Source organism: Pelecanus crispus, chromosome 1, assembly GCF_030463565.1.
Source record: "Pelecanus crispus isolate bPelCri1 chromosome 1, bPelCri1.pri, whole genome shotgun sequence".
NCBI lineage: Eukaryota > Metazoa > Chordata > Aves > Pelecaniformes > Pelecanidae > Pelecanus > Pelecanus crispus.
Window position 1 is genome coordinate 193,004,010 of NC_134643.1, and position 288,358 is coordinate 193,292,367.

At 40.8% G+C, this 288,358-nt stretch overlaps 1 protein-coding gene across 1 annotated transcript; it reads right to left on the reverse strand.

Moving 5' to 3' along the window:
• Nucleotides 1–40,525: 40,525 nt before the first annotated feature.
• Nucleotides 40,526–182,315, reverse strand: ENOX1 (ecto-NOX disulfide-thiol exchanger 1). The gene is made up of 13 exons (XM_075716990.1): nucleotides 182,180–182,315; nucleotides 148,023–148,196; nucleotides 146,094–146,300; nucleotides 139,071–139,304; nucleotides 126,295–126,507; nucleotides 110,846–110,952; nucleotides 107,412–107,529; nucleotides 85,250–85,434; nucleotides 68,361–68,468; nucleotides 63,648–63,704; nucleotides 46,821–46,923; nucleotides 43,803–43,888; nucleotides 40,526–40,657 (listed from the first exon to the last, which is right to left on the reverse strand). Exons 1-13 carry the CDS (start codon nucleotides 182,268–182,270, stop codon nucleotides 40,526–40,528), a joined length of 1,815 nt encoding a protein of 604 aa, XP_075573105.1. The 5' UTR covers nucleotides 182,271–182,315.
• Between the last annotated feature and the right edge of the window lie 106,043 nt (nucleotides 182,316–288,358).

Below are 288,358 nucleotides of genomic sequence, written 5' to 3' on the forward strand. Positions count from 1 at the left end.
CAGAATAGTCAAATCAGGGAAGGATCCTGTAATAGTTTCTATAGGTGTTTTTTGTTTGCTTGCTTTTTATAAAGTCTGAAGTACAACATTTGTGGCCTCAGCTGAACTTAGCAGCATAGTTAAAATAGCCTTGAATGTTTGGAGACCTGCACAAAACAAAATATTGGTATTTTAATACTGGTCCGTAGCGGTGTCCTGGAGCCAATGCTCCAGGGGATTCTGAGTTCAGTCTTGGTGTCACTGGTCAGGTCAGTCTTTTGTTCTTAATACCAGATAGTGGGAAGCTGTATAGTCTCCACTGGGTCGAAAGCAAAGACATTCTGCCTTGTAAAACTGCCAGTGGCCTAAACAGACAGAAATATTTCCTCAAATCATGAGCACCTAGTTAGCGGGTTCAGCAGCCAGCCAGCCTGTAATTGTTTAGTGCTTCCCTCGCTGGCATCAGTGGGAATTACTGCAGTAGGAACTGCTGTAGGGGACAAATTGATCAGCTAAGAGAGGCTTAAAGATCTGAGTGCTGAGGTTACTGACAGCAGTTCAGGTTTCCCGAATTAAGTAGAGGGCTACAAGATTCCCAGTTAGATTTTTTTTTTTTTACTCGCAGCTGTGGAAGAAGCAGTGGGATTCCCCTTTGAGAAAAAAGTCCTTTGCAAGCTCCTATTTGTTATGTTCCTCCTGATCTTAGCATATTATTTCACCACCAGCCCACATCGCTCTCAACAGCACATAGACACCATTTCGAAGGGGCCTTAAATACCTGGGAGTGAGCTGGAAGCCAGGTGCTGTGCCACAAAGCAACATCTGCAACTTGCTTACATGCTCGGTTGGCGTCTCCATGTGCTGATGTTACACAATTAAATATTTCAATCTTTGGTGAGTCAGCTTTGGTCTTTTCCACCACCCCCTTCATTAAGAACACAATCCTGCAGATGTTTCCGGGGCTCCTGCCGTCCCTTCAAGCCATCTTCTCAGTAATGGTGAAAATGCTCTCGCTATCCATCTTTTTCTCAGTGCAGCCACTCTACCTCCAGTCTTCAATAATTCATAAGCTTGCAGGTGGTGCACCAAAATGATTTTAGCTACCTCCAACTTTTTTGGGCAGAAGGATAATAAAAATGATTTCACGGTAACTAAAGTAAGTCAGTTCATTGGTGAAAGCACTTAAACATAACGTATTAGCTATTCAGGAGGAAGGTTTCACTAAAGGTACAATGCATTTATGTATTAAAGTGCAGCTCAGCTCCTGAAAAATGACTACGTAAATAAGCACTTGTCACATCTTATTTTTGTTGATTTTTTTTTCTCCTAAATTTGTTTTCTGCTGTTAACTGTATTACTGTCATGATTTTAACCATGAAGTAGCTAGATCCTAGTCCTAGTGGAGTTAGCTACCAGTGAGTTACACTTGTGTGTTGCCACTGATGAGGCAGTGTTACAGGCATTCGTTCAAGACAGAAGGGACAAGCCAGTGTCACCTGTGCCACAATCTGACCTCAGAAACTTTTTAGGTGTGACATTTGAGATGAAAAGATCAGGCTGTGGTCCAGTTTTATAAGTCTGGAAAAAAAAATTGTTAACTGAGAATAGTGAGATAAATCCACAAAAAGTCTTAAACTCTTAATTTCCACTGGACTTAACAGTATAGGTGCCCGCATGTCCAGTGGTGGGTCCAGAATCACTTCGGCTCCAACAGGATTGGCAGCTCATCTAATTTCCTAGTTTCTTGATATCTGTTGGGCATAGGGGCAGTTAGCGTTAATAGACTTAATCCTACCAATGTGCAGAGGCAAAACATAGTTTTGGGGAACCAGAGGTTAAATCAAGCAAAAATACAGCTGCAGTACAAAACTGAGGTGAAGAAGCAGCTGTGGAGGGGTTTCTAGAGTACAAATCTGACTGAAGATGTCAGAATTCAAATTACTCAAATATTTGGCTCCTTTTATCTATTTTGGATCTGGCTGTTAGCACCTTAGTACTTGTATACAAAGAATACTTGATAGCGCAATCACAAAAGCAATAAACAGCCTTACAAAGGCATAGATCTAAGGTTACTCCTTCAAGTGGAATCTTACTTTAAGCACGATTTCAATGTCACGTATCATAATTGCATCTAATATTAGAGGCTGACTTAATGCAACACAAAGTCAATGACAATATAAAGGCAATCACGAACAGAGAAGATAACTTAAAAATGTTTGGGGGGATGGAAGAAAAGATTACACTCTAATGAAGACTTCTGTAGACTTTACAAATCTTTTTCAGCAATGCTCAGAGGGATTCTTTTTTTCTCCTAAGCTTCTGGACACTTTAACCGTGCTTCCATTTTGATACTGGAAGCTGCCTGGAATCTCTAAATGTGATTTATTTTAGGTATTTTTTTTTTCTTTTCCTCACACTTCTGAATCTATCTGCTGCTAAGCACTGAAGTTGCATATGTAAAGCTGGTTAACAAGTTGATTAGATTACCAGCTGCTGAGAATTAAATAGGAAAGAGTTTTCTTCTTCCCCTCAGCAACACACACCTCCTCCCCACAAAGGGATATGGCTTAAAAGGCATGAAGCTACATGCTTTTGGCTCTATCAGAGTGTGAAGGCAGAATGAAAATGTCAGACCTCTTCCTAAATGACTAGGAGTCTCTATCAGATTTTCTGTGGACACAGGTTGCAGCAGCATGACCTGCTTATACCAACTTAATAGCATGTAGCTACTGAATGCCCCCTTGGCTTGCGCGTGGTTCCCCCTTGCATTTGCGCTTCTGATGGGGCTGTAATTTCAATGAACCATGTAACCACATGGTCTCTGGCTTGCACTGATGTGAATGCATAGGGGCACACGCAGGTGCTGGAGAGGAGCTGCCTTTGGCAGTGGCACATCTTGGATCTGCTTATGCCAATCACAAACTAGCATCCTCCGTGTGCTTCAGGTTTGGCTAGTGTATAATCTCTCCCCTCCCTCGAGTGCCCCACCAGAGCAACGGATGCTTGCCTATTTACGCTCAGCTGAAATTTTGAGGTGACAAAACTAGAGATAGCACCTTACAAAAGCCATGTAACCAAAGCAAATGAAGAACCTCTGCAAAGGTTAATGCGGTAGCAGAAGTAAGAACAGCATGAGGGGTTAGGCTCTGAAACACAGAAGCTTGCCTGGGCTTTTTCTACTCATTTAAACAGCTTTTCCCCCCTGCAAAAAAAAAAAAAAACAAACCAACCCAGAGGTCCAGACAGCATGAATTGTACTCCAGACTCGCTGGTTTGTAATGAAAGCCAGATTGCTGGAGCTGAAGCTGAGGAAAGCTTTAAAGGTGACCCTACTGGAGTCTAACAATGCCTGAATTGTCAGGATCTCCAACAATAGATATGAATTCCCTTTTTGTTTCAGTGGGCTGCAATTCTAATAATGCTTTGAATGTCAGCAGTGATAACTATTCCTAATTAGTCCTTCCACTTCTGGGAGGAAGGAAGGAAGGAATCCATAATACGAAATGAATTCTAATGAGGGACGAAACTCTCCTCCTAAGAAAAAGTACTCCAAGAGCTGCAGAGACTTGCCCCACTGGGACCTGGCTGACACTTTAGCTTAACACTTGAGAGTTTAAGTGACCCTACAGAATATAAATTAGCTTATGCTACTTCAGCATTAGCTGCTGAGCAGCCAGTGCTTGGGAAGGTTGACCTGTTTATTCAGGTTGTCTTGAAGTGTAGCTGAAAAAACACCTGGGTTTTGTTAGATTGAGAGTGGAGGTGGGGAGGGCACATAATTTGGTTCTGTATTGTTCAAGTCTTCTTTCAAAAGCCCGTCCATGCATGACAAGGAAACAGAAAAACCAGAGTGCTGAGGTGTCCTTGCTGCCTGGTCAAATCATGATTTTGGGATGTCCCCGGGTGAGGATGCTGAACTCAAGCAAATGACTTTACAGCCCTGAAAATGAGTCTACTGATACAAGCTGATGTTACCAATAGCCCTTAATAAATATGCAAGCATAGTCTTTTAAAGCCCAATTTAAAAGTTAAAAACACGATGACTCGAAACCTATTAATGGTGCCAATGGCTAACCTGTGTGATTCTGGACCAAAGAATAAAAAAGCCATAGCAAGTGAGAGTTTACAGAAGGGCGGGGGGGGGGGGCGGGGGGTGTGGGAGGATATGAAGGCAACACCATTAGTTTACAATATTTCCTGAAATTCAGCAAAAAGTGTGAACATAAAAGCTTTCAAATTTTTGAATGACTCAGTGTTACATAAAAATATGGAGGGGAAAATGATTTCACAAAAGACAAAGGCACCATTTCAATTAAATAACTCATCCATGCCTGGAAAAGCCACCCTGATTCACCTTTTCTTCTGCTGTATCAACCCAGCAGAGGTTGGTACTGATTGTGATTGCAAGTATCTAGTTTTACTTCAGTCAATAAAGGTAAATGTAAGAATGCAGTTTTTTTTCCATCAACCTTTGTGCCTGCTTTCGTATCCCTGCTTGCATTTGTGAAAAAGCATCAACCAGGCCTAAATGCTCTTCATCTCTGATACCTGGTAGCCTATAGCTATACCGATGCAGGCTGGTAGAAAGAAGGCTGCCTTGCTTTTGTTGCTTTATGAAATATTCCGCTTTTAATTTTTGTTTTTATGCAACCAGCAAATTGCTAATGCCTCTGACTGGCAGGCAGGATTGCCTGATCCTCATTGCTGCAGTTCTGCTACCAATGCCCAGGGCTGAAGAGAATTTCTAACAGCATGAAGGACAGGCTGAATATGACTAGGTGGTAGAGATGGGTTTGGATTTTTTTTTTTCCTGAGGACTTTGTTTCAGTTTCTTTCATGTCATATATTATTTCTAGGCTTGCAAGGGAGGCAAAAATGTGTTTGTTGTTCTTTTGATTTTTTTTTTAAAGAGAAATTCTCTTCTTCCTTCAAAAGACATTGACATGGTGGACCATGCTTCCAAGGGGGATGTGTCTTCAGTTTTCTTTTCTTCATCAGCCTGCTGGGCACCTTTGTGGAGGTTCAGAAAACTTTTCTTTCCAGTTAAGCAGTGTGGCAACAGCTGCATATATCTGGAAATCCTAATAACCCACTCCAAGATACAGAAGGTAAAACCCATAAAAATTATCTGAGAATTAAAGCTGTGGCATCACCTATATTTTACATCATTTGAATGTGAATAATGAAACCCAGCAACCATCACTCTTAACTGTATAAAAAGTGTGCATGAGCAGGTAAGCACTTTAAACGAGAAATATAGTGCTAAAGTCATCTCTGCTATAATGTCCTCAAATTCACTGGAGTTATAGTAGGGATTAATTTGCTTCATAGTGTTTGAAGACTGGAGGAAAAAATGAGTTAAAGCTTTCTGCCAGAAATTCCAATCAGCATTGAAGAGAAGTGAATGAATGCTACTAAACATAAATTTAAAAAAAAAACCCAAACTCTCCTCTTACCTGCTCAAAGGTTTAAATGAGTGTTTTTCATCCATTCCTTTCCTTTGCTTACTGAAAGTTTTACTAGCACAGTTTGGAAAATGAACTTTACAGCCAGGCATAAGTGTTAAGAGGAAACTTTTTTTTTATTCATAAGTGAACATTTACATGAACTGTGCAAATGTATATATCCACTGAGATACTGGCAATAGAAGAGCTGTTGTGATTAAACTCAACTCAATATTCTGCAGTAACTACTTGTGCAACTGTGGAGTAAAAAGAAATATTAGTGAAATAAGTAGAGGAAAGGAAGTTGCAGTCTGCTTGTAGATATATTTTTGAGAGCAAAAATAGAAACTAATTTGTACACTTGAATTATTCACTGTGAATTATTCACTTAGATTTGGCCCACTATAATGGATTAAGATGAAGAACTGATATACTGTTATAAAATGTTTGCTCTCATTTGAAACCTATTCCAATCCAAATAGAAGTATTTTGAATTTTTCTAAACGTCAGTTACGAAATCTGTGGCCAGTTGCCTGATGCTAAGAGAGAAATGGAAAACCTTGATGATTAAGCTATTTGTGAGTACAGTGCAATAAATTATTCAGCAAAACAGTTGCAACATCTCTAAAGGAAACAAGACTTAGTTTCTGGCCTGATGCTGTGATAAAGAAAGTGCAATCTTCTGTATTGTCCATCTCCTACAGATTCCTTTTTCATGATCATAATTGAAAAAATTACTGGGAATTGCTTCAGTATTGTCTGTCCGAGATCGGTTTTACCAATCTGCTGAATAATTTACGCTGAAGTGAGTGGTTTCTCTAACTACTTTTGACCTTTAAGGTGAAATAACCCCATACATAATCTTCAATGCAAATGTTTATAGCTGCTAAACAATTTTCCAATGCAGCTGGCCATTTTCATATCTTGAAAAACTAGTAATGATACAAACAGTTGATTATGGTTTACAATGGCAATAAACCTCTCAGTATTGGTTGTTACCAAAATAAACTGCCATTCTGTTAAATGTTAAATAACAAGTCATAAACTGCTGAAAACAACCAATTTCTTGTGGATTATTGCCTGAATAAATTTTAGGAGGAAGTGCAGATCATGAAGTTGTGAGCAGCAGATCAGGCCTAATGAAATTTTGTATATTTTAAAAAGCTGAAGGATCTCCAGAATATGATGCAAACAGTAACATACATTAAACAACAAAAAATTAAATTGCCTGATACTTTATTTTTTGCAAGACTATTGTTATCCTCAGACACAAACTGTTGCTGTTTTCCATTTTTTCTTCAGGCATTGAAAAACCCTATCAATATCGGCGTGTTGAGCCCACTGAGAAGGCAGAGAGGAGCCTGTTTAGGTACAAAACATCTATATGAGAATCTGCACAGAAACAGAAGGGTTAGTATCTGTGTTGGAATAATTGCTATTGCTAATCTGGAAAGCAAAAATACCATCAAGCATTCATAGCACAGGCGCCATCTTCCCAAAAGTGAGTGACAGAAGACGTCTTCACCATAGCAACGAGTGTTATCTCCTAAGAATAACATTAACCTCCCTTGTTACCAGTTTTAAATCCTTGAGTATAAACAGCAGTTGCAAGGCATGTGTGCCTTGATTGTGCATTTTCATTACTTAATACGTACCAAGCATGTATTAGCTCAAGTAAAACTAAAAAAGACATCACCAGAAGAGGAAACAATTAAAGTGCTGGAAATACAACCATTAATAATCCAGGCCTGGAAACATGATCAGGGAGAGGTCTCCTGTTCATGCTCATGAAAATTAGACCTCTCCACAGAGAAGCCTGGCAGAGAGCGCTCTTCACCAGCAGCATCCTCCCCCTCAGTCCTCAGGTTGATTTTGAATGTCAGGGAGTGGTGGGAAAAGAGAGCAAAAGGAGAAAGGGAGAGAGGGTTATTTCTAATTCTCTCCTTTCCCTTCTGCACCTCCCTCCCCACACACTCTTTCCTCAGGCAGGGCTGAAATACAGGAAACTTGAACCAAATATTTTAGCTATTTTAAATTGCTGCATTATGCATTTTTTTCAGAATGTCACCAAAGGTTTTTTGAGTAAAGCAGATGAAATTCCACTCATAATAGCCCTGTAGGATATGGTGATATCCTGGGAATGCCATAAAGATGCCATTAAGACACATTTCATTTTGGCCTCTGGAGGCTCTACACTTATCTATTTTGACTTAAACTCTTTCTTCCATCTCTGCAAGAGAGGAACATGACACAGGAGTTGCACAAAATGAACTCAGATCAGGGAAGACAGATTGTAAATCGAGACTTGATAGAGCTAAATCATGTTCTCTCTCTTGATCTCTTATCTGATAACTTTTATCCAAAAGGGTATTGAGGAAGTTAATTGCAACTGCTAAGATGAATCTTTAGGAAATATCATTCTCCAGAGCCTTCTTTCCCCTGCTCCCCAAGCCCTATGCTGCAGTTTTTTCAAGGCTTCAGGTATGAAATAGTTACCTTGTGAATTTTAACCTCCTTATCCTTTCCTACAGAACTGTTCAGACAAAGAAGAAAACTGTAGCTTTTCATTTGCAAGATTTAGGAATCCAGAGAAGCAGAGCACCAGGGGAAAAAGAGGTGGCTTTCTGAATTCAAACATTCACTATACTTGGCAAGCTAAAGACAAAGGTAAAAAAGGATGTTTTATGTTCAGCGACTGAAGTACTATAGACAGTCTCAGATTAGAAACAGGCTGAAATTAGTGTTGTAAACTTCTAATTACCTTGTGTGGCATGGCTTCTAGATGCACTGTCTTACAAAGATAGTGGAGTTGTGAGTATGTGTTAAGACAGCTTCAGGCATATAAAGAATAGGTATTGATAAAGACTGTGGGAGACCTACTTACTCTCTGGAAATAGGTATCATAACATTCTTGGTGGCAAAATATTGCAACTTACCCTTTGCCAATACATATGTTAATATTCTCAGGTCACCAAACTAACAGAGCCAGTTGTTACTTAATTGAAAGAGCACAAACATCAGCTGACATGCAAATGTTTGAAGGAAGACAAAAATGGAATCAATAGCTGTTGGAAAGATCATGTTATGTCACACTCAAAAGGACAGCTCTTCCCTCCCAGATAAGATGGATGGGTACGAAGGACATTGTAGTCCATGCAATACACTGAAAATTCCACAAGGCTACTGCTAGTTTAAATGTGAGTGAAAGTCTGAACCTACAATATGGACATGTTGAATGGCACTGAGACAAGCCAAGCTTAGCTCCTTTGCTACCGCCCTGCTCTGCAACAGGCACAAGGAGGCTGCACACGGTGGGTTTCCTGCACTGAAGGTCTCTGGTGCTGGAGACACTGCAACCAGGTGCAACCAGAATCACCTACACCCAGGCAGAACTTCAGAGGCCAGTGCCAGCTCATCAGTGAAAAAAGCAATGGGTGGCCTGTAACCTCTTCCCTTCTTCCCCCACAAATGACCTTGCATCTGCTGTCATGCTGCCCCCTCTGCAAGTGATTTGAGACCTCCTCTCTGCTCTGTCCCCTGTGAGGGAAGGGAAAATCCTCTAGAAAATACAGCTACAGGGCTGTAAGTTCCTGGCCAAACTCTGAGTACAGATTAGGTGTTTTGTGATAGCAAGGGCCTTCATTGCTAGATGTGCTCTGAGGATGCCTGGTGGATTGGGTGCTACACAAAACATTTTGGCGGGTGTGGGTGTCTCTCAAAACAAAATGGGAAGTGTCCCCTTGATCTTTTTGTGTTTAGCTCAAGGGGACTCAAGCCCAGATTTTGCATGTCTTTGAAACGTGCCACAGAATATGTCCTGTGTCAAGGAAAGAGATGGGAAGTCTTCGGTTTTGTTCTCTGCTCCAAAGCAGGGTCAAGCAATGACCCTTGAAACAAGAACAGGGAACTCAGCTTCCACCACTCGAGGAAAGACCTGCCTCACTTGTTTGCGTTTGTTATCTGCACAACACACTGGCATCTCTGCTTTTCATGGACCTCCTGGGAAACCCTGTTTGACCAATCCTGTGTGATGGGGGTTCTCCATGTAGGTTGCAGTTCTGCTACACACAGTGTGCATCTGTGAAGTGCTTGACTGTGGCAATGCACAGAGAATTTTGTGAAATTAGCTTTGGTTAATAGCAAACCCTAGCAATATGCACTGGAGTGGTTGGTGTGCATGCAATGAGGCAGGCTAAATACAGTTCATAGGAAGCAAGAGGCCCCATCTGCTTTGACACCAATGCAAGCATAAACAGCTTCTAACATTTTGCACACTTAAAATCAAGTAAATTACCATCTTGCTGACAGCTTCAGCAGCGGCATCAAAGCTGGTTGGATACAGCATCTGAATTTGTGTGTTATCTGCTTCAAGATCCAAGTGATTTTATATTTTAATGTGTCACAGAAATGGATGAGTCTGGACACTGAGCCAGCAGAAGTGTAAGGATCTTGATTGCTCGGGAATACCTTACAGTTATATATGGGGAGGGAAAGGCATTCCTAAAATGTTTCTGGTATGTGGCACAGACAGAGGGTAAGAAAGTGTTCAAAAGTACCACTGAATTCAGTGACCTAGTTTTTCCCTTCCTCATCTTTACGCTGTGCACAGTTAGAGGCAGTGGTTGCACAAGCAAGCATCAGACCTGGTGTAAGGCACGAAAGCTGTGTATCTGTTCAAACACTTCACACCCATGGAGAGATGTGTTAATTTGTGTACATGGGGAAGCACACCCACTGCATCCACTGTTCCCGAGTGCAGCTCTGTAAAAGTCATCATTTTTTCCTAGGTGCCACTGTAGTTTGTATATTCACCTCCAGTATCCATTTAATTTTTGAACTCCAGTTGTATCTGGCATAGCTACTGATGAGGCATTAAATAGAGCATTATTTTCACAGCACTGCTGGCATCCATAGTACTTTTGGGCAAGAGCATGTAATTGTTTATAAGCCAAGTAAGATGACTAGTCCACAAAACCAGCAACAGGTAAGGAAGGGGTATGGGAAGCAGATGGGGGCTGTAAAAATTAAGCAGTGTGAAGCAAGAGAGAAAAAAATAATTTTCTGAAGACATATTTTCTAAAGGAGAAAGAAGATTATCAAACCTTTATTACAAAGAGTTTTCCTTTTGGTGTTTCTCTTTTTGCTGAGCATGGCAGAGTAGAGCTTCATTGTGAAATTTAGCAAAAGAAGTGCGCTTTGGTGACAGATAAATGTAATATTTTGTTTGCTCAGTGTCTCAAGAGCTGTTCTAAGACTAAGGTTAGGGGTCATTAGACAAATGCAGGCTACTTTGGTTTTGAAACCACATAACAGCACATATGTTTTATATTTGGCACTGACAGTTTCTTCTATTTTGTATTTTGCACCGACAGTTTCTTCATACAAAATAATCAGTACTTTGGGTGTGTGTGTTTTACAGGCAAGTGCAATCAAGACAAAAAAAACAAAATCACAAAAAATTTTTACAGAGATATATTGTGCTGCAACACTGGCAGTAGCAAGTGGGAGCTCTTTGGGAGGAAAGCACTGGATAGATGTTAACATGATGCCATTTTCTGACCACTGTTTTCTTCATACACTTTGAAGCAGCTAGATGTTGTTGAAAAGTGGGGTCCATGAGCCAACTACATTTTCCTCTATATCTGCAAGTAGACAATGAAAATCATAGGCTGCGGTATGCGTGTTTCCCACTACACATTAGCGTTTTTACTGGCCAGTTTGCATTCTTCCTTTAGGGCTCACCACCCTATATGTTCAAGGATGCTCCATGCTCAGTGCCATGCCGCACAGCTCGTCCAGTTGTAACTTTGTCTTTTTACACCCCATCCAAGGTAGGTGAGAAACCTTGGAAACTTGCACATCCACTTCAGGGCTCCTGAATTCATAAACACAGAGGGCTCATAGGGCAGGTGTCCCACCAAACTGAGACAGTGGTCCTGCCTACCCAGTCTCCAATAAAGGTACATGTGTATCCCACAACTATGCACCAAGCAAGGAGGCCCCAGGCAGTCAGCTTCCAGTGGGGTCCCAGTAAGCAAAGGGCTTTGCTTTGGAAGCCAGGCTTTATATCCCTTTTCTTTTTTCATCCATTTGCTCTGTCTACAGCTGTTCTTATTATCTTTATGAACACCCCATTCCAGTGCTCTGCTGGATTTCAGAGTGTGGCTATGAAAGAGGTCTGACATGTCCTGTGCTACACAGGACAGGAGCAGAAATGTATCCTCAGGACCATTCCCAAATTATCCTCATTTTGTGAAGCTATCAGAAACCGCAGTAATGGCCTTGCTGTGGAAAGGGAGTTTTGAATGGCAGTTTGTTTTATGACTCTTAATTTATTTCTCCTTCAGTTGTTGGTCCCATGACTGACTTCTTCTTCCCTCTCCCACTCACGCTGTGCAGTGTCATTCTGCAACAGCTTTCCTTACATTTCACTGTACACAGCCTCATAATTTTTACCACTGTGAAATGATTTGGCATATAGGCAGTGAGGAAAAATCTGTGTAACAAGCCTGATGCCTTAGAAATATTTTGTGTGTTCCTCTGCAGAGGATAGAAAGTGTTTTTAAGGGGAAAGTATTCAGTGGAAAAAATGTATTGCTCTATGTCACATGAACGCTGTTTGAGAATTACAGATTCCTGCACAAAATATAATAAAACATAGTAAAACATAATAAATAGCTCTCCTGCTAGCCACCTACATGAGAAGCCACAGCTCAGCTGCCATGAGGGTTGAGGCTTGGTAGGAAAGGGACAGGGAGGAGAGAGGGAGAAAGAGAGGAGCCCTCAGACCCTTCCAAGCAGATGGCATCCTGCCTTTCTCATTCACACACTTGGGCAATGTGCGACACAGATATCCCTGCAAACCTTGAACCCACGCTTCAATGAAGCAGCAAGCTGTGATGGATATGCTCCTGCTTGGCTCCTTCCCTTTGCTTGGAAGTGCTCTCCCGCAGACACAGCTGATGCTGAGCCAAGGTGGGCTGATACTTTTCCTCTGTTCCCTCCACCCACTGCATGGGCTCCCTGATGGCGATGCCACTGTGGCCACCCTGGGGTGAGGAAGGAGGCCTGTCTCCTACCTCCCCTCTTGCGGTGACAAGGCACCCACCTTTCTCTGCACCATACCAGCCCAAATAGCTCAGGAAAAAAAGGTGGTGTTGGCAATGGAAGTAGCCATGAGCTGCTTTTGAAGCATCCTGAAGCTCTTAGCTGGTGTGCATGCATGTCTCACTCTCCCATCAAATGATGGGAAGGGAGGTCAAAATAGCTCAGTTGGAAACAGCTGCCAAGGACAGCAAATTCTTACAAATTAACGTGCCTTTTGGGAAGGAGAAAGGCAGTGCAATTTTGATGAGAAAGGCTGCTTTCATTTTGGGCTTAATCATGCAAGGTGCTGAGTGCCTTCAGTCCCCATTCATGTTGATGGGAACTGACTGTCCTCAGGCTACCTGGCAGGCACGGTTGCTAGGTCAGTTCTTTTTCCCCTCTCCCCCGCAGTCTGTCACTTCACTTCCTAAAGAATGTCTTACTTGATGTCATCTGTAGCACAGGGAATTAATGAGATTTTCTTTCAGAGTCTTCTCATTTATCCCCAGAAAATCAGAGGGGCAGATATTTCCCTCTGCTAGAAAATAAACTCTAGGAACATGAAGGAAGAGATCTGGTTGGATGCTTGTACCATCCCTTTCCCTGAGTGGGGAGGGGTTTGGACCTGCTTTGGATCTTTGCAAGCTATGCTGAAAAGAAGGGGCAACTGCTCAGTGTCTGATGGCCTTTACAGGCTGTGGTTCTTCTTTCCTGTTTCAAAGCATTGCTAACCTTCTGGGAGCACCTCTGAGCAGCGGCCATGCTGTTCCTCAAGAAATGGATGGAAGGCACACAATGTCAATGACACCTTAATCACATGGTCTTTGAAAAATGAAAAGGCCAAGACAAGTACTTCTGTTAGCCTGAGAATGATAATATTTGATAAATAGGGACTGCATGCATCTACTTAAGATGCTCATATGCTGAGCTGTGCAATTCACAAAATGTAAACGGTGTGCTTATCAGATGGGTTATTTTCCAAAAGCACAGGCAAAATTACAGTAATTACTTTTCCTCCTGCTACATTATCTGTATTCCCAAGAAACTTTATAACTTCATACAGAAAATAAATAAATATTTACTTAAAATATCAGAATAGCTGAGTAAAGGTTCCCTTCACTTCTCACAAAATCAGCATTTCTCATGAACAGAAAGCTGTTCTTGGCAGCACAAGCTTTTCACGGGGGGTGGGGAGTCACAGGTATTGTCAGTGAAAGCTTTTTTCAAGGACGTCACTAGATATTAATCTAGATTTTCAAGAAGCTGTGTACGGAAGGGTTAAAAGATGGAATTTTTGTCCATGGATGGACACTGGGTAAGAAGTAGATAGCTGAGGAATGCAGTCAGCACAGGAGACAGATAATTTATTGTTTGAAATGCTGATCGTGGAGTTGAGGGGGCTGAGAAATGTTAGAGAGGATCGTTTCTCAGCTTTCTTATCTCTGTGGTCAGCAAGGAGGTGTAACTGGGAAGATACAAGGCACAGCTCACGATTTTGCTTGCTTTGTAAGCATCTTGTTATTGGCTTGAGCAAGGTTGATACATGACTGCTGGATTATGGTAATATGTCACGTGAACAAAGCCCATGAACCAATAGATGGGATGACTATGTTGTGTGCAGCGTGCCTGACCAGCGGGCACATGCACCATAGTCTCCCTTTGTTGCAACCGAGGCGTGTTTTTGGCACCTGCTGGTCACGTGTGTCGAAACCCATTTTCCTCTGCAATATAAATACTGGGATTTCCTAAAGAGGGGTGGGCTGGTGTACAGCAAGGTCACTGTTGCCTCCGTGGGGACGCCCACATAAAGGTGGCACCTACCGACTGCTGGGCTGAACTTGCAGCACAAGACGGCACAAGAATGTACGGATGGACCATCTTCCTCACGGTCCTTGGGTCGGTAAAACTATTGCTTTGCTAAACTCTTGTAGTGTAGTTAATAGTCTTTTGTGCCACTAGATAGTCTGTGTATGCGTGCCATTCTTTCCCTGGGAATCCTCGAAACCACTCTAAAACAGAAGATATAGTTTCCCTAAATTCCCACTTCTTTGACATGCCATTAGGTGAGAAATGAGTTATCCCTACTCCTCTTCCTTCAGCAACTGAGTGCTTAGGCCCAGCTTCTTAGATATAACCACCAAAGGTATTGCCTGGGAATAGTCAATATGAAGGACACACCATTGTAATGCGAAACGAAGATCCATCTACTTTGTCAAACCACAGCACTTTTTCTCCCTTAAGCCTGCTCATATACATGCATTTGTTTATATTATGCGATTCACAAAGAATAAATCTAAAGGACTGGCTTTAACATTAAAAAAAAAAAGTTCATCTGCCAGGGCTGGTTCAGCTCATCAAACTGTGTAGATCACAGTGTAATTCTAACACCAACTGGTTCTACAGCATCTCAGAGCTCCACAGAGAAGTAATAAACAAGCCTTATAACAATCCCCCATCCATCCCAAATGTAAGCATTTTAACCTGTTTTAGTTGCTTTTTTAATTCTCACATATGAAAACAAAAATTTCTTGGGCACTTGTGTCCTTTGTTACTCTAGTGTGATGGTGCCCACAGTCTTTAATGTGTTTATCCTCAAAATTTCTACCAAATGTGGTAGAAAGCGCTGTTTTGTTATAACTGAGAAACTGAAGTGCAGGAAAGTTAGAAGATTTTGCTCGTGGCCACCTGGGAAAGTCACAAGGAGTCAAGAGCTCAAGCCATGAATTCAGCCGGGACCTTTTCACTTCTTTTCAAGTTTGCCTTTAAGGAAAATGGGTCACAGCCTCTCATATCTCTGACCTGGGAATAATGCCATGTCCTCATGGGGTATGTCTGGATCTAAGACAACCTGGTTGACTGTACACTGAAACAGCCTCCGAGTGTTCACCCCATTCATCACACTGTTCACCATGAGCTGTGAGGATGGGAACAAGCAACTGGGTGGTGCTACATACTTTAGGAAAAAAACCAGAAAGACATCTGTTCCCTTAGTGATAGCACCAGGATCTGAGACTACCTCCAATTCCTAGGACACTGCTTCAGCCTCTGAACTAACCTTCTTCCCAGAAAATGCAAGCATGCACCACACATGACTTAACATGCAGGTGCTTGGTAACTGGGCAGAGACCTTATAATGGCAGCTATGTCATCCCCAAAACATCCGTTTGAGCCTGAGTAAGTAATCAATACAAAACGTCAACCTCACCCAGTCCAGTCCATGACCTAAGTCCATGGAAGTGTCTTGAGAAACATTGCTGTCCTGTAACACATGGGTGCAAATAGTTGGAAAATATCTCAAAAGATATCAAGTGCATAACTGAACATCATGACTGCACCACTGCATAAACTCCTTGAAAGAGCAGTAAAGGGTGAAAATTGCTGATGGCGATTTCCACAGTAGAGTAATTTAGCTCAGAGGCAAAGAGAGTGGTGAAGGAGAGAGAGAGAATATATATGTCAGCGTGGGAGAGGGTGAATTTGTACAAGAGGGCGTGCATTAGAGTATGTGTGAGTGTGGAGGAGGATTAGAAGTGAGTTTCTCAGAATTAGGGCAAATTCTGCATTCGTAGTAGACCTTGCATGTGTGCATATGTATGCATAAGCGCATGTGTTTGGGCTTGGTCATCTCAGGGTCCTTGGTGTTTTTTAAGACAATTCTCTGAAATATATTTCCAGTTCTTGTAAGTGTAGGGGAAAAAAAACTTTGAAGGTGAGATTCAAGGCCAGCTGAAGACTCAAAACCCAGCAGAGATTTAGAAAAAAAGTATTTATATAAGTAGCAAGATTCTTTCTTTTTTCAGCAAGTGGAAAGATGGAGAGGGGGAGATGGCAAGGGGGGGACTGTTGCTATAATTACCTGTTGGAAAGAGGCTGGCGCATAAGCAGTATTTTCAAAAGAGGAAATATAGGGTGGGTGGGCGTTCTACCTCCATCACTGGGCAGAGGAAGACATGTAGAGGGTCCTGTGTCACTGAGAATAAGGAGTAGGAGTTAAATGAGCACAGAGTCCTCCTTTCTTCCTCTTTCACCATACCAGTGCATTCAGGTAGGCAAAAAGAAGATGCTGTTTGTTGTAACTCAGGGTCATTGCATGTATGCAGGATGTATGCAGGAGCACACTACTTCTAAGAAATCAAAGTTTGAACCAGTGAGAAATGATGTTCTACAGCAATATAGTAGAAAATATCTCTTTATTGAGATGTGCAGTGAAGTAAATCCAAGCTCTTTATGCACACTGCATCTCCAAAATATATGCCAGGCAAACAGAGTCAGATGTTTAGGCTCTGGTTCCTACACATTGCTGGTTTCCCTGGTAATCCACTCTAGCAGTATTCCAGCTTTGAGACTCCTAAATACAAATTTTTGGGCTCATTTCCAGTCACTTATCTTTCCAGTGGGAACAGTCTATTTCTTACTTCTCCCACTTAGGCTCAGCAATTTTTACTTCTGATTCATGCTGTGGAGGACTGAGGGGAAGCTTTTATAGTGGTAATGCCAATTGTCCCCTATCCCACAGTAACTTTAAAGTGCTTAGCACAACCTCAGGAGGTGTGGGAATGTATGACAGGAAAATAAAGTGTTCATGTAAGTATCAGAATTGCCCTTTACATTTCCCTTAACCCCCAAAAATCATGTTTACAAAACAAAAGTTTCTTCTAATTAAGAAAATATCTCACAAGGCAAGGATTTAACCTTAAAGATGTTTCCTTTACCCCCATTTCTGAAAGCATCATAAAGTGAAGCAAATGTATTCTCAGTGGTCATTGATCATAATGAGTCATTGATCTCTTGGTCAGCAGCTAAAAGACTTTACTCTGACCGCATTAACCTATGGATGAATCTAACTGTACATTAAGTTGTCTGTATTTCCTTTTCCCTTGCAATGATTCAGTGCAGCATTGGCTAAGGATGAACAACATGTATTGGGGCATTTTCTGTGGAATAGCTATATTCCCCAAATTTTTCACAGTTAGAAACTCCTAGCACTAGTAGACCCTACAGCCAGTGTTAAGATCATGTAAAGGATTAAGAAACGCCATCATTCCTAATTTTGTCCTTTTGCATTACTTCCATAACGGAAACGGAATACAGTCCTGAGATTTGGGCTGGCTGCATGCTGACCTTACAGGGCACAGCCAAATTATTGGAGATGAATGTTTCTATCAAGATGCTGTTTTCTATTATGGTCTCCTTTAGGAGTGGAAACCATCTGGGATTGACTATTCAAATGGAACTCAATTTCTAGAAGCTTTACAGCTTTACTACGTGCATGTGGCAAAAATTACTTGCAAAATAAAGTCTGCATGGATTGTGTTTTACCAAATGATTTAGGTATTTGAGATGGATTTCCACTTGTTCAAATTCTGATTGCCAATTCACTCTATGCAGAAAAAATATAGGAAAGCATCAACATTATGTAACTGAGGTAAACACCTCTTGATCTTCCAAAAGCTGCTTAATTGGTTCTCATTGTTGAAATGTCCTCTTGACTGTGGACTATCACAAACTCTACATACGAATTTTTAAATTGGTTCAAAGCATTAGGCCACAAGCTGCCAGCATCTCTTTGGAATAATTTAATGGTAATGAAGTTAAAGATAGCACTCAAAATAACCCCTTTAAGATGCCAAATCATTAACACACGCTTGCATGAATTCCACTTCAAATGAAAGCTTTTACAAGATTCTGAAAACTTTTGCATGTTAGAGCCCAAGTACATTCATACACAACTCAGAGTGATACTGTATAAGATAAAAAAGTGATTGAAAAGTTATCAGGGCTCATAGGCCAAAAGCTATGAGAACCTCAAAGCACTTTTTGGCTATGGATGAAATTAGTATTTTTATAGACTGGAGAATTAAATGGGAATCCTGGGTCTCAGTTTCCGCCTTGGCTCTGGAAGGTTAGCCTAAGCTAAATCCCACACAAATGAACTAGTAGATGTCTGCAATGAGGATGACTAAGCTGCTATCATACTTCTGGTGAGTGGAGTCTGGGCAGCTACGCAGCTGTCTGGATACAGCAGTGCATACCTCCCCCTAAAGGAGGCATCTACCTCTGGGTAGCTGAGTGGCCCTGCAGACACTCTCAGCCTACGTTAGCGACTTGCTTTTCCACTCCTTGTAATGGGAACACAGGCACTCTGCTCACACACCAACTTTGGGAGTGTAAATCAGGGCCTCATCCTTTGCAGAACCTACATCTTCTTCAGCTAGGTAAGCAAAGACTTCTGTTGTGTCTCTGTGATTGGCTCCTTGTAGACATAGATAGGTTTGGAGATCACCTGAAAGACATTGCAGTGCGAGAGAAACTGGATACTGCGCCGTGCAGTCCCCATGGCCTGACTGCTCCTGGGAATGGGAGCACTGGGCAGGTGCTGAGGTCCTGAGGTCCTTTCCAAGCAAAGAGACTTTATATACTAGCCTCTGGCTGACGGGGAGGAGGGAAGACATAGACCTGCAAGCCTCCAGTCTTTGTCTCAAGGCTGCTGAGCCACTCTGTGTTTATTTTAAGTAGGACAAGCAGCTCAGTGCACATTGCTAAGCTGGGCTGCTGGGAAGTCCATAGACTAGCTTCAGCTCAGTCCTTCAGAAGAGAATTGAGGACTTCAAAGATCACCATGCCATGAAGATATTTCTGAGTTGCTCTGTGGCCCTGGGAAGAACTTCATGAGTTTCTTTCACATTTCTCTTAGCCCAATCTTTTGATTTTCCTCGCTGAACTAAGATATCGGCTTCTCTGTTGAGGGCAGTGGAGAAGGATACCAACTACTTTGGAGACTATGGTCTGTGATGGATGCACTCGACCCTTTAACCAAAGTAACAGTAGTTTGGTACAGGGTCCAAAGAAGGTAAAGGCCTGAGCCCTTAACAGGCCAAGAACTCCTCTAGTTTCTCTGAAAACCCACAAAGGAGCAGAGTGAAACTGTGAGCATTGATGCATATAAGCTTGGAACACCAGTCATGCGATTAACGCATGGATAGTGGGTGGCTTTCCCAAGACTCATTTATCAAGAAACAAAGCAAGTTGTGGGTACAAGGAGTCTCATGCATACCTTTCCCATCACATGTAATTTGACTACGAGCCAACCACTTTATTCTGTAAATATGACAGCCTAAGTGAGCCTTCTTTGAGGTCTTCCTGCTAGGCAGCGTGGCTGCATGGTGGTGATGTCCCCTTGAGCTGTGACGCCTCTCAAAGTTGCTCCTCGAGGCAGAGAGACCTTTTACCAATGGCAGATCTTTGGAAAGTGGTTGATAGCATGCTGAATTAATATGAATGAAACACTACTAGTCCATGTAGCTATTAAACACTAATTACTATAAACTTTGTATAGATAATTCCATTAGACATAAACCGTTGTCCAAGTCTGAGACTAAGATTGGACCTGGCCACACCTAAGCTCCATCAGTTTCAAAAGCAAGGGGGTCCGCTCTGAACCTCGTGACTCAATGGGAGGGTCTTCCTTACCCTTTTTGTCTCTGGTCCCTGTGTGAATCATTCTAACTTGATTCTAACTCAATATTCCTTTTTACATTTCTTCCATGCAGTAATTAATAAAGTGAACCTTGCCATCAAACTTATTGAATCTTGGTAAACCACTATTAAACTTTGTTAAATTTCATTGAATTTATTGAACTCTGTCAAATTACTATTCTACCTCAATAAAATGTATTGCTGCTTCTTTATTTTGAGTGAAGTGTATTCCACTCTTTCATGACAAATTGGCGCAGTCGGCAGGATGGCAAGTAGTAGCACTGATTATTTCCAGAGGCATGGAATAAGTCCAAGTCCCAAATTCTCACAAGAATGGGCTCACAAACACTGGCATGACTGGGGTGCTATTGAAGAACAATTAAAATCAGCAAGAGGAAATATTAAAAATGGTAAAGAGAAAGGAATTATTTGTAATGTGTTAGGCATCTTCCTAGAAGCTGCCTGTCAGGATAGGAGAAAGCACAGTAGAGAGAGACAAGATCTGAGAGAGGAAATAGAAGGCAGGAAGGCAGCTGAGTTATTACTGTCCCTGCAAATTGAACAGCTACAGAAGCAGTTACAGGAAGAAAAGGAGAAAAAACAAAAGTTGGAAGAAAAGATCAAGATGATGCTTATGCAGGCCCCTCATCCCCCTAACCCCATGCAAATTAGGAAACAGTGTCCCCAGAGGACTGGGATGGTGATATTAGGGGTGATCCTGATGACTATGATGAGGGAAATGATGACCCCTTGTTCCCCTCAGATTCCTCTGAATATGAGGCTAGACCCATCATTAAAGCAGAATACATTCTGATTCCAGTTGCCCCTCAAGGACAACTGGTGAAATTTCTAATAGATACAGGAGCACATATTTCAATACTAACACAACAGGATGCCAAGAAGCTGGGTATGTGACCCAGATGGCAAAGAGTTAAAGTCGCTGGAGAAAAGGGAGCAAGTTATTTGCCAAACTGTGAAAGTTCATTTATGGCTCCTGGGTAAGAAGGGCATGTCTTCCACTCTCTTTGGCATTAAAAAGCACAGTTAAAATATTTTGGGTTTCAATGTTTTGACTGGACAAAACTGGCGCTCACCAGATGGCAGCATGTGGTTCTTCGGTACAAGTACCGACTCCAACCCTGGTAGAAATTGGGAGGCTACAGTATGTGTACTCCGCACAGCCCCTGCACTCTCCGGTTCAAAAACTTACCAATATACTGCAGTATCCGATTTCTGCTGCAGCACATAATGGAATTTCTGATGTAACAGAAGACATTGAAAAACAGCACATTATTTCCAGAACCCACTCCCCATATAATTCACCCATCTAGCCAGTACGAAAACTGGATGGGAGATGGTATCTGACAATGGATTATCGGCGCCTAAATGCCAACACATACTCTGCTAATGGCTGCAGTACCTAATATTGCAACTTTAACAGCCACAATACAAGCAGCCGCACATCCATGGATGGCAGTGCTAGATGTCAGAGATATGTTCTTTATGGTCCCCTTGCAGGAGGAGGATAAAGAGAAATTTGCTTTTACTTGGAAAGGTACACAATACACCTTTAACAGACTCCCACAGGGGTGTAAACATTCACCCATGATTGCTCATGCTGCACTTGCTGAACTTTTACAGACAGTCTCACTCCCTCAAGACGTGAAACTGTACAAATATTGTATTGGGTTTGTGTGGCAAAGTTTTAGTAGCGGGGGGGGGGGGGGAGGGGGGGCTACAGGGGTGGCTTCTGTGAGAAGCTGCTAGAAGCTTCCCCCATGTCCGATAGAGCCAATGCCAGTTGTCTCCAAGACAGACCCACCGCTGGCCAAGGCTGAGCCCATCAGCGACGGTGGTAGCACCTCTGGGATAACATATTTAAGAAGGGGGCGGGAAGGGGGCGGGGAGGGGGAGGAATCTGCACAACTGCAGCCAGAGAGAGGAATGAGAATATGTGAGAGGAACAACCCTGCAGACACCAAGGTCAGTGCAGAAGGAGGGGCAGGAGGTGCTCCAGGCACCGGAGCAGAGATTCCCCTGCAGGCCCTGGTGCAGCCCATGGTGAGGCAGCTGTGCCCCTGCACCCATGGATGCCCACGGGGGAGCAGATATCCACCTGCACCCGGGGAGGAGCCCACGCCGGAGCAGGGGGATGTGCCCAAAGGAGGCTGTGACCCCGTGGGAAGCCCACGCTGGAGCAGGCTCCTGTCAGGACCTGTGGACCCGTGGAGAGAGGAGCCCAGGCTGGAGCAGGTTTGCTGGCAGGGCTTGGGACCCCGTGGGGGACCCACGCTGGAGCAGTCTGCTCCTGAAGGGCTGCACCCCATGGAAGGGACCCACACTGGAGCAGTTTGTGAAGAACTGCAGCCCGTGGGAAGGACTCACATTGCAGATGTTCATGGAGGACTGTCTTCCATGGGACGGGCCCCACACTGGGGCAGGTGAACAATGTGAGGAGTCCTCTCCTGAGGAGGAAGGAGCCACAGAGATGACATGTGAGGAACAGACCACAACCCCCATTCCCCATCCCCCTGCACAGCTGAGGGGGAGGAGGTAGAGAATTCGGATGTGAAGTTAAGCCCAGGAAGAAGGGAGGGGTGGGGAGAAGGTGTTTTAAGATTTAGTTTTTATTTTCTCATTATACTGCTCTGATTTGATTGGTAATAAATTTTCCCCAAGTTGAGCCTGTTTTGCCCATGATGGTAATTGGTGAGTGATCATAACCCACGAGCTTTTCATTATATTTTTTCTCCCCTGTCCAGCTGAGGAGAGGGAGTGATAGAGCAGCTTTGATGGGCACCTGGAGTCCAGCCAGGGTCAACCCACCAGAAATACATAGATGATATTCTAATTGGAGGGCCCTCCCTTGAAAAAGTGGGAGAAGAAGCAGCAGCGTGGCAGGCACTATATAAAGCAGAAGTTGAAGTTCTACCTGAAAAACATCAGGGACCAAGTAGAGAAGTAAAATTTTTAGGTACTTGGTGGATTGCAGGTAGTGCAGCAATTTCACCAGACACCCTATGTAAAATAGAACAATTGCAGCCCCAACCTAAGAAAGAATTACAACAGCTTATGGGTGCTTTAGGTTACTGGAGAAAACATGTACCTGGATTTTGTATCATTGCTCATCCACTGTACTCACTTTTAGAAAAAGGAAGACTGTGGAAATGGAGCCCACAACATGAAGAGGCGGTCAAAACTCTAATACAGAAACTAAAGACATATCAGTCACTGGGGCCAGTACACCCCTGCAACCCTACTATAGCAGAACAGGGTTTTGCAAGAATAGGGTATTCATTGCAATCTACTCCAGACTGGGCAGAACAGGCCAAAAAGGCCTTTAATGTTTAGCTTGACTGCATTTAAAGAAACAGAACAGAGATATTCTGAGTGGGAGAAGAGATTTCTGTCTTTAGTCCAAGCAGTTAAGTTGAGCTACTAAGGGGTAACCCATCTGGAAAAGCCCCGCCGAGACTTGTATTGTTTTCCCTTTCCAGGAGTGAAACCAGGAATGATACCAGCACACCTCCCCTGGATATCAGGCTAACCATTGAAGGACTGGTTATCCTTATAGCAGGAGTAATCATCATCAGCATGAACCAAATTCAGTTCACACATCAACAAGCTCGACCCACAAGGTGGAGACCCTCACTTCTTTTATTTATGCTAATCAATGTGGTAACTATAGTACATTCTGCACCATACATGTTTCTCAGTTGTGGGTACAATCTACTGTAACAGCAATTATAAGGGAAGGTGATGAGGTCACCTTGCCCACTGAGATTCAAAAGGTAATTTGGGATAATGCGACTCAATTAGAAAAGGAATTCCAGTCTTGGTGGCTTCTAGTTAATTTCACTTATGACCCCACCGACAGTAAAGCCACAGCTTTTTTTTTTTGACAATACACAACACTTCAGTATACACCATATACTAAATGATTGCGCTGGGATTAAATCACAATGGAACTGTCCTCTATCTGTTAGAACATAGAGTATGGCCCCAAAAAAATGGGAACAAATGGCAAATTTGACATTGATGCATGTGTTGTAAGGGGACAACAGGGATTTATTTGTGAAAGTAATACCATTAAGGCCCAAGACATTTGTCCTGATGCTGAACAAAATGTTTGCCATTTTGAAATACATCCTGATGAAACCCCTGAAACTGTACTTGTCTATGTTGGAAATGGATGTATTTGTATAAGAACCCTTTCTGATTCTATATTTATAGACAACAACACTGTAGAGGCTTATAATCACTTAAATGTCTGTATTTGTAATTTTACCAAAATTATGTGATGCAACTTTAACAATTCAGCTCCTGTCACAACTTACCAATTGCTACAATCTAACTATACATTGTATCAAGATTTATTGCCTTCCCCCATTGGAATGAGTCACACATTGGTAACACAACTGTTGCACATGATGACCCGAGTTAATTGCTACAACAAATTTGGAACAGTGGACAAAGAACCCTGATCACTGTCCATCATGATGCAGAGAAGATACACCATGTCCTAGAAAGACTGAAGAAAGATGTAGAGCATCACTGGTGGGAAACTTTTTTTGATGGTCACCAACAGCAACTGGAATTTTGAATTTGATGCTGCATCCAATTATAGTTTTGTTAGTTTTACCCTTATTATGTTTACTACTTATAACCATTCTGTAATTCAAAGTTTGGCAACAGATGAAACCAATTATGTCAATCCAACATGAAAACGTATACAATCAACTGATTTTGTATGTGAAATGGTATATAACTAGCTTTAATGGTGACACTTAAAACAAACAACTTATCAAATAATTGTACTCTTACCACTGATCTGCAACACACCACATACTTATGACATAGAGGCAAGAGGTAACCATACTACCACTCTACGAGCTGATAAAGTGGATTGACTGTAGTCACAGGGTGGAGTGTGATGGATGCACTTGATCCTTAACCAGACTAACAGTAGTTTGGTACAGGGTCCAAAGAAGGTAAAGGCCTGAGCCCTTAACGGGCCAAAACCTCCTCTAGTTTCAATCTGTTCTCTGAAAACCCACAAAGGAGCAGAGTGAAACTGAGCATCCATGCATATGAGTTTGGAGCACCAATCATGCAATTAACACATGGATAGTGGGTGGCTTTTCCAAGACTCAAGGAACAAAGCGAATTGTGGGTACAAGGAGTCTCATGTATACCTTTCCCATCGCATGTAATTTGACTACGAGCCAACCACTTTATTCTATAAATATGACAGCCTAAGTGAGCTTTCTAAGTGAGGCAGCGTGGCTGCATGGTGGTGATGTCCCCTTGAGCTGTGACGCCTCTCAAAGTTGCTCCTCGAGGCAGAGAGACCTTTTACTAATGGCAGATCTCTGGTAAGCGGTTGATATTGCATATAACCTTGTAGTACGGTAACTTTGAGTTGTGACTTGGCAATTTTGATTTTGTCTTAGTAACTTTGATTTTGTACCTTGGTAACTTTGATTTGTGAATTGGTAACTTTGATTTGTGTCTTGGTAGTTTTGAATCATTCAAATGATTGTGCCATACAGTAATAGAGTGAACCTTGCCGTCAAACTTTGTTAAGTCACATTTTTACAACATCATACTATAACCACTTTTGCAAATACCTTTGACAGAGGTTCTTTAAGTGATCTAAATCACCCATTCGCAACAAGGTCTGACCCTGATGTGTAGATATATTAAATCCTTACAAAGCTGTTTGTTTTACAATTGATTGTGTATTGGTATTTTGAGAAAGGAAACATTCAGTCTATCTTGCACGTAGGGACTAGTTCAAACAAGTGTATTGATAATGGTTAGGTTGTGATCAGCCTACTTAGAAGGCAGTAACTTGACACTGGAGTTAGTGCAACGAGTGCTGTAACAATTTTTTACATTGATCTGCCATGTCTAGTTACATCCAGATTTGCCATTAAAATTACATTCATTGATCAGACTACCATTACCTGGGATGACTCTGCTGTTGTTGGGTGGAAGACCTCCTTATCCTCAGAGATGAGTCATTGCTGGTGCACATGTGCTGATGGAAAAAGCATAACAACCTTTGGCCATGGTGACTGAGTGGGGCAGAAGCTGCTGAAAGTGACTGAAGTCTCTCTGCAGCTGGTACATGGGTGTGGTAAGATTCACCTCCAGACAACGTCTATTAATCTATTAATCCTCAGATTGCCTAATGAAGGTGTGATCACCTCCCACTCCTTCCAGCAGCAGACCATCAGCAAGCCTGTCTTCAATGCATGCAACAATATTGCCACTGTAAGAGATCCTCACCCTACTGAGGGAAAGGCGGCTGTGCTGGGACCTCTGTTTTTGCCAAGGAGAGCTGCTCTCTACCAAGCTGTAAGGCTGACTTGGAACATGAATTTTGACAGCAGTTCAATGACCAGTCATTGTGGCAGATTTGGGTAGATCAACCAGTTTTGAAGTCTTTTCCTCTTTCAGTACAAGTAGGGAATATGAAGTTAAACTGCCTGGTTCAAAACCAAAGGAAATACTTCTTCACAGTGAGCTGTCTAGCTGTGTAACTCCTTGCTGTATGACACAGCAGATGCCAAAAACTTGCATTAGTTCCCCAAAGAAATGGAATAAATTAATGGAAGAAAAATTCATTAAAGGATAATAAATACATGGACATGAAGACACTACTTGGTATGGGTCCTGAGTTGTTTAAGACTTGGTCTGACCCATTATGTCTGCTTTTAAAATTCACCCTCTTCCCCACTTTGAGAACAATATTGTCCATAAATAAAGCTACGTTTTGGCCTTGAAAGACTTTACAAGCTACACTTCTTCCAGTTTCCAAAGTAGAGAAAAATGGAAACAAGGGGACAGTGAAGAGGAACAGTGTTTGCCTGGCTCCAGCACCACAAACCCATCACTGCAGGACACGGGCAAAGAAGACACCAGACTCAAAATTATTGCTGTGCCTGATACATCACCATCACAGCCTGACAATTAGAGGTGTGGAGGTGTGGATCCTAGTCCTACATGCTTTTCTGGCATGACACAGGAGTGGAAAACTGCAACAACTGGATTTTTAAAAAGCTTCACTAGATCTAAGTTTGGGTTCAAATTCCTGTTTAGCAACCTGCATTGTTGTCTCAGTGTTTCCTTGTATTTCCTGACCTCCTCCTGGCAGAACAACCAACTGCTGGTTGGCATTGTATTTTCATGTGTAAGTTTGTTTATTTTTTTGTATGTCCAGGATCATCTTTGTGTACCTGTGACATTTTGTCAGGGGACATTAAAGTTACCTATGCCCCTTCCACATCAGGGAAGCTCTCAGTGTGGCTATGACTGGTCACTTGACAACTTTCTCTGCTTACCTTACAGCAATCCTCTTTTTCTGTCGATACTTGGGACAGGTCAATCACTTTGGAAAAAACTTTTAGATTAAATCTAAGGAATAGGAGGGAGTTTACATGATTTGAGCTAGTACAGCACTGTATAGGGTCATTAAACAACTATTTTTAGAAACTATTTTCTTTTAAGATGCATTTATGATATACATCTATACAGCTTTTTCCCCGAAGTGTCTGGGATTGGAAGCAGTATGAAAAGTAATTTCATGTTTAAAATACCATCACATTCTCCTGTCTGGTGATAAATATGGAATTTGACACTAGGGAAATGCTCTTCTATTAATCTGATCAGCTTTTTTGTTTGTTTGTTTTTTAATTTGTACCTTTAGAAACATTCTTGTAACCTCTTGGACATATTTTTTTCTTTTCCTCCTCAGAGATCCTGAGATGATATTGAGTTACTTGGGAAATTAGATTTGTCAGTTTTATTTCTGGTTGCTGTCTACATTAATTTTATAATTAAAACCCAAAGATGTGTGTCTAATATGTATGAATCTAAAAAAAGCAGAAAGAGGAAGTATGTTTAAGCCCATACAAAAGAAGCAGTTTGACACGTGTCAGCGTTACGTTTCAGTGCAAGAAAGGAATTTTTTTTTGGCACAGAGCTCAGAGAACATGTAGGCAAACCAAGCAAAAACTCATGAATCTGAAAATTAGTCTGTGAAGTGTTTGTAGTCATATTCAGTTTTTGCTAAAACATTCAAATACAAATTACTTGATTGCGGATTTGGTATGCACTACAGGTTTTGCTCATTTATACATCTATTACATATGTTATCTTTTGTATTTAAAACTGGGATAGGGAAGGAGAAAAAAGTTTAATTAGGGAACTCCTCTCCTACCCACATCCTCTTAACTACTTTGTCCCCTGATTGTGATCATTCAATAAATTTTAAGCAAGGGGAAATACATGTTTTCCCCTCTTCTCTTCTATTCTGTAATGTCTGGCATTATTATTCACCACATACATTATAGCAAGCTATTTTCTTTGTCTGCAGCACCCGACCTTTGTGTGACTTGCCTCTTTTGGAGGTGTTGTGAATAAATCACTGCCTGCATGTGTTGGCAGTGGCAGCATTGTCTGCTGACTGATACTTTCCCGGAGGGGCATTGTTTTCATGGGGAAGCAGGATCAAGGTGGTGCTCTGCAGGTTTAGGAGCACCCTGGGCAATAGCAATCACAGTCCCCATCACTGAAAACCCTGCTTCAAGTGTCAACTTTTGCCAGCTGTTCCCTTGTTTCACTAAAATTGGAAGGATCTAGGGAGGTTGACAAGCTGTGGTCTAGCATTTCCAGTGAGACACAGCTGAAGATGGGTCCATAAATTCAGCATCCCCTTAACGAGGTGGCAATGCAGGATCCTGGACTGGACTGGACTGAACACTAGATCTGTGTGCTTGAGAGCCTAAACTGGGATGAGATAAAGTCACTGCCACAGACATGCTCCAGTCCTCTGTGTTTTGAAAAAAGTAATCACCGGCTGGATATTGTAACCCTTGATTTTCTAGCAGCTACCTGTGGTGAAGACCAAGTGCACTTTCCCCATGCTTGTTCCACTTTAGCTAACTGCAGTATCATGCACCTTGTCATGATGCCTGAAAAGCAGAGTGTCCTGAGTGAAAGGTGGGAGCTGTTTCTCCTTTTCCCGCATGGCTGGACTGTTAAGGCAAGGTCCAGCCCTGTTTGCATGGGACCTGTTGAGCCAAGGCTGAATTCTGCCCCTACCTGCCAAAAGCTGGACTGAAATTCTTGTAGCTACTTCCCCAGTCATATGGCAGGAGCTTTGAGTCATGCTTGGCCTCTTGAATTTAGGTGCTGTAGTGGGGTCAGTGCCTGAAACTAGGTACTGGTAATCCATGGTCTCAGTCAGGCACTATAGTTTGGGTTTCTTGTTTCTCATATTTGAACTAAAATTTAAGTAACTGGTAGCTTTTGGTCTGTCAGGACAAAATGACTCTGAGTAGGTAGCCTTTCATCTTTCAAGGCTAATTCATATTATGCATTTATATAAATCTTTATGGGTTCTCAGTTGCAGTTGCTGGTTCCTTATTTCTTTATAAATTGGATGGGTTGCCATTTACATGTAGAGTTACCTTATGTATGAGATTGTCATTATATGTATTTTATTATGTGCCTTGGTAGACATTTTTCCTTTGCAATTCCCCTCTACCCATATGACTTCCAGTAAAATAAACATAAATTATATAATGAAAAAAATAAAAAGTGTGATGTGCTGAGGAGATAAAAAGCTATAGTCCACTTGAATGATCTTGAGACCTCACACAGACACATATACAAACCCACACCAATCTGTAGACAAGATGAGAGTGGACAAAGGCTGGATTAAGAAGACCTGAAGAGGGGCCGCCTTAGAATCCCAGGAAGAATGTCCTACCGATCCATGTGTTATACTTCAAGGCCTGGATTTCTTGTGTTATGCCCTTATGTTATGTCTTGTGTGATGTCCTTATGTTATGCAGAATGCAAGTGAGTGACTCTCAGACTTTGAATTCAGAAGGCCATGGTTATCAATCATGGCTACACGAAGGTATGCCACAAAGACATCTGAGGACTATCTGAAAACCCAGCAGTGGCCCTAAGAGTGCTGAGCCTACATGTGTGCCTACAGCTGCAGCTAGGGGATCAGTCTGGCAGGTATCCTCAGAACATGCTGGATGGATAAAACCTTGCAAAAAGTGATGGAAACTGGGGCAGTGTGACATCTTGCTTATCCAACAGTTCAGCAGATAAAGTGCTTACCTGGACAAGGAAAAATTAGGCTCTGCTCTCTGGACTATAGCATGAAGTGGTGAGTGCCTCCAATCACAGGATATTCTATGAAGTTAGTAGAGTGGCTGAAATCTCTCACATCTTTAGCTCTATGCCCACATTCTAGTGAAAATCCTGGTATAGATGGCTTTTAATAGGAAATTCTTGGTAGGACACATGCACTGTCTGGCTGGGTTTTGGAGTGTTGCTGAGCAGCTTTAATAGCGGTTTCGGTCACAGACTCCTTTGCTTGTGTATTTGTTTGGTGATAGCTCTCAGACACTCAGTAGTTCAGAAAGCGAAGAGGCTATGGCTTAGCCCAAGTCTGTGTATTGTCATGCAATACATCTGTGATTGACAAGAACTTTTTAGTAGTGAGTTATACTTCTATGACATGGCACAAAGTGGTAATTTCCCAACATCTCTGCTGGGAGAAGAGCCTTGGTACTTATGTATAGCTTTAAACTTGTCCATCTCCTGCTTAGCTGCAAAACTGAGACTTTGTGTATCAAGAGTTATTTTCTTTGTTACTCAGCTCTTGATGTGTGCTGTTTAGTTGGGCTCTTGTGGGATTTTGTGTTGCTTTTTTTTGCCAGCTTAAGCATTGTCATTCTGTTTGTTTCACAATGCATCAAATAAAGAGAGTTAATGAAAACCTTACTTTAGATTAGTTACACAGAAGAAGAGTAGCATTGATCTTGGCATTGCCTGCAAGGGACCTTTTTGTAACCTTCCCAAAGCTTTGAATTACTCACATGACTTAAACTCTGGAACAGCTTTTGCTTTCTTCTGAACATTGTTGCATGCCTGGACTGGGGAACTTGGGACAGGTACAAGCCAAACGGGTCTGGGAGCTGAAACCTTGTTCTGGTTATTTCTGGAAACCTTTTTGCTGCTCCACTTTCTTTTGGAAATTGGCAAATAAAGTAATTTCAAAGCTTTTAGTAAATTTAGGAAGAAGGTGTCCAGGTTCTTTTTCCAATTAGGATCCACCCACTCTTGCTGCAGATAATTCATAGTTTTCTGTTGCCAATACAGCTTGTTAACTGCCTGAAACAAGGCTTGAACTACTTCAAAATAAACTTTTCAGATGAAACCACGTAGAAAGATGCCCAGAAGAAGACAGCCCAGATGGTACCATGTCACTTAACCTGGGAGCAGTAAGTAGAGTGTATTTAGCTGGACAGAGGCTGTACAAACACAGCTATGATGTCTCCTGTGGCCAAACTAGCCTGTTCACTGCTAGTGTGGGTATCTCTGCACAGTACTGTGTGACAGTCACATCGCTAGTTAGCCTTTGATTAGGGGTCTTTGCCCAGATCCATCCAGTTTACCCTCCATTGCCCTTCTCAAGGCTGTGTGTGACAGAAATCTCGTCATTCTTGAAAGACAAACAATGTGAAGTCTGAATCCTGAACATGCACAGATTTCTTGCTGATTGCATGACCAATATACATCATTGAACTTGTGACCATCTGCCCATGTTTTATGGCTATAAGTAAAAAGCTCTGCACTGTGGAAAAGCAATAGTTCTGTGTTGCATAAATGACCAACCAGTTCCCTTTCACCTGGGCATGCACCTCCACATTTTTCTTTGGACGTTTGAACTGCACGGGCCACAAAAATCAAAGAAAGGCTGCAAATCCCATGTTATTCCAGCTCTTGACTGTAAACCTTTGAAACAATAGGGATTTCAGCCTCCACATTGAAATCTCTTCAAAGAGGAAGATCAGTGAAGTGCTCATAAAAGATAATACTTTTTTTTCATTGCTGCTCACTTTCCCCATACTAACCTTTGTTTTAAGAGCATTTCATGACTACAAACTACAGAGGGTTTTCTTTAGACTTAAAAATAATCTCAAAATGTTCTGTGTGAACATAACATAAGCTCTTTTTCTGTTTCTCTAATAGGATGAACCTCTTTGCCAGCTACATATTTCAAATCTTTTTGCTAATTTTGAAGGTTGAGGGGGAAGAATGGGGTCATCAGGCCAGGCTTCTTCACTTGTACTTCAAGAAAGGCTGCCTTCCCCTCCTCAGTCATTGGATAACTTCCTACTAGGGCAGTAGGATATCCATTTTAAAGATCAGAGATTCAAATCCAGCCCTGAAACTAAACTTTTAACTAGCAGAAGTCCTGTGGCCTCAAATCAGGGTCAAATGTGCATTCTGCAGATGTCTCCTTCCTCTGCAATTTGCACAGAGGATGCAAGGACTTCATAGGGATGGAAATGAATTGGCGGGTGATTTCTATACACCTCTGCTGGGACAATATTAGATGCCTTCCCTGTCCTGCCCTGTGGACAAATAACGCACCTGTTTCCAGAGCTGTCTATCAAGAACCTCTCAGGGTAGGAAATATGTTTTAGAAAACTTCTGCTGTTTAGCCACCATCTGGCTTCCTTCTCTGTTGATGTGTTTTATTGTGCAAAATGGCTTCCAGTATCATCATGTAAAGCAGTTCCTGCCTTGCAATTCTTTATTAGACAAATCAGCCTTGGACAGGTAGAATGATGTTTATCCATGGCTGTCCATCTTCCAAAGACAAAAGTGTAATTCAACCCTGATGAGACTTTAGCTTTCTTGTCTCCATCTGACCAGGTGACAACTTCCACCAAGGTGACAGCCAGTCAGAGTGGAGGGGTAGAAATGACATCCTGAATGAGTTTTGACTGCCTGGCAAATATTTGCTTTCCATGAGTAATGTATGTCCTCGCTAGCCTTCAAGGACAGGAAAAAAATTTTGCCAGTGTCACCATTCTTTATCAACCAGTGAACTGTAGAGCTAGAGATGCAGATTTTTCTTGCAGGGGGGCTTCTCTCCCATTGGAAGTTAGTTTTATTTGAATAGCTTGTTTCTGGGATAGAGCCAAATGCAGAGTGATTTTGGAAGGTTCCTCTTTAGAGAGTCTCAGACACAACAGCCACCCGAGCTGACTCCATGGGTAGAAGCAGCTAAGGAAACTCACAAACTCTCATGCATTCAGTACCACCATACTTTACAATGATTTTTACTATGAAATCTTATCTATTTTTCTTCCCTGTTCCCCCTCGTAGTTTATAACAGGCTTCTGGGATGTCCTGGGATTTGTGTGTTTTTTTGATGGAACGCCAGGTTCTAACAAAATCCCTCCGGTCTCTATTTTTAATCCTGTTTTATGGTCTTCTGTTGCTCCACTCCCATTCCTCTCACAAGCGTACCCTGTCTCCCCGCTGTGAAAATGCAAGTCAGCTTTTAATGTCAGTGATGAGATCTGCAGAGTGTACAAGTCTTCCAGCCTCCTCCCCAGACACAAACAGGCTAATCAGCTGTATTCAGTAAGGAGCAGTGATGAAAACAGAAATGCACCAGAGTGTTAATTTTTAAATATAACACCTATCATACAGGAACTGTTTTTTTGGGGAAGGTTAAAAAAAAAGAAGAAAACTTACCTGGTTAAGTGTGTAATAATATTATACAGAGCTATTTCAGAGAAACTGCTTGAGAATGAATCTCTTTCTGGTCTTGGAGTCCTGGAGTAGCCCTTTAAATTCATAGCCTATCTTCCAGATTAACTGGTCTTTGCAGACAAGCCCTTGGCTAACTTATTCTAAAACTCTCAAATAGACAAACTAGTGTCAATGCCAATGCCCAAGGGCCTAACTCAGCCAGCTTTTCACATTAAAGGCATTATGCCTTGTCTGCCTCAGACTTTTAAAATGTATCAGCTAATATGTGCTAATGACACGCATTTAAACCCTAGTCTAGACAAAGCCTGCGCGATTGCCCTCTGAATGCTTGATGCGATCAGCTAACATCTTGACAGCAGATCTGATTACCCCATTTTAATCACATAAGGCTATAAACATCATAGAATTATCCAGGCTTTCACCGTAGCAAAGAACAAACCCTGAAGGCTGTGCATGGGATCTAAGCCCCAAAATACCCTCGTGGGATGAGAGCTTTGCCCTTGCACAAACAAACCTATCAGTGGGGATGTAAAAGCCAGGCTTTAGCATACAGAAACACATCTATGCAGAGGAATCTGTTACACCAGAAGGATGAAGAAAATGACCTAACAGCAATTTACTTGGACTACTGCTTTGACATTTGTGATTAGCTAATAGCCTTATAGGAATAGGAGGCAAAGAGCTGAATCAGAGTGGAGATGTGACTTCATGTCCGTATACAGCATGGATCAGACTAATTCACGGAACGGCTTTTCTCTGCACTTTTTAAAACAGGTGTTGAAAAATTGGAAAGGATATTAAAAAAAGGATGCAATGATTTGAGGAAGAGCAGAGAAATGCTTTATAGCAAAACACTTAAAAGCTCAATCTGTTTAGTTTATGAGAAAGAATACTGAGAAGTAAATAGACTACAATATATAAATGTCTTCATGAGGAGAAAATATGCAGCACTAAAGGATTATTTAATCTTGCAGAGAAAAGCAAAACTGGCTAGAAGAAGCCAGAAAAAAAAAGTTAGGAAGTAAGGACACAACTTTGCCGATGCTAATCTCTTCTAGCAAACTATCAAGCAAAAAAATATCTTTTCTATCACTTGATAACTTTGATTACGGCTGGATGTTTTTATGGGAGTTTTATTTTAATCCACCATATGCTATTGGGATCACTACTGAATTAACTGTGACATGGCTAAGATACGAGCAGTCCAAGTGGATGATTTTTTTTTAGGCTTCAATGTTATGTATATAAAAGTACACAAATTGGCAAGAAGTACTTAGCAGCCAGAAGTCTGAGCAAATGGTTATATGGCTGTGGTAGGATTGCAGGAGTGCTCTGTGCTAGCTTTAAAGGAATACATATTTTTTTCCTCTTGCTGCCCGCCAAATATCCCTATTGAGTCAGCCCATTAAATCTGAACAGGCATGATGTTTATTACCCAGTGTGAGGCAAAACACCTAATCAAAGGTACTCCTGGGCATATCCATTTGATTTTGTTTAAAAATTAGGATTTTCACGTATTCAATGGAATGGGTTTATGTAGTCAGAGGATCTGCACCTTGTAAGCATAATTTCCTGATTCAGCTTGACTTACTTGTTTTTGAAACATTCAGTTTTAACTCAGTAAGTAAACAGTCACCCTTTGCAGTCACACTGACTGTGCTCTCGGAGAGTCTGGAAGAAGGAATAGCTTCCTTCAGATTGTGTCCTGCTTTATAGGCATTTAATGCCAATAAATGTAGAAAGATTTCTTTTTTTGTGAGCATCTCAGCAATTGCTTCTGGAGGGGATTGACTACAGAACAGAATCAGATGGAATTTGCTGCTGTTTCTACTTTCTTTCTGAGGGAAAAGTTAGGGTAAAAGAGCTGCAGATCTTATCAGGGTAACCAGAGTGACAAGTCAAGGGACAAGTTGTACCCTTTCACAGGGAAAAGATGATAAAAGCCTTGCACTTCAAATGCTGAACTCTGAGATGCATTTGTTAAGTGGACAAAGTGGGTATCAGTCCTGTATCAGACCTAGTTACTACTGGTACTGGAGGCACAAAAAGAATATATCTCCCAAACCAACCATTCCTTTCCCTCTTCATCTCCCCAAACCTCGTTCCCCAAATCAGCTCACATCAGCACAGAACATTTTTGTCATACTAAGACTGACTGTCAAAGCCATTCTCATTTTAAATAAAACAATGCTTGCAAGACCAGGATTTTGACTCAAACAAACCACTCAGAATGCTCTTATGACAAATTTTCTAGCTTTAGATTCCACAGCATTTACTGTACATAATGTGCAGCTAAATGTAGCATAGCTTGATAGAGGATTTTCTCTAAATCTCAGTATAGCTGTTCCTTAAGTGAATGTGATGCTCTGGCAGTCGTGAACATGCAAGTTTTGCCCAAAACATGTACACTTCAATAAACAATTAGACTCCAGTATGTGCAATATCATGAGGAGATATTAGAAATTTCCTTTTTAGTAATGGGGATAATGCAGTCTTCAACAAACATTGTTCTCTCTTTTGGGTATAAAATGCAGTTTAACAGAGAGGTTACACTCATCTCCCTTGAATGTGCAGGGTGAAATGCACATTTGTCCAAGAGGTTTTGCACAGTGTATCTCTTAAGCCTTCAAGTGGGAATCAAACACAGTGCAGTAGGAGGCTGACCCTCTAAACTGATCAAAGTCAACCCTGCCACCATCCCAAGACAATTCAAAGCCGAGGATGAGCTAAAAAGCTCTCCTGGGAGAACAGGAGTTTAGGCCAACTGAGCTTGCAACTCCCTGCAAAATACCCTCAGCTTGTTTGGGCAGTTAGAAGCCGAATCTTCTCCTGCTCCACTAGTCCCTGTTTGAGAAGAGGGGACACTGCTATAACTTTCTGCCATAACTTGCAGTTGCATGCCTGATATTGCACAGTCTCACCTCTTGAGCTCATGGTTAGCCTGATGATGTGGTATGTCTTTGGTCTTTTCTTTCCTTGTTTTCTTTCCCACTACCATTGTGAGGATCCTGCTAGCTGTCAGTGTCTTTGAGTCTTTGCCAAATGTGCATCCTCCTTCAACCTGACTGAGCTGGAGAAACTTGCTTTAGGTCTTGTACTGCCTCATTTCACTAAGTACCACTTGGCCACCTTAACATCTTTTTTCTGGGGGAGAGCATGCTGACTTCTGCTGCGGCTGACCAAGTCTCTGTTCCAGTCATCAGGATACAGTGACATAGAGAAAGGCTAGTCTTCCACCATCCTGACTTTTCCACCATCATGACTTCTCTACAACTACCTGAAAGGAGGCTGTAGTGAGGTGGGTGGTGGTCTCTTCTCCCAAGTAGTTAGCGATAGGACAAGAGGAAAAGGCCTCAAGTTGCATCAGGGGAGGTTTAGATTGGATATTAGGAAAAATTTCTTCACGGAAAGGGTAGTCAAGCATTGGAACAGGCTGCCCAGAGAGGTGGTGGAGTCACCATCCCTGGAGGTGTTCAAAAAACAGGTAGATGTGGCACTTTGGGACGTGGTTTAGTGGGCATGGTGGTGTTGGGTTGACAGTTGGACTGATCCTTTCCAACCTCAATGATTCTGTTCTAGTTTTACTTTCATTAAAAATAATCCAGCCACCAAGCCAGGAAACATGAAATTAATTATTACTCTACCCTTAATTGGTTTAGTGGTGGACTTGGTAGTGTTACGTTAATGGTTGGACTGGATAATCTTAAAGGTCTTTTCCAACCTAAATGATTCTATGATTCTATGGTTCTATGATTCTCCTTTTATCATAGTTAAGTGGCATCACCTCATGCCATTTTCACAAGTTGCTTTGCTGTAATGCCCAACAGTGCTAAGAAGAGCACCGTCACCCACAGCCATGGTTCCAGGGGTTTACAGCCATCCTCCAGTTATACACTTCATATGGAGTACATCTTTCTGGGTTATAATGGCATCAGATTGACTGACACCACTGCTCAGACAAGCTGGCTAGAATATACTTTGCCAGAATTTAATGTTGGCTTGCAGAACATTACTGTCTTCTCCATATATCAGTAACATATCTGCAAGAGATAGACTAGACTATTTCAGTTGGAAAGGACCTACAAAGATCTTCTAGTCCAACTACCTGACCAATTCAGGGACGACCAAGTTACAGCATGTTATTAAGGGCATTGTCCAAATGCCTCTTAAACACTGACAGGCTTGGGGCATTGACCCAAGCATCGACCCAAGGAAGCCTGTTCCAGTGTTTGACCACCCTCTCAGTAAAGAAATGCTTCCTAATGTCCATTCTAGATGTCTTTTGAAGGTCGCTGCCTTGATATTCATCCCATTGTATCACTTCAGGACCCCCAGCTGGATCCCCCAAGGGTCATGATAAGGACATTTCATCAGCTAAGTGATGGAGATGAGCATTTTAATCCAGTTTCCCCCAAAGCCACTTAGCACACAATGTTAAAGCCAGTTCTGGGGCCAAACCTGATCCTCATGAGGTTCCCCCTGAGTTTCAAGGTCTCAGCTGATACATTACAATATTGCAGGATGCCTCTATGCTATTTACATTTAAATTTTAGATCTTCTGTGGTGGTATCAAAAGGCCAATGAAGGAGGTTCCCTTTTAGCTGGTACTACACAAGGACTAAAAAGTCACTCTCCTAAAGCACTTATGGTCTAGATACACATGAAAAATCCAGGAGGGAAAAAGGAAGAGAAAACACATGCAGAGCAAATAAGGTGATTATGTTACAAGGTCCTGTCAGTCTTAAGATGTTTTGTAGCTATCTGGGATTGGAGTTGTTTTGTGGAGAGGAGATGAGCTAAAGGGAAAAAAAGGAGGACACGAGAAAAGGGAGGACAGAATATGATGAATAAATATAGCATGAAGAAAGCTGAGGTGAAAGTTTTCTCACATCTCTTTTCCCAAGCCTAAGTGCCATCCATACGCATTTATGTTACAGTACTTAAATAAGAGCTGTCAGACCTAACACATATTTGCCTGAATTATTCATAAATCTGTATGATCACAAGAGAAGAAAGAGTTGTTATTTGGATTAAACTAGTTAATTTTCATTAACATAACTGGCATATAATTACTAGTTTCACCCAAGTAACTTACATTAACACAGGTTCTGTAGCAAACATAATAGAGATGTATGTTCTTTAAAAATTTTTTGTGTGTACTGGCTCAAAGCATAATAGACCTGCTAAGCCTCCTTTTTCCCTTCTGTACACAATTAACAAGTCGTTTAGTATTTCTATATTCCAGGTAGATGCCAGAAGAGAAATAGGTCCTAAAGCAGTAATCACTAACAGCCATGTACGAGAGTTCCTTCAGGACTAATTGCATTTGACACTAATTGCTGTTTATTGAAGAACCTGAGTGAAACATCACTCTGACATGTATCTGGATACTTCCTGCATCAGTTGCAATTTGCCATATTTCCTGCTGTTTGTGCCACACTTTATAGGGCCAGCTCTCTTGCGGCTGGCTCCTCTGCCTACATAGAGGTGTGACTTGGAGGGGGCTGCTGTTTCTTATCCAGCACCATGCTAAATGCTGTACTGGTGCAGCTCTCTAAAGTAGGTCTCTGGGAGGAGTGATTCGTTTGATACTCTCCTGGCTTGGTTGATACACACACTTCTTCAGCTTCTGCTGGCTCTTACAGGAGTGCTGGAGTACTCTGTGTTTGACAGTAAATCCTAAATGGTAATTTACATCAATGTCCCCACTTAAGGGACACCACCAGAAGTGCGTTATTCCTTTCCTTGCCTGACCAAAAACCAGAAGCATTAGATGGGAGTTAGAAGGAGTACCTAATTGGATGCATCATGGCTACCCAACACAACACTGAAAATGAGAAATCTGAAGGTGTTCACTTTTAACCTGGCTGCTTGTCTGAAAAAAACAAATGAAATCTGTTCAGTTAAACAAAGGTCCATGCTGGTACTTCTTCTACCAATATTTGTAATTATTTTAATCTTAGCTAATATTGAAAGCTCTTTTTTGATTCCTAACTAATTTAACCAAGTTATCTACAATTAATAGTTTGTGTAGGAGAAAGATAAGTGCCAGGAGACTGTTGCTGGATGGGTAAAAATTCAAAAACATCAGAAGAAAAACTTATACAAACAATATGGTAGAAGTCATATTTATTGATAAAAATTAATATATCTGCTATAAAATTTGTAACAGTAATGCAACTGAATATTTATTTTGATGCATAAACCTGAATGTTACATACCAAATACAATACAGTAACACTGGTTTCCTCCTTATTTACATGTTTATGAAAATTGATATGCAATCCATGTTAAAAGAACTTGTAATGGAGAATAGTTACATTAGAAAAATAATATTCTTGATAAAGCATTCTTGAGGACTCCAATCACATTTTCAGGCCTCTTTCAATAAGGCAAAAATCCCTGGTACAGCATATAACTTAATTTACAAAATACAATAACTTCAGACACATCTTCAAGTTTTCTTTTGGTATGCTTTTCCTCACTGTAAAATTACTCAATTTTCTTACTAAACAGAAAGAAGTTTCAATAACAAAACTTAATGAGTTCTACTACATATGACATATACATCGCTGTAGCTTAGCGACCATAACCGGGCAATCTTTCTCCTTAACTGTTTGCTCAATGAGCTTTTCTTAGATGTAGGACATGTAGTATTTTGAAATCATTATGACTGTGGTATCTTTCTTCAGTTTTCATAGGAAACAGATCTGTCACATTTTGAAACTTTTTTTTAAAAATTTTATTTTATTTTAGGAACTGGTGCACAACTACATTTCCACTCACAAGAGAACGTCACAAATGTAACTAAAATTAGGCTTGGATAACTTTGAAAACATACTACTATGTGCCCAAACCCAAATTTCTTACTTTAATACTTTATAACCCTGCCATGCTCTAGGAATTCTTCTGCATAGCTTCATTACTAGTCACAGTCAGATAGTTTTAATTCCTTCAAAGGCACAAAACTTCCACCTTTTTTCCAGTGTTGCTCCTACACCAGTGAATTCTTGTTTAAACATGCGTGGCAGTCTCATCAAAAGCATTTCTATCTCATTTGCAGAGATCTGAGAAAGAAATAAAGGTAAAATTAAAGTGTGAAAGCTGTCCTTTAAATTGGAAAGAGGAAATATGGAGAAAACAGCTGAAAACAACCAACCATTATTATTTTTTTTTAACCTTAGCCTGACATGAATTTCCAGACTCCAAGCACAGATTCCTTGCAGGAATAATTCTGCTTTTGTAAATGGCATCCCACTATAAAAGAATGACAACTGCTGTGTCGGGGCTGCTGCTGTTATGAAGTCCATCTAACTACAGTTATGGGCATACTTATGAGGAGGAGAAAGCAAATGGGACCTTATTCTTCCTTCTCATCCCATGACCTCTTGAATCCTCCTCCCAGATCCATAAGGTTCATTCTTGCAAAAAACCTAATAGAGGGACTTTATTTTTAATCAGCTCACTTGTGTTACTTAGTTGCTGACTATCCATGGAGCCATCTTCTCCCAGTTTGGCCTAGTTCAGCAGCCCCAGATAACTAAGCAGTAAGGTTCCTGACTTGGCATTGCTCAGGATGTTTTTATGGTTTTGAAACCTTAATGACTGGTCACCTTCCTAATGGGAAAGATGCTCTCATTGTGGAAAACACTTTCACAAAGGCAACCTTTTTAGTATAATCAGTATAATAATCCTACTGCTCCTTCTTCTAAAGGAAGGTCATGAAAGGAACAGCAAAGAAATCTATGGGTGCTGCCTGTTATCCACAGGTATCTCCATGGTTTGATAGGCTTCTCTGGCAATGATGATATTTCTGCTTATTCATAGTAGTGGAAAACTTCCATGGTGAAAAGTTTCCTTTTAAAACAGTATATAAACATAAAATATGTTAATTATACCTTACTCCACCCAAGGGTGGTGAGAAAGTATCTATCACCTCTTATTTTCCTTAGCAGAAAGATTAAATGATTTGTTTAAGGTGGCACCAAAAATCAGTGTTGGAGGCAGTCTAAAGCCCCAGAGTAATCAGGTCCATCTTTTACATACTCTCATGGCAGTAATGGATAGCTGGTTACGTTTGGGTAATGTATCTGAGCTCTATACTGAGCCCTCAGCCCACATGGGTATGCTGACCCTACCATTCTTGTTCAGGTGAGGAATGACAGGCTAACCCTGGAAAGTAATTGAAATTCATCTCTGAGATTGCATCTCTGGATTGCGCTATTAAAAAGTAATTTGTTGCTACAAGCAGTTACTTCCAAAATAAACCAGTGAGGTCAAATTTTGTGGCTCATGTTTATTATGCAGCAGATAGGTCTGCTGGTAGCTGCAGGGGCTGGTATGTTGGCACCTCAGAGAGACGGAGACAACGCTCCTTCCATGAAAGCTGTGTTTGCAAGTTACGGGTTTGATCCTGGCAGCTTCACAGAAGCCAACACGTTACTCGCGTGAGTAGAAATTCAAGGACAGAGGCCACAGACATGCACAAGAAAGGATCACAGCAGTGAAGGGGGAGAAAGTTGAAGAGCTCAGTGGTCAGAAGCAATGAGCAGCAGGGCTGGAGCCCAGGGAGCTGGTATTTTAAGTGACTGCTGTTTTCACTCAAGATATACAGAGCTGGAGAGGTCAGCCAGGGGAAAAAGCAGTTGAAACTTAGCCAAATGCTGTGTTAAGGAAGGACTTGAAAGATGACTGAGGAGATCAGGCAGACTGGGTGCTGCAGGAACTGGGGACGAGATGAAGGAAGGTGTAGATGTGGCAGAGGCAAGGAATAGAGAAGCAGAAGAGGAATGGTTGCAGGTGTGAAGCTCTGGATGTATCAGGTCTTGATAAAATCAGAATTTTTTTAAAAAAATTGAAATTCACCAGCTTCTCACCTCTTTCTACCGTCCTCATCCCTTATTCCTTTTTCATTGTGGGTAGCAGTGACTGTAAAGCGCTAGCAAATCTGAGCTGCCATGGCCTGAAGCTAGTGCCTAAGAACTTCATCACCCTTCTTCACTCTTCCATGCAACCTGTCTTATTTCCAGTGGGCTTCTAGCTCAAGATCTCCTCTGCTTTTAGCTATACACTTTTTCATAGAAACAGAGGAAGGACCCTCCAGAGGCATGAAGCCACCCATCAAAGCAACCCATCAAAGCAGCTGCAAGGTGACCTTGGCTACGGGTGGCATGGCTGGAGGGAGTGTTCAGGAACAAAATATTACCAGGATCAAATGAGTTGTGTCTAACGACCACCACACAGGGAGTGCCACTCACACTCAAGTCCAGGTGCACACCATAGCTAGATCCTGATTCTGTGTTTGCAAAAAGATGTGGGCAAGCACTGTCATCCCCATGTTCAGATGAAGTATTGGCAGATGTGGATCAGAGCTGTGGCTAACCACAGGGTGATCCCTGCATCTGCTAAGTATCTCATGCAGTCTAGCATCCTGCAGAGCCATTGTTTAACAGTTAAGAGTAGCATTCAGCTGACCAAAGGTGACTATTTCACAGCTGAGCTGCTCACCCTTGACTTGCTTAATATTCAGTAGAGAGGAATAGGCCCTTTTGGGGCTTGATTTCATCTCATCCTACAGTAGATACTCAAAAGTAAGTCACAGAATCTTATCCTACAGGTATGTATTGACTATGGACTGTATGAACTGTGCATTAAAAACCACTTTGCACACTGTAGTGTGTTGGCCTCACTTTTGCATTGGCCACACCTTCTCTGAACTTAGCAATAGGGTCAGCCAATTCCTTTATGAGGCCCTCTCTGCTTCCAAGTGGAGATGAAGGGTATGCTTCATGGTATATAATTCACGTGTTCATGAAAGTTCATATTCAGTGTGACCCACGACTAACAAGTTTTAGAAGTGTAAGGAATCATCTCCTAAAACTCTGCACAGTTTGATGGCCATGGCTGCACCTGCCTCTCGTTCTGCTTTCTTTCTCCTCAGCTGTATTTCAGGATCATGTATCATAAAATCAGCTGCTAGTCTTTGCCATTTAAGGCTCTGCTCTTCTTTGCCACAAAGAATAGCTAAGCAGCGTGAGGCAAAGACCTCAACACAAGCACGTGCACTGTAATTTGCGAATGAATAAAGCCTGCAAACCCCCAAGCCCCATATCCCATTATCTTTCTAATGGAAATGCACGAAGAGTTTAACCTGCAGTAAAGAATAATACAATATTTCTATAGAGAAAACAGATTTTGATTAAATTTTTTTACCCTAGAGTCCAACTGCTGCATATAAGACCAAAGATATTCTATATTGGCTCCAAAAGGGTGGACGTGAAGAAATGTGGATATGATACCTGTATTAAAAACAAACGCACACAAAGTATTGAAATTACCTCAGATAATATATCATTAAAATAAGCAAAATAATTCTGAATAGCCTGCTCTTGCAGGTTTTTCAGTATGAATTATGATTCTTATTTTTCTTACACAACCCAATAAACATAACAAAATGGCATATTTTTAATACAGTCATAATAACATGGTAAACACAATAGCTCATCTTCAGGAATGACAGCAGTTAGCAAGTAAGTGACCAAGATAATATACTGATGAATAAAGGAATTTCTAAACAAAGACTTGCTGGAAGCATTTCAACTACCAATTTTATGCTTGATTTACCAATATAAAATTGTGGATATTGTAATGGTAAAATTATTGCTTTTTTCCCCTTCACTGGATGCTCTGTTGTGAAAATGTTTCATATAATTGTGTCAGAAACCTCACTCCCTCAAATTTTTCTAGTAATTATGGTCATGCTGGTTATGAAAAGTGCTTAACCTGTATTACCCCTAAGTGCTGCTGAAGAAAACACAAATCCTTTATGACATATTTACTTATTTACTTTCTCTTAAATGAGAGCCAGTTCTGTCTATCTTCATTGTTATTTACAAGATCATTGTAAAAGGTATAGGGATAAAAGTGGCTTAGGATGAGTCAGGATCTAAGTCTAGAGACTTTTTCTGCAGTGAAAATCAAGTGACAGCATAATAATGATGACCAGATTAAACAAGATTGGGCATCAGAATTGCTATTAAAACACTATCCAACTTCTTCTCTTCTAAACAAACAGTGACAATACAAAATGGCATGTGTGTTACTGTTTGGGGAGAGTTGAACTGTAAGAATCAGAGCAAATGTTTTCAACTCTGGATGGGTTTCTTAGCTGAACCACCCTAGGGGAAGTTCCTTATATTTAAAGCATAAACACTGGGATTAAGATGCTTACAAATGACAAAAATGGGTCAGTGTATCTTGTGTACTGCAGGCCATGCTATTTTCTTGATGCTGAATGAATCAGGATAATCTTGGATTTCATATTTCCCCAAATACTGGCTATGGTTGAAAATGGTAAGTAAAATTTAGCTCAAAAATGATCTTTGAGACTGGCTTTGCAAAGAACACCTTTTTTCCTCCCTCATTTTTCCAATAGCATTTGCAAACTTATGACTCTGCAAAGGGAGGGGCATGTATTTAATTTTATACTATGGTGAGTGCTAGCAGCAGTTACCTTCTTTGTGCTGTGCGTGACCATAAGCACACACACAAGACCCCCTGAAGCAAAAGCAAAGACCATCACACTTGGATGAGTTGATGGGAAATCAAATTTGCATTCAAATCACATTTTACCAGTGGCATTGCATTTGTTATGTGTGTTCCCAAGGCTTTTCAATTCAGGATGTTCAAAGCTAGCTCTTTCATACAATGTAAATAAAAAGTCATTTGAAAATATTTTGTAGTTATTGACTGGAGTTCCATGATAACTTTTTAGTAATTTATTTTTCTTTTATGCTCTTTTCCTCTAAGACAATATTGAATTTTGTAAAATATAGACAAACTCAGTGAAGGCCCTTTTTTCCCTTGCCACACCTGAACATGCCTCAGAGGAAGAGGTAACATGAAATCCATCTTCAGCAATCTTTTGCCTTTGAATTGTAACAATGAGCCAGTTGTGGGGGTATTATGACCAGTAATATCTGAACTGAGATTACACTGTTTGAGTGTGCCACTGGACAGCTGGTTGGTGAGACCCACTTTGGGACACTGCCACCACTTGTTACAGTCAAATAACGAGTGACCTAGAAAGAAAATTTTTTATTCTCTTCTTAAAATCCCATCCTTGCTACCCTTCTCACCGAAGTTATCTTTGAACAGATCAAATACTGTCCATTGCAATTAAAAGTTTCAAATTTTATTATAACAAGCAAAATTAAATCAATTCATACATTTCTGTACATCCCACTGTTCCACTTCTCACCAGTCACAGGAAGTTTGTATACTAAGCCCTTTAAACATTTAAATACATTCTTCACTTTTAAATGACCTTTTTGGCCTGAACTGTCTGAATCTGTGCCCCAGCAATAAACCAGCAACTTTCCTGGTGCTTAGCAGATGCAAATGAGTTGCATTTAAACAAATTAAGGTAGTTTTGGAACTATCACCTACCGGGATACTGCTGATTTTGTGAAAAGACCAAACCAAAGAAATGAAACCTTGTCTTTCAGGTCAGCATTCCTGTGAATGGCAACCATGCCATAGGGACCACTTTGGACTGTGGGCCCTTAGGCTCCGTGAAAACCTGCCCCACTGAAACCAAATGCAAAACATGCACAGATATAAATGGGGCATGTTCCCTCCAAGGGCAGCATGGGTACAGCCAGCATTCCTGTGTGGCTAAATGCTAGGTACTAGTTAGCTGGCCCACTGCCTATAAGCTTTAGCTTTTAGGCACTCTTTAAGAGTTTATTTTAAAGATTTTATTCTAGGTAAAGGATATGACAGTCCTTGTGGTATTCTTTATAAATATTCATATTGCTAATTCCCTCATCTAATGTCAAAAGCATAAATCTGGCTTGCTTAATACATCCAGTATACATATTTTTTGCTTGGTAGTTTGCTAATATTATTTCCATCCCCTTCCTCCTCACTATTTTGTCTCATAATCAGATAACAAGTTACACAATTCTAGCCTGCTAAATGTTGATGTAAATAAAGTCTTCATACATTCATGCTGCAAGTCTAAATGTAGATCCTGCAATTTTCTTCATACCTGAAATCACTTGTGGTTTAGGTTTTCTCTTACTAAAAGGCATTATGAATACAGATGAAAAATACAAAAATATCTTTTTTTTACTTTTATTAGCACAAAGATGCATGTAAACACATATGGAAAACAAAAACTTATTAAAAGGCATTTTGTCTCAAAAATCTTCTTTGGGGTTATCTTACCTATTAATAGTGCCTCTTTCTCTGATTTTAGACCCGGGCTTCGTTTCTCTGAATTTTTTTCTCTGTCTTGGTTGACCAATGCTACTGTCAGTACATTGATTTCCTATAAAGTTAAAAAAAAAAACAAACAAAACAAAACAAACCAGATGGTCATGTAGATCTCATTTACTTCAGTTAAACCTGTCTGTTTCCTTTCAACTCTATAAAAAAGATCATTACTTTAATTTACATCTAAAGACAAGACAATTATAAATAACTGATTTGTTTGCAGAATATTAAGACACTTTTTGAAGTACCTTATGCCAAGAGCTGCCAAGAAGAGAAATTTTGCTTGTGGAGTAAGCATTAACTTTGTTACTAGTGCTTCTTCATTACAACAGATTGAAAGATGTGCCATAAAGCGTGGGGATGGTCAGAAAACTCATGTTTTTCTAGCTATTAAAGCTGTAAACACAGACAGCCTCTAGGGAACATGAATGGAAACATTCAGCTACAGCCATAAGAGTAAATTCAACAGTCACTAGCAATGTTTCTAGCTACTAGAGCACGATCATCTACCCTGTTATACTCCTCGACCAGTGCCTGTCATGGTGTTGGCCCCTGCCCCAAACAAATCCCAGGCACATTTTGGGGGTCAGCATGTTGCAGGGACCATTCCTAACAGGCAGTTTGCATAAAACTACCTTGTTTTGAGTACTGAAAGAGACTCAGCCTTAAGGGCAAACCAGTGGAGGCTCTTGCTTTGAGCTCCTTTTTCTGCAAACAAGTGGCCTGAACCATCCAAATCTCAGCCGAGCTGTCACATGTTAGATGCTCCATCAGAAGTACCCAGGCAGTTGTGTGACACAGGTTGCTCTTCTTATGTGAAGTAAACAAGTTATCTCTATTTCAGAGGCATGTAAGTGGCCTCAAAGTGCATTGCACAATATTCAAGCATATACATGGGCTGTTTCCATGGAGCAACTGATATGCTTGTTCCTTGGTGAGGCAGTGACTCACGCTGCTGCATCTGCTCTGTGAAATGCTCAGCAGCTCCATGCAAAACCTTGGAGGCAGAGAGCATGGGGCTGGAGATATGCTGGTATGAGGTGGGACTGTGCAGAAATGGTGCTCTTGTTCTGGTTGGGGGAGTCAAGGTAAGCAGCTGGAGGTTGCATGGGACTGGTCAGCCTTAAACGCAAGCAAATTTGCACTATTCAGTGTAATGATGTGGCCCATCTAGAACATGCACTCGGGGTGGTGCCGTGCTCCAAAATTCTTGGCAAGCATTTTTGGCAACAAAAGAGAGACACTGGGCTTGGGTCACTCTAGAGCATTTCTGAAGGTGTGAATAATCCATGCTAAAAAAAGGCAAAAACTCCAAAATATGTCAAATATGCTTCTTTATAGATGACTAAAGGCTTCACAATCTGTGAGATTGGTAAAAAGAGTCAGGCACTTCCTCATTCTCAATTAAAAAAAAAACTAAAAAAACACCACAAAAAGCCCCCAGGGATGTACTCTGTGTTCTTTATAGGCTGGCTCCAAGGAACAGCTGCCCGACACACAGCGCCTGATAGCTCAAATGCATCATGGGTTCAAATGTTCCCTCGTGTTGTGAAGAGGAACAAGTTGCCATGTGTCAGCTAAGAAACTGTATGTACATTTGCATGACATACACACATATGTGTATCCTTAGCCCCTAGCAACAAGGGGCTCTGACAGACCTTAGGCCACAGTGAAGGAGGAGTGAGATGCATTGAGTCACCTGTGGTTTGCTGCAGTTGTAGTGGCCAGCTGAGGCATGCCTCCTGGCCAGAGATCTATGTGTAGTTGTGTGTGTGTAAGCTAGTCAGCCTTTGCTACCTTTTTAGTCAGTAGAAATGAAATAATTTTTTACTCACGTATTTTAGTTATTTACTTTAGGTTGAAATAAATTGGACCTCAGAGGTGCCTATTTTATATTCCTCATTGGCTGCAAAGGGAAACTTACAGCACAGCTTTAGACACCTACAGGTAGGAGGGAGTCTGCAGTTCAAGAGTTGCAGTGATCCCCTCTTAAAATAATGGTGTACCTGAGTGCTCTGGCAGCTGCATCACCTTGACACCAACACTCCTGTAGTGCCTTAATGCACAGGGCACATTATAGCAGCAGGAGTATGCTCTAAGTTGTCCAGTACTGTTGATTCCTCTCCTGGTAGAGCCAAAGGCTAATGCAAATACTCATCTACTGCTGGCCATAACACCCAAGAACAGTGAAAGAAAACCCAGGCAAGAAACAGAAATAAGAGAAGTATTCACATGAATTTGTCCATAAGGGCAGTAATGACAAAGGGGTTACAGATCAGAATAACAGACCCGGATGACAGATTTCATGATACTGCAGCAGAAAAGCAGAGTGGCATATGCCACCAGAGCTTGTATAGGTTAAGATGTAACTTTTGACTCCATCAGAGATAGAAAAACAGCCTAAAAATAACAATTCCTGAGAGGGGAAGGATTGAGCAGAGAGATGTGTATTTGAAATAACAGGCCCCGAACACAACACACTACCGGTTTCAGATGGGATTAGAAGTTTTGTCAAGCAGTGATGCAGAGAAAGAAACTATATTCCCATTGGGAGCAACGAACAGATGGATTCTCATTTAATGCCTAGATTTGAGCCTGTGCAGAACATTTTGTATGATTTATAGGACAGTGTAAATGGATGCTAAAGGAAGTCACATCAAGTCTTCCTTAACTGCATCTTGGTACAGAGGATAAAAGAGTAAAAAATTGGTTATGGGGGAGCCAGAGGAAACTAAGAGTGGCAAAGATAGCTACTCAGCAAATGACTGGCTTTAGAAGAAGGTTGCAGGTTCTTGGAGGTTTGAAAAGGAGTGGTTTCTGCCATCCAAAACTACCTGCCTCACAGAAGATGATAAATTAGACAACTCTGATGTGGTCAGCTGCCAATATAAGCTTGCACAGGCCATGAGGAAATCCAGGGTGTGCATGGTCACATAAAGGATTCAGTAACAATGCCACTAGGTATTAATAGTGATTTAAGAGAAATGGGCATAATTGTGTCCAAAAAATGAGTGAGAAATTCACCCAGAAACCAGGCTAATTATAGTGTAAGTGAAAACCTTAAGTATCTGACTACACACTGCAGATACAAATCTGGTACCTATGAAGCCTCTACAACAAATCCTCATGCAGTTAATTTGCACATTTTTAGAGGCACTACTTATGCCAACCCACAGAAACAAGACTTTTAAGAGTACAAAGGCGAATGAGGCAATAACTAATTGGAAACAAACAGGTCACCTCTCTGACATGAGAAAAAGCTACTGATCACCAGATGCCTGAGGAAAATTATTTAATATATACTACATTACAGTGTTTCCTTTCTTTCCTGGAGACCATCCTTTATTTGGCAAATTATATTTTCTGAGGCCCTAAGCAGTCTCCTTCAGCTGGTTTCATTATAAAAGGAATATTTTGCTACCATCTGTCAGTTACTGCATTAAAGGACAAGAACACAGCTGAGCATGTGCAAACCAGTATTTATCAGAAGTGAAATGACCTTGCAAGAACTAAATACAGTATGTGGAAAGCTTAATCCAGGTTAAATCACACCTGGAGATCATTAGGGACCTGGCCCTATTCATTATTCACAAATTATGTCAGGTATCAGAGAACATGGAGGCCCAATTTGATGACCGCTCCAGAGCTGCTCAGCATGAATGCAACCATTCTGTGTGATGCTCTCACCATTGCGAGCTTGGAGCCTTTCCCTGCAAATGACACTTTCATCCATCAGCAGATGATGAAAAGACATTAATTTCCCTTGTGGGCTTGACAAACCCTATGATTGTGCAGACACCCCTTGAGACCAGCATTTTGATCTGGTGCTCCTTGCTTTTGAACCAGAAACGGGAAGACAGAGAGAGAGTCTTTCTGGAAAACTTTCAGGAGAACTTGCTGGATAAAACAAAGAACAACAATTTTCTCACACAGACTACTCATTTCCATAGGCAGAACTCTGACACCACCCCTGACATGGAGCTGATGGCTGTGGAGAGTTGTACATGGCAGTTTTCACACATGGATGTATACCTTAGCCATGTCCTGGACATAAGGTGGGACAGAAGTTGGGTTTGTGTCATTCTCTCATGTACCTTGGCTTCTTTTGGAAGCAAATGCAGACCCATGGGCAAGTGGGTTGCTGCAAAAGGTACCTGGTCTCGCTGTCCACCATGGCCCACCACAGAGCAGCTGGGTCCCACACTGTAGACACAGCAAATAAGAGTGTGACTCCTGAGAGAGCAGCATTTACCAGAGAGAGACACAGAAGTCCTGAAGAGTAGAAGAGATGTGGTGACTTTCTACAGAGGATAGTCACAGGTACGGTAAGAACAAAAGGCTAGCTCTGCACTCCAGGGGACTAGCAGATCAGAAAGCCCCAAGGCTGTATGACTTGGGTCTTTCAGTCCTTCATTGGTTTCTTTTTTCCCCACTGGGAAAGCATGATATTAAATAAAAAGTTCTCAATTCAGACATCACTCATCCTCTGCAGGCCAGTCTGGCACCAGTGCAAAAAAGACAGAATATAAAATGTCTGCTCTTGCCTGGGGCTTCTCTCTTTATCAAAAATGGTTCTCTTTAGCCTAAATGTTCTGTGATCCTGAAAACATATGCTAGCCAGCATCCCTAAAAATGGGGGAAGTGAGGACTTGCCATTCCCATAAACGCTGACCAAGGCTTGAACAGTAGCTGCCTCACCCAGAAACGACTCCTGCCAGCATGCAGTTCCATATCACCCGTTGTTCAGGACTCTGCTTGAAAGGCAGAATATGGGATTTAATGAATGTGACATTGAAGACACCTGGCATGGGATCATGATGCAAATAACAAATATCCAAAGAGCTGAAATATTCCCTTCGCTACCTGGGTAATCCAAATATTTGATAATTACCTTAAAATCTAGGTGGAATGATGACTGCTTGCATATTGTCTTCAAAGACCTCATTCCCTTTGTTGTAGTATATGGGATTCTGCAGAACGGTGTGGTGAGGGGGTAACAATAACATTATGCCTTCTGAAAGACCCAGTAAAAAAAAAAAAATCCTACCAGACTCTGGAAGAGTTTGCAGGATATGTTGGCATTTGTACTATATGTGCAAATCCAATTGTCTGAGGCATTAAAACAGTAGCAGAAGAAGGAAAGACTAGATGTTGGACACAGCAGGCATATGGCAGAGCAACTGCTGAATGTTGTTAGATGTAAGGGATACACCACGCTTTCTCATCAGCCAGGGGATTTATGAGAGAAAACAAGTAGAAGTAGGAGGAGAAAAAACTATATATCTGAAACAGAACCAAAAATCTTGCAGGCTATTAACAGCAGGCCAGAGAGATGCTGTAAGCTTGAAAAGAAAAGGTCATTTTATGGTTATGACAGAAGAAAGAACCATGCACATATGATACCAAATATGCAGTCCTTATGCTCTTGAAAGGCATATGTGTACCTGCTCTGAGTCCACAGAACACAGATGTGCTTGCCCAAACTGCTTATTGACGGCCAGGCAGGTTTGATGATTCCACTGCAAACAGTAGAATCTGGGTAGAAACTGGCCTGTGACATGAAGACTGCACGTTTTTAATTTATCGTCATTTACCTGGGGATCTCTTGAAGTCTGGTATAGTTGTGTTTGCTTTGCTTGTCTTTCTTTAAAAGTACTTCAGACCCACAGCTGAAAATTTAATCTTGCTGTTTTAACTTGAATGGAGCCTAATTCAATTTCCAATCAAGTGAATGGAAGCCTTGCAATAGTTTCAATGCACATGAAGTCAGGCATCTTAGATTTATGGAGACATGCAAGGTTGAGGTACAGGACAACTTCTGACAGCTTAACGTGGTTGTCAGTTGAGAATGGGCTACTGTCCTTGTCTATGTTCTTATCCATGGTGAATACAAAATTATTCAATCCAAGTTGAGCTAAACTACAATTTTATTTAAATTTAACTTAAATCAAATTTCCTTGCAAGTGTGGCAATGTATGAGTACATTCACAGACAGTGATCGTGACTTAGATGATCACAGAATCGCAAAATCACTCAGGTGACCTTGGGAGGTCTCTAGTCCAACCTCCTGCTCAGAGCAGGATCAGCTGTGGGGTCAGAGCTCATGGATGTGCAACAATGGGTTTATCCAATGGCTGGATAAGCCTCAGCAGTTTCTCTGCAACATTCCAGTTCTGCGCCCTCATCAAGCAACATGTGGGATGTGTCATCAACAGATGGGTGCCTCCATCCCCTGCAGAAGGGATTTTCCAACCACCATCACTTGCTGCTTCCTCCTGATACTTGTGATTTTAATCTTATCTCCATGAGCTCAAAGACAGACAGAGGTAGATATCACAGATGGGGAAAGCCGATAACCTAATCAGAGAAAAGAGAGTCCCCTGACACAGCTCCTCCCAGGGCTGTCACAGGAGAGCATCAGTCCCAGCGCTTAAGTGTGACACCTGTCAAGACCAGTCAATGTAAATGCTCTCCAGATCATCTTACAGACTGAGGGGGACACTGCCTGCAGAATCATGGAATCACAGAATTGTTTAGGTTGGAAAAGACCTTTAAGATTATCCAGTCCAGCCATTAACCTAACACTACCAAGTCCACCACTAAACCAATTAAGGGTAGAGTAATAATTTCATGTTTCCTGGCTTGGTGGCTGGATTATTTTTAATGAAAGTAAAACTAGAACAGAATCATTAAGGTTAGAAAGGACCTCTAAGATCATCAGTCCAACCGTCAACCCAACACCACCATGCGTACTAAACCATGTCCCAAGTGCCACGTCTACCTGTTTTTTGAACACCTCCAGGGATGGTGACTCCACCACCTCTCTGGGCAGCCTGTTCCAATGCTTGACCACTCTTCCCATGAAGAAATTTTTCCTAATATCCAATCTAAACCTCCCCTGCTGCAACTTGAGCCCATTTCCTCTTGCCCTATCGCTAACTACATGGGAGAAGAGACCACCACCCACCTCACTACAGCCTCCTTTCAGGTAGCTGTAGAGAGTGATAAGGTCTCCCCTCAAACTCCTCTTCTCCAGGCTAAACAACCCCAGTTCCATCAGTCGCTCCTCATAAGACTTGCTCTCTAGACCCTTCACCCGCTTTGTTGCCACACTTATAGGGCTGTGGGACTTGTTATAGGATGTAGGTGAAGAGCATCTTGGGATTGTACAAGACTTAATTGAGGGTCCTTAGCAGGGAAGCAAAAGGTAGGAAAAGGGAGGGATCATGGTGGTTTGGGAAGGGTATAAAAGGGACTGGTTGCATGTAAACAGGTTGCTGGTCAGTACACTTGTCTGGCCATGCCATGCCCTGATCAGTGCATTATACTCATTAAAGTCAATTTCTAACTCTTTTCCTGGTTGAGGGACACTCTAGTCTGTGTGCATGGGGGTGTGTAAAGAGGTCCAAACACAGCAGCTGGAGTGGGACCCAGGGTCAGACAGCCATGTGTCTGGGGTGCCGCAGTTACAGACACCAGTGTGTGTGTATGCAGCTCTATCACTGGTGAGCATCAAGCCAGACCAGCTTATCCTTGAACAGGATAATAAGCTTGGGAACCACGTATTGAAGTGGTCATAGGTCTGGGAGGGATCCAGGACAGTCCAGAGAGACTGTGTGTGACCTACTGGAGGGACCAAGGGGTCCAAGCCAGCAACTGGGGACATCGTGGGGTCTGGGGAATGGCTAAAAGACCTGTTTGTGTGTGTGTGTGTGTATGTGTGAGGCAGGGGCCAGCTACAGGATAGACCAAAAGTCAAAGGCCAGCTACCAGAGGGATCCACATTGTATATATGTGTAAGTCTACATATGCATTTTGCACTAATGGATCTTCATCCTGATCAGCCAGAAAGGTGAGGCCATCAGTGCTGTTTGTGTTTATGAATGCTGAGTTTGTGTTGATCTGTGTGGCTGCCCATGTGTATATGTATGCATGTGATGCATGTGTTACATATGTGTGTTTGTGCACGTGCCCATGGGGAATTCGTACTCAGCCTTGCTGCAGGTTGGTCGCATGGAGCTATGACCACCTTGCCTCTGTCAGGCTGCAGGATTCAGCAACTCCCAACAGCAGCAATGCTTGGTTTGGGCCAAATGGCTCTATTTCTTCCTTTAATGGAGCTTGTTCCTCTTCATGGGCTGCTATGGCACTGTGCTGTGCTGTGATGTGTGGAAATTTGGTTGACTATCTGAACTCTGAAAGTAACTTAGAATTCTCCAGGAATATCATGTGTATTACACAGCTTTTCTTTCAGCATGTCCTTTCACAGTGACTGTTTCTGACTCTCTGCTGACGACTCCTCTAAAAATACTTTAATGACTAGAAAATTGCTCATAATCTTTGATTAATATAATTGTTTTGTTGCTGCAAATGAATTGATCTTGTGCTACTACTTCCTAGAAATATTATATTTTACATGGTCCTGGTTCCTCACAGCCTAAGAGCTGATTTCAGTAAAGTGGCTGACATTAAGTTAGGTGGTCTTGCTGACACACTGTCTATATGTAGAGAGGTTTCTTGGCCTTTTCTGTGTGCACTGGGATAACTAAGTTTACAGTAACAAGTTACAGTGTTGCATCATGTATAAAAAGAATAAGGCAAGGAATGAGGCATCCGACCATCTGCCCAAAACCAGAGCTCTCACAAGCAGCCTGCACTACTTTTAGAGCTAGCACCAGGTCACCAATACAGTAAAAATACCCTTGGTTTTTGTGTTTTTTTCCCAGGGTCTCAGAGGATCCTTCTCCCTCTATTATCTACCTAGTGATGCAGAAGTAGGTATTTGCCATATGCTACACTGCTGCTGAATGTAACAGTTTTTGCTTGTGACGGGTCTATCATTAGAAATGATACAGAGCAGGTGTCACCTTTTCATTCAGATCAACCCTAAACTTGATAACTTATTTTGTGCTATGCAAGAAACCCATGTTGGTTTTGTCAGCCACAACACATTGTAATTACTTTTAAAGTACACTAATGCAGAAATTTACTTTTAAAGTATACTAATATAGAATTTACCTGAACTGTAAACTTAAGAGTGCACTGGTATTAACAAATAAACAGTTGACACTGGGTTGAAAAATTATCTGGCATTAAAATTATAGGAACAACAATGAAGAAAAATTAGAACAGCGAATATAAGACCTTGCAAACGAAGCACTTCAAATACACCTCTGTGCATCTAAGATTATATCCTACATGATAGAAGTGTTTTCAGGAGTGAAGATTAATTGTATTATGGTGCTCTTGACATCCTATTTTTCCGATCCATTTGCCAGAGAGATGCTTTTAACTTTTTCATTACAAAGCTTTTACTATTATAACTTTCACCTGCTGAGTTTAGGCAACTAGCAATAATCTGAAAATGTTTTTCTCACTGAAACTATCTCTTTATATTGTTCTCATTGTATTTGAGTACATCTATTTTATGGGAATGTACATATGCAAAATACGGATGACTAATATGAAAGATACTTCATGCTTATTTTTAAAAGTATGATCAGGTTGCTTCATTTTCTAAAGCTGGATTTATGTGTAGGTTCCTGATGACTTAACATAGATGTTTTATGTGATGTGAAGGTGGTTGTTTTGCAAGGGAAAAGGTAATTGTCATTTTGCACACTTTGTGTTAGGGAATTGCAGCAAACCAATGGCTGGCTGAATGAAAGCATCACCTGCCCACCATCCCTGCTGAAGTCATTGTAGGAGGGGATACTTCATGTTTACTTGAGACTGAGAACTTGTGAAAGCCCTTTCAAATGATCTTTAACACAAATATTGTTCTAGCAATTCCATTCAGAATGATGCACTTCTAAAAAAAAGTTAGAGAAAGAAAAAAAGGCAATTAATTTCCTTTCTGGGATGTGCAGAATTGTTTCAAATATGTGTTTGTTGAAATAAAAGGAAGTAATGGCAGGGGGTGGGTAGGAACAACCTTAAATGTTTTATGAGAGCGAGTGGTTTTCAGCAAGGATTTATATTTGAAAGACATTGATTTTAGTTGTTTGAAAACCCAGGGCAACCCCCATATTAGCAGGAATCTCCACATCTGAATATATGAAAAGTACTTGAAACAAACATCTTGGAGCTCTCATTCCTTTGGATTGGATCTTGATTAGGATGATGAACTCTTCTTCCAAGAAGAGTATCTCCTGGGGATATTGAAGTTACTTTCTCACTTCTGTCACTTTTTGCTGTCTGTTCCTTGAAGGACTTTAGCAGTTTGAAGGGAGTGTGAATGTGGTGTACAACCCCCATGACTACAGTAGCAGGCTTGTGGCTGGAGCAGAGGTGGCCCGTCATCCTTCAGGTGGTTGCGGGGGAGCCTGAGCACTCTGACAAGCCAATCTGCCTTGTACACTGTGTGGGTTAAGCACACAGCTGCATATGTATAAGGCTGAATGTTATTCCTCACTAGAAAAATGGGATGACTCCTGTATATGTGTGCAGTATAAATACTCAGGGAAAATGCTTTGGGATGAAAGGCTTCACATAATGATCAGATATTATTAAAATGTCAGGTAGCTCTGGGCATTGAAGAACTGTCTCCCTGTGGAGCTCATAAGAAATTTAAAGTCAAAAAACTTTTGTGATTTGCTGAGTGGGTGGCTGAATGGGTTTTATCATTGTGTCTCAGAGTTCTCTCTTCTCCTCCCTCAGATGATGGGAATTCACTCCAATCAAAAGCCAGTTACAATGCCACTCTGACACTTTTAATTAGGGACAAGGAAAGTGGTGGGATTTCTTGCTGCACATTAACAAAAGGGTTACTGCTACAGCCCAGATCTGCTTCAGGTAGCACAGTCCGTGTCAGAATATACCTTGGTCTGCTGTAGCCATTTGCTCCCCATAGGGTTAGATAGTGGCTGAAACTGCAGAGACTGTGATTCAGCCAGCAGAGAGATCTGCACTGTGCTAATGAAACTCTATTGCTGTCCTCTAATGTGCCGAACAAGGGATGGGGTGGCAAAGGAGGGAACTCAGGGGGACTTGATCTATCAGTGTGTAAGAACTTCCGAAGGCTGAGCCCGCTCTTTGATAACGTGGTCCTAAACAGCCAGTTAAACTTCTGTTATTTTTCAGGCCTCACGGTATTGAATTCATGAGGTGGTCATTCCTCACGCCTGCCATGGTAAGTAGGAAAGCTGCTGATCTGCGAACGGTCATAGCTGCTTGAATTTACCATACTCCACATGCCTTAAATTGAAGGAAATTAGAAGAAAGGAGTGATGGAAGGGCCACAAATAAACACCTGCAATGGAAAAGGCAGGAAGTAGAAAGAGTCACAGACACTCCTCACCCCCTGGTTCTGGCCCCACCAGGACAGAAGAACCTGAATACACACAGTAAACAGGTCTCTGCAATTCCTGGGGATTTACGCCTTGCTCCAGTCCGGGTGCAGGGTTCTTGCACCTTCTTCTAACAACATAACACACCCATGATGAGAAACCAGACCCCACATCTCTCCTCAAGGGGCTATCCTCATCCTTGCACTGCACCATTACTGTTACTTGTTCTCTTCAGACAATTAACTGCATTTGTTAAAAGAATTAGTTGACTGACTACAATCTTGCAAAGGGGAGCAGTTACAACTGAGGGGCTGGAGAGTGCACACAGCTCATGTTCTTCTCGGGAAATGCAGCTTTGAACCTTCTCAGGTGGAGGAGAGAAGCAAACCCCAACTTCTGGCATCCCCTGCAAGGGATGTAACCCTTGAGCTCTTGGGTATGGGAAGCCTGCCAGCACCCTCTCCCCACCCTCAAATGCACCCAGCTGCCATCACCTCACTTTTTGCAGCACCCACGTGCTCCCATGCTCCAGAAATGCCTGCTGCAAGGCCGGAGGACCCCAGCCAAGCCGAGGCAGCTACTCCCTGACTCATGTCAGCTTGCTGAGGCTGAAGTTCACAGCTTATGAACCCCAGGAACCCAGGAAGCTCAGAGCTTCAGCACATTTCTTGACATGTGCAAGCCCTACTGTGGGGTTTTCTGGCCTATAACTTTAGGCCCGAATTGCTTTTATATTAGCCATTTAGAGCACATTTTTTATCACACGCTTATGTTGTTCTAAAAAGAGAGAGCCTTTTGAAGAGTAGGCTAGCCAGGGAATGGCTGTTGCACTCACAAGAAAGAGAAGTAAAAGCATCAGCAATCACTGGGGGATCTTCATCAATAGAGGTGACCAACTTTTGTCCCATAGTCCCAAACCACTGGAATGATTTGAGCAGCCCTTGCACTCTCCTAGCTCCTTCTCCTCTCCCTGTCTGTCTTGATGTGAGGCCATCACACAGCATGGAGGTACCCCATCCTATGGCAGGTGTGTACTACATGTACACTGACATGGGACATTCACAGCAGGTATCCTTGAGTGTTTCTATTAAAGGTTTGCATAGTGAAGTACAAGAACTGAACTCTGATAAGTTTGATGGAGTTGCAGACGCCTCCAAAAAAGGAAAGGTGTTAGCTTTTTAAATCTTTGCCTGGATTGTTGCAAAAATGAGCCTCATTTAAGAGCTGTCTTTACTTGTCTTTGGTAAAGATCATCAGTGATTAACCGTACTACGGGAAAAAAGAAGACTAGGGTGTAGTTAGGAATAACATCAGTAGCATAAAGTGAGCAATTTAGTAAAATGGTGGAAATATTTCACCCTGGGTACACTCCTCCTCAGAGTCAGGGATCATCTGGTAACTGCTTGAAAAGCAGATACAGCGGGGAAAAATTAAAGGAAGAATCAACATCAAATGTAAGATGCTTGGTTGAACTTGAGAAATGCTCTGATAACAGCTTCAAGCATTCAAATGGAAAAATGCATCCCTACCTAATATTATTGATTTCGTGTTTGAAGAAAACCCCACAGAATACTGTGTCCAAACTGCTGGAGATGCTAACTGGAGGCAGACGAATGACGTCAAAGTCATTACTTTGTTCAAACAATGAAACAATGAAACAGAACAAAAAGCTGGTAAAAAAACCCTTGTAAAATCAGTTTCGGTCTCTGAAATATATTTATTTTATTGTGCCTTGGTGATAATGAAGTAACCCTAAAATTCTTCTGGTTAAATCCTGGCTTTCTAACCTGATGGGAATTTAATTATTGACTTCAACAGAGTCAGGACTTTACCAGGCAATTTCCATCTGGGCATTCAGAATGCTTCTGCAACCATGACCCATCTCTTGCTTTGGTCTGAACTTAGAGGACTGATACTCTTGGCTACCATTTCATGGCACTTTTACAAAGGGTAGGAGTTATTCACAGGAGCTATCCTCCATCTAAGGACAGCAGAGAGCTGTCAAGGGAGAGTGCTGAACTCCTGGAAGAAGATCACTGAGTACTCCTAAAGTGAGGCTTGTGTAAAAAAAAAAAAATCTCCCTTTCTCCATTAACAATAGGGGGATACCATGGATGTTAAACTTCCCACCCCCAAAACAGGGATATATTCACCAAGGCTATATAACTGTATTTCCATGCAGTGCCCTATGTATGCTAAACTCAGCAGTGAGCAAAAGGAGATCTTTGATCAAAACACAGAATTAACCTATATACAAGAGGCTCCATAGAAAGTCACTGAACTTAAAGAAACAGTGGAAGAATGAATTGCCTTTATAGAGTTAGCCACACAACATGTGATTAGCATTTTCAGTTTGCAAAATGTTCTCTACTCAAGCACACCTCCCAAGCAAGAATTTTTTTCACATTGGGACTCCTTAGGTCCCAAGAGTCTGGGCACGTCCTGGAAGAGGATTATATCTGAATGTGAATTAAATATCATTATATGCAGCAATGAAGAGGATAATAAAAGGGGGGCATATTAGAAGCAAGAAGCAACCTTTTCCTAGCCGCAGGGCTGAAGGAAATGAATGCAGTACCTCTGGCAGTCCTGGGTGTTGAAGTCTCTGTTAACACCAGGCCAAGATCCCGGGCTGTATGTACCGCTTGAGCCTGACATTTGGCCTTTCCTGCCACAGAGTATAGCTGGGAAATGTCAACAGCCATAACAAATATTACTGCATGTACCTGGCAAGTCACTCATGAAACACCCTTATGACTGTTTACAGAGCCTTGTAGATGGTTTTGCTTTCTGGAAATAACAGATGTACTGGCAATACACTAAAACATCTAGTTTTTTCCCCCCAGATTTGTGTGTGAACTGCCATGGCAGGGAGGGTAACGTTGCAATTGCTCCAGCCTCTTAGTTAACTGTGCTCAATTATCCTGCAAAAACAAGAGGAAAAAAACCCCTCCATTTATAGGTTGGGCACATTTCAGGAGGGATCTTTTTCTTTTTCCAAATGTGTCCAGATCCTTGTTTCCCTTTCAGGATGGTCTCACATAATGGAAATGTAGAAGACACACCAGGATAGGTCTAAGTACATATTTTCATCTGTATCTGCTTTTGCTAAGAAAAATATTTCCAGGTTTTATTTTAAGAAACAATATTTTCTAATGTAAAATATGATGCAGACCGGTGCCATCAGCAGAAAGCCTGAGGACTGCAGAAAATAATCTTTTAAAGATTACAGTATGGGCTTTCTTGATGTGTGTGCAGTGTGCCTAAAGTTTCTACTGTCCTTTCTAGGAGCCCGATTTTCTGCAGAGTAAGTAATCTAAATATGCCATAGTGTGAAGATTAGATTGTGTGTTCAGTGTATAGACATACATTGCCATTTTTCCTTACCGACACCTCCCACTATTGCTGTGCATGTAAAGGTATTTCATTCGCTGAATTCAACCTATCAACCGTAGCAAATATGTCCTAATCCCATTATATGCATCACAGTTCACTAACAACCACGCAGGAGCCACCAAGCCTTTTTCTCTTTGATCGTCCAGATTTGCACACCGGCCAAGGGCAAGAACCATGAAGTCTGCTGAGAATAGACATGGAGAGACAACCTGCAAGGCACAACACCTGAGCACTACATACTTGATATAAATGACAATTGTTTAAAAGGTACCTCAGCTTCCATTTTACAAAGTTCATTACTGTAGCAAATGCTTTAACATCCATTCTTTCCCTCTATTTCTCTATTTCCATTTGTGCTGCTCTGCCTTCTCTGATTTCATGGTGGCATTAAAATTGTTGAATACATGGTTGCAACTGTGACTTAATAATTGCACCTGTCTGGTTTCCCTCTTCACCATTAATTTAGGTATTGACTTCTTTTCTTAGGAGTCTAATATTGCTATGAGACCATGATGGGAAGAGCTCATGGCAAAGAGGGGCAGAAAATAGAGTTTCTATCCTATGGAAAATTCAGGCATTTAAACATTTCCTGCAATTACAAACTGGAACAAAACATTAAATTTTGAAAAATGTACCATTAACCAAAGATTCTGAAATATTTTGTTTTAGATATCTGGGAATGATGTACTGAAACACTCTCTTTACACAATTGAAACGTTTCATTTTAATGCTATTTCAACCTTCATATTGTATAAAAATAAAACTTTCAGACTCTTCAGTTTTATCCAGTTACATATAAGCAGAATGCTAAAAGCTGAAGCATTTATGTATTTTTCCTTTAAAACATTTAAATCTTGCAAAACATTATTTCATCCACATTTTTGGAGAGGAAGCAAGTTCCTTTAGAAAGTTTAGAAGTCTTACATTTCTAAATTGCTTTAGGCAACATGCATCCAGCTGTTGTACAAAGACAAGTTTTTAGGTAGCAAATGTGGGCATTTCAAGATCATGAGTGGATTAATGTCTTTATTTTGGTTTGCAAACAGAATCTTTCAAAGGGGCAAAGAGACACTGTGCAGACAGACTGCAATTGCAGATTTGTTGGAGCTATCAGACAATATTGAATGTCTCCTGTCCAAATGCAGAGAGCTATGAAGCTCTATCGACTTCACTGCGGAAACAGACCACAATGAACGAGATTCAGGAAAGGATTAAAGAAGAGAGGACAGCATTTCCTTATCACAAAGCAGTTTACAATATTTGAGCCTTCCATTCAGGTTTAAAATAAAACTGCTTTCCTGGCTGTGCCATTAGACAACACTAAAACAGATGTTAAAATATATTAGTGTTCAGACTGTTGCTAGTTCTCTTGGCTAGGAGGAGGAGATCATATATAATCAGTTTTAATTTTCATATGTTTATGACAAAGCGCAAAGCTGCACGGTTTGGATGACAAACATAGCAGGAAAGTTTTCCTTTTTACTCTCTCCCCTTATCCAAATTGCTGTTTTGACTGCAGTCATTAAGGGAATAACAGAAGCATTTTTTTGGCAGCAGGTTTTAAAAACCATGACCTTAACAAGTCCTTTAGCGATTATGGACAAAATAATGACTCAATGAATTAATGTAGTCCTCTTGTGCAAATTAACTGTTTTCAAATACTTGTATATGAATCACTTCACTCAGAACTGAAATATGGCCAGACTTGCTCAGCTGCAAGGTGGCAGCCACAGAAACAAATGGTACAACTTTGTAGCTTGAGTAATCCTGGACAGGACACTAAGGCAAAGCATTTCTCTTGCAGTCGTTTCCATGGTATCTTTAACACCCACATACAGCAAGTAGGACATTGGTTGTTAAAGTCTCATCCAAATAAATCCTACAAAGTAAATTGCATGGAACCCAATTTATCTACCTCGAAATGAAGTTTGCTGGGATTTGAACCCATGGCTTCAGGAAAAAAGTCAGGCGCTTCAAACCTGATGTGCAAATCATTCAGCCATTCTATCAGCTTTAAGACATAAATAGCAAATTTGAGACTATACACATGCATACATATATACATCTAAATCTATACATAGATAGCTGTACCTACATTTGCCTGAGATTCATCATGCCCATTGATTTCTGCTAATTCCTTGGCGCTTTTTAACTGCAAAGAGTAAACAAAAAACAAAACAGAATAAAACAAGCACATTACTTGAGTATTTCACACAGTTATCTTTGATTTATTTGAAGGAGCATATTATAAAGCTTCCAATGAGAAAAACAGATGGAGCATATAATTCTAATGAGTTTTTGCTCAAACCATTTTGAAACCAACATACTTAAGGCTTGATAGGTTGGCAAAAAAAAAAAAAAAAGGAAAATAATAAGACTGGGTCATTATTTTTAAAATAAGATTAGAAAGTAGTTTCAAGGCATAAAAAGTGTACAGAATTGGTTCTCAAGAATAATAAACGATTTCATTTCCCATTCTTGTTGCTATTAATTTAAACTTTACAATATTTGTAAGTTGCCACTAGCTAAACAGTGTTTTGCTAATGATTACTTTTGAATGATATATTTTGAGCTAAGATGCCAAAGTGCTACTGTACATTTCCTTCCTGAGGAAGCATCTAAATAACTGACATGGCTCATGGGTATGACAGAAAAGGAGATGAAGAGAAGAATGGCTCTTTTATTTAACCAGTGGCAAGAGGACCTGAGGAAACACTGCCAATTCCAAATATATGATCTGAACAAAAACTTTTTTTTTCTCCTGAGTTAGCTTTTTGGGGAAAATCCAGGATTACATTGGGGATTGTAAAAATAATTCCCAAGAGATTTAAGGAATGTCCTAGCTCATATCTCAAGCCACAGTGAAATATGCAGTTGTTCATCCTGTGATTGAGCAAACACAGAAAGGAGGAGACACTGCAGCTCTCCTGATCCTATAAGCCACGGAGGTTTGTATACTTAAATGAAGTGCTCAGAACCACTCACTCTTTAGGTAAATCTCTGAAGAGTCATGCTTTTATTCTAACTTAATTCAGAGCAGATATCTGGGGTGGGGGGAGATAGGCAACAATAAACAGAATTTTCCTCTGCATTCCTTGTTTTTTGCCAAAGAAACTGGGGTTGATGTAAGTGTTGATGATATAGCTGTGATCCTGAATGACAACAGTCCTAAAATCCAGGTGAAATGGAACACTATTATGTTTCGATTATGTGTCTGACTCAGAAGCGTTGGCGGACTACCACCCTAGGGTGGCTAGGTTACCTCCATCATCTTTTTGCTGTGCAGCAGCAATAGCTAAACTGCATGTGATTCAGTTCCTGGCTTCTCACAGTTTCCAATCTGACAATTAAGGTGAGCAGGCCATGGTCTCTGCATACCTTATTATGCAGGCCTGTAAACTACACCAGTTCAGGAACTGCTGCTCAAACCACTACACTGGTCCTGATAGAGAGGAAAGGGGGCAGCAATCCCTGATAAAGCAGTACAAAGGATAGCTGGGGACTGCAAACTCATCAGGTGTTCTGGTTCAATTCGCTGATGCTCATCTTTCAATACCCTCGAAAAGTCTGCAATTTATACTGACAGCAGGGTGATGCATTTCCAATGAATGCCACATGTTTTCCCTGCACTGAAAAAATATTGTGAAACCACCTCACTGTGAGGATGGCTGGTAGGAACGAGCCGAGAGGGCTACTTGCAGCCAAGAACCAAAGTAGGTATTTCTGCATTGCGGTGTGACTGAAAGAGACATTTCCTGATTCTGCCAATTCTTCATTATAGAAATTCACCTCATGTGAGCAGTCCTGTTGAGTTCAGCTGAATTACTCATCTGAATATGAGGTCAGGAGAGCATGCTCCTGGTATGTAAAACTGCTCTGCACGCTAATGCCATGTCCTGAGTGCTCAGGGAGTGCTGTTCGTTACTTACCTTTCGCCTTTCCTTTTCCAAGCTGATAAAGTGCTGTCACCCCTTAGTGACTGCTGGCTTCTTGGGCAATGCGCCGCATGCGTTCTGCTGGTGACATACCACTCCCCCATCAGCCACATACACATCTGATGGGAGAGTGGGCTCAGCCTCTAGCCTACGTTGGTCTGGCAGACTTTCACCTCACCATGGTTTCCCACCATCACCACCCTGGCACTGCTCCACCAGTTAATCTAACTCTAATGCAGACAGGATGCTTGAGCCTTTCTATCTCTTTTATTGCCTGCCATGCTCAGAAAAGGATGCCAGAGCTCAGGCAAGAAGGTGCTATCATCCACATCTGCACTAGGACCACTGCAGTAGGAGGTAGAGGTGAACCGGTGGAGATAATGGTGGAAAACTTGTGGGTAGAGAATGTGCAGCTGCGTTCCCACAGGCTAAAGGGGTAAAGTCCCTTTTTTTCCAATATTGTTTTTTTTCTAAACGAAAATTTAAATTATATTCTTCTCTCAGATCCTAAATAGTGAAATGTTGGAATAAGAACCTCAGAAAAACATACAATATTGGAAAAACAGGACTTGCCTTACCCCCTAGGCAGGGTCCATCGCAGGTCGGTGGTGAACGTGATGTTACCAGCAGAGAGCATGCTGAGGCAACACACTGAACTAGTGCCAGTAACAACCAAGGGCCTACCTGAAAGGAAAGGAGAAGGGTTGAGGAGTTAGAAGTCTCTGATGCATCTAATGCTACGGTGGGGTAGGTCTGACACAAACCAGCGGGCCTGAATCCCTCTGGCAAACAAGAGCTGGCGGCCACAGGCCAGATCTGATCCAGAAGCCTTTTGGCTACAGTAATGCAACATGGTGCACGAGCAAACGGGACCTCTCCCAGCAGGACGTCCTAGCCTGGATGCAGCCAAGTTAGCGCAACTGGATCAACGCGAGATGCTGCTGAGCCAGCAGACGTGCTCAGACACAGCTGCACCTCTCCACACAAGCATGCCTGTGGTGAGGCAGGGTAGGATTCCTCTGCCAGCTTGAGATGAAAAGGCAGATTTTAGCAAATGTATCACAAAAACGAGTCATAAAATCGAGGCAGGAGCCCGGTGCTATTTATTTTTTAAAGAAATGTTCATATTTACTTGACTCCGCCAGATGATTTTCAATACCCGTTGTGGATAAAACACACAGATGAGCTGTGGTTCTTGTAAAGGAAAGCTGTGAGCCTTGGCAAGTGGGGGTCATTACTGCTAGGGATTCTGCTGTTCTGGAAAGTTTTGGAACTGGTTCAGGGTTGTTGGAGAAGCACACTGGCTGCGTAGTGCTCCTTAGGAATTATGGCTACTTACAGTCTTGGCCTTTCTTCCAGCTACTGTTTCGTCTGTCTGCCTAGCATGAGTGCACATTTGATTTGCAATTAGTAGGAGTCTGCAGAGATTCGAAAGTCTACTCTGGTGGACCCTACTGGGGCCCAGTATTGTAAGATCTTCTGATACATTTTTGCAGCATTTGATTGCTACTAAGATATAAAATAACTTAATGAAATTTCTTTCTTTTTTTTTAAAAAGTATTTTATAACATTATACCTTGAATCCCATGTAAAAAATGTAAATGAGATGCAATTAACTCAAGAGATCTGGTGGAATCTGTGTTTATAGAGATTCTGTTCTCCCTCATGATGTTTTGTGTAACGCAGTCTTGCATCAGCTCTCATTTAGAAGGTTGTCTTTGTAACCACAAGTGCTAAGAACATGTATCTGAACATAAAAACTTTATTTTTTCCAGAATGTAAATTATTAGTTTCTAGAATATATTTGTCACTAGATATGTTCAAAGGCAAATGTTAGATGTGGAACACTGTCACAGCTTTCATAATGAGCATTAAAAAAATCTGAAAGAAGCATAATTTACTTTTTCCAATATGTACATTAAACGTATCAATCTGTCTGCAGACATATTCAGACATACATGCTGAAAAATCTTGAACATAAGAATCATCAGCATTTTTAATCTCTGCCATCTAAGCAATTCAGATCCCACAGTCTTTAAACTGCAAATACGTAACCCAGTCACTAAATATTTTAGCTCATAGTTTATACAGAAAGGATTAAAATAAAGTCTCAAAGCAGAGACTGTGCCTGTGCAGCATAGGTGGGGATTTGTGATTTCAGTGTGTCCAAGCCACGTGGTCACAGACAACATGTATTTGTGCACACTGTGCTCGCACACAACGCACTGTTTCATCTCCAGATTTACAGATTTAGCACCAGATTTTCTTTTTGCTGTGTAACTATCCATCTTACCATGCTTATAAAACAATAATATCAAATATACTGTCATAGAAGACCTTAGTATCAAAGAAGGTGTGATAATCAGATTTACAGAGGTTTGCTTCTCACTGCTTAAATAAGTGCATTGATAACTACTTTTTTTATGCCATTATGATAAAGTTTTTTGTATATTCGTATCTGCATGAATGACACAGGTGATGCTAAGCTCTTTTTTTTTTTCAATACTAGTCGTAAAAGAAAGAGCTGTTTTGTTTCAGGTATATTTAACTCTTCCAACATTTCTTTTTAATTCAGAGTGAAAACACTGATATCTATGTGGAAAACCATAAGAGGAAACGTTACTCAAGACATGAAATTCAATATTGGATAGTATAAAATAAGGGTCCCTTTTGACTCTGTTTTCTCAAACTCTGTTAGCCTCAGCTGTGTTCACAAATGCTAATCAGAGCAGACACACAGGCCACATAAGGTTATGTCTTGCTCACAGCATATTCTGTGGTCAGACTCCTATAGATTCTGGAGGTGAGGCCATGCGCCCTCCATCCCCTTAGCATGCCTAAGCCAGCATTTTTCTCCCGTCAGAAACACTCACCTGTTCCTGCAGGACTTTAAGCATCGCTTGTGTATGTGTTTGCTCTTCCTTGGCTTGCTCCAGTTCGGATTTTTTGTTATTTAATTCTTCCTGTATGCTCAGCAATTGCTGCACAAACAAAAGAAGTTTCTAGTTATCATCGTCTGGATCCAAAGCAGTTTTAAATCCTCAGTTTGACAAATCCTCATTTCAAACAATGCTTTGCAGTCTGCTCCTACATTTATTATTGTTGCACAATCTGCTGTGTCTAAATGGACCAGAGGTAAATTATTTTCATCTGCATCTCCTTCTGCAGCAGTGCTCCACGAGTAATGCATCAGTTAATGTGTGTTAAGCTATTTGTTACATTAAAGTGGAAACTCCTGGTACAGTATATCACCCACAGAGCAACTGTCACATTCATCTGAACCAAAATCTTATTTGTAGAAGTATATGCGGTGGTTTTAATAATACTAGGGTAAACACTATGGTACATAAATAATTTAAAAGCACAGCCCTTTAATATAATTAGTCATTGGCCCACAGCCATTTTCATTCTATGCAAAGCAATATTCTGGAAAGCTTTCACACTGAGTTGCCAAGAAGACAAAAGCTTTCCTTTTTTTCCCTTGTGCTGTGATATTTTATTAGATCAGGAAGACTGATGCCCTACAATCAGTATATCAGCCAGGAAGACTGCTGATCTGAACTGTCAAAACAAAAAGCTATGACCAAACCCTATTTTTATGAAGAGAATTCTGGGATGCAGGGACATCTTTAAAAGCCCACGTCCCCTGGTCTTGGCTAGCTTTAGGTTGTGCATAGATTTATTATGACTGTCAAGAGCAGGTCAGTAGATTCAGTTAATTCTGAAATAATTATATATCTTTGTATTGATGTGATGGATGTTAGACACTGCTGAAGTGCAAGAGGAGACAAACATGAGATTAAAAAGGAGTTTATGGTACTTTTCCATAGTGATTAAGAAAGGAAACTGCGATTCACTGGGGCAACATATTGCTTGCAAGCACACTCCTTTTCAAGGACTACTTGAACGAGGAATTGTTTTACAAGCTTGTGTTATTGATCTAATCATGTATCTAAGCATCTGAAGCTTAGTTTATGCTTGTGCTTAGGACTGGTAACTCTGGCTCAAACCAGTGTTGCAGGTGTTCAGCATCTTGGTAAGTTACAGATAGCGAACCTAGAAATAGTCCCTGGCCTTGTTCCACTGCAATGGAAGTCCCAGGCATTAAAGGACTTGGTGCCAGTATTGTTTTCAGAGCTGCTTGGAAACAGATGACATTTCAGGAACTGATGGAGTTATTGGTAGTGTATTTCTGTTGCAAGTGAACATCAGTATGATGGATTAATTCAGCCACTGAAGTAAAAATACATGTGGGTATATGCCTGATTATATCTCACACATTCTGCAGTCCAGCTGGGTTAGCTTTTTGATGGATCTCGCTGCCCAGACTGCTCCCTGGGAGCCTTCAAGAGACATTCAGGTATGTGTATGCACTCTACCACAGCACAAGAGCATTTCAAACCTCAAGATTTTGCATGAAATAACAAGGTCTGTTCCACTGAGGCACTTGCCCAACCTACTTTTGTGTGGGAAGCTCTACTTTGGCATTTCCTGACCAGGGATGGATTGCCACCTCAGGCCTGTGTTCACCTTGCCTGTTGGGTACGACTCCCTGCATTTTCAGAAGATACAGTGAATTGTTGTATACTGTCATATGTCACACGCTGATACTGATGCAAGTCCTTAGCACAGTTATAGTTTTCCAGACATTTCATAACTTTTTAGCCCAGAAGGGACTATTTGGTCACCTCATGTAACCTCCTGTTATTACAGACCATTAAGCTTCACCCAGGGTAGCTCTAGCTGATGTCTGCAATGTAGAAGGAAGGGACTCCCATCCTCTGAAGGGAAGCAGAGCATACAAGACACCAGAAAGATAGCATAAGCCCTTTCAAGGGTCACTAGCCAAGACACCTGAGGTTTGGTAAGCAGATGTGTCACCTAACAGGGGCTGGTGAAATGTCCTCTCCTTCCCACCTGCAACCTGTTTGACCTTACATACCTGAACATGGCAAGGGCTGTTAAGAGAAAGGAGTCTTTGCCCCCCATCTCAGAGTCTTCTCTGAGCAGTTATGTCTCACCAGGGTGGCCAGCCTCTGATGATTTAAAGGGAGGAGCTAAAATAAATGAAATGATCCTCACACAAATCCAGGAATGCATCTAGCCAATTACGTGCTGGGGGAGGGAAGCCCTTCTTTTTGTCTCTAGGCAATCAGCTGAAACCTTGAAGCATGGGATTTGGCTGTCGTCTTTGTCTCAGTGTGGTGCTACAAGCACTGGGGAGTCTGAGGAGGACCTCACAAGAGATCTTGTTTGCTCCACAGCCTCTGAAGGAAGTGAATAGCCATGCATATCCAAGGAGAGCATCACCACCATCCAGACTGCACCTTCATCCTGGTTCAGAGATTTTACTCCAGCTTCTGGGGGAAGCCTTAGAGCCCATACTTCTGAACAATATAAACTCCCATCTGGATGATCCCCAGTGAGTTTTCAGTCCATCTCTGCCCCTGGAAAACCTTTTCACTACTGAATAAATGTTACAAATGGGAAACCAAGTTTCACTTATGGGTTGAACTTGTTACACTTCTGCCAGAACGGAAATCTCCTTCCCCATCCTACCCACCCCCTCCCCATGGCTCTTCCATGGCCAAGTTTTACATACTGCAGATCAGCTCACAAACTTCCACTGTTTTATTTTCACATCTCCCACTGCGATCTCCCACTGTGATTTAGTCTAATTATATCCCTCTTCCTTTGATCCTGAATTTTTCTGTTTTGTGTTTGAGGCAATTTTTCCAAAACTGTCCGAGCATGGGAGGAAGTGGTGTGGAAGACACTCTCTGAGAGCATGAGAGAGATAGATGCTCCCTGCTCTGCATCTTTGTAGTTGGCTCTGCACCAGCCAGGAACAGGAATCCCAGGAAAACATCCAACATGCTCAGTTTCCCCAGGGTAAGAGAGTGTGCATTCTGGTTGCAGTATTTGCTGCAAAGCACTTGATATGAGATAAAACCTTCCAGCGGTCTTAATGGTTAAACTGTCATCTACTGTAGGCTTACTGTGTGTGCATAGGTTCATATTTTCAAAGACAGCAAATGGGTCTTATTTTCACGGGGGCGGAAAACCCAGTATCTGTAACTAAGGTACCATATTTCCAGTCACATGTAAGGTTTTACATTCACAGAACTGGGACCTTCCCATTCAACCCCCAAAGATGTCAGAATTGTTTAAAACTTGTAGCCATCCCCTGGGGGTTTAACCTGCTTTCTTTTTTTCTCCCTCATATTTATCTCTAAAAGCTGCAGAACCTGCTCATTTTTGCATGGGTCAGATTCTGAGATTTCTTTTTCCTGAGTGCTTAATGCTGCCACCAGGAAGTTGTAACAAGGAGTTATACCTGCCAAACAGGATCTTTTCCCCTTCTAGTCTCATTTTGGAAAATGAAGAAATAGCTTTGACTGAAAAAAATATCAGCCTAAGACAGATGAACAGCCTGAAAAATTTCAGCACAAACACGTGATGTTTGGCAAAATTAGAAGCAAATGGGAAGAGGATCTTATACTGGCAGGAATGAGGCAAGTTTCATAACAGGGACTGCTGTCATGCCTGCTTATTAACAGACAGCCTCTCCATAAAGATCGTAATGAATGATGCCAAGATGACGGTATTTAATTATTCAAAATTATTTTGTTTTTCACATAAATGTGCTTATTAAAATTGGATCCTATAGATATTTCTTCTGCCCTTCAGATTGCTTGCAAGTATACACCACAATCAATAAAAATAAAAAATTGTTCTTGGTTTTAATGTTTGTGCTGTCTGATACTGTTCCACCTACTTTGCCATCTCATCCAGTATTTCTGCCAGAGCTTCCCCCTATGCCCACCTACCCACGCAGCATTTGCTACACTGCTTTCTGCCTGTTATATTCTGCTGGCTTGTCTCACAGCTACTACCAGCACAGCTATCAGTGTCCCTTCCTTCAATCTTGTCTCACTTCTCTGGCCATTTCCTTTAAGCCCTGATGCCCCCAACTTTGTGGTACAGCCATGGCATTCAGACAGCAGTTCCCCAGTTTCCTCAGGCCAAGGAGTGACTTCTTGGTTACACAGCCAGGAAATAGCTGGCTCATTCTTCTGTTGTCTTCTAGTGGTCCTCAGTGTGCAATTCTTTGGGTCTCTGAGGGTCCCCTGCAAGTTATGCAAGGGTCCTTTCCCTAAGCCAAAATCCCAATGTCACGAAGCAGAAAAGCATCTCACGGTGCCCATTGCAGCTCTGAGAATCCTGGAGCACCTGCACAGCCTAGAGCTCCACCAGCACCAGTCTGGAAGCTCAGCTGGTCTACGTGCAACCAAAACCATTTGTCCCCATGGCTGCTACGTTGACCCTGGCACCCTAAGAGATGAAGCCGTGTAGTAGGTCCAGATCAGACTGGTAGACATCACTGATATCCTCTTACTGGCATTTCCATAGAGAAGAAAGGAAAGGAGAAAGGATTAACCTAGAGGCTGTCTCTCCAGAGATCAATCAGTGCATTTTAGACAAAAAAATGCAAGATAGATTGCTTGCTTCCAGTGGCAGCTCTGGAGCTGCTCTGTATAGAAATTGTAAGTATCACTCTTCAGTTTTAAGCTTCCTTCATTCATGTGGACCAAATCCTCCCTGTACATAAGCAGGTAGCTAATTTCTTTATATTGGGGTGGGGGGGGTGGGGTGGAAGGGTGTGTGTGTATTATTTTGGGTTTTTTTCACACATTCCCCCCTCCAATGATGAATCTCTGTCAGAGACAGTTCAGTACTGCCCATATTGCGTAGATCTCAAAAGTGCAGATAGAAAATTACCACATTAAACCAATCTTCATAGCTTCTGAAACATTAAATATAGATGGCATTATTGAAGCCAGCTGAATTACTCAGACTGTGTACAATGCAGTGCCAGAGTGGCCAAGAATGCTAACAACCAAACAACACACAGTGCCTTGAAATATATGAGAAGCCCTAAAGGGAAAGTAATAGCTTCTTGTTGTGTACCACTGTGCAGCTATGAAATACTCCTTCTTTTTCCTCTCTTCCTCGCTGCCCACAGTTCTTCATTTCTTCCCAAAAGGCAGCGTTACATGTGCACATTTAAATATAAATTATGGACATATCTAGAAGTGTGGTCACACACTGAGCTTAGCAGGACAGAGAAGGGTCTCAGAAGGGAAGCATGGTTTCCAGCATGAAACCATCAACTTAGCATGCTAAGAAAAGGGAGGCAGATCAGAAAAGACCACAGGGCCTGAGGCTGTACTTAAGATACTGTAAGGCTGACAGAATAATGAAAAAGGAAAACCAGCATTTGCCACAAGTTCAGCAGTTATACTGCAGGAATAGTCCTGACCCTGCTATTTTGCTTATGTTTTTCTCTACAGCGGCTTGAAACAAAGTATGAAAAGGTTACAAAGACCTTAAAAAAGGGAAGTAAAGAAGAGCAGACAAAAGAACACCTCTGAGGTGGCAGTGCTGTTACTTTGATCACAGGTTGTGCAGGCAGTTTCAGCAAACCCAGCCTGTTCAGCCATGGGAAGGAGGCACAGACTCTCTCTCCCATTTCTGGAGTAGCTGCAGTGTGTCCAGAAAAGATCTGTGGCAAACTCTTCTGAAATGAGTATATCAGTCAAAGAGGGATGGTCTTACACAGCCTAACTGAGCCAACTCGGTTGAATGGCCATCTTAGACACCTAGTGAACTCAGGCAAACTGAATTCTCCTACCCATATAATGTTTGGGGGCAGCAGGTTACTCTCCACTTACTACCTATAGGGAATGTATCCCTATACAGGAGAAATGGGGAGATCTGATTCACTAGGTGCCTAAAATGAAGGAAAAACTTATGTGCCTCAAACAGGCAGGCTGTATCCCAACCAAGGCTACCTTTTTCAGTCCCAATGACACCAAGGCTTGCACACTAAACAGTAACCCCAGGAAGCAGTTCTCACTTGTGTAAAAGTGCAGCCCTTTCCCCTAAACTACACTAGAATCAGAGGTCTAAAAACTATGAAAACACAGGCATTGAAAGGACTGCAGAGTTCACCTAAAAATTAAAACACTCACTTATGCTAGCAATTTCTGAGGTTTTATTCTTTTTTCCCCAAATAAAACCTTGCTGTATCTTTTCTAACTTTATTTTACAGAAAGAAAAAGAAGTTAGAGTTTGCCAAATGGAAAAGGACAAAAATCAGCAAGGAAAATAAGTGTTTCAAAATTTTTAGAAGCTGTTCATAAATACAGAGGGGAAGGATGGTAAATATTTCTTTTCAGAATCCTCCTTAGGTAGATGGAAAAGAAATAATGAATCAAAATGAAATCTCAGGTACACAGCCAATTGCAAAATAAAAATACAAATCCCTCTGCCAGTACTTCCACGGACCGTCTGGAAGAGTGGTTTTCTCTTTTTGTAAGACAGACGAGATTTCGTATCACAAATGGCCAGCACATGGCAGGCTTGAATAATGAGAAAGTGACTTCCCAGCTGAGCAAATATGCATTAGTAACAAGACGCTGATGAGGCCAGACAAATCACCAAGGAAACAGGAAAATGTGAAAGACAAGTCAAAGAAGCTTTAGAAATGAGCCCTCAAGGAAGTTAGCCATGTTGCAGCAGTAAGGGCAGCGTATATGCCATCCTTATGTATGACAAGGTATTATTAAGAGTACGATTGTGGATTTTTTTAAGGGAGTAAAAGGAAACACAGTGTAATAGCACAATGTTTCTCATCCCTCCCACCTCTCAGGGACCGCCTGTGTCATAGGAACTACGTGGATGGCGTTATTTGGATGCATCATGGGGTTTGCAATGACGAAAGAGTCCAAGCTCTGACCCCCCTGCCCTGGGCTGGTGAAGAGCTGCACATAGATCAACAGCCCAGCTCCTGCTTGTTGGGCATCCACCTGCAAAGTGAGTTTTCCTGTCTCTCTGGCTAGAGGCAAAGACCATGCTGAACATGTCAGCTCCACAGGTTAACCACCTCAGAGGGGGGCAGGGAGCCGGACACACACCTGATGGGTGGGCATGTATGGTGGCACTACTGAAGAACTCTGTCCAGCTGCTTCCTTAGGAAGATGTTTGCCGTGCTCCCCTCCCCTTGCTGTTAGATTGATTACAGAGGTCCTACAGCTTTACAGCACTCAGAGTAGAAGTAGGCAGGACTGAACGCGAGAAATATGCCTAATGAGAAAACAGACAGATGGACACAGACACACTGAAACTGCCTAAAGGGAGGTTACAGAGAAGATGAGTCAGGCTTTTCTTGGATAAGGCCTGAGGGCAAATAGAAACATATTAAACAAGGAACATTTCTACATATAAGGAAAATATTCTTTGGCAAGTGCAGGTCAACCAGGGGATCAGGCCCAGCCAGCATGGGTTCATGAAAGGCAGGTCCTGCTTGACCAAGCTGATCTCCTTTTATGACCTGGTGACCCACCTGGTAGATGATGGAAAGGCTGTGGATGTCATTTACCTGGACTTTAGCAAAGCTTTTGACACCGTCTCCCATAATATTCTCCTTGGGAAGCTGGCAGCTCATGGCTTGGATGGGCGTAGTCTTCGCTGGGTAAAAAACTGGTTGGGTGGCCGAGCCCAGAGAGTAGTGGTGAATGGAGTTAAGTCCAGTTGGCGGCCGGTCATGAGCGGTGTTCCCCAGGGCTCTGTTTTGGGGCCAGCCTTGTTTAATATCTTTATCGACGATCTGGATGAGGGGATTGAGTGCACCCTCAGTAAGTTTGCAGACAACACCAAGTTGGGTGGGAGTGTCGATCTGCTGGAGGGTAGGATGGCCCTGCAGAGGGACCTGGACAGGCTGGATCGATGGGCCGAGGCCAACTGTATGAGGTTCAACAAGGCCAAGTGCCGGGTCCTGCACTTGGGTCACAACAACCCCATGCAACACTACAGGCTTGGGGAAGAGTGGCTGGAAAGCTGCCTGGCCGAAAAGGACCTGGGGGTGTTGGTAGACAGCCGGCTGAACATGAGCCAGCAGTGTGCCCAGGTGGCCAAGAAGGCCAACAGCATCCTGGCATGTATCAGGAATGCTGTGGCCAGCAGGAGCAGGGAAGTGATTGTCCCCCTGTACTCGGCGCCGGTGAGGCCGCACCTGGAATACTGTGTCCAGTTTTGGACCCCTCAATACAAGAAAGACATTGAGGTGCTGGAGCATGTCCAGAGAAGGGCAACAAGGCTGGTGAACGGTCTGGAGCACAGGCCTTATGAGGAGCGGCTGAGGGAACTGGGGTTGTTTATCCTGGAGAAGAGGAGGCTGAGGGGAGACCTTATCGCTCTCTACAACTACCTGAAAGGAGGTTGTAGTGAGGTGGGTGTTGGTCTCTTCTCCCATGTAGTTAGCGATAGGACGAGAGGAAATGGGCTCAAGCTGCACCAGGGGAGGTTTAGGTTGGATATTAGGAAAAATTTCTTTACGGAAAGAGTAGTCAAGCATTGGAACAGGCTGCCCAGAGAGGTGGTGGAGTCACCATCCCTGGAAGTATTCAAGAAACGGGTAGATGTGGCACTTTGGGACATGGTTTAGTCTAGTCTACCCTTGATTGGTTTAGAGTGGACTTGGTAGTGTAGGTTAATGGTTGGACTGGATGATCTTAAAGGTCTTTCCCAACCTAAACGATTCTATGATTCTATGATTAACCACTTGAACAAGGGCTCAGAGAAGCTGTGGACTCTCCATCCTTGGAGGTACTGAGAACACAGCTGAATAAGGTCCTAAGCAAAAGTGCGACAACTCCAGAGATGCCCCTGCTTTGAGCAGAGGGATGGTGTAAATGACCTGCAGATGTACCTTCTAACTTATATTCTATGGTTCTAAAGAATACCTAATAGATATCAGATAATTAACTCTCAATTTCTTTTGTTTCTATGAGGCGTAGTAATTCAGCCACACCAACTACAAGAGGCAGTGTTAGGGGTTGGACAGCAGATGAAATGAGAACATGGATCATGCAATGAATGGCTTAAGAGCCAGTCTACAGCTTTCCTTTGCCAAGTAATTTTTAGGTATATCTCTTACTCCTCAAGAAAGTCAAGTTCTCTTCAGTCAGCTATGGACTTTTGCAGCAAATGAAGAAAAGACTTCATTGTCCTTAGGAAGAAAAGACTTGTCCTTAGGAACCTTACGGAATCAGTCCCTCCTCTCAGAAGTGAAATTCTCCCAATTTACTAATAGATACGTAGTGCTAGCATCAGGGATCCCTATCTGGGATCTGACTTTCACTTCAGACTACACAAGGTCTTTGATTTTGATGGTGGCCTGTGGAGGGGAGAAGTCTGACCAAAGCCCATTGCACCTCATCAATACAGCTCCCTCCTACCTTTGCTAAATGAGGTGATGATTGACATATTACATAGCCCTTGACTTTACTGGCAATAGGTAAGTGGACAGGCGGGCTTACAGTTTGCTCTGATCCTCATCAAAGGAAGAGGGCTGATCCCAGAAAAGTGTCACGTTCCCTCTGCCCTCATATCTGTCCTACAAGGCAACCAGTCAGCACCTGGTATGACGCACAGTCAAAAGACATGATCATGCATTCACAGCAACCTCATCTTCTCCATACTTTCACCTGTAGCTGTCTGTTGTGAATACCTTCTCAGCAGGTAATGGCACTTGAACTGTATGATCCTATCTCTTCTTTCATGGGACGGCAAATGAACATAATACAGCATGCTCTTTCTCAACAAACCAAATTAGATTTTTTAAGTTTTTATCTCCTACTCAAGAAGAAATATTTTATTTATTTTGAAGGAGAATAAAAAGTCCTGACACATTTTAATTAGAAGAATGACATTAGGGAAGAGAATCAATTTACCCACTGTAATTCTCATTGAAACACAATTCCTAGTAGTGGAAGCAGAGTTCCTAGTAATGATAGCATCAAACACATTTGGAAACTATGTAATCAGCAAGCAAAGGCTAGTATTTAGGATCTTTTAAAGAATTCATGTTAGATCACTGGACTGTAAAACTTATGAGATCTGTCCTTCATCACTACTAGACTACACAAGCATGTTAATGAGGATATTAATGGATTTCTTTCACATTTTAAATAAAACGTGTGCACCCAATTATTTCTCTCTGAAGTGTTTATTCTTGCTGCCAATCTCAGTTTAGCTTTACCAGTGGTAGCAGGCAAAAAAATGCTACCCTCCACCATCTTACCAATAGAACAGCTATCAAGAATATGATGCTTAAAGCATCTGTGGGCCCTTATTTACATTTCCCCTAATATTGTTGAAGTGGTGGTGGCAGAAGTGGGAAATTAAACACTACTTTCAATAAGGAAAGGTTGTTAAACACAGAAGAGAACCCATTTGGCTTGTCTCAGATCTGGTAAATAATTAGCACTTAATTGCCAGCTGCTCTTTTCTTTTTAATAAAATGAGAAAGAGTAAGTACTTTCTGGAAGTTTGAATGTGGACATTACTGTACAGAGCCCTGAAAAGCACAAGGGAACAAGGGTAATACTTATGGGAACATTTCTTTCTGTCTTGGGAGCAGACATATTTCTTAACCAGTTTCCAAATATCAGCCACAGGGTGAGAGAAAAGACAGGCCTGGAAGTGAACATCTGGACATTGGGTCCAGTACCTTGCACTTATCTTGTATTCATCCCCTATAAAATTATAAGTGTTGATCAATATTGCCATTACTACTCCACCACCACTTTTCTAGGAAAACAGAAAGCTCTAATTGGAATTCATATTGCAAGAGTAGTAATATAAAACATTTCCAACTTAATTATTCTGGTCTGTTTATTCAGCAGGTAAAACACAAATACAAGGGGTATTGTTTTTTATCTCTTTTATTTACTCTTCTCTTTAAGACTGCATTTAGAGAAGAATCAGTTTATTGTAAGTTGTGTGTAAGTACATTGGGTGGGTTATATGCTGAATAGATGTTTCATGAGCAAAAGGTAGGTCAATAAAAAAAGACTACAAATCTCCTCTGAATTTAGGCTATATTAATAAATATAGCCATAACGTGCTCCATCTATTCAACAACTACATTAATTTCAGTGCTAAACTGCTACTAGAACCTGTATATTTAAAGGTAAATGGTTGTTATAATGGTCATGGCACTCACATGGCATCAGATTTGGCAATTTTCAGCCAACAGCGTATGTGTCTGTGACTTTTGACATTTCAGAATGTTTCTATGTGAGAGAAAGGAATGGCTGTGACAGTTAACAACATCTGTGAAGGATCTGAGAGCTGCAGACCTAAATGGCAGCTGAGGCTTATTGGAATTTAATGGGTGGTATATTGGTTAGAAGAGTGATGTGGAAAAAAAGTCTCACGATGCCCTATCTACTAGCTGTCTACAGCTGCTTCTCCTGAACAGAAACGTGCTTTTCCTCCCTGCTCCCACTGAAAGAGAGTGGACCATGGGAATAGTCAGTCCTTCCATTACTTGTATGAGAAAAAACTACTTTTCATACAGGATAGGAGAGGAAAGACCTGAGCAATGCCATCTTTGCTTATAGAAAAAAAATTCTGCTAGCTCAGTGAGGACATCTGAAAATGGACTAGCTCTGCTCCAGTGGCAGGGAATAGTAGAAATCCAATTAATTTCAAAGGCAGCACAGTGAGGCCAACACTAGCTACCTCTGTTTTTTCTACTCAGAATGGTTACTATACATTAGAGGTATACGATCTTGCTTAAAAAACTGAGAGATGACCCTTGTGCCATCTCACTTACACAAAAGGGTCCTAATCCAGCTCCCAGTGACTGTACTGTGGAAGCTGTCTGCACCCCACAGTCCTCATCACCAAATGTACCCTGGCCACCCTCCTTCGAGGGAGCAGTAAGTGTAAGGACAGAGCTGCAATGCACTCCAGCAGCTCTTCTCACCCTCCCAACCACAACGGTGAGGCATATCACAGAGCAAACCATCCTTCCCTGGATGAACACTGAAAGCCTGAAATGATTGCTAGTCATCTGGCATTTATCAGAGCCCTTTGAAAAAAGGTGTATAAGTCTCAGATGCACGTGCTATTTATTTTACATGCTAAATGATTAGTAAACTGCAAAAGCTAGTCCTCAGTAGGTAGGAAATGTCAGGAGCAATGTGGCCTTTGCAGTAAGACCTCAAGTTGCATATTGAACAGCAAGGACAGGAAGGTATTGAGTAGGTAATGATTAACTGTGCACGCTGTGTCTGCGACACTGAACGGCGAAGGGTCTCTGAGGCATATGAAGCAAAATACACAGGTGGTAGTTCTGGCAATTCCTGGCTTCTGAGTGCCCAGGTTCGCAATCTGCATTGCTATTTGAGTGAAATTGATATTGTTTTGGGAAAAAAAGAAGACAAGACAAAAGAAGACTTTCATCGTGCTGCATCAGAGTGAGACCCATGTGGGTCATCAACAGGGCCAGAATATGTTCAGTCTCCTGCTGAGACATCCTGAGCTAACAGAGTTGGTGGCATTCACAGCAGCGTATCAGCCTTTATGTCAGCCCTACGCCTACCACCCATGACTGTTCCTATTGTTCTTGCTTTCCACCCCAAGCACTAATTTTAGGGGAGGTGCCCCCATGCATCCCCTGCTCATGCAATAACCCTATGGCTAGGCTTTAATGTGTGACCACCAATGAAGGGGAGTTTGTGCTGTCTCTGTGTGTTAGGAGTATGAACCTGAGCTCAGCAAATGAATCGGTCCCTTTAGGGGACCAGGGCAATGAGGTGCCTCTTAAATGTCCCAGATACACCCCAGCATGTGCAATAGCAGACCCGTAGGCACTTGTGTACATTTTCTGGAGAAAACATAAGTGGAATCATGACTTAAATGGGGATTTCTGGATGACATCCTTGCCTGCAGGAGCTTAAATTCAGCCCATCATGCTCATGGAGTTGTGAGAGGAAAGAACAATATCATACATTTACATGATGCAATGAAGCACCGTGAAGAATTACTAGTCTATTGGCAAGTGAACCAGTTCAGGAATCAGTACAGCTATGCAAGCATGGCCCCATACCTTGGCCAATTAAGCCTGACAAAAAGGTGGAACTAACTTGTTCAAGTAGAGAGCCTCTACATACAGGACGAGCACTCTGTAGACTTAGGACTAACTTGAGGATTAAAACATTGCACTGATGGCTGTTCTACGGAGGTGGTTCATGAAACAACCCTAGATGACCAGTAAAAATCTAAAATTTACTTGGATATGTGCTAATTAGTGCCGTCTCCTTTGTGGCAAACTGACATTTTTCAAAGGCTTGTAACGTTATCAGTTTCAGGCAGATTTTATAAAGGTTATGGAAACCACATCATTAATTCAACAGCAACTCACTGTCAAATTCTGAGTCCTTGTTTCCAAGCATGAAGGTGGCAAGTGCATTTCCTCAAGAATTTTCTTTGGTGGACAGCAAACAACAAAAGCATAATTTTCACACTTTGTTCTTGGAATGGCTGAAACATTTTGATGAGAATTTTTTCAAAAGAATTTTGTTTGCTACTCCACATGGAATATGCTAACCCAAATGGTTAAAATTTGGAGAAGTTATATACCCACTGAAAACTGAGTCTTATAATGGGAAGCATTAAGCAACACTGCTAGGTGATATTTTCTTCATTACCTATAGCCATGTATGTGGTAAAACATTTCAGACAGAGAGACAAGATTTAAAAAGCCCTTACAGCTGTGCTGTGAAGTATTGTAAAAATAGTTACAACTAAAACATCCTTCCTTGTGATCACAGACTTTGTTAGAGAATACCAAACACTGCTGGAAAAACAGAGCCATTCGAAAAGTGATCTGCTTGGGATGTATGTTCTCATATAGAAATAAATTGAAGGCAATACCACCTATGCAGCAGTGACAAGTTAATTCAATTTCCATCTCAAAATCAGGTAAAGTTTATCTCATTTGTTACCATGGATACAAGACATTATTTCCATTTGTTTGAGATCTCACAGTGGGTATTAAATTAAACTGTGACACAGTTTTATGGAGGAAGTTGACTAAAAACCCCATAAGTTCAATGTCATTAGTCCAAAAGATTTTCTTTTTTAGACACAATAAGTAAGCAGGTTGCTACTAGTGCCCATAAGGTACACTTCATAAGCAAACATCTGTGTGATTTTGCTGATGCTAGTTTGGATCAGTAGGAGTGATTGAAGAGAAAATAAACATCCATTTCATCAGTCCTGCAAATGTGGGGAAGAATCCTGAAAAGTGTCCAGATGGTAGAATTACATTAAAAATACATTGATGTTGTGTTATTTGCTATTGTTTGGCACCAAATATGTTTACTAAAAAATTCTTGATTCTGAAAATGCATCCACTTTTTCTCAGATAAATTTGCTTTTCAGGCTGCAGCTCAAATCACTTGTTCTCTAGTTTTCAAAGTTAGAAGAAGAAGAGGCATATGAAAAAGCTGGGGAGAATGAAGAGGAAAGAAGGAGGAAGAATACATTTTTTTAATGCTGACACATGCAGGGTTCAGGAACTCAATGGCATTCCGTTTACCTTGTCTGAAATTAATTTTAATATATACAAAAGGATAAAAGGGAATACAGGTCTTCTTGTTAAATTATTACTACTCAAGTCCTGGCTATATGTTTAATATTTCATAGACAGACTGATTTCCATAGATGCTGAGCACCTGCTATACTGACGGATTTCATCTAAGGTTGTCATCTCTCAACATTTACAAAACCAAGCTGAGATAAAACAGAGTCTACCTAAAGGAAAGGTTTATTTCTAAATATTCATGCATGAACTGCATGAAAAGCACAAAGGTTATGAGATGTCATGACTATGGCTAATCATTGAAATCCAAAGCCATCATCCAGCTGTTTAATTGACTGTTAATTCCCCACCAAATATTCTGAACTCCACCTCCTGTGCTTCTGTGTTGTTGCCCTCCTCAGCATATTGTCAGACTGGATTATCTGCAATGTCTTCTCCAGCTCCTTGGGCCACCTCTAATTATATCCCCTTGGGAGTTAGTAGGTCTGACCCCAAGATAGCAAACTAGAAAAATTCAGAACCTCACAGCAAAATTGTCACGAACATAGAAACTCTCAGAGGAATAGGGACTACAGTGTCCATTGCTAGCTGAACAGAGAGATAAGTAAGTCGCTCTCTGTTATTGACTTGCATTATTAACATTTGCTTGAAGTTACAACAGAAATCTATTTATATTCTGCAGACTTGATTACCCTTCATCCAGACCCCAGGTAGGAAATTATAATAATGCAAAATGAGCGTTAGCATTTTGATTTAGTAGTATTTTGTGCCCACTTTTCACTAATTTTAATGGAGAATTAGCACCAGGCTGAAATTTAGCACAATATTTATATATGCAGTTAAATTTAATGAAGCCAGTGATATTTAAGTATCCATTTATATAAGGACAAGATTGTGAATATACCTCAAGCATATCTAAAGTATAGTGAAACCTCAAGTATTTCTGATTAGTGACTTTATTCCTTAGTTCAGGGAAGATTTTATTTCTGAATTATCAATTACTTATTTTCTATTTTGCAAATATTTTATTCAGAATTATTCCACTATACCATAAATAACCCTAATTTTGTAAAACTCCACAGGCTTAAAGTGGTTTATGTTCATATAAACACACATGTAGGCTTTTCTTGTGCTCTGTTATTTGGTGTTAGGTGGGATTTGCAGACTTGTTGGATTCAATGGATATGGGGATAGCAATGCAATTCCTAACCCAGCCAGGCAGTTCATATGGAAATTAATGTCTCCTGGTTTTTGTCATTAAAAACCAGCTTAGTACAATCTGGAAGTGGGTACAACTTGTCCCCTTCGGGAATCTAATAACCAGGAGTGATAGAAGAACACACGCATTGCTTCAGGGCAGAGATGCAAAATTAACCTCTGCAGTGGCATCTTAAGATTCTACATGGGAGCCCAATCCAGTGTTGTGGTGAGCCGCTGCCCTTGCGCTCTGTCATGCAGTAGCTGAATACAAGTGCCTGGGCAGGAAAGAGGTTATATACATGCACATTGACTGAGGGGTGCTTATGTGTTAGTGGACATGTCAGACGAAGCAGTAGGAGCAGTCTGGATGCGCTTGCCAAGACTTGCCCAGCACAACATCACGAGCACACTGACAGATAAGGGAGAATGGATAAGATAAACTGAACCCCCCCTGCAGGGACACATTGCACTTTCTGTCTGACTGATGTCAGAGAAAAAGCTTTGTTGCTGCACTAGACCACTTAAAACTTGCCTGAATGAAAATGTTACATCCATGGGTCAGCATAGATGATGAAAGCTCAGGAGATAGCATTGATGTTGCTATCTACTTGCAAGTTAGCAGGAGGGTAGTCTGGACAAGCTGGAGATGTCACAGTCATCCTCAAACAAGAGTCAGAAGAAAAATGACAAAGCCGAGAAGTGGAGATGCATTTAAAGATGCAGATGAATGCAAATGAAGGCACCACAGAGTGCCAGCTATGCTACACTGGACAAACTTTCTTGAACTTTCGTGCAGAATTAGGGCTGATTGGATTAACTGAGGAGAGTAATAGGGGATGTACCTAAGTAATTTGTTCCGAAATAAACATGCATAAGGAGTTTTCTCTAATGATTGATGGGTTTACAGCTTATGAATTCCTAAAATTACTATCCCTAAATATGTCCCAAATTCCTCCTCCCCTTTTCCCCATTTAAAATGCATAAGATTTCGACTCTGAAAAGAAATCAGGACCTTCGTGGCTAACAGTCTTGAGTACAGCACAGCCCCATGGTACCACCTTCCTAAAAAAGAAGACCCGTGCTTTTCTTCCATAGCAATACCTGCTGCATGCCTTGCATTGTCTGCTGCAGGAACTGCAGCTGCTGGTCCTTTGTAAGGCTTTCTTCTGTTCGAAAGAGCTGTCCTTTCTCCTGTTTCAGGAGCTCCACTTCATTCCTATAAGCGTCCAGCTGCCATCGAAGACTATCGTTCTCTTCCTTTAATGCATATGCTTGGGCGGCTAGAGCTAAGAGAAAATGAAAATGTGAAGAAATTGGTAAAATGGATTGTTTCCTTACAAATAATGCAGAGGACATTGTCAGGGGAAATGACAATACAGCTGAAAGCCAGTGAGACATTTCGGAGCTGAGACAAGACCCAGCAGAGCTGAAAATGATTAGGTTCTGGCAAAGACTGTTGCTGGGAAGTTATTTTCTGGGATGGAAGGAGCCATAAAGCGACCCTGGATAATTCAAATGCTACTTGCAATCTGGCTGCTAAATTTAGGCTTATATTTTAGGAAGAAACTGGCATGCAGTCCAAGGGCAAAGCATCCACCAACTTCACATTTTCCCAGTGATGTTATAGGAACTGATACAAATGTTTAATAATTATACTAGTGTAGCAGCCAGATGTTCCAATCAGATCTGTGCTAAGGAATTTTGACTACGTAAAGTTGCTGGATTTAATCCCATGAGAGAGGAAACACAGAAATTCCTCTCCAATCGTGCTATGAACTACTTCGTAGCAATGGTTATGAGGAACCATTTAGACAGAAAAATGATGTAATAGAGTAGAATTATATAAAATGCAAATGCTCAAAAAAAGTGTTGGCACTACAAGAACATTACTACATTAAAGGCATTGAAAGACACTTAAGTCATTTCCTTAGGAAGCTCCATTTGGCCCCTTTTCAATTTAGAATGGCATTTTTATTATCATAACTGATAGCAGGTGTTTGTGAAGAAATCGATTAGTATGCAGGGATGGAAATTACATTTGCCAAATGACTTGCACAGTCTGCAACATAAGCTAAAATTTGTGTAGCAAAAGGCAGAAGGCTATAAAGCATGTACTAGGAACATTATTTAAATAAATTATCTGAACATAAATACATATAGGGAAGTGTGGCATTCATTACTTTAGGGATGTGGTTATCATCCTATAGAAGAACCCACTCCTGGTAGTATTTATACTTGGCAGTAGCTGTGGTCATTTGGCATAGCAAACTGCCATACTATACTATTTTCCTTCTTGGAACCTGGTAACACAACAACATTACAGAGCAGCTGTAATTAAAAAACAACAATCTACCACAGCCAATTCTATCAACATTTGGTAACTGAAGCACATAACTGATTTACATTCTTGATTAAATGATTTCAGGCTTGGTATCACAGAATTCTTTCTTGCCCACCTACAATAGCAATATGGTTAAACTCCAAATTATAGGAAATTGTATATTAACTCCATTTAATGTTAGGCCTCTCTTGACTAGACCTTCCGCAGATAAAGAGTCCCCTGTTCCCCATGATAACATGATTCAACACATTTGTGAAATTATATCAGCACTTAGATGGAATGTCACAATATTTCATTACCAATAAAAATGTTTTATCTTTGGTAGGACAAACCTACCTTTTTCTCAGATAATTTTTACTAATTTTAAAATAGTACAAATGCATTACCCAAAATAAAGTACAGTTAGCTACTATTCAAATACGGACATGGATTGGTTACTGCGCTTAATTTGGATATTCTACAGAATCTCTCTGGAAGATTTAGCAACAGTTACACTATTGTTACATCAAATTAAATTGTTCCGAAAAGCATGTAATCACCCTTCCATGACAAAATTTACCCTCAAGAAATTGCAATGATGAGTCCAATGGGCAAATAAGAGGATGAAATATTTTTTTTTTAAGAGCCAACAAGCTATGCTAAAAGAAAAAAAAAAAGGGCCAAGCAAATAAAAACCTCAGTCTAACAAAAACTCAAGTCAAAATTAAATGGTTTGGGTTAGAAAGGACCTTTAGAGATAATCTAGTCCGACTTCCCTGCCATGGGCAGGGACATCTTTCACTAGAACAGGGTACTCAAAGTCCCGTCCAGCCTGACCTTGAACACTTCCAATGATGGGGCATCTACAACTTCTCTGGCCAACCTGTGCCAGTGTCTCACCACCCTCAAAAATTTCTTCCTCATGTCCAATCTAAATCTAACCTCTTTCAGTTTAAAGTTATTGTCCCTTGTGCTGTCACTACAGGTCTTGGTAAAAAGGCGCTCTCTGTCATTTGTATTCTCTTACTCATACCAATTAGACTCTCCCTGGGAGAGCTAGTTTTGTCTGGGATAGAGTTAATTTTCTTCATAGTAGCTAGTATGGGGCTGTGTTTTGGATTTGTGCTGGAAACAGTGTTGATAATACAGAGATGATTTAGTTATTTCTGAGCAGTGCTTGCACAGAGTCAAGGCCTTTTCTGCTTCTCACCCCACCCCAGCAGTGAGCAGGGTGGGGGTGCACATGAAGTTGGGAGGGGACACAGCCGGGACAGCTGACCCCAACTGGCCAAACGGATATTCCATACCATACGACGTCATGCTCACCGTATAAAGCTGGGAGAAGAAGAAGGAAGGGGGGGGACATTCAGAGTGATGGCATTTGTCTTCCCAAGTAACTGTTACGCGTGATGGAGCCCTGCTTTCCTGGAGATGGCTGAACACCTGCCTGCCCATGGGAAGGAGTGAATAAATTCCTTGTTTTGCTTTGCTTGCGCACACAGCTTTTGCTTTACTTATTAAACTTTTTCTCAACCCATGAGTTTTCTCACTTTTACCCTTCTGCTTCTCTCCCCCATCCCACTATGGGGGGGAGTGAGCGAGTGGCTGTGTGGTGCTCAGTTGCCGGCTAGTGTTAAACCATAACAATGCAATACTCAATTCCAGCCAGAAACTGCCTATCCTTCTGCTCTCTGAGAGCGTGAAAGGAGACCATTATGGGCATACTCAAGTTTTTATGGTGGCTTGGGAGCAGTAATTCATCTGCAGTCCACTGCCTAATCCAGCTCTTAAAAAGCTTGAGAGCTGCTGTACAAGTGGAGAGCATAAGACCTATGTGCTTGTTAATCACTGTCCCCACTGAAATGTGGGTTAGGACCCAGATTCATCTGAGGTTCAGGCTGCCCTACCTGGAAAAGCTGCTGTTGTGTATTTTCTGGGTCACACTACAGCCCAGTTGGAGGTCTCCTTCTCCTTTTGTCCTCCTGGGTGAGTTCAGGCTAATGAGTGGGGTTAGGGACAGCACAAGAAGTCTGCTACAGGGACAGCAAATTAGGGGAAATAGAAAGGGTTATGACATAGAATCATAGAATTGTTTAGGTTGGAAAAGACCTTCAAGATCATCCAGCCCAACCATTAACCTACACTACCAAGTCCACACTAAACCAATTAAGGGTAGACTAGACTAAACCATGTCCCAGAGTGCCACGTCTACCCGTTTTTTGAACGCTTCCAGGGATGGTGACTCCACCACCTCTCTGGGCAGCCTGTTCCAATGCTTGACTACTCTTTCCGTAAAGAAATTTTTCCTAATATCCAATCTAAACCTCTCCTGGCACAGCTTGAGCCCATTTCCTCTTGTCCTATCGCTAACTACATGGGAGAAGAGACCAACACCCACCTCACTACAACCTCCTTTCAGGTAGTTGTAGAGAGCGATAAGGTCTCCCCTCAGCCTCCTCTTCTCCAGACTAAACAACCCCAGTTCCCTCAAACAACCCCAGTTCCCTCAATATTAGAAAAGTATATTAGAAAAGTAAGTAACTTGTAGGTGATGAACCTATCAGGGTTTAAAAAATAACTCATCCAAATGGAGCAAGTCACATTCTATATAAGCAGTGAAGGTAACCACCCATTTTTCCTTTAGAAATACAATACAGCTTTTCCACTGCTAAAAAATTCAGAGTTGCACCTCTGAATGCCATTATTTTATTTTATTATTTAAAAATTATTTTTAGTATACTGTATTAAAACCTTTATGACAATAACTACGTTACAGTACTACCAAGAAGTCCCATCCAAGGATGGGTGCCCTGTTATTCTAGATTGCAGACACCGGAAGACAAAGGCTGTATTTGGAAGAGGTTACAGTCTATTTTAAGACAAAATGGAAATATCCCAAACAACCTAAAGTGAGAGAATAAGAATACAGCAGAGATAAGTTTGTGATATTAGGCAGGATTCCCAGAGGTGTACAAATTCTTATCAATGTTATACACTCTGGTGATCTTCCTAGCCTTTCACAGTAAGCAATTAAAGATGGAGACCAAGGTAGAAACATGTCCTTAAATAAGGATGATGCAACACATATAGCAGCAGTGTAACAGAATACTAAATTGTCACAAGCTTTTAAATGAATTAATTCTAGATAAGAGGCCACAAATGATATGGCATTAAATGCATGTAGTTCTTTTGCTATTTAATTCAAAGCTACAAATATTCAGTTCCTAACATGTGCGGGAACATGAGTGGTTAGCAGAAAAGGAGAATAAGTCAAAGAAAGACGTCTGGTGGATCCCAGGGGCTCCAGCTCGTTCAGCACTGGGTAACTGTTTTAAACAAAATCGGAAACATTCTTTATGTTGACCCAACATAACTATAATTTTAAGATATTTACATTTTAGTGAACTGGATTCTGGATTCAGACCAATGTCTCTTTTGATTCCAAACAAAATATCTATTATATATAAAACAAATTATAATTTAATTTTATTATATTTAGTTTATAATAATTAAATATAACTATATTTTATATTACATAAAAAGGCACTTCAATGAATACTAAATTAAAATTAGAGGAGAATTTTTGAAGAAAAGGCATCTGCATTTTAAAACAAATATTTTTCATATTTTTACATACATTTTTGCAGTGACTTAATTGACAAAGCCAATGAATATATTTTGTTGAAAAAAAAAGTTTACTCAGCTCATCTCAATGCAACTTCTCATGCCACTTTAAGTTTGGTAGTTCAGATACTCATCTACAGAATCCCTCTCTGAGACATGCTAAAAAGCATCTTAGGATAAAAAGACAATGGATTCTGAGAGCATTTACAGAAGAACAATGTACACGGAGGCTAGTTCAAAAGAAAACTCTAACAAGAATCTCAAACAGCTGCCCATTCTACAAGTGGAAGAAAATATTCCTACCTAAACAAACACAGCTGGAAACCAGCTCAATATACGCTTTACAGCATTTTCACTGAGGGATGTAAAATGATACTTGCCAGTCTCAGAGAAACAGCTGGAGGAAGATTAGACATATGTAAGTGGGGGAAACCTTCACATTGATATTTTGAGGACATCTAGGAGGTTAGTGTGATTTCCTTGTGCTGAGGCAGAAGCTCTATATACAATTTGGCAACAGCCTCAGTGGCAAGAGAGACTCCATGCAGTGGACCCAAGCTAGACTTGAAGCAAAAAGACAATCTTTTGAAAACAAGAAGTGACTGGCTGATCGGAAATCCACTGAAATCTAAGGATACACTCACTGACTGATGTCTGAGAAGAAACAAACAATTTATTTTTCTAGGGCGTCTATCTCGGATAGTTAGGAGCATGCTTTCTTTATGAGTAGTACTGATCTTTACCTTTTACTTTTAGCTGGTACTCTGTGATTACATTTAACCTAATGCATAGTAATGTACACTGGAGCCAACAGCCAAGTGTTCATAGGTGATACAGGTTAACTGTAGTATTTTATGACTCACATCTTGTCATAGTGGCCAGGAAATAAAGTGAACAGCCCACACCTCTGAATGTATCTATTTATTGAGGAAATTAGGGAGAATTCAAAATTTTCTACCAGTGCTATTAATGCACCCCTGGGCTGTGCATTTCTCATTAGATGATGCCCTAATAACATTACAGTTAACATTAATGGCAGACTACTAATTCACACACTGGGGACACTCCGAGTTGAAATGCTATCCTGGTTTTGGCAGCAGCTTATTTCAAGAGTCTGAGGCAATCTGGAAGTAGTATCTGAAAAACAAATGAGCAAACACTAACAACAATAACAGAAAAGCCTCTTGTAAATTCAAGAGCACAGACTTCCCTTAGGTCCTCCTAGAAGAATTTTTCTATAGGTTTTTTTCCTATAGATTCTTCTATACTTGTATAGAAATAGATCATACAACTGAAAACTTCTGTGCTTGTTTGTCTATCTTCAGACTTTTGGTCTAACCTCTTCAGCAGAATTGCTCAGGGTTTGGGAACTTTAGCCAATGTATCAATACAGTGAGGTGGATGAAAACAGATCAAGAGCATATTCTCAAAACTTCCTGCCACGTGAGTTCTACTAATGCCATTATCCTAATTTCCTGACTTGAAAATAAGGTTTTAAATTATATAATGCTCCTTTTGATAACAGCAACAAGAAAAGCATCAAAAACTGTCAAAATGATGGCTGTTGTTATGATAATTTTTTGCATCACTCCCATTGCAGAGCATTTACAATGTCAAAAAAAGCCATCTTGCAAGACACAGCTACTTCTTCAAAGAGTTTTCAGCTTGAGGGACTGAACAAATGTGAGAGGAGAGAAATAAGGACACAAAGTTCACAACTATAAATACAAACAATAAAAGTTATCCTTGGCCTCTAGCTAGCTTGCTTGTTTTTCAAATAGGTGAACTGTGAAGCAGTACAACCAGGGGAAAATCAGCAAGTAAAAATGTTTCTGGAGGATCTGGAAGAGCATGAGCTATGTCTTGATGCTGTAGAAAACAGCAAGTTATACGACAATGGCATTTGTCATTTGTAAGGAAGATGGTCTTAGCAGAAGACTGCTTCTTCTGTCTTAGGTCTTAGGATGGTCTTAGGAGACATATTGTGCATTATCTTGAGAAAGGGCTCAAGTGAGGGCCAAAGAAAAGGAACTCCTGGAATTCAAACACAAGGGCATAAGGTTTGGGTATGAATTTTGACAGAATAAAGGCAGAGGTCAGATTCCAGGAAGACCTAGGTAGATCAAAAGAAGATTTTGGACCTGAGTTCAATATGTGAAGGAAGAGAATAGGAAGTGTGGCAGGACTGCTGGTGGTGGCACAAGAAAGGCAGTGGCATTTTTAACAGTTACTGGGTATAAGGAGAAAGAGTTCAAAAGTGAGTAATGGGCCCGTTGAATGCAAAACTGTAAGACGATACAGTGGTGTGTGCATGCTGATGTGTCAGGAAAGGGCGAAACTGAGACTGGGGCTGCCTTAAAGGAAAAAAACTTTCAGTTTCATAGACTAGATGGGACCACTGGAGCCTCATTTATTTTTACCCTGTAAGGCTCTACATAGTGCTTCAGCCCACAGGAAATTAAACTTTGTGCTACAGTCTGAGGATCCCATTGTGGTCACTCAGTGGCAGGGGGTGTGTGAGGTGATGCCAGTGAGTGACCCATGCCTTGAGGTGGGTGGGAAGGTCGGGTTTGCAGGGCGTTTGCGAGGTGGTGGGAAGGAAGGCACGTCCCTCTTTGCAGATGGAAAGCTGGATGGCCTCTGAGGTAGTTGCTCACACTGAGCAACTAGAGAAGTGTTAACCACTGCGCTGTCAAAGCTGACCCTCTCTCTGTATTCTCCACTAGTTGTCAGCTCCTGGCAGAATGAGTTGAGGCCTCTATTATCTATAACAGCCCAGACATAGATCCACTTGTCTCACATCTGACTTTTGTAAACCCTACCATAAAACCTGAGCTCTGAGAACAAGTTTTAGTTACACATGCTCTGTGCACCATTCAAAGGCATTTCGGAAAGCAACTCTTCGATGGTATCTCCAAGAAGCTTTCTGGAAGAGTAAGACTAAGCTACACCTTGGCCGCTTTGAGGCATCTTCTTAGCCCACTTTACAACAATGTCAGGCTCCTGAGTCCTCCAATATCTGAAGTGGTCTTGAGTTCTAGAGGACACTTTCTTTTCCTTATGGACAGTTACTAAATACCTGATCACCAGCATAAATAGTGCTCAGATGTCAATGATGCGTGCATAGAAATACGTCTGATATTAGCAAATAAAAGCAATATTATTCCTATACTGCATTCTTTAATAAATGCCTCTTCCATTGTTCTCCCGTGTTTCCATGAAAATAGACTACATCACTTGGCTTTTTTTTAAAAAAATCCTTTAGTTAAAGCTTGAAAGCAGCTAGATAACTAGCCTGAATAAACTCCGAAAACAGAATTAGAATGGTATAAAAATAAATAATTTGGGGCAATTACAAGCTAACCTAGCCATGAACAGTTTTTTATTTCCCCGTTCAGCCATAATGTAACCAAACAGTGAAGCAATTTCCACATTTTTTCTAATGTTAGGCACACTTCATTTGAATGTCTCAGTACCTGCAAATTTAAACTCGAAGGGCACTAATTATCCTATATGAGGAGGGGTTATTGTCATTAATGTTAGTGGGATTTAGGGTCCGCACAGTGGGAGGGAGATTTACTCTTTTACAAAATCTGCTTTATTCAGGTGCAGTTGCTTCAAAGTCCTTTGCTCACCATGCAGCCTATATTCAATGCAGAGAAGCTCATTATACCAGTTACATTCATGATGATACCAGATGTTCAAATTGAATACTCATGAGAATTATTTTCAGGCTTCCTATTCACATAAAACTTGCTGGCAAACAATTAGTAAATGCAAGGATGCTGCCAAAAAAAAAAAAAAAAAAAAGAAAAAAAAAAAAGAAAGAAAGAAAAAAGAAAAGTTGCACCATCATTTAACTGCAATTTTATCCACCCCATCCAGTACAGACAGATGTAACATTTGAGAAACCAAAGCATTTCTCTGAAGAGAGATTTTCGCAGTTTACAAAACTTCTTCCTTCTTAGCTGACTTCAGCAATAGCACTGTTCTTTCATAGGTTTACTACACATGTGGCTCACCAGTAATTTATGAAGGCTTATTATTTCTTGTTTAACGAAGTATATCTCTTTGCAAACAGCAAAGAAGGTGTTGGGAAAGGGAGGGCAGATTACAGTCCAGCTGGGCCTAATAACAAAAAGTAGCACGCAAATGCCGGCTCTGCAGTGGACTAAGAATGCCCCAGAGAGCAGTGCTGCCAACTCCTGCGGTGTTATGATGAGTCTCACAATATCTGACATTTTATTTAAAGCCCTAGAGAGATGATTAACTGAAAAGCTCCGCTTTAAGTTTCTGGACTAGTGGCTTGCAGACTTTCTAGACTGTGGATCAGTACCATCTCTCCTGTATTTCATCATGTTCTCACAAACTCTGACTTTTAATTAAAAACACTAACAAGGCAATTTAATCTCACTGTCTTAGCCAGTCCTAGGAATAAGATGCAGATTACTTACTACAGTCTTACAAGTGATCATTGGCTCAGGACCTCAGTTTGGGATCATTTATCTAGACCTCATGGCTGCAGAAAAGCCACTTGAACAGTGAACCAACTTTCTCTAAAAGGTTCAAAAGACAGAAGGCTAATCTCCCACTTTAAGCCAATCTTTCTACCCCTCTTTTCATACCTTCCTCTCTTTTACCTCTGTACTGGTTCTGTTCAGTTCACTTCCTCCTTCCGCTCCAAATGCATGAGCCCATCCCTTTGTTCATTTGTAATTCCCACTTGCCTGACATTTCCAGGTGTTTCTCTCTTCCCTCACTCATACTTATTTTGCAGTATGTTCTCCAGTCTCCTCTTACCCAATTCTGTCCCAGGTAAATTGCAGCATTAAGTGTTTTGGACTTTCCCTACAAAGATGTCACATCACATTACTGAAACGCATATTTAGAATTTGGAAGAGACCACCTTGTTACGATAATATCAAAGTCTGTCACATTTTAGGTCTATTTTACTTGACAGAATCTCTTTGGAGAACAGGAATCTACATAGCTTGTAAATGGTATTTTGACGGTTGCTAGTTAATCTGCCCCATGGAGACCATTTTCTCCAGGTTACCTCTTTAAAGCAAAGGGCCCTTTTTCCCTCTCCTTTTTGGGTTGCATTTCTTCTACTGCCACCCATGATATGTGCCAAGCCCTGCTGCCTTGGCATATACATAAGGGCAGACAGGAGAGGGAAGAGCTGGCTCTGCACAGACAACAGCAATGGGTGGACTGTTAGTTGGGTTGGTTGTTGCGTTGCCTTTCCTGCTTGGTTCTCCTCTTGAAATAGGGGCATAGGAAGCAAGCCATCATAATAAAATGTAGGGGTACAACTTTGATCAAAAATAGTAGCAGTTATCACATATTTTCAAAACTCAGTAAAAATCACTTCTTTTCACTGCTTATTAGAGTATTTGGTTTGTGATGAGGTGAATTTTTCAGATACTTTATGTTTACCAATAACTGCTGCCTCAGTTAAATATAATTAATCAAGTACTGAATCTCTTTCAGAGGTTCTGCTTTTTTTCCTAATTGAGAAATAGAACTGTTACAACACTTTTACAGAGACTGTGCTTTAAAGATGCCAGCAAAGAAGTGACTTTTTCCTCTAATCAATGATATAAAACAATGACTGTATTCCTGTAACTCTAAAAATGAACAGAGGATATTTTAGTCTCGAGGGGGCAAGCGCATGTTCACTCAAGTAAGAAAAGTGCGGGTTACTGCAGAGATGCCAAGTGGCACTGATGACCCTCTCCCACATCAGCAATGGAAAAACGCTGCTTGTATTAATGGTGCTTTGCAACTGAGGGTACAGACATTTGAACTCTGCATAGCACAAGAGATGCTGACAGATGCTCAGTGTTTCATATACATTATGTTAATCTCATGTATATTGCATAAATGGGTTGTATATATGTGTGTACATGTGATACATAAATTACTTAGGATATTCAAACGTTATTGTATATAGGTAAACCTCTGTATAGGTGGGTTACTGATGGTTACTTCTTAGGAGTCAAAGTAATTGCTCTATTTTTATTCAGACTTAAACAATAAACACTGGCTTTTATAAATGGCTGCACTGCTGCTATTGGCATTCAACTAGCAATTGCATTCAGGCCCAGCACCACTGCAACAACTTGAAAAAAAAAATCTGTAGGATTTATAAATATGAAGAAACTGTCATTGCTACTTGGAAACAAACTTGGCAGTGTGCACGTGAATCCCTCAATTCGTCACATTCATTAGGGAAGAAAGGGCTGATCTGAGTGTTTTAAGTGACTGCAGTGTTTTGAGTTGTTCTGATTTATAATAGATAAATTTTGTTCATAAACATAAAGTGCTTTCTATAAATGTGAGGATAAACAACCTTTGTACAAAATTCTATTGCACCTTAAATTGCAGGAGCGCATTTATCCAGCTATCTTTCTGACCTTGTACTGGATTGGAGAACTGCGCTAATTTTTCTTTTAAAATTGTGCATAATACTGAAATACTTGCTCAGTTATTTTGGCCTTAGATAAAAATGGATCTTAAATATGGGAATATGTTTTTACACCTTTAGAAGGCATATGCAAATGATCACATGAAGCTTGTAATTTCTTGACTCTCACATTCAGAGACAGCATTTCTTGAGCCATTTATCCCTTATGTGAATGGAAGGGTGTCCAGAAGAGCTGTATCTGCAAGCCAAAACCTCCTTTTCTCCCCTCCATCCTGACTTCAGCATATTCAGTATCTGCAAATAGAGGCCACTGTGCTTCTCCACAATTTAACTTATTTAGTAGGTACTTTCTCAGCTACTGAAAAATAAAATATGCTGTAACCGTGCATATGACAGGGTTCTACAGAGCTTAGTGGTACTTCCAGTCCTTTCAGAAACAGACAATTTATTGAAATTTGCAAAAGTGTGTAACTTTGAAAAGATAGCTGTGAAATACTCCTTGTACCAGACTTTCTGGGTAAGCCACTGCTTAGGACTTTGTATCTGTGGGTGTTGAGCAGAAGGTGAGTGCAAACACTCTGAGCAGCAGGCAGTAGCTTGTGGGATCAAGGTCTAACAGCACAGGCATCACAAAACCTATCAACAAAACATGATGAGACAGATGACTATCTGATAATAGAACAACATGGGGAGAGTATTGCTTTTTATCATGTTCTTCCTCGACTGTTAAAAGTGCTCACTTGTCTTCAGAGCTCAGACAAATTTAAGAGGGAAGACAGTCCATAACACATGACAAAGAAACAATGAAGAAACTGGTGTTGTGGACTAGCAAGCACTCAAATCTCTTCAGAGACATTGCTGGTTGACATGTGAGGTGGGCACTTGGCAGTTGTAGAAGCAGCTCAGCAATCACTGGATACAAGCGCTGTAAAGACATACTTGGCACAGTTCTTGCACCTGATGAAACTTGCTATGCATCAAATATGGGGAAGGCTGAATAAACAAACAAAACCTTTGCAAACTATTTTGCCCATTGAAAGGGGAAAAAAAAAAAAAAGCAATTAGAACTCCTGATTTAAAAAAAAAAAAAACCACAACAAAACAAACCATTTTTCTTTTAACACAGAAGAAACAAATTTCCCTCCTTTAGAGCTCTGTATGCTGGTGTTAAAAGAGTCACATGCTGGAATTAGTGGAGAAGTGGACTAAAATGGTATGGGTTTAGTATGGTATCTAGTTCTTCAGTCTGTCATTTCACATCCTAGAGGACTGTTCTTTGTTTTCTTTTCTCTCTGCCATGAATCTAACCCCAAATAAGACTAAAAGAAGATCACACACCTCCAAAGAGCTTTGAATCCATTTGGCTTTCAACTTTATGAACCAAATCCTTCAATATGTTGGTCACAAAAATGCTATACTATGGATATGTGTCATTAGTAAGAAGCTTATTTTCTTGAGATGGTCTTTAAGCCAAAACCAAAGAGCACGACTTCATGAAACTCCTCTGAATCTAAGATTCATTCACAAAAGTAAACTAGCATCACTAATGAGTAGTAGTTTTGGGAGTTTCTGTGGCCATCCAGCTTCAAGCACGAGCTCTGCTGGGTGTGTTTTTAACTCCTGGCATGCAACCACATCACAGACTGCCAGTCAGCTGGATGCACAAGGAATGAGAAGCTGCATGCTTTGAAAAGGAAGCTTTTAATGCTTTGGAAACTTCAGCCAGCCTTGCATGTCTCATGACATAAGGATGCTCCCCAAACCTGCAATTATGAGTTTAGAAGCTTGTACTGACATTTGAAAACACTCTGCTTTCTGATCATTATCTCCTCTGACACCTTAGCAACGGCTGATGCTTCTTGGATATAACGGTGGACAAGGTACCAAAATCTCCACCTCAAGCAATACCTGCAAGCTTCTCTAATGTTCTGGGGTGAAAAGGGTTTCTAAAAACAACAGGGCATGAAGGGCAGCATAATTAAGAAAACCTAAACCCAAGAGCTTAGTTTAAACAGTAATAGAAATTATCTTTCCTTGGAGGTCAGAAATAGGGTTTAGGTTGAAGCCAGTCTTAAAAGAATCTGTTCTTTATGCTCTGTTCAGAATCAACCGTCTTCACTGTTATAAATAGGGCTCATTCTCTTGAAGGCTGAGTATGAGAGTAAGAGCACAAAAGCTTTATTTTGGAGAGGGCACTATAAGGAAGGTCACTTTATAGAAAGCATGAAGTGTAATTTGGAGAAGAATGCTAATACCAGCTATATCAGATTGTGAGGAAGCTGAAAACAGCATATGTTCTAATATTGTCTTTTATTGATTTTGCTGCCAACATCCCACTTCAACAATGTTACAGCTGCACTTCAGGATTCTTAATGGAGGGGAATGGAGAAAATCAATATACAGAGCTTGCTTCTGTGCCCATTGAAGTCAATGCAAGTTTCATTATTAACTGCAATGAGCACAGGACAGAGTTCAGACTGTTTTGTCGCTTTGTGTTTGTTTTTTCTTTCCCTTTTTATTTAACCTCCTAAGGGGCAATGTGTACTGTTATCCTACGTTTTAGAAAAGTCCCATTTAAGTAGAGCAATTCCCTGTCAAACTGCAAGTCTACGCATTCAGAAATGATGCCCTGCTTTATGAAACTTAATGAAAAATTATAGCTTGTATCCTGAACTGGGAAAGTTATAATAAAAGATATAGGATTTGAAATAAATTCTAATAACAAAATCATTTCTTTCTTAAAAATATTTTCATTCAGATATAAAGTAAATAAAAACAGTTTAGCTTTCACTGACTTGTAAAATATTACTTTCAATGTGCATTGTTTACTCTATTACAAATAGAGGGGATGCACCCAAACTTCTTTTCACTACTATTTTAATGCTATTTACACAAAATGAAATATGCTAAAATTATCTCCAAAAATTATAAGCATCATCTTCATTCCAACAACATGCTGTTAATTTTGTTCTAGCATGAACGCAAAACATATTTTAACATGCTGTCAAAATGAGATACTAAGAATGTCAATAAAATGACACTAAAATAAATGTAAATTTAGATTGCTGTCACAAGTGGCTGCTTGGTTTTGTGAAGATGTTAGGTTGCTATAGCATTTTTCCATAGCAACTTTGCATCTTATTACATAAATAATCCCTCAGTGTCCTTAAAGCTTACTAAAAACAGGATTATATCTATTCTCATATGTAATGATCCTGCATAAAACCTTATCAGTATGAAATACCCAGAAAACATGATAAAATGTAATCTAGATAATAGTATTTCTGGCAGTTGAAAAGCATCAAAGCGCAACAGACTTGTTTTGTACTAAATGGGACAGCCTCCTAAAACCCATACTAGGAAAATGCCTTTGAAGTGTCTGTTTCCTCTAAAAATTTAAATTTAGGTTAACCCCTTCACTGCTGTGTCCACAGGACCAGCACAGACTTTCATCCCGAAGCCGATGTGTTGTGCATGATCCAGAGGAACTGGCCCAGCACCTGGGACAGGACAAGGCTGTCTTTATTCCCCAGGGAAGACAAGCTTGGCAACTACCTTCAGCCCTAATTCATCAAGGCATTTCTGCTAAATTCAGCTGCACAAGAACTATTATTAGAGCCAAATGGACTTAAAACCAGGGGCATAAAATTATGCCCCTGCCTACATGCTTCCTGAATTTCAGCCTATTTCTGTAAAAGCTGTGGGAAAAATGGAATGCATTTTAAGGCACAAAATTGGAGTCTGCCTGATGATAACAGCTCTGAACTGGCATGCTGTGAAAGACACTAGAGCAGACTTTTCCTGGCGTAGAGGGAGTAATCATCTTGTGCTGCTTTCTAGTGATCATCCCTGATGGTCCCTGGGAGCAAAGCTGATTGTCTGCTGTGTCCAGAGCATTTCCATTCAAAGGGAAGTTACTCCACTCGGAGAGCTCAAAAGGGTTGTTCAGCTGTCTCCTCTGGCCAGAGAGGGGACCGTGTCAGTACAGTGACAATTCAGAGCTTCAGATTTTAAATGTGTTCTTTTCTTCAAGATTGCTTATAAAATGCGGTTAGTAGCTTCTGTTAACAGGGTTTATTTTCCTCTTCATACGCCTCTAAATGTTTATTACTGCAGGGCTGAGTATGACACCAGCTGCTGATGGCTTTGAAATGGTATTGATTTATTTGAGGAAAAAACCAATGCTAGCCCATTAATTTCTAAAGTAAATACATTTTGTTATTTTACATTATCTTTATCAACAAGTGTTTAAAAGGAAAAAGGGGAAATTATGGGCTTGTTAAATACCAGTATTGCCTTCACAAAATCTGATGCCGAAAAGCTATGGGATGGAGAGGTAATGACAGAAAAATAAGTCAGGCTTTTGTTTAAAATTTAATCTCCCATAAAAACAAAATATTAGACTTACAAGAAAGGGACGAAGAAATATCTGATCCCTGGCATCAGAAGGAAGAGGAAGATCTGACATGAGATCTGCTGTGACGCTGGGCCAGTCAGAAGAAAAGGAAGAGCAAAGCTCAGCTCCACACAGCTGGGGTTCAGCAATTTCTATTCAAAGTTCTAACAAGCTATATAAAGCTTTCCTACCAGTTTAATCCAGCTATAAAACAGTTTCCATTCTATGTGTGCATCTCTGCATTCACACAAGTCTTAGAGAATGCAAAAAAGAGGATTGAATTGCAGAGAAAAGATGAATAAGCATCACACAGATCACTTGGGTGTTCTTTCAGGCTTTCCTTGAAGACTTGCCAGGCTTGCAACTTTCAAGATAGACTTATGAACAATCTCACAAAGACTGTTTGATGCTGTGTGCACAGTGGTGCACTGACTTTCACGAGGACATACAGTCTTCTGTGGGATGGACTGCACGCTATTCAGCCTGTCTCCTATGGCAGCTGACTTAGCTGTTGCTGCAAATAGGACAGATCAGTTCAGGAGAGCACTTAAAGATCCAGGCTACTGTTGAAGGCAGAAAGAGCTGCAATGTTTAACTCAGGCACCTACTTTACATATGTTTCAAAGTCCTGCCACAGAGGCCTAAACTGTCCTGACTTGGAAGGCAGCACCAATCTTACATCTTCAAACTGGGCTTCCCTACATAACTTGCAATTTATTATTTGCACGCAGTCCCTGAGATGTTATTAAGTTACTTCATCACAGGTAATATGCAATGATGGTCAAATGCTCCAGGGGCCCAATGAGTGGGCTAACGCAAATCTTTGCATCTGGAGAGAGCACTACACCAAGGCATTTATAATCCACGTGGACAGGACAGGCAGTAGGTGAATGAAAGGAAGCATCGTTGCCTCTATTTGATAGTAGGGAACTGAGATAACATGAATTCATTGATTAGTCCAGGCAGGGGATATGTAGCAGAGATGGGATTTGGCCCAGAACTCTGGGATCCCAGTCAAAAGCCTTAATCATGCCACTATCCTTCCTGCGTTCCTCCACAAGCACTGTGTATTTCTTTCTTTTCTGCGGTGCCAGCCACAGTCTCTCACTGAAGTTGGAGTTACTAGAATTAATGGCATGTCACCAAGAACTGTAAAAGGAAGAGATTAACCCACCTCCCCTTAAAGTAAAATTACAGGTGCCTTCTAGGCATAAACCAAACTTCAGCTCTTTTCTACAACACGCAGCTTCACTTCACTAATTCTTAAAATTACTTTGGAGGCTTTTACATGTGAATCCTTACTCCCAGTGCCAGCAGGTGGGAGACGAAGCATCCATAAATCCTGATTGTTCTGAAGATTTTTGTATATCCTCTAGACTCCAGTGCTGAATCTCTTTTTTTTTCCCCTAAGCTAATTCTTCGGTAGCTGCACCTTGACTTTCAAACGTATTAACTGAGTTGCCAATCATCATTATTATTTTCTTCTTAGCAATCTCCCAGCTTTATTTCAGCAATCCTCTTGTTCCTTTCAAACTCCAAAATCCACATTGCAGAAAAATCACTGTTTAAAGGCTGAATTTTGGAAAAAAAACATCATTCTAAAGAAACAGATGATCCCATGGGTGAGATTCACTCAGTCTCAGGCCAGCCTTTTGCCAGCTTTCCCCTTAATGCAAATGACCTTTAGTCTGTGAAACCAGGAGGATTTCCTATAAACTAGGCATGCATGCTAGTTCAGCCAACTTATTGGTTTCCCTGGGGGGATCTTCAGGGGGTTCTCGTAGCAGTTTGAGATGCCCTCCAAAAGAACAAGCTGGCAGCGCAGTGATGCCTTCCTTTTCCTTTTAGATTCACCTTGCACGTGATAGGGTAGGGTACTAACTAAGCCTGAGGAGAATGACCTGTAAAACACCTGGAGGAGCAGAAGGTCTTTGTGCAGGATGCAGTGCCCCAGCCCTGCAGCATGGACTAGAGAGTGGAAGACAGGTCTAGGAGACTGATGGTCCCCATTCTCATTCCAGCTCTGCCACTGAGTCACTGGATATCAGTAAATCATGTTCATAAACTAGAAGAGCAATTGGCAGATGAAAGAGGATTTAAGTCTAGAACGGAATGAAGCACTTTGCAGCAAGTCCCCCTGGAGCTGTTCTGCATTGTTGCAGGTAACAAGCCCAAATCTTCCCAAACAACTGGCTATTAGTAGATTTCTAGTACATACCATGGCTTGATCTCTTGTATGACTTAGTATCTTGCACAACTTGAAGAAAATATGCAAACCATTCTTACTAGCAGCTTTCTAATCATCTAGCCCAAATCCTCAGAACATTGTGTACGAAGGCCTTAGCAAAATGTAACGTTCCTCTGAAACCTAAGTCCAGCAAGTCTGGATAAGCATTCAGGCACTGAAGTCCTTTTACACAGCTTCGGGGCTTAAATGTGTTGCACTGTGTTTTCAAATGCTGGGGCTGGAATCCACCCTCTTTTTTTCAGGACGATGAATAGTTTTCTTTTCAGATATCCTAGAGGAGACTTTTCATTCTAACCAGTCTAGCTCTGAGGAAATATGATACACTCAGCACCATAATATCTAGATGCTCACGGAAGTGGAGTTATTTCTGAATGAAAAAGGCTTGAATTAACAGAAGGAATTACATTGGGAGACTGCTGAAACTACACTTTACTAAGACAGAATGAGGTCTTGGGACCATTCTAAATTGTTGAATTAATTGAACCTTCTTGTACTAGGGGTGTGTGGTGGGTTGACCTTGGCTGGATGCTAGCTGCCACCAAGCTGCTCTATCACTCCCCTCTGTCATGGTTTAACCCCATCCAGCAACCAAGCACCACGCAGCCACTCGCTCACTCCCCCTGCCCTGGTGGGGTGGGGGAGAGAATCGGAGGAGTAAGAGTGAGAAACACTCCTGCGTTGAGATAAGAACAGTTTAATATTTGAAATAAAGTAAAATAGTAATGATAATATTAACAATATAATAATAATAGTAATAATAATATACAAAGCAAGTGATGCACAATGCAATTGCTCACCACCCGCTGACTGATACCCAGACAGTTCCCGAGCAGCAATTGCTGCCCCCTGGCCAATTCCCCACAGCTTATATACTGGGCATGTTGTCATATGGTATGGAATAGCCCTTTGGTCAGTTTGGATCAACTACCCTGGCTGTGCCCCTTCCCTGTTTCTTCTGCACCTGGCAGAGCATGGGAAGCTGAAAAGTCCTTGACTAGCATAAGCAGTACTTAGCAACAACTAAAACATCAGTGTGTTATCAGCATTCTTCTCCTACTAAATCCAAAACACAGCACTATGCCTGCTACTAGGAGAAAAATAAACTCTATCCCAGCTGAAACCAGGACACCCTCCTCAGCAGGACAGGTAGGGAGAAAATGAGATGGAAAAAAAAAAAAACAACCCAAAAAACTCATGGGTCAAGATAAAGGTAGTTTAATAAAAAAAGCCAAAGCAAAGGCTGCGCACAGAAGCAAAAGGTAAACAAAGATTTTATTCTCTACTTCCCATCAGCAGGCAATATTCAGCCACTTCCCGGGAAGCAGGGCTTCAGCACATGTAGCGGTTGCTCTGGAAGACAAATGTAAATAACGAATGGCTCCCCTTCCTCCTCCTTTCTCTTAGCTTTTATTGCTGAGCTGACATCATATGGTATGGAATATCCCTTTGGTCAGTTTGGGCCAGCTGTCCTGGCTATGTCCCCTCCCAAGATCTTGGTTGTTGGAGAAACAGCCTTGATGCTGTGCGAGCACTGCTCAGCAGTACCCAACACACTGGTGTGTTACCAACACCTTCCCAGCTACCAATACAAAGCACAGCACTATGAGGGCTGCCATGGGGAATATTAGTTTCATCTCAACCAGACCCAATACAGGGTGATTTAACTAGGTGAACTAGTGAAAAAAGACCTGACACAGATGTTGGAACCTGGGGGAATCTCTGTCACTTGTAGTTTTGGGGTTGGTCACTTCCCAGGAATGTTGTTCCCACTGTTGAGTAGGGCAGGCTGAAAAATAGTGTTCTCAAGAAAATTGTTGGGATGGCAGGACAGGCAGTCCAGAACTCTGGAACTATCCAAACCAATTCAGCACGTCTTGTTGCTTCAGCTACTTTCGGATTTAGACTTTTAAGCCTTTATGTGCGCATGCTGTCCTTGAATTGAAGAGGTACAATATCTTCTTTGTGTTATTCAAGCTTTGCCCTTCCCATGGTTAAGCATTTAGACAAACATTTTAAGAAAAGGGGATAAAAATAAAGAAAGTGCCAATGTTTTCTTACTGTGCAGAATTGTTTCGCTGTGATAAAAGATTCTTTAAAAGACATTCTTTGTAGAACAGAGGTTACTGTGAATACAAATAGCCACTCCAGTGAGATAAAGAGGTGGTTCTGGAATGACATACTCAAAAAGAAAGAAAAAAATAAAGAGAAGGCAGCTAACACAAATAGTAATTTTAAAAAAAAGCTAAAAGAAGGAAGGAAGAATCACTTCTCTGGACATAAAAATGAAAAAAATAAATGCCCTTCTCTCACTTTCTTTTCATTTACCCATGTTTTCTACCCAGTAACTTTTTTGATTTAACTCCACATTCCCTCTATTGTCAATGACAGAAGAATCAAATTCACTTGCTTCAGTTGAGAGTGTAATGTTGGAAGAAGAAAGCTATAAAATTAATTTAGAACTGGATGACTCTACGTATGCAGCAGGCTGGATCAACTCCACTAAGATCAAAAGGATGATGAATGGTACAATGGACAATGACGGACAAATACTCAAGTGGATTCATATCACTAAATTTTGATTTAGTATGCAACACAGTACTGGGTTTGCTACTGTTATCACTGAGGGGACTCAGGTCCCCCCATTATAACAATACAAATAAACTGAAGTGTTTGCGATGGAACGTTGTAGGAATCTCAGATATCAAAACATTTGATAGAAATGTCCCTTTTTATGGAAGAAAACCAAAGACACTTTCTTATTTGTGAAGTTGCAAAAAGAATGATTGGCATAGCTCTGCACTAAGTATGCATATGTTAAACCTAACTGAATTGACAAGTACGACAGTTCAAAACATCATTACTCCTCTTCTGGAGTGCAGGCTGCGGGTATTTCTGGCTCTGCCTTTCTGTTGTTAATTCTAATGACTTCCCTCCATAAGAGTGGACACAGCCAAGGTCAAATGATTAGACATTCATAAAAATCTCTGATTGCTAGCAGTGCTTTGTCTGCAGAGATGCACTGTCTCAGCACCAAACATTTGCTAATGGTGTCTAGAAAATTCAAACAATTAGCCAAACAAAAATTAAGGCTGCCCTTTACAGGTTTTATTGTTTCATTTTTCTTCCAGGAAAAACATAAAATCTCCCCTCAAGAGAGATGCTGTAGTAAAAATTTCTTTGCTGGAATGACACTCCTTCCTTTGGTCTTTTAATTCTGGAGTCATTCAACCTCACTCAGCATCTTGTCAGAGGAGGAGCCAAAGAGCTCTTCTCTATGTAAGCTTGAATTCACACTTTCGTGCAGGCACACAAGGACTTGAAACAATTGAATGGATGAAATTCTTTCCTTTCTTAATATGGTGCCTGTATGCAAAGGCCTAGATCAAAATTATCCTCATCATCAGACTCAGTTTCTTTCCGCATTACTCCTTCCTTTAACTTCCTTAAAGGTCACTGCTGGCTGCTAGTTCCCAGTCATGCATTGGCTTCAGCCTCTGTAAATTTTCTTTCTGAAGATGAGTGTCTAGACACGCAGGCACTTGTCAGCTACTCACAACTTTATTAGCCAATGTCAAGAAATCAAGCAAAGGGCCCATCCAGATCATGTCACCAGTCAGTAATTCGGGCAGCTTCTGAGCCACCTCTTCGAGTATCCACCCTGGATAGCAGAGTATTTGTAGAAGGCCAAAAAAGTTTCTTTCCACATATTACAAGCACCCTTGTTCTTTCTTTCATGACAGCCATATAACGAGAGTCAAATTAATGCAGTATGCAATACCATATTGTGAAATATGTACCCTTAAAACTTAATTCCACAAAACGCACAGTTAAAATGTATAGCTATTTGTTAAGAGAGCTTATATATTACTATGTATTTATTGAAAAGAAAGGTAAGGCTTAGAGAATATTGACCAAAACGTAACTTCAACTGGTCTCATAAGACATTGTTACAACCATGAAACGAAAGACTATTATGCAAGACTGCAGAGAGTGTGCTAAAGAAATATAATGCTTCCAGCCAAGAGCAGAACTGGAGAATTTTCATCATTATAGATCATAGCAGGTGACAGACACCTCCTAGAGACAGCTTGCACCATTCAAGTAACTAATTTATGAGTGTTTAAATAAGATACTGTCTTACATAATCAGCTATTTAATATATCACTTCTCATATGTAAGTTTTTGCTTGCTTTTAAAAAATCAACAGTTGTATACACTTGACATTATAGAGAGATTTGGCTTTACCTGAATCATCTACTCTCAGCTTTTTACTGGGATTGTCACCACTGTCATCATCAGACATTTCCATCTCCTCTTCCCGGCGGATTCCCATGAGCTGTTCACTGTGAGCATTTCGGAGCTCCTAAAACCCAAAATGACCTTTTGTCAGTATTAACTTCCATAAAGTCATTATGTATTATTTAGTATCTGGTTTTAATACTGCTCTGATTTTAATTATACATCATTTATCATTGTAATCATATTTATTTGTATATGAATATTTATAACAACAGTAGCACAGGGAATTCTTCCTTTGAAAGGACGGAGTTTATCAAAGGTAACACTCCAGGAAAAAAAAAAAGAGAGAAAGTGAGTCTCCATGTTGAGTGATCTTTAGTTCTACTAAACATAGCAGAATGCTTTAACAGCAGACATAATGCTTAAAATTGTGTATAAACCAGACTGATAAAGAGATTGTCAACATCAGCAACAATTCTTGCTTCTCTCTGCCACCTGGGGTAGGATTCATCTGGCCAAGCATAGGTGTCTCCATTAAACAAAGTGATATTAACTACACCCTAGAAGTGCCTATAGTTCTCTCTGGTCATGGTAAAGGGAGCCGAGGGCAGCCAGTGTAGATGGAGCGCTCTATACTGTAGGTGCCTAATGCTGGGCAAAGGAATCTCACCCTCTGTCCCTATGCCCAGATTGCCTCGGATTTAGAAGACCCAGCCCAATAACACTGTTCCGAAAAATCTCTGCATCTTGATCCAAAACGAGTGCCAGCGTGGACAGCCCAGTTTCTGGGCGACCACCGCAAGGGTGGGCAGGCAGGCAGGCAGGGAGCCCGTGCACATGTCACTAGGTAAATGATCAGCAGGCACGCAGGCTTAGTGGGAGTCTAGATGGTCTTTGTTCTGGGTAGAAAAGCTGGCGCGGGTGTAGCGGCTGGCTTTTTAATGGCAGCGCTGAGAAGATTGAGAGGACTCTATTTTGTCCTAATAATCCTGTCAGGTGTAACACGGGGATGCTGCACCGTGATTAGTGTAGGCCTTTTCAGTCTGCAGACAGCTAATTTTTCTGCTGACAAAGAGCTTAATTCCCAAAGAGGTGGTTTGAAATCTTTGAAACAAGGAAGAGTCGCGTGGAAGGAGGAGACAGCATTGACAAGTCCGACCACTGCTCTGTGCAATTAACAATAAGCTGTCAGAGAGGGACTGCGTGAAAAAAGGGAAGGCGTTTCCCTTGAGCCGTACCCTTGGTTCATCAACAGATCTCATATATTCTGATAAATATATATATGTCCATTAATCCCAGCAAAGGCAAGGAGGCTAATTAGTAGGCGTTTTACATGAGAATAATTTCAAATTAAAAAAAAAAAAAAGTGATTAAAAAGGTAAATTGTCAACCAGAGTCTCATGTGATCAGAGGCACCTCTGGAAGAAATTAGCAAGCCATTTCTTAATTCCTTATTGGAAAAGGCCACCCACACTTTTTCCTGGGGAAGGATACTGCATACATGAGCAGACATCCGCTTACATTTACTCCCTCTTTAGGGGATAAATGTCCTTGATGTATCAATGTCTACATTATCAGCAAAGCCAATAATCTTCCATGGAGAATGTCTGTGTGTATGAGCATTTGCTTTGGGTTTGAGTTTTTAGCAAAGCTTTCCTAAATTCAGAAAAAAAGGGAAGGTGATCAGGTAATTAAACAAATTAGCAGATAATGTCATGGTTAGAAAATATGATTTAAATCAAAGATGCCATTTGATACATTTCCATTATATTTCACATCTGAAAAACAGGCATTTTTAAGATACACTGGTTTAGTGAGAGCTTCACATGTGTTTTAATTGTTTTTGTTGTCCTCTTAGAAAAACAAAAGGCAATGATATTTGAAAAAAATGAGTAGTGAATTAGCATTTCTGGAAAGTCCAACTATTACACATTTCAGTTTATTAAAGATTTAGAAGCCAGGAAATGAATGACACACCACATCCCTTTACAGAAAGTTAGTTTAAGAAGGGATGATCTTAATATAATTGAAATAATCTACTAGCAAATCATATTTTCATACTTCTCTAAAAGATAAGACAAACATCAATCCCCAACTTCCCAACTTTCAATTGAACAAAGGCTTTATCCACTACTTATATGAAATATTTGTGAACAAAATGCAAAATACATTTTGTACCAATAAATTATGCTAACATTTTATTTTAAGTGTCCCATTATTGTGAAGTCATTTGGTATTCACCATAATAGCACTGATAATAAAGAATTCATTTGGTATTCATGTGGATGTTACATTTAGTGCCATTGGTATTCAACTGTAATTTAGCATTAGTTAATGGGCACTTAAAATGTTATCCAAATGATTTATATCACAGCACTTTAGTGTTTCTCAAACTAAGTGTACAACACTTATTTTACAAGTGTACTACAAAATAATTAAATAAGTGCACCTTACCTTCTAAAGGTTTTATTCTGAGACAGAGAAAAATCGTTTAGAGGACTGTGATAGTAACAATCAACACACTGTACTACATGAAGGTAAACCAAGTGTATGTAAGTTGCTCATATTAAAAAAAAAAAGGAAGAAGAAAGAAAGAAAACAAAGACAGTGGTACTTACTTTTTAAAATACAGGCTCATAGCGTATATACTGAATTAAAAACGAAAGCTGGATGACCAAAACACAGGATGAGGTCTAGTGCTTCCTTTGCTGCCACTCGCAGCAAGGGGAGTTAGAATCCCATTTCCTCTGCTTATGCTTATGACAGTCACACATGCATGGTCCCACATTGCTAACTCTGTGTGGTAGTATGATTACATTTATACTGGTTTCTTTGCAAGCAGAATACTTAGAATCAATACAAGTGATGTATCTACTTTTTTAAAGATAAACATAAAACAAATGGGAAGGAGTATGTCATAATTCTGGACTTAATATGCTTAAGTCATTACTTAGGAAAGAAATTCTCTATTTTATTTTCAGGCAAAGTCATCTTATCATGACCATATGATGGCACAATGAGAAAAAAAAATCTGTGCTACAGAATACTTATTTTAAAAACAGATCACGATGACTCCTAGAAAGATATTTTTCAGAAATAATTCTTAATTCTATCCTTAGTTGAAAATATGGTTCCTAATTTCACTACTTCAGTTCATTACTTTAGATAGTAAACATAATCCTCCAATGATTTCCCAAATTTTGCAGGAAAAATAAAAACACATTGCTCTCTGTCTTAGTATTATTTAATGACTATTATCATAATGAGAGCAATGGGAGCAATTCATACTGTAGATGAGACTGTACAATGGCCAGTTGATTAACAGCTAAAATGGTAGCCGTAAATATTGCTGAATACACTATGTCCAGCTACAATCACACTCGTTCTGTGTCAATCCAGCTGTGAGATGATGGGTAGAAAGTAATAATAAAATCACCAACCTCAGAATGCTTTCGCCAAATGTCTATGTTCTTTCGCTGGGCTTTCGAGAAATGGTCCCAAGCTTTTTGTCTGGTAGAAGCGTTGAAAACGGCGACAATCTGCTCAACTTTGGTGAACAAGGAAGTCAAACAAGACAAGCAATTTATGTTGTGATCACTATAGAGAAGCAAAGCAAAGACACTAGGAGTCTATGGATGATGTCATTACTGAAACAACATCATCAATATCCATCCAATGATGTGTCTTTTGTACTTACATTTTATCAATGTTGGAGATGTCTCCCTTCAAGTCTGTCTCCATAACTTTAGTCTACACAACTTATAACTATGTACCAAAAACCATACATGCAGCTGCTTCCCCATGATGTCTGCTACAACTCTCTGCGCAGCCACCTGCCTTCGCATGTGCGGCTATGGGTGTGTGACTACAGAAATGACACTCAAGGCATAAACCTGACACATGTTCCCCTGCAGCAGCTGCGTACAGATGAGCAGGCTGTACAAATGAAAGCGTGAAAGACAAGCAGGCTCTGCTTTGAAGGCTGACTACCTGATAGTGGGAATGTGTCAGCAGACAGGAAGGGCTAAACCATACATTAATGCTGCATTCTGTAGCTGCAGCTTCTCTTCTGTTTAATATAAAAGGGCTCATTGTATCCTTTGTCCATGTTCTATATATCTGTACATGAATAGTTGCATTTTTGTGCATACAAGATGAAGAAGAGATGAGAAATGGGCTTCCCTCATTCAACACTAATGAATTTGTTCTGAAGCTAGACATCAATATTTAGGTCAATTATGTAGAACGAGTAAGATCCTTAAGTTTTCAGCTACTTGTTCATCCTAAATCAGAAACTTTCCTCCCAACACTCTTTTCTTTCTCTTCACATCAGTTGCAAGCAACATTGTCCTTCCACAACAGTGGAAATGATTTGACCAAGATGTAGGTTGCTTTAATCCCAGCACAGTTAACTGCAAGACCACCAAGAAATCCAGACTCTCTACAAATGACCTGGGCTGTGCTCCTGAGTGAGTAGCTGTACTGACCTATGAACTCAAACTGAAAAATGCTTCAACTCTTTGACAAGGTTCTTGGATATTTATCTTTTTAGATTCCTGGGCTGACGTGTTGTCCACTGTTTTGTAAAGCTGCAGCTTGCAGCACCTCTCTCACACCTCTTTCATTGAGAAATGGTGTCAAGAGTGCTGTAATGCCCTCTGATCTGGTCTCTCATCGAGTTGATCGATGGCTGGTCTCCTTGTCCACTTAAGTCACAGATGTGGAGGATCTTAATATACATAACAACCTATCTTTCCTAAAACGGTGAGCTCACCTAGTAAGTCAGCTATGTATCTTTCACCTCTAGATCTGAAAGTTAACCCCATTCACTTGAACCGGAGCACATTGCTTCTGTTCTCTTTTTTTACCACTGTTTCAGGCTGCTTTCAGATTCAGGAAGATTACAACATTTCGAATCACATATGGAAGTTTTTCTTTGCTGTCGTCAGGGCTGGTTAATTAACTTCTAAAGCCATAGAAAATAAATGTAGTCTTTTAAAATTAATACTTATATGTAGCTTATACTAAAGAAGGTGCCTCAAAACTACTGGGATGATCCAATCCGTTTGTGATCCATTCAAGTTTTAATAGCAGATGTGATAATTTCAGCCTATTAGAACTTGCTTGGAGTGAAGGGTGGATGTATCAAGGAAGCTATGCTGTGTATATTTATTCAATTAATTTTAAAAGAATGAAAATGCTAAACCACTCTATTATTATATGTATAGAAACTGGGGCTAGAATTTAATTACTATTGTTGTGTTGATGACCCAGGTGCTCAGAAAATCTTGCTTAATTAACAATCTGTTTTTAGTTTGCAAGTGGAAATTCAAAAGATTCACAAAGATATGAGGAAGAGCTGGTTTGCCATTTTGCACTAATGGGTATTAATAAGATCATCTGACTTTTGAAAAACATTTGAACTTTAAAGTGTTTAATTTCCGTTCTGTGAACAGGTGCTAAGATTTATCAAAAGTCATTATCTGATCATTTCAGAAACTCCCCTCAATGGGAACACAAGCTAGGAAGATGTCAAAGAGTTTTTCTTGCATAACTGCAGTAGACAAAGTGAACAGAAAAAGGATCTCCTTCACTTACCCAACTTCCAGAAATTAAAAAAACTAAAGGAGGTAGGATACTATGAGTACTAGATACTAAAAATCAAGGCATTTAAAGAAACTTTATGCAATAGGCAGCTAGGGATAATTAAAAAAAGGGAACTGTAGAAGAGAATATTAAATTAGCACATATCAAGGACCAATGTCCCACTACTATATATTCAAAGAAAGTGTCACTATATGTACAGCAATTTCAACATACATAGCAATCTAGGCTATGAAGTGTTAGAAACACCCACAGGTAACACCCAACCTAGAAGGTCTCCAAGAATTACATTAGAGCTAGAAAGCAGCCAAGGCCATGGTTTGACAGTACAGGAAAGTGGCTTCACATCTCTTAGTACTATATCAAAATCCTGCATTCATGTGTAATGAGATGGCAATCCAATATAAACCCGCTCTGCCAGTTCACATTTGACCATAGGTTAATTCATGTTGCATCAAGATTCATTTGTTCTTCCACAGACACCCTGGAAGCCTAAAGCTGGTATAACTCCTGTGCTCTGGGTAATTGGAAGACAAGACATAAAGTACCCACCCGATTAGGATCAGGTCTGTACAGGTAAGTGATCCAGCAGCACACAGTCCATAAGGATGGTAGATTCATCCCTAAGGGGAAGCCAGGAGAATTTATAACAGCTGAGAAACTCTCCAGTTAACTCACTTTTCCTCCAAGTCTGGGTAAGATTTGGCCAAAGAGAGTCCCCAGATTTTGGGCTGATATCTGCAGAATCTGAGTGAAACAGCTGTTCCCAGCCTCACTGCTGACCATGGTTTTCAGACTATTTCCTGACCTCCAGAAAGAAATTTCCAAAATGAAATAACAGATCATATCTATCTCTAAGGCACCTTGAACTCTAGGATGCACTGTGCTGTCAACTGTGTCTGGTAAGTAGAATTATTAAGTAACATGAAATACTCATTGTCAAACATCTGTTGGTAAGTTCTATGCTATATCAAATTTTCATTGACCATATGCAAAGCTGTTTCTTTACTAAATTAGGGTTTAAAAAACCACATTGTTCTGGAAGGGTCCATACCATGTCATTTTTCCTATCAATATAACTTACAGGATGTAAATAATTGCATCTTTCCTAAGAACTTATTCTGCAGCTGGTAATTTATGTGGCATGTTTCAGACAAAGAATTATTATTTAATTGTTTTTCTGCTGAGCTGTAAATAATTAAAAAGACCCAAAAAACTAAGCCTAGAGTGATAGGCAAGTGTCAATGTTTAACAAACGTGGTGTAACTACAATACATTTTATTAGAGGTGCCAGCTCATAGTAAGCATATTAAATGAAAGTTCAACCTCAGTTTCTGTTGCCATAAAACATGCTACCAGAGTAGGGTATTGTCATCAAGTATAAATGTAAAAACAACCAGAAAAACTAGGAACAATAACAACAACAACAATCCCTGAAATGATGCCTGCAGAGGATGCGTACAAGATTGGACTAAATGGAAAACTAGAATTATCTCCAGGGCAAGAGAATATTCGACACAGGATATTTGAAAATGATACTGACAAAGAAGAACAGAAATAAATGAGAACCAAAGTATAGTCTCATCTGTAGATTAAGAGGTAGAGAGAACACTTTTACCCTCAATTACATTTATCAAGCAGGTTATTTTAAATACATGATTGAATGAAGGCTGAAATTTCTCCTTGGGTTCAGGAGACAAGAAGTAGTCAATTTTCCTTTTCTTATTACGTTATCAGCTACCATGCATACATGATTATTTTTAATTTCTCATATGCAATAATCAAGAACATCAGCAACCAAATTTTTTATAATGCCTTATGATAAAAATGAAACAAAATAGAAACTGAAACGCAGTGTGTTAAAATAAAAACCAAAGTCTTTGCTGGCAGATAAAATAATCAGATTTCATGTGAAATTTCACTCCAAATTCCACCAATTAGGGATACAGGATGAAAAGGGCTTTGCACTAAATTACTGTAAGTGCAAGAGTAGAGTATATGGCAATTTAGCTCAGAAAAATTCTGTAAGAGAGCGACAGTTGACATGCAGGGTAAAAGAAAAAATTCCACCCATAAAATTACAGTGTAAAGGAAACTGTTACTGTAAATGTATAACATGCTTTTCAAATATAGATTTGCAGCACAGGAAGGATACAGAGTTGGCGTGGTTTGGGTCAGAAGCCTTGTTGCTGAATTCTGAGTAAGCTGGAGTCTGCCAATTGATTTGGCTCCAAGCCCAGCAAACCAAGGAATTACAGTAGTCAAGGCTAGATGATGTAAGTGAATGAATTAGAGTCTCCAGGTCAGTTTTGGATAGGAAAGAGAATATTTTTGGCAATAGTCCTGAAAGACATTTGGTGCCGTACTGAATAGATCTTAGCATTAAGTCCAAGGATAAAATTGCACGTAGGTGAATGACATGTGACATCAATAAGAGAAAAGGTAGACAGACTGCAGAGTAATGAAAGAAACATGTATTTTTTTAATTAATTTGGGCCAAACGCTCAGTCTTTTGGTTATGACACTGTTTACTTTCTGAAAAGAATTTGCCTTTTGCACATTTACAGCTGAAAAACTGCAGCCCCTCCCTGTTGCCCAATTCATATGCCACAGACAGAGAAACAGATGTGATTGACATTGACTGGAAGAGGAGGAAAACATAAAAGTTGGAAATATCACCCTGGAGAAGACTGTAGATAATGCAATGGACAGATCCTAAAGTAAAGCATACTGCTGGTCATCAGCTGGATACATAAATATATGCCATTATAATTTGCATAATGAAGACACAGATTTTGACAGCTATGCAAAATGACTCATCAGCCACAAATACATGGCACCCTTGTTTTGGTTTGGTTTTGGGGGGTGGGGTGGGGTGGGTGGTGGTGTTTGGTTGTTTTGGAGTTTTTTAAAATCAAAACAAACAAAAAAACCCAGAAAAAATCCATGGGTATCATAGAATCGTTTAGGTTGGAAAAGACCTTTAAGATCATCCAGTCCAACCATTAACCTACACTACCAAGTCCACACTGAAAAGAAGGTGAATTGTGGCTGCAACTCCATTAGAGGAGAGGAAGCTACTGTTTGGTCTGCTTGCTGTCTGGCTGGCTGCAGGTTCCTTAAGACCTAGTCTTAAGACATGGCATGATAAAGGAGAAAACCACAGGACTTCTCTATTATATCCTCAAATCCCACCTTTTTGGGCAGACCAAGAGAACAGTGCCTCCAGTGATTTATCTCCTAAATCATTTTGCTGTGCGCGAAGTAAGCTTGCAAGGCTGCCATTCCTCAACTTGCCCTACTGCCAGCAACTACATCTGTACTAGTGATCAAAACCAGCCAGGGACCATTCTCGTTCCCTGAAACTGACTGGCACAACATGCTGAGTGTCCCTGCAGCAGCAATCCTCCTCTCTCCCCAAAAAGATGCTTTTGGAGAAACTATTTGGCCTGCACCAAACCCTAAACCATACCTATATTGTGTGGGAAAATGCTATCTTGCCCAGAGCTACAACTTTCTTATGGTTGAACAGTATGGACAAGCCTGCCCTAGCTCAGCTTAATTTACTCCTATAGACAGTCAGTGGGGTCATGTTTTACTAGCAGCCTCACCTTTTCTGCTCTTGTCCTGATGCAGGGGTCTCAGTGTTGCAGGGAGCCATTACAAGGCTTACCAGAGGAAGAAGGATGTTTTCATCTTCTATCTACCCTGTCTCACCTACCTGAATACTAGAAAGAATGAGAAACAAGTCTAAGTGTCCTCTCTTTAAATTACACTATATTATTTCTATATTTCCCTTTGATTGGGCCTACAGCATTTGAGATGAAGAGGAGGTTTGTCTGGGGTGATGGTGGTTCCCCTTCCTCTTCCATCTGACTCAGACTGGTCCTACTCAGCATGCTTGCATGGGTTATTGAAAGGCTGAGTGAATGTCAGTGGTCTACACTCGAGTGATGAAAGAAGAAATTTTTTTTTCATAATACAACAAGCAGATTCTTCCACATAGATGGAATAAAATATACTTATACCACAGCACAAATTATAACCCGTGGTCTTGTGAAAACATTGAACCTCAGTGTCAGCAGCTGTTGTTTTTCTTTCTTCTTCTTTCAGCTACGACACCCAGTGAGGAAGAGTGAAAGAAAGAGCATTATGGGGGTACCAAAAATGCCTGAAACCTGCACAGTAACTTGCCTGAAGTATGTATATCAACAATTAATAGTTCTAGAAATGGAAGAACATTCCTTGTTAAACTTTGACATAAAAAAAAATACACCCTGATAAAAGGGAGCCCAGTTTGCCCTGCAAGGTATTGCTAGAAAATGTGTCTACGAAATAAGCTTTAAAAATCTTTTAGGTTGTGAAACGTGGTTTAATTTACAACAACGAAACTGACAGCTTGGTGTAACAGCAAGTGCTGGCGCCGTGCCATGTGATAAATCACTTGGACTCAACAAGACCACTTCACCTCCATGTCATTTCTCAACAAACAGCAACCTGACATCAGGCCAGCACAACAGAGTAGGGCAGGTACAAATGTACAGCACCTGCTCTTTTAATGCCACCATCTTATATTACAGAACAGACTTTATGGACCTTGTGTTGACATCCAGAGACAAACCTAAAAAAAAAAAAAAAACCAGCAACCCCCCACCCCACTAACTCAAAGATTAAATGAATGCTACTTTCTTCATCAGCTTGACAAGATTATAAGCCATCCGCAATGCACTGCATTTAATTAGCGGTTCACATTGTTATTTATGGTTAGGCAGACCTTTTTTTCAGTTCTCAGATTTAAAAATAGCAAAAGTAGGAACAAAACCAGTGTTTTTGTAAGTCTGCCCAAAAAATGAACCCCAAGGGAACTCTGAGATGAAGGAACATCATAAATGTGACTGAACTCTGGTTCACGTCCCACTAAGTGAAGGGATTATTTCTAAGTAATACTTGTTCAGGGATCTTGCAGATTAGAATGTTCCTAGGAAGTCAAGAGGGCTATATTTGTTTTGTGCATAACATGGTTTCTTTTGTTGAAGAAAAAGAATAGAGAGGTGGATGAGAAGGCTTCAACAGCCATAGCTGCTTCTGGCAATCAAATTATTTTTTATTTGATCTCACACATCTTATGTGGGAACATTTACTTCTCCATTTGTTGCCATACATTATGTTCCCCTGCCTGCCATGACTTGTCCCCATCTCTCTCTGTTTACTGCTTCCCATCTCATCTTTCTTCTGTATTTTTGTTCCCTCTTTCCGTGTGTGTCCATCTTTCTCTCCCACATAGTCTATCCTTTTCCAAAACTCTTTTCCTGCCCCCATAACATCTCTGTCATTGTCACAAACTACACCATCTGGGACAAATCCCGTGATCTGACATGAAGCCAGACTAGTGCCTACTGAAGGGAGTAAGTATTTCAAGCAGTCATAGTTGCATAGGGTTATTCATAGTCATATTTACAAGGTTTATTCATTCACTTATAAGGAGCCTGAACAGTTTTAGATGTGCAAGCCACATGATGTGTGTGCACAGCCAACTCAGAAAACCTTTTGGGTGAAACCTCCATCTTTCCTTCCTTGCTCAAATGCCTTACTCTCACCCCTTATTTTTCATTTCCATACATTTACAGTTCAGTTCTGTGAAGCACCAGGCCCTTACCTCCACCCTACTCAGCAAGGCAGCTCAAAACCAAGCATGGGTTTCCATGTGATTCAAGCACATGCTTCTTTGCTTTGAACCTTGCTTCATTATCTAGGAGATCCTGTAGGATCCAGGCAAGAGGCATAAGTTGTAAAATGGGGCCTTAGACTGAAATCTCTTTGAGGGCAGTGCTTTTGTTTTGCTATAAAACACCATGCAGCCTTAAAAATAACAGGAGAAGAGCTTCTGTTGACATTCTGGCCACGCTTAAATCGATACCAAGATTCCTATTGACTTTAGGTGGAGTGAAGGCTACAGACAATGGAAGGAATGAAGAAATTCAAAAAAAATGAAACACAAATGAATAAGCTATCTGAAACACTACAGACTGCAACCACAGAGGGTTATACTGCCAGAAAGTGGGGAGGAATTATAAGAATGCAAGGTAAAATAGAAATGGAGTCTTTCATCTCTGTTCTCTGTCATTGCTGCAGCATCCTGGATAGAAATGCCTTCGAGAACATGTGTACATGAGATGGAAAATGGGAGGACAAATAAAAAAGAACTGAGGTACCCAGCTAAGCTTTACTGGACAAATTATCGGTACAGAAGCAATCAAAGAGCACACCAACTAAATGAGCTAATTAAAAGGGACTGGATGGATTGTGGAGGTTATTTTGTATTTAATTTTTTTTTTAGAAATACATCAAGGTAGAAAGTAATAGTGGCAACTAATGACATGAATGATTAATGTTTTTATTTGTATTATAGTGGCATTCTATGACACCAACTGAGATCTGGGCTGCACTGTAAAAACACATTATATGACTCAATCTCTTTCACAAAGAGCTTAATGATGACCTAAAAATTGCACATAAAGTAAGCTCATATTTTTGAATTAGTCACTGGCAAATGAAAGAAAGACTGTAAGACTGGACAATTAAAGAGCAGGAAAATCCTTTTAAAAGTTGTTATTAATGCAAAGCAATTGAAAGAATACTCGGAAAGCATGAATGTATATAAAAAGTCTGACTGCTAAGAGAATTTAACCAGATGCTTTCAATATCTGTAATGAAACTGGCTTCATTTTTAGTACTAAGAGAATATACTAAAAGTGGAAGGATTATTGGGAAAAAGGACTGCAGTATGGAATTTAAAGCAAATCAGATAAGATGGTGATTTTAGTAATCACCATCATATCAATGTAAATTCTACCTTTTCTAAAGTAAAAGAGCAACTTCTGAAGTGAACCTGTGATGAGAAAAACAAAACTGATCCTAGTCCTTTTTTGAAGAAAGCTCAAAAAGGATTTTTAACATTTTTTTCTTCCTTTTTTTTTATATTAAATATTCAGATTCTATCTGTGAAGGCACTGATAATGTTAAAACAGATTAAATCATATCCAGAGAGATCAGAGAACGAAATAGAACAAACCTGAAGAGAGGACAATTTATTCAGTTTGTTGAGAATGCATTTCCCTTCAGAATTATTTAACTTCAATTTATTTTGGGGGGTGGGGGAGGAGGGAAATGTGTATCAGATACCTAGCAGTTATTTGAAAAAAAGTCAGACTACTCTAATACACCACTAAAGTCCTTCAGTAGGAAGGGATAGAAAACTCAAGGTGACAATCCTGACCTTCCCAAGGAGGGGGACACAACACACAGTCTTCTCCCCAGACCTTTGATTCTTCTTAATGAACAGCCCTACTGAATCAGCTCAAAGGCGTATCTAGCCTCATATCCTGTGTCAGAAATAAAAGGGCTAAGGATGCTTAGCAACAAGCTAAGAAGGTAAACTGCATAAGCTCATAATTCCAGGTTTCTTTGGTTTCAGGACTTCTTGAAAGATGAGTATCTGTTTTTACTTCCATGTACACCTTTATATGCAATGCAAAAGCATAGGGAAGAAAACAAGCTCACTCGCAGCAGAAGGAAGTGGCAGGCACCCTGTATCAAATTGAGCTGTGGAGTGAAAATTAGTTTCTTTTGATAGCAAGATGGTAAGAATATCTACATGATGACGGGAAGTGGCCTATGTAGTTCAGATCGAAGCAGGCAATGGCAGGTAGCGTTGTCATAAAATTCTGGCTGATGATGCTGTGTACTGTTTTAGATGATGCCTAATGCCCCAGTTGCTCCTGATGCCTCCCTGCTTCCCTCCTCACCAATATCAGCATAGTACCGTAGTGCACCTACACGGGAGCTGTTAGATTCAGAGCACCATAGCATATCACTCTGATTACAGCTCCTTGCAAAGCTGCGATACCACTCACATACTTTTCCTCTCCACAAGCTTTTCCTCTGTCACCACTGTGGCTTCTGTGGCAAAGGTACACCAGTGGCATAATGAAAACTGCAGTGCTTTTTCTGACCTTCTCAGAAGTCAGCTTATTGTCCAGACAAAGTCGGGCCTGACTCAGATGCTGTCTCTTTCTTTCTTTGAAAGAGTTAATAATGCCACTGTTATCCACAGGTATGAATCCTTGTATTTTAAGACTTCGTAAGTGGCCAAAAACTACAAGGTTTTGGTCCCTGACCACAATTAGAACTGTACCAAGAAAAAGATCCCAACATTTTCTTTGGAAAATTATTTTCTTATTGGAAAAATCTGTTTTACAATTTACAAATACTCCAGCGGTACTAGAGATTACATCCTGTCGCTTATAAATTGTCTTAAACTTTGTAACAGTTTTGCTTTTTCTGCTTATTATGATGGCATGATATTTAGTACCTGAAATGGGAAAAAAAAAAAAAGTGTCAGTATGTAGCTTGTCCACAAGGTCCCCTGGAAATATCAGGATTACCTACTGGTATATACTGGCCCTGAATACTGAGTGCTGGGGATTGCTACACTGGATTGCCACTGGCTTGCCTAATGCCAACAAGTAGGGTTGTCATTTAGCTGTTGTGAATGAAAGTCAGGATGGCAAACTTTAAACATGTCTAAGTGATTTAGGGGGTCTACGTTCTGTTTTCAAAAATTGCTTACTGAGAGTCAATGAGCTAATTACTGCTTGCCAAGGTAGGGTGAGAACCTGCAGCACATCTCTTCCCCCTGATGCCAGCTAATGCACAAAGGGATCTCCGGGTCACTGGGAAATGCCTTCCCTTTCAGCAACCTTACGTCCACCAGGAGGTAAGGACACATCTGTGATTAGTTACATTGGAATAAATGACTCTACAGGTTTATACTTCAGCTTGCCCTGTAGGATGAACCATGTGTCTATCTGCACCCTCAGACCTGCATTTTGATACTCAGGCCTTTTACACAAGTTCTAAGTCCCTGGTGATTATCTGTAATCAACTGTGATGGGTTAAAGCTCAGGCATCCTACAAAGTACAGGGGAAGAGCTTCACACTTGGGAATGCATATAAGGCCACCGCTTTAACCAGCTGATGGACTGTGCGTACACATCCCCTGGGTGGGAACGTGCCATAGATGCATGTAGCTGTTCTCTCTGTTCAGTGCCATATTATGGGAGGCAGGGAGACACCTCCCTCCAGCTGGCATCGTTCTGGATCAGGTGCCTGAAAGCTATCTGTCAGACACCCTAAAGAAGGTCAATATTGCCTTTCAGAGCACCAGACCTCACCATTTAGAGCACTGTTGGAAGGAGGGAGGCTTAGGTTCAGTTCCTTCACTGGCATTCAGGGTATTCAAACATATCTTTCCAAAAGATCGTCCTGACCACTAGGCACTGAAATTCCCTGAAGGCCAAGGAGAGAGTGAAAGTGAAGGCTACCACATGACAAGGAAGTAACCTGGCCAGGGGGCTCCATGATAAGAAGCACCCTCCCACTGTTCCCCCACACGCACGAGAGAGACTGATTCGTAGACCATGATGGGGTTCTGCTGCCTAAGTCCCTTGAATATTCATCCATTAGTAAAATTGACAAAAATGACCAAATAAGTGAGTGTCATTATCTTCTCAGTACCCAGCCGTGGGGCACTTCTGTTAAGTACACTGTGTATCTATCTACCTCCATACTGGAACAATTCCACCCCCTTGTGTGTCTGACTCTTGAGATATCAAATTAATTTTTGAATATGGGATTTTGGATCCTCACTCATCTATAGGCACTTTTGAAAATGTTGTCAAGGGACAGTGCACTACATAGTCTGAAACCTCAATAAGAGGTAGACGGCATTTACAGTGCATGGAGGAGAAAGAGGAGAGAATTGCAGCTTTGGTGTAATCTAAAAAACAGCCTAATGTGGATGTCTCTAGGGCTTCCATTTTTTTTAAACATGAGGATCAACATCTATAAGCCTTAGGCTGAAAAGGTGGTTTGGGAGGAAATGAAACAGAGATGCATGCAAAGTCAGGGAGCAGTGTCACATGTAACTGCGCTGTGGAAGCTAAGTGGAAAAATTAAGAAATCAAACTGCAAAGACAGAACTATCCAAAATCCTGTAAAACAACACATATTTTAAGCACAGATTCAAATCTAGAAAAACTAAGTAATTTAATAAAAAAGAAGGAAGTGGACATTTTTCTCTCTTTATCCCTTAAATAACTGAAGCAGCAGCATAACAAGGCTAAGACTCCCTGTAGAACTTAAATCAGGGGCTGTAAATTGGTGGTGTGACAGCAGTAATACACTTTAGTTCACTGATTATCTTGGCACAAGTACCGTGGTCAGGTAATTAATTCATGTGCTGAACACTTGACCCAAATTTTTAGGGGTAATCCGCTTGGTAATCTTCTAAATACGTCCAGGCAGAAATTTGTAGCAGGAATTTCAATACCTGTACTTCTTTAGTAGTTGCACCATAAGCTGAAATGTTCTGGCCACACTAATCCTCATTAATAAGAAAGCATTTGATACTGAGACCCACACAGACAGTGTGTGTGTTCCAGGTGAGTGCACTTGAAGCCCATTTTCTTAACATATTTCTTCTTCATTCCCCATAATATTCACTGCTAAAATGCTGGCATTTTTAGCTAAATCCAAGTTCTTCCCTTATGCTACATCCTTCTGTATCAAGACTACATGCAGTCAGTGGGATTAAACTGCTCTGAGCAAGGATGTAAAAGTTGGACATCTGATTTTGAGCTAGATCCCCTGCGAATCCTCTGCGGGCAGCAGAGAGAAAATGGCATCTCCAAGGGATGATTCATCTCAATGGAGGAGCGCTATAAGGTCTGTCTGATAACTCATCCCCTGGAGATGCTTATTTTTCTCTGCTGACTGCAAAGAAATCCCAGAATGGTCAGCTTGGAGTTGGACATCTGACTTAGTTCATGACAAAGGAAAGCCACGTGGTATTTTAAAAATGCTGTAATATTTATGTCAAATGGCCACACAGCTGCAGCATTACACTAGACTTTTGGATCCTTACTGCAGAACAGCAGAATTGTTTTTGCCACTCTGCAGAATTTAATAGACCACGCACACCTATTTTGGACATCTACTATTTTCAAATTCTTCTTCATAAAGCAAGTGACATATTGTAACCAATTATATAGGGCTGTGGGAAAACAATGGAAAGGACGTATGAGAAACATTCCTCAGATCAACTCAAACACAGGACAATTCTTGAAAAAGGGAAGCTCATTTCACAGTCTCCATGTTTAGCAATCTTAGGCATATACACGTGTAAAGCAAAAACATCATCCATCTGTTCGTAGCAAGTTTGCGGAGAATTTTAATAAGACACATTAATGCTAATAATGGCCAATGTTTATGATGTTTATAAAATAACCAATGTGGAGCATCTGGAAAGCTCATAAAATTTGTTCTTATAAAATCCACAGAGTGTAACACCTTTCCCTGAGCCTGTTTATTTGCTGACCTTGTCTTCCTATGCCAGACCTGTCAGAAACTCTCTTCTTCCAGGCATTTCTGTGACTGTGGCACTGTGAAACGTATGTTTTGAAGCCAGTCCTACTTCTGCTTTTGTAAATTCAGCATCAGCACATTACAGGAACAAACCAGATAGCCAAAACTGCAAATTTCCACCTGAAACTACAGGGATCTCTATTTCCAAGTGACAGATGTTCTACAACCGTTGGTGACAAACGGGCTAATTTAGACTGATTTAACTAAAGTTCAGCCTGCTGACAATGGGGGATTTTTTTTAATGCAGCTGAAGAAGGCATTTCTAAATGCTAGGATTGGCTGTTGCACACAAAACTACAGAGGCCTTGGTGTGAATTGAACAGCACGGCCGTGCGTAGTGCCTGAATCTCTGCTCCTCACACTGCCTTTTAGTTGCTGAGATGGAAGATGACATTGCCTAGCAAATTTCCAAGGGAATTAGCTGGTCTTTAAAATTTACTCACTGAACATACATCCTCAGAAATCAAATGCCTTTGGCCCACAATCTTTCTTACTAAGTTCAGGCATCTAAGCTCTTAAATTAGAAGGACATGTGGCCTGGGGTGAATTTGTCTTCTGAGACGCTGAGCTCTCCATCACATATGCAGGAAGTTTCCAGAGGCTGTTCTCCCAACCCAGACAAGTCCATCCAAGCTTCTGCCTTCAGCCCTAGCTTCTGCAGGATGACCACTGAAGGACCAGAAAAATATTGCAGAAAAGCCTTTAGCGCTTATTTTTTTATGTAAAGACTAGGGGTGATTCAGAAATGACAATGTAACAATTGCATTGTCCTCCATCTGGTAAACTGTCTTGGTTTTTGGTTTTAACTTGCATATGAGAGCTGGCTTCAGGCTCCACCCTTCTGAGTGTCATAAAGCCTCTTGCTTGAGCAGCCATAAGTAGACATGTTAAAAACCAGCAACAATGAAATTAGGGTTTTTTCTCTTTTCTTCTATTCTTTTTCTCCTTTCTTCTCATCTTTTCTCTCTTCTCTTCTCTCTTCTCTTCTCTTCTCTTCTCTTCTCTTCTCTTCTCTTCTCTTCTCTTCTCTTCTCTTCTCTTCTCTTCTCTTCTCTTCTCTTCTCTTCTCCTCTCTTCTCCTCTCTTCTCCTCTCTTCTTCTCCTCCCTTCCCTTTGAAGAACACTTCTAGGCAACTATCCCAATTATTGTTTTATGAGGGAACCTCATTAAGGTAACTTCATTGATTGTATTTCTGTACTAAGGAAATAGCTGCCAGCACTAAATATTTAAGGCAGTTTATCTGCCAAATTAATACTGGCATTATATCAGCCAAGCAGTCCTGATGCCAGCAGCAGTACAGCATATACTTCTACTGTGGGGGCAGCCTGTATGCAGTGAATATATCCCTAAAAGTTGCTGAATCCTACTGCCTTTTGCCTAAACCCAGGATAAAAATATAACCTAATTGTCCTCTATTCTGTAATTGGCCTAGTTAACTAGCTGCAACGCACAGGCTACATATCACTTCTCTCCACAAAAGCATGATCTTTGCTCAGAGCAGGGAGGCTTCTGTCTGGTCCGTTCCTGAAGCGTTATGTCTACACAACAGTAGACATTATGCATAGAGCACGTCTTCACCTATTAATAAAAAACTACTGAAACTTTGCTCACCTTGAGAAATAAGCTCTTAGGAATGGTCCTTGTTCCTCCAAATTGCCATAGAGTATGGAATAGGATATGAAGTAGAATATGACTGCATTGCAACTACTTACCCCCAAACAAACAAACAAAATGATAAAAAACCACTACCACCACCACCACCATCACTACAACAACACCGGACAAAAAGGAGTTACTTACATTGAGTGAGGATCCCTGTTAAGGCATTTTTGAAACTCTCCTTGGCTTGCTCCATTTCTTGCTCATGAGCGGCCTTTTCATTCATGAGCCGGCGGACGTGGCTGTTGGCTGACTGCACCATCGAATAAAACTGGTTTGCAGAGCGACGATTCACCTCGCCTCGCTCAATCCAGGTAAGCAGCACTGTGATGGCCTCTGAAAACTTGCTATCATCTAGAACAATCAAAGCACAGGTTTTAAATTGCAAGCGTAAATATCCTGCCGAGAACACATTTTCTGCTCTGTGTCACATTAAAATCACCATAAATCCTGCTTGCAGTATATCATTTTGGGGAACTTTTGGGTCCTTTGTTCTATCAGATGTAGGAAGCCAATACTGCTATGTGAGGCTACATAAATCTTCCTTCAAGTCTTGTCTTCTGTTTATTTTAATAGCTTTCTCACAACAAAAAGTAGCCCCTCCCTTCTCTGTGGCCTGTCTCCTTGCTTTCACAACGTCTCCCTTAAGCTGTTCAGTGATATGGAATGACCTTACAGCAGGAGTGAGGAGACCTCCGTGTTACCAGACCCACTGAGGAGATGAAATGTGTCTGCGTTAATCTGCTTGGCCGAAAGCTCAGTCTTGGAGCCTGGGCTCAGCTGCACTTTTGTCAACAGATTTCACTAACATCACATTCCTAATTAATGAACAATGACGAGGCTGAACAATTTCTCCTCAAAGCACTGATTAATTACAAGGAACTGCTTTGAACAAATTACGTGTCTGTATTTGTTTCATATTTTGGGTTTGTCTGTGTTTCATTTTACATGGGTTTTTTTAAAGGAGTCCAGATGAATCCAGGCAAACACCTGGATTACAGCTTTATGTTTACCATTCAGGTAACTAAAGTTATATTTCTCTGCAGAAAGGTCACCAAAATTGGTAGCTAGATTTTGTGCACTCCTTTCCCAAGTAATCTTCTTTCCTCTGACAGTGCTCTCGGCTTCCTCAGAAGACTCTTAGCACAGCATCCATTACACTTCTGGCTTCATCAGGATTAAGAGGACACATTTCTTTTTAAGTCCCATTTAGGCTGAACTGCAAGAAAATGTTATTGCAACAGAGTGTCTTCCTGTGAACCATTTTTGTGCAATTCAATCTCATTTTTTTCCCCAGGACTTTATTCTATAAAACTTCCATTTCCCAACAAATCATTTTAAACATCTCATCTAGTCCCTGTTGGTTAGATTTCTTTATATATATTTTAGATGGTAGGTATACCTTTCTATAGGAGAAGGTATACAGTTATGGTGAGGAGAAGTAGTATAGTTATAACCAAAAGACACTTAAAATGAAAATTGGAAAATGTTAAACCCAACCAGCTCTGTTATAGGATACAGAAATGTGGGGCATAGTTTGCAAGACTCTACTTTCCATGTGCAAAGAATGAAATACTAATACTTAAGTGATGATTTGGGCTTTTAGTCTTAATCAGTAATCACTTCCCTAAAAGGCAAGGAGCCTAAAGTACAGAGAGAATAAGTGACATGCTCTCTGCCCGCAGCCTGTGAAGAATAGATTTTACATTGCCTGATCTTTAGCATCTTATTAACTGAAACGTGCTTTCAGCTACAGCAATAGGATTTGCTCTCCACAGCTGGATATGCATGTTCACCCAAGATCCCTGAAAAAATTTGCAAAATAAGAGCATCATAACACGCTCCCTTTGTATGATGATGTATCTGTTGTGACTTTACAGTAATGTACGATTCATCATCATCATTCATTAAGTAATTGTCTCTGGGGAGGAAGAGTCAGTCAGGCATATTTTCTTTCCATATTGTCCCCTTGGATTAGACTCCATGTCCTAGCTTTGCTGGATACATACACGGCAGGTATGCATTAAGTGGCTCTGATGAGTGAGGTTGGCTGAATATGGGCCTCAGAAAAGCCAAATGTCAACAAGGCTCGTGCAAAGCCTCTTCACTGCAAGAAAGCACTAGAATGAGGCTTTCCATGCTTGGGTAAAATCTTCAGCCTGTGAAATACATGGGAGGTGGATGTCACGGATCCAATACAGCCAAGAACTCATCCCTGGAACGTAATGTTTATTATAATTACAGTAGTCAATAAGAATAACCTGTAATGGCTTCTGGCAACGTTAGCATCCAATTTCCAACAGTCTGTACAGTCAGGTCACCCTGCGGATGGCACTAGCCTGTTAACACCAAGGATGCAGCTGATTGTGAGTAGAGAGTAACTACAGCTGAATGTTCCTCTTTTTTCTTGTAGACATCATTATCATCACACATAATTTATCACCCAACACTGAAGTACCATTTAGAGTAAATTATCCCATTCAATCTAGGTCAAGACATGAACAGCAAAGTTGGGAGAAATGATACACAGAAGCACCTCTGAAGAGGTACACCGTGACCTGTGAAGAAACGGTGTGCAGAGCTGAGCAAAAATGTTTCACGGAGATGAATGAGGAAAATCAGCTGCACAGAACCTTTCTCCCTTTTTCTTGCTTTAATGTCTCCCCAGTAACAGCGGTGTGTTGTTTTGCCATATAGTCTATATGAAATGAAAACACTCCTCCTTTTGTTGTTTCTATCAGGCACAGTTGGTGTCTGTGAGGGACGTTCATAAACATGCCATCCTTCTGCCACATAGATTCAACCCATTTAAAAGGACATGCTGAAAACCTGTTTTCAACATACTATACTGCAAGGGAGCTGCAGCAGTCTGTGGGCCTGTTATAGTTAATTCATGGCTCTGTACTACCAGGAAAAAATTCTGTCATTGGTAAACATCAGCATCTTCATTGATTACATAATTAGAAGATACATTAAAAAATGCTAGAGGGTAATATATGCACAACAGGAGCACATTCGTAAATAAAATCTTTTCTCTACAGTTTTAAATTTTCCTTATTTCACCTTCATTTCTAACTTTTCTGTTCTTGAGCTGACTACTCTGTGACTGGCATAAGGTAACTCACTGTGAATTAATTTTCTTTATCCAGAATGCAGTGATTCTTTCTGAGCAATCAGAGGTTCACTTAGAAAATCAGATTTTTATACTAGATTGTTCATTTTGGTTTTTATTTAGTAGATAAATAATAGAAGAAATGCAGCAATGGAATCTAATTTAAGCAGAGTATGAACTGCCTTATGATTGCAGCCATTCATTAAAAAAATAAAACAAAACTCCTAATTCTGTTCAAAATTATTCCCTTGTGGCAGGATGCACATGAATATACACTGCTTAAAAACATACTCTTAAAATAAATTCCTTTATATAAGACATGATCCCATATGTAATTGTTCACTTAAAATGAGCATGCTGCAAATTATTTCTCACACTTAAAGCTTTTTTCTCCTCCAAGTTACAGCATTTTTTAAGCAAATAAGGTAGGATTCATCTCCTTTATGTCAACATCTGATTTAGTAACCCCAGGGTCTTGGTACAGTCAATGGAAAGAGATAGACACTTGTCGGACAGGCTTCATCAGTCCTATTTTAGCTGTCTATTTGAGGGTGAGAACTGTGCCCCAGAAGTGCCAACTTCTGGGAGCCTGGGATGACCTGCTCAGATATAGACAACTCTGCAACAGATGTCTACATTTGGTGAGAGCAATCCCAACCGTTACACAAGTGCACCAGTGTCCTGGTTTCGGCTGGGACAGAGTTAATTTTCTTCCTAGTAGCAGGCGTAGTGCTGTGTTTTGGATTTAGTAGGAGAAGAATGCTGATAACACACCGATGTTTTAGTTGTTGCTGAGTACTGCTCATGCTAGTCAAGGACTTTTCAGCTTCCCATGCTCTGCCAGGTGCACAAGAAGCTGGGGAGGGGCACAGCCAGGATAGTTGATCCAAACTGGCCAAAGGGCTATTCCATCCCATATGGCGTCATGCTTAGTATATAAACTGGGGGGAGTTGGCTGGGGGGCAGCGATCGCTGCTCGGGAACTGTCTGGGTATCGGTCGGCGGGTGGTGAGCAATTGCATTGTGCATCACTTGCTTTGTATATTATTATTGTTATTATCATTATTATATTGTTATTATTATCATTACTATTTTACTTTATTTCAATTATTAAACTGTTCTTATCTCAACGCAGGAGTGTTTCTCACCCTTACTCCTCCGATTCTCTCCCCCATCCCACTGGGGTAGGGGGAGTGAGCGAGCAGCTGCGTGGTGCTGAGTTGCTGGCTGGGGCTAAACCACGACAACCAGTTACAGAACACCTATACAACATTTGTGTACCTGTGCTGAGTTTTCAGTTATACTGCAAGCTGAGATGCACGCTATGTCGCTTTAATATTACCCATCTATCGAGGATGGTTTGCTGGGTGTCTGTTGATAGAGATTTCTAGGTGCTGCCAGACTCAATCACAGGCCTCTAGAGATAAGATATTTCAAATTCCTCTCGTATCAACTGAAGATATTTGGCTCTTAAATCCTAGCTCACAACTTAGATGAAATGAAATACAAAGAAAAGAAAATGCATCCCTAGAGCTGTCTGGGAAATTGTCAACAGGGATATTTCTATGGAAAGAAAGGAATAACTGTTGACAAATGTTTTGCATTTTTCTGCTTGTAATTTGACCACCTCTAAGCAATCTCAGCTGGCATAAACTTTTTAATAGAAAAAGCAATGACAAGAACCGCTACAAAATGGTATACTGGGAAAAAGTGTTGGAAACAGAGATTTTACTCTCATTTTATGGAGTTTCCCTGGTGTAACACAGGGCAGAATTCAGCTCAGAGTAATTTGAAATGTTGTGACTATTTATCTCTCAACGTTAAGCACCTCCATAAGGTGCTTTCAGAACTTTGGTGACAGTTTCTAAGGCCTTAGACATTAGAAAGGAGATAGACTAATACATCACTCTGAAGCCAGGCATTCAAACACTCTTATTACTATCATTTTTACATTTATAGACATATTTCAAATATAGCTAACTTTATGTTTCTGTATTTCGAGATTGACATTGTCTGCTGCACTTCTAGCTAGGACAAGATCAAACACTGGGCTACAGTTGCTTTTAGCCTTGTTAGTATCTTTCCAACCCTGGGGATTTTCAAACTTTTGAAGAGTGTCTGAGATAATTCACCCAAGACTTGGAGTTTGTCTAAATCACGGCAATCCTTCTGTGCTGTCCTATGGGCCATGGTGTTGTCCAGAGTCAGCACACAGTATCTCTTCTCCCTAATCTTGCTCCCTGATGCAATCTGCTAGGCTTGCAAGGAGATGCTGAAAAGAGAGAGCTGTTGTTCTTTATCCTAATGACTACACCTAGAAAGTTCCTGTGCTGGCTGTGCATGTTTTGGGTTGCATTAATGATCTCATTTTTCTCTGGCCCTTCTGTAAGATGGGAAGGGGCAGGAATACCTTTATGCTAAGCTCTGCCCTGACAGGTAGAAATCCAGTTAACAAACACCTCTTGAAGATATTCTTGTGAGCATTGAGAATGACGGTGCTGCAGGGCATATAGAGAGGGGACAAGACTCGTGGGATATGTCCCATCTATATGCCTCTGATTGACAGCCTGTCCCTGTCAGCTGCAACTGTGCCATAGAAGGATGTTGCATCCCCTGCCTCATCCCCACCTGCTCAGCCCTACCCCTTTGCTCATGCTTACACGGCCCTCAGGTCTGCCTGGAGCTGCTCAGCTGATCACACTCCAGTTCCAGCTTGTCAAACTGGGCCCAGTCCAGCTATAACAAGAAAGTGGTAGAGGCCAGTTCAGGATGCAAACTTCCATATAACTGCAGCCAGGGGAGGATGTATGGCCAAGCTTACTGTTAATCTGGCTTCTGGTTTAATAACTTATTATGCTATAACTAAGATTTCTAAACTGCAAACACTGAATTCAATATGAAAAATAATGAACCACAGTGGGTGACTGCTGTGGGTGAATCAGGTCAGGGAAAAGGTTTCCTGACCTCTCTCATCAGTAGGTTCAGCCCAGCTCCCCTGTGCATCAGGAACAATTTGATGCCTAGCACACACCACTTTTGGTACCACAATGACGACCTATTTTTCTCTTGGCTTAAGAGCTTCTCCTGCACCGAGTGCCTGCCACTGACCTAGAAACACAACTTTTCAGCTACTACCCTCACCTTCTTTTTCCCCCTGCTCAAATACCTTATATAATTGTGCCATGCAACACACACATCAGTCTGGAGCTTTGGGGATTAATAACATTTTTAACCCAATGGCACTGCATAAGAAGTGAGAATCAGGGAATACAAATTCTTACTGCCAAAGGGTTATTTTAAAGAATGATTAATATCCACCTTACTATTTCTTAAATAGCCTTAACTCTATGCTATAACCAAGAAACTTTTCCAGTTATGTAATAAACGACTAGCTGAAACTAGATTTGATAAAAATATGCATATACGTTTACTAAAAGATACCTTAAAAGGTACTCTCTCCCCTCTGTATCATCAAACTCTTTCTTCCCAATTAAATCACACAAGATTCTTCCAGAGGTGGGTGTTTCATGTGAGACACAGAAATCCATTATCTTATCCTGCTGATGCCATTATTTCCAATAAAAAGTAATTATGAGGGTATTGAGTTTCCTCCTTATTTCTCAAAATCACACCACAAACTTTCAGATCGACAAGCTGCAATTTCCCAGTTCATAGTAATTAACTTGAGTAATTTTGCAGTGTGGTACATTTAATCAAGTGGGTTTATATTAAAACCTTACAATTCACGTTGATACAATACAGATTAGGTGAAGTAGGACACTTTTAGTAATACGCTTAACAGCGAATGTATTTCTTCCAGGCTTTCAGAGGAAGGTGCCCAGGGAATTGGGTTACCAGGCTGCCAATAGCTGAACCCACCTTACACTCCTATGCCAGCAGACGAAAGTGCCCTCACACCGAGCCTGCTCACAGCCCCTGTGAGAGGCTCTCGGAGCCAGATGTATTGTGTCACAGCAGATGTCAGCAGCATATGGAAGAAGGAAGGAGAAAATGATGATCTAAAAATGGGAAGGGTGAGTGAACAGATTTGACGCTAAAGCATCGAAACATGTCTGTGGTAGGGCTCTGTCCTGATATACTACTAATAAAAAAAGATTGTGCCAAAAAAAGGTCTGGAGTCTTTCCGCAGCAATTAAACCTGGCATTCATTGGATTTGTTCAGAGGATCTCAGCTTTGCCTCCCCTTCTGACGTAGTCCTGCACTGAGTTCGATCCTTTCTGTGTGACACTTGCCTCTCTGGATAACCGCACCGCTTCTGCAGTGCTCCACAAGTCTGGCTCTCAAGTGCAGAGTGATAATGAAAGCAGCACGGTTTTCTTCTCAGTGAAATATCCTATTTCCCAAGCAATTAAATGTTGTTTATATTTCAAACGATGTGCAAGGGTTGAGATTGTCAGGCTTGATGTTACCTGAATCTTGCACAAGATGCATCCCCAGTTAGTTCATTCTACTCTAACTGCCATCTATTTATTTAAATTTCCAATCTGTTCTCTCTTCAGGGGATAATACAGTGCCTGGCAAAGAAGCAGCTTCTCAATTTTTCAAATTATTTTTTTTTAAATGGAAAACCACAGGAATAACTTTCCTGTGCTCATAAAGAAACACTATATTTAAAAGGGAGGTAAATTCCAGGGTATTACATATAACCTGCAGATATTTATGTCTCCTTTGCTGAAAATATTCAAAAAACATACAATCAGATAGAAAAAGATGTCTTTGTTAGATGGTAGAACTATTTAACTACCTGCAGCAAGTAAGACATATGTAGTATTTTAAAGGAGTTTATTTGCAAGAAGTGATTTCTGAAGATGATACCATTAGGTACAGATATACTTGAATTAAGAATACCATAATGTTCGAAATTCTGCTTTGAAACACAAATGTCATAAGCACACAGATTAAAATGTTTTCTTCCAATGCACCTGACAGAACAGCATTCCACTTAAGGATAAAAGGTTCAGCCTATCTCCAGCTGTGTGATGTTCTGGGCACCACATTACTCAACTGTTTATAAAGCACCCAGGAAAACAGATGTCAGAGTATGCAAATTTGATCCTAAATATCTACTGACACATCTCACTGTGCGGTAATAACGCATCTGATTTAATACTGAGGAATTAAAATCTCAAAGACATGCACAAAACAAAATGCTGCAATGAACCAGGAGACAAGAAGGTCACGTTTTTATAATGTAATAGCAGAAGACACAATATTCTGCTGGTTTTGTCAGAACAAGAACTCAGGGTCTATTCTCAAACGCTTTTTAAGGAGGCAGTTCACATTTACACTTCACTGTAAAAGACCTTGGTTTCCCAGAATTCACATCTATGAATTTCTCGAGATATTTCCTCAAGGAAACACAGATTTTTACCTAAGGCAGGAGGGTGTCAGAAAGGAGGCCAGAAGTTTCATTAACCTGAGTTATGTTTATCTGTTATCTTATTCCGTGGCAATCAGAGAACGGTTTGATGAAACTATTTGCAATGCAGTGACAAATTCTGGAATATTTGGATCAAAAAGTAGATTTGAAGAGTTCCTTTTGAAAAAGTGAAATTTTACTTTACCATTTTAAACAAATGACACCTATTTTTTATTTTGCTTTTTCTCTTCAAATCTACTTTAGTGGTTTGGAAGGTCAAAAAAAACCCAAACAAAAATAATTTGTCACGCAAAAGTAAATAGCAGTTTTATTTTCCCAACTAGCTTGCAAACCTAAAACTGATCAGCATAGCTCTGGTATGAGAAGGAGGTCATGTTCTTCCCCATGTTACCCATCTAGTTTGAATGCTGGAGCTCATTTCATTCTGATAGTCCAGATTCAGTTCTCTTCTGCCTTCTATGTCCTGGAGTTATGAAGAAGCCTTGTGAACATGATATGGGAGTGCATGAAACAAATTTAAATCAAATATTTTGTGACAAGTTAACTCTCCAATGCAGTAAATTTCCTCTTTATGAACTATCATCTCCTCGGTTTCTCCCTCTTTTGGCTCTGGCTTTGACCAGCAAACAACATCACTAGCAAATTGTCAATGCAGACCAGCTCAAAAAATGTTTAATCAATGACAGCTAGTAGCGTAGGCCTATATTTTTAGAGCTACAGGCTCAAATCCATGAGATGTACACCCAAGATACTGGCAATATGTCACTGCCACATAGTGAAATGTGGCAACAGCAAAACACAATAGGTGGACAGGGAGAGGAACATCACAGGCACTTAGAGGAAAGAAAAGAGAATACACTCTTGGCTAACAACATGAAAGGTGAAGAAAAATGTCCACACTGCCAACAAGGAAAAAGTTATGAAGGATTTCATTTGCATGACCCTGAAGACTTTAGCAGAGAAAAAAAAAGGAAAAAGAAAAAGGAAAAAGAAAAAGAAAAAGAAAAAGAAAAAGAAAAAGAAAAAGAAAAAGAAAAAGAAAAAGAAAAAGAAAAAGAAAAAGAAAAAGAAAAAGAAAAAGAAAAAGAAAAAGAAAAAGAAAAAGAGAAATAGCACTACCTGCCACAGTTTAAAATGGGAAGTGGTGAAGAATCGCACTGGTCCACAGTTTGATGGGTTTTCCTTATTTCCGCATAAATCAAGTGTTCAAATCAAGTTCTTTACAGATACGAAAGTATTTGGGATAGTCCACAGACAGCAGAGAATGGAGAAGCAGTCATAACCCCTCATGCTTTTGCAGGTATGCAAGGCCTCATATGCAGTGGAGGTATCTTAGTTCCCAGCCCTGGTGATCAGGCAGTCCATATAGAGAAACCAGTTCTTTTTTTTCTAGAAAGCTCCATACCAGTAAAGATTACTGGGTTGAAATTTCATAATTAACTTTTGTTTCCAACCAGCATAAACGATCCTCTATACTCTCTCACTCACTGCCCTCTACAGCAGGTACTGCTGTACCAGGTGACTTCAGCACATGAGAGGAATAGGAATATGCTGGCAATACTGGGGCAAGAGTTTCCAGCCAAGTCTGGTGCACAAAACCAATGATTTCTTTAAGTCTTATGCTGCAGTTTGCAGAAGGTGAAAAAAGATATTGTCACCTCTGTTATAGACTCAATAAATATCTAGACCACAACAGGGGACTGGCTGATGAGCCTAGTTCATCTCTGCTCACTGCCAGATTTCCTTGCTGTCAGGAATTTCCAAGGTTATTTTGACAACAAAAGTTGCTTGGATTCAGACCAAGTTGTCTACAGCTGTGATTGCAAAGCAGTATCTTGGGATGACAGATGTTTAGATATTTTGACTTGCTTCTCAGCTAGTGTTGCTCAGTGAAGTTCTGGAGGCACTGCAGGAGCTGAAACCTGCACGCTGGGCACCTGCATCTCTGTCTCATGAGCTGGCAACAGAGCTCAGGAGTCTTCTGAAGTGGGTACCATGGGGAGGTCATGACTTTCCTTAAGAAAACAACTGCAAAGCATCTGCTCAAAACCCAATCTTTCAAGGTAAATCCTAAAAAAGGGCAGATACATTTTGATCCTTCTTTTGTTTAGGATTAATTGTCCAGGCTTTTGCAGCAACGCAAATCTTGTGATATCTAGAAACCTGAGATTTTGACCCCAAGTCTTCTATATATATGTGTGTGTGTGTGTACAAATGCACATATTCTGTTAGCTTCACTGAAGTCCACATTTAAATTGTGAATGTATGATGACATGAACTACCCTTTGCCAGAATTAAAGAAGTTTTTTAAGTGTTGATTTACTTCTGCTTTTAGGATGTCACAAAGGGCTCGGGATGAATGCATGTTGCCCAAGGGCAGCCATAATGTTCTACCCCATTGCCTTATAGACACTGGCTACGATGCCATAGGAAAGGTAAAGCAGACCAGTACAATGACTAAGCCCCACCTCTGCTTTCTAGAGTACCTAGTACACAAGACAACTCATGACAAGTGAGAAGAGAGGGGGCTTCTTTACATTCTCCACCCCCAAAAATCTATACACATCCAGAGCTGGTGCCATTAATCTTGCTATGAGGCAATTGCTAATTAGGGAAGTTCTTAAAATTGCAATATGTTCTTTTGCTGGATTTTAATGATTTTTTAACCAATAAAAAAAAAAATAAAAACCTTACCATTTTGATTTCTTAATTTATTACATTTAATTCTGTGTGTTTCAGAAGGTTTACCTTTCTTTCCAGAGAAATAGCCACGCACATGATGTTGGCCTATATCGTGCTCAAAATATTTCTATATTAAACTTTCAGATATATGCCAAGCTCTGGTCAAATGTCCCTCAGGAGAACCAAAGATCTAAGTACTTGGAATGAATTTTAATTAAGTATGGAAACTTCCCAGAATGAAAAGAAAAACCCTTCTAAATATAGACATCTTAAACATCTTGCAAAAACGCACATTTGATTGCCCCGAGCAATGGGTAGCCATACGGAAGAAATTGTCCAGACTTCTTGCATTTTCTGGCTTAGTTCAGGAAACCTCTAGGCCTTACTACATAAAGAAAAACTTCCCTATAAAAGATTAACTCCTAAAATATTCAATTGAAAACAGATTCTGGGAACAGATGGATCTAAAACTCTGTTGTATTGTGTAACCTCTAGAGGATCTGGACTGGAAGCTAGGTAAGATTTAAAAAGTCCTATATTTGGGCCTCTTTCCTCCTTTTCTCCTGGTCTGTCAATGCATCTGGGTTATTTTACCAATCTCCCAGTTACTTAATGAATTATTTAATAGAGGAGTGTATGTGGAGAGAATATCAGTCAGCCAAACTAATAACAGATTGAGGTAACAGTGACAACTAACAGCAACCAATGCAGTACTCAAAGAGACAGTAGGGTGCATCTCTGCTCCGTGCTCCAATGATGCGACACTTTGCACTGTCCTTCTCCTGCTTCCCAAACATGTTTCATACTTAGAACAGAAGCCAGTGTGTTGACAGCTAGATAGCCTAAGTCTCATCTGGGTAATTCTGAAACAGTGGCAAGAATCACAGTTTCTCGTGACCTGGCACACAGTAAAGTAACGTGCTTGGCCACCACGTGGGGAAAGAATGCCAACCACAATTGCTAAACACTTTATGAAAACAAATACAACTCTAAGAGGTATGAGGAGTTGTTTGCTTGATCTTTTTTTAATTTCTTTACCATGAATAATTTTATTTCTTTGCTTCTTATTTTCTATGTTAACTACTAAAGACAGGAAACCTCAAGCTGCACCCTTGAAAACTATTAACTCGGTAAGCATACCTAGAAAAAAACAAACGAGCAAACACATACCAAAACAATACACTATCTTGCACAAGTAATTCTGTCCCTAAAGAAGGAATGAAAAATGGACAGTGTGTCAGAGATAAGTAAGTTGTACCACCGCATCTGAGGGGCAAGTTAAAATACAGCTCATGAGGGTAATTTGAATGCTAGGAACTGGGACAGTTGCATGCATGTAATGTAGTAACATATCAGTCAAGGAATAAAGACATCTTAAGAATCAGGCGTTCAATATGAAGGATGTTTGTAACAGGTTGTCTTATTATGAGAGCATTTCCAAGGTAGATGATGACAGCAAATGAACAGAAAAAAAACTCCACTGTAGTATTCTCAAGGTTGTGCTTTAGCTGTTAAAGCACAGGTAGATAGACAGATGTTATACATGTCTAGCAGGTGGGTGAGTATCATCACCATTGGCATAGAAATGGCAGAGGAATGGGGGAAAGCTAACAGGGCAAGTAATGAAATACATTGGAGAGAAATCTGCTCCCCTGCTCTGACTTCGGGATGGCTCCTGCTCTTAAGGAATAATACACTGAAAAGTATCAAACGCTGCTTACCTTTCAATTTTTCAGCCAGCAAAGCAGCTTCGTGTTCAGAATAATGCATTATTGCCGGAGGAGAAGGAGGGCGCAGTCTGTCTTCTTCCATTTTGCGTCTGTGGCGTTCTTCTCGGGCCAGCATTCTTTGTTTGCATTCCCATTCATAAAAGTCATCTCTTGCCTGAGCAAAATCAACATGAAGGCGACCTGAATCCTTTTTGTCTGTGCTAGATCCTAATCTCATGCGGTAACCTGAAACCAACAAGCAGAACTTACTGTTGCAGGACGACTTTGCTTATTTTTTTCCCTCCTCCCCCCCCCCCCCCCCCGAAATGCAGGTAAGTAAAAATGTACATTAACAGATTCCCACATATCTACACAGGATCTATTGATCATTGTGCTTTCACAGGAAGATAAACATTCATCCACTCATTTTTCCTCACAATTTTCTGCATCACCTATCAACATAGTAGATGAGCTGAAAAAGTCAACGCAAAGGTACAGAATCTACATTCCTGTTTAGAAGTCTCTCAAAATATGTAATTTTTCCACCTGATACTCCCAAATTTTGTAAGTGCAAAGGCCAGATAAACAAAAAACAACTACTCAAAAAGGATCTCTTTTGGTTTGAATGTAGAGGTCTTCTTTCCCTGATCCAGTTGAGATCATGTGCAGTTCAGTGCTTTTCTCCAGCCTGTCAAAGGAATTGGAAGTATAGGGAAAGGCTGAATTTTATAAAAAACATTAGTATAGGTGAATGAGAAAATTGTGCTCCATAAATTCCTGGGCCACAAAGAGGGTGCTGTCATGTCCACATTGATGCTAGATCTCAATTTTTGAGGCTTTACAATTGCAAACACTACTTCCCAATTCCCCATTGGAAATAATCTCGCAGCAAGTATAAATCGCCTACAAATTAATTGAGTTCAGTATTCTTTAGAGTAATTTTAAAAGTGTGGATGTATTTATTAGACATATGCAAGACTCCTTTCAGAACAAATAATGAAACCTGTTGTGCCTCATCTTTAGCAATGTTCTACATATTCATAATTTGGTAAATATGCTAAAGCTAGCAGACTGCAAAGGCTCTGTCAGGGGGTACGCAGCGGTACAACAGGGCCCTACTCTGAACTAAAACCCTTGACTGCTGTCAGAAGACAAATAAATCATGCCAAAGCTATAAAAGGAGCTTTTCGTGACCATACTGTAGAAGAACATATGCTGGGCACCTATCTTTTTTCAAGTTTTATTTCCAAGGCTGAAAGATACTCGCAGAGCAGTTTCTCTAGCTTTTAAAATGCTGATTCAGAGAAAGTGTGAGAAAACACTACGTAGAAAGCTGCAAACAGAGCCTTCAGATGCAGGTAAAATAAATCAGTCTGCACGGGGCCAGCTCTAATTTCTCCATGCCAGCCTGTTGCAGTAGCCTCAGAAGCACAGCAGCCCAGCAGTGACTTCTCAAATCATGGAATTCTGCAGAGATGAACTCTGTGCTGAGCTGGCATATAGGAGGCTCTTCAGAAACACACACTGCTACAACCATTGTGTAATAACTTCAGGGGCAGGAAGCTCCCATTCAAAATGGCAAGAAAAAAGGTGTTGGCTACTTTTGAACAACAACCCAAGAGAACCTACCTTTCAGTCTTGTGGTTTGCCTGTGGTTTGAAGAGCTTCAGCACCTCACCACCACAGTTAAACTCAGTTTTGAACTCTCTCCAGGGACAGCAAAGATAAGACTTGTGTAGTAGATTAGGAGCATCTTTGCAAAAATATGTATCTAGGCATACTCTGTTTTACTGCTGGAAAAACATCCTGCTGTATGAATACAAGGCACTGTCTGTATTACAGCACATATGAGACAATAGCTTCAAAGACATTAAATCCATATATTTAGTGATCCTTCCAAAAAAACCAATCTGGGTGCCTTTTGATTTGACATTTTCCTTTCAAATATTTGTGGAGTTCAGCTAAGTAGCCTGTCAGTGAGGAAGAGGTATGACTTCCATGTTCCAGCAAGGAGCCCAAACCCAGATGAAAAACTTGAGCTAAGTATTTCAGAGGTCCTTCAAAGCCAGAAGGCATCAAAAACTTCTATGGAACCTACCAAACCTGGTCTCCAAGGTTCATGAGCTTGGGATGAAGCAGAACAGAATATTGCAAGAGAGGCAAATGAGGGGATTGTTTGTTACTTTAAAGCCCCCTTTATTTTGCCCTACTTCCTCTTGCTCAGAGGAGTAAACACTACTTTTTCCCTCAGAAGGCTGTTTGTGGTCATATGCGTAGCTCTAGTCACAAGGTGTTGAAGGGAAGAATTACAGATACACCATATTCAGTGATGCATTATAGAAAAAGAGTGAGGGTAACCTTTCAGAGCTGGGCCCTGAACTAACAAGGGGGTAAACATGTGGTTTTATCCACAGAGGTGTAGGCATGAAAGGCCAGCCAAAAGGGGTCAGTGGTGCAGCTACCCTCATAACTGTGACAAATGTTAACCCCTGCCAGTTTGACTCGCCAGCTGCATTCTTCAAATAGTGATTGCTCTGTGCCAAAATGGCATTATCAGCAATGTGAAAGGACACTGCCAAGGTGCCAGGTCTTATGAACCTAAAATTAGATCTCCCAGCTGGGCTGTACTTTCCAGGAAGACAGAGTCTCTCTTCCTCTCTCCCGTCTTTCGCCTCCGTTGGCAGGAGCACACTGGGCATGGACAGACCGAGAAACACAGCACTGCAGGACGCAAGACTCTTGTGGAACTCAAAGGCCCACTTAATCTGAATAAAGAGCCAATGAAAAGAACTGTGCATCTACAGGTTGTGTGTGTACCAGCAAAGCTGAGTTTCACTAAAGTGGCCCTCATTTTTGAAGTAAATGGGGATAACAGAAAAAAACATTGAACGGTGTAAATTCCAGTCCAAAACCCAGTACCCTGTGTAGCACTGGACAAATGGCTCCCTTTAGGTAACCTGTTTAAGTGCCTCCAAATTAACAGATTTTTGAAATTGCCCATGAATCACACTGAAAAAATCTCACTGCTTGTCTAATTCTTAAGACTGAAGGTAGCCAGCCAGCCAGATGGTATCCACCAGCATAGAAACTTAGAATAACCTAGGTTGGAAGGGACCTTGAATGTCATCTAGTCCAATCCCCATCTCACAGCAGGGTCAACTTCAAAGTCAGATCAGGTTGCTCAGGGCTTGGCATCTTTCCCTTAACAAAAAAAAGCAAATGCCTTTGGCATGGCTTCTTGCACCCTCCTAAATCAGCATTTGGGGACACTAGGTTAATGGTTGGACTTGATCTTGAAGGTCTTTTCCAACCTAAACGATTCTATGATTCTACAGGACCAATGGCCTGGCCAGTGAAGAACAGACTCCTTGACAGGTTGATAGCCAGCAAGAAGATACTGTGTAGCAAGGGGTGCACAACTGGCAGGTCCTGTTTTGTATACGGAATCCTCAGGCACCCATTTGGGATGGCAGCTCTAAGCTGCAGGGCAGCTGGGAGGCTCGCTGTTTTCCAATGCCATGTCTCCTTATTGATGTTTGAGGGTATTTAAATGTATGAGAGAACCACCTGCCATTGCCTCCCCTTCATGCATGAGCAATGAATTGCCCTCACAGACCCTTTTCCCCATCTCTTAGCTCAGGACTGCAGCTAGCACTAACTGCATGCCTGGCTTGTCATTTTTAATTTCAGTTTCGCACACAATGGCAGAGGAAAAGACTTTGGGAACTTGCCAAGATCCTCGCTTTAAAGGAGCAGCAACAGGAAAAAATTAATGAGGGTGCTAAATAAAATTCAAACACAGTATTTCTATATCACAGGTCTAGTCAAAACTCTATGGCTTGACTTACCTTTGAGTGTTCCTATACTGGGGACTGGCCAATAGCTGCTCTCTAACTGGGGATCTAGATCAGAGTGTTGATGTTGATCATTGAGAACATAAAATAAAACCAGTACACAGCACTAAATGGAAACCCACAGGGGAAAATATCAGCACAAGAAAAATGCATACACAGGCTTTTGGGGTATAAACAGGTCTGTCTCAAGCCACCTGTCTGTCCCATATTTTCAAGTCCAGGGCCATCAATATTTGCAGGAATTACTGAATTATCAGCCACAAGAGTAAAGTACATACAGTTTGGAGAAAGAGCTTTCTCATGGGCTGGTATGTCAGTTTTAGAAAGTCTTTTCCTCAGGAGATCAAAATGTAACTTTCAGGGCTAAATGAAAACCACCCTTCCTCAAGTCAACTTTTTTTTATCATAGCCTTCTACCCATCTCCCAGTCTCCTTTTCATATACATTTACTTGGGAATAGAAAGGAAAAAAATCAGTGAATAAACTACTTGATGGATTTTGTAATCACTTGCACTGTTCTGATGATAAGCGCAGGATAAATACAAAGTTTGATGAGATTAGATGGGGTGGACAGATAAAACTGATTAGGTAGACAAAATTATCATTATATTACAGATATCAAAGGCATGACTTTTCCCTAATATAACACGCATATTGTATTAACCACAAATTCTATTTGTACGTCTCTTTTGTCTCTTACAGGGAAAAGAAAATGCCTTAACAATACGCTTTATCCTCACCATTTCAGAATACATTATGTTTGAGAATGGAATAAAGACTGGTTAAAACCCCGCAATATTTCAGTACAAATAACACATGCCCCTGCCTAGTGCTAGACCCTCCTGCTCTGTGGTGGTGGAGGACAGTCAGTGCTCCCTGCTTCATCTGCAGAGTTCAGCGCTGGTGGTAAAAAGAAGTGAAACTTGGCTGCAGCGTGCCCCTGCTTTTCTTCTTCCTCCCTGTCAGCTCCACTGGTTCCTTCCCTGATCTGGTCAGAGGCATTAAGTACAACACTTTAGAAGAAAGAAAAGGTGTGGAGAAAAAGACCGATGGGGAGGAAAGCTGCGGAGCAGATGATAAGAGGAAGTGTAGACAGCAGTGCGACTATGACAAAAGGAAACGGAATAAGGAAGGATGGATCAGGAACTTGGAAATAAACTGGCAGAAAACTCAGAATGAGGAAGGATGAGGAAGGGAATCTGCCACCTCCATCTCTGCTCATTTTCCTTATTCTGAAAGCACACTCTAGTGTATTATGAACGAGGACACATGGCAGCACAGGGAATTTCCTACCTCTAATCATCAAATCTAGTCCTCCAGGATTTAAGGCACATAGAATTAAAATAAAACTTGACTTGGAGTGAAGCAAAGGGTGCAGTCAGCTGCTGAGAAAAAGGAAACTGGGCTAGAGGGACACTGGCTCTGGCCCAGGGTGGCAGCCTGTACGATTCTGAGCTTTTCTTTGCTCACTTTCTTGCCACTGTTTTGTTTATCATATACAGTAATACCAGCTGCTGCTAAATCTGGTGTGCCCCTCCTCTGCTCCATTACTTGTGGAGGTGGGCCCCCTAGACAGAAGTTGGAAGCTGGGAAATGTGCTACTGCTTCTTACTACTGTGATGCCTGTAATCTGTCTCAATGAACTACAGCGTTATGGAAGTAATAAGCGAATAAACAAATAAACAGGAAGGATGGAAACTGGGAAGAGAGGATGAAGAAAGAAGAAGAAATGAAGTGAAAATAAAAAAAAAGAGGAAGAAAAAAAACAGGGTGCAATAAAGATCTGGAAGAAACCTGAAAATACAGCAGTATTTCAAAGAAATCTTTATATAGACCTCATAAAATGCACGATTTTCTGTAGTTCTTCAAACAGATATTTAAAGCAAGCAGCCAAGTTAGAAAAAAAACCCCCACAAACCCAAACACAAAAATCTTAGTGAAACAAAGGAGCTAGGTTTTTCCTGGCCACATATTTCAAAAGTTCAGATGTTTTCTTTTCTTTTTTTCTTTCATTTTCAGATGTAGTTGATGGTGATTAGAGAGACCACTTGTTTCTAGCTGTGTCAGCGTCCTATGGACACCTACAGGGCATTGAGGTTACGTCCTTACTGCTAAACAGAAGATGGTCAGGGTGGGAGCTCAAACAAGGTATCCCTAATCGTTAGCTGCCTCCCAGGCTCCATTTTGGATGCTCCCAGTGGGTCCCTTTCAGGTCACCCTTCACAGGGTGGGTGGCTGTAAGCTAATCTGTGTCAGCTCATCTTGGCCAAGGAGCAGTCCCTGGCCCTTGTTTATTTAAGAATACCTTGCATGTGGGGTGAAAGTTACACTACACTTGTGGGGCAAAACCACATTTGTGGGTCTCCCTAGGACCCAGAAAGAGAGATGAACCAGCCTGTGGAGCCAAATACATACAGGGGATGGGATCTAGCTCAGAAAGGTGAAGAAGGGCTCAGTTAGGAAGCCAATTCTCATATGAAGGAGCCTGTAACCGTAAGAAGGCACTGAAGCCTGATATGTGGAAGCAGGATTGCTTTTTATCTTTTTTCTTCTTTCTCCCCCCCCTTCCCCCCCCCGACTTGGCGGAGGCGGGGGGGTCGTGGTGGTGTTTGTTCCTTTGTCAGAAAATAAAAGAGATTCTAAAATTTTACACCTGAGTTTCTCTGGCACTCATTGTCCTGGGAGGCAACAGATGTAGCCTATGGATGGGGCTCAGAATCTAACCCATGCGGTAGCTGAATACATGCACACATAAAGGCAGACATTATTCAGACTGCATTGCAAATCTATAAAAATATGCCAATGAAATTGCCAGCCTATCAGAGGAATTGGCACTGGAAAACAGCAGCGTTCCTGGCATAGTGCCCTCCTCTTTCCACAACCTGTGAGCAAAACTATATAAACCTGTGTAAATCGAAAATAAGATTGTTCTGTAGTGAATTTCAGGATCTGTTGCATTGTTGTGGGATGGCAGGAGATTGCTCCCGGGTAAGCAACATACAAAACCATGCACAAGCCTTGGCAGACACAGAGAAATACAGAATTGCCCCTTGCCACTCCAAGCTACAGCCACTGAGCTCAAGAAAGAGTTGCTGAGATAAAAGCTAAGAAAATAAGCAAACATTAGCATCACAAAATACAAATGAGAAGCAAGGAAAATCCATTAAAGAATGTGAAGTACCAGAAAGGTAAATGGCTTTATCAACCATGAACTCCTCTGCAAAACGAATGTGACAAAAATTCTTCTTGCTTTTCCGAATTGCTGTTATATCTCCACACTGCTCAAAGACTTCCTGAATAATTTCCTCCGTTGCGTTTTCTGGTAATCCTCCAACAAACACTGTTTTACACCCAGGAGGTCTCTCTCTTGTTGAAGGTGGTGGAAGATCTAAGTCAAAACAGAAATTACATTGGAATACAAAATTTGTCTTTTGATCCATTGGCTCTATTCATTTCCCTAATCAGTTCTGGGCAGCAACGGTTATTTGACATAGCATGGAGGCGGGAGAGAGGGAGAAACAAAAGAATTGAATGTTGCAGAGATTGTCCAAAATTGATTACTTGAATCTAAACCTTTTCAAGTTTTAGGTGGCATTTCAGAGATTAATTCCTGCCACTGTGGGTTGGTCTCCAGGACAGATGGTAACATCTAAAAGGATCTTTCTTATCCCTGCACAGTCACATGAAAAATAGAAAATATTCTGTTTCAAAGCAGGGGAGCTTCTGCAACTGATTTGACCCTGAGCACACATCTCAAGCACTGGTGCAGTACATTCAAAGCCTGAACTTCGCCATCTCTGCCTCACACCCGTCACTTGCTACACTCGCCAAGTGTGTGGGCCCTCTCTGCAAGCCAGCCCATGCCGCGCACACCTTTCCCTGGTCTAAGCATAATTTCGTTTCTGTCTCAGAGTGCAAGAGCACAGCAAACAAAAAAACAAAGAGGGAAACACAACAAAGTGACAGCATGATTAAAATGCTCTACCGGTTATCTGTTTTGTCTTGTTGCCAGATAATTGAGCGGACGCCAGCACACAGGAAGGATAACCTCGCTGTTTACAAGTGCTCATGAAGTGGAGTGGCTAGAAATGTTATTTTTATGTATATATAGGATATATACACACTTAAATCATGAAAACTATTACATTTTTGAAGGCTGTATAAAAAAATATACTCTGTCATAACACTTCACCTTGTTTATATGTAGATTACTAGAACATTTGTCTAAAAGTAATTCTCTAAGAAGGAATCTGATTCATATGACTAAGTTTTTGGCCCCTTAACACAGTAGATGGGGTTACAACCTTAAAATATACATATATATACATACTCATACACACAGCCAGTTTGATTAAACCATGATCTGGGTACACTGCAAATCCAGAGCACCAGACTATTTGCCTAATTTTCTCTTTTGTCTTCACAGTGATAGTGAAAGCCCCTGGTCTGATGGCTCTGAAACTAAACCCCTGGGCCTAACATACACAAAATCAGGCTTTGTGCCTGAGCTGGTGGCTCACTGGGAAGAGTTTTCGATTTGCACAAAGTCCCAGAGGGGACAGAGGAAGCTTGGACCCAGCTCTCAAAGAAGAGAAACAGCTCATTCGCATGCTGCCCCCCCCCCCCCCCAAAAATGGCAAGAGAGGAGCCGTAGTCCCCCTTTCCCTCTACCTCCCCCAGGTGGGGACCAGAGCTAGTCAGCATTTGGGTGCTAGGTGCTGTGTTCAGGGACACGAGCCCAGATTGGTCCCACCTAACTGTGGGCACCTGAAGGGGAGTGTGGAGATGATCAGCACCATATAATTGTTATATTTTGTGACATTCTTTTCTTATCAGATTTCTACTATAAGTGTAGGTCTTCAGGCTCTGTAAGCTTTGTTTAAGTAATTAGTTTTCCTTTTTGTACAAACTCAGTAGGTTTTTTTACATGACCTTACAGAGATGAATTAGTATGCTCTGATACCATACCATGCTTTACACACAGAGTAGACCTTAGAAGGAAACACCATACTTGCCTACACTCTATTTAAAAAGCATAATTTTTATTAGATAAAAAAAAATTTCAAGGAATATATTTAGGAAAATAACATTTTTCATCAGATCCACTTACTTGGGTTTGGAGGGAAGAGCGTGCAGCTTTTGCAGTGAATAATTTCTTTGACTACAGGCACATCTGTTGGTGGTGGTGGCGGCACTAACCCCATGCCTGGTATCATTGGGTTAATCGGAGTGATTCCAGTCATCATGCTAAGGCTTGGATCAAAGCCTGGTACACAGATTGAATCTGTAAATATATAACATAAAATCCTGGCTTATAAATCTTGAAACCACTTGTTACTATTTTCTTGCACAGACAGTTTAACTTTAGGCTTTTTTTTTCTCCAAGCATCACTGTTAAAAAAGGAGAAGGGAAAAGGAAAAATGGAAAAGGCAGAGCAATAGGGAGGAATGAGGGAGTAGGAGAAGGAGAGGGAGGAGAAGAGGGAGAGGGAGAGAGGTGTATTTTCAGTGAAAAAAATAAACTATGCATAAAGAAGGGAATGTTACATAATTGAAAATTTTAATATGTCTGAGTAAAACACAGCACATTAATGTGGAAAACCATGCACCATGAATATCTGTTATTATCTGGAATGCAGTTTTCTGTTTCATAATGCTACTGTGGGGTTTACATTGCCTTCTGACCAGAGTGTACAAAGAATATAATTTAACATCGATATGCCCTCTCCATCTAATTGTCAGACAGATTTATCACAACATATCTTCACATAAGTGACCTTGATTTACGAACACTAGAGAGAAAGATCCATTTCTGGCTGTTTTATAGAAGTGTAGCCAGCCAAGGCTTCTAACCATTTTACCCTGGAACATAAAGTTTCAGCTGCGTAGAATGGGGTCTTTTTGAACCTTGAAATTAATTCCTTCTTGTCCTGTTGTTTAATCGGATTAGTAGATTCTCTTCAACACATGTATTATTAAAATATACCACTACAGCCTGATAAAGTAAAATGCATATTTGGCAAATGTTGTTCTTTCTCCTTCCTGATTTCTTTGCCAAGACTTCCATACGTATTATTTAAAGCTGAAAGATTTACTGGGGAGCACCAGTGCTGTAACACCAAGAATTGTAATAAGCAGATGTTTCAGATGAACTGAGAGCCAACTTCTGAAATTCGTTTTCGTTAAAACCAAGGCTTTGGGTTTCTTGAGGCATAATGAATAAAATATTTTGAGAGACCGATGTCTTTGTTGGCATAACACTGCTGCGATTTGGCATCATCAATTATTTAAAAGAAGAGAGTTACTTTGGTGTTGTACAGGTTTTCTGCTGAGGTTTCTGGCTAGGAACTGGAAAGTATTTAATGATACATGTATATGCGGGGTTTGGTAGCTTGGGACCTTGTTTGTTTTGAAGAAGCAAAGAGGGAAACAACTCCTTCTCTAGTTTTTTTTTTATATATGTATATTTAGGAAATTTGAGCTACATTTGCTACAAGGCAGCATGATCAATGGTATGTGACCAGAGAGGCCTGTTTCTTCATCCCAAATCTGCTGCTGAGAAGCTATGTGACCCTGGGTCAGCCTGCTGACCTTTCTGTATCTTAATTCCTGCATCTGCAAAACAGGTACAATAATACTCACTTACTGGTGAGGATTAGCTCACATTTTTATAGTACTTTGCAGGTGTAAAGCACTCTATGGGGGCTGAAAATTAGCATTATGATTCCTGTGAAACATCCATAATCGTCTTCTCCAGGAAAGACAACTGAGGATTGAGAACCTCTACTCCAACAGAGCTCAGATCTGTCTTGGCCGCACACTCCCCGCTCTCCACACACTGGCTGTAAGCCTTCATCACTTTCAGGCAGTTCTGTATAACAAGCCTAGCAAGCGCAGAGCAAGCAAGGATTTGCTTTAGGCTTATTGAAGACTAGTATTAATGAAAACTCATGATATTACATTACCTTTTTTTAATAAGTGGGCTTATGAAAAAGGATTTGCTCTGGGTGTGATGCTTTTTTTCAATATCAATGTATATGCATTGCTTTTCAGATTAAGCTTTGAAACTCGGAGCCTGTCATTTATTCCACAGGATGCAGTGGTAGCCATATTAAATATTCATGGCTAGTGAATGCTGGGAGATAAAGTCAGAGGTGAAAGGGCAACATACAATTCAAAGAAGTCCTTAGGCTATGCTAATTTGCTTGATCTCATTTTTAAAAGTCAGACTTCTGACAGTCACAGCAGTCCATCCTGTGCAGCACTCTCCTGCTGTGGGTGGAAGTCCATCATTACTACTCACTGCTAAAGTGGCCCACAGAGCTCCGCAGCACGCAAAGCAGAGCACCACAATAGCACTCAACGCACAGTGTCATACCAATCTTCTCCTAGGACCAGGGAAAATCAGGACTGGAAAATGCTGAGGGAGGCATCTCATCCATCCCTCTGGACAAATGTAGGATCAGCTACAGTCCTAGCCAGATATGAAATTTCACACTAAATCCAATATCTACAGTAGACCCATAGCATTCTGAGGCAAGGATGGAGCAGGTGGAAACATACAAGAAGATGGACCAAAGGCCAAGTTCTCCCTGTCCTGTGTACATCTTTCAGGTCCTATGTGACAGCCAAGGAAAAACATCATCATCTGGTGACTGCTACCACAAGTTATATTTAACCATTGCTGTTCTCTCTTTAAGACAACTGCTAGATATGTTTCAGTTTCTCTACAAGAGTAGTGAACTGAAACAACAGCAAACTCTGCCCAAACCACAGACACATGCTCTCACTCAAAGGAAAGATGGCAGGTTTCAATAAGGTACATTTTTCTGAATATTCCTTTGGCAGTGGAGAAGATACAGAGAAAAACAAATCTAAGGGAGATGGCAACAAGGAAACTCACGTCCACAAACACTGCTAACATGGACTTGAAAGGGAGCTGAGAGGAAGATCTTTTAGGTTGCATGCCAATCAAACCAGGTTTGTGATTTAAGTGGAAGAAATTTTTTTGCCACTAATTCCTGCCACGTTCAAGGAAATGGGAATTTGTAAGTAACTTTGCCTGTGTTAAATAAGTACATGGCTTTGTCATCAGTTTCTTTTACAACTGGAATCAATCTACAACAGCACAAGCAGAGTGCTGGGGGCCAGCACTGCCAAAACATCCTTCTAGGTGCACTGGGACTCCATGCCTCCAGAAGGTGACTGTGCTGAGCTACACTGAAGACGACTGAGCCAATAATTCTTGAAATCCAATTCCATATCTTGCAGGCACTAATCCAAACCCCACTACAGTCAATGGCAAGATTACTGAAGGCATGGATAGCTTTTGACCAGGACCAGGTTTGCTTTCTCTGTCCTCTTGAATAAGTTGTTTCTGCTTCCCAATGTGTTAAATTGAGAATGAAATGCTTTCATACATCACATGAGGACTGAGACGATGCATGAGTACCAGTTGTAAAGCATCCTGGAAATGAAACTAATTCGCTGAATACTAAAACCTATTACTATGCATTGCAGTGATGGAAAATTCAGCTGGATTTCTGAACAGTGAAGTTCTTGTTCAGACCCCCAAAGAGATTGGCGGTGCTTGCATCTACAGAGAAGCTGATGTATGCCACCTGCATATTGCTGACAAATCATGAAGAAAGCCTACAGATGGGATGTCCAAAGGAAATACTGGTCTGGGCTCTGAGGTGTAGAGAAAAAGGAACTGGTAAAGTCACTGGAAAGGAAAGTCAATAAATTTGCCACATCTGTGATAGGATCCAGAAAAATCCCAAGTTTAACTCTATTAATGCTACTGAGTGGTGCAATAATAGAAGTTGGATATATAGCTCTTGTCTAGGGACAGGGAGCAATCATCCATCAGCATCACCATTGCAGTCTGCTCCACATCCTGGCATAATGCCTATTTGGAGCAGGACCAGGGCACCAGAGTTAGAGCTGGAGAGAACTCCTGTTGAACTTACTGGTAAGTTTGCTGGTCTTCAGAACCAAAGATACTGATAGAGTTATGCAGGATTACAAAACAATGGGAATCAACCCTGCCCATGTACTTTTTTTTAACAGATCCATTTGGATATGTGATTATTAAGATATTGTAGACATGAATATGCTATATTAAACACAAATAGATACATTAAATTTACATATTACACATCTGAAGAGTCAGTAAGTAATATTTTATGCTTTCAATGATCATAGCATTATTTTTAAGGGGATCTATACATATATTTATGCAGCTAGGTAAGTGCTTATGATCTCTTGCAATTATAAAAACCAACGTGGGAGAAGAAAGAAAGTTTACATTTTGAAAAATGTTAATAAGTAGTTACTAAATGAAATAATTAAAATGAGAAGTTATCAGAGACGATAAGGAACTTTAAGAATGGAAAAGCACATGTTGCTCAAGTTGGAGCCTCTGTGGATACCGTATATAAGGCTTGAACATTCACACATTTGTTCAAGAAAGTAAAAGCATTGAACATCAATATTTTCAAGTCCATGTTCTGCCTAAATTTGGCAAAATGAGTCAATTCCTGTTTCATCTAATAAGAGATTGGCATGGCGGAGAACAATGAAAACCTCTGAAGAACAAATATCTGGAATCAGCAGTCAGAGACACAAGAAGAAAAATCTTGAACACTTGGAGCTTTTAAAGCTCCTTTTTCTATCAAGTAGGATATAGGAAGAACAAAAGCTTTCACATGAAATCTTTGGGTCTGGAAAAAATAGAAGAACAATAAAATCCCTTTAAGGATAACTATACTCTAACGCAGTACCTAGTGTAAAACAATTGCTTTTATGAGTCTGCATTTTGGAGTGCAGGAGCAGCTTTTTCATCCATAAAAATAGCTACACAATCTTGGAGAAGCATCCTCCTTTCCTTCTTTGGCAAGAGTTGCTGTCTGAATCACCTTCTGGTTTTGCCCAAATACCTTGAATGCATACTTCTGCCAACTGTGCTTTTCGGGATTGCACTGCATCACCACTGGCCCTTACCGCAAAGTTATATATCTGTTCAACATTACTTTTTAAGGGTATAATCCCCTATATGATTCTCAGTATTCGGCCTTGGAAGTGTCATTTACTTTGCCTGCAACTGCCAGTTGTTTTTGTGGTGTCTTATGGTATGTTGGATGCATAAGAACACCCATGTGTGCAAACACGGATTTTTTTGTGTGCCCCTAATCACACGCATGGAAGGTTCCCACCACAGATAACCGGCAGCTTGCCAGTGTCTATGGTGCTCAGACATGCTGGTCGAACACACAGAGAGACGGTGAGTGATGAAAACAATGATCTGAATGCAAAATAACTAACCTAAATAAAAAACATTGAAAGGGTCCCCATCACCTGGGACTGATAATTTCACACCTAAGAAAAACAGTCTATTTTTTTCTAGGGTTGAAAGACAAAAAAAGAGCTGGTTCCAGGAATGGAGTTGCCTGCCAGCATGCACTGCAAGGATTAGGACAGTCCAGGCAGCAGCTGGTAATAAATGTAGTAAGATGCTCGTTAAACTGGTTTCTGCAGAGAAAAAAAGAAAAGCTTCTGGAGACTAGAGATTTGATTGTGTGCTTCAGAAACACCATTGCTCAGTACTTCAAGACTGAACATAGAGTTGATTTCTAAAAGCTGAGGTTCAAGTTTTCCTGAAAACGTCTGCCTCCCTTAAAACACATATACATATTTAAAAAAATGTATTGTTTAATATATATACACGCATATATATATAGGGGAGTACATATTACTTGGCAGTAGCAAAGAAAGAGTAGCTTTTTCTTCCTTAAATGAAGAATCTTATTAGAATAAGAAAAAGGTCATTATTCTAGAAACTTCTCATGTTTTTGTCTAAAATTCTCCCTCAAAACTCTACAGTCTGCCAGTGTCTTTATCCTCATGTCAGTCTCCTATTTTCTGTGTCAGCAATTAATTAAGAATGAATATTCAGCTGTAAGCTGGAGATCAAGGTTGGATCACTATTTTCCCTGGTCATTCAAATCTTACCATCTTCTGGGTTTCAGGAAGCTTTTGGTGAAAGTGACTCACTTGGCGAGTATCATAGGGCTTTTCTCAATGTAACAAGCCTTCCTCACTGGAAGAAAAGAAGACAAAAGTGGGAGTGGCAGTAGGGCACCAGGTCACTCATGTCCCAAGGAGATGTGCCAATTTAATTTGGTGTTGATCCAGCTGGAGGAGCCCAGTTGTGGAGCACCGCTATCAGCCCCAGAGAGACAGACCTTGGAATGAAGCAGCATGGCTGCCACCGGCATCTTCCAGTACCTTTCCTTGTCCAGTTTAGACATCATTAAACTTCTAGACCTCTCTGTTTCTAAAACAGATGCTGGATTGTCTGGTAAACTTCCAGACACATTCCAATAAACAAAGGCAGGGGAAAAAAAAGTCTGACAGCTCTTCCATTTGACTAACATAACCACTATCATCCTGCCTCAGAGCAAGGATCATCTGACTGTGGCCAGTGGCAGATGCCATGGGAATCAGAATAAGAAATAGGCGGGTAAAGAGCAAACTATTTTTAGCTCGTATACATTGAGTGCTTACATATTGCCAGCAGTAGAGATCACAACTGAACAATCCTTTCTAGCAGGCATCAGTTCCACATGGCTTGATTTATACCTTTTCACTAAATCCTACTGTGCACCTATTTATATTTTGAATCCATTGGAACCTGTTTATATCTCTGGTTTTCACAGTGTGCTAGTATTAGGGTAGTAACTGAGTGGGGAAACGTGCTTCCTTTGCTTTGCTAAAACAAGGTATTTGGTGGTTCCAGGCACACATTCTAGTTCTTTCATCCTGAGAAATCATGAATAGCTGATCCTTATTCACCTTATCCACAAGATTACAGATTTTATTTCTGCTTTTAAATTTTTCCGTCTGTTTGGCATGCAATCTCTGTCTCTGCAGAGCTGCTACAAAGGAATATGGATATGGAACCTCTGACTGTGGCCCCTTTTAAAATCCTGAAAAGGTAACTGCATGGGCAGAGATGTCTTTGTAGGTGCTCATCTAGCCCTGAATTTTTGAAGAACTAAATATTAAAAACATGGGCAGATAACCTTAAATAAGCGCTGCACAAACCCAATCGATGAAGCTCCATGTGGGCATAGAACTCCTGCAGGAACAGGAGTAAGGCATGTAGCATCAACGTGCACGTGTGTGTGTGTGTGCAAGTGCATGTGTATATTTGGAGGAGTGGAAATGAGTGAATGAAGGAGGGGCAGGAAATCACCTCCTTGATCTCCAGCTTTCTCAGCTGGCCAGAGGGACCATCGTAACACCATTCTGGAAGAACTATAGTCTGTGAAACAGAACCTGGACTGTAGCAAAACGAAGTCTCTAAAGGAATTTTGACAAAAACAGGGGGTGAAGTGGAATCTAGATGAATGTTTCTCATTAATAATCAACCAAGTAATAATTTATATGAACTCTACAGTGTCTGCCAGACCCACTCCATAAACAAAGCCCTTGTAGCATCATCAAAACACTTGCCACTTGAAAATTACTTCTATGAGGCATATATCACTGACAAAGCTTTAGGGCTGTATTGTTGTACTTTTGCTTTTTTGAAGAAAGCACTGAGTATGCACAGAGGAATAGTTTACAGCAGACAATTCCAAAACTTTAGATGTTGTTCCTCAGAGCTGGCTATGCTGTAGCTGAAAACACTAAAAGCAGATCTGGCCTCCTCTTGATCCCTGCCCACAAAATCACACAACAAACACTATATTTAGAGCAATATACATGACAAAAACTAAATTAAAGAAAACCACCTTCTCTTTTTACAAGCAAATCATGGGGTGAATCACTCCTGGTTCATCCTTTATTGCTGCAGCACTTGGCCCAATAGGACCCCAATCTTGTTTAGAGCTTCTAATGCAATGCAAATAACAGGAGAGAACAACAAATAATAATAATACAACAAAGTATTACCACAATACATGCCACTCTTCTCCTAAGATGCAACTTCAGTGTTCATAGAATCATAGAATCATAGAATCATAGAATCATTTACGTTGGAAAAGACCTTTAAGATCATCCAGTACAACCATTAACCTACACTACCAAGTCCACACTAACCAATCAAGGGTAGACTAGACTAAACCATGTCCCAAAGTGCCACGTCTACCTGTTTTTTGAACGCTTCCAGGGATGGTGACTCCACCACCTCTCTGGGCAGCCTGTTCCAATGCTTGACTACCCTTTCTGTGAATAAATTTTTCCTAATATCCAAACTAAACATCCCCTGGCGCAGCTTGAGCCCATTTCCTCTCGTCCTATTGCTAACTACGTGGGAGAAGAAATGTTGTTGTGTAAAGAAATCTACAGACAGATTACTGTCACTGTAATGTTATTTCTATTAGTCCTTCTGCTTATGGATAGCCATCGGTGCCATTTTGACCTCAAAGGGGTCTTGGACACTACCTGCCCATGATGAATCTATTTAGTTTCCCCTTAGAACAGCTCTGCAAAGAAGTACCTGACAGGCAAGCCTGAGAATGAGATGGAAAACTCAGGACCTGATGTTGAGGGAGTCTGATGACAGTTTGTCAGTTTTTCACGGCTGACGGCTGCATGTGTAAGAAGCTAAATTCAGAAAAAATCGACTAAACTTAGTCTCCATCTGCAATCAGCTGCTCTTCCATGTGTAAAACCCCATTGCCATTGCAGCAGAAACTTGTGGAGGAGAAAACTGAAGGGGGAAAAAGCAGAAAAATAGAAAAGAAGGAAAAAGGTAAAGAGAGAAATCAAAAGAAATACAGGGAAGGAGGTGAAGGAGAGGGAAAGATGAACAAACAACAGTATTGTCTGGAACCTCTGTGGCATAGGTCCATGCTCTATCCACAGGCTGTTTTGATCAGTGCCAGGATTTTGAAGGATTCATGAGTTTATAGCACCTCACAATGTCCAGAGCGCTGACCTTCCCAAAGTTCCCACTGCTTAAGAACCACTCCACCGAGTAGGAACAACAGGCTTCTTCCTTCTTCTCATCAATAAATCACTTCTTGTACGGGGTCAGTCACAAGTTCATTCTGAAGAAAATAACAAAACTGCAAATTCTGCACACTGCCACCTGGTCCCCAGCTCCAAATAGCTCCAAAGCTGGTTTGTAAAAATATGGGACTGGCCAATATGCAAGATGCGATGTAAAATGTGCACAGCTGTTATTTCCTGACTTTCAAAAGTCTTTGTGCACTCACTATATGGTGTTTGGGATAACCATCTCCAATTTTGCACTTCTTCATTCCATTTCTCCAGTTTTGGACTCATCACGGTGGGCTATTCAGTAGGGCTAGCCTTAGCCAAATGAAGTAGTCTCTCTAAGCTCCCTCCATTGGAAGCTGTTCAACCTGTTTGCCTAATGAACCTCTTCCTAAAGTAAAACTTTACTATGTTTCTTGAAAACGAGATCACCTTTCACCTCAAAGCTCTAGATGAGAAAAGAAATAAATAAAACATGATTATACAGCCTAGGAACTGCTAATGGATTTTTCTTTGCCTGCTATCTAGGAAAGTGCTGTATTCCAGAGATTTGAGAGGCATTTTTATGGCACAAAAAGAAAAAAAGGTTACTGGAAGGTATAAGCACTTAGGTAGATGTAAATGAATACTGAAAAGAAGTTGGAGAAATAGGAAAAATTTAAATTCCCAAGCTAGGCTAAAACTGAAATATAACCCTTGCAACAGATGAAACATAAAAAGCCTCCAATGTGTAAAAGATGGTAAAATACCGTCTTCTGGATGTTAATGTGACCTCAGAGAAAATGGGGGAAAAAATGAAATTCAGACATTCCATTGGGCATTTCCCAAATGAAAACAAAAGGGACTCATTTTTCTCAAGAATGATGAAGGAAGTTCTGGCTATTAAACTGGAGTTACTGTGTGGATCTTTGAATCTGTGGAATGCATACAAACACTCTCCTTGCCTTTTCAGGGTCACAGGAATAACAACAGCCTTGCCAAAACTGGAAAGAAGCTGTACAGTCCAGAAAGGCATATCACCTGCATGAGAAAGTTCTTGCACAAACACAAGAAAAACTGGGCTCTGTCAGACTGAAAGATCCTTCCAGTCCTCTAGCCCAGAAACCTGTCTCTAACAGCAAATCCCTAATTTTGTTTAGTACCAGAGCAGGACAATCCTGAAGTGAAACCTCCATATAGTGCTCTCCCAATCTCCAACACTTTGCAACTCAAGGGCCTCCTAAGCCAGAGGAAGTTCTGTGTCTCCTGCAGGTTTATTTTTGGATGAAAATACCAACGAGCTTTATTGCATGGGATGTATTTCTCTTGGTGTCATTACTGGAGATGACAGAAAGTTGTCCTGTGAAATCAGCTGGAAAATCTTTAGTGACGATATTTCAAACTTTTAACCAAGTTATTCTACGTGCATGCTTCTCCTCTAAAAGCCTGAGCAAACAGGCATAAGGGAGACTTAAACTATAATGTTAAATGATTGTTCCTGGTACTATTTTCTTAGTTTCTGTCATGTTAAATCATTCAAGTAGCAGGGTCCAAATTCCTAAAACCATTGTATCTTTAACCCACAGAGTATTGGAAGGAGGGTAAGTTTACTAGATGTAGTAAAGACTTGCTGTCTATAAATGAATACAGTAAGAAATCTTGATATTTTGTATTATCCTCTACTAGAACTGTTTGACCTCCATACAATTTATGGCAGTAACTTGTAGGACAATATTTGAATGCTCTGTGCACGGGTAGAATACCTGTTGGATTTGAATTTGATTAACTAACTGTTGAGTAAGTAATAAAGTGGTACTTGGTGAATTAATAAACAGTTTATTGGTTAAGAATTAACCAAGAATCCTATCTTGAGAAATACTATGCTACATAAAACATGATCTGAAAAGAAGCCAGAGTTGATAGCAGCAAGTAATGCTCCTGAGTGTCTATAAAAAGAGCTGTCTTAATTAAACTCCAATGCACTATGACAAAGCTATTTTGTTAGATTTTGGCTTTAAAAGTCATCTAGCACCTAAGCAAACTGAAAACATTCCTATGGGCTTAGCTCTCACTGCAAATACAGAGTTAGTTACTACAGCTCTTCAGGGCCATCAGAAACCATTAAGCTGCTTTACAGAAGCAGGTAACCTAGCTAATGGAAGGCTCAGGCCATGGGCAGCATATCTCTGTACAAAATGGAAGGATTTGTGAGTTCACAGGGGTCTCAGCTAGGTATGGCCTGAGGACTGAGTAGCCACGTGGGGAGGAAGAGAGTGAGCAGTGGTGATGAGAGAGCTTGCACATAGACATAGATGACAAATGATGTAAAATCACACATAATGAGTTATTTAAAGAAGCAGCATTTTGCACTGAGGAGTATGGGACGACAATCAGATAAACCAAGGGAATGGAAAGTACCATCTAAAGTACAATTCCTTCTACATTCAAAAGAGGAAGAATGACCAAAAAGACCATGGAATTGAGCCACAGTGCTTAGGCAACCATCTCTTCTCCAGCTTTGGATGACCCGTAACACTCTCAGCTTTGGACTATCTGCAATACTCGCAGTTTTTAGCTAGACACCTGACAGAAAGGAGGGTAATAAAGTGTGCTAGACAAAAATGGAGTATGTTGCTTATGAAACGGGAGCTTTTTTTAATCCTTTCCATTGTTACACCTGTGATTTGACTCGTGTTCTCAAACACAAACAAATAAATAAAAAAGATTAAATAAATATAATCTATAGGCTTCCACTTGTTAGCATTGTCTTGATCTGCACCTGGTAAGTTCATGAATGTAACACTGTGCTTGAGCTAAAAGTATTTAGAATTATAGTTTTTGAAACATCTCTTCATTAGCTAAGGCTTCTGTTGACCACCTCTCCCCTTCTCAAATTTTGTAGGGTTTGAAAATTTCTTGATGCATTTGCTGCAATTCAAGATAATGTTTCGACTTTCCTTTCCATCTATGAATCTGACTGATTGTTTTTAGATCTTGATGATATAAGCACAAGGGCCCTCTTAGCTCTCTGAAGTGCCTATTTTAGGCAGCCAGACTCAATGGTCAAATGGCTGGCAATGGTGGTAACTGGAGTACTCTTCATGGCTGGTAGAGAAATCCCAAATGGGATACCCCTAACTTCATAATAAAACAATTCCTGTTCTTCAACATGCTGTTTGAGTACAGTAATTATTCCATTGACCAATTTAGAAGAGGCTTGACATTAAAATAGTGTCAGGAGAGTGTGTCACGCTAAGGTAAATAAGGGTAGTCCATACATCTGAAAGCTGTTATTTCAGCCTTTCAGCAGACTTAGACAGACATTTCTGCATCCTTTGACATCTGGGTCAAAAACATAAAGTTTTCTAGCAGAAGTGCAATAATTACAACATTATGACTGGCTTTTTCAGCTCATCTCCATTCCTTTTGCATCTCCCACAGAGCAGAAAACCCTTCTCTCCACCATCTGGGCGTATCGCTAATACAAGGAAGGTCAGCAGCAGCTAGAGATGCCAGAGTAGCCAGCTGCTCTGCAGGCCTCCCTCCCTGGGGCCTCAGTACCAGAGCCATTATCAATGGAACGGTGCAGACTAATAATCCTTGATTTTGGCAAATAGCCCAGGGGCAGCCAGCTGGGATGGGTTAAATTGTCCTGAGGTTCTTTTAAGTTACTCTGGGAGCTGTGCAGGGCAGCGCACAGAACTGGGTTAATGCTTTTGGCCCCCAGTGACTCATTCCATCTCTCCTGTCTCTCACAGCAAGGGGAAATGTATGCCTCAACTAATAATAAACCAACACTGAGCATGTGGACAACACTGTGCCAAATATCAAACAGCTGGGGCTCTCTGTCCAGCCATTAGCTAGCCCAATCACAGCATCACCTGAAGTCTTCAAGAGAAGAAGTGAAAATAAGGTGGGTAAAAAAGGAACTTCTAAATCAAGTGGAAAAAAAAAATTCTTAGAACATTTATATAAAGCTCTTGTGTCTTGTCAAGGAGTTTATTATGATGTAGCTTTTATTTCCTAACAAACACAAACCTCTTACCACGTTCTTTACCAAAAAAGGGACTAAAAAGTTGAGAAATGCTTACAGGAGGAAGAAGGAATCTCTCCAAGAACACTTGCATCTCTGTACCTCCAAAATAGCTTAAAACATAGGCATTGCTCTTGGCTGTCTTTCAGCGTGAGGAAAAAAAGGGTTATATTTTTCCTTAGAAAGTATAATCTTGACAACATTCTTACAATTTCATACTTCATTATCCATTTTAACAGGGAAAAGATCTTTTTTGAAAAGAAATCAGGAGTCTTTATAAATGAACAGCATACTTCAGGAAGCAGTGAGACACTGCGCACAAAATTAGTTCAACTTGTATCCCAATTAAGGAAGAATCCAGGCTTTGTATCTCTTGTGCATAACACATTTTAATTTAGATTATATTAGTGGTTGTGTGTAAAACTTGTAACTTAAAATGCTTGCTGCTAGAAAATTTCATCTGTAGTTTCTGGCAGCCTGCACCAAGGGTTCATCTGCTAATATTGCAGAGCAGCGAACTAAAGACATAGCAGTTTCACACACACTCACACACAGAACAAACCCCATCATTCAGAAATGAAATTAGCCTTTTTGGTATTTGCAATTTATTATAAGAACGCTCCACATGTGACTCTCTGACAATGCTTTCAAGAAAGACACAGGTTTATAAACACCAAGAACAGAAGAGACATTCATTATTTCAAGAAGTACCCTTTTTTTTTTTTGCAAGTTAAAGATAAAACCAAATTATGTCAGACAGACTTTGTTTCAAATTATAATGATTCTTTATCCCATTTTTAGGGAAAATGCATTTCTTTGTAACATTTATAGGCTAGAAAATGTTATCCACATTAAGACGCTTCTTTTGCCTCACCATGTACATTTCCACAGTTAGGGTTCTGTCAATACTTTTATAATAAACTATTTTTTTTCAGAGGTTTGTACGTCAACTATAAAAATATGTTCCAGGATGAAAATTGGCAGAGTGTTGGTTCTCAGTTCAAGGATACGTGATAGTATTGTTCTCAATATATTTTTAGCGTCTTTTTCCCATGTGAAAAAGAAACTCCAACCCAAACTTACTTCACAGGGTTTGTTAAGCATTTTTTTAAAAGGTGTCGAACTACAATCTCTAGTAGTGGGGCAATATAAAAATAACATACAAAACTGGCAGCATGCAAATGTATTGGGGAAAAAGGTGCAGTTGTATTGGGCATTCAATGTACAACAAATACAGCCTAGTTGAGGAATGCTCAGTAAATAGTGTGCAATTACTTAAGCTTGCAAAAAGTCTTTGATAAAGTCCTTCCCAAGAGGCTGTGCAGGCATAAAGTGAGAGGCAAAGTCTTATCATGACTGATACAGATCAGAAGCTGGCCAAGGAGACAGGAAAACCAAGACTAGGAACAAACAAGCACTTTCCGACTCAGATGAGTGATGTGATTGGAGGTAACGTGTTGATAATTGTATTGAAAAGAGAGTGAGTAATGATATAGCAAAACCCACAAAAAGACATGCAATTATTTGCCTGAAAAAAATATATATGTCAAGAGGCGTTGTAGAGGAACCAAACACAAGGAAGGCAGCTGGGCACAAAGATATCAGTGCTAACAAATCCCAAATGAGGCTCTTTGCAGAGGATGGGCTGAATGGCTTATGCAGTAAAGATCTGGCAGTGTGGCACTGCATCAAAGGAGCCAGGGAAGCCAATTAAAGGTTAGCCTGGATAAGGGACAAGAGAAAAAAAGTATGAGAAAAATACTGCAGGCTTCTTAGAAAAGCCAGACCCTCACCTGACATACCATGTTCTGAATTAGTCACCCCATCCTCCCCAAGCAATATAAAAGCACAGCAAAAATAGGACAATGAGTATCATCAGGAACATTGTAAAGTAGCTCGTAGGAACCACCGCTGAAAAAGCCTCGGATTGCTCACTGGGGAGAAGAGGCAGTTACGTAGGAGCATTACAAAGCTCATGAATTTTACAGAGTGGGTAGGTGGACAGGTTCTGTGGACTCTGCTCCATGATACAAAACTGGGAAGCATTTAGTGAAATAAATAAAGAGGTTGTAAATGAAGAACAGGTAGGCGGAAACACTTCTCAATTGCAACATGCAATTACTCCCATGGAACTCCATGTTATGTAAAACTTAACTGAAGGAAGACCTTATCAGAATTAAAATATAAAGAAAGAAAGAAATACAGACAAAAACACACAAAGAAATACATCACAGACCTTAGACAACAAAAGTGTTCAAAATGATAAAACAGGAGGCAGGGCTGCTAAGGTCATCTATTATTAAAATTGTCTGACACTTCCTATTACAACACCCTGTTGTCTGTTGCTTTTAGCTTTGCCAATCATTAACAGTTTGGACTGAAATTTTACATGTCAAATATCTGCCTGAGGCTGAAATAGTCTGGAAAATTTTAGTCTGAACAATTCAACTGCTGCACAAACGGAGCCAGAGAGAAGTACTTGGGGTTTTTTTATTTCATGTTAAAAAATTTGGTGTTTTGTCTCGGCAGTTGTAGCCCCTCCAGACTTTGGAGGGAGGATGCAATATTTCAGAGGTGAAAAGCCTTCGTATTGTAGCAGTAATATTTGCCATTCTCTTTAAACTCTACCTGAAAATTCAGGAAAATTATGCCTTTGAATAAAATTATATTCACTCATACTCTGAAAAATAGATCTATTTTTGGCTTTAATAGCTGAAATCACAAAGGATTACATCTTCCATGAATGTGCTGGATTATGTTTGCGCCTCTGCTCTGCAAATAAGGAAAGAGTTAAAGCAGAAAGAGCTCAGCTATTGTCAACGTTTGAAATTATTTGTTCCAGCTTTTTAAAACTTGAAACCTAAAGTTGCCTTCTACTTCTGTGCTCTTTTTTCCTTCAGTCTGCAAAGTTTCCAGCTTAGCCAGCGAGGACAAATCTAACCTTGTGACACTTGCTGAGATCAGAGTGGTTAAATCAGAACATTGTCTGAGCAGTTGATTCTCCTAAAAGCCTGTCAGGTCTGGAGCAGCTAATTGGGTCTTGCCCCATATGTTCTGCCTGTGATTTTTCCAGCAACTGAACACGGAGAGCAACAGAGGCAGAAAGCACATTTTCCCCAAGTTTTGCTATCCTTGTTTCTCTCTTCATTTATGGAGAGAAATATCTTTCATGCTGATCCTAGGAGCGGTTTGCAAAGTTCTGAAATTCTGGCTTTTTTCACTCGCTGGCCATTTCATTTGAAACATCTCCACCTTGCAGGAGTTTTGAAGGGAAACAAACTTTTCAGACTGTAATCTGCAGTAGGATACACCATGACCAGTATATATCTAGTCCACTCTGAACCAGCCGCTAGCTCACCACCCAACACCAGTTTCACCAGGGAGGCAGAAAACAGCTTTTCAAGCGGTGAAGTGAGGACCAGGCAGATGATGGCAGCTTCTTGCAGGTACCCCAGGGCCCAAGAGAGAGCAGGTCAGAGCTGACCATATCACCTCCCCTCCCTTGCCCTCCTCTCCATCAGGAGTGGCTCGGCTCACCGTGTTGCTCTGTGGTGGGCACAGGAAAGGGCATTTGAGGGGTTGCTGGTGGGAGAGGAGAGAAGGGATGGTGAACGGTGATGCCATCAGCTTGGTTAGCATGCGGTAGATGGCATAATATCTGGATGTGGCCCATGCAGCTGGGCTGGCTGAATTCACTAGTCAGGAGATTTGGGTCTTTTTTTTTTCTTTTTTCACACCAGCTGAACTCTTTAGCTCTGCGGGTCATGTTCCCAGCTGTACTACAGCTGTATTCAGGGGAGCTTAGAGAAAAGGCTTTTAGCACCTGGGACTGCAGTGACTGCTTTGTCCTTCTATTTGTACTGAAGTGGTCTCAGGACACTTTGGAGTTCTGTGGGGCTGCAGTACTTAACGAAGACTGCTGAGGGGCCATGTGCCCTGCTGCCCTGCTCTGCGTAATGCCAGCTCTCAACCACTGTTGCCATGCTGGTGAATTTTCAGCCTTTCACATTTTAGGCAGCTTTATAGCTTCTTTGCACTGCTGAAATGGGACAGAAGGACCATGTTAGGAAAGGTCCTTTCTAAGTCTAGCACATGTACTCTAAACTCAAATGAAAAATGTGCAGTTCGAAGAGGTTTCCGACTAGCTCCTTTGGTCTCTGGGTTCCAGCACTGAGAAGATTTATGTTTCACACTGTGTACTGTAGTTCCAGGTATTTAAATCAAGAACGTACTCATCCGAGCTTCACAGGAAAGTATACTACTTCAGATAGAATTATGGCTAGCATCTTTATGTTTTGTTGTCACTTAAGTATTAAACAGCTCCATGCTGCCTTGTATAATTCTCAAAACAGTCAGGTTTCTCAGATTAAATGCCAGTCTCACATTATGAAGCAGGTTATGTACCTGAGAACTAAATCACAAAATAACTATGGTCCTAGGCCGGGAATTCCTGGGTGTTATTTTTGTACTCACCTTTTCCAGCATTTCCAGATTATACCTTTTATAGTATCATGAACACCCATGGTCACGGTACCCCTCAAAACAGGAATCGACATCATTCTGAATCACAGATGAGATATAGCCCATCCATCAAAAAAACACCCAATGTGGCAGAAGTAATGCAAAACCTTTCCCACTTTATCTGCCACTTTATAAATCTGACTGCACTTGTCTGAATCTTTTTCCCTGGGGCTTGTTAAATTTCAGCAGAATTCTCCTTCATTTTGTGAACTGAGTATGAAAAAGCAAAGCGACCAAACTGATACTCAGCAAAGCTAAAATGCATAGTAACACTGAATTGAAAGGTGAGCAAACCACAGCTTATTAGCATGACTTTCTAAGAAAAAGAGTAGGGGGAAAGAAAGAAAAAAAAAAATTCCTCTTCAGGATAGAAAGAAAAAAATCTCATATATCTTGAAAAGGAAAAAAAGGGATAAAAGAGAGATGACTGATACAAGCAAAGATTAAAATGTAAACCACCCAGCAACTCCTTTTTTGACATTCCCCTTTGAAATCAGTCTACTGCAGAGCAGAATATTCTAAAATAAATATTTTGGATTGAGCTTTGCATCCAGTTCCACCAGTGTGACTCCACTGCTACTAGCAGGACTGTGCCAGGGTCCCAAGTGGCAAGGATGAAAACAGAAACTCATTATGGAATGCGAAATTTAAGAACGCTTTGGTGAGAGCACATTCCCTGCAGAGTGATACACGAGTAAAAAGAACATTTAAATAATACTGGCCCTTGATCCTCTCAAAAGCTGAGAGCACATTTATTCAGCTCAAATTCAAAAAACCCAGCCACAGTTTATAGAATGTACTTGATCCTTGTGTAAGACCCTTTGGCATTTTCTTTGAGCAAAAAGATCTCCAGATGTTATTTTCACAGTTCATCTTATGTATGTGTTTAGCTAAACAGGCTTAAACGCAAGAGCCACCTAAGAGAACAATGATGAAATGCTTGACTTGATTTACGGACCAACTGTCAAACCCTTGTTTATGAACATCTGGCTGGGAAGGTGATTTGAAAAGTTTTTTTCTGTCAGTAAATACCAGCATAGTAAGCTCTTCTACTTACAGACAGCTCTAAATCGTGAATGTAATTAGTGGAGAATGGCATTGGAGTGTATGTCTAAAGTCATGTTCAGCTTATCCATGCACACAAAACATTCATTTTACACTGCTAATGTGTAATGTGTAATCACTTGCAACTTTTTAATTAAGAAAATACACAAAATATTGGGTTTGGAACCCGAAAGTTGCTTTCCCTACAAGCTGCACAAGTAAGTGCGAGGCTGTCCCTCACAGCAGCCCTTCAAAGTAAGCTCATGCGCCTCCCTAACAACTTCTCAGCAACCACCATGGCCTGGATTCGGTAGCCCAGCTTTCTCCCACACCCCCGTACCTGTTCCTGCTAGCTTTGTCACATAGGTCCAGCAGGAGCTCCTGGGAGAGAGGAACCTCACCCGTCCTCTGCCCACCTCCATCTGTTTCTTAGCACAGTTTCTGCAGTTTCCCATGAACACAACAGCTTGCAAGGGCCTAAATGCCACAGCAACATTCCTAATTCAAAGGCTGATATCATCTAAAATCTACAAAGCAAGGCTGAGCCCAGGAAAATTGAATTTTTCTCTCAAACTTCCCCTGTTTTGAGACAACATGACAACTCTGAGATGACATGATCCAGGAACCCTTTCTGTAATTCAATTCTAGTTCTGAAGCAAAAGTCTACTTTCATCCTGGATCTAATCTAATATCGGGGAATGACTAGTTTTTTTGTGAGGAATTTCTTTGTTCACTGAGAAACAAAGCAGCAGCTTTATTGTAGAAATTCACTTTCAGCTGAAATGAAGATAACGCCAATCTGGGACCTCACTATAGATTCAAAGAGATTCATATCACCCCCACCAGGACATCTAACCATGTCACCTCAGACAGGAGCCTTTTCACCTCCTCATATGGCCTGTGGAAAAGGTGGAAGATTGTGTAGAGTGTTTCAGCCCACCCACAGTAATCTCCGCAACCTCTGAAAGAGATTCCTATCTCTTTCCAGAAGCTATGACAGAAACCTACTGTCATCACACTCCTTTCTTTGGCACTCCTGTTGCACATCCAGTAATGGGGAGGCAGAAACTTGTACATACTTCCTTGCTATAACTTAACTACTGGGAAATTACTGGAGTACATCATTAAATCAACACCAACAAAAAGGAATTAAATTTCAAATTCAGCCTTGGTGGAAAACTTATTGTGAGCCAGAGAAGTGACTTAGAACAGTCTTGTTTTGGTTAAGCCACATTAGAAAAAAACCCTGTTACATTCTTTGCGTGCCTATGCATATAAGCAACAGCCAAGACATTTACTGACAAGGACACAATGTTCAGACATGCTTAAAACATTGAAGAGTTTCATCACATGAAAACTTCACAAAAGCCATTGAGTAGAAAACTTGCAAAAGGGACAAGATGAAAAATGTGTCAGACTGAAATGGAATGGTTGTCCATTTTGAACAAGGCAAAAGGGATTTAGGAGATAGGGAGCACAGGAAGAGAAGCTGGAGCTTTTTTTAAGACATTGTGGTTATAAATGATAAGAAAAATAAGTATGGAAGCAGCATATTTGTTTCAATTTCCAAAAGTATTTGACAAGTTTCCATAGGAGAGATTAATGACTAAGAGGCACAGAACAAGAATAAAGAAATAAAAAAGTCTTCTGTGTATAAAAACTAGCTCAAATTGTTGTTTTGCCCTTAGAAGAAGACTACCCTTCTTACACAAGAGATCTTTTCCTTACAGCCATAAATCGACCATTATCTTGTGGGTCTGGATTTGGAGGGCTACTTTAAGAATAATGTCACACATTTGTAATAGTATTGCTGTAGCTGTAATGGCTTAAAAGTCATAAGCAAGACAAGGTTTATGGGCCAGTATAGTCAGAAAAAACAGAGAAGGCCATGTTCAGGTCGGAGATAGAAGCAGTGAACTTCCAAGCTAAATACTGGTAGGGAGCACATCCTTTGAGTTTAATTAGAGATGTTAAGTCAGGTAGACAAAAAAGCTCATTGGCACCCGTAAAAGAGAAGGGAGTATTAAAAGGGAATTAGTGACATGGTGGCTAATCTGTAAAGGAATAGATAGGCAAGCCTGTGGCAGATGAAAAGATTAATAAAGTGAGGAAAATTATAATGTGCTGCAAAACTACTCCTTCCTTTGAATTCACCTTTTTTACTGTCTGCTGTAATTAAAGTTTTAGTCCCCTGGTTGCCTCAGACCATCAGAGGGCTGGTGGATTTTTTTCCAGCTACACGAGTTGGTCCAAGAAGCAATATAACTTTTACCCACAAATCTTGCCTTACATAGCAGGCATGCAGCCATACAGACTTGCTGTACAGCACTTGCTTCTTTGCTCTGTGAGCAAACATATATTGGAGGAGTCTGCTGTGACCCTGCCTCTTCTCCTCCCCTTCGCACTTGCAAAGCTTGATTTGTTATCACCATACAGTCCGTGAGGTCAAGGAAGCACAGGCTGGGAGTGGGCCTGGGTATTAAATGAGGGGGTTAATTATATGTGATGGAAAAGACTTTTTTTGTTTGTTTGTTTCCTGGATTTTCTAATCTAAAAGACAGATGAAGCCTGGTCTGTTATGGTAAGATTCATTTTTCTGTATTTTATTAACACAAGGAAAAAAAAAAAAAAACCCCACAACAAAAACCTCTTATTCCTGCTAGCTTGCAGACCTGTGTGAGTGGAAGAGGGAAACTGGGTGCTATTCTGCTCTGTATTATTGATGGAGGGACTCTCTCTGCCTAACCCCAGGATCACTCTCTCTTATGTTCATCTCTGGAACTCCAGGGGGGACAATCAAGGCTCCAACCACAATATTTGGCCAGCAACATTTTACTACTGGATTTTACTGATGCCAGAGCGAAAACAAGTTTGTTACCTTTTAAATCCCCAAATGAGTTTGCAGAGCGGGCAGTACTTGCAAACCTGTAAGCTCTATTTATATGCAGCCATTAAGGAACATGGACTTTCCTGATATTTTCAATCTATAACACATCTGTAAAAGAAAACTATGACAGGTTGTCATCTTTCGATCATAAAAGCATGGTGAGCAATAAAAAAAGTCCTCTGGAGGACTTCTTTAGTTCATGTTTACTATATACATATGTGGATGAGGCATTAAATACAGTATTTCAAGGCTACAGATGAAACAAATCTTGGAAGCACAACAAATAACAGGTCATGTAATCAAGTCTAGTGAGTGTGGCTCTCATACAATGTGGTCCACAGAGGCCAGATGCCATTCTGCATCAGAAAATGTGAAGTAATTGAGCTAGGGCAAGGCAAACAACCTTGGAAATGTGTAAAACCCCAAACTGTCTTTGAATTCTAACAAGAAAACATTGAGAAAATATCAGTAGAATCACAGCCTGATGCCTATTAGCAAAACATTGAGAAAATATCAGTAGAATCACAGCCTGATGCCTATTAGCAATAAGAAGGGAGAATTACAGTATACAGTAACAGTGGCTAGAATATGCAGACATGGGATAATGTTTCTGTTACATGATTCTTAGAATAATGGAGTCCCTCTGTTACTACTTGAGGTAGCTAAGAGACCTTAAAGCCCATTAGTAGATATCTGTTGCATTACGGAGATTGCATTCTGTCCTGGTTTCGGCTGGGATAGAGTTAATTTTCTTCCTAGTAGCAGGCATAGTGCTGTGTTTTGGATTTAGTAGGAGAAGAATGCTGATAACACACTGATGTTTTAGTTGTTGCTAAGTACTGCTTATGCTAGTCAAGGACTTTTCAGCTTCCCATGTTCTGCCAGGTGCACAAGAAACTGGGAGGGGGCACAGCCAGAATAGTTGATCCAAACTGACCAAAGGGCTATTCCATACCATGTGACGTCATGCTCAGTATATAAACTGGGGGGGGTTGGCTGGGGAGCAGTGATCGCTGCTCGGGAACTGTCTGGGTATCAGTTGGCGGGTGGTGAGCAATTGCATTGTGCATCACTTGCTTTGTATATTATTATTGTTATTATCATTATTATATTGTTATTATTATCATTACTATTTTACTTTATTTCAATTATTAAACTGTTCTTATCTCAACGCAGGAGTGTTTCTCACCCTTACTCCTCCGATTCTCTCCCCCATCCCATCGGGGTAGGGGGAGTGAGCAAGCGGCTGCGTGGTGCTGAGTTGCTGGCTGGGGCTAAACCACGACACATTCAAATCTACACCTTGTTGATGGAAAACTAGAGATCTCTGTCTGTTAAAGTAGCTGTGGTAAAAAAGCCCTCCACTGAGAACTCGGGGCCTCAAATCCCTGGATGAATAGTTGGAAGGATGGTTAGCTTTCATGTCCCTGATGAGCTCAACTGCTGAGGTAAAACACTGGAAGAAAGGCAGTCGCTAAGGGACACCAAATGGTCTATATGAGTCATTAGCTATCATTCTGTTTTCTTAGAACTGCACCTTTACATTTCTAAGACGTGCACACCTGTAGAGACACATGCCACCCCATCAGGTGGAGCTAAGGCAGTTTGTTATAGGGAAATATATTCTGGGATCCTTCGTGGAGATATATGTTCCCTCCAGAGGGAACCTCCCCACTGCTAGTAACTTCCATTCATACATAATATCCCCCTTGCCTTCAAGAGGACAGGACAATCTTTGTCATGATGATTACATGCAAGACTGTTTGTGCAGAATTGGATGGTTTGGGTTTGTTTTATCTTAATTCCAGCTTAAATTCCACTCAAACAACAACAAAAACCAACAGAAATGCGGGCTGTTTGCTCTTTTTGAAGGGAAAATGTAGGGACAAACCACGTTTAGATTTTAAAGCTCAGAATTAACACCTTGAACTGCAGCCAGGAATGATCTTAGTCTTGAGGCTGAAAGTTCTTAGTCTTGGGAGTAGATAAATCAGTCATGACATGCCTGAACCGGCTACAGTTTATTATAAAATGAAGCTTGATTACCTACTCGAGGTACTTAGACCAGAACAAAAGGACACAAAGTTAAAAGGCAACATATGTAGGAAGAACTGGAAGAGATACTTACTTACTTTACACAGCCTGGTGAATAGCAAGAAAGAACTTGTGCTTGTACTTGAGATTTTTTCATATACTGAATTCTGGCTAATAACATAAAGGGACCCTGCAATATTTATAATAAGCAATTTATTAAACCAGCTACTCTCGGAGCTGCTCAGCTGCAGATTCCCATTCCCTGCTTCCTGCATACAGCCCTGATATCCAGGTGCAGCATCTCTCTCCTCTCACAACCCATGACCCTTCTCTAAGTCCCTAGGGGATTACAAAAGTATTAAAAGCACAGTAGAGAAAAAAAGGGTGCGATGGCATTTATTACATTAAGGGACAGCAGTACTGTATGTGGGTATAAATACACTAAATTAAAGGGAATTAAAAGAAAAAATAAGATCTGGTCACTTTTCTCTTTCCCGTCCTCTTGATTTTGGTGGGTTTATTGTTCTTTTTAAAGAATATTTAATTTATTTATGGTACTAGCTATTCTAGCAGACAAAGTTGTAGGACATTCTGCAATGTCTTAAAAATACTTCTACAAAGCATGCTTGAAGTGCCAAAATAGTTATCAAAAGGCCTCAGAAAGGAAGTTTGCAATGATTATTCCTGGAAAGGGCTCAGTCATGCAAGTCCAAGTATAGATCAAGTCCTGAAACAGAAGGTTTCCAATAGAAGGGTTAAATAGATTTGACAGATGCAGCTCAAAATACGGTAAAACTTTAACACTGCAGTTGGTTGTAATATTGTACATTTACTTCTAGTGAAATGAACCATTTGAAATGCAATTGTCTCAGAGAGAACAAAAGGAGTTGGAGAAGCATATAACTTGCCCTCTCCATCCACTGCAGGTCTGGACATGTCTTTTCTGAAACACAGCTCGTGCTGCCAGATCTTTACAAAAAAGGTGACAATAAGCATATCTGCACCTTCTCCCGTGGTGCTGACTGCTGAAATGCTAGCAAAGCTCTTTCCTATTGTCTCACTTCCCTTTTCCCAATCCCTTTCTAAAAATCACAGCAGCATAGTCAAAGAGGAAGAACAGGCAGGAACTGTATGCCTGTTTCTAATGTGCACAACCGAGTTTGCCTGTTCCTCACTGCCTGACTCAGAACATCAGATAAAAAGAGTTAAACCACTTTTTCACTTACCACCATATTATTGCTGTGCCAAGATACCTATAAAAAAAGCTACATAATAGGCAGGCAGATCCATAATCACTGCTGCTTTTTATGCCAATCAGTATTATCCCATTGTTTCTATGCAGTCCCTTACCTACCTGGTTTATCTAAGTGAAAGAAAACAGACCATGTGCAATTTGGGCTGCGATTGACTCTTAAGTGTTCAGACAGTGTTTAACTTACTGGAGCTCTCGATCTCTAAGTCTTTCCTGAATACAAATAACAAATAATGACTAAATAATGTAGGCATTGTGGTCAGGAGGAGGAGGAGATTATTTATGAAGGAAAATCAGCTAGGGTCAAGAGAACTGTTTTTAAAAAAAAAAAAAATCTGAATAAGAAATGTGCACATACAGGAAAGGCAGATAATGTTGTCCTTGTTACACTAACAGACCTATTACATTTCTGAAGCCACGGTAACAGAATATCTTTAATATTTGGCCAGAACACGATCTAAATACATGATGCAGAGTATTAGAGCATATTGTATGTATTAAGTTTAATTATGTTTCACCTCCATGTCCACTAACAGAACTACTCCAGTGACCAGCTGCTTCCCATTACAGAGACATTACTCAGAGCTGGTGATGTCACGCACATCATTTATCACCACCAGAGCATGGGAAGGTGTGGTAAATCCACTGGTTGTCTGAATGAAGTCAACATTAGCAAAGTATTTGTTACAAGCTCCCTCACATGCCCAGGGATTAGGCTTGCTGAAGCCCAACTTTATTCTTCAATGTGGACCATCAAAAGACATTTTTCCATACTGATTGCCTCTGGTGATATTTCACAGACAGACATCTTTATGCACTGTGTGAGACCTAATTCTCATGCAATAAGAAAAGGGCATTTGAAGGACAGATGGCAGAAAGGAAAGAAAATCAGGTTTATGCCCTTCATCCCAAGGTAAAATGTAGAAAGCAAGCTTCTCTTGCTTGTTTTCCAGGGACCAAGCTCTAAGCATCAACCTAGCCCATGCAGGCAAAGAGGGAGCCTGACTAGGGAAGAACAAAGGCTCTTATAGCTCTTGATTTGCGGTGGCTGCCTGGGGATCTATTCATATTCAAGTCTTCCCCTCCCAAGGAAGTCTTGCTCGGTGACTCCCCAGGTGGTGCCATCTGTGCCATCCTGATCACTGTGCTCTCCTGAGAGTATTCTGCACAAATAAGTCCTCCTGGGACTGCTGTGCTCATCTCCTGCAGACCATCCATGCAACCTGTTAACAGCTTTGGCTTTAGAGCTTCAGGTAGCATAGCACCTTGCCACCCAGACACCATGACTGTGCTCAGCAGGCCACCTTCAAACACTCTATTAACAAGCCTTTTTTTTCCCACATAAATACATAACCTGGTATTCATACCTTGTCTTTGATTAGTTAAAATGGTCAGTTTGCTCTTTCTGTTGATTTCTATCCACAATAACTCAATTTTCCCATGAGCAAACTGTACATCACACAGGGGTTATGCTGGATTCCCCAGGTTGGCCAAGGAACCTGGGATCCTTGGATGGTGAGTGATGTTTGAAGGGAAAGTGCTGCAAATAAGCTGTGCTCCAGCAGAAGTGAACAGTCAGTAGCAAATGGTTCCCAATAGCCTCTTGGCTTACTTTCTGCAGTGGGATGCTCATAATTACTCATGGGCTTTCTTGCCTAGAATAAACAAACACATGGAAAATAGTGGGAATGGAGGCTTTCCAAAGTGAGATAAAAGATGGGGAAAACTCTTGCAAAAATAAAGTATTTCCTTATGTTACTTTACTGTAACTTCAAATAAAAACATGCCAAACAGATTTTTGGTGGTATAATTACCAACAGCCAGGAATAAAAAAAAAAACCAACAAAAAAAAAAACCTGCCCAAACATCCAAACAATATGGCTTGCATCATAAATTTATTCTGGTATTTTGAGATAGTTAAGAAGAGTTATGCCAAATAGTAATCAGTCTGTTTTCCTAAACTGTTAACTGGCTTGGACAAAAGTATAACAACAGAGAGAGAGATGCCATATTCCAGAAAAAACTCTCACCCACATACAACACAAGGTTTGCACTTAGTAATTTCCTTTATGTGCCCCTGCTCACCTCTGAGTCTTGTTTATTTGGGACATTCAGCCCCTCATACCATGTTAAAAAGCACTATTTATCTTTAAGTGCCAAGCAGATTTTAATCACTTTCTTCATCCTTGGCCTCAATTAAGGTCTAATATAGAGGAGGCACTTGAATGACCTAAGAGGTACACTTAACCCTGAATAGTGTGTCAAAGGCACTTGGAACTTCTGCCACATTTCCTCTGGCCATGAAATATCTCTCTCCTTTTTCTGTTGTAACCTGACTGTGTTTGTTCCTAGCACTTTAATGTCCCCTGGTGTGAAGTCTCCTTGAGTAACACTCACATGATAGAAAGTGCGATTAACTCTGCAGGCGCTTTTCAGGTCAATGAAAAAACCCTACTCGTTACACTAATATATAATACTTCTTTAGAGATGCTCCCGGTGGCTCTATATATTGGGATTCCCACAATACCTATTCTCTTTCAGTCTTGCTGCTCTCCTGTGTCTTGATAATAAAAATGCATAGTTTAATCTGGGTACAAGCTTGACTCTAATCCTTTAGAGCATGTTCTACACCTCTTTAATTATTCTGATTGGTCATTCAGATAATTTAAATGGTAAATCTTTACCTCTTGACTAAAATGCAGTGTTTCTGTAGTGAAGACTACAAAAGCAAAGTAGGAAGGAATTGGAATAAAATTAGGAAAATTATATGATTTTCTTTAGACTATGCCTTATTACATTTCTCTTGCTCCATAGTTTGGCTTGTTAACGAAACACAATGCATAAAACAGATTGGGAAGCCATAACAAATGAAAAAATGCCTTCCAAAGATACCTTGTAACCTTGACCGGTTTGCAAAACATATGGAAAATCCTACAGATTTTATTAAGGATTTCTATATCTTCTTTTATTGCCAGATATCAAGCCAGTGCAGTGTTCAGAGCAAGGAATGTGCTGTACACTACTCTGCCACTGGGCTTCCAGTCTTCCAGCAGCTATTTGTGGTCTGCAGCTTACAGGGGCAGGGCAACAAGAGTGCATGGAGCACCTTCACCAGCTGACTGTGCACTTCAAAGCTTATATCTGGAGTGCACTAAACTTTAGTCACAAATTATGGATGCTCAAGCCTTTTTTTCCTAAAAAAAGGTTCCTATCTTCAGGTCATAGTACAAGTGGCTTATTTTAAAACTTTTGTGGATAGACCCTGTAATCAATTAACAGAAGCTCAGTATTAATTACAGAAAAGGAAGCTGTGTTTTGTTAGTCATGTCTTGGATGATTCGAGTTATGTGCTCATTGGCACGTTGGTTCAGTGGCTAAGCAATGAAGTGTAGAAAAAGGAAGCTTTACTAGGTAATGGGATAGCACGAGTAAAATGAAATGAGACTGCCAGGTGGCTATCAGTGGCTCCAAGCCTCCAGTAATAGAGAGACCACAGAAGAAGAAATATACACACGAGAGCTGGCAGAGTCTTCTGGCCAGCTGACTTCTTAAAGTCTTCAGCACTGCTTAATATACAGTCTTTCTTTGGGGAACTGCTGAATATAATCAAATATACCTTGATTTCCTACTTTATTTGATTTTTCTTCATTAACGTTGCAAAAATAGTACACAACCAGAACAAGGAAGGATGTTTACAATTTAGTCAGCATATGCTGAGCCGCAGTCGACAATAATTCATAAAGCATGCCTCATCTATTTTATGGTAGAAAGACTAAGTCTCATCCCACCCTTGATTTTTCTTAAATCATACCTAGGTCTTCTCCTCTGCATAGGAATCGGTGATCTCTTGAGATACTGGAGTGTGTAGGAGAAGGAAAAGCCATCATACTAGTCCTCCCCCTGATATGCCCATCACATGGAAAAATGCTTGAGATTAATTGGAATCTGAATATAGTGATTCACTTTAGTTACAATCTTCATTCTGAAGAAAGAGAGTCTGAATATTAAGTCTTCAAAGACTTGGAGGTCTTGAACTAATAAAATTCTGGGAGGGGTACTTAACCTCATGTCTTAGGATTTAGGAGTCTCTAGATTGAAAATTCCCAAATTTTTCTGTTATCAAAAAGTAAGTCTGGGGTTGCAGTTTCAGGATTGCAACCGCTTATTGTCACAGGTGCTGCTTCCAAAAGTGAAGTTTTGCTGAGTTATGATTTGATTTGGAAACCTCTAGTCTGGGGAACCCTGTTCTATATATTAATGATCAAGAGGAGAGCCTATCAGAGGGAGAAGCACTTCAGTGCTGATTTGCCTTGTACATCTCTCCCTGTGAAGTATCTGATACTCAACACTGTCAAAAGCACAATCCGGAGCGAGGTGACCTGATTGGAACTGACAGCTCCTATGTTCCACTGAAACCAGGTCAAAAGACAAGTGTGTGGGGAAAGCAAAGACAAATGGAAAAACAGAAAGGTTGATGTGTCTAACATTTCACAACCTCCAGTGTCTAAAAAATACACACCTGAGGCGACAAAAATGGTGCATTTTTTTCCTATACCTTTTGGTAAGCAAGACGTTAGGCTTCAAAGCTTCCTAGTCTTTGATTTCACTAGGATTTTATAGAAGTGGTCAAAATCTAACTTCAGGAAAAGATAAGCCTGGAGGCCACTGAAAATTTAAATATCTTGAGGCTGAGGCATGTTGGCTGGACTTACATGGAAAAGCGTGCCTTGATAATTATCCTGTAAAAAGTAGAAGGCAACAGTTTTCAGGCATACCCTTGACTTCTAGGCAGATCTATAACTTTCATCTTGGATGTCTTCCCTTGTAGTTTGTTGTTTTTATCTGTCAGAGTACAAATATGCAGCACAGGGCATAAGCTTAACTAAGTCTAAAAGAATTGCCACTTACGTACCACTCTTCATGTTCATTTGTACCAGGGAACATTTTGACATATACCATTTTTGACTAACAAATGTTTAGGTCAGCTAAGTCATTCTGGAGAAAAGCATCTCAAAATTGCTTTGTTTTTTCAGGGCAATGGTTCATTAGTGAAAGGAGAACTAAAGTGAACCGGAGAAGTAAATCATTTTCCTGGCAGGATGTCTTCCTTTAGAAAACAGGTGACCTGATGCTATTTGCTGAAACAAATGACAGCATAAAAACACCAAATTCAGCAATGCCAAAATTGCCTTTAAAACGTACCAATGCAAAATCAAAATAAAACATTCTCAGTTGGCCTGAGGTCGCTGAGTTTTTCTGCTAGCCCTAAAATGTAACAAAACCGCAGACTTAAAGACACTTGAAAGATGTGCTTGAATCAGAGTTGCTGAGTGCACAAAGAAGATTCAGTTCTCAAAAAGGTGGAGTACAAACTATCCTTCCCTTCTCACCTGACCATTTTTCTCAATGCCTCAAAGCATAGAAAACAGCAGTTTTAAGGCCTGGATAATTCAAAAGAAGTTTAGCAGATTTTCTCCAACCTTTCCAGATTTTTTTTTACTCTGAGCTGAGACCAACTGTGAGAAATTTCAGCCCAAAAGGCACTTTTTTGGAAAAAATTATAACCTGCTGAAAGAGGAGGTTTAGAATGAAAGTGCTTTTCAGCCATAACTATTCCACATCAATCTTTAAACTTTAACTAATGCATTATTAAAGTACAGTTTATTGTATGAATTATGTATGTATAATGTATAAATGCATATATTAGTGTACATGTAATGCAGTAGCCAAATATTATGCAAAAAGGTAAGCTTTCTGAATAACAATAAGTGTAAGCAAAATATATGTAGAAACAGAAGAGATATTATACAACTATTAACAATAATCCATTTTTACAAATGAAAGGCTCTGACATTTGCCCAGATCAAAAATCCAATTTTACAGCACTGGGAGATAAGGAATTAAATAGAGTGCAGATATCATCTAAACTGGTATTAAAAGGTTAGCAGTGCTTAAAATTGATTAGTTACCAAGACCAGACAGACTACATCTCAGGCTGTGAGAAGAGTACTGGCCAGATGTTGTGGAAGCTTGAGTTGTCATTTTAACAAACTCTCGGGCTAGGCAAGAGCTTCACAGATTGCAAAGTGGGGAGCATAACTCTGTTACAAGGCAGGCATCCCAGCATGTTACACAGCAGCAAAGGCAACAACAGTTGGGAAAAAAGCCCCATCAAAAACCTTTAAAAAGACTTAGTAGATCATATGGGCTCCATACCTACGGGAACAAAAACACCCTGCAGTTTAGGAATTAGGAACCGGTTAGTTTGGGGAAGGAAAGTCCGTGAATGGATAAGTCCTTTGGAAACTGAAAGATAAGAGAACTAAGAGATATGTCAGGATATAGATGAGTACCATACACCAAATTCCAGACTACGGCAGGTTATGTAAAGATGTCCAGGAAAGATCACACTCTCTCCAAGATTAATCTAAACTACTTACTGCTTTCCTAGCTGTCATCAAGGTAGGAAAAAAAGAATAAAATAAATTTTTGAAGACAGATGAAACGTTAGCCCTGGGACATGGGTGTGTCATTTTCATCTCCGAGAAATGTCACAGATGACAATAGCAAAAGCAATATGTAACTGCTGACAAAGATGAGTTCATTTCTAGGATTAATAGCAAAAAAATGAAAAAAGTCAGAAAGGACTAAGGACTAGTTAGATATTTGGTTGAACATGGTGATGCAAATTCTCACTGAATGCAGATACAGTAAATACATTATAGCAAATAAGTCTGTAACTCTTTTAATGGTAAATTGTGGTTTTGCCATTATGGATTTGCCATGAAGAAAATGTGTCAAAACCTTATGAATCACAAGGAAATATAATGAAGTGTCAAAGCACCTATTTACCTTGAAATACAAGAGAGTCTCAAACAAAGGAAAGCAAAAGGAAAGAAAAAAAGTTATTCTGCACCCATAGAGAAATCAGGCAGCACTTCAGTAATTAATATTTATTACTTATAGCACCTTTCATACATTGAAAATGCTGAACAAATACCAACTGCCCTGTACAACACTCCTACAATACGTGATACACATAATTATGGAAATTACAGCAGGGAGCTGGCAATGAAATAAAGTCCTGGAGAGCCTCCCTTGTGGGGAAAAGCATTGCACATGAGATGAGGCTGCCATGTAGGGATTGCATAGCACACCTGAGGACACAATTCATATTGAAAACGGAGAGACAGAGGAAGAGAGGAAGACAAAAATGTGGGCAACCCTCCACAGGATATGCAACCAAGATGCTTATAAACGAAAGCAGCAGTAGATGGTTTTGACATGTGGCTATTTTCAGGTTTGGAGGTAATCGCATTCAAGTTGAGTGCAGCACCTGCAGGCAAAGCCCCATCAGAAAACAGAAAAAGCTGTTTCCCCACCAGCATGTAGAGTCATAAAATGTCCTGAGTTGGAAAGGACCCACAACAATCATCGAGTCCAACTCCTGTCTCCATACGGGTCAACCTAAAAGTTAAACCATATATCAAAGAGCGTTGCCCAAATGCTTCTTGAACACCAACAGGCTCTGAGCCATAACCACTTCCCTGAGGAGCTTGTTCCAATGCTTGATCACCATCATGGTAAAGAACTTTTTCCTAATAACCAATCTGAACATCCCCTGTTGCAGCTTTAAGCCATTCCCTCGCATCCTACCACCAGGCACCAGAAAGATCAGCACTGCCCTCTCCACTCACCCTCATGAGGAAGTTGCAGACAGCAATGAGGCCTCCCCTCCGCCTCCTCTTCTCTAAGCTGAACAAACCTAGTATCCTCAGCAAGCTTCTCTTAACTCTTGACCTCTAGTCCTTTGACCATCTTTCTTGCCTCCCCTTGGACACACTCCAATATTTTTATATCGTTCTTACCTCACACAGCACTCAAGGTGAGGCTGCACCGATACTAAGTAAAACGGGACAATCACTTCTTTTCACTGGTTAGCTACACTGTGCTTAATCACCCCAGGTTGGCCCTTTTGGCCACCAGGGAACATTGACTCATATTGATCTTGCCATCAACCAAAAGCCCCAGATACCTTTCTGCAGAGCTGCACTACAGCCTCTTGTCCCCCAGTCCACACGTACATCCAGGATTACACGGTCCCAGGTGCAGAATCTGGCATTTGTCCTGGTTAAACATCATATGGTTGATGATTGCCCAGCGCTCTAATCTATCCAGACTTCTATATGAGGCCTCACAAATCCTCAAGGGAATCAACAGGTCCTCCTAATTTAGTATCATAAGGAAACTTAGTGTGGACTCAACTCCTGTGTCCAGGTCATTGATAAAAACATTGAAGAGAACTGGCTCCCAAGGCACGTATGGCTTTGCTTGTTTCTTTTAATCAGGAGCATGGGGTTAAAGCCAGAGACCAAGAATCAGTTCACAGCCTCCACTAGCTAAACTCTCTGCTTGAGACTGATTCATTATAAATCAGCTTTCTTGCAGCCTAGTTTACCTGCCTGTAAAACAGGTATTTCAGAGCCAGATTGTCAGCTGTGAACTGGCACAGCTCCACTCGGTTCCCAGACTCAGAAGGGGACATATTTGGCCAAAATTAAGCATCATGCATACCTGGTGAGGCAGGCAGAGTGATTTACATCATGACCTGGCTCGCTGCATCCACGTCTACATGGATGGGCGCAGATGTGACAGGATGCTGTTCTGATCCAGATGTTGCACAGCTCTTCTTAAGCTGAAGTGGCAATGCAGCTTCCAGAGGGGACCTGTCATATGCCTGGCATGTGGCTTGTGTCTAAAGGACACCCACCCATATAAAAATAATTTTTCTCTACCTCACAGGAGCAATGAAGTTTTATTAATCCCAACTAACTGGGCCTCTACTGTTGACAACGAAGTCTGATATATCCAGGCTTGTCTGTGAAACAGTGCTGGCTTCAAAATACTATTTTTGTTGTTGTTAGAATAAGCAATCCCCTGCAATGCTCTCCCAAACTATGAAAGTGAAATAGCAAAGTCAAACAAGAACAACCTCTTGAAATTCAATTTATGGAGTCAGGCAGAAAGTAAATAAGCACACACCTGATAGGAAAGCTTCACTTCACTAATATCAATTGCGCATATGAATTGAACAGGCTTCATGATTTTCTGCCCAATTAACATAACTTCAAAATCTTTCTCCGGTCAAGAGTTCCCAGCCCAGGGTATTCCTTGGCAGAACCTCAAGACATCCTGCTTGAACAGAGAAACAGAAACAAACGTTTCTCTTGCGTGACCTGACTCCTGGTCTTGACCCAGCATAAGGATCGATGATTTAGCTGTTTAATTTCCCCACAGAGTTTTGGCTTTTCCACAAGGTTAAAATATAATATGGATTATATACCTACTACAAGAAGACACTAATACATGGTATGCAATACTAATCAAAGTTGATGTTTTCAGAATTTAAAAATATAATATCCCCAGAAATCATTCCATATAGTTTTAAAAGGACCCGAAGAATTCATGGACGGTACAAGAGATCTCTTTAAAAAAGAAAAATCTTACCTGTCACAAGCTGTTGTCCAGCTAGTCCTACTGGAACCATCCCCAGGTTATTCATAGCTGTAGCCCAAGCCGTTGGATCAGTGACTGACATGTTAAGTTGTGTGGTATCTATAGCTATACTTCCCAAACCATCAGCTGCTGCAAGAAAAGAAACACACTGTAAGTAGAAGTCAACATGCCAGGATTTTAATCAAAATGTTCAGGGAAAATGAGATATCTCAACAACTGCTTATTTTGGGTTTGGTTTGTTTCTTAATTATGATTCACCTTTTAGGCCATTGATAATAGTGCTTGGTATTGTATAGGAAGACATAAAGACATTGGAAACATTCAACATACAAAGTAAAACATGAGTGATTCAGGCTGGTTATGCAGAAAACTTTTTCACCATGAGGACAGTCAAGCATTGGAACAGGCTGTGCACTTGCCACCCTTCGCAGCTTTCAAGACTCAACTTGATAAAGCCCTGAGCAACTGGTCTGATCCTATGGCTGGCCTTGCTTTGAGCAGGAGGTGGGATTGGACACCTTCTGAGGCCCCTCCCAACATGAATGAATGTAATCCTCTCATATAATTTAATTATATATATTCCGTGGCAACTTGTCAGAAAGCTGTGAGAACCAAACACACCCCAAGGAAAGACCTGTTTTCCACAAGGTGTAATTTTTTTTTTTTTAAAAAGATTTAAGAATACATTAGCCCCTAACTAAAAAGAGGTCATACCAATTCACTATGGGAAATACCAAGTTTTGTTCTAAAATCAAAAGAAAATTACCATGAATATGGTCAAAATAGACTGAGCCCAGACGTGGATTTTCCTGGGTTGGGGAAGGAAGAGTGTGACAGATAGCTAAGAGATGGTACCTTTCTGATACTGAACCCCCAAACACAAGGTATGATCACACATTTTTGCTTCCCCCCTCCCCAGTCACAGCTGAAATCAGCTCTTTCCAGCTATTTTCTTATGACCTTTGCAGACCTGAGATATTTACCGGCAGCCATTGCTTTTCCCCAGTTCCTTTTGCTCCTGTTAGACTTCTTCAGATAGGAATAATTAACTACTGTATTAGCAGCATCTTGAGATGGGATATCACTGAACACAGGGCCCACACACAGCTCATTAGGCTCTGAAAGAGAAAAGTCAAAATCAGCTATCAGGTGCCAGTCAGAACATGGTTACAAAACAAGAGACCGCTTTGGGAATCCACTCAAAGCTCCTGCCCACTCCCTCTGGATCACCAGCCCCAGCCTCCTTGCATGCATTTAGCGGCCACTGTAGAGACGTTTCAGCAAATGCTCGTCCTTGCCTGCTGAACAAACACTGCCACGTATGAACCTGTCAGACCGCTGAAAAGCCCTTCACAAATTAGGTCTTATCAGTAGCTACACAGCCTCCTCGGCATGAAGGCATCAGCTGAAAGAACATATTAAGGGATGAGTATGGTTTTTTTTTTTTAAACTGTTAACAATTAACTGACGTTGTAAGTTTCAAGGAACTAGTCTCCTGTTCTAAGATGAAAAGGGGAAAACAAATACTCCACCATGACTTACAGAATGGAGCCTGTAGAGACGTGGAAAAGTAAGAAAACCTAACAAAGCTGAGGATGATGCCTGTTCCTTAACTAACAGCGTATCTTTGGCTCACAAAGGTTAGTTAGCTCAAAGCAAAGGTGGAGTATCTGCTTCTAGCTAAACCACATCGCTTTCATCAGGTATCTGTCAGACCATGAATTTTACATAAGGGTATCTTCTTGCTGTTGTTATTGTTGTTTGTGAAGCTCACCATATCAGCACATCACTTGTTGGAAAAGAGGATGAATGAGCCAACGGGTAAGAGGTGTGACCAAAGGCTGTGAGCTCCCAGCACTCACAGCAGAGGGAGAAAACGCTGGAGTGAGGATGATCACAGATATATGGCCATGTTAGTCTTTGTGCATTAATTACATGTGACTGTGGGCGAAGGGGGGCTGCATTATTTTTTTGGCTGGCCAGTAGCCTAAGGGGTCTGACCTATAGGGTTTGGTACTAGTGGCCAAAAACTGACCAAGTGCTTACAAGTCAGGGAGGTCATTAATGCTCTGCAGGTGCATCTCGGTGACTTGCTCAGCCCTAAGATACTTGTGCTGTCTTTAAAAAGGTACTTGAAAGACCCTAATTAAGAGGTTTCCAACATGCAAACCCTAAGAATTCATCTTTAGAAAAGACACAGTTAATGTGATTACACTGTATTTTAGCTTAGTACCTCCTACACTTTTATTTTTCATGTGATGTGCATAAAGTACAAGCCAGAAAGTTTTATGTTATAGTTCCTTGACACTGTACAGCTCAATTCATAGGAACATGACCACATCAATAGCTGTAAAAGTGAAGAAAGAGCCCAGGTCAGACAATGCTGTACATTTTTTAGTATGTTGTAATTTTCAAATAACCAGTATACTAGGTTAAAAAGCATTTTGTTCAAATCTACAGTGGGTCTATTTAAAAGTCAATATTTATCAACTCTTAATATTTGAATTTGCAATTCCAATTCTTATTTGATCTCCACTATTCACAATACGTAACATAAAATAATTTTATGATAAAAATAGCTTTTAAATAACATCTATACACACCAAACAAACATTGAACAAAAAAGTCCTCTGCAGTGAATGCAACTAACATAAGGCAAACCACCGGAGATTTATGCCAAGTTTTTAAAAACTGGGTGTCTCCCGTTCAGCTCCTTAAACTTGTACTTAGCTCTTTCCGCTCAGGCTATAAAATTCTGACCACAAACATCTATTTCAAGGTTAGAGCTGGCTGAATTATTCCTTGTCAGTAAGTTATTTCTCACACAGTACAGACCCCCTCACTCTTTAGGAATCATTCCCAAATCAATCCTGATTTACAAATATATGCTGAATAGCCCAGATGAGAGTTGTTCACTTCTTCCCATGACCTTGTTGCCTTGACGCAGGAAGGTGCATCTGAAAACCAATAGCAATGAAATGGCTTTTCATACCTTGCTGTGTGCTAGTTGCTTGTCCCCATAATGCATCACCCTGACTACTGGGGAGGAAGGAGGTGCTGCCCCATGGTTTTGGGGCAAAGGTATCTCAGACAGATATGGAATACTGGGATAAGGGGTAGAAAATGGGTCCTGGACCCTCTCTGCCACCCCCTCTCCTCCTCTTTTACTGCCTTGTGAAGTGTGCACTGGGTGACATAACGAGGTCTGATGCCAAACGCTACACTTTACTCCCCCCAAACCCACATTGCAGTTGTACCAGCTCGGCCAGAAATGGGAACTCGTCCATAAAGAATCAGACACTGAGACAGACAAATGCACCTCAGCCTACTCGGAAGTAATATGTGACTTTTTTGTGTGTGCCTTCTACCAGGTTGTCCATATATTTCAAATTTTGGTATACTTTCATGAATTAGCCAAAAGTATTTGTTAAAGTCCTTGCAGAGGAGGAAGAACATATCACCATGAATATGAACTAAACGACAATCAGTGGGTTAGCTGGTGAAACTCCTGCTGTACTATGCCACCAGTTCTGCCCAGTGTGCCATGAAAGTCTTTGCTTGAAACATACTCATAGCCCATGCTGGCTGTGGGAAGCTTTGCTTTCTCTCTGGCCATCAAGGCTACTGTTTTATCAGCAGGACATGGATGCAGTGCAGGCTGAACCAGGGGAAAAAAACCACAAAAGAGCATGTGAGGAGCCTAAAGTGGAACTAGTCCTATCTAACCAAGAACTGCTGCAGGATATTTTGTCAGCGGAAGAAAGCTGAATAACAAGCATAAATATACATATGAACACTGAATAATTTGCAGCAAGCTGTAGGAAGAACTAATGCTACATCCTGAAGGACACAGCCTGTAGAAACTAGCTCTCTTAAAAAGAAAAATACCAATTGTGAACATCCTTTGTACCAACAACTCACTGGTTTCATTAACATAGAGCAACATAATATGGTTAAAATAATCGCACAGGCATTTCACACCCAATTTAGACTCAACCATTAACTTTTGCTTAAAAACTTTTGAAAATTCTGATGGGGGAAGGTTTTATTAATGCTTAAAGTAAAATCAGCTTTGCGCAAATTTCAGCATTTCTTCGTATAGCTCAGACACAGACACTGCACTATTATACCCTTCGTGACACTGGAAATAAAACAAGCTAGGGAAACAAATAAACTACTCACTAGGTCATACAAAAACCAAAGTGCTGTGTATGATGAGAAATACATCTACTAGTAAAGATTCTTGCTTTCTTAAAAATAAAAGGAATCAGTGTGATACTGGTTAAATGGGCAAGAAAGTGTAAGCTTATGCAGGGATCCTGTGTATCCTGAGCAGACATTAATCATCACCTTTTCACTGACATCACACCTTCAGAAAGCATTCCTGATTTATAACTCATTAGTACTCCTCTGGGTATTAATGACCTGAAGATATATGTAAAAGAAATCTGTGTTTATAAACACTTCTGCATGGGAGTAGCTTTACTCCAAGGCAGTAACTTGAGAAGCAAATAAAGCCATAATCCTGATTTACAGGAGCAAATGTGTAAAGTCTTATGGGCACTGCTGTTCCTTGAGGTTTGGGAGGGGCAGGAATGTGAATACAAACTTCCTTATTTGAGAGCTTCTGATTAACAAAATTTTAATGCCAAACACTTTGTAAAGCGATTCCATGTTACACTTTTTGTGGTCTCTCTTTTTGCAGACACAATGCAAGTACCGCTCCTTGGATGGTGGATTGTGGGAGACATACAGACTTTCCTCAGACAGGTTGTCAGGAAGATAAAGCACCCTCAAGTCCATACCAATGAGCACTTCTCAGTCATAGCAGTCATAGCAGATTGTATTTAGTACGCATATTTTATACCAGGCAATTAAATGCTGTTACCCAAATGAATACAGAAGTCAGTTATATATTGTGCATCAATTATCACAGGCAATGAATGCCATGAGACAAAGAAATTAACACCATATAAAACTAATTCAATAACACAGCAGATTGCTAAGTTAAAATCCTACCCTTTAGATATCCATAACACCACAATGAATTATGACACAGAGAGAAGCTGATTAAATGCACCACCATAACGAGCCTCTGTGGAGTGCCTGGGTCAGTGGCCAGTCCCGGGATGCAAGGAGGAGGTTCTCTGCCCAGCTCTGACACTGGCCTGCTGAGTGACCTTTGGTCATTTCACCTCTTTTGTCTAATTTTAGTGCCCACTAAATCCTTCAAGGAAAAGACTGATGTCAGAAACCTTTTGAAACCTGGGACTACAAGTCGTAAAGACATTAAATGTTATTGGTACCAATTCTCAAGGCAACGCAGATGGGCAGGAGACATGTGGTGTCTTGCGAACTTTTACATTTAGGCGAGTTTTCCAGTTCTTACAAGAACAGCATGTGTGAGGCTGTCGTGGTTTAGCCCCAGCCAGCAACTAAGCACCACGCAGCTGCTCGCTCACTCCCCCTACCCCGATGGGATGGGGGAAAGAATCGGAGGAGTAAGGGTGAGAAACACTCCTGCGTTGAGATAAGAACAGTTTAATAATTGAAATAAAGTAAAATGGTAATGATAGTAATAACAATATAATAATGATAATATACAAAGCAAGTGATGCACAATGCAATTGCTCACCACCCGGTGACTGATACCCAGACAGTTCCTGAGCAGCGATCGCTGCTCCCTGGCCAACCCCCCCAGCTTATATACTGAGCATGACATCATAATGGTACGGAATAGCCCTTTGGTCAGTGTGGATCAACTATTCTGGCTGTGCCCCCTCCCAGTTTCTTGTGCACCTGGCAGAGCATGGGAAGCTGCAAAGTCCTTGACTAGCATAAGCAGTACTTAGCAACAACTAAAACATCAGTGTGTTATCAACATTCTCCTCATTCTAAATCCAAAACACAGCACTATGCCTGCTACTAGGAAGAAAATTAACTCTATTCCAGCTGAAAGCAGGACAGAGGCATTTGTTACAGTTCACTGTGATTCATAGGACAGTGGTCATTAGGTTGGTCACACTCCACCTGACCTGCCAAAGTACAGGTCATTTACCAGACCAGCTCCAGCTGTCTTCTAAAATACATCAAGTGTTTTGTACTGGTTTTCCAAGTTTTTTTTTTTATTATTTCTCCAGCTGCAGACAGGACTCCCAGTAAAGAAGAATAAAAAAAAAGCAGAAAGAAAAGATAGACAAGGATTTTCTGTCAGTCACTATCCATTTCTTCCTGACCGTCTTAGCATGAAGAAGAAAGCTGGGAGTAGCAACAATGAACATGATACTTTTGTGCTGCTGCCGTCCTACCTGGAGCACGTGAAAAAAAAGAACATATCCAATGTGACTCTAAGGATGGCTTTTATTAATAATATTGCATGTGAAGTGTTTCAAGAAGAGGCATTGTCTCATATTTTTGCATGGTTAGTGGTGTATTAACACCTAGAAAACCTCACCTAAATTCTGAAATTCAAAAGGAATTGAAGGAAAACACACATCTCTTGCAACAATTTGCAAAAAAACCATTTACTAATTCAATTAAAAAAATACATGAGGTAGCAGAGCATTTCTGAAAAAGTGTCTTATGTTCTGGGATGGGACCCTAACTTGGGCATCTAATGTATGCTTCACCCCCCTGCAGCTCTACTGAAGAGAAGCCAGTTGCTTTCCAGGGTATCCAGAGAGTCACCCTGTTTACCTGGTTTTGTCTGTAACATCTCCCTCTTACAGGAGGCCTTTGAAAGCAAAGATTGATTCTGCAGGAACTGGTGCTTTCCTTAAGAAAACAGCTTCATTAGGCACAAGCCAGCGAAGATAAGCAGGGTACAACCCTTAGAGCCTAAATGGGAGCTCTGATTACGCGTTCACTTACATAATGCTTCTGATTTTTTTCTTATGAATGAATTATAACACCTTTTCTTATTCTAGATTATGCCATTAAAAAACCACATTGTCATCTTATAAACTCATAAAACATGCTGCAGCATTTAGAGATTTCACTTTTCACTATGTACACTGACTATGTAGGATTTTGCGTAGTTACAAAGGATCTTTTCCACCAATTTTCACTGAAAAACAGTTAACGAGTAAATCATGGCTATACTGATAGGACTAAGACAACTTAGAGAAAAATCACAATATATTTACACTTTCCCTCTAAATTTAACAAAGCAAATTTGTGCAAAATACATTTTCTTGAAGAACTGCTCATTTGAGATGCTGCACTGCTTAAATCCCCTGCCCCAGCACTTCTTGAAGATAACACACGGTACACACAAAGGCCAGATTTCCCTTGGAGAGCAGAACACTGGAAGAATTCAACAGGGAAAAAAAAAAAAATAAAACAAAGGTCTTCAAGATAAACAGGTGCTCTCTTGCGATGCCTCTTGAAAGGTCACCCAGTAATATTTCATGCTAAATCCCGAACTTCACTGGCAACTCAGAGCAAAGCCTTAACAGGTTACAAATGTGCTTTTTCTTTTGTGCGTATTTTAGCAGCCACCGTCTGAATATGCTGAAGTCTATAAATAACAGAATCTGGAGGCACATTAAGCAAAGCATTATAGAAGTCCAGCTTAGTGATTGAAAAAGCATATGCACTTCCAAAATCATCTGGAAGGGGAAAAAAAAAAGCAACTTTGCAGGCTAGCAATGCAGTGCAGCCTTGATAAAAACAGGTCTGATTATTCCTTGAACACAAAACACTGTTGCGAATTGATGATTGCGTCTCCATTTTTCACTCTGCCAAGACATCTTGCAATTGTGAATCACTTGCTTTCCATTTAAGAGGACAGTGGCTTACTGACTGCATTAGACCAATCCTTCCTTTAAATTTCTGCATTTTAAGTATTTATGTTTAACAACAAAAAAAATTATTCTGAAATATTTTAATTACTTACAGCAGTGTTTTACTAATAGGCCTTGTATCACACTGTTTTCTACTAAAGGCCACCAACTGCTTTAGAAACATAACATCCCACACCACTGTATTTCAGACAACAGAGAAAGCACCCAGAGCAGGTCTTGAGCAAACGCACTTCAGCAACTTCACTGGAAGGCTGAATACTGAAATGAGAGGTGCTGGAATAATGCCTCCTTGATGCCATAAAGTACCTGGACCAGTCATTACAAGTGGGCTATATATGCTATTTCTTATCTATCTGGGCTTAAGAGAACACCTATATAAATGCACCACATACCTTCTCCCACTCTACTGTTCAATGGCCTTACCTCATGTTTACTAGAGCTACTTCAAGCAGCTGCAAAACAAAGGGTTGTTTGGTTGGGTTTTTTAAAGAAAAACAGAGAAAGGAAAAAAAAAAGGGGGGGGGGGGGGGGGGGGGGGAAAGGGCCAAAGCAAGCTGGGACACACTTCCAGAAAGAGCATTTTAGCTTTCTGGCTAACCTAAAGTGAAATCACTCCCATGCCACCTCCTGAAAAAATTAACAGCTTGATGGGTAAGCCCTGTCTGTGGCAGAGCCCCGGGGATGGTATCATACAGTCCATCAGAGGCATGGGAGCCTTGTTTCTGAAATTCCAAATGAACACAGACTGCTCCCTTCTAGCCCCAGAAGACCAGGAGACAGTTGAGTTTCACATGGCAACGTTATGTATGGAAAATCTATTTTAAGTAACTTTTTAGAAGTTTCTAAAATGCATTCATTATCATTTTTCTCCTCTTTCAAAGCCTGTATAATTGAACTCCTGGAGTTAAAGCAGCCTGTCTTTTCAGGCAGAGATTCATGGGGAAAAATAAAAAAAAAAAAAACAAACGAAAAACTTGTCAATCAAATAATTTTCACATTTTTAAAATATAGTTTTTTCACTGGACCAAACTGTGACAAGAGGTGATTTCTAAGTGTCCTTGGTTAAATGCCTGGGTGATCTGCAGAGCACTTTTTCACAGCATACTGAAGCTATCCAAAGTCATATTGATCAAATTTTTATGCAAGACCATCAAGTAGTCTCCCAGGGATGGCTGATAAGTTTAACTCTGGAAAAGAGGTTTAGGCTTGTTTTGTTTGTTTTAATTCAAGGTTTCTGGTAATAAATTCTGCTTAAGAGAAAAACTCAGTATCTCTTCTATCAACTTACATCTGTCCTCACTCCAAAAGCTGCCATCCTCTCTTAGCACATCACACTCAGGATCTTTTCGCCAGCTACAAGCTCTGAATTGGTACTGTACTCCCTGGTCTCATTTATCTTGTATTCCTTCCATTCCTTTTAGTATATCTCCTGTTCTTCTCCATTTACCTCACAATACTCTTTCTTGCTTTCCTTTGTATTTTTTTTTGTTTCTATCCATTGACTCTACACTTCCCCTTACAACAGAGGCACATTTCTTGCTTTAGTCTGCCACGGGCCATTCCCTCATCCAAATATCTCTTCACAGCCAAGACAGTGTTGTCTGTTATACTGTGTTGTTTTATTCGGGGAGGGAGGGATTCATCTCATCTAACTTCTGCTAATGCAGACATCTATGCCTGAGCTTTTCTGCTGCCCTTGTTGCCAATGGTGAGGACAAGATACTTCCAACAGCCTGTTTCAGACACCTACCTTGCTAGGCAATGAAACACACCTTGGAGGTACATATCTCACTTCTCTGGCTAGAGGTCTACACTGCCATTTTGGATCTGGACATCTGCTTTGTCAGACACCCATGGGATGAGGTGTACTGGGCTGAGCAAATTGTGCCTTGGGAGCCCAACCACCGCTCAGTGACCTGCATGCCCAATTAATCCCAACAAGACACTCAGTCCCAAGGGACTCAGCTCCCACTCCTGTCCTTTGCCTGCTTGATAACTCCAGCACAGTGAACCTCAGGAGAACAGAAATCATGAGTCAGTTTCCAATAACTCATGACAATGTCCCCAAATATAGATGCATATGGATATTTAGAGAGAAAGATGGTTTGCTTTCTGATTTTTTTTTTCCTGCCCATCCCCAGTGAATATGCCAACATATGACTATTAGTGTTTGACAACGGGAGCTGCCCACTCAAACACATTTCCTACAACTGTGATGCCCTACATCTGCCTGTTCTCTGGAGAGAGAATTCATCCTGGACCTTTTCTACCTACTTCCAAATGAATCCCATCTCCTCAGCCCCATTTCTTTACCAGACACTTAACTCCCTTGGTCTTTGCAGCTCCCATTTCAAAGATAAGTGTGGACCACACACACCTCTCAGCTACCACAGCCCCTTATTTCTGCCCATCAGCCTTGCCCAGGCTGCTACTGGCTTTCTTCATCCTTCATGCCATGCTTGGGGGCAGTATCTTATTTTGATTAGGAGGTAAGGACAGATACAAGGAGTTTCCCTCTGTCCTTTCCCTTTTCCCAGGTTGTTTGCTGCAGGTAAATGAAGGGAACAAAGAGATTTCCCACCTCCCACTGGCCGAAGCAAAGCTTCCAGACTCTTTGTGCTCCCTCATACCCATTAGCTTTCAGTAGAGGTTGAATTAAGTTGCTAAGCAGTGCCAGGAACTTTGTCTGTTTTCTGAACAGTTGTGTATGGGAACACTACCAAATTACTGTAGGGCTGCAAACTTAGGAATATCACATATTCTGTGGGAGCAGTCTTCTTCACAGGACACTTGTACACCATCTTTCTCTTCCATTGAGGGAAAAGCAATCTGATATTCAACACAAGGTCAGATCAGGAGAACAGCAGTTACTGTGCATCAGCTATGATCAGGCAACTAAAATTATTCCGAGGCTTCTCCCTTGTCAGAGAGCTGTCAGGGGGTCAGGGCAGAGGAGGCTTGAGCTGTAGATCATGGTGAGTGTAAAGATGCTAAAAGCCCTCCTTCCCTCCAGGTGGTCCTGTTGTACCTTTACCCAGCCAACAACCCTTTCACTCCCCTTTCCCTGAAACGCTTTCTTGTATGTGTATTTGCTTTCTCTGATTTCAATTATAACTCTTCAGGGCAGGAAATCACACGGATTTTCCCTCAGGCAGGGCTGAAACCTACTAGAGACCTGGCTCCCCTTGTGCTGTAATTGGACTGATGCTGGCTTTAGCCAGGACCCCCCAGTGTCAGCGAGCTACTGATGCTCTGAGATCCAGGGGCAAGGCCACCATCCTGCCAGTCTTCTGCATAGCACCTCATGCAGCCAGGCTTTCATCCCTTTTGAGACTTTTAAAATGCTACTGTGATGTAAAATTGGGACCACTGACGATGATAGCATCCCCCTCTCTCCTCATGCAGGCCCTCCACCCCTTTCATGTAGTTAATAATCCTTTCACCTACCCTTTTCCAAAGTGTTGTAGGTTTGTTTGTCTTGTCTTATTTGAATTATAAGCTCTTCAGGGCAGAGAATTTGCCTTTATCTACGTTGGTAAAGTACAGTGTAAATTTACTGCACTATATAAATATTTTCTAATAACAAGGGCAATAACAAGAATAATGTGTTTACTTTACTGTAATACAGTATTTCCAGGCTTCAAGATACAATCAGAAACAACCCAAAGTCAACAACAAGACCAAAAGATTTGCAGAACCTTTAACTGTGAAGTGGAAGCTATGAAGTCAGTGTGTGAAACTTTGGTAAATTAGTTACTTATATTCATAAAAAGCAGTTGTTACTGCAGTAAAAATCCTTGCAAATTGGCCCTCTGGAAAATATAAAGCAGAATGCAACCAGTGTAAACCAGCAGAGCACTGCTTCACATGTGTATTATAAGGGTCACAAATGGCTTACTAGTTACTTTTTAAACAAATGCAATGTTAATACTTTCACTGCAACATTATGAATAAAGCATTTGGCCTGTAGCTATGAATATGGTAACTGATGGCTTTTGGCTTGTTTGTTTATATTGTCATCCAGCAAACTTCTGTGCCATGCTTTTCTGGGACTAAATCTTGACTTCACCCCTTGAATGTGCAGAGGACATAGCCTGTGTAAAGGGCACTGTGGTGCAGCAGTTTCCCCCAGCTTCCCCCAATCTAGCTCAATGGCCACCGCTCAGTACCCTCCCTACAACAGCACTGAGCTCTTCTGGCACGCAGGAGGGAGAGCAGAGTGCCAGGGTCAGTGTCCATGCCTCTTTGGCACCATCTCTGCTTGTGTTGTTAATGGTTTGTTTGTTCTTTTACGCTCCAAGGTATCAAATTAATCAAAATAATTGTGATGATGCAAGGAATTAAACTGACAGGAGTATGAACTGCCCTTGTTTATGCAGGTGATACTACTGGTGGTGCAAAGAAAATACATGTAGAGAACAAAGCCCTGTCCTTTGAATTTACAGTCTGAAAACATTTTGTGAGACCGGTGTATTTCTGTCTAAAATATATGGTTTAATTTAGGAGTGCCCGGGTGACACTGGTGGCATGTGATATATAAGTGGTCAGGTTAAATGACCTCTACGTACCTTCTTACCTGAAGCTCAGAACAAGTGGAGCAGTTTGAATGGGTCCCATTTATTATTCCTTTAATTGCCTGCTAATATTTCTTTCAGTAGGAAAGACTAATAGACTTCTTCTATCTCCAAATGTCTTCCAAACCATCCAAAACTGCAGTTAGCCAAAACAAATAAGGGGTCTTCAGTTCTCTAGAAATGGAAAAGCAACTGGATAGGGATCCAGGAGATTCCTGTTCCTCATATAGCTCTGCGATAGACCTTGGGCAAGTAATTTAAACTGTCTATGCCTCAATCCCCCACCCATGAAATGGTGTGATAATACTTTCTTATTATCACGCACTTTATTAATCTTGCCTAGTCAGGCTGTTCCCTGCTTATGGGGTATGTCCAGCATCACAGGACCATGACCTGGGCCTGCAGAAAACACAGGATTGCATTAGGCTGAGGAATATTTTTTTCCCTACTAAAAATCAAAACCAAAGCAGAGTAGAACAAACCAAAAAAGACAATAAACATAATTTCTTATGGAGTCGCTGTCTTTCTCAATGTGGAGAAAATAGCAAGTTTCCTTTAAAAGGACTCGCAATGAAATTCACACTCTGTCAGGTGTAAATTACAGCCTGTATCTCATCTTGTTCTATCTACAGCTCCTTTCTTAGTCATGCATAGCAGCAGCGTACAAAAATATTTCCTGCTTGTGATCAAGCGAGTATGGGCACATAAGATGCAAACAAATTATGAGACTTTAAAAAAAAATGTTTACTGGTATCCTAAAAGAAAACTAAAAGTTTGTAATTATGTCATTTCTCAATCAGATAACTGATTTACTTGGGAATACAATTGTGCTTGGGAACACAATTCAAATAAACCTATGAAATATTTTGTTTTGGCAGTTACAGGGAACTGAGGTAGCTAAAAATAAATGACAAAAAAAAAAATAATCCCAGGAACATGATTATATTGTGCAATCATAGATATAGTACATCACTTAATTTAAGTCCTGATCATAATAGAGCTGCTCAGTGGAATAGCATGGGAGATATGCTTTTCATCTTTTTTCCCAGTGTTTTACGCAAGACCTTCTGATTGCATATGCTTTATGACATCTAATAGATTACTTCAGGCAAATATCTATAAACCATACCAAACACTGCAGAAACCCAGTTTCATGTATGCTCATCTTTGAAACACTGAAGTCCTCCCTAAGTCCCATGGGTTGGTCACACTGCAAAGTGCATCACTGGCCCACAGTGAAGCATCACCAAGTTCGGGAGGAGTTGCTAGATGGAGTTGCAGCATATTGTTGTGTTAGTCCATATTTCAGGGTACAAACAGGATTTCAGCCTTGGTAGAAATTCAATGTTGTTAATCTTCTTTAGGACAACTGTGGCTAGGGACAAGGGAGCAGCATATTCATTTTAATTACATGGCCAGAAATGCCTGAGCTAGGAAATAAGTTGGCAATTTCCTTTCATTCAGGAACAGTTTTAAAAAGTCTTATTTGTTACGCTATCTATACAAAGACTATACCTAAGCTTTACTATTGATTAGCTCTCCAAATGCTTATCAGTTGGTGATGGCTTGATGTCTGCCACAGCTGAGAGGAGAAGCAATAACTTTCTACATGATAATCAAACCCCTTCATTGGGCACTCAAGTTAAAAATTTGCTTTTTTGAATAGTGTGTGAATAAAACAGCCTCATATGGTTTCTCAGTGAATGAAAAGAGATGCCATACCTGCCATGAATGGCAACAGATCCTTTGAAGAACCTGCAGACAAGGTACCAGATTTTCATGTCATTTACAGTTTTTGCACTTTCCAGGATAAGGCAATCAAGCTTTGACCCTTGGCTTCCTAGTAATCAACATCTGTGCCAATAAATTCAGCTTAATTGGGGTCCATGCATGTTTCTAAGGGGGCTTTAATGTTGGAAGGATTCATGCTCTATCTCATCTCAGTGGTACTAAGATTCACATATGCAGATTCATCACTGAGAATGGCCTAGCCTCTGTTATCATTAATTGAAGCATGTTAAGAGACTTGGCAGAAAAAAATACCCAAATTTGAAATGTCAAGAGACAGATCCATCTAGTTTCACATCCTGTTGTTATAATATACCTTAATTGCAGTTAATTAGGAGATATTGTTCCTGGTGCAAGAGCATCTGACACAGCTTTCGTGGGTGATTAAACATAGAACAGAATTGGATACATTTGTTGAAGGCGGGATCTGTTTACTATGACTGTACAACTCTATTTAGAGTATCATTCTTGTTACATAGCAAAACAAAAGAAAGTCAGAGGCCAAAAATATTTCCCTTGGCTTATGATGCTTTAATATTCTGTGCTGTCTTCTTAAATTTTCTACTGCTGGCCCCTTAGGACTCTAGCACATGATCCAGCTCCCACAGAAGTTAGTCAGGGGCTTCTCGGGTGCCTTCAGCTGAGCCACATCAGATCCTAAATGAACAGCAGATAGAGGAAAGGGCTAAGGGAAAACAAGTGCTACAGGGATTGACCTCTGTGGAAAAACAATGCAGTTGGACACAATGTCAATGAGGGCTTCGACGCCATTTGTGAAAGAGTAACCTTTGATTTATTGGAGGAGTGTAATTAGCTGGAATCCTTCCTCATACAGTATAAAATACAAAAAGTGGAAACCCAGACTGAAGTCATGAGCTCAGCTTCTGCTGGTGTCAATAAGGTTTGTGCACAGTCATTGATCTATGGCTGTATATGACCCTGATATACGTTTTGCTAGGCTGCCTGAGATCATGCTCATGCTTAGAATAGAAATGGTAGGATTGATTTTATCACTGAAAAGTAAGCAGTGCATGTCTTGTGCCTGAAAAGTAACCAAATTAACATTTGTGAAGTAATCTTTTTTTCTCAGTTTAAAAAAGAAAAAGTAGCATTATTGGCTAGGTCACTTGTACTAGAAGAAGTCTTTTTTTTCACAAACTCTATGCACACTGGTCTCCTAAATGCTCATTTACTCTCAACTGCAACAATTGTGATAAATCATTTGCTGTTTACTCTTTAGTGCAACTACATGCTTTGGGCAAAGATTTTTTTATTATTTATTTATTTTTAAAAGCAAAACCACTCTTTTGATGCATTTTTCCATTCCCAGTGATGGATTTTATCTTTGATATGTGATCCAGCTATTTAACTACCTCTCACCACTTCTCCCATGAATTGTTTATACAGCAACTTGGCAGCACAATTTGCATATCACAGGAAAGATCCCATTACATGTTCCCAGAGGTGCGGTTTCACCAGCTTTATCACTTTCTGCCACCTATGCATATCCCCGAAGCAGAGTGTCTGGTTAATCCAGAAAGGCACTTCTTGGCTGCCAATAGTAATTAAACATTAATGATGCAGTTACAAAATTTTCAGTCACTCAAAACTTATCGCCCCATTGTCTTCAATAAATATACCTAAAAAAGATATTTATCTTTTCATACAAATTTTCCTGCAGCAGGAATATCACAGAGTGCTACCCTTACTGTATTCTGTTCATCTGTTGCAGACTTGACCTAAAATAATTAGACAAGGAACAAATGCACAAAGACAGAAAAGCTGAAGAGAAGGGAAACGTGCTTAGAAGCAGAGTAACCCAATGCGCCACAGAAAAGCCAGAGAAGACTTGGGACTGGAGACAGTATTTGTTTTCTGGACTCTTATTTGGTGATGGAAAGGGACAATGGCTCTAACTGCAGGTTTCTTAGTGATGAAAAGCCTATGTTTGGGTGTATTCCAGATTATTCTTCACCCATTGTATAAAAAAAAAAAAAAAAGACAGCAGCATAACTTTCACTGAGAGGAACACTTACTCCAAGAGCACTCTAGCAACATCAAAGCATACAACCACTGGAGATCAGGGCACAGAAATTAAAGGGAAGCCAGATCTACACCACAGTAAAACACCAACAAATTTCCTTGCACAAAGCATTGCTGCCTCCAGATGTTTTCTGAATAAGCAGACAAACAGTCCTGTGCCTTCAAATAGTCATCCAACATACATTTGGGGGGAACAAACATTGCAGGTACCAAATCTTGCTACTTTTGGTTGTCCCTATGCAAATTCACCCTTCAGTGAAAGACTACACACATGACATTTCAAAAACGCAAACTCAGTTTGGGTGAAATTTGGAGTCTGAGATCTACAGTAGACTTATTAACAAAAACAGCCTCCTTAGAAAGTACCCCAGGCACCCCTAGTAACACCATCCATCAGTTGCAGACAGTGCAATAGCTGCCCCAGCACCTTTCTCTCTAGCAATGTGACAAACCCACAAAATCCCTAATGCCATAGAAAGTTTGAAGACAGAGAAGGGGTTGACTCAGTGACGAAACTAAGGGGCTATTGAGTCAGTCGCCTTTGAGTCACAAGATCAACCTCAGTGAACAGTGATTGAGACTTGTTATCCTCCCATAGCCTGAGAGCCCATTATATAGTGCAATAGCTGGCAGTCACAGTGACAGAGCAAAAGGCAGATTAAGCACAGCTGTCCCCTCAGGTCCAGGGACAGCCTGGTGGGCAGGAAGGAAAACCTGAACTGTTCCTGTCTGTTTAAAAGAGAGCATTTAGTTTTCAAGCCTGTCAGCATGATCCTTTTTGAACGCATTGTGTTTACTGACATGCCACCCTGACATTTTGGTTTAGTAGTACAGAAAAAAAAAAAAACGAGGTAAGGTTATAAAATCAAATATGATGTTTTCTGCATGTTAAAAGACGTATTGCTCCCACAGAGACCTGGAAGCTCAAACCACTGCAGCGCTGTGCCAGTACATGAAAACCAAAAAATGGAACTGACCTGGGTTTCACGGTTCAAGCGTGCCGTGGCAGGGATCCCGGCACTACTTCCAAATTCAACACTCGAATAAACACAGTTGTAGTTTCTTGAAGTGGATGCTTTTAATGCAATCTGAAAAGGGTGAGAGAAAGGGCATACTCCTGAAGCCTATATTTCTTAGGTAGAAATAATTCTGCCTGGAGAAGCCCAGCTCATGACTGTTTGCTATTAAGACTGTACAGGAAAGAGGGAGCGTCTTTGAGTTCACATACTTAACGCTCAGTGGTGTGTCTGCAGAGTGGCAGGAAATAAACAACAGTGAGGAGGGGTTAACCAGAGACCTGCTGGCTAAAATCTATACGACTGGAAACAGAAGAGAGAGGGCTGCAAGTTCAGATATAGTTTAATTATTTCTAACAGGAGGATCAGCCACAGAGCTACCAGGCACAAAGATGCCTATCACAAACTGCACCCACTTTCCATCTCCCCCCTAAACGCAAACCAGCAGTTGTGCATGTCATGTCAGTCTTTCTGAATGGATCTAGAATGTCCTCCTAGTCCCCAAATAGAGCACCACTGCAAAGCACCTGTACAGTGAGTAGAAAGGGAGGACAGAGAGATTAAATAAGCCACCTATGCATACATCTCCATCAGAATACCTAAAACATGTCAATCTCACCCCAAGATGTATTCTCCATCTTATTTCCTAAAACAGCTGTGTGTCTCCTGGAGAAATGCCACCGTTCTGCCATAGTTGCATTAAGGGAACATCCATGCAGAAGGTCAGATGCAAGTAAAAATGTCTCTGAGCCTGATATGAGATGGCAGAAAATCCCTTTACTTGGAGTCTGTCTACCAAAATTTCACCACTGCTCCAACAGATTTCTCCTTTCGTCACAATTGACACAGCAGGCAGGAAAGAGAAGCGCTTGTTGAAGTCATCAGCTGTGGACGCAGGCATTGGTCTAGAGCTGGGCATGGAGCAGAGAACAAGTCAGAAAGACCAGATGTGGGGAGGGCTTGAGAGGAGGAGGGAGGCCAGCTGCCCATTATGCTTGGAAATGTGCAGAGAAAGAATAAGCAAAGCTATACTTTAGAAAAGCTTGTTCAGCTGCCAGACGTAAAGGATACAGCAGACATTTTCCAGAAGATCTGTCACATGCACTGACATTGGCAGAAATCAGATGCGGCTGAAGACATTTTGCTAACAATCTTCCCAGTAACTTTTCTCAGAGAAAGACCTGGGGTACTGCCCACTGTCCAAAAAAACCCCAACTCTATAACAGAATTACTGGACAATGGTATTCAGGAAACACCCATTGTAATGGAGAAACATACTGTAAAGCATAATGTAGTACTGTGGTTGCATACATTTTTTGCATACAGAGTTTTTATAGATGCTAACTCGGGCAATTTCGTATCTCTAGATATTGTTCTATGCTTGTAAAATGAAATGGCATTTTTCATTCCATCTTGACTGGAAGAGAGAATACATTTAGGTTATAAATTGTTTAGAATTACTTGTTCATGCTATTGGCTTTTCTGTGTCTGCTTGTAGGAGGGACAGAAGGGAGACAGATAATGCTTTACACATAAAATCATAGAGGAGAAAACCAGAAAGCAAGCTTTGTTTTCCACATGTTTAAACTGTTCAAATGACAGGAATCGGTTGCCTTGGAAGCAGATCTGCAGCTGAATGAAACCTTTCACCTGTCCAACATATGAAATATTTATTATCTGAGGGTGACCAGAGATTCAATAAAGCCAGACATACATGCAGAAAGCAGACCCTGGCTCATCACCTCTGTGAATTTCACAGGTCCTGTGGCAGCCAGATTAGATTTTGCCACAGAGAGAGGGAAGTGGGCTCAATTGCAGTATGGGGTGTAAGGAGAAATAAAAAAAGAGGAAAGCAACATCTTAACTTTATATTCGATTTAACCAGTGTGGTGAAGCAAAACGCTGATGCTCCTCCTACACTGTGTTTAGTAAGGCTGGAAAATGTTACCACTTCCAATTAGAGAAAAGAGACCTCTCTCTCTTTAGACAATTACTTTTCCAATAAATTATTCTTAGCCACTTGTTTCCCCATGAGAATCGCCCAGTGTTTTTGCCTTGTAGAAGTTGTTGGGGCTTTTTTTCCCCTTCTCTTTTGTGTGGGTTGGAATTAATTTATTATAGGGCTGAAACTTGGCAGAGGTCCAGACAGAACGATCTGAAAAATGTTCATACTAAAATTCAATGATTGGATTCCTTGTTTATTTTATCTCAGAGCTTCCCTGAGAATTTGGTCCTGCAAAATGGAGCACAGATGATGCACAAATGTGCATGTAATCCAGTTTGCTTTATTTTTCAGGAAAAAGACTTTAGACATTTCTGTTGCTGCAGACACAACCCTGAGTATGAACAAAAGCCAGAGCCATTATTTAAGAAAGTGGTATTTTTGCATAGCTGCTTTCAGCAGCAAATCACACTTTGAAAGAACCTTGACATTTTTGCCCTTTATCACATTCACTTTTTTCTCAGAAAATCTGGATTTCCAAGGCCTTTGGCCTCCTTACTATTGCTAAACAGCTTTAATGTCTGCATTCAAGAGGTGTTGAAATTGTCTAATTAAGCTAAGAGGTTAAAAATAAAGATTAAAGTCCATTGTCATAATACCCTAAATTGTACCAAAATAGAGTATAATATTTCTGCTAAGTCTGTGTCTGTGTGTGCATTCCTGAAAAGTTGTAGAGAGTTAACACACAACACCAAAATATGATCGCTCCTTTTAGTTCATGCTGCTTCCTTATCACACTCCACTTGGCAATTGCACGAAGATTTTAGCAGTAAATATTGGATCAGATAACATCATTTTGAGTCAGGATCGCAGGCTGTTGGGTGCTGCACACAACTGATCCTGGTCTAACAATTAAGATGGAGGGGAGGTATGAACAAGATGGGGAGGCAAAGAGGGGAGGAAGAAGAGCGCAAGCAAAGGGGCAATACGGTATCTGAACGATGCCATTGTACAAACTGCACCACCACGGTTTGAAACCGATGATGCACAGCTGGAAAACAGAGATTCCTGGCTTCACAGTGGCAGGTAACATTTATCTCCAGTCTCTTTCACAACACAATAGACCTTAAATATTAACTGGCCCTCTGTTCCAGTTATGCTGTTCTGGCATCAGTCCTGTGCCTTAATAGATAGCACCTCTGATCCCGGGCAGGAGCACTTCCCCAGCCCTAGCACGTAATGCTTCACTATATGCTCAAGAGAGCAGGCTTTTCTAGACTCTGCTTTCATTTTTATTGCTTCTGTGCAAATTACTTCCTCCACGTCTGTTACAGTCCTTTTGCCCTCTCACAGAGTGCCGTGCTTATGCTTTCCCAAGTTTGCCAGAGAGAGGTTGCTAGGCTCCAAGTGCACCAAAAAGCGCAGAACGTGCCTTCTTTCCTGCCTTTCCATATGCCTGGAATACCCCCCTCCTTTCCTACCGTGGTACATCAAGTACCTTCCCTTTCTTTCAGAAAGATGAGAATCCATCTGTTCCGCAAAGCGCTCCATCTGCAACGACAGCGAGTCCAGTGATGTGCTGCCAATATTTCAACAAAGGGCTCCTCTAAACCCATTCCCCTGAGTCGGTAACACAGCCCACGTCCCCAGGGTGGGGATGCTCGCAGACAGAAGGCGTGTGGGACTGGCGGACTCTATTCATTTGGTTTTCCCATTTCAACAAAATACTTTCCCATATCCAAGGAAAGAAGCAGCAGCATTTGACAAACACGTTTCTGTTACGTGCCTCCTACCATAAATGTTCATACTTGGGTCCTGGAAAGAAAAACAATAATTCTGCTTTGTTGAGAGAGTTGCAGAGTGTTCACCTGGAAAAAATACAAGGGATGACGATGGTAGGGAGGGATTTGAATCCCTTTCAGGGACTGCTGGGGACTGTATCTGTGTCAAGCATATTAGGGAAAGGGCCCCAGTTACAAAGAAGGAAATCATGCCAAATTTTCCTTTCAGCATGATGCTAGCAAAGGGCTGAGCTTTGCAAATGTGACTGGTAAGTCTGAGGATAGGGGTGAGGAAAGAGGGCTCAACACTTAAGGCAGGCAGTTTTTTGGAAGGCAAGTGTACAGCACTTTTGCCATTCATGCTTCTGTATCAGGTCTGAACACATATCGTACAGTGTATAAATACATATATGTATGTATGCATATATGTATATACACACGTACGTATAAATATATGCATATTAGTTGCTTCTACAGACTTTGGATCACCCCCTTTTTCTGTTGTCGTTTATCAGCTGCAGGTTTACAACAAGTTGCAATCACACATAAATGGCCAGCAGTTAAATTACATTAAACTCCCGAAGTTTTCAAAGGTGACAGTGTAATATATTATTTGCTATTTTTTAAAATCAGCAATTTCTTAAATCATTTGAGGCTCTTCTTTAAAAAAAACCAGGAGAACTCTTTGCATTGGAACACATAACCTATACCACTTCAACTCGTATCTCGATGTGCTTTTTAAATTGTATGTAAGGAAAATAATAAAAAACCAACTTGGACTCAACAATGCAGTATATCCTTCAGCAGATGAGTTTTGTTGGTTTTGAAGAATAAAGAACACAAGACTAGCGTCACTGGTTGCCATCATATAGTTTAGCTTGATAGCATTAATCTATAATACATGTGCAAATTATCACACTAAATAATCTGTATTTACATGTCAGGAAGCAATTTAAAAAAATATATTTTCTGGTTTTGTCTACTTTGGCTGCCACATAGATAGCAAAGTGAAGTGTCAAGTCTTTTACCTGAAAATGCAGGCAGCGCTAATGCGTCTGTCCTATAACAAGTTCTTTCAGAGAGAAATACTGATCCTTATCTAGCAAAGCACAGCAGCACATTTTGGAGCTCACCCATCTATAGCAAAACACTTTGGAACGTGTTTACGTTTAAAGCTTTTGTTGAATAGGCAGAGATTGAGCATGCATTCAGTCATTCTGTTGAACTGCGACCTGTCTTAGGCTTCCACAAGGCGATCTGCAATGCTCAGAGCTGTCCTGCACAGCAACCAAGCTGGCTCCAGCGCCCCGGGCCCTCTACAAAATAGGTCTAAGGAAGGTGTTATTTGAAAAATAACAAAAGGCAAGTACAGCCTAAATCTAAACATCACCGGGAACTTTCCCTCCAGGCCAGGCAAGACAAAAGCCTTTGAAACAGAGGACTGATATGGGCCAGGAGGGCTGGAGCACCGCTGACCCAAGGCACAAACATATACAGCCCCAGAAATCCTACTGGCTAAATTGGTAAGGCAGGACAGCATGGGTGGAACATAAAGATCATTATTTCCTTTTTGCGGACAATAAAATGAGCCATAGACAGAAAAAGTTACCTGCTAAAGACCTGCTAAAGCAAAGCTATGACAGGAATTTGAAATGAATCCAGATCTGCTGAATTCTAGTCTGATTCTCCAACCATTAGACCAGCATCCCTCCTGGCTTTGAAATAAGCATTCAAAGCATAATTAAAGTAATTTATATGTCCTTCATGTTAGCCAGGCAAGGAATTAAAAATGCTTTGCAAAGAATTGTCCAAGTTATTTGTCACAATGGAGACGAGCTGAACCAGTGAAGGTGGTGCAGGGTGCTTGTCACTCACAAGAGCACTTTTCTCTTCCAAATAGGTGTAAGTTAATTGCCTTCTCATTTTTCTCTATTTTCTTCAAAATCTCTTAAAATTCCAGTAATGCACCCAACCCAGCTGCACTGAGTTTTGATCTTGGCAAAGTATCTTATCAGTCTTCTCCCTACTCTGTGCACCCAAAGTGATTGCATGGCACGGAAAGCCAGTTCGTTTTCCCGGGCTGAGTTCTTTGTAATCTGTACAACTCTCATCTGGTTAGAAGCATGTGAACAAGAATACAGCATCCTGCACAAAAAGTCAGCTCAGCTTGCCTTTTGGAAAGAAAAGCTCCTGCCCTTGCTGCTGTATGAGTGAGCAGGAACACAAAGCCACCAGCCCTGACGTGAAAACAGAGGGGTTGTGCTGGGCTATAAGTGGTCCAGTAATTTTGCGAGTAGAATGGTTTACACCATGCCATGACTTTGAAACATTCTGTATTTTCACTCTTGTGAGGAGATATCCATCATATAAGCAAAGTTGGAAACTACATGAGAGAAACCAGCTGAGTTGTGTTTCCTCTAGCATTCACACTTCAACGCTCCTCTTCCAGCTGTGTCTGCTGCTGTGCCACTTTCTGGCCTCAGTGCACCGTGTCTCCACTAACCTCCTTGCGGTTCTTCTCTCCGTGGATGCCACAACCCTCTGCAGGAATGAAACCCAGTCATCTAGTCACGAATTTCTGCTGGGCCCCCACTGGGACATCTCCCTTTGCAAACACTGCTTGCAAAGAGGAGGGAAGATGCCTTCCAAATGCATAAGTGGAAGTATCTTGTACTAAGATTCTGTGGTGATCATGCTATTCCTTTAAGCTGACCACAAGCGTGCAAACTGAGAACATAAGTGCAGCTGATAGGAGCAAGTCAGTAACACAAGAAACATCCCAGTGTGAGCTCTGCCAACTAAAGAGTGTCAAAATTCTTGTCTCCTCCCTTCCTCTCCCTGAGAAAAGACCTATTTCCCAAAGGATAGATCTGTTTCCAAAAGCACACATTAGCACTGAAGCTGGACAACAACTCTGCATGCAATTAAAGTGCTGGCTGCAGCACAATTTCATCTCCAACACACACCTGAAGGACCCATCCTCCTCATTTTTCTCTACAGTCCTTGAATAGCCTGTCACTCCAATACAGTATCTTTCAGCCAAGCCTATATTAACTGTCTCCTAATAAATACAGGCATGTGGGTGCACACGTGCACATAACTAACAGACCAACCAAACAACTAACCAGCAAGCTAACACTGTGTATTTATACTTAGCCTTCAGCTTGCCCAGAATCCTATTTTAAATTATCTTTCTTCAAACATTTTCTTCAGATTCCCTCAAACTTTCTTACCGCTTCAACTCTGTGTACGGCTGCTTCTTCACAAGGCAATTTTGTTGCTCAGTTAACTATCACATTAATCAGGTGAACGTGTCTCCCTATTATATCTAACAATTGCTCATTAAATCAGGTCTCCAATACTGTTGAAAAATAATTAAAAACCTGTTTCCAATAAACAAGCTATAAAGGCATTAAAGACAAAATAGTTTGTAGGAAATGTATTGGAAACACAGGGACAGAAAATTCTGACCAGGCATAGGCTGGGCAGAATTAGCTGAATACCAAATTAATTGCTAGCACCGTCAGGCAAATAGTAAAAAGAAAGTTATAAATATTCACTTCAAATTAGCAATGAATTTATTGTGGCTAAACACAAGCTTCTTTTATGTTTGCTTCCTACAAATAGTCATGCAAATCAAATTTGAAGCTTGTACACTCCATGATTTGCTTCCAGAATAGGAGGTATAATTGATATGGGATTTATACAGCTTGACGAAGCGAGGGAGGCCGGGCTCCCAAAATCCTTTGGAGCCAGCACACAAAGGTAATTAAACAAACCGGTGAAGGAACTGGCTCCCTGCACCTTCTTTAGCTAGCACTGTGCACAAGGATACCTAATTACAGTTTGTCAGCAACTGAGGTGATGAGAGAAATCTGCCATCAGGCAATTCAAACAAAAATAAACTAGAGATAATAATACTTCCATTGGAAGAACAAGAGACTGAATTTGTCGAGTAAATTATTCACTTTGCTTTAATTGCTACACACAGAATGAAATGACACAGTGATATCTCAGTGACCAGATAAAATATGTCATCTTCTCCCCACCCAGTGAACCATGCAGCACTGAACAGATGAGTCACCTTCCCCTGCCTGCATTAAAGGAGAACAACTGGAAAAGATTTAAAATTCAGTTTGTAAATCAAGCAATTTAAAATCAGCTCCAAGTCAATCAACCCATCTCCAAGTCAGTCACTGACAGCAGAGGCAACTTAGCAGTAATAAGCATTTATATTTTGCAATTCTTCTATATGTGTTTAGTTAGGATAGTGGTGGTTAATCTACTGTTCTGCTTAATTAAATACTGTGAAAATTATGCTTTAACCATCATCTCATATCTTGCTAGCACAATTACAATCTATAACTCTCCATCTTACATCAGTCACTAATTTGCTGTCTGGCAGCGTAATTTCTCATTATGAAGCATTCATCTTTAACAAGCCAAGGTGTGCCAAGTGCTCCTAATGCTACAGAGGCCATTTGCCCTGGTGAAACCATGGCCCCAGAATGAAGAAGCAGTAGCTGTCTTCCTCCTGAAAGCCATGGTGTTGGACCCCACAAGGAATCCCATGGCAAATGGGAGAAGTCATATAAATATATTATATGCAGACAGTCATGGAAGGGTATTCCTAAAACATGAGCGTGCTGAGGAGGTATGTGGTGAGGACGCACTGCCATCCTGCAATGCAGCCGGTGAACAAGCAGTGGAAACAATTTAACTATACAGAAAAGCAATGACTAGACAATAGAGAGATGATTATCAGAGCCACAGAGTCAGCAAATAGAAAAAAGGGGAAAAAAACCCACACTCACTATAGCTGAACCTCCCCCCTCCTCTAGAAAGTAGACGTCTCTTGTAAAATAGTGGGAAGAAAAGACGAAAAAAGAAAGGAGGACAGTGTGACAAGGAAGCCACGGATAGAAGTGAGATATTTATCTTGATTTTGTATCTAAGTGCTCCTCATACATTACTGTAAGGCTCAGCTCTGCATTACAAGCTTACTCAACACTGCTTACTCGACACTACGGGCAGCAGTAATTTCCCAGACACACAGTAAGACTTCTGCTGCTGGCTGAGGTGCTCCTATGTTCTCTGTCTTGTGTGTTAAATTAGACCTGCTTTTTTTCTAGGTATTGTTTTGCATCTGCACTTCACATGTAAAGATTCTCCCTGGTGACTTTTGGATAATCCTAGCCTCTTCGGAAGGCATACATATATATAAGCATTATTTAAACAAACATAGTATATGTTTGTATGTAAGCAAAAGCATGCATGAGTGCATCTCTTCTGAAGTTTGCTATTCAATAATATGGGCGAAAAACCTTTCAAAGGGGACCTAAATTAACTGTTTTTGGAAATCCCTTATGTCCTAATGATGAATAAGTGCCAACTGTGCAATGGTTACTTAAAGATTAAAGCATATAGATAGATAGTATATTAGACATTTCTAAACAAAATAATTAATGTTTCCTATTTTTGCTCAACAAGCAGGAAGAGGAAAAGCCATTGAAAATGAAATGTGATTGAAAGCAGTCCGTGTCCAAGAGTAAACTATGTGTGTAAATCATCAACATTTTTGTTATGAAAATGCTTCAGAAAGGCTTCATGGAAGAAGAGAAATTGTTCCAGTCTCTCCAAAATTACAGTCTTGGCTGCTTACAGTTAAACTATACAAAACATTTTGTTTTGTGAAGCCAAAGCTTTATCCTTCAAAAGCTTTATTCAGTAGCCAAGAAAGACAATGTTCAGAAAGAAAGAGTGAAACTTAACCAATCTGGTCACAATTATTTCATTGGCTTTTATAGGCTTAGAATGATCTGTATATGGTACTGATAAACAGCCCTTCCTGGCTAAGTAAATAATAAATACCGATGAAATCCATTCGGCCTTTACTGTACACATTTCTCACAAGAAACATCAGTTTTCACAGGATTTTTTTCCATCTCCCCAGGAAAGTGGAACTGTGCAAGATCCGTCCCAAATGACAAAAAAAAAAAATTACTAGCTATAAAAGCAGATGTTTCAACAATAATCACAGGATTATGTGGTAGGCAGAAATAACCGTGTACAGTATTGATGTTAAACTACTCTGGTTCTGTGCTAGTTTCTACTCTGTTTTTCAGAGAAGGACACAAACACCTATTCAGATGCAACTAGCCTTAGAACAAATCCAGACTTCCTTTGCAGTTTAATGTTTTTGACCATCATTCACTTCCCAGGTTGTCTTATATCTAAAAGCAGTATCACTGGCGTGTCTCTCATGATTGCAACCCAGTTGAATCTACACAATTAAGGAAGTTTCAGCTTTTTCCTTCTTTCCTTGATCAGACATATTTGTCCTGTTTCCAGACTTTTACTATAGGATGTATCTATCAAAGTCCATTGTGCTGGTTCTGGCTAGGATAAAGTTAATTCTCTTCATAGTAGCTAGTATAGGGCTACGTTTTGGATTTGTGACCAAAACAGTATGGATAACACAGAGATGTTTTAGTTATTGCTGAGCAGTGCTTGCACAGCTCCAGGGCCTCTTCTGTTTTTCAAGCTGCCCTGCCAACAAGTAAGCTAGGGGTGCACAAGGAGTTGGGAGGGGACACAGCTGGGAAAGCTGACCCCAACTGACCAAAAGGATATTCCAGACCATATGATGTCATGTTCAGCAATAAAAGCTGGCAGGAAGAAGACAGAAATGGGGGATGCTCGGAGTGATGGCATTTGTCTTCCCAAGTCACCGTTACGTGTGATGGAGCCCTGCTTTCCTAGAGATGGCTGAACACCTGCCTGCCCATGGGAAATGGCAAATTAATTCCTTGCTTTGTTTTGCTTGCATGTGTGGCTTTTGCTTTGCCTATTAAACTGTCTCTATCTCAGGCCAGGATTTTCTTACTCTCACCCTTCTGATTCTCTCCCCCATCCTACCGGGTGGGAGTGAGTGAGTGGCGGTGTAGGGCTTAGCTACCAGCCGGAGTTAAAACACAACATCCATGTAAAACCTAGTGTTCATATTCCACGTGAACATATTCCATATTCATATTCTACCATTTGATGTAATATGCTATAAAACATATTGTGTGTTGTATAACAGATCGTTCTGCCATGCTATGAGAAATTCTGACATGGAAAGTTTGGTTAACCAGTCTAAATCGGGCCAAATTTATTGACCATAATGTTAAACATTTTGTTGAACTGCAAAGAGAATTTCAGTTCATAAGATACTTCATGTTGAAGTTGTTTAAAAAGTTTGTAAATTCTCTAGCTTACAGTTTGGTTTTTTTTAAATTCAAGTAGATATGTAACTACGTAATTTGCAAAAGCAAATCTAGGGTATTTAATTAGAAAATTGTTTAAAACATTGTTATATTTCAAACAGCATCAGTTTAAATTGTCAGCTTTTGACCAAAGAGTTTTTAAAAGTCCTGACTTTAATAAATTGTGGAAGAAAATCTTCTGTGGCTAAGGTATTGCAAAAGCATGCTGTGCAAAAGACGTATTTCCACTAAGATACAGATTAATCGAACAAACAAGAAGAGATGCTTATATTTATATTGAACAGCAGATCTATCTGTGGCAATAAAAACATTTATTAGACTTGAGCTCATTTTCAGCATGAATGCAGGCATGTTTTAATATTCCAAACAACCATAGAATTCTTTTATTTGCTTTGTTCATTAAAAAGAAAGAGAAGAAAACACTGCAAATATATGTTATTCATGGATACAGATATCTCTGCTCATAAAAGCAGTGAGCTCTCAGCACATATTTTCTACCTGCTATTATAAACCAAATGTATAAAATGCACGGTTCCAGAGAAAAGTACACGATTTTGCAGTTCACTGAATCCTTTCTTTAACAACCTTTCCATTTCTCATTTGTGTAAGCAAATAAGAGCAAACCCAGTAGTTTCTGAAAACACACAGTACATTTCGACTTTTATTTAAGAGTTAGATGAAAACAGGAAACTACATAAAAAGAACACAATTTATAGAAGCACAGAAGCACAGAACAATGCAGGCTGGAGGGCACCTCTGGCCGTCATCTGTTGCAAACCCTCGCTCTAAGCGTGGCCAGCTTAGATCTAGCTGCTCATGGCTGTCAGGTTCAAATGCCTCCAAGAATGGAGAGTTCACAGCCTCTCTGTGCAACCTGCTCTAAAGTTTGACCACCTTACTGGGATTTTTTTCCCCCCTAATATTCAGCTGGGATTTCCCATGTTGCAACTTGTGTCCATTCCCTCTCCCATCATTTTCCCCTTGCAAGAAACATCTGGTTTCATCTTCCTTATATCCCAATGAGACAGCTGAAGACAACATTTAGATCCTGAAGGTAACATTTAGATCTTTCCTCAAAATTCTTTTCTTAAGGCCGAACAGACTCAGTTGTTTTAGTTTCTTCTTGTGTATCATGCACTTCATCAACACTCCAGAAATCTCTAAAGTGTTGATAATAAAGTCAAAATATACAGGTGATGTCCAAATGCCAGCCAAGCCAGCTGACAGATTATTATCTATTTCCAAGGACTTTTGATCAAGTCCTTATTTTACATGTGCACTGGAATGAACAATAAGAAGGCAGGAAGAAGGGAAAGATTAATTATATCACAGAGCTGTTTAGTTTGGGTATCTCTGTTTTCCGTTTAAAGATTTTTCATCAAAATTCATAACTGGAACTTAAGCATCTCAGTTCTTGTTATATCAGAGGTTATACACTGATGGCTTCAGAGAGAAGTGTCTGAATGTCCTGATACATAATTTGGTTTAAAATGAAGTGGTACATTACACCTATCTGTTCTACAGCAAGAGTGGAAATTTTTAGATTTAATTTTCTAAGTCTTTTGTTCTTTCCTGGTTACTGCACCCAGTGACCAAAGTACACAGTGTCCAAATAGCTGGTTAAGTGTGAGAGCACATTTCCACATCGCTGGCAAAACACTGATTATTGAATTCTTATTAAAATTGTAACACTTAGATATGTCTTAACTTTCACCTTTCAGCACTGGAAATCATCTATACCTCTGTGTACCTTTATTCTTTGGACATTTCATGATTTCCCTTGAGACTATAAGGAAAAGGAAGCTGTTTATACACACATCAGATCCAGAAATTGATTCACTTTCCCAACAGAAGCATGAAGTAATAGGACAGTGAAATTGTGAATCACATATTCTGTGGCTTTAAGGCAAGCTGATAAAGTCATAAAACAAAGCTCCCTGGAGACACTGAAACCCAGCAGAGCACATTAGAGCATATTTTCTGAATAATTTCTTATTTTCTGTCCAATGCAATATATGTTTTGAGTCAAACTTAGCAAAATGCGATCACTTCTGTCATCATCATGTAGTGATTTGACTGCTTTTTAAAAAGTCAGCCAGCAAATGCGGAATTTGCAAACATTTCTTCAGAAGCAACGCAAAGCGTTCCACCACCAAGCAAAGTCCATGTTTCACTGTTCCCATTCCCTTGAAGCAAGAAGTGCACTCACTAGCTATTAGATATGAAGTGGCTCCAAGTCATTAGTATTTCACTTTTTCAGGGATCTTTTTTTCCTAGTGTTTTGAGGGCAGTCAGCCAGCAACATTTGCTGTGTGACAGACATCTGCAAGAAATGCGAACACATACAAAATTCCAGCTTTCAGACAACTCAAGCTAAATTACTAACTTGAAATTTCAATATCAGCTTGCTGCTGTATGCAGCAAAGACACAGCACAAATAAAGGCAAACCTCTCAAGTCCTAGAGATCATATTAGACACAACTAAAACAAGCTACTATTGAAGCAGGAAGTTCTCTTCTGCTGATTTCTCCACTTCTTTTACTAATTCCTTGAGTTTACTCCACCTTCTGGAATACTGTGATGGAGTAACAAATTTGACTAATAAGAGGATTTGAAGGTCTCCTGTAAAACGGAGGGGGTTCTACTCTAGGTAATTTTGATACATTTAGAGAAAATGAAGGATAAAAAGTAGATTTATTTGAATTTTAGGAAATAGGGGGTCTGGCACTGGAGACATGGAAATTACAATGGAAAAGGTGCATTGTGTTCTCTAGCACTCTTTCTGGATGATGTGGATGAGAAGATCTCATAACCATCCAGATCAAAAGGGAGGCAAGACCTTGAAAGTAAGGAAGAAAAATCTTAAATGAAGAAAAATCTTAATGAAATGTTATTTCTCAGGAAGAGGGCTTCCAGTCAAAGAGGAAGATCTCAGAAGGTTGAGAAATGTAATTATAGTAGTTGTATCTTTGGTAGACTTGCAAAGACAGACATATCCTTACCCCTCTAAAAGATCTGAAGACACTTCTTAGTTATGGCTCCATGAACTTAAAATTTTTTTGAAACAATTGGCTTTATGGGAAAGCTGACCTGGGAAGTTGCCTGTAGCAGCCCCCTGCCCTTTGTGTAGACAGAAATTGCAAGCTGAGAGCATGCCAAGGTAAGTCAAAGCAGGGAGTACGTACGGAAAGACTACTTGCCAGAGAGAGAATGTGAATCAGAACTGTGGCACTGGATGACATAAACCAAAACTAGCAAGGAGAAATAAATTTGTAAGTTAAAAGTGCAGAGATTAGAGCAGAGGCTCTCCAAATAAATGAGGCCACCCATGCCAGAAGTATGGAGGGAGGATCCCATGTCCTGTAGGAGTTCAGCTGAAAGATGGAGTGGGAGGAGAAATCCCAAATGAGATCTAAGAATGATGAGAGAGGGAGAACACAACCATAAAAGCAAAGGGAGGAGAAAGGGTCAATGAGACTGGACTAAAATTAAAGTGAGGTGCTTCTGAATGTTGTTATGGTTATTATATAAATTACATATTTTATTCATCACTTATAGATCTGTTTCAAGAACAACTGCATTATTGAAATCAATATAAAACTGCCGAGGTGCTCCACAAACACAAGCATGGGTAATGTGCCTGCCCTACAACGTTTACCATCAAACTGAGCTTGGTAAATCTCGGCCATTCAGCCATAAATAATAACTGCCCAAACCTCTGCCAGATCGGCACTATTTCCAAACTTCAGCTATAATTACACACCCACAGTTAGCAGCTGACAAGTCATATATGAGGGAAATTGCCTCCCTCTAAAAAAGAGCTGCTGTCAGAGCTGCTCTGTTCCACATGGAAATAATTCAAAGGAGTTGTCACGAAAGAGCAGTTCTACTCAGAATAGTTACCACAACGGGCATTTTTACGCAACACCTATTCCAGTACTTTTGCAGTACTTTTGTTCAGCTACTGAGTTAAGTATCAGAAGTATCAGAGATAAGTTTTCTTTCTTTCTTTCTTTTTTTTTTTTTTAAACTCCTCATTGCTCCATGAGTCTAGCAGAGGAAAAGATTGAAAGAACCAGAACAGAGTCAATGGGTCTACTGTGAACCAAACTCTTTCCTGAGATCAGGGCAGTGTCATTAAGGTAGAGTTCCAGACACAGAGAGGTAGGCATTGCCCAGGGATGGTCCCTGCCTCCTTTATTGGTGCCTGATAAGCATTGTCCACGCCTGAAAAGATGAGGATGGGCTACTCTAACCTGAGTAGTCTCATCCTATGCCTTGGCACTGCAAAGCTGGTGGAGAAGGGTAGACATCTCCTTGCCTTTCAGTAGCCGCCACCTTCACACCCAAATTCTGGCAATGACTAGGAGGTCTCTTTATACTTCCTTTTTCTAAATCTTTTTTCCTCTTCCTTGTTAGGAGGACGAAGAAGGTGAGGAGGCATCATTGGAGATGAATGGGGAAGAGGGGATGCCTTTTATGAGCTGGAGTGAAAATAAGATGCTGGATGGTGACAAGACAGGCCTGCGAGTCCCAGGAGATGTGAGCTCAGAGACTGATATCCCAAAGAGAGGAGGATACAGAGGGAGAGGGATTTTCTAGGGATTAAGAGAGGAAAAGCCTCAAGCACCTACTAATAGCCTACTACAGCCTCCTGCACTTATCCTCCAGCCCCACTGCCTCTGCAAAGCTCCTTGCTTCTTTTCCCTAGCTGCTCTTACCCACCGTGCCCCACCCATTCCCTTTCTCAACCTGGAGCTGACCTCTTATCAGTCTAAGGCATCTCCTGGAGCCACGCTACCGCCTGAAACCCCTCTCCCCGCCTTCTCCGCATCCGGAGCCCACCCTGCTACCACAGAGCCCTGAGCTCTGTCTGCAGGGCCAGGAACCCTGCAGTGGTCCCTCATAGTGTTGGACATTTGAATGGCACGCCTTGTCCCCTTTGTGGGCAGCACACCTCTTCAGCTGGGCAAAGAGGCACGAGATGGAGAAAAGGTGATGCGTCCTCTGCATTCAGTTTGCAAGCCTTTGCAGAGACATGGCACTGGGCATGGCAGATATTTAAATACAGTCACACCACCCGAAATGGCACTTTATGTTTTCATTTTTTCAATGTAAATCCTGAATGGAAATCTTTATAGTTTTGCTTTGAAGGTAATTTAAGTAACTGCTTTATTCCCTAATCTAAGGAAAGGGAATACGATAAATGTCACAGTAATTTTAGTTACTTACAAAAATATTTGTAAAGATTTTAATATCTACTATATCTGAGCACTATCACCCTAAGTAAGTGAATCCATAAAGAACAGGTTTTATTGTAAGGTAATATTAACCTTGGTGAAATAATCAGTATTCCTGAATCACCTCCGGTTTGGTTAATGGAGATACTTCTTCCAGATAAACCTAAGATAAAAAGATGATATGCAGCATTGAAGACACTGTATGAATTTGAGATAGTTACAGAATTTTGGATCCACTGAAAACATTACAATGAAATGAAATATAATACTTTCTTAGATGCCAAAAATTCTGTTTGGTTTTGTTTGGTTCACATAACAACCCAAACTCCAAGTACCCATTCTCACAGCAACACCTCACAATTTCAGATAGCAAGCATGAATAACTGATGTTATACCTATATATATATATATATTGCCACACCAGCTTTTGGACTGTGCTGTGCCACAAGTTATCACAGCTGTAAAACAGGCTGGATAAAGTTGAAAAGAAAACATGGACAGAAATCCTGCTTTGCTGAACAGCATGCCCGGTAATGCTCTCAGCTCTAACACATTATGCCAAAATTCACAGGACCTGCATAATTCCCACCCCGCCACCACCACCACTAGCCAGAGGAGTTCTTGTCAAGGCATCATACCTGAACTCTGGTAGCAGGAGATATCTTCTGTACATTTATTAAGCTGTCTGCAAATTTGACACCACCGTAGCCTCCATCTGACTATAGCAACAAAGCAGGTTTCTTTTTCCCTCTTTTAACTTTTCAGACTCGGGGCCATCACTCAAGGGGTTTGAGGACTCCCAGTTCATCTGCTTGTTATATAGACAGTCAGGGTGGGAGAAGAGAGGGGGGACAGATTTATTTATTTATCTATCTATCTATTTATTTATTCTAGGCTGGCACTCCTTCTTCTGCAAAGCATCCAGTGCCTGCCTTGGCTCACTCTCACAGGTTTCCTAAGTGGTGATAGAATGATATGGACATAATCCTTGGCATTTTTTCACTGCTGTCCAAAGTGTTCTCAACAGCAACCGTGAATATTGTCCAACATAATCAGACATTGAGTAATGTGAAGCTAAAATAAGACAGAGGGACCAAACACTAATACCTAAGACTCCCCTTCCACAAATGGAGCCAGCCCACGAACTGAAGCAGATGTATAAAATGGTCCCACAAACAGCGTCTCATATTAAATCCACACCCTCCTACCCCACAACTCCAGTAGGGTTTGTCCGCTGTGCATTCAGCAATCTCTCCCCAAATGTTTAGCCCCCTTGTTCATTCTCTCCTTCAAATGACAGCTAATAACGAGAAGCAAGTATGCTCACAGTTTGTGGACAGGAGTGGCTTTCAGCTGTCAGGAGGAATAGCATCGCCTTGTTTTAATCTATTTGGCATTCTAAAATATGCACTTCTCTGGCTGTCTTGTTCTGACCACACTCTACTCTCAGCCAAGAAGGAAGCCAAGAAACACTCTTTGCAGGCTGCAATTAAGAAACAAACCACACAGCATTGTTCGCACCTGGACAAACAGCCATTAATTATTTAGGCGCGTGTGCCAGTCCCAGTCTGCCTGGCTTTGAGGCAGTTCTGAAAGGGGAGCCAGGGCACGTATTCTGGGCAGTGCTCAAAATGTGAAGTGCTCAGTGATTTTACAGAAGGGTCATGCATGCAAGAGCCTTAAATGTCAATATCGAAAGCTACACCAAAGTCTTTGCCAAGCTTTGAACACCAGCAGATCTGTGCTATAGCAGGGAAGCTTGAACCCGGTTATTCCGGAGGGTAATAGACAAATGCCGTGCACCACCCTACAGGACACCTACCATTGAAAAGATGCATCAGCACAGTACAGTTTTAACCAAGACAGTTCTCCTCATTGCAATGCAAGCATGTTGACAAAACCTGAGATAGAGCCTGCTGAAATACACTTGGTTACATGTGGAAACTAGGAATGAGTCACACACCAAGTTCATACCCATCACCAGATGAGTGGTGGTGAGACAGGAGATGCTCACATCCCTCAGGCCAGTGCTTCAACCTCTGTAGCACATGTGCTTGCCCTTTTTTTCAGAGGCCAGGTACAGCCATGGAGGTACTGACTTAGTCCTGTTAAGGTTGACCACTCTTTGCAGAGCGGCATAGAAAAAAAATAACGTAAGTAGTCAACAGGTGTCTGCTTTTGAAACCTTTATCACATGTTTTTTGCTCTTGCTTCTTCCTCCCCCCCGCCCCACTACTTTTGTAACAGGGACTGCTGCACCTACTGAATTTGTACTGCTGCACTACAAGTGAGCTCCGTTTTCTATAAATTAGAAAAGAGCAAGAAAGCAAATAGCTGCATGTGGCTATTATTTTCTATCTCTATCCACTTTTTTGCCTTTATTAGCTGCACAACATCTCTGTTGAAACTTTTTGATATTCATTTTAAGTCTAGCAAGTATCATAAAGTAGCTGAGACAAGTTGCCTCTTTCTCTTAGACGTTACGTCAGCATGCCCTCTCCAGAAAGGATAAATTATTTATTATGATTAATACAAAAGGCATTACAGATAGACCATTTCAGGAACATCAGAACAGATTAAAATCTAAAATAATAATATACCAAATAGCTTTCTCTACTTTGGGATCTGGAGGGCTGTACTGAGGGTCTTTTACCACCTTAGAAATTACATTAAAAGATATTCTTATAGAATTTGCATTTAGGCCTAGTGCAAAATCCAAGTGAAAAGCACACTAAATCCAGATTATAGTCTTTTTAAACTCACCATGAGCAGGAAAAGTTGATGCCATGTTTCTTATCAGCAAGCACTGCCTGGGTAACCTGGAGCCTTGCTTTTATTTTATTGATGTAATGAGAAGCAATAACCCTTTGGGAAAGATCAGCAGTCATTTTAGTCCTGCTTGATCAATGCCAACTGAACTTGGTGTAGATCAGCTGCAGTTGAGACGGAGGCAGGAGCAGCCTCACTGGGACCCTCTTCCCCCAAGTCTCAGCAGCTGCATTTGGGCTCAGGCCCTTCCCTCGCTCCCTGCCTGTGTTAGGCTGCAGCCATGCTGGCCATGGCCCGTATCTTGCTGGTCCCAGCCCTGGCTGGGGCACCGTGGGGCTGCGGCCATGCCAGGGAGGACCCTGCCCCTGCCTGCTTTGCCACCCTCCTGGCTCCCCGGCCTTGGCAGAGCAGCCCTGGCGCAGGGATGTGTGGAGACATCCCATATTTCCCATATTACCCTGTATTTCTGTAACATCTTAGAAAGGCTCTATACTCATCTCTTTTTTCCCTCGGTAAAGGTCAGCACTTTATCAGCCTAACACTTTCTGGAAGGCTGGACTGAAAAATACCAAATGTATCTATCTCTTGAATTAAGTGGTTTTACACGCTGACCACAATCCAGTGAAATCTTTGATTTCTCCAGGCTGACTGAGCAATAAAGCCAGGCTGTGGCCGCAGCCCTCAGGATGGAGAAGTGTTTGCTGGACAAAACCAGCCGAGTCTCCCCACAGCCCGTCCTGGTGCCAGGGAAGCAGGAAGACAGAGCCTGGGTCATTTTGGAAGCAAGGCTGTGAAAGATAAACAGGGTGATATCTGTTCCAGACCACAAATACACGGAGGAAAATGCGGACAAGGGATTCCTTAAGCATCTGTTTATACTGTGTAGGAGAGAAATCTGAATTGCCATGGAGGACTTCAATTTCAATAGCATACGCTGAAGGCTTTGTGCTGCCTTGGGAAAAAAAAAAAATTCTACATAATGACATTTTTTGAACTCAGTAAGAATTGCATTTAGCTTGCAGAAATTTTATGTTATACCTAATCTTGAAAGATAACATAAAATTTACCACAGAACTAAAAATTAGCAGTTGCTTCTTCATGAATGACACCATTCTCTCATTATGTTTCTTATTCACAAACAAGATAACAGATAAACAAATATACCTGGTGTCTTAAAAGGATTTGTTTTGCAATCCTGAGAACAATTAGGAGCAAATTCAGCTGGAAGAAGAAACAGTTTATTTGGGAAAAAGATGAAAGCTGGGACCTGTTTAAGAACATTTTACCAGAGACTAAAAAAAAACATTGAGAAAAAAGGAATACTTGCCTAAATCGTCACACTGGCTTACTGAAGTAAAAATAACTATAAAAAATAATCTACATCAGGGAATATAGGGAAATGGATTGCAATTAATATACATTAGATGATTAGGAAAAAAAATGATAGAAGGGAAAAAACCAGTATTATGCAGGCTAAAGGACAGTAGCAACTTTCTAAGCATGGCAAGCAGAATAGGAATCTCAGCAATGACATTGGTCCTTTTCTGGACAGAAATGATAGAAATGCTAATAAAGATGCAGGAAAGCTAAACATGCTCAATAAATAGATCAGTTCTGTCTTTGGGGGTGAGAAGAAGATCTTCTGAAATTTAGCCTTCCACGTCAAATATGTGTCTCTGCCAACTGTATTTCTTTATTCTAGTTTTGTGCTGGTCTATTTGGATTTTCAAGTGTTGTTTTGATGGTCAGTGTTTCCTTCTTTATTGTCCTATACAGTATTTCCTTAGACTGAGCTTTTCTTCTCTCTGTTACCATTTGATAAGTGAACCTGAAATGACTCTACAGAGAAGCCACGTTGGTGGCATTCTTAGGTGATGCCTGAAATCCCTCCATCATTGTCCTCGACCCTCCCCTGCCATGATATATAGGTGCAGTTTACTTAGCATCTTTGATGTTTTAATTCATGCTCAGCTATGATAAATACTTTCTTTGCTGTCAGTAGCTTGGAAGCATATTAAACAGAAGCTGTATCAGCACTTTTGTATGAAAAGCTGGCTTAGGAGGTTTTGAACCACCAACATTGATTTTCCATTAATCTTAGACTACCAGAGAAATTCTAGAGCAATGGAAGAAAGCTAAAACTATGTCAGTTTTTGTAAAAGGTAAATAGGATGACCAAGGTCTGCACAGGCCTATCAGCCCTTCATCAATCCCAAACAAAAAAACAGAGTGCTTGCTATCAGATTTCATGCCATAGAGCTATTGTTAATCTTGCCCAAACAAGCGTCACTGATGACAGAGATTTCCTGAACAGGACCACAGAAAATTCCTAATGGATTTGATCAAAGCAGAAAACATCCTGGAACTTGGACCAATTTGAAAAAAGGGAGAAAACAACCATCAGACTTTTAAAAATAATTTTAAAAAATCCCACGCAGTCTTTCCTTAGGAATTGCTTTGTGTTTCCCCCCTCCCTCAAAATTACAGTGCCCTTTTCATTCAGATTTAAGTAGACTAAAACAATAAAGAAGTTTAACTGAATAATTACGAAGCAAAAATTCCCATTTGATCTATTAGGATGTCTTCTAGCACACCATGTTTTTATTTTTAAAACATTTCCATATATGCTGGATCTTTTGTGCACCTTTGATTTGCCTTTTTTTTCAGATCAACAAGTAAAATTTAAAAATTGAATGGAAGAAAACATACTCTTTTTTTATTCAACCTTAGCTCTTCATGAAGTCCAGAGCTTTTAGCTGTAGGGGGGGGAAAAGGACATTTTGCATGTTTCCTCACAGATTGCTTTTATGTATTTGTTGTATATATTTCATATTCATCTAAGGAACTACAAAGATATCAAGGTAATGAAGGCAAATAAAAATGGAAAACTTTCAAAAAGTATGTTTTGACATAATATTTGGGTGTAAAATGTCATCATTTGTTTGGTGAGCTTTTTATAGGAAAAGGTGAAAGAATCACTGTTGCAAAAAAGGAAGCTTCATAACAACAAATACTTTATGAGGTGTTACTCATAGTTAAAATAAACTTTTGCAACATATATCTATATTAGGATAGACCATAACACAGTTAACTAACTGTGGTGGTTTGACCCTGGCTGGATGCCAAGTGCCCACCAAAGCTGCTCTATCAATCCCCTTCTCAACTGGACAGGGGAGACAAAATATAACAAAAAAGCTCGTGGGTCGAGATAAGGACAGGGAGATCACTCAGCAATTATCATCACGGGCAAAACAGACTTGACTTGGGGAAAGTCAGTTTAATTTATTACCAATCAAAACTGAGTAGGAGAGAGGAGTGAGAACATGTGTAGGGTAATAGAAATAAAACCAAATCTTAAAACACCTTCCCCCCACCCCTCCCTTCTTCCCGGCGTCAACTTCACTTCCCATTTTCTCTACCTCCTCCCCCAGAGCAGCGCAGGGGTACAGGGAATGGGGGTTGCAGTCAGTTCATCACACACTGTCTCTGCTGCTCCTTCTCTTCAGGGGAGGACTCCTCACATTCTTCCCCTGGTCCAGAGTGGGGTACCTCCTTTGGGAGACAGTCCTCCAAGAACTTCTCCAATGTGGGTCCTTCCCATGGGATGCAGTTCTTCATGAACTGCTCCAGCATGGGTCCCTTCCACGGGGTGCAGTCCTTCAGGGGCAGACCCCACGGGGTCCCAAGCCCTGCCAGCAAACCTGCTCCAGCCTGGGCTCCTCTCTCCACGGGTCCACAGGTCCTGCCAGGAGCCTGCTCCAGCGTGGGCTTCCCACGGGGTCACAGCCTCCTTCGGGCACATCCCCCTGCTCCGGTGTGGGCTCCTCCCCGGGTGCAGGTGGATCTCTGCTCCCCCGTGGGCATCCATGGGTGCAGGGGCACAGCTGCCTCACCATGGGCTGCACCAGGGGCTGCAGGGGAACCTCTGCTCCGGTGCCTGGAGCACCTCTTCCCCCTCCTTATTCACTGACCTTGGGGTCTGCAGGGTTGTTCCTCTCACATATTCTCACTCCTCAGTCCAGCTGCAGTTTGTGTTCCACTGGGGTTTTGGTTTTTTTTTTTCCCTTCTTAAATACGCTATCCCAGAGGCGCTACCGCTGTCGCTGATTCGCTCAGCCTTGGCCAGCGGCAGGTCCGTCTTGGAGCTGGCTGGCATTGGCTCTATTGGACACAGGGGAAGCTTCTAGCAGCTTCTCACAGAAGCCACCCCTGTATCCCCCCACCACTATTGAAACCTTGCCACGCAAACCCAAGACACTAGTTTACAGCAGGAGTTATCTTTCTGCTTCCTATGTTTTAGTAAGATTATTTTCTTTCCCAGCTGAAATCACCTGGCTCCTATTTATCAGTCATTCAACAAAGTGACTCTTGACATGTTCAAAGCCTGTGTTTAGGAATCATTATTTGCCCATAAGAGTCACAGACTGCTAAGCAGATTTACAACGTTGTACATAAGTTATTCTCACTAATCTTTGCTTAAGAGTAGGTTGAGTCTGATACGACAGCTAAGCAGCTTTCAGTATTGTGTTGAGTTACACTTCATTGGTCATAGTGGTATTTTTTTCTGCTAAATGATCAATCTCAATTTAGATATTGGGGGAAAAAGAAAGACAAAAGAGGACAGGGAGAAGGCAGCCCTAGTCATTGCTCGGTCCTCTGTAAAGCACAACAATTTCCTGGCTCACTGACTATTTCTGTGTGGAACTGGGCTGCAGAGAAGTTCAAGAGCCTTGCAAGAGAAGAACTTCAACAGAAAAATGACTCTTGAGGATATAGCATTGTCCTGGTTTTGGCTGGGATAGAGTTAATTTTCTTCCTAGTAGCTGGTATAGTACTGTGTTTTGGATTTAGGATGAGAATAATGTTGATGCAGAATCCTGAAAAACTAGTAAAATATTTGGAAAAAGTATGTTGTCACCCTGGCAATTCCAGAGAGACACAAATCACTGCAACATGCTGGGGCCTGGCCCATGCCTACCGAGCCCTGTTGAACACTATTCAGTACCCTGAAGGGGAAGAGAAAGTCTCTGGATCTGACGACAAAACGACAGGCACTGCAGCAACTCCAACCCTGGCAACAGGGACTGTGGTTACTCCAACCACCATGACAGGCACTGCAGCTACTCCAACCCCGGCGACAGGCACTGCAGCTGAAACAACCAACCCGTGCCAGTATCAATCGCCCCCATACACAAGAAGAAAGAGTGGTGTGAAAGCCAGCTCATTTAGTAAGGGAAGAAACTCCTGTTAAGAAGGGGAAGGAGGAAGTGGATGAGGCAAGCTAATACAAAGAAAAGCCATCACAAGAAGAGGAGGAGGAAAAGGCAGAACTCATAAATGAGGTGATAATCACCCAATCCCTATCCCTGAGTGAGCTGCAAGATATGCAGAAAAGATTTCAGCCGTTGTCCAGGCAAGCACATTGTCACCTGGCTGCTCTGATGCTGGAATAATGGGGCCAGTAGCCTGGAATTGGGAGGTAAGGAAGCCAAGCAGCTGGGATCCTTTTCTAGGGAAGGGGCCATTGACAAAGTGATTGGAAAAGGGGCACAAACCCTCAGCCTCTGGAGGCGACTCTTGTCAGGTGTGAAGGAAAGGTATCCCTTCAAGGAAGGTGTTATATATCGCCCAGGCAAGTGGACCACCACGGGGAGAGGTATCCAGTACCTGAGGGAATTAGCCATGCTGGAGCTGATTTATGATGACCTGGACAAGAAGCTATTATCCAAAGATCCAGATGAAGTCAGGTGCACACAACCCATGTGGCGAAGTTTGTATGGAGCGCACCACCATCGTATGCCAACTCATTGGCAGTAATGACCTGGAAAGACGGAGAGGAACCAACGGTGGATGAATTGGCTGGTCAACTCCAGCAATACGAAGCAAGTCTCTCTTCCTCTCTATGGGCCTGTGTGTCAGCTGTGGAGAAGCTGTCCCAGGAGTTCCAGCAACTCAAAAAGGATATGTCCTGCTCCCCACCTGTATGGACCAGTATCTCAGCCATTAGGAGTAAGCGTCCCTCTGCTCAAGAGAGAGGGTACAGTGGGTACACACCACAGACCACCCGTTGGTTTTACCTGCATGACCACGGAGAGGACATGAGGAAGTGGGATGGGAAATCTATCTCGACCCTAGAGGCACAGGTGCGTGAGTTGCAAGGAAGAACAATCACCGTTGCTAACCAAGAAAAGTGTCCAGTGCTCTATCTCTGTACTGACTCATGGATGGTGGCAAATGCCCTGTGGAGATGGCTGCAGCAATGGAAGCAGAGCAACTGGCAGCACAGAGACAACCCCATCTGGGCTGCTGCACTGTGGCAAGATATTGCTGCCCAAGACTGGTTGTAAAAGTATGTCATGTAGATGCTCATGTACCCAAGAGTTGGGCCACTGAAGAACATTGAAACAACCAGAGTTGGATCAGGCTACTAAGGCTGAAGTGACTCAGGTGGATCTGGACTGGCAACATAAGGCTGAATTATTTACAGCTCGATGGGCCAATGACACCTCAAGCCATCAAGGAAGAGATGCAACATATAGATGGGCTCATGATCAAGGGGTGGACTTGACCATGGACAGTATTGCACAGGTTATCCATGAATCTGAAATATGCACTGCAATCAAGCAAGCCAAGCGGTTAAAGCCTCTCTGGTACGGAGGATGATGGCTGAAATATAAATATGGGGAGACCTGGCAGATTGATTATATCACACTCCCACAAACCTGCCAAGGCAAGTGCCATGTGCTTTCCAGATGGCTGGAAACATATCCTGTGCCCCATGCCTCACCCAGAACACTATCCTGGGCCTTGAAAAGCAAGTCTTATGGTGACATGGCACCCCAGAAAGAACTGAGTCAGACAACAGGACTCATTTCCGAAACAACCTCATAGACACCTGGGCCAAAGAGCATGGCATTGAGTGCACCAGCCTCCAGGAAAATCGAATGATACAATGGACTGTTAAAGACTACACCGAGAGCAGGGTGCTGGGACATTCAAACATTGGGATACACATTTAGAAAAAGCCATCTGGTTAGTCAACGCCAGGGGATCTGCCAATTGAGCTGGCCCTGCCCAGTCAAAAATTTTATGTACTGTAGAGGGGGATAAAGTCCCTGTAGTGCATGTAAAAGGAAGCTGGGGAAGACAGTCTGCGTTATTCCTGCCTCGGGCAAAGGCAAACCCATCCGTGGGATTGCTTTTGCTCAAGGACCTGGGTGCACTTGGTGGATAATGTGGAAGGATGGGGAAGTGGATGTGTACCTCAAGGGGATTTGATTTTGGGGGAAAGTAGCCAATGACTTGAACTGGGTGATGTTAATTGCTATATAACCCTGTATATCATCACTTCTGCGGTGGCTATATGCCATATCAATGGTTTTACAGTAAGAATCACCCAGATTAATGAAGAATGAACTTTGATGAAACCGAGCAAAGTGCAGCAATGATAGAACTGGACAAGCACAGGGATAATGGAACCAGAACTGGCTTCAGCATGCAACAGTCCAACACTGTACACCATCTCTCCTGCCCTGAAGGACTGTTATGACAGATGGAGCCCAAAGGCATGGACTAAATGAACTCAATGGACATTTTAGAGGGATGACCCATAGACTTAGTTAATGATGTCTGTGTGTATATATCAAAAGACGGGAAAGGTGGTAGTGATTAATTGGGATGTATTGGAAAGTGTGGGACCTGGACATTACGTAGATGGTATAGAATAAGGGGTGGATATTGTCCTGGTTGAGGCTCAGATAGAGTTAATTTTCTTGCTAGCAGCTGGTATAGTGCGGTGTTTAGCATGAGAATTGGGATTTAGCATGAGAATAATGTTGATAACATGTTTTAGTTGTTGCTGAGCAGTGCTTACAGTAAGTCAAGGACTTTTCAGCTTCTCATACTGCCCTGCCAGTGAGGAGGCTGGAGGTACACAAGAAGCTGGGAGGGGGCACAGCCAGGACAGCTGACCCAAACTAGCCAAAGGGATATTCCATACCATATGACGTCATGCTGAATAAAAACGGGGCGTTGGCCGGGAGGGCGCAGCCCCTGCTCAGGAACTGGCTGGGCATCAGTCAGCAGGTGGTGAGCAATTGCATTGTGCATCACTTGCTTTGTATATCCTTTTATCATTATTACTATCTTCCCTTCCTTTTCTTTCCTGTTAAATTGTCTTTATCTCAACCCACAAATTTTACCTTTTTTCCAATTTTCTCCCCCATCCCTCTGCAGGGGAGTGAGTGAACAGCTGTGTGGTGTTTAGCTGCCTGCCTGGTTAAACCACGACAAGCTTAATACATTCGTAATTCATACACTTCAAACCATCTAGGAGAGTGTCCCATAACTGTGAAAGCCACCAAAAATTTAGATTATTTATAATAAAATACTTTACATCTTTTATTTAATTAGTCTTCAAAATCCCTCTCCTTACAGAAAGGAAATAAACCCCATCAAATTCTACCTGCCTGTCACTAAGTACACATGATTTGTAGAAACAGGAAAAATTTTCAGCATTGACTGGTCTGTAAATTGAATTACAGTTGGTCTCTCTGTCAGGTGAAGAAGCTCAGATTGCTACTTTTAGCAAGATAACAAGATAAGAAAAAAAAGAAAAAGTATTAGTTTATAATTGTTAAAAGAATCCTGCTCCTTATAAAATAAAATAAAGTAAACTAAATGGTCTCCCTACCCATAGCTGCTCAGGCAAAAGGTAGAGGATATAGAAGAAGCCTTCACACCTGGGGCAAGCCTAAGCTCTCTCAGGCCAGTGAAGATGCGACTCTCAAAGCAGAAGGTCCTCCCCAGTAACTCCCTGTCTCCAGGTGTGAGCTGTACAGAACTAGGACCAGCTAGTAAGAGAGCCCTCAGCTGTTCTGGAGTCTGTGCTAGCATGCAGGGAAAGAGCGGCTATTTCTAAATACAGCACCACATTTTCAGATCACATTCACTGCGTATCACATTCAGCCCTGAATTACACCTGGAGGACTGTACAGAGCATGGGAAGCCAATGCACTGCATTCCCTCTAGGTGATACTACCTAAACACTGAGCCTTACCAGCTGTTTATATCAGTCCCACCTCTGTCTGATGTGAAAAAGAGACATGCCATTCCCTCCTACACTCACTGATCAACTCTTCTGGGCAAACACCAAGAGGAAAAGGAATGTCAGTACTACAGTACAAATCCTGAAGCACCCATACCAGAAATTTCTATACAAGTACCATTTTTTAGCAATTATATACCACCGGAAACTTACTCTAAATGGTTCAACCACCATGTATTCAGTTGCATATGTACATGCATCCCAACACTCAGCGGTGGACCTGCTGAAGTCCTGTCCTGCCAGCTAGCATTTGACACGTTGTGGAAACCTTGAAATCAGGGCTGCTGTGCAGCTCAGCTCACTGATAACTGATCTATATGAGATAGTATGTGAACAATAGCGCTTGACATCCCACATGTTATCACATGCCAGAAATGTTCGGAGGGTGGAACAGAATGACATAAAAAGAAATTATGTGGCTCATGCTTTTCTTTCCATGCTAGGCAAGTGACATTGTTTTGGCAGCTCAGTCTGACACAGTAAGTACAGTATCCTATGTATTTTCTAATTTGAAAAGATACAGTAATATGACGGAGAAAAGTATTGACTTCCTTTTATTTCAGTTGGGGTTACATATATCTAAATGCAAAGTACACATAATTTAGGTGTCTTTGCTTATAGATAATCTCATAGACTAAACCCCAGACTATCATACTTGTTTCTTTAACTAAGGTAGAAGACTCATTCCCTCCACCTGAATTTTCTCAGCAGTTTTGAAATAAACATGTATTAAAGCAAGAATATGTATAATTATGGTTTTCCATAAAAGCAACAATTGATAAACACAGAGCTTTTTCCAAACCAACAATTGATAACACTTTGCAGCCTCTCAGAGAAACAAGTGGCTAAAGCACAGACATTGCAAAGTCTCATTTGCCGGTGATCAATAGCCCTGGGATATGGCTTATGCACAGAAAAAGCTTTGCTTCCCTCCCCATTAGAAGCCTGCCTACGCTAACAGTTAGACCACAGAAAATAGTGGAGGGCAAGGAGGGAACAGTCTTCCTTTTCCCTAGAGGAAAAAAGTTTAGCTTTCTTTGGCAGAGTTAAATTCTTGGGTTTTTTCCCTACCTTTCTCAGGTTTTGATTGTTTGGGGTTTGTTTTGGGTTTTTTTTCCCACTTCTTTTCCAGCTCCAACCTCAGTCTGAGAAAAGTCTAGAATTCCACCCAAATGGCTATTTTCCTATTTAAACATACTCAGGATTGCCTTTCTCACAAATTTTTGTTTCACGTATTCCTCTCTGTGTTTTCCTGAGGAGTCCTTATTCTCTGCACCTTGTAGGAAACAAATACTTCAAGATGAAGAACATCACGAGGGCAGCTTCTCAGCTGATGCTGTCAATATACAGACCGTGTGCCACCCCTGACTGGGCTACGATAGCATTCCTTTTCAGCAGAAACAACATCCATTTTTATCCTTTGCCACGCACCTGCCTTTTTACCTATGCAATCTTACGTCCAAACACCATACTAACTACATTGCAATGGATGAGCTGTGTACGCACTAACTCAGGAAGTCATTTGGTAAAATTAACATTTAGAAGCAGGCACCAGTAGTTATTTCACACATTATTAACTTATATTACAATTCAAATAAGCTTACAGCTGGCAAAAAAAGTCTCTTCTGTAAAGTGATCTCAAACATAATAGGCTTAATCAGAGATAAATTAAATTAGTCAGTCATGCATACTACAGCATATTAACACTGAGTAGTTATTAAATACATTTTCTGTTATCAGTTGTGCAGGCAATATTGTAGGCAAACAAAGTGCATGAGAAACCAGTAAATAAACTTTATGTTTGGGAGGCTACATGTTTGACATTTCCTGGGTTTTATCAAAATGTTACATGATCTTTACTACTATAACTGGCACCAGGTTAAGTCCCCATAAATGATTCAACTTCACTCCCAGGCAATTAGCCAAAAGCAGAGCAGACAGAACTAATGAATACCTAGACAGCAGATGTTCAGCGTGGTTTTGTGTTTTGGAGGGGATTTCTTCCATGGCAATTCAGAAAGGAAAAAGCATGCACAGATGAGTCATAGCTGGTACACAATTGATAAAGAGGAGACAGGCAACATTTCTATTTGCTATAAAATTAATTTTTGTGTTTAGGGATTTTCAAAATTTATTTTCTCCTTCGCTTCCACTACTAGTTTGAAAAGGTCTTGTAATTGTGTGCAAATATTGAAAAGCATTGCTCTTGCCTTGCTGCTATCATAACTACCTTTTGTATTGCTGTTATAGCAGCCAGCAGCATCACCTTCATCTCCAGCTAAAAATTTGTGTGAAAAAGAATACAACACAAAATCACTCACACTCGCTTTATAAGAGTAATCGTTACTTTTGTGATAGGATCCTAAAACCATACCTTGTTCTTTCATCCATCTTTCAGAAACCTATCAGTACAGTTCCTGGAAACATCATAACTTGCTGAGCCTGACCCAGAAGTCTTGGGAGCACATCTGACATTCTTTTATACTCTGCACATTTAAAACTCAATGTAAGGTGACAAGAACATTAAGCTGCCCACAGAGCAAAATGTGAAACTAATCAGTATCTGTTCTGAGCCACAGGTACAATAATTGGAAAATTAAAGTGCCTGTGAACTGCTAGGGCTGGCTGCATCAAAAAGCAACACCTTGAAATGATTAATGAAGACAAATGTATGCAACTATTTCTATTGACAACAACTTCAGGCAGTTGCAGACTAAAAGAATAACACTATAGTTCTCACTTGTTTTCCTCTAAAGCTCGCTCCCCTTCCAAGGATCTCCTGTTAGGAAACCTGTAAGCACTCACTGGTTAAAAAGAGTTTTAACTGGAAGCTCCTTTAACAGAGAGATGTGGAAAACAGAGGTCCTTTGCTGCACCTACAATAACCATCGCTTGTCCCAACTGTGGTGTGGAGGACATCAGTCATGACAGAGGCATTCAGCATCAGGCCCTTCACCTGAAAATGCTAAGGTGACTGTAAAAGTAAAGTGACTCAACTAATACGTGACGGCAGTGCTCAACTGACCTCTTAAGAAAGCAATTTGTGGCAATATTGTTTCAAAACGTACCTTTCTTCTTTAGTGGTCCCACCACATCCATCAGTGACATGGTCAGTTCACTCACACGAACAGGCTGTCCTAACACGCACCATCATGGATGGGGCTACTGCAGCTACTGCAGCGGCCCTGAACCACACAAGAGGGGGACTCCATTTCTTAGGTGTGAGAGATGAAGTGGATTTAAATACATTCTCTTAAAGAGTAAATGGGGTGTGTGTGTATATATATATGTACACACACATATACAAAAAAAAATCAATGTGAATTTCCCCCCCACCCCCGCCATTTAAAGCGCTGATTTTAAAAAGAAATTCTCTGAGCCCTCTGGGACATCAGAGTTGAGTCCCAAACAGAAAAGACTAAACGGCCTCTATTTTTAAAGGGAACTTACTGAACCTTATTGAGAATCCTGACTCCCAAGGCAAGCAGGGTTTTCACAGTATCTCTGAGGTCAAAGCACATCACATGCTTGGGAGTTGCATTGGAAAGAAAATTAGCACTACAGGCAAGGAGTATCAGTCAGGTTTGGAGAAGAAGAAAGGTTTCACCACTTTGAAGGCCATCTAAAATACAAATGACCAGTCCCGTATTCAGAGTATGTTATGACTATGCAATTATACATATATTCAGAAGCTAGGAAATGCAACTAACTGCTGTGCCTTTATTGGGCCTGAATGTGTACAGTTGTACTACCCATGGAGCTGTGTCCACTTCTACACTCTCTCCCCACACACTTTGCACTGCCTTTTCTTAGCAAGGTTGTGCTCAATCTGTTTCAGCCAAACAGTAAGAATGGTTTGCAGCAGAGAAGTAGAATTTCCTCATGTTTGTTTATTTCTATTTCCATTAGAAGTGGTGTTTTGGATGAAAATGCACTTGTGATGATGCAGCTGTCCGAAAGCAGGATGTTCTCACGCATTAAATTTTCTGTCCTTTTCAGTTACCCACAATGGAAAAATACAAAGGATTATTAAAAAATCATGCACATATTTAAAATACAGTTGGGAAAAAGAGACTGTGACAAAGAAATGTCTCTGTGTTGATACAGGTCTGCATTACAACTCTGGCCAGTAAAGGAGACAGAGATGGGAAGTTTAATTTAACATCTAAAATATAGGAAATCTGGTTTTATTCTGTAGCTCTACAAGAATTTCTCACATGACCTTGGACAATCTCTGAGGTAAAACAGACAAACCTCCTTGCGATTTTGGATGCTCTCACTTATGGGGAGAAAGCTTGAGCCACTGTGAGAAACTTTGCACAGGATTTCCAAGGATGGTGAGAACAGAGTTTAGGAAGATTCGGTGGACTGAAAGCTGGCTGAACAGCTGGGCCCAGAGGGCTGGGATCAGTGGCACAAAGTCCAGCTGGAGGCTGGTCATTTGTGGTGTACCCTGGGGTCGATACTAGGGCCAGTACTGTTCAGCATCTTCATTAATGACCTGGATGATGGGGCAGGGTACACCCTCAGTAAGTTTGCAGAAGATACAAAACTGGGAGGAGTGGCTGGTACACCAGAGGGTTGGTCTGCTATCCAGAGGGACGTGGACAGGCTGGAGAAATGGGCCGACAGGAACCTCATGGAGTTCAGCAAAGGAAGATGTAAAGTCCTGCCCCTGGGGAGGAATAACCCCAAGCACCAGCACATGCTGAGTGACAAATGGCTGAAAAGCAGCTTTGCAGAAAAGGACCTGGGGGATCTGGGGGACAGGTTGACTGCGAGGCAGCAATGCCCCCTTGCAGCAAAGGCCAACAGCCTCCTAGGATGCATTAGGCAGGGAGTCACTAGCAGGTCAAGGGAGGTGACCCTTCCCTTCTTCTTAGCACTGGTGAGGCACATCTGGCATGCCAGGTCCAGTGCTGGGCTCTCCAGTGCACGACAGACATGGACATACTGGAGTGAGTCCAGGAAAAGGCCATAAAGATGATGAAGGGACTGGATCATCTTTGATATGAGAAGGGGCTGAGAGAGATGGGACTGTTCAGGCTGGAGAAGAGAAGGCTCAGCGGGATCTTATGGATGTGTATAAATACCTGATGGGGGGCAGTAAAGGAGATTGAACCAGACTCTTCTCAGTGGTGCCCAGTGACAGTACAAGACACAAAGGCACAAACTGAAATACAGAAAATTCCACATAAATATAAGAAAAAACCTTATTTTTACTGTGAGCATGGTCAAACACTGGCACAAGTTGCTCAGAGAGGTTGTGGCTTCTCCATCCTTGGAGATATTCAACATTCAAGGGGACATGGTCCTGGGAAACCTGCTGTAGCTGACCCTACTCTGACCAAGAGGTTGCTACTAGATGATCTCTGGAGATGCTTGCCAGCCTCACCTTTTCTGTGAGGCCATCATTTCTGCAAAAGAGGTCTAAGTGACTGCAGGTTTAAGTATTGAAAATGGATGTACTCTCACTTAGCAAACTTGAGTGTTCCCACCAGGCTACAAGAGATGACACTGTTCTTATCTACATACTCTCCCCACCTTTCATTGTTGTCTTTTCTGTGCAGAGAACTAAAAATGGCAGAGGGTGTCCCGTCCTTTGGGAGATATGGGAGATATTGGTCCTGTGGTCCACAAGAGATGTGAAGGAAGCCCTGTCTCCTCGTTTCCCTTGCAGTCTTGGGGTAGTTGAAGAGGGACCATAGCACTTTTTTTCTTTACATGATGATGCTCTGATGTCTTGGGAGCAGGGAAACTAGTGATTTTTATTGCTTAACTGATTTATGTCCTGAATCTCTTCTGACGGAATACAAAAGAGAAGCCACAAGGCTTTCCCCTCTGCCCACTACAGAAAGTGAAAGCTGTGATCAGAGAGCAGTGAGCAGAGATCTCCCTCATGGATTTTGTGCAGACACTTACACAACATAATATGTATGTGAAAAGCAAAAAACAAGATTGAGTCAGTTGGGGGAAGAAGGAGAAAACTATGTGACAGAAGAGGGGTAAAAATCAAAAATGAGGACACAGGGAAGGTAGGCATGGAGGTAACAACATGAAAAGAGTGCGCTCAAAGGTAAAACATGCACTCTGGCATCTCTTCCACTTAAACAAAAACATAAAGTAAGGAAAGACTGGTTGGCTTTTATTACACTCTTTTCTAGAGCATTCACATCCCAAAGAGTTAGGTATTCTGAGATGCAATTTCATAAGATCTGTCAAATGCACCAGATTCCCAAAATCACGATATACAAAGTTTAAACTACAGGTTGTTCCTTTTTTAAAGATCTGTAAAAAAGGGCACTTTCACAAGTACACAGACACAACCTCTCAGCCATCATATGGTTTTCATTAAGTAGCATATGAATAAAAATTTCACCACAGAAAAGGAAAACCTAATCCCTCGAAATTCATTCTGAATCATCACTACAGCTCTAATGTCCTACTCAAAGCTGAATAACAAGTAATAGGTTAAAAAGCTCTGAATACGCACTTGATATCCTCCTCTTCCATTATTTTGCCGCACTCCCTCTGCGCTCTTCCCACCCTTAGTCATAGGATAACACTTACAGGAAGAGATTCTTCTCCCACCCAGATACTGCAAACCTGACAGTCTGATTTCCATTATTCGGTTTGATTCCTGTTGCCTCTCTCCATCCATCCTCACTGAAACTTAAATTTCTTAACATCCATTCCCCAAATGTAACTCCCTCATTATGCACAAGCATATCACTGACTTCATTTTGCACATGTTCTGTTTCTCCTATCCTAGCTAAAAGCTCTTTTAAAGAATATCTTCACTTCTCACTCCTTAAATTTTTTCTTTACCCTAGAGGAGCATTTCTTGTTATTAACTATGATATATTTTTCAAAATCACCTGAAATACTCCTCAAAACCTCACGTTCCACATTTCCTATTTTATGTCTGACATGCCTCTACACTTAGATTCAAGAATTATAGAGTACCCCAGGGTTCAGATAAGAAGCGTTCAGTGAAATACTGTATGAACACTGCAGGATAAAAAATCCACTATATAATCAGGGCCTGGACAGTTCATCAAAACTATAACAATCATACATTCTCTTAGCATAAACAGTAAGTAAACTGCCCTATGCATACAGGTTTTATTGTCTGCTTCCAATGACTCTATCTTATTTTCACTATCAATAAAAAATATGGATTTGGGGAGGCATAAAGTGAGTTTAATGAAGGATTTTTAAAACTCTCACAAAATGATGGATCTACTAAGCAAATACATTGATTTTGAATGCAGTGAAATAGTGAACCTCACTACAATGCCCATGAACACGTAGGTAGGCAAAGGTAATGCCAGGATTTCCCCTAACAAGGCCTGTCTCACTGGCTTCAGAATTTGGCCCGCAGACTCTCACTGTGGACTACATTTGGCAAAGAACACTTCAGCCTGAGAGTATTTTATTGCCACAAATACATTTTCAAAAAAAATTAAATCTGGGTCATTTTTTTGTGGTTAACAGTGTAAAGGACATTTTCTATGCTTGTTAGTAGTCTTCAAAAAAAGGGCTTTGATTTTTAAAAATATGAAACTTGGCAAGTGATAAATCCATAGAACTGCACAGTCAAATCACTTGGGGTATTCTGAAGGCAAATTCAGTTAAAATAAACAAAGAGTTTGACTTAGCCACTTTCTATTTTTTTTAAGCAATGTTTACAGTTCTTTTTATATGTGAGGTTTTCCAAAGCTATCCCCGTTCTCTAAAAGAGATTTAAAGCATGTTTTAGCACACTTCTTAGCATACAGTCCTTTAGCAATGCAGAGGTTGTAAAAGTGCATTGGAGAGATGACACTGGAGAAAAATGACCCTCAACATCTCAGCCCATTGTTTTGCTAATCTGCATTGACAAACCCAGTTTCAACACAGTTTTAGTACTAAGAAAGGGACACTTCAATGTCTATGTTTAGGCTCACGCCTGCTGTCCACCAGTGGCTTCACATGAATTGTCTCATGTTAAATGCAAAAAAATGGTGAAAGGATTAATTCCCAGCTCTGAGTAATCAGACTGGGATCTGAAAAGGAGATGGACATTTCTCTACCTGCATCTTTACTAGTATCAAAGGACTGGCAAATAAAATCAGGCCACTATTTATACTTCTGCTACCCTGCTGATTTCAAAACCTGTAGTCTCTCCAGCTGCTGTACAGACTTTCTGTCTTCAGCACATTTGCATAGGTGACAATGATTTAAATGCAATAAATGGCTTTGTTGCTATTATAGAATCATAGAATCATAGAATCGTTTAGGTTGGAAAAGACCTTTAAGATCATCCAGTCTAACCATTAACCTACACTACCAAGTCTACTCTAAGCCAATAAAGGGTAGACTAGACTAAACCATGTATTGCAGCAAGGGAAAAAGAATCCAGTCTCCTCTCCTGTTGTTGCACTCCTCCTATGCTCTCAGTACGAATAAAAAGCTTGAATTTACTGTAGACACTGAAGTGGAGTAGATGTGACTACAGAAACGGGGAAAGGACCTCTTGTAAGATACACCATTTTACCCATTGGCATGTAAAACAGAGATATCCAAACCTCCAGCTCCTGCACACAAAAGGTAGGTAGATTCTATATATTACTGCTTTTAACTGTCCTTTTTTCTTGTCTGGCTCTGTAGCAGAGGTAGCAGAAGGGGACATGTGCCTATAACTCACTCACTCAACATCTATCCTACCCATAGTATCACATAACCACCTCCTCTGTTGGTACAAGCTAAAACGCCAACCTCTGTGTTGGGGCTAATCAGGTATAAGCACATGATCCCTCTTCTACTACTCTTCAAGGGCAGTGGCCTCAGAGAATTATTATTGAATTACCAAGCAATAATTCAATATTGCAAGATGTTAAACTGCTGCAAATCAGACCTACCAGAGCTTATCTGTCTGCAAGGCTTGAACTGTGGAGCCTTTTTTAAGGACACCTTTGAAGAAAGTATAATAATTCTGCTGCGATAGAGAGAGTCTGCAGCTATGGAAAGAGTATCCAGGTGCGGCTGTGTTTGCATTTAAGTAGATGGATGGGCCCGTGCCAAATCTAGTTGTCAACAAGAGGAAAATGTGATACCAGAGAGGGTTCTAGCAGCCTGAAGGACCCACAACCACCACCAGACACCTGCAGTCCTTAAGACCTGTCTATCTGTTTGACTCTATAGCACAATTGTTGGATAGATGGATGGACGGACAGATGGACAGAAGAGAGTTTTGTGAGATTCTGGGACAGCTCTGGGATTCTGGGACAGCTCTGATGGCTAGAAGGACAGATGCACGTGGTTAAAGGAGGTTGCATAAAAGGTCTTAGCAGCCCTAAGTGGATTCTCTGGTGGCTGGTAATGGGATATTTAGTTGATGCCTTTAAGAATAAGAATTGTTAAGACTACTGGAAAGAGGGTCTTGGAGCATTTCTGAAGAGCTGGTGGTCATGCCATTTGAAAAAAACAAACTTTTGAGGGGGTGGCTGTGGCTGACTGCTTTTCAGTGTCACATGAAGGATTAATCTTTCTGGTGAGGTTGGACTGGATTAGGTGGTTTGTTCAGGGTTGGCAGAAGTGTTCTCGCAACGAGTGCCAAGGCTGGAATAAATTGGAGCACAGCTATACTGAAATGAATTAAAATGCCCAATTATTCAGGAGCTCCAACAGCCTTCTGGGGTTTGTGTTATCACAAAAATTACTTCAGTAACAATTTTTCCAAGCATTAGGAGAAACAGCTTTGAGAAGAGATCTTTCTTAATGTATGTAAAATAACAGCATTTAAATGTTACGTTTCATCTCTAGGCTGCATTGAGCTTTATTTAATACTTGGATTGCAACAGAAAGGGCTCATTTAAGAATGTGTTATTTCGTTATGACAAGTGGTACAAACATACGAGGAATCACATGCAGTCCATGGAATTACAGAGGTCTACACCTGAACAGTCTTACAGGGACTTTTTGCAGTCTTCTAAGACTACAATTATTTCTACAGCTACTCTGTTTTGTTGTTTTTTTTGTTTTTTTTTTTTTTTTAAATTAGTTTATACTAACATAGTGCTCATACCGTTAATGTGTGATTTGGTGCAGGATATTCACAGATGCATTAATTAGTGGGAATAATTAATCTAAATTTGTAGAATAATAAGTTAGTAGAATGATCTTCAAAGGGGTGCCCATTACTTGCAACTCTCATAAACTTTAGTGTTGAGATGTGGAAGTTAAACACCTGCAGAAGACAGGGAATAGTGCTTTGGGCAGTTATATATCCATATGAACTGCAAAATTAGAATAGACAACTAAAAATATCTTAATACAGCACAGTGCCAAAAACAATGAGACAGAAACATTTTTCTGGTGAGATTACTTTACAGTCATTTAAAAGGAATAGTTTAAAAAGTAGAAAGAAATTAATGATTGCAGGCAAGTTATGTTGCAAATGTGTTTTTCCTTAGCAAGCTGTCACTATGTACAGAGGTGAAATATATACCTGCAAGTAAAGAAAATACATGCCTATATTTTTAAATATTATGTTTATGTTTTATTATGTCCTGTTTTTCAAATGCTGTTAAAATTATCTAGCATAAAACTAATATTTATTAGTCTATTATGAGGACCAAGCTACACTGCGAAACCAGGACTTGCAGCCATACAAACACATCTTATTTCATGTATACCAGGAGAAATATGTCTTCTCGATACTTGTTGGGAATGCAGTCCAAGTGTGTGGTCATCAAGCTTTAAATCAGAGACTAACATGAGGATGTATGTAAAACATTTAATCTTCTATTATTATTATTATTTCTTAAATTATTTGTCAGTAGCTTTTTTTTTTCCACTTCTGATATTCTGCCACTTGTGGAGGTGCACTGGTTTGTGCTCAGTTATTTTTTGAAGTAAATAAATAAGAAAATAAATAAAAAGAAAACTCACTCTAGAAGTGGTGATTTGTTAGGGAGAGACAGAATATACCCAAGAGAACCAACTGCAGAACATTCGCCTTCTCCATAATGAATCTCCAGATCCTAGGCAATTGCAATTACAGTATCCTTCCACAGCAGGAACTCGTGTTGTTATTGATACCTTTTATCGTCCGTGTCATGTAGAGAGACTCCCAGAAGGTTTGATATTGTGAGAGCAAAGCAGGCTGGATTGAAAATGGAAGCAGGTTGAAAAGCCTGACATTTTTTGCTTGCCTCCCCTTAGAAGCAACTTCCAGTACATCAAGATATGAAGAACATGGGGAAAGTAAGTTATGACAATGGGCTGGTTAAACTGATAAAAACAATCCCATTTGAAAACATGGATTCTATTCTTACATCTTGAATTGCAGTGAAAGAAAATTATACATTAAATATTCTACCTAAACCACTCTAATGACATGCATATTTAAGATTGAATAACGCTGTAGAACTGTAATTGTAGTTTAGAACTTCACCAGCTATGAAGGCTGAAGTTTTCCATGTGAGGTGTCTGCCTCAGGCTGTTCTCCCTCACCTATCCTCTCCTCTCACCCCGCTCCTAGCAGATCAAAAATTAAAATCAACTTGTACCAGTTCATCTAAACAATTTGGTTGTTTCTGAGAACAAGGTTGACAGAGATATTTTTTTCTGTATATTTTCTTTTGTTAAAATGTTCCGCTGCCTCCAGAAAAACATGCATATTGAGCAGGGTCAAGCAAGGCTGTGTTTGCTATGTTTCTGAGAGTCAATTAAAATTTGTCTGCATAGAGCTGGGGTCTGAGAAATGTTCTTTGTTTGTCCTTGGCAGAGAATTCATACGTATTCATACATACAGACTTTTGGTAGCACCAAATTCTCCATAGATGATGTTTGCACTTGAGTGTGCCCAAGCTCCAGTCTTCCAACTGTATCTTCACTTATTGACCTGACCTTATTCCTATTGATTGTGGGCACTACCTCTAAGACCACAAATATTTTTTTTTCTTTGTGCCCACTCTTTTCCTTTCGGTAATGTTGAATCACCACAGGAGAAAAGGAATCCCTGTATAGGATTCATGTGACTTCTATGACAGAGACTCCCCCAGCAATCAATTCTTGTAATTCACTAGCTTACCTTTACATGTTTCCCCAGTGTCTATTCTGAATTTTCTGTGTTGCTTTTTTGCTGCCTAAGAAAGGAGACAGATCTGGAATAGAACCTTTACAGTCAATGGAAAAAAGAGGTTCTTCTTGAGGGCTATCTGATCTTAGATGTATATTTTAGATCTATCTGATCTCCACTGTGCATTTTATGATAGCATGAGTTGTCCCTGGAAAGGCGTATTTCTCTTCAGAGAATACAGAGGAAGCCCTGAGAGGCTAGCTCAAATGTCAATGTCTACATTTCAGATGACTCAGGGTAGACTAAACCTACTTATTCTGACTGTCTGCAAAGAAGTAAATATCAAGTGGAAGAGGGACTAAGGTGCTCACTGCAGGGGGGTTGGGCTAGATGACCTCTAAAGGTCCCTTCCAACCCAAAGCATTCTATGATTCTATGAATATAAGATGTAAGAAGAGGCCAGGTGCAGAATGGACAAAAAAAAAAAAAAAAAAAAAAGAATGGGGGTTGGGGAGGAAATGTTTGAGTGGCAGAATAACCATCAGCTTGGAAGGTATAAAAATCAAACAAGTCTCTAAGTAGTGGTTACATGTCTCTCTTCAGAGCCTGGAATTGATCCTAGAGAGCTTGAGTTCTCACATTGCTCTGTTTTCACAAAATACCTCTGAAATTCACAAAGAAAATTACTGTCTTAGTCCACCTTTAATGTCTAGTGTCCATGGCAGGCAGACAGCTTATTATTACCATCAGTTGCTCCACTAACTCAAATGGGAGAGGTACAAACTATGAATCCAGACATTTCACCCTATGGTTAGCCTGTGAGTGGTAGCATGTAAAATACCTTTCCTTAGTTTGTATTTTAAAAGAAGATACACTAAAGGAGTCTTAAGTCAAGCTCTCAGGAGGTAAGCGGTACCCCAATGTAGGCATTTTTTATTAGATCCCCTACAGTTATGATACAGATTATGCATGGAATTATATATTAATGCCTGCTGCATTCAGCAGTTCAGTATAGGTTATTTTTATTGACCAGGTTTAAGCTGCAAAGTGAAGAAGGCTTTGTTTCCTGCAGGACTCAACGGCTAGTTAGTTGCAGAAGACCGAAGGTATTTTGGGAATAGGAGGTGGAACTACAACAAAAAGACCATATGTAAAGGCCATGAGATTTCAGTAGGGAGAGACAGTTCCTGCATTTGGCAGTTATAAGTTATCTCTGGGGTGTTGGATGAACTATGCAAATCAGACTACTTCATTTTGCGTTGGGGGCGACATGACAGGAGCACAGCTGTATATTGAAATCATCGTCCATTGTGTTTGGAACATATAAAATGCTATGAAAATGTCCTATACTCTAAAATGTCAAAAATACCCTCAAAAATCAATATCGCAGCCTGGACACCAAAAATAGGTCAATGTATTTGGTAAAGCTCAACTGGGACAGACATGTGCTGGGAATTTCAGTGTTTCAGCCCTCCCGTTAACCTCAGGGATGGTTAATTTCCAGATGACTGAAACTGGTTTAATCTCTGTTAACCATGCCTCTATTTCCCGTCTGCAAAAGACAGATAAAATCTTGCCTTTGTTCCACTCTCTTTCTGCCATGTCTGACCTGACAGTGATTTTTTTTTTAAAGCAGCAACTCTGTATCTGAGCAGCACTTAACACCACTTAACACCTATTGCTTAATATGCTTTGCTAATCAATATCTGTGAGACAGTATGAGTGTGGTTCATCTTGCTGAACACTGGACATTTGCAAAGCAGATATTTACATTTGAGGTACTTATCTGAGGCTCTTTTTACAGGCACAAGACGGAAATAAGCGGGTTTGGCAGTCAATTCATCTGAGCTATTTTAGACGCGCCCATTTCTCTCCTTTAGCTATGCAGAGAAGTTCAGACAAGTACCGCCACTGTAGACATCTGCATTGGAGAGGTCCAAATGTGGGCAAAATGAAACCCACCTGTCACTTACCCTTTCAAACAGAGGGATCAAAATCACTAAAATTAAATGGGTTTACACAGAAGTAAATTTGTCTCAGGATTTTTAACATTTTCATACACCTTACAATTTTCTACTCCTTTTTCCTTGTTGTCCTTATCTTAGACAGATTTAGGATATTGAACATGCACAGATAAGCCCCCATGACTACCTGCTTTGACGGATACACAGATAAGAATGTACTGTTAAAGTGATTTAGCAAGGTTGAGGTATTTAGGAACAGCTTTAAAGGTGCTTCGAAAGTGGTTTAGTACCACAAAGGCATCATTAAAGCATTTATAGTTTTTTTCTGCTTCTTAAGGGGGGCATGGGGTGGAGAAGAAAGAAAGGAATAAAGAGAGGGGATACAGATATAAAACCTCAACATTACCTCAATGCCAAAAAAAAGAAATGAAGCATGGGAGTATGCCCAGGAAATTTCCAGTGTAATTATTATTAATGCACATCTACGTTTTCTATAATTATAATTTCTTTTTCTACTATAATTTATCTTTTCTCATTTTTCTTCTTAAACATAACCCCTTGAACTTTCTCTTACTTTCTGTACACTATGAACAGGTTACTGTAACCTAGAGAATGAAATGTTGAGAAATACTTTATTTTTTCTCCCCAGCCGCCTAATTGAGTGATCAGATTGTCACCACAACTGCTATATTAGAAAGGATCGGGGATCCTGAGATGTTTTTAAGCAACACATTTAAAGAAACAATGTATTTTCAGTACTCAGTGGCAATTAAGCTGTCCACACAAAAAAACCCCAACCAAAAACCCAAAACCAAAACAGGAGTGTGTATTAAAGCCCAAAAGTGAGATAGAGCTTTGCAGATGAACACTATTTTCTTTTTTTAAGGACCGAGCTGTTCTGATTTTGCAGTATCTCAATTTTATTAAACTTCCAAGGACACACAAACTCTAAATATTCTCAGTATTTCACTTTACCCTCTGTGTGAAGAACTCTCGCCTCTTTACTCAGACACTGTTATCTGCTGAGATAGCTTACAGGTGGGCCACTTAAGGCCAGACTTATGAAGCAGTTTTTCATACACCATTTAGCGCATTGTACTTTTTACTGAGCCTTATCATTTCAAACAGAGAACACCGTACAATGCCAAACTGAAAAGAGACATTCCTTTGCTTCTGCTGAACAGCACCCTCATGGCTTCTCCTGCTGCATGACCTCTGCAAACTGCTGCCATAAAGGATAAATACTGGATAAATAAAGGATAAATACATACACAGTGAAAAATGTGTATGGCTTACCCACAACATGAATACATTTAAAGGGTGCTGGTATGACAGATGGAAATTTTATTTCATATATTTATTGTATTTTTTTAAGTTCTCTTTGTGGCAGAAGTCCTTGCCCACACAAGAAGTGAAAGAAGTCTAGCAAACTGGAGTTACTCTAAATTTTCTGATATAATATCTTTCATTTTAGTCCACAGCAAATCTGTTGCTCAGCTGGAGAAGATGAATCAGGTACTAAACACAATTACATGCCCAGCAACTGCCTGCGAACATTGAGGGTCTTTATTTTCTAAAGACACCCCCATTAGATTGTAGAAAATAGCTTTTTCCAATTTTATGTTATTTTTTAATTCTGATAGAAGTATTCAACTTGTATTCACTTAGAAACTGCTCTTACTTCTGTGCAAGACATGCAGCATTTGAAGCAGGAACTTCAACTAATTGATATTCTGTAACGTGTATAAATTATTGTTACAAATTTGCAGATGCCAAATTTCTAATCTAACCACTGTCAGTGTCTTAACTACAAAAGGCTCAATGAGAATCTGTAAAATCTTTTGTAATAAAAGCTGAAATCACTCAAAAACTTTAAAATGTTATTCCCTGGGGTGAAAAATAAATCTCACTGAGTACCATAAGGCTTCACTGTACTAATTTATGGTTATGCAAACATGATGCTCTTACAAAAAAGATGCTCATAAGATAAAAGGGAGGATCTTCTGTTATCACTGAACACATGTGACTACAGTCACTAGATGTGTGATGTGACTGTATGGTCAAGATTTTCATATTTTCTGTGACACTAGTCTAACTAATCACAGGTGATGCAAAAGTCAACATCTATTTTTACAGGCTACAAGGAGTCGTATACTGATGCACATATAGGGAACATAAAAGATACACTGAGAATTTATTTCCTTCACCATGAAAGTAGGGCAAAATCTTATATTTTATTTGATGATGGAGGGGGTTGTTATTTTTTTCCTGTAACGTCGCAGGAAAAAGGTGCAGACACAGTCCACAAAAGTTTTATTAATACTCTTATTTACACTGTGCTTAAAAAGAAACAACATCTGTGACTGCTTTATAGTTTCTTTGTTTGCAGACTAAATTTATCGGGTTTACAGGTTCCTTCTGAAAAACAGCTGAAACATGAAATTCATCACAGCATTGTATTCAGTATTTGCCCTTTTGCTAATAAATACCTGGTCAAGCTACAACAATTGAAGAGGATCGCAGCTCTTTGAAACAGCAATGGAAAAGCACGGAGGTGAGATTTAAAATGTGAGAAAATTAATTTCCATAGCACAGCTGACAGTAAAAGATAGTTACTTACTTGTGCAGTGCCTGCAGTTCCTAAAAAAAATATTGTGTGAGTAACTCCTCGGTTGCTGTGCTGGAGGTCTCAGTATGAAGCCTCAGACAAGCGTTGACCACTGAGGTGGCGTTCTTTGTGCTCTCGTGTTTCTAAACTGGTGGTGCACAAGGCCGGACTAACCAAGCCATCTCCACAAAATCCTAATGTCATCCAGCTCCAGTGTAGTGCCGGATTGGACTAAGAAGCCACAGAAGACATATGTGTCCAGCATGGGTCAAAGAACTGCGCCTGCTCTGCAAACAAGCCAGTCTTCCCCGTGCCTGTGCATGTACAGACATGTACAGGCTGTAGCTTCCCAGCAGTAAATCCTTGCTAAAAACACTACTTAAATGGTGTTGGCACTGCAGTTGGGCCCCACTTCTCTCTTTGACGCAGTAACATAGTAATAGGTAAATGGAACAATTCCTCTACTTCGATAAATTTGTTACCAAGAGGCCCATTTCCGAGAGAAGTTACTTAAGCAGCCTGAATCCTTATCAAACTTTCTCCTTGATGCTGGGATCTTACCAGTCAGCTCACAGCATACTTTGAATCATGAAGAAAGCCACTCTGTGTTATGTTTTTCAGTTGCAATCTTTACCCATGCGTTAAGACAAGTTTGGGACATGTTGCAAAACATCCAGGTGCCTGGAAAGCCTAAGAACAAGAAGCACCAATACATGATGACAGATGTATTTTCATGAAAGACTTGACATACAGAGTAAAAGGGCAGCACAGGTTGGGAAAGCGATAAATATAAAATGGCATAGCTCATCTTTGCATTTAGATGAGCAGTCAAATCTGATGCTTTGAAGCCATAGGGGACAGATGACAACATGGGCTCTGCTGCCGCATAAAAATGATAGCGAGGTTTTTGCCTTTGATGAAGTTTTGGTGTGTATTCTCTCTGTAAGACAGCAGGTATATATACACCCCCAAAAACCTGAAGGCTGCACAAGATGCATTTCAGTCACTCACTTGCTTACCGCTGAACAATCTGGACGGCCAAAAATTGCCATTTGTACTTCTTTAGGGGTTTCAGAGGAGTAAAGCCAAGATGATCTGTGCAGTGCAATGGATGTTGCTCAGGCCTGGGGCTGTGCTGCTGTGTTCCAGGATGCCCACAGGGATGTTCTAGCTACAAAGTGACCTTGGCAACAAGGGACATGAGCTCTTCTCTCAGTACTCTGGCAATTTTTCAATGGGTTTTGACAGGGAGTCCCAATTAATAAAAACATATTTCACCATTAAGGCTGGTTCAATATCTTTTTTTTGCCGATTCCAGTGCAATTGTTTTTTCCTGCCGATGGGCTTCAGTTCAGAAGTCTCTTTACTTTTCTATTGATCTTTCTTCCTCTTGAAGAACACCTTTATTTGCCCTCATTAATGCAGGCTGGGTTAAAAATCTTTTATGCTTCTGGTACTAGTGGTAGCATGTACCACGTTTTTATTAGGACAACATCCAAGGACAAACCAGGAATTTGTGTAGCTGCATCTTGAAAATGGACTCCTCTCTCTTGCCTGCCCCTTCAAATCTTCTTTAGTTGCCTGGGATGGATGCATTGAGTCTAGCCTTATCAGGAGAAGAAGCAGCAGCATGAACATGTGCTGGACACTTTCGTTTTGTTTCCTTATCTGATAGCACAAAAACATTATTTAAATAGTATCAATATGATTACCTTCTGTGGACATCAACTGAACATGTCAATTCAGCAGCTTAGGAAATACCACAAAAACCTTCCTCACTTTTCTGTTTCTCAGGGATATGGCGCTTCATGCCAAGTTCTGCACCTTTGTTGCTCAACACCCAGAGAAGTCTAAAGCAATGTGACTAGTAAGATTTCTAGAATGACTCTTAATTTACTGGATGATTCCCATTGTGTTGCTCTCAGACATACTCATTGACTCTCCATTAAACACTTGACTTCAGATCACACGCATGGACAAGGTTGAGCTTGAAAGCTTTGGAACAAGGTAGGGTTTGCTTGGCCCTCATGTCTCTGTAGTGAAGTTAGAAACCATGACACATTTCTGAGTTCTTTGATTCTGCACTTGGCCAGGAAATGTGGAAATCCTCCTATAACTTAGGGCACCATAGCCACAAACCATGACAGAACTGATGGTCTCAGTGTAACTGAGGATCATTGCTCCTAAAGATGATCAAACCCCATGTGTTCCAGGTGAAATATTTCCAGTTCATCAAACTGACATTTTCTAGATTGGTTGAAAAACTTCTGCGTAGTTCTGATAGTAAACACTAAATGTGTGAGTCTGATTTGCCCACTCGTGTCCTTTCCAGCCTCTTGTCCTTCACCCTGCCTTGGTTGTGCCATGGCCAGTGCATTAGCACACACCATGGAGAATGATTTTGGCTTTGTAAACAGAACATGCAGAACTACTCTATTTGACAGGTGAAAAGGAATAGAGAGCTCACGTTTAGCGACGTTGACTCTGCTGTGCTAGCACAAATAAAATACAAGGGGGAAAAAACCCTTTATTTTTATTGTTAGCATTTGAAGACAGCATAATGATTACGCTCTGGGATTAGGTCTCCTGAGTCAAATAGCACCGTATTTACCAACACTTTTCAGAGAAGAACAGCCTTTTAAGTGATGCTTAGCAACATGTATCCTCCATTCTATTCTGCCTATTAGTTTTAACACTTTCCATGTTTACCTTTCCTTTTGAGTGCAAATACACGAAAAGAATTTCATTCATGCTCTGAATGCCAGCATGTTCAGATGCATGGCACTAGGCACAGGAAGCCCTTCTGCAACACTAACATTGCATTCAAAGTCTGTCTGGACCAAACCTCAAAGCCTCCCAAGCCCACAACTGATGTCAGTCACCTTTGTATGGATGCGCTTTCCAGTGTTATTAGTTAGCTTACACTTTGTCCAGAAACAGATGGCTGTAGGACTGCAGGACAGACAACCAGCTTCCAAAGATCAGGATGAACCACAGCCCATGAGATGTTATGCATCCACATATACCACAGAAACAGAGAGCTGTGCTGATCAAAGTCTCTTAGGACTGAATTTGTACTCACTGGACTTCAGGAACACAACAAGGAACATGAGGCTTAGTCTCACAAAAAGGTAGTTGCATTTAGCTAATACACTTGTACCTAGAAATGGAGGTACCTCAAAAGGTAGGCTTAGAATAAAATAGATTTGGGCCATTAGTAAGTAACATAGCAAACAATGAGCCGTTACTTCTTATTCTGGAGCTCTTCTATGGAGCATGAGCAGTCAAAATTCTCATCCTAGCCCACTTTCACCTACAACTATTCTTATTTAAATGTAGGTACTGAATATTTATGTTTGTATCAGATATTAGATGTACAATGGAAAGGGCTCAGAGAAGTAGAAGAAAAGAAAGCCTTTTCCTGTGTTCACAGGCTGGTCTACACACACAGTGGCAGAGATCACCATGGATCTGAACAGTAAAACCAAAATTCTTCCTCCACTGAAGTTTCAAGTATTTTTATTTTTATTCCTTACTATAAAACTGGACTTGTGTTATTACAAACCATGTTTATTAGGACTGTCATGCGAGTCTGCTGTGTGTTTTAATACAATTCTCTACCAGATAAACTAAAAAATCAACTACTTTGATCAGGATTAAACCATGAAATCAGAGTTCGCACATAATACTTAACCTAAATAAAGAATTCATGGGAAACAGAATCTTGCTATCATAATATTTATTGGAAAGGTATACAGGAAGAAAAAATCCATACATGCTTCTCAGGAAAGCATAATTTCCCAATGGATACTGCTCTATTCGACTTGAATCTAAACTAACACTGTAGATTCTAATAGCATTTGGCAAGCTGCAGACACATCATTTTTAAACTTAGGCCTACGTTTGAATTACCTGGAACTCAAATTTCCAATGTGACCTTTTCAGGGCTTTGTTTAGGAACAAAAAGAGTTCTCACTGGAGAGAGAAAATACATTTTAGAGAAAAAGATATGTTGTTGAGGGTGGAGACTAAAATAGTACAGTGCTGCTGCTAGTCTAGAATTAGAGAAAACAATGACTATGTATGTAAGCTTTGTTACCTTCAGCTGACAAAAGGCAATACGATTTTTTTTACTTTTAAAACCAAATTTCTGATGTTTTGTACTGTGCTTTCAAATATGTATTTATTCCCCCTATGCCTGAAGCTTATAAAATGCAGGAAGGTGGATATTTTTCTGCCTACAATCATGGACACATTAAAGATGTACATGCCAAACAGAATTTTTTTATTTGTATGTTCAATTCTGCAAGGAGTTCTGCACCAAAGAACTTAATCAATGACAGCCAAAGCATTTCTCACCTCTCAAAACAGGTGCTGGAGTCTTTAATGACCATCTAAAATTCCACCATATTAAGATCTCTGGTCACTAGATTTTTTATTCCCTCCCCCTGCCCAGGTTTGCTTATAGGAGAAGTGCAGAAAATCTGACTTGCAAAGTGCAATATCCTGTTCTGCTGTGTAACTACCTCTATGCTGGAGCTATAGACTCTTTTTGTTCCTCATTTCCTTTATCCTCTGGTAAGCTGCATAGACAGGCTTTTAAACTGCCTTTTCACTGCCAAGTTCAGAAATATACAACAGGAAATTTCAACTGCATATTTACATAGGAAAAAGTGGGAAGTATGGGAGAGCCAAACACAGCTTTGAGTCTTTTTGTAGTGTGCTCAAAACCACAAGTGGGGAAAAAAGCCAGAACAGATATGGTATCTAATTGCTAAATATTTATTTAATACAATCATCATTTATTGAGGAAGAAGAAGATGAAGAAGAAGAGTTCAAATATTTACTACAGATTATAGCATTATTTACTATAGATGGGGGTTAGCGCTAATTTTGGGGAAGACTGCTGCTTCAGATAAAGATCAGTTTAGATTATTTGAACTGGTCATGCCTTTACTTTTCCACAAAGGCACATTTCAAAATACACCATAGAATTACACAGCTCTTCCTCTGAGCTAGCCCCTTCCCTTTTGTTCCTCTTCTGCCTGTTTTATTTCTGGATGCAATGCCTGAGTGAGTGGTCCACCGTTCAACATGTGTCATTCTGATCCAAATGACAAAAGACAGGTTAACACAGTCTTTCTTCTCTTATACCAGCAGAGGCATGCCAAAAGGGCAGAAAAATCACTATATTCAGATTCATCCCCCCTACCACTTGTGAGCCTGAAAACTGCTCTGCATAGGGTTGGAGCAAGTAGAAACTGCAATGGAAGGAGATACCTCTCATCTCTGGGCACGTGATGGACTCTGGTTGGAAATTCATGCAGGCAATAAAAACACTGACCTCAGAAAGAAGCTCAGTGATCCTTGAGGTTTTGAAAGTCCATTTTTTCCAATCTATGGAGGCTTTGCCTGGGAAGGGAAAACTGGGGTAGGTGTGCTATTCACAATACAAGGTACACGATATGGAAAAATTTGGAAAATGAAGGAGAGCTACCAGCATGTGCTCAGAGTGGCTGCAGGAATTAGCGAACACGCCAATTAGTAGTGGATGCCTACAAAACATTACTTTTGTCCCATTTAATGGATCTAATTTATATGAAGTGTATTCAAAACATCACTTAAGGTTATTACCACGTCTCTGAAATAATTTCATTCAACTGAATAACTGAAACTCTTTATGTACCTTTTATTAATGCATAAACATGATTAACTTGCACTTTACCCATCTGAAATACTAAAACGTTAAAAGGAGCATAAAACCACAAAATTACTGGACATTTCCTGGTTGTTGCTGAGTGAGATAGGCAGGTAGAATGAACCATGACCAACCTGTGACCCTTCCCTTCAATAATAATGCCTCTAATGAAATCTGATGTCAGTCAGAAACCCTCATCAAAATGGCCTGATCATTTGCCATCAGTCCCTTAGAACAACATAACAATCTGAAAATTGAATAGGAAAAAAGTGTTTTGTTAAAGATTGTCCCAGCAAAGTGGCTGCCTTTATTATTTATATCCCACTTATATAGCTAATGCTGCATCTGCTTTTGGTTGACTACAGTCAGATTAAATTTAGATCTAACATGAGGTATATACTACTATACAGTCAACTCCAGCTGAGATTCCATGCAGTGTTGTTAGAAATATATTATTTTTCCAAAGATGCAGCGTGAAGGCAATGTTATAATGCTCTAATACAACTGAAACTTCTCTTTCCCTTCCCAATAATATTTTCCAACACTGTGGTAACATGAATTACACTAATCCTCTCTGGGCCAGAACAGAGTGCTTGAAGAATGAGCAGTATGAACTCAAGAATTCTGCTCCAGATCATTAAAAGAAACAAAATACTGTTTTTTTCTGAATAGCTTAACTAGGTAAAGAAAGAGAAATGACACAGCAGGAAAGAGGGAAAGATTTGGGGAAGGAAAAAAATTCTTTCAAACAATTAAAAAAAAGGAAAAGAGTAAAGTAAATTTTGTATGAGTATTGATGTGGCCGTGATATGGCTAAAAGCAGGTCTGCACTGTCCCATCCGGAGGGTCTGGGGTTCCACTGTCTCCATTTCTACAGGCTTTTAACTGGCCCCTTGTCTGACTGCATGTAAATGCTCTTTGATTTACTGTTGCTTCAATTCTTACATGCTATTCAGTACATGATATACTCACAACTATAAGCAAAGTGCCCATCAGCAGATCGCATGGGTTTGTTATTTGGCCACATAAGTTCTTTTTTAATAATAACATAAATACATTTAAATGATGTATGCTGCTTTATAGCAGTAGAACTGTTCAGATAGAACACACTCAGATCCTCTCAGTTGCTAAAAAGAGAAACTTTAGGTTCAGACTGATTACCGAAAACATCAGCTGGTGTGCCAAGGGAATCCAGGGGCTGAAGATAAAGCTTCCTGGGAAAGAAAGGAAAGTTGCTAATGTCTGAAAAACCATATGAACTCATTTAGAGACTTTTGTATCTCCAAAATCTTGATTTTACATCTGATGTTTTACTGCTTTGCTGGTTTTTAGCCTTTCTCTGCTCTAATGCTTTGGGCAGTGCCAGACCAAGAGTCTCTGTCATTCCAGGCTCATTTCTACAGACAACCAGCAGCAGCTGTTTTCAGGAACACTCCACAGACTTGCCTTAAAAGAATAGGGAAAACACGGGTATTTAGTCTTGGGAGAGTATCTAGTGCATAGTACTTGTGTTTTAACAACTGCTGGGCTCCTGAACGCTAACAGTGAGAAGTAACCACCAGCCTGCAAATGGATTTTGAAGTGCAGTTGTCTCTAGACTGCTCCTGGGCATCTGTGCCAGGAAACCCTAAAGCAGTGGACGAATCCTCCCCCATGCCAACAGCAGATGGGACCAGTTTGCCTCAAAGGCTATGCTTGAACACCCTGTGGTGCACTGAGAGGGGAGAACAGCAGACACAAAGACCCAGTTTCCCCGATCTATACTGAGCTAGAGCTACCCCTAATGCAAGCAGGGAGTAAGCAGACAAGGTCTCTCTCATCAACACCCCTAGTGTGGTAGTTACTTGAAGGGGCCAAAGACTTAGAGGAGTCCTGTCTCAACCACTCTTAATATCTACAAGAAGAGCATAGAGAATAGCAGGTGCCTAACCCTGTTCGTACCCCAAGAGAGATGTGGGGGGAGCATGCTTCCTGCCCGCTGACAGCACCGGCTGCAGTCTCCGTGCAGCGTACATCCTCTGAATTCTGTCCAAGCATTGCAGCGTTGTCTTTGCAGCACAGACTTTGGTTTAAAAGTCATCTTCTGGCACTCAATATGCAGAATAGCTGGCTGTTTGGCACCCTCTGCACCAGATGTTATCTTGTAAACTAAACATACAAATGCTTATTCCATTCTCACAATAAAAGAATAATCAGGGTTAGCACTTAATTCTCTGATTCAAAGTTAATAATATTTAAGATTTATAAATATATAACAGAAGTATGTTAATTCCATAACTGTGCTAAAAAAAAAAAGGCACGTAGCCCAGGAACGAAGCAAAATGTGTCATAAATACGCCTAACAATAAGGATTTAATTTATTAGCAGTTTTGGCAGAACAACTGCAAAGAAGATTGCGGTTGTGAAGCACGTTTGTCATCTGACAAAGGAGAGGTTGTTACTCAATATAATAACAATATGAGGTTTATTTTCTTTTAAGTATTCAAAAAATATCTGCCTGAAAGATTCTCCAGATTAGATTGTTTGTCTCTAATCTCAAGGTGGATTTCACATCGTTAGTTAAAAGAGTTTAACAGACCAGACACCAAGGAGCACTCATCACAGATCCTGTTATATTTATGAGGCCAGTTACGGCTTCACAGTAATCAAGTTTCATGGTAGAAGGTGGAGTTCTCAGACCCCTGTTTGATAGAAGGATGACTAGGGCACTTTATTTTCCTTCTTTTACTCCTTCCCCATGGCTACTTCTATCCTAAATGTGATAGATGGGAAAAACTAGACATCAAAACAGCAAAAGTTTAAACTAATCGTAAATCATTGCACACCATCAATTTATGTATTTATCCCACTTTGCGTATCTAAAGTTGAATGAAGTGCCTGGAGGTTTTTGGTTGAGCAGACTGAAGTAATGAAAACAATTTCCTAAAATAAAATATAAGCATTGTCAAGAGTTCTTAAATAGAAGTCCAGCAAGATTAGTTTCCATCTCAAAAAGAGCAGAAAATTGGTTTCTTCAGATCCCCAATCAAATGCGCCAATAAGTGAAATTTTGCCTATTGAAACGGAAAAACAGAGTACTGAGCAATGTGATAATCCTGCAAGCTAAAAAGGTTTTATATCATAATCACTGCTGTCACCACAAGGTTAGTGAGACAATTTATATTAACTACACCAGCTTGTTCATCACTCCTCAACATTTCATTCATTCAAGACCAGTCCCTGATTTTCTTTCCCACTAAATCAAATGTCGAAGATCAGTCATTGATTATGCCAGTTTTCAAGGATATACCATTCCCTCAAACTCATGTACTTCCCTTCCTTACTTTTGGCAACTTCTCTTTAATTGAAAAAGAATAAAATAAAGCAGACACTGAAAGCAGAAAGCAGACATTCACCCTGAGTATACTTCTTCACATGTATTCAAATTCACAGAACAACTACAGGAAACAGCCAAGATTTTTTTATTATTATTATTTTATTATTTTTTAAGAAAGACTCAAAGTATCAGTCACAGTAATAGAAGAGAGGTGGTAAGAAATGGTAAGAGATACATGAAGATCTACAAGGAAACTGCATTCCTACTCAGTGATGTTGGTCTAATATCTTGACCCTAAAACTACAAAACATGTGTAATTAGAAAGAAGTAGATTTATTTTTTAACACTTTTTCTACTGCAAGTTACTAACGTGTTTAGGGGAAGGGGGGCACACATTTCCCTGTGTACCTTGTAGTCTCATCTGCTTCAAAGGCTCATGGGCACCATTGATGTCTAGCACAAACCACAACAACCTTCATGCTGTTCTAATGTGAACCACAAGATGAATGCTGCCACACAATAGGACATGGAGAACTAAGTCACGCTTTTCTACAAAATATTTTCTGCTGCACTGTGCTTGATGGCTGAAGCTGAGGATCAGATCCAAGCTGCTGAAGACGGCTCCCAGCAATCAGCAACTGAAAGTGTTCCACTTTGGAAGGGAGAGCCACCCTGCAGGAAGACCTGGGTAGCCTGGAAGAGTGGGCTAACAAGAACCTTATGAAGTTCAACAAAGACAAATGTAAGGTCTTGCACCTGGGAAAACATAATCCAGGAGTGCAGCACAGGCTGGGATCTACCCGGCTGGGGGGCAGCTCTGTGGAAAGGGACCTGGGGCTCCTGGTGGACAACAAGCTCAATATGAGTGAACAGTGTGCTGCTGCAGCAAAGAAATCTAACAGGATGCTGGGGTGCCTCAATAAGGGCATCACCAGCAGAGATAAAGAAGTCATTATCCCACTCTACTCAGCGATTGCCAGGCCACAATTGGAATATTGTGTTCAGTTTTGGTCCCTGCTGTGCAAAAAAGATGTGGACAGGCTGGAGAAGGTCGAGAACAGGGCTACAAAGATGACCAAAGGGCTGGGAATCCTGCCATATGGGGAAAGGCTGAGAGAACTGGGTTTGTTCAGCCTTGAGAAAAGAAGGCTTAGGGGAGACCTCATCACCATGTTGCAGCATTTAAAGGGTGGCTACAAAGAAGATGGAGACTTCTTTTTTAGAAGGAGTCACATGGATAAGATGAGGGGTAACAGGTAAAAGTCAGTCCTGGGGAGATTCCAATTGGACACAAGACGAAAATTTTTCACAATGACAACAATCAGCCATTGGAATAATCTTCCCAGAGAACTGGTGGATTCCCCAACATTGGACACTTTTAAGATTCGGCTGGACAGGGCACTGGGCCATCTTGTCTAGACCATGCTTTTGCCAAGAAAGGTTGGACCAGATGATCCTTGAGGTCCCTTCCAACCTGGTATTCTGTGATTCTATGATTCTATGATTCACTTTGGTAACTGAATTAAAATTGCTTGGTCTAATACCAGAGAACTGGAAACATGTGAAAATAAAATAATTCCCAGGCCAACAGACAAATAGGGTGTAAAAGGAACATTCAGAAGAGCAGAAAAACTAATATACATTTTATTCTTCTACACTCACTGTGGAGGAATTTCAGGAAGCTCTCATGGTCGAAATTTTCAAATGCCACACTCAAAGGATCTGTCCCCAAATGACATGCCAGTAAAAGGCATTATGGAGCAAATAGACAGAAAGATCAGTAACTGGAAGGTCATATTCAACCATGAGTTCAAAAGGCAATGAAAAATGAAGTGGCACAACTACTAATTGCAGCATGTAAGTCTTTGCTAAAGACCACTCCGGTACCAGAAGACTGAACTGTGCAAAATGTAAGGCCAATTTTTTTAAAGGATTTGACAAGGTATCTTGAGAACTATGGACCAGAGAGCCTAATGCCCAAAAGAGACAAATTGGTAAAGACTATAAAAGAAAATTGACTTAGTGGGTACATGGATAAAAATTAACAGTCAACACAGTTTCCATAAAGATGAAGTCATACTTTACCGTCACAGTGGCAGTCCTTGAAGGAACTATTGTGCATATGGATAAAGCAAATTAGGTAATATAGTCAGGAATTCAGCAAAATCTCTCATCCAAAGGGTCTCAAAAAATCCCAACACCTATAGGTTAAGAATTAAGTCCTCAAAAGAATGCAAGTTTGACTTATAGGAAGGAAACACAAGGTCCATGTCAATTTTCACAATAAAAAGAGGCCACCAATGATGTTTGGAGGGCAGTGCTGTGGCGACCCCAGATATTGAACATATTTATTAGTGAAGCTGAAAGGCAGTAACCAGTACAGTAAGAAAACTTGCAGATGACACTAATTTGCTCTGGATAGTAAAGATGAGGGCAACTGGAGAAGTACTGCAACAGCCATGTTAAAGCCATGTTAAAACTAGGAAGAAAAGAGGATCAACAGGAGCAGATCTGTACAGTGAAACAGTTGTTGCTGAAGACCACATACGATCCCCATTTCAGGATTGTTTTGGTTATTTTTTTTTATTATTATTATTTAATTTGGACTAGTTCCACTCTGCTCCTATCAATTGAATGTCTGCAGACAGGGCACTTGAGTTGCACTTCTGGAGCTTATCTTTTGGTTTAATTACATCTCAAAGGAGTCCAGTCCATGGGCTCTCAGATCATCTTCAGTGTGTACAAATGCACAGTAAATGGAGATGACCAGGAGGTTTGCTTCAAAAGCACTCTCCTGCTCCTACACCACCAATAGAGATGCACTCTATGAGGCTCAGGGACCAAGCAATAAAAAAGCTGGTAAAAATGAAGACACAAAAATTTAGAGTGCTGGACATGTGGAAAAAGCCAACAACCATGACTTTGTATACAGGGTGATGAAGTCTGGGTAGACTGTTATTAAGCACACATGAGATCTGAGTCACAATAGTTAGCCCTACGAACAGCTCAGGTCAGTACTCATGAAAGTAAATCAAATTACTAGGAAAGGAAAAGAAAACAGAGATATCATTCTCTCATTGTAAAAATTTCAACCTTATCTCCTGGTTTCTCCACCCTAAAAAGACATGGTAAAATTGAATAGACTGATAGGAGGGTGGCAAGTACACTCAACAGCATGGAGCAGCTTCCAGGTGAAAATAACTACACAGAGAGGGGCTTTTCAGCCTGGGAAAGAGATGGCTGAGGATGGGATGTGACAGACATTCACAGAATCATTAGGGGAATGGAGAGGGTAGAAAGGAACAGCTAACTGGTCTATCTGAGGATACAGAGAAGAACGGGGGCACACCATGTGAAACCAGCATGCGGTAGCTTCAAAACTAGCAAAAAGATGTGGTTCTTCATACAGCACATTGTTAAATTGCATGCAAGTCCTTGCCACGGGAAGCTGTAACTGCAAGAAGTTTACGTGCGCTGAAAAGCTGACTGGACCAATTCACAAGAATGACAACCTATCAAAGGCTATGACCTCTGGCTCAGCTAGTCTTTGAGCAATGAAGTGCTGCAATACAAAGTATTTTTTTGGAAATAACCATACCTGCCTGCCCTCTTCTTGTACTCTTTCCTAGGCATTAATTTCAGAGCTGAAGACCGAATATTGGGTTAGACCAACTTTTGATCTGACCCGGTGTGGCTGTTCCTGCATTTCTATTAGCCTTTCAGTCACTAGTCAATGGGACTAGTCCACTAAATAAAATATCAGAAGTTGGCTCTGAAAAGGAAAAAAGAGGCTGACTCAACAGAAATTTGATTTCTTTTTGTTTACTCTGGAATGTGATATTGAAGACTTAGATTTATAACCCAAATTTGTGCTGGGAAAAGAGTTTACATGTCACAGCCCTACATGAAGATGATGGAAAACTGTAAATGTCACAGAAAATACATTTCTGGAAGTCTAAAGTTGTCTTTCAGCATTCAGAATTGTAATTTTTCAATGTATTTATTCCTTCCCAATGAAATTTCCTAGCAAATGATCATGCTTTTAGTACGCTAAGATCAATTTGATTAAAATTTCATATACATGATGGAAAAAGAAATATGTCAGTAAAGCGTGTCAGTTATTAATGACACACTCTAAATTATGGTAGGCTGAACATTCTCAGCAGACTGGAGGATTTGATTGTAGTGTTTTGAGTCTGTCTTACAGAATTGCACATTTTGCCTTTTGGACGATATTTATTACACCTTGGAGAGCACAAACAAATACTTTTACAAAACAAATCATTTAATAGTAGTTACTCCTTTTTTTTCGGGGTTTTTTTTTTACCTTTACAAAGCCCTTTGGAAAGAGTTGGGATGGTTTCCCTGTTTCAGGTCTTCCCATATTTCTTTCTCCTATCAAAGATGAATTTGGGAACAGTTTGCAAAAGCCCTGTTTTCCTCCACCCCTTGAAACCCGCATGGTAATTACCCTAATTTAAAATCATCCAGTTTTGTAATGTGCTCATTTACAACTTAAAATAAAATATTTATATTTGGTGCCAGGGACAAGTTATTATAAAAAACATTTGGTCCCTGTGTTTTGTGAACTGTGACTCTTTCATATGTAATATAATTCATATTTCATAAAACAGAGTCCAAAAGACTGCATATGTTGGCTGGGTGTCACTAATGATAATAACTATTGTTCCCAGCTGTTTTTTCTTTAAATACAGGACACAGCTGAAATAAGATCTGCATCTACCACCTTTTGGCTTCCCTCTTTTTGAGGGGGAATCATATATGTCCTGATTAACTGTGAACATGATTACTTTATTCAACAAGTCCCATACATAAACCAGCAAAACATAATTAAAAAATGATGACAGCATCTTGATGAAAGTGGTTATTTCAAGTAAACTAGGACCTCCTGGGGTTTTTTGCCACCTTCTTTAACCATTACCATTAACTAAAATTCTAGTTTCGTAGAGTTCCTATGAACAAGCAGTTAATAAGGCAGCTGTCTATGGCTTCAGCTGTTCTATGTAAACTAAACTATTATTTTTGAAGTGATGACATAACTCACAAGGAAAAGGTGATTAATCCATCACATAAACTAGGACACTTCAGACTGTAAGTATAAATCTGCATTATTCATTTGATCCAATTATCATTCCAGGTATTGCTACAGCAGAGACTTTCATTTTTTTTTTCAATCTGGAATTTAAAGCTTTACAGGGAAAAAAAAAAAAGGGGAAAAGATGGAAAAAAACCAAATCAGAGGTGTGGTTAGATTATAGAAAGCAACTCTGAAGTGGCATTATGGGTGCCACACAATACTATCAGTGGCTTTGGCAGCTGTGGAAGATATGTGTAGCATCATACAAGTGACACTAGCAACTAAAGTTTACATCTTGCTCAACCACAAGCATATAAACGACCAAGTCATGCCCTGCATTAGACTCAGCCTTGCTAGTTCCTAAGGACAGGTTTTACATCTACCTCTGGGATACCCCAGTTGCTCACTCAGTTGATACCCTGTCCTGACTTGGGTCTTGGACTACTATTGGGTTATAACTGCTGCTGTGGCAGCAGTTTTGGACCCCAAAGATGTCTTGTGCCACAGTGAAGTCCCTTCCTTACACCCTGAGGCATTCCTTGGGCACAGCCTCTGCAAGGGAAGGCACTTGCCCTGCTTGTTGTAGCCTGCATAAGAAAATTGCCATTATTTTACCTTCAGCATCCCTCCTACCATTGACTAGGTGAAAAGAAATGGTTTGGGTCCAAACAAATGCTTGCAGTAACACTGTGTCAGTGATCTAATTGCTTTGAATCCCAAAGCAGGAGCTGAGGCATAGTAACGCTTCTATACTCAGCCTATAGGTAAGAGTATCTCACTGCTCTCTGGCCAAGAAGCAGCTGGCCATTCGTGACTGTGAGGGCAGTCATCACAGCATAAAAGGTCTAAAAGGTGATAAATTAAACACAGGTTAGTTTAGAAGCTGTAGTCACATACAAGCAGGTTGCAACCAAGAGTTTGGAAATCTGGGCTGACAAAGCCTCAGGAACGTGCAGTGCTGTACATATAGCACATGTATAGATGCGGATATAATGATAGCTGCATGTTAAGTGCTTAGAGATTTGCAGCCCTCACTTTATAGGATGGGTGAGCCTTATACAGAAGTGTGACTCTTCATGGTCACGACTTGATGTGCTCTTCAGCGAGACAGACTTACATCCTAAACTTTGGCACAGCCCAACATACTTCAGCAAACTGGAAATCCTATGTCATCCAGGCTTCCTATGTCATCCAGGCTCCTTTGCCAGGGTTATACTTTTCTGTGAGACATTAAAAAGAGGCCCCTGAAGAAAGTAAACTAGAAGACTGAACTGATCACTTTACCACTTCGGAACAGCACATCCTGTACTTGTTTTGAGGCTGGAAACAGTATCTCAGGCACAATCAAAAGTAAAGTACGAAAAAGGAAAGAATTCTTTAAACACAGACATTGCCTCAGCTTTTACTAAGCATCCAGTTGCAGAGAATTCATTGTTAACACATATGCAGTTCTTAAATATACTTGCTATTTAAATTTCACAAAAAACGGATTTGGAGTTTTGTTCACATCAAAAGAATTATAACAAAGGAACAGGAGACTGAATTTATGATTAAGAAAAGCAGACACATTCAATTTCTTTTCCAAAGCAAAGCACCATAAGAAAACCACACTATGGCTGCTGAAGTTATTCAATGATGAAGAGTTTAGATTAGCATGCAAACAAGAAAATGTTTGACTACATAAAAGATAACCTGAGTACCAGGACTATATTTTATGCAGAAACTAGTTATAAAACTGCTGCATAAATGATCCCCATAGGGATAATTTAAGGAAAATAATCTGAGATATTTACGTACCTGACAAACATTCAAGACTCTGGGAGATATTTCTGCTGTTTATATGCCCATCGTCTATGCCTACAATGCTTGGCCATGATATCCAAGGTCAGGTTGACCATAGGAGCCAGCCTTGGCACTGGGAGCAGCCTGACTGTGTGAGAAGGACTAATCAGCCCAGGTGGAATATCATGCTAAAACAGCCCCCCAGCACCACGGCTAGTGTGTTCACACAGCTCAGGTGTTACTGCAGTCTGCCATATAGACACATCCTAGGGTGCTAAAGCTAGCAGGACAGCTGGCCTCCAGACTATGTACATTAACTTTTCATCTGAGCAACGGTCTATAAGCCCATTGCAAAATGTTCACAGCCCAAAGGATGCATCCCCCTTGCCTTCACATTTTGTGCCCTACACATCTCCAAAGTATTGCTTCAACCTTATCAGCCTCCCTCCTTCCCTCCTATTGCACATCTCCCCACTGAAATACCATGTCCTACCTTGTTCCCGCATCCTCACTCCAGAGCTCCTGCCGGCATATTGGAATACACAGCAGAGCTGGAAGGTGCTACTTCATACTAGAAACAACACACATATCAGAGCATTGTACATTGATCCTGTGCCTATTTATTCTATTTTCTTACCTCATAGTTCTGGCAAAACACTTCTCTTGCATTTTGGGCAGCAGCACTAACACTGGATAATCAGCAAAAGAGACACATTGCAAGAGATTATGAGCCACATGCATTTTGCAAGCTGGAGTTTGTCCATCGTCATCGTAAAATGAAAATGGACCAGGTGTAGAAAAAGGCTGCAAAAATCAGTTTGGAGAGAGCTTTTTTCCTTGAAGGGAGATTAGAGGAGCTTAGATTGTTTAGTCTAGCAAAATGAAGAGGAACAGCTAAGGGGAAAGGTAAGGGAGGATATGTTTGCTCTCTATTAAATATTAATTAATACTCTTAATTATTAATAAAGAACTATGCAAGATAAAAGGTAATGGTGTCACAAAACAAATGGATAAAGGTTGTTCATGAATATATTTAGGCTAGGAATGCAAATAAAGGTCCTAGTCATTAACTGGGTTTGGAATCAGCCTTCCAATGGGAAAAGTGGAAAGAAAAGGGCTCAAACACTTCTAAAATTAAGCCTGTATGATGCGACTGTATGTCCCTGAACTCCATGCACCAAGAGGTGGTTCAAGCCTTGTATCCCAAACTGTTCTTCTTTCATCTCCCTGCTAAGGGAAGACGCTAAGCCCTAGTTTTTAATGTCCTTTCCTAAATTTTGGGCAAAGGCAAAGTCAGAACATTTCCTTTTCTAAATACATGGAGAAAAGAACATAGTCTCAGAGGATTTTGGTAACTGCTATTTGTGTTTTATATGATGAAGTCCACTTTCAGTATGAGCTGGACTGATTTCTCTAAGTGGTCATCTGACCTGCCGTCAGATGGTTATGGCATTTCACAGCTACCACCCTGGCCTCACTTTGAGCTAGTAGACTGTGAAGCTTATTTTCAATCTCTGCAACTGCACAGTTCTCCTGAGACCCACCTCAAATACATGGATCCATCACCAGAAGCATAAAAAGACATATGTGATTACAACAGCAGTGGGGGATGCTCCAAATGAAGTATTCAAGAAGAAATTGTTTAAATCTCAACTGTAGTACTACACTGACAACCTTCTCTATTGAATGATATTGTGGTCAGTGCTCTGTCATAAACATACAATTGACATCTATAATACAGAGGTGGCATTTAATATTTACACAAAAACATACTCATTACAAATTTTTTTTTCCTGATATGAGTCATCCAGCATGAAGTAAGGATTTATTCTGAATGTTGGGTCAAATGCACTGGGATATATCATCACGTCAAAATATAGTTTTTACTTCCGCTGTGCTCTGTTGGAATACTATTTAATTTCTGTGTGAGAAGTAAGAGTGAGCAGAGAAGTCAAAGACATTTGGAATAGAAGGGGGAAGTACACCAGAAAGATCAAAAAGAGATCAAAAAGAAAAGTAAAGTTTTCACCAATACTTTTAAAGAAGAGTGTTAAGAAAATAAATGTGGGCATAGACACACGGGAAATGGACTGTGATAGTTTAAGGAATGTGGCGAATCTTTAAAGACTGATTCTTGGACTTAATCCCATTTAGAAAAAAAATATTTCTGTCTAACAGCGGTTTCATAAACCTCTTAGAAGTTTTAGTACAGTTCCCAGTGAGAAAAGAATCCACAGAATGAGCCAATATGTGGCATTTACGTGACAGCATTATCAAAAGGCTCGTATACTCAGAGAGAGCTTTGCAATTGCAGCTACTCCATCCCCAGCAAGTGGTTCTTTCAAAACAGGGTTGAGGTGCACCAATTCACAGTCAAGAATAATTTGCCCACATCCTCCCTCCCCTTCAGTTGCATTTGCTTTCTGGTTCAACAGGTAACTACAAATCATATGTAAAATTTAAATGTACTACAGAAACTCCACAAACAAATCCCAGCTTTCCCAGGTTAGCCACACTGATCCCTTGCTCTTCTGTTGGTTGTTATGACTTAAATTCAGTTCAGTCACCCCACTTTCAAGGCAGTTGACTAGCCAAAAGAATTTCCACATTTTTTTCCCACTAAAATAGGTTCTTCCATACTTTTTTTGCTCTACAGGCATATAAAAGTAGTTATACAGGGTCACCAACCGTGATTAGCAAGATATTAAGTCTTGTCTGTGGAAGCAGAACTGTCAGTCTATCCATCTCCTGGTACTGTTCCTGGTGTCCAGCAATTTCAACAGCTGTAACTGGAAGTTTTATGGGCTAACCGATGAACACTATATAAGAAAAACAGATTGAAAAAAAGAAAACCAAAACCCCACAATGCTAGAAAATCCACAGACTATTCCAGTTTCGTAATTTTCAAGGTTTTGGGGATTTTTTTGTTTACATTTATTCTGTGTATAGGTCCTATAGGAGTATTACCCACACGAAATAAGGAAAAACTAACCCCTGCTTCTAAACCAGCATTTCTATACCAGGATTTCTGACCTCAAAATATGATGGGTATACAAAAGGAATGCCGCAAGTTGCTCAACTCTGCTTACAAACCTGTTCCCCACAGAAACCACAGATGTGTATTGAAATGGGCAGATTCATCAGGCAGGATGAATCCAGCAGTCTGTAGAGCCTTCACATATTCTATCAATCATATTTACATATGACTGCCTAGTGAAATGTATTAGACTAAATGTCTTAACCCTTTCAATACTTGCCCTGTTGAAGTCCGATTTCACGGAATCGGGTTAGGAAGGTTTTTTCACCTTGTGAAGAAAACTGATGTGATGACAACAGCTCTAGTCCACTAGCAGGGGATGTGCAACTGATTGCTGGAACCATCGATTGATTTTGGTTTTTTGTTTGTCTTCATTATGCTCCTTTGGCTGCCTGATTGTGATTTAATGTCAAGGTACTCAGAAATTAATGCAATGGTCATGTCCTACCCTCACTTACGTAGTTATCAACACTGGGAATGAGTTGAGAAATGAAAGAGAAAAGAGGAAAAAAAAGAGCAGCTGCAATGAGATAAACAGGTCCTGATCCTCCGAGGAGCTGAGCACCTTGCAACGCCCCATGTGACAAACTGGGAGCAGAGGCAGCTCACCAGATCAGCATCTACCCAAAAATGAAAAGGACAATTTAGCCACCTGCCAGATATTTCTGACAACCTATAGAAGGAACATTGCTCTCCCTTATTTACAAACCATAAGTTAAACTGCAATACTGTATCCAGAAGAGTTTCCAGTCAGGAATGAATGTAATTGCAAACTGGCTACTGTTTGTTTTTAAATTACTGAAATACCAAAGTAATCTCAGGAAGTCCGCTGGAAAATGGGATTTATAATGAAAAATATTTGCTGACCCATAGAAAAATGAGACTACAGTTTGCATTCCCATTTGTCTTTTATGGTGCTTGACAAATTGACACACAATTGTTAATTATGAGCACTGAGCACCACATGATTATGCATAAAATATTCCAGCTGATTGGAGCATAAGTCCAATAGCATTTGCAGGAAATTAAGAAGCATTCTTACAGACACTAAAGCCTATAAATTTTGAATCATGACACAATTAAATTTCTGAAGCAGATATTTGAAATGTTCTTAATATTTAGTTAGCATTTAACTGTATCACAACCTAAGAGTGTTCTCTGGAGAAACGTTTTGAACGCAGACTTTAACAGCTACTGCGTGACACAAATCCGCAGATTACTGAAATTTATTCAAAAGTGTCTAATCTTTGACATCCATTTGTGTAGGGTATTTTCTGAATTTTTCTCTAAAATGGAGGAAAGAGAAAAGTCAGTTTTCACTTTGGAGGTGTCAAGAAAAGGGGATAACACCCAATACATTTGGGATGAAACTGCTGCAACAACACAGTAGCCAGAAGTGAAGGCCACAAACAACAATCATTTTGTCTCCTTAATAAAACCTGTGGAAAATTGTCCCTGACTTCCTCTTCCTCACCAGAGCCATGCTGGACTTGTGTCCTTTCCCTGGACAGGTTCAGTCCCTGTGCTGGCACTGTCTGCTCCCAGGCAGAATAAGGATGGAGAGGGTCACCTACACGTGTGATGCTCAGTGGGCAGGGAGCAAATTGGCACTGCATTTTTCCATCTCCACCTCCTCTGCAGTGCTGCTCTATGTGTCAGGAGCAGTACAGTTTGAAAGAGAGACAGTTTAAAATCCATTGTATACACAAAGACATAAAAAAAATTCATGTGTTCGGGACAAGCTTCAGAAGACAAATACCATGGCATCATTGAGAAAGGGCAACAGACAAAGTGGGTTAAAAAGGAGAACAGTAATTGAACCCAAAGATACATCAAAAAGTAAAATTCGTGTTCTAACCTTAAAGGAAAAGTGTCTTCTGAAATGAAAATCCAAAAAGAAAAAAAAAAGTGTAAACTTGTCAGAGATTTATTTTCCCCACATGACATCTCATTTGTGTCAAGCAATAGGAATATACCCTGTGTTTTCATGTATTAATTGTAAACTAAATATATTATGAATCTACATGATTTTCTCAGCTCTGAAAGGCCCCAGTTGTTCCTGCAGCTTTGGCATGCCAGTTGGAACACATGAATTCAAAGGGTGAGCCAGACATTACAGGACAGACAAAACAGTGCCCTGGGAAGTCTTATGTCTTGGAAAGTCACTTCAAATTCACAATTTTTCTAGGTCCTTACTCAAGAAACAGGGATAACCACACCTGCACATTCCAGAAGGCTGTTGCAGAAATTTGTTAGTGGCCACAAACCCTTTAGGTCTAAGAAGTACAAATGAGGATCGCTATTCCTCCAGAAATGTGCACACCAGCTTGTTTGTCTGGTATTGCTCAGCTCTGAGAAGCGATTCTGCTAAGAAAACATTTTCAAAGAGAACAAATACAGATAAGCTGCTCAACACAGTCAAGGGCCTTACAGTCAGTGCAGTAGATGTTTTTAGTTCAGGCTGAAGATATAATTCAACAGCTTTAAGATCAACTCTTGCACAGACACAAATATTTTAATATTCAACTGTAGATAATTCTCCTTGTGGGTCCTAAACTCACTCTGCCTTGAGACAGCTGCAAAGGATCCTTGCCAGGTTCCCTTTGCACCAAGCGCTGCCTACACGACTGATCAGCTACAGCCCCAATGGCTTGATCTGGCTGAAGCACGGAGATTGTCAGTGCACACCGAGAAATGCTGGGAGATGGTGAGCTTGTTAGAATGACTGGAAATCCTCCAAAATAAACCATAGAGCCACAATGGTACCTCCACTCTATATTTTTCCCCTTCCATGGAGGCTTCATCCCTGTTACAAGATTGATAAAGCATTTCACTACTCAGCTGTTCATGTTTCACTACTCAGCTCTTCACTACTCATGTTCTCAGGTGCTCGGCACCCATAAACACGTGTTTTCAAAAGAGCTCAGTTCTTTCCTCATTGCATTTTTCAAATGCAAGTAGCATCTTTCAACACAGCAGAGCTCCCCACAGCTCCCTCATCAATATTTATAAAGAGGATTTCTGGATAGCTTAACCTTCTCCGCCACATCCTTTTGAAACCCCCGGGTGCATACTCGGGGCTCAGGCTGGAATCCGAACCTTTGTGAAAAATGCCTCCCGCTGAGACCTCCGGGCATATTTGAGAACAGGCAGGTAGTCAGACACCTCCTCGTCAAAGCCAGTGAAAACACTGCCATGTATTTCAGCGGAGCTAAGATATGGAAAACAGTGAGTGTTTGGGATGGAAAAGAAAATAATATTCTACTTTCCAAAGAGTTTGGTTTTAGCAGGTAACTGTAGGTTTTTAACAGCTACCTGCAACCAGTTTTGCCATACAGTGTAAAGCATTGGATATATTATAGTCTATATTACTTAATATCTGTAGGGTCCTATTAACAGAACTTGGGCAGATAATTAACATTTAGGAGGAGAACACTGGAATGACAATGGGCAAAATGGACACAAGCTGGGAGGAGAAGGGGGAAGGAAGAAGACCCTCCATGCTTGGGGGTGGCTTGGCAGGGAAAGGGGAGAAGGACATAGGAAAGAGGGAGGATGCATGAAAAGTGGGTGAAGACACATGACTGAAGATCAGAATATGGGTTTTGGTCAATAGTTCAGAAAAATTATACAGTGTTACCACCTTTTTTCCACACCACCCTGCCCCCCTCCCCTATATCTGAGAACCTTGAATTACTAAAATAAATAGGCTTGTAAAAACACTTGTTCAGGCTGCAGCCAGTTTAGATCACTGCATGGCTCACCCATCCAGGGCCACAAAGGCAAGCATTAATGAGTGGTTTGCAAAATGCAGTGTCAACGTGTGAGCACAGGTTCAGAGGGAATCGGGCTCAAGAACGACATAGACATTGTGCGTGAACAGCTGCCCAGCGGGCACTTCCACTCTGTCCTGCATCAAGAAGAATTAAATTCTGAAAACATTTAATCCATCAAATTTACTCTGTCGGAGTCAGATTTTTTAATCTTCAGATATTTTTAAATGCATGTACGCAGCTGAAGGAATTCTCAGTATGAAATACAAATATTTATAAACAAAAGTCATGCTGTCTCCACATCTCAGTTCATTTTTTACTGCAATTTTTACAAACTGTGAGAAACATTTCACCTATTTGTAGCAAGCTTAGAGACTGGTTTTTTTCTGTAGCCAGTTCAACATAGTTTCATTTTCTCTCATCCTACAGGGCTGGATTAAAACAAAATCCATCATTCCTCCCCCTACTCAAAGAGTAAAGGAAAAAAACCTCAAACAATCCATCAATCCTCAGCCCATTTCCAAGGATAGAGATCTGTGATTCCTCTTCAATATGAGTGATCTCTTGATTTGGAGCTTGCAGACCCCTTCTTCCCCCAGCTAACAAACAGAGCATTTTGTGCTAGCCTGCATGGCAGACCCTCAGGGTCTGAAGCCAAGGAGAAGACTCCTTTTTAGCTAAGCCCTCCGGTCAGTCATGTAGACATCAGAGAAATAATTGCTCTATGTGCAGAGGAAATCTCAGCAAACTGAAAGTGAAGATGAATTGAAGATGAAGAGCAGGGTAAAGAAAAGACCTTTACAGAAGAGAATTTCACTTTTCTCCCCAACCTACTGGGTAAAATATCTCTTAATAAGTTTGTTTTTACATTTTAGTCTGTTTCCCCCTAAGGTTAACTACATCCCTCCAACATGAGGCACTATCTCGGTGTCTCATGTATTTATTTCCTCCTGTTGCTGCCCACTCTGTCTCAAATGAACATCTATCACTGTGGGATCCGCACGCTCTTTGGTCCATCATGGGAAATGGCATTTATGAAAGACACTGTGGCTTTCTACCATGAAAATGTCTACAGCACTACATACAGTAGAATTATGACTTCTATAAAGAAAGGGAAACAAATAACCCAGACAGGATATGAAGAACATCTGTTTATATGAACACCCTTAGGATCTGCAGCCTGAGAATGAGAACCTACAAGATATAGCAGACAAAAGGATAGGCACTCGGAGCGCAGACAAAGAAATGAGACCTGAAAGGTAACATTTTTAAATAAATTGGTTCTTCTTAGATCTGAATTAAACCCAGACGATCATTTTAAGTTAATACAGCAACATTGTTTAAAAATGATTCATCCTTTAATTGCCATAATATTATCATTTATAAAAACGTCAAATGATTAGTAAATCAGATTTTGTGTACATCCTGAACAAGCCAATTAGCACAGAGACTATCTCCTGCAATCACTCTCTAGCCAATTGCTTCCCATCTTTTTTTATAAAAATCGTCTGTACTCATGCTTCTTAATGAAGCAGGTAACTAGTTTTACATTTTGCTAATTCGGTTCCTTCAGCTAGAAAAGTTTACACATTTCAGTTCACCCAATCTTCTGCTGATTTACTTCCATGCACATCAAAATATAAATTTTACTAAACCATGTTTATTGCTAGGAGAATAGGCACTTAATATGCACATGGCATTTAGACATGAGTGAAAAGTATAACACTGTTTACAGACAGTATCAATAAAACCCTTTTGTTTTTAACTTTAAAACTGCTGTAAAGCACAATCATTACACTTGAGACCATATCTGCTGACTAAGGTGGCTAAATCCCTAACAGAAATTGCCAGAATAACCAACTTTCTCCACACATTTGTCTGAAAGCAGAGAAATAAATCTGACTGTTTTGCTAATTTCTTTCAAGTCTGCTTCCCATTCCCAAAATCTTTAAAAAATAATTCTGTGGCTGGAATTCTAAAATGGTCTTGCAGAAGTCTTACAGAAAATACAGTTTGATTTTTGCACATTAATTTATCCCAGAGGTCACTAAATCTTGTTCAGCTAGGAGACTGAAACCAGTACCGCATATCCAAGTAAAAGAGCAAAACCAATATGCTTTGAATATCTGGTTGTATAAGTAAGTGATTAAAGTTCATGAGAAATTCAGCAGTCACATTTGTTTATTCATGTTCTTGTGTGTCAAATTCTGAAAAAACAAACAGCACTGCTGAAATTGTGATCTGTTCACAGATAAATGACAAAGAAGAAATGGGGCCAACCTAATAAATTATTTGTTCACCGCATATAATTCACCCTCTTCTGCCGTGTCCTCAAGCAAATACCCATCACTTTCAGTCCATGGAACAGCTGTTGAACTGCCTCCTGGCTGTTTGCAGGAAGTTTGCTTGAATGAGGAGCAAGAATTAAGGACAAATTTCAAAACAAGATGAAAAAAAGTAACTACTTCACTCCTTAAAGAATCCTGGACTCATTTTAATAAGCTACAAGAAATCATTTTTTCTTTGCATGGTGAATCTTCAATTTATGAAGTGCCCCATTTAGCATTATTATGAAAATAGACTTCATGGCTTTTAATTGGTTTCCTTATCAGTCCCAGAAAAACAGTTTTTAATAAACTGGGAATGGACTAACTCATTCTGCTAATTTCAACTCCGTGCTTTGCAGGGTAGAACTCAGCTATAACGTGGCTTCTTTCAGCTTAAGCAGGAATGAGGGAAACAGAAGAGAGGGAAAACAAATGCAAAAAATAAAAAGACACCAAAAGAAAAGGATTCTTACCAAAAATACAAACAGCCTGCAAAAGGGGACAAAACTGTACCACCTTCTTCATCCAGAACAATGTCTTGGGGACCTTTGGGGTTGTGGTTGGATTCCTAGAGGATGCAAGACCACAAGCAGAGCTGGGGGTTTGCAGGCAGCTCCTCAGCTCTGCTGAGGCACGTGGGGAAAGACAGATGAAACCTGACTGAGGAGGAACAGCAGAGGCAGGAGAGGTGTTACAATTAGCTCAATCCCTGCCATCGTGTGCCTTGCACCAGCAGCGGTGACGCCTCTGCCCTGTGATGTGCTGGAGAGGGAAATGCAACTGTTCATGCAGGCTGGGGTGCTTTCAGGCAGGGATGGCACTTCGCTCTTTGCAAAGTGTCAAATTCACCTCCTCTCCCATCCACGCTCTGCCGTGTCACCAAGGAGGTAAATGTAGCTTTTCACTGGTTTTCCTCCCCGGCCACACGTCACTTCTGGAGACCAAGGACCCCTGTACTCACTACACTAGGGTGTGTACCTTCAATCACACCCCGGCTCTCAGGATTTTGGGGAAAACCGGTCAGTAACACCACAAGGATCCAGGCTTTGCTAAGTCTTACCTTGCGTTCTGCAAGCTTGTCAGCAGGATCTGCGTCTGCATTCACATTCAGGCTCTATGCAATCAGCTGCATAATGGCCAATTCCTGCTTTGGAAGTCTCACTGACTGATATATTATCTGGGCCTAAGCTGACAGGATTTGGTTGGGAAAGGAGATGGCAGTGAGGAACAGAGTTTGCTGAATGTCATTTTTTAAAAGTCACTACTAGAAGCAGAGGACAGCAGCGTGGTCCTGGCTCCAAGCACACAGCAAGCAGACCCTGGATGGGTCTGGCATGTAGGAGCTGCAATTCTGCAAACCTGGACCCTTAGGGTACCCCCTGTATTGCCCAGGCATGATGATAAATAACTTTTTCTGCAGCAATTATCGTTGACCTTTTCATTCATTCAAAAAAATTGCATCAAAATCTAAACAGATTTTGGGAAGGGTCCCACTGTGCCAGCCCTACTCCCTTGCACCACAGGATTTTAATGTGCCTACCTGGGACTAGAGGGACCTTGTTAACATAGTTACAGTTTTACCCACTACTTTCAATTCTGTTTTGAAAGTATGGAGCACAGGCTCCAGCCTTTGCTTACTAAGACATTAAACCAGTTGAAGAGTTGGATATTTAGGAAACCTGTGATGCTTCTACCTATTCCAGTATATTTTAAATAAATACATAAAAGCCCAGGGTTATTAATAATGAGAACTTTCTGGGCTCTATACTCGTCAATATAATTTATCATATTTTGCTGGGTCATGGGCATGGACTCAAAAGATAAGGACTCTGGAATCTGGCAGTCTTCTGGGTTTTGCAGGTGTTTTTTGTTCTGTTTTGGTTTGATTTAAACCATGCTTGGCTTTTAATGTTTATACTTGTTTGTTTTTTAATGTTTATACTTCAGCTGGGAAAATGGCCCTCAGCTAAGGACATGCTATCACCTTTATGCAGAGTATCTGCACTGGGTTAACTTTTTTTAAGAGAGTTCAACTCCTCTGAGAAGTCAGCTTTCTATCCTTATGGTGGATCCCAAGAGAGGTGCACAGAGAGGGAAGAGGTGTGAAAAACTCTTTGTATTTCTCAGAAGAGACCTACATCAGGCTCCTACTCTGTTTCTGGCTTCTTTACTAACTAAAAGCATGAGGGTAGTGCAGCAGGGATCAGATACCTTTAGGAGGGACCGCCCTGCAGCAAGGCATTGGGGAAGATTCCCACAGCGCCGGTGTCTGAGGTACAGCAGGATGGACCTATCATGCCAAGTCCTGCCGGGACTCCAGCTAGCAGAAGACAGGCAATGCATTAGAAGATACTTTTGGGCTTGGTTCCAGCAGACACCAATTAATTCCCCCAGAGCAACTCAAAACTGAGACAGCACATCACTTCCCAAAAAGACCGAGGATGCTGTGATTTACCTAAGAGCTTTACCCACTCTTTCCATTCTTTTCTGTTAATGAAATATCAAACCCAACCAAAACATCAAAAGCAGTACAACAAATACACATTTTACCAAGAGTAGCATAGCAAATAAATGACATAATCCAGTCATCAAAACGTGTGCATGCGTAGGCCAACCATATACACTTGTTTTGCCAACTTGCTAAATGAAACAGCATAGGACAAGTCTAGCAGAATGAAATTTATTTTTTCCCTGACATGTAAAGCTGCCAGAGTTTAAGACAAATAATCCCAGTTGCTGACACCTGACTCTTATATTTGGAATGATACACTGTAAAGAATTCATCAGACTTCATCCTGTATTTGGTTTGGGTTTCCTTTTTTTCTTTAAGACTTAGGGCAAAACAAATGCTGCTGAGTCTTAGATTTAAAAAATGAAAATGTCAAGGTTGGGAGTGAAGTCCACATATATTGCCAAATTTTCAGAACTGCAGGGCAAAAAAGAAATGTGAAAAAGAAATGTAGAAACAATATCTTGAAGCAGAAACACCAAACACCTTCCCCCTAAAACACTACCCCTAAAAAGAGCTGGGGTCTCTTTGCTTTGAAAGCAGAAAGCCCTGCATTGGCTACATGCAAACTTCATTATAATCCATTTACATTATCAGCTGAAATTGCATCACTTCTGTGGAATGCATAGCTCAGGGATTAGAAATGGCTTTAATTGTGTCTTTCTTACAGGACAAACACTCTGGTAAGTATTAATGAGAAAAATTATTTCATGGCTATTTGGTGGCCTCTGTCTAGTTTTCACTGACGTGGTGGTACTTGGCCACAGAAACAGATCACAGCTAAAGAACTGAACAGCCAAGGGATCCAGTTAATATCTCATATTAGATGGAATTTCCCTGCACAAGATTTTAACACATTTCTGAGCAGTAATGCAAAATATGAACTGCATCACCCACAGTGGACATACAGCTTGACAAACTACCGGTTACCAGGATTTCTCTGCTTCAGTAAAAAGCTCCCTGTCAGCACCATGAAAACAGGGAAACTGGTTCATCCAAGGCCTTAAAATCAGATGATATCTGTGATCCCATCCACCACTGCAAACATCCTCTCCCTAAGTCACCAACAAAAGTTACTAGTGTCACAGCAGATTAATTGGAGTTTAAATGTCACGGGTGACATTTCTTATGCTGCTGCATCCCTCTGCTCCCACTGATTTTTTGTACTTGCTCACTTTGAAAGGTATTAGAGCACAAGCTGTATTACGGCTCTCTAGAGATTGTACTTAAAGTACTATATTGGGTTTGCGTGGCAAGGTTTCAGTAGCGGGAGGAGCTACAGGGGTGGCTTCTGTGAGAAGCTGCTAGAAGCTTCCCCTGTGTCCGATAGAGCCAATGCCAGCCAGCTCCAAGATGGACCCGCCGCTGGCCAAGGCCAAGCCCATCAGTGACAGTGGCAGTGCCTCTGGGATAACATATTTAAGAAGGGAAAAAAAAAAAACAAACAATGGAACACAAACTGCAGCTGGAGAGGAGTGAGAATATGTGAGAGGAATGACCCTGCAGACACCAAGGTCGGTGCAGAAGGAGGGGCAGGAGGTGCTCCAGGCACCGGAGCAGAGATTCCCCTGCAGCCCCTGGTGCAGCCCATGGTGAGGCAGCTGTGCCCCTGCACCCATGGATGCCCACGGGGGAGCAGAGATCCACCTGCACCCGGGGAGGACCCCACGCCGGAGCAGGGGGATGTGCCCAAAGGAGGCTGTGACCCCGTGGGAAGCCCACGCTGGAGCAGGCTCCTGGCAGGACCTGTGGACCCGTGGAGAGAGGAGCCCAGGCTGGAGCAGGTTTGCTGGCAGGGCTTGGGACCCCACGGGGGACCCACGCTGGAGCAGTCTGATCCTGAAGGACTGCACCCCATGGAAAGGACCCACACTGGAGCAGTTCATGAAAAACTGCAGCCCGTGGGAAGGACCCACGTTGGAGAAGTTCATGGAGGACTGTCTCCCGTGGGAGGGACCCACGCTGGAGCAGAGGCAGTGTGAGGAGTCCTCCCCTGAGGAGGAAGGAGCGACAGAGACGACGTGTGATGAACTGACCGCAACCCCCATTCCCCGTCCCCCTGCGCCGCTCTGGGGGAGAAGGTAGAGAAAATGGGAAGTGAAGTTGACGCCGGGAAGAAGGGAGGGGTGGGGGGAAGGTGTTTTAAGATTTGGTTTTATTTCTCATTACCCTACTCAGTTTTGATTGGTAATAAATTAAACTGACTTTCTCCAAGTCAAGTCTGTTTTGCCCATGACAATACATGGGCAATAATTGCTGAGTGATCTCCCTGTCCTTATCTCGACCAATGAGCTTTTTCATTATATTTTGTCTCCCCTGTTCAGTTGAGAAGGGGAGTGATAGAGTGGCTTTGGTGGGCACTTGGCATCCAGCCAGGGTCAACCCACCACAAGTACCAAGGTTAATTCAAAGTCTTCAGACTTCTTTGAAAAATAATCCATGGCAGATGTAACAAAGAATTTCTAAATGGTGATTTTTCCCTATGAGTAATCCTACTTACATTTCTAAAGTTTCTACCTTTGTTTACATATGTGTGTCATTTATGTGCAGAAGAATGTAAACCAGACTCATTCCTGTGCCACTGTAAATAAAAACAAATATTAACCCCATGGCCATATTTATGATCTGTTGTACGGCAGCACTCGTTCCTTAACAGACGCAGCTTTTCCCTGTTAGAGGAGGATCATGATTTCAGCTGGCGTGGTGGGTAAAGCTCAGCCCTGTGCACCTTGAAGCCAAATGACTTAAAGTCATTTGCAGAACTCCCACTTCCAATGCGAGTAGGCTTGTGCCTCCTCCCAAAGCACTGTGCCACTCATACAAAAATGCAGCGAATGGGCCTTGAGGAAAGGGCATGTGACAAATTTTAATGAGATAAGTGACTTGGAAAGAAGACTTGGAGCTAAATTACAGCTACTGGGAAATAGTGACTATGTTATAACGTACTGCTTCACCCCCACCTTCCAGTCTAATGTCCTGCAGGACTGTGATCAGTTTTTCCACCTTTGGCAGTATTTTTGGTTGATTTTATTGTTTGCCTTGGGGAGATGAATTTGTTTGGTTTTTGCTTTTTAATTTCCTGCACACAGTTCTTCAACTGGCCAAATTCTGTTTTCTTCCAGAATTTGAAAACATCCCTAATTTTTCAGTTTTCTTCTGTATCTACCAGTGCCATGCTAGTGACTTCAGTATCAAGAGAAACAAAGGGAATCTGCAGGAAATAATGAGATCTGAGAAACTGCCAAATCCTAGAAATTGGGAACTCCATCTACTCATGTACACATGGGCCGAGGAACCCAAAGGAAAACAAAAAAATAGAAAGGAACAATTTCTTAGAGTTTTAGAAGCAATTTTTTCCCCAGAAAAGAAATGTGTAGCACACAAGCAAAGGAGTAGTGAAATCCAGTGGTGGCAGCATCTGAACTTGTAACAGCCCATTTGAGTACCGCTAGCCCACATCAAAGCCCCCATCACCACAACTTCACTGCTTCTGGTTGCTGACCTGTCTGGAGTCAGCCTTCTGCAGGGTGGTCCCCACGAGCTGCGCTCAGAGCCCTGCCTGATCTGTGGATGTACCCAGGATTTTGCAGATTCCTTCTGATTAACATCTCTCAGGCACACCTCTTGCTCCCAGCCATGCTGTTAAATTCCTATCTAGGCTCTCATCACCTCATGTCTCAATTACTGCAACATCCTTTTCCTGGCCACTGACAAACTCAGTTGTACCCTGATGGTGTATTGATCCACAGTGCTGCTGCAGAGATCATTCCCTAGCCTCACACTTAGCTTTCTTTTTGCTCATCTTCCTAGCTCCTTTTCCCTATCATATCAAACAATCAACTGGCCTTCACTTTCAAGGACTCTTCCACCTTATTGCTCATTTTATTCAGCATCAAAAGGTCAACTTGCACAGCCAAACAGTCCATAGTCCCTGCTTCCACTCATCACTTGCCAACTGCATGATTAGGTGTCTTTGTAGTGTCTCTTGAGACTCTTCACCATGTCTGTGAGAAAGTCTCTGTAAAACTGTAATACTACTTTGTTGCAGCTCCTCAACCTCTCTTCAGAAGTACCTTCTGGCCAAAAAAAGTCTTGCCAACAGTTATGCTACAGGTGGGCTCAAGTGGCTGTCTGTGGCATCCTTTTGTTAAGGCTAATTTTACAAGAAAGGAGATGCCATAACAGCAGAAACTTCCAGAAATACCACATGAAGTCTCTTCCCAAAGCAACCAGGAGATATGCTGACCCACCGCATTTAGTCTCAAAATGGAGCTCTTTGCAAGGTCTTTCAGGTGGTTACCAACTTTTCATTCTCTGTGCAACATCTACCAGCATCTTTTCTTTGTCTATGCCTGAGATCCTACAATAACACAGGTCCTGATGAGTTGTCATACAAGAAGCTAATAGAGAAACTAATCAGCCATGGATGAGTGAAGCATAATGTCATAGATGAAAAATGGGCAGGAGACAGAAAAAAAAAAAGAATAATGTTTAATTGCTAGCTTCCTTCTTAGGGGGGGAAAAAAAAAGTTAACAGTTTTTTTTGAGAAAGGACAAAAGCCAGCAATCACAAGTTGTACCAAGGGAAATTCCAGCTGGACGCACAGAAGGGCTGTGCCATTACCATCCTTGTCCCAATTCAATGGGACATTTACCTGAGGGACCTGAACTAACTTAGAGGCTGGCCCTGCTTTGATTGAGGCATTGGACTAGATCCTCAAAAGGTCCCGTCCATCGTCAATTATTATGAGTCTTTGAGCTCTCCATACCAGTCTGGACAGGTCAATGTAAACCTCCCTCATACAGAATTAAGATTAAAAGATTAAAAAAAAAAAATATATAGATAAGTCTGAAGTGTCCAACTGTTAATGTGTCTAGTTTATCTGATCATGTCCAGTTCTGGGCTTCCCAGTGCAAAAGAGACACGGACAAAAGAGACATGGACAAAAGAGACATAGAGTGAGTCCAGAGACGGGCCACAAAGTGATGGACTGAAGCATCCAGCTTGTGAGAAAAGGCTGAGAGAGCTGGGACTTTTCAGCCTGGAGAAAAGGCTCAGGGGGTTCTTATCTATGTGGATAAATATCTGAGGCAGGTAAATAAAACAGACAGACAGACTGTGCTCATGGCCTCTTGTCAGTGGCACCCAGGAACAGGACAAGAGGGAATGAGCACAGACTGAAATATAGGAAATTCCACCCGAACAAAACCCACCCTTTTTTACTGTGTGGGTGGTCGAACATTGGCACACATTGCCCAGAGACCTTATGGAGTCTCCATCCTTGGAGATACTAAAAACCTGACTGGACGTGGCTCTGCTTTGAGTAGGGGGGTTGGATTAGATGATCTCCAGAGGAGCTTCCAGCCTCCACCCTTCTGTGATTCTGTGATTTTGTGAATCTGTATATATTAGAAAATGAGACTGTGAAGATTATATGATTACAACAAATTTTGAAACAGGACTATAAAAAAAACTCATGCTTCCAGGGTTTATGATGAAATTTCTTAGTTCCTTTCTGACTCGCTTCACCCTTTTTCTCGGCCACTTTTACAGTCAGGATAGAACTCAAGGACACCCAAATTATGTGTCAGTTCCTATGATTCTGCAAAAAACCCTTCCTTTTCACCTCTCAAGATAGTTGTGTGAGGTTCAGCCTGAGCAGGCAAACATCTGGGATCCAGAGAGATTTCCCACCAGCAAGATTCCCAAAGATGTGGACAACATACTAACAGAGAACCTTGCATTGTCTGTTCACAGTCATACAGCATTCCGCCTCTCCCATCCTTGTTACAGAAACCACTCACATGGAAAAACAGCGTTCAGAGAAGAATGTAAGTTCAAATAAATATATAGCTGCAAATTCAAGGTCAGAACAGTGTTCTCAGCCACTTCTCCATCCTCTCCCATGAAGTGCTTCATGCACCAGGAAAAAACACAGCAAGATTGCACATGCCTGAGTTAGTAGATTATGATAGGAAATGCTGTCTTATCTTCTGCTTTACAGCAACAGACATTACAAATTGTCTGGCAGCTATTCACTCATTCACTCTCTCTGTAAATAACTATTCAGTAAAATCTGATGGAACTGTGCAAGTCACCAAAGTCTCACTGGGATTTTCTGCACACAGCTGCCAGGCTGGAAAATCGGCAAGTCTCAAGGGCAAACTGCACGCAGGTGGGGAGAGGCTGGTGGGTCCTCCTAAAGGTCTGCTGCATTTTGGTCAAGTAAAATTTGTTTGCTTGCTTGGTGCACACGCTTCATCATTATTATTACGTCCCCTTTGGTGACCAGTGCGTCTGCGCTGCTGACATAGAAACCAACCCTGCATCTCCTGGACCGCTGTGCGGTAGAAGAACAGGTCAGGGCTGCACCGAGGGAGGGATGTGTGGCTCCTCTCATAAAACCTTGGCTCTGCTCCAGACCTGCAAGAGCTCCTCGCCCAGTCGCCGGGAATGCTGATGCCCCTGAGACTGCAAAAGAAACCTCTGCCTTTTTGCTGGCTTTCATACAGAGAAGTCATTTGTCCCAAAGCCCAGAACCTGGGGCAATCTCTGGTGTATTTGGTTCTGTTAGAGAATGTGTTAATTACAGTAATAACGCAACTAATATGGCTTAGAGAAGCGAGTCTCAAATGGTGCTTATGATTTCCTGCTTTTCTTTTATATGCTGCCTAAACAGACGGTTGATTAGAAATCAGCAGAAATGTAGGTATTTATGTATTTAATTTTTGTTAAGTGGCCATTTACACTTCATGTGCCTGCAATTTTTTCTTTTTTGCACAGATCTGCTTTCTCTACCTGGAAAAGTGGATAAGGTAATCTGACACCTGCAATTTTCTCTGTTTACTGAAGCTTTCCAGATTGTGTCATAATTACATATATTTTCTAGTTATGAAATAAAAATTTGGGAAAAGACCTCTTACGATAGGGTAGAAAAACAACTGGATGGCCAAAGTTGTCTGTCACTTTTTAAGACAATAATAGAGTTGTTCCCTCTTTCTTAAATCACCGTTCTGTGCTGCTGACCCAAAGGTGACATCTACTGACTTTTCTGCCCGCGAATCTCACCTTCAGGAAAAAATTTTTTTGTCAAGTTTTTTCTCACTTTTCCACTCTCATCTGCTTTTCTATGTAGCCAGAGGAAGAGGCAGAAGACAGTTATTATAGTTACAGCAGTGAGAAAACAATTGTGTCTGTAGTCACCGCCAGTAAACACAAAGCCCCTTTGCTGTAGACAAAACAGGACTAAGAATAGATCTCATGCTGGAAAATTAAGCATTGCCATCATGATCTCTTACGCTTCCCTGTCTGAGGCAGGGACTTGGAAAGCATGCACTTGACACAATGTTTCTTGGTGGTTGAAAGGGTAAGAACTGACAAGAAACTACAGGAGTTTAGAATTAATGTCCATGCAGTGCAAGGGTGTGAAGAGATGCTAAGAATGAGAAAAAGAGCAATCCCCCAGCAGAACAATATATTTCTTAACCATGGACATCCATTGACCTCCTTCTTTTTAGCCTATAAATATTGCCAACTACCCTGACCCACCAAGACCTTTGATGGAAATACAGTAATTTAATTCAGACGTAATCCATTCTTTAATGATAGAGCATGCAGGAAAAGCTTACATGGGCTTGTCTGTACATATAATTAGTAGATCAGAAGAATAAAACAATTAATTTCTCTCTGACCAGTTTGAGGAGATAAATGTTTATTTAATCCAAATTAAAATGTTCCTTTTTTTTAATTATTTTGTTTCTTCTTCTAGCCCAAACACTGGCATATGATTACAGCTGGGCAAGAAGCAGTCTTCGTATCCCACAAAAGCCTGGTAATTAGAAGGGAACCGAAGGAATCTGCAGTGGGGTGAAATTACCAATTTCAGTTGTCGAAGATTTTTCTGAAGAAGCTTTTATTGAAGTCTGCAACTTGCCACTTGCCCTCACATGTCAGGTTAGTGGTGAGCACCTAAGCACAAATTAGCCGGAGTTGCCAGGACAGGCATTTACTTGTGGGTTGTGACCAGAAATTCCACCCTGGATTATATAGACCTTTCCACAATGGAAATTTCATGGCAGCTGCTATGTTTTTCCATCCCCTTTTCCTTTCCTCTGAGGAAAACATCTGTTTCTAACAAATTGAGAGGTGAATGCAGCTCCTATCTGGCCAAGAGGACTGGGCAGCTGTGATTATGTCAGGCGGTACAAGACCGTCCCCCTCCCTGGACGATGCTGACTGGGGGTGCAGGAGGAGACAAAGTCCTTCTAGAACCCAATAAATACATGTCAAAACCAATGGCAATGAGAATTTCTCTGACAAGAAACTTATTCCTCACGCTGACCAGCTCTAGAAGTCACCTCTAAATGTTAAGAGATAAAACAGTGCCACTGGGAGTTACAGTGTCTTCACCTCGCATGAATCTTAAAATTGTTCTTCTTCCAGGAAAAAGAGAGGGGAAAGAAATCTGTATCAGCGATTAAAGCATTATGTCAGGAATCTGTGCCATACATTCCAGGGATTTTGGAACTGGTGTGAATGGCAGGGAAGGAATGAGAGATGATGATTTTAAAGGCAGAACATGTTTTTTAAAAAAATAGCACAAAGCACATCTGAACGCAAAAAGGCTTAGCTGGTGCTGCACATGGAAAGCCCCACTGCAAGTGAAATGCAAAGAAATATCTTCTAGCCATTTTGGGCAGCAGTTGACAGGTAAGATTTCCTGTAAAAAGGATGACAACATTGACCTTTAGAAAATTATCACCAGATAGCAGAGAAAAGCTTTCCTCTGTTTATCCTTGGGGGACTAGGAGCTGCACACAGACAGGATGCCAAAACAAGACAAAAACCTTTTGGTATTTTTGAGTGTGCTGGGGAGCTACATGTACCCTGAGACAATCAGCTTCGAAATAAAGCTCTAGGAACACAGAAATAATGTGCTTGTGAAATGTTCTGATTATTACAAAGACCAGCACTCTGGGCAGACCCCTGCCTACAGAAAGGGCTCCATTAATTCCTGTTAATGGAGTTGCCTCTCTCCAGAGGTGATTTTCAGGCAGACTGAAAAATTGAAAGGGAGATTTGTCCCCTGGCACCAGAAACCTTTGCTGCCTTGCCTGCACACACAGAAACCAGGAGAGAAGTGTCCTAAAATTACACCTCATGGCAACCTCCTTTAACAATAGGCAGGCAGGCATATGGATTTCAGGAGAGAGTATATTAATTACTCATACAGATTCTACTTTACAGATAAATTAATGACTTTCTCTTATGCTATCTGTAGCTCTAGCAATCCTCACGGCCAAAAAGTGGGCTCTGAAGCGATGTCAGCCAAGCATCCCCACATCAGCAGAGAACAGTGAAGTCCCAACTCAGACAGGAATGGCACAAAGGACTTCTGACTTCTGACATCTGGCTACCTGACTACTGAAAGAAAAGAAGTTCTTAAAAGTATTCTCATTTATCTGTTTTGCCCCTTTTCTTTGTAGGTATCTTCTAAAGAGTAAGAACTCCTTTTTCTTTTTTACTCCTTTTGATGAGAGGCTTGTCTAAACCTGCCCTTTACAGAAGCATGGCAGAAACTAGTTGCTACGAGCACTGGTACCAGTGACCCCTTGTGGAAGCAGATTATCTTCTCTTGGTTCATAAATCTACCTGTCAACCCTACCTGGAGAGCGGACAACTCATCAGTATGGATTACTGAAACCACTTGCTGCAGAAATAAAGCTACAGCAAGATAGATTAAAAAATAAAACAAAGATTCCCCTTGGGATGTGACAATTCCTTAACCCCAGCCTCAGAAAAAAATACAACCTCGAAATGGAGAAAAGTGATCTGTAGAACCAGATGCTGAGAAGAAAAACACAGAAAAATGGCAAAGGAGCTTCAGCAACAATGCTTGATCCAATCTGGTTCAGAGGACAGGTTTACTTTACGGCTCATATTTATCACAGCCAACAATGCTGAAACTGTACATTTCAAGGTTGTATCTATATTTCAATTTACAAATCTCTATGGTTAGGGGATTTAAAATTCCACCATAAAATCTTGGACAATGTGACCACAGGTCAAGGGCACTTTTCTTTCTTTAATATAGCTTATGACATTGGTGACTTATAAGTGGATTCAAAATAAGAACCCCAGAAAGGAGAAAAAAAACCCAGCAAACCACACAGGAGTGGTTTCCAATGTCATCTACAAATTCAAAACTGCTTGCCCGAATGTTTGTTAGTAAAAACCAACTTTGATCCATGATACGGTGCGGTGACTGGCAACAGAAGTTATTTATGTCAGGTTAGAAGCATCTTTAATTTAGCACTTCTTTTTTTTTCATTCCTGCGCAGTAAGTTTTTCACATTATTGCTCACAGCATATAGCTCTGCAGTATGTGGTCTGGGCATGTCCAGTTGGCCCTGCCTGTCCACCTAAAGCAGGCAGGCAGAGAAGCTCAGCTCGTACCCAACTTTTCAAGTCACTAGGAAGACTCCAGTCTCCCTCGATGCTCAAGTTGACATTTCCCCAGCAGTACATGTCCAAAGATACATAAAAATGAAATTTTAGTGTATTAATTAACCAAGAATGTTTAAATATATAGCTCCAAGGCTGTATGTGCTAAGTCAGCACAAGTCCACTGCCTTCCATAGGCTGGTTAACTCACCTGAGCCAGCATTACAGCCTGTAACATTACAATCTTGAACTTCCTGACCTTTTCAGTCGGTGTGATAATGTTAACATAAACTTAAAGGAACTGTCATTTCTCTTTCTGAAAACTCTTTTTCTCGTTGGACTGCAGGATCCTGAATCACAGGGAAAAGAAGGCAGATTTCTCAATTGCCTGTAAGAAAATGACACCTGAGGCCAGCCTGATGTATGCGGGGACATATTCTATTATATCCAAAGGGAAGTATTTTATTCTGAGGGATGATAAATTACAAGTTTAGCTTAATAAAACAAAACCATTGTTTTTACCTATACCCTTCTTAAACTTAAAATAAAAGGCTTGGAAAAGGTTCCTCTTTTAAATAAATATTAGTAACATTTAGGCTGTTTTCCACATCTATGGTGTCATTGTCCATGACTCTTAAGGAGCTCCCTAACACCAATAAATTCATGCCTGGGTTAAGTCTATTTGGTGGACAGTGATTGTTTTACCTTGTTTTACAGAACTGGAGTACACCAGGGGTTAAACCACTTGCAAGGGAACACATGTCAAAACAACTAACTGAAAAATGCAACCAAATGCTGCTGAGCTCCACTAACCCCTATTTACATGTTATCAGCATCTCTGCAAAAACCCTAAACACACATCCTCTTGAATGACAGTATTAAATGAGTGGTGATCATGCAGGGAGCAGGGACATAAATAAACCTCATTAGAGAATGTTAGGGTGAGAATCAGATGTGCATCAGCTGCTGTGGTACCAGCCCAAAATACGTTCTTGCCCCACAGTAAAGAAAACCCAAAGCATTTTGCTGTTTCACTGAGGAATCAACTATCCCAAGCTGCTTTCATTTACTGAGGAATAATGGGATCATAACGTGCCCTATAGACGTGTGTTTGTTGAAACACATTCAGCAACGGTAGCTGTTTGCCACTATAACAATGTAAGTGCTGCCATACAGGTTGTTTCCTTTGAAAAAAAAAAAATTAATTGAAACAGCTCACTTAGTATGATTTAATCACCTTTGTTTAATCTCATTTTTAAGAGGTTGACCTTAAATTCAGATCAACCCCAAAATAAAAGGCCTCTGACAGAGATGTTTGTACCGCGTTTCACAGAAAAGAAGGAACACATAAGCCAACAATGGCAAAACAGAGCTCAACAGGATGTCCTTGCTTTGAAAATTTCATCCCTAATGTGCACTGATGCACTTTTATCTACAGTCATCTGTTTTAAGGGATCCAATCTTAAAAAGCCTTCCTCTTACAAGCAGCCTGACAAGCTCATTGGAAAAGCTGGTGAATATAAAGATATCTTATGAGCAGAGGTTGGTGGACAGGGCATTTATACGTTACGAGCTTGGTCTGTAAGCACAGCGGTACACATCTGATTTATCTTAACTCCTACGCTAATACTAGCCAAGTAACACAGCCAGATAAGTGAGGGGATTGACACCCACACGCTAGCACATCTCAAGTCCAGAATTTCTCCCGCAGGGTCCAACCCCACACAGCTTTATTCACATCTAGCGGCACTTTGCGCCAACGTGAACGGGGCATCTTGTGAATCGAGGCACATCACCACGTGAGCATGGCTATCAGAAATCAGCTCCACATGGGAGCACTGAGCACCCTAACTGAGATCTACACTACCAGGGATTAGGGCCAGCGAGCAATGCATTAAAGCCAGCACTGCCAGCCCCACGGGCCAAATGTACTACATCCTGCCTAAAAGCCTTCATGGCTGCCTGAGTCCATTTGAAATAAAAGAAGTAAGCGTAACAACCGCTTTTTCCATTACAAGAGAAACCAAGTAATCTCTGCAGGTCAATTCTGAATGACAGAGAACAATCTCATTTTACCTGAATGTGAGCAGCGCCTCCAGACTTCCCTACGGTTCTCTCCCCATTACTTACAGCATATAAAAAGGGCAATTTAACTGAAGGAGTTTATATTTGGGGCTTTTTTCAGCACTGTTTCCAGAAAATAGCAGATGTCGGTTAATGATCTTTAGACATTAGATCATAAACCACACTCATTTCGAACAGTGCTATCGGAGTGATTATTTGTATATCATTAAGCAACATCCTCAGAGCAAGCTCACTATATTTCTTTATTGTTTAATTTAAAAACAAAAATATCAGATAACTTTTTATTTTCTATTTTTAAATTTACAGGCTATCGGCAAGGTTCTTACCTTCCCTTCATTCCTTCTTTTCAGCAAGGCAATATATAAGCACAGTGTCATTACGAAGTGCAACATTTCTTCAGCTTCACAACACACGGACACAAAGCAGATGACATTTGTCTGCACTGAGACACCGGATGAGCATTAAAACTGAATCTTATGAGTTTCCTTCTTCACAGAGTTACACAGCACGCTGGTCTCCATGAGGTGAATGATCTATTTTAAACTCCAGAAACAGAATCAGATTGTTTATTTGAAAGTGAAGATAGATGGGTTTGAGTTAGACTAGTGTGGGTATACCTGGGTTTACATATATGTAGTAATATATCAATTGTATTTTCAAATGTATAGAATGTGTATATGTATATGCGCAACATATATATATATGGAAAGAGTGAGTCTCACATGCACTTACTTATACATATACACACGCGTATCTACCTGTGTATGCCTATCCGTGCATAGATATTTATAACTGCTTATATATACACTAGAATATGTTCAATACTAGAACATATATATATATAGCACATACACATAAAGTAAAATTCTGTTGCATAACATGAACTCAGATTCAGTTTTATCTAAATTTCTACTGGGAATATTAGCTAGGCCTCTAATTCACTAGAACTACACTTAAAAAAATTAATTACACAATGTATGAGAAATGCCCAGATACATGACAGATAAATTAGTTTCATTTCAACACATGTAGTGTATGAAAGAAATTAATTCAATAAACATTGTGTCTCTGACTCCACAAAAGCATATGTGAGACCCAGCAAGTTCAGCTGTAATAACTAAAATTATTCATGGACAAAAGTATTTGCAGATCAAGGCTATATATGCGATTTGGTTGTTACATTATGCTAATTTGGGATCTACTATTTCACCATAAAATCTGACAAGGCAGAGTCATTAATGAGACATAAATATAGAGAACTGAATTATAGAGAGTCCTCTACATACATAACACGATCAATTATTCATTAACATCCGGAGACGAAGATATGTTGCCATAGATAAATTACTTAAGGGCATCTATTGACAACACTGACCACAGGGTAGGATCCTTTCTGTTTGCTCCATATGGGCTGCCGTGATATAAACACATGATATAAACAGTCCTGGTTTCGGCTGGGTTAGAGTTAATTTTCTTCCTAGTAGCTGGTGTAGTGCTGTGTTTTGGATTTAGCATGAGAATAATGTTGATAACACACTGATGTTTTAGTTGTTGCTAAGTAGTGCTTATACTAACTCAAAGACTTTTCAGTTTCTCATGCTCTACCAACTGAGAAGGCCGGAGGTGCCTCGGAAAGTACATTATTCCTATGGTAGCCACAAACGCTGAAAGGGAATAAAGGACAGCTGCATGGAAAATACAGGACAAGGCTTTAAGGGACACAGTTTTGTTCACCAAAAAGAAGCCAAATGCAGGTGGAGAGGGGGAGGAAGCTTGGAAGCTGGGAGGGGGCACAGCCAGGACAGCTGACCCAAACTGGCCAAAGGGCTATTCCATACCATATGACGTCATGCTCAGTATAGAAACTGGGGGAAAGCTGGCCAGGGGGCTGCTGCTCGGGGACTGGCTGGGCATCGGTCGGCAGGGGGTGAGCGATTGCATTGTGCATCACTTGCTTTGTATATTTATTATTATTATTATTATATTTTATTTCAATTATTAAACTGTTCTTATCTCAACCCAGGAGTTTTCTCACTTTTACTCTTCTGATTCTCTCCCCCATCCCACCGGGGGGAGTGAGCGAGCATCTGCGTGGTGCTTAGTTGCCGGCTGGGGTTAAACCATGACAACACAGCACCCCAGGAACAGCCATGCCCTGGGTACAACCTAGCCATTTGCAGTGACTGCAAAAGGGCCCCCCCTTTCCCTTGTCGGAGGCTGTCTTTCCATCACTGTTACAGCAAGTTACGGTAGCTGGAACAAGGCAAACCCATGCATCACGTTGGCCTGTTTAAAGGAAGTTATTATCTCATCCCCTGGCTGCTGCTGTAATTCAGGTAGAGAATTACCTTTCCACTGGTCAGATCCTGCGCTGATGTAGTTAGCAGAGTTCCGCTGTCATTAAGGGAGCCATACAGATTTACATCCGTGAAAGCTCCATCTCCTACACTCAAATCAGATCCAGACCAGCAGTAACCCAGCACATCGGGCACATAGGGCAGACCTCAGCTAACTTAGACAATCTAAAATATTGGGATTGAATTTGAGCATGCTATCTAGGCTTTCTCAGCAGCATCTTTCTCCTTTGGGGACTTAGAGGGGGTAATTCATCCCAACTACCACATCATGATATATTCATCTCACTGAACTGTGGACACCTGCCGCTGATCTAGTCACTCCCAGCTCCCTTCACTGTTAACACTGGGAAATGCTTTTAGGGTGTGATGAATCTGATTTATTTTGAACGTCTATTTAAAGCTGAGATGATTCCTGTCCTAGAAATGCCTGTTTGTCTCCATTGACTATGCAGGGTGACTAGCTCAGATGTGGGTGACAAAAGTCATCTCACCTATGTGACAACTTCATTAGCAACAGTGCTTACACTGAGCAAAATAAAACACAAGTACCAAATGTTAACTAAAAACAAATTTTGAACAGACTAATATTAGCATAATTAGAGATACAGATCTCAATGCAAGGCAACATTAATACTCTTCTCCTCTGTGTTTTCTGGCCAGAGTTTTGAGGCTATGTGATTGCACAGGAGCAAGGGACATTTCTGAACAGCAGCAAAACTTGCTCTGTGTCCTGTCTTCAACAGTCTTTGCTGGAGTAAATTATTCAAAGAACTAGAGAAAAACAATTTCTGATAATCTTCCCCCCACAGACAAAGTCTTTCTGACCCCTAAGTAGTCTGAAATAAGCTCCAACCATGAAACATAAAAATGAACACACCTCTACTAATGTGTTTTCACTAACTGTTATAACTCTGGAACACAAATCTATGGAAACCTCAACCTTATCTGAATCCAGACAGTCAAGATATTGACTAAACAATACTTTGAAGCAGTGAGTGCCCCAGTCTTATGAAGAAGAATTTCCTTTAAATCACCATTAAGCAAATTACTTAGGTTTGCTATACCCCAGACTGAGACTTTGTGCCTGAATTACAGGATGGGAAATGAAGACAGGATGAAATAGAGGAAACTTTCCCACAGTCCTGTATCCACAACCTTAAGCAGCCCATTGGAGACACCAGTGATTTGGTCTGCAGGCAATCAGGACTTCTCCACCTGCATTTGGCTTCTTTTTGGTGAACAAAACTGTGTCCCTTAAAGCCTTGTCCTGTATTTTCCATGCAGCTGTCCTTTATTCCCTTTCAGCGTTTGTGGCTACCATAGGAATAATGCACTTTCCAAGGTGGATAATAAAAACTAGAAAAGGAATCAGCTCCAGATGGGTTACAAAATTAATGCCTTCACCACCACCTTGCAGGCATTAATATTAGAAAGCTTTCTCAAGAAAGAGGAGGTTAGGACAGACGAAGGAGAACACAGTGGGAAACACCAATGAAATGTAAGCATAAACGCCATTAATAAATTACAGGCCCAGCACATAACTCCACATAGTAATTCCCAAAAAGACAACCCTAATCGATAATATATACATAACTCCTCTGAATTTGCTGATTTGTTTTTGAACAGTATGGAACCACTCCCTGATTTCAAAGCGCTGTCCAATGACTCTTTGTACTATGCAAAGTACACAATTTGGACATGTTTTCTTCTCTAATTAGTCTATAAATACTTGACTTTTACCCACTGCTTTGGTAAGTGTGATAATTGCTGGGG

Excerpts from the sequence above, each read along its gene's own strand:
- ENOX1 (XM_075716990.1), bottom strand. The coding sequence starts at position 182,270 with ATGTCAGTCACTGATCCAACGGCTTGGGCTACAGCTATGAATAACCTG. Across the intron at positions 146,301-148,022 it reads GCTCTTCCCTCCAAACCCAA|ATCTTCCACCACCTTCAACA; the intron begins GTAAGTGGATCT and ends GTTTTGACTTAG. Across the intron at positions 63,705-68,360 it reads TTAAAGTCCTGCAGGAACAG|TTAAAAAGCGCCAAGGAATT; the intron begins GTGAGTGTTTCT and ends TACTCTTTGCAG.